At 49.6% G+C, this 246530-nt stretch overlaps 2 protein-coding genes across 4 annotated transcripts; both read right to left on the minus strand.

The window, feature by feature from the left end:
* Positions 1-18232: 18232 nt before the first annotated feature.
* Positions 18233-36015, minus strand: LOC142295605 (aquaporin-12-like). Its single transcript, XM_075338705.1, has 3 exons — positions 35409-36015; positions 21081-21197; positions 18233-19939 (listed from the first exon to the last, which is right to left on the minus strand). Exons 1-3 carry the CDS (start codon positions 36013-36015, stop codon positions 19722-19724), a joined length of 942 nt encoding a protein of 313 aa, XP_075194820.1. The 3' UTR covers positions 18233-19721.
* A 38977-nt stretch (positions 36016-74992) lies between these two features.
* Positions 74993-214056, minus strand: PAK2 (p21 (RAC1) activated kinase 2). Of its 3 annotated transcripts, XM_075340986.1 has the most exons (16): positions 213859-213958; positions 180234-180383; positions 175023-175234; positions 171077-171171; positions 168298-168448; positions 168154-168188; positions 150915-151019; positions 149101-149227; positions 134206-134269; positions 132410-132458; positions 131261-131373; positions 120271-120388; positions 117973-118072; positions 114831-115027; positions 86143-86280; positions 74993-78701 (listed from the first exon to the last, which is right to left on the minus strand). In XM_075340986.1, exons 3-16 carry the CDS (start codon positions 175210-175212, stop codon positions 78615-78617), a joined length of 1569 nt encoding a protein of 522 aa, XP_075197101.1. In that variant the 5' UTR covers positions 175213-175234; positions 180234-180383; positions 213859-213958; the 3' UTR covers positions 74993-78614. The 3 variants fall into 3 exon arrangements, with proteins under 3 accessions (XP_075197101.1, XP_075197102.1, XP_075197100.1); XM_075340987.1 differs by lacking the exons at positions 180234-180383; positions 213859-213958 and adding an exon at positions 213966-214056; XM_075340985.1 differs by lacking the exon at positions 180234-180383.
* Between the last annotated feature and the right edge of the window lie 32474 nt (positions 214057-246530).

The following is a 246530-nucleotide window of genomic DNA, read 5'->3' on the forward strand; positions in this document are numbered from 1 at the left end:
CCACAGGACCCTCTCAACATGCTAGTAAGCCACCTCCAGAAGAGAACAGACCTCAAGATGTCAGTAAGCAGTGTCCGCTACACAAGAAACCGCATCCGCTGGTAAAATGCAGAGCCTTCAGGGAGAAGTCTTTAGAGCAGGGGCGGGCAATTAAATTTCTCATGGGGCCGCATGAGAACTTGGGATCCTTTTAGAGGGCCGGACTGATATACTTAACTCAATTCTACCCAATACTGTATGATATATACCGTATTTTTCGGACTATAAGACGCACCGGACTATAAGACGCACCCTGGTTTTAGAGGAGGAAAATGGGAAAATAAAACTTTAAGCAAAAAATGTGGTCATGACACACTGTTATGGGGCGAGGATCTGCTGCTGACACTGTTATGGGGGTAATGTCCCCAAATTCTCTACTAAGGTACCCCATCCTGGTAATGATCCTCCTGCCTTGTATATGATCCTGCTATAAACCCCCATCCTTCTCATATTCCCCCATCCTGCTCATATTCCCCCATCCTGCTCATTTACTCCCATCCTGTTCATATACCCCATCCTGTTCATATACCCCATCCTGTTCATATACCCCGATCCTATTGATATACCCCCATCCTATTGGTATACCCCCATCCATCCTGCTCATATTCCCCCATCCATCCTGTTCATATACTCCCATCCTGTTCATATACCCCCATCCTGTTCATATACCCCGATCCTGCCTGCTCATATACTCCCATCCTGTTCATATACCCCCATCCTGCCTGCTCATATACTCCCATCCTGTTCATATACCCCCATCCTGTTCATATACCCCCATCCTGCCTGCTCATATACTCCCATCCTGCCTGCTCATATACTCCCATCCTGTTCATATACCCCCATCCTGTTCATATACCCCCATCCTGCCTGCTCATATACTCCCATCCTGTTCATATACCCCCATCCTGTTCATATACCCTCATCCTGCCTGCTCATATACTCCCATCCTGTTCATATACCCCCATCCTGTTCATATACTCCCATCCTGTTCATATACCCCCCATCCTGTTCATATACCCCCCATCCTGTTCATATACCCCCCATCCTGTTCATATACCCCCCATCCTGTTCACATACCCCCCATCCTGTTCATATACCCCCATCCTGCCTGCTCATATACTCCCATCCTGCTATATGCCCCCATCGTGCTCATATACCATCCTGGTATATGGCCTGTATCCTATAGCACAGAGAAAAAAATAAACGTTTATACTTACCTTTTCCTCACTCCCTCCAGCACCGATCATCTTCCTCTCTGCACCACTGACCTGTGTGTGTGGAGCCGTTCCCCTGCTGCATCGCGATGTCTTCCTGTCTGTGCCGATCAGCTGACCAGCTCAGCACAGATCAGCTAACCGGCACGGATCAGCTGACCGGCACAGACAGGAAGACATCGCGTGCAGCAGGGGGGCGGCTCCACACACGGGGACGGGTGAGTGTACTGATTCACTGCACCCCGCGCTGGTAATGACGCGCGGGGGGGCAGTGAATACAGTCGCACATGATCACTCCAGGCTGTAATTGCCAGGGGTGATCATGCGGCCGGCTCTTTGCTATGCGCGCGTCCCCGCTCGTCCTCCCGCCCACCTGTCAGTGCCGGCTTCTGCGCTGAGAGATGGGCGGGAGGATGGGCGTGCATATGTAATGAGCGGGCCCACGTGGTCACGGCAGGCGCTGCTGCTGCCTGCTCGTGCCCCCGATGACCCGCAGCACCCTCATTCCCAGCCGCAGCCCTATAGTCAGACCATAAGACGCACCCCCAACTTTCCCCCAACATTTGGGGGGAAAAAAGTGCGTCTTATGGTCCGAAAAATACGGTATGTATATATATATATATATATATATATATATATATATATATATATATATATATATATATATATATATATATATATATATATATATATATATATACACACACACACTACATCACTATATACTGCACCTGTAATACATTACAGCACTACATACTGCCCCTGTAATACACTACAGCACTACATACTGCACCTGTAATACACTACAGCACTATATACTGCCCCTGTAATGCATTACAGCACTATATACTGCCCCTGAAATACATTACAGCACTATATACTGCCACTGTAATACATTACAGCACTACATACTGCCCATGTAATACACTACAGCACTACATACTGCACCTGTAATACACTACAGCACTATATACTGCCCCTGTAATACACTACAGCACTATATACTGCCCCTGTAATGCATTACAGCACTATATACTGCCCCTGTAATACATTACAGCACTATATACTGCCCCTGTAATACATTACAGCACTATATACTGCCCCTGTAATACATTACAGCACTATATACTGCACCTGTAATACATTACATCACTATATACTGCACCTGTAATACACTACAGTACTATATACTGCCCCTGTAATACATTACAGCACTATATACTGCACCTGTAATACAGTACATCACTATATACTGCCCCTGTAATACACTACAGCACTATATACTGCCCCTGTAATACATTACATCACTATATACTGCACCTGTAATACACTACAGCACTATATACTGCCCCTGTAATACATTACAGCACTATATACTGCCACTGTAATACATTACAGCACTATATACTGCCCCTGTAATGCATTACAGCACTATATACTGCCCCTGTAATACACTACAGTACTATATACTGCCCCTGTAATGCATTACAGCACTATATACTGCCCCTGTAATACATTACAGCACTATATACTGCCACTGTAATGCATTACAGCACTATATACTGCCCCTGTAATGCATTACAGCACTATATACTGCCCCTGTAATACACTACAGTACTATATACTGCCCCTGTAATGCATTACAGCACTATATACTGCCCCTGTAATGCATTATAGCACTATATACTGCCCCTGTAATACATTACAGCACTATATACTGCCCCTGTAATACATTACAGCACTATATACTGCCCCTGTAATACATTACAGCACTATATAGTGCACCTGTAATACATTACAGCACTATATACTGCACCTGTAATGCATTACAGCACTATATACTGCCCCTGTAAAACTACATCATTACATTCACATATACTACATTACTACACCCAAATATTACACCAGTTACCCCCCCCTCCCCCTCCCCCTTCCCCTTCCCCCTCCCCTTCCCCTCAAGTTATTAGTGACCACTCACCTCGCCCTCCTCAGGCATCTCCGTACGGGTCCCCCGCTGAGCTGCTTCTGTGTCGCCAGGGGTTAAGGGGATACCCAGAACCGGGCCAAGGGGTCGCTTCTGGAAAGGGGATCACGGTGTCGTGACCCGGTCCGTGCTCCCTGGTTCCACAATAAAAAGGGGGGTTATGTTCGTGACGCCACCCGTGGAATGTGATCAGAGATGACCACCGCTGCTGCAGAACCTCCGGGGTGATGAAGGCAGCTTGAGATGGGATGGCTCCCCACGGGTAGAGCCTTTTCCCCGGGGCAGTATGTTAGTCTATGGGGGGAGTGCAGGACACGAGCACAATAAACAGGCAGACTCACGGTTTTGCAGTTTCTTTGTCCTTTACTGATGATGGTATTAAGCAGAGTACTGTCCACGGAGTCTGTGAGGGGTTCAGGGCTTCTCCCACCCAGCCGGGCCGTTTTGGCTTCCTTGTCTGCACTGTGTGTCTGTGGCCCTGCTGCGGTGTGAACTATGCAGCTGGCTCTGCTCTGCTCTGCTCCTAGGTACCGACCTGACAGGCAACTCGAGTCCTTCCTAGTATGTTCCTGAACTCTCCTATGTTGCTTGTGTCTGTGGTACAGGTGAAAGATCTGGAATCTTCACTTCTCTGGTGGTAACTGTGCAGTATGTAACCTCCAGTCTCGGATCCAGCATCCGTTCTGTGTGCTCCACTGGGATGAGTTCAGCAATGCTCTGCCTCCCAGGAATGTTCCTCTGTGTACGCTTTCTCCTTTCCTCAGACCCTCAGCTAGGCCTGGAATTGGTCAGTGGATCCTGAGGTGAGCTAAAGCCAGCTTCCAACCTGCAGATCCTTTCTCCTCAGTGCTCTGCACTGAACTCACAAACTGAAAACTACTGACCATTTCCTCCCCCCACCAGAATGTACAGGGAAGCAGCTTGGTCTCCCCCTTCTGGCCAGGAGGTCTTGGTGTTGTGTGTGGGGAGTTAACCCTTTGTGTTGTTACTGTGGCAACCCTGGGGTGCCACATTCCCCCTTAGTGAAGAACAGTACTCCGGGACTGTGAAACAAACAAACAAGTTATCAACAACAAGTGTATATATAAATACAGAGTCTCAAAAGGAAAAAATACAAAAACCTTAAAGCTCAAAAAGAGTCCAAAATGTTCAAAAATATATAAGTGTTCATACAGTATAGTCTCTGTAGGTACTGGGCTTTTGGTCTTAACGTTGCAATTAAATAAACATTTCAATCAACAAACACTTCTTAAAGGTGTCTCTACTCTGGTCGTAAGTGCAGTAGACCTCACGGCCCTCGGGCCACCAACAATGTGATCAAGTTGTAACTCTCCGTGCTGCCACCTTACACCACTCTTCTCTCACCTTTTCTGTACACTAAACTGTTACGGTTTTTCATATAAACATTATAACATATGTACATTTTATATGCAATTCCACATTAGTCTTTATATCTTGCTGGTATCTGACCCTGAGTACTACGCTGTGACCTGCGTACTGCTGGTGTACTGGGTGCACTTAGCATAATGGTGTGAGTGGAAGTGTACCTATTTGGTGTTTCTGGTACTTGTGAGGATGGGGTACTGACTGTAGGACTGGCAAGCCCACTGGGATCAGGAATCTGTTCTTCCTCTACGGTTTCAACTTCCAGTTCTTCATGTCTTGGGACTTCTTGTGGTATGGATTCTGATGTTGGTTCCACCACTTGAGGGAAGGCGATCATTGGGACTACTACTGCTCCATAGTAATTTGGCCATGTTTTTGGGAAATCTCCTAAGACTGTATGGAATACATCTTCTTCCTTCTTGACAGGTTGTACCTGTATGGGTAAGGTGACTTCTGGTGTCTTCAGGGTTTCAGGACACGGTTTGAGTTGATCTCTTGACACGACAGCTGATGTCCTTCCTTCATCCTTACTGATTAGACACACTTTGGGATTATCCATACTGGATGGTAAGACTGTATATGGGGTGGTTTCCCACTAATTATCCAATTTGTTTGTGCGTCGTTTCCTCTTGAGAACTTGGTCACCAGGTTGCAATGGGGTTGCTAGAGCATGCTGGTTGAAGTTTCTCTCTTGTCTTCCCCTAGCTTGTTGGAGACTTTTCTCTACGCACTCTTGTACTTGGCGATACTGCTGCTGACGTAGGGTATCCCAATTGGATTCTTGAACTTCCGCATCTGGCTTCAGAATTCCCATATCTAGATCAATTGGCAGTTTACCGGGCCTTGCACGCATGAGGTAAGCGGGGGTGCAGTTTGTAGAACTCACCGGGACATGATTGTACAAGTCCACCAAGTCTGGCAATTTCTCTGGCCATTGATTTCTTTCTGACTCTGGTAAGGTCTTCAACAGGTCAATCACAATATGGTTCATCTTCTCACATAAGCCATTTGTTTGGGGATGGTATGCTGTTGTGCGAATCTTTTTACAGCCATACATGTTGCAGAATTCTTGGAAAATCTGTGATTCAAAAGCTGGACCTTGATCTGCAAGGACTTGTTCTGGGTAACCATGGGGTCTGCAAAAGTACGTCTGGAATGCTTTAGCTGCTGTTCTAGCTGTAAGGTCTTTCACGGGTACCACCACTAAGAAGCGTGAGTAATGGTCCACGATGGTTAAGGCATAGACATAGCCGGACCGGCTTGGTGACAACTTGACGTGGTCTAATGCGACTAGCTCGAGTGGTTGCTTGGTTACTATGGACTGGAGTGGAGCTCTCTGGTTCTGTTGATCCTTTCTTCTGAGGTTGCATGGTCCGCATTTTCTACACCAATCTTCAATTGATTTTCTCATGCCAACCCAGTAGAATCTTTCTCTTAAGAGCACTTCCAACTTTTTCCAACCAAAATGACCAGCACCGTCGTGGTAAGCTTCCAGAACCATCTTGACGTCTCTCTTGGGCACGATGATCTGCCAGACCAACTCATGTGTTTTTGGATTGGTGTGCCTTCTACAGAGCTTCCCTTGGTACAGGAACAATTTACCTCTCTCCTTCCAGAGATGTTGCGTCTCAGCTGGGGCATTCTGATTAGGGTAAGCACCTTGTTGTGTAAGCAGTTCTTTCACTAGCTTCACAGCTGGATCACTGTCTTGTGTGTCAGCCCATCCGTGGTGTGCTAATGGGTTGAGAGTTGCCTGCTGTTGTTTTTGGTAGACACTTGGTTGATACTGTCCCACCTTAGGACGGTGAAAGGCCGGCAGCTCAATTTCTTCCAGTCCCTCCCGTTCCTCTTCCACGTTCCCCAAGTGTGGCATCCGGGATAAGGCATCTGCATTCCCGTTCTTGTGGCCTGCCCTGTACTTGATGACAAAGTTGTAGTTTGACAGTCGGGCTATCCACCGCTGTTCCAGGGCACCTAATTTTGCAGAGTCCAGGTGGGTCAACGGATTGTTGTCAGTAAAGATGGTAAATTCTGCAGCTGCCAGGTAGTGTTTGAAACGCTCTGTTACAGCCCAAACTACTGCCAGTAGTTCTAGCTTGAAGGAGCTGTAATTCTCTGGGTTTCTTTCTGTAGGCCGGAGCTTCCTGCTTGCAAAGGCAATAACTTTCTCTTTGCCTTCCTGCTTTTGAGACAATACTGCTCCCAGTCCTACGTTGCTGGCATCCGTGTACAAAATGAAGGGTTGATGGTAATCTGGATATGCCAGGATCTCTTCTCCTGTCAGTGCCCACTTCAACTTCTTAAAGGACTCTTCTCTCTCATCACTCCACTGGAAAGGAGAATTTCGGGCTGCAGACTTCTTTGACTGTCCTACCAGGATGTCTTGTAGGGGAGCTGCTAGCTTCGTGAACCCTTTTATAAATCTTCTATAGTAGCCTACCAGTCCCAGGAATTGCCTCACCTCTTTCACGCTGGTGGGTCTCGGCCAATCTCTGATCACGGTAACTTTTTCAGGATCTGGTGCTACCCCTTCTGAGCTCACGACATGTCCCAGGTACTGTACCCTTGGCTTTAGAAGGTGACACTTGGATGGCTTGATTTTCATGCCGTATCCGGATAAGGCTTCAAACACTTCTGCCAGGTCTTGTAGATGCTGTTCATAGGTCTTGGAGTAGACTATGACGTCATCCAGGTACAGGAGGACAGTTTCAAAGTTTTTATGTCCTAGGCAGCACTCCATCAGTCGCTGGAAGGTTCCAGGTGCATTGCAGAGTCCAAACGGCATACAATTGAACTCACAGAGGCCCATCGGCGTGGTGAACGCTGTCTTCTCCTTGTCAGCCTCTGCCACAGGAACTTGCCAATACCCACTAGTCAGATCTAGGGTGGAAAAGTAAGTAGCGGATTTTAATGCAGCCAATGACTCTTCTATCCTAGGTAATGGGTATGCATTTCTTGTGTGTAATGCGGTTGATCCGTCTGTAGTCTACACACATCCTCATGGTCCCATCTTTTTTCTTAACTAGCACTAGTGGGGCTGCCCAGGGGCTACAACTGTCTCTTATTACCCCTGCTTCTTTCATTTCTTTGAGCATGTCTTTGGCGCATTGGTAGTGAGCCGGTGGTACTGGTCTATACCTCTCCTTTATGGGTGGATGGTTACCTGTGGGTATAGTGTGCTCTACCCCTTTGATCTGCCCAAAGTCTAATGGGTGTTTGCTGAATATTTGTTCATATTCTTTAACTACCCTGTATACTCCATGCTTTTGATGGGAGGGTGTAGAATCGGTGCCTACATGTAGCTTTTGGCACCAATCCTCCAGCTTTCCCTCTGAGCCATTGTCTTCCGCCTGATTTGACGGCTTCAAGGGCTCAACGGTGGTGATGGCGTTGTTATCAACCGTATATAGCTTAGCCATGGTAGCATACTTAGGTAGGGTGACCTCATCTTCCCCACAATTTAGAAGGCGTATTGGCACTCTTCCCCTGTGTACCTCAACTATTCCTCTGGCCGTCAATACAGTGGGCCTACTGTCTGAGTACACAGGTTCTACCAGGGCCTGATAGTCTCGCCCTCTGATGCCTATTGCGGCTCTACACCAGACCAGCATTTCTGTTTTGGGAGGAATTACAATAGGTATTGGGTCACTTACCCTTGCACTGCCAATTTCACCTCCTGACATTTCTACCTGCTGCTTCAGCATCAAGGCTTTAATTTCCTTCTGCAGGAGTCTCTGTTGCCCAGGTTTGGCAGTCTCGACGATCTGCTGCAAGACAGTAATTACCTCTGCAAAACAATTTTCAATTACATTCATTCCTAGCAGCATAGTTGGTTCACGTTCTCGTCGGTCAACATCAACAATGATAATACCTTGGTTCTGCAATTCTACTCTCCCAATCTTAATGGTCATTTCTCTGAAACCAACCTGTGGTACTAATTCACCATTGCTAGCCCATATATTCAATGCAACATTAGATGGACCACTGCTAACGTCTGAATCAGCCCAGTACCTCTTATAAAGGACATGCGGAATTGATGATATTTGGGAACCAGTGTCCAGCAAGGCGTTGAGCGGAATGCCATCCAGCACGATGGGGATGACTGGACGTCCCCCCACATACTTGTCGTGCCAGAGTGAAGGACCTTGAGAGTTCATTCCTGAGGAGCGGCCCGCCTCCCCAGGGGATCCCCATTTAAAGCACATTCACGGGCAAAGTGACCTGGCTCATTGCAACGGCGGCAAATGGGCTGTCCATCCGGCTGGTAGCGGTCGCTGGGTCGTCCTCTCGTCGCTTGGTATCTCCTAGGCCTCATCCATGGGACATCCTCCTTGCTGGTCGCCAGCTCAATCTTGGGTGCAGACTTGGATCCACGCAGCTCCTGGACGATTCTAGCCATGGAAGCAACAGTGTCTGTAAGGGCTTCAAGCTTTTGATGGAGAGCCTCATTAGTGATCGGCTCCAGGTGGTTAGCAGCAGCCGCTGACATGGCCGATGTCACCGGCACTACTGGCTGCTGGGGTGCCACTGTAAGGTGTTGAACAGAGTCTATATCCTGCGGCTCCTCCACCTGCTGGAGGCGGATGGCTCTATCCTTTAGCTGGGCAAATGTTAGTCCTGGATCCTGGATCACCATCATGCTGAGTTGTCCCCGGTGGGAAGGGGATGAGAGTCCATCCAGGAATTGGTCTATCAGCAGCTTATCTGCTCCAGGGGCTAAGGCAGGTTCTGCTAATTTAAGTGCTCTGAGCGCCTCCTGTAAGTTTAAGGCAAAGTCTCTTGCGCTCTCTCTAGGTTTTTGCTTGCATCCAAAGAACCTCATTTTAGCCCGGCTGCCAGCAGTGGATTCAAAAGCTGCTTTTAGTCCAGCTATTATATGCTCTACAGTGTCCTTTGCATCGTCCGGCCAGGATGTAGCCTCCCGCTGGGCATTGCCAGTTAACTGTCCCATAAGCATACCAACACGCTGAGCTTCTGTCAGGGGGTACATGCTGTAGTAGATTTTTAGCTTTCCGATAAAGTCATTAAGTGTGTTGGGCTCACCTGAGTACTGCGGCAGCCACACTGCACCCGGGGTGTACGGCATCAGGAACGGCATGATAGGTGCCGCTGCACCGCCGGGCACAACAGCGTCTCCCTGCTGCGACATCTTTGCGCCCCCTTAGTTAATTTCACCAGTCTTCTTGACAGCAAGCCTGGGACACTTTTCTGCGTTTTTGTTCGGGTCGCAGCACCGAGCGCACCTCCTCTGCAAGCGGTGGGCGGAGTCTTAGTTTAGGCGCGATGTTTTCCCGCGCGTAGCAGCTAATGGCGCGATTAAAGATGGCGCCTGGAAAATTTTACCAATGATGTTTTTGGATTTTTCCAGGTATCTTTGCAAAGTTTAAAGTCCGTTCTTTGTTGCAACAATTCACAGTGCAAGTCTTTTATGCGATGCAACAAGTCTTTACAGGCGCACGTCACCCGGGTTGCAGCCGGGTCCAGTCCGCATCCTGTTCGTGACGCCAAAGTTGTGTCGCCAGGGGTTAAGGGGATACCCAGAACCGGGCCAAGGGGTCGCTTCTGGAAAGGGGATCACGGTGTCGTGACCCGGTCCGTGCTCCCTGGTTCCACAATAAAAAGGGGGGTTATGTTCGTGACGCCACCCGTGGAATGTGATCAGAGATGACCACCGCTGCTGCAGAACCTCCGGGGTGATGGAAGGCAGCTTGAGATGGGATGGCTCCCCACGGGTAGAGCCTTTTCCCCGGGGCAGTATGTTAGTCTATGGGGGGAGTGCAGGACACGAGCACAATAAACAGGCAGACTCGCGGTTTTGCAGTTTCTTTGTCCTTTACTGATGATGGTATTAAGCAGAGTACTGTCCACGGAGTCTGTGAGGGGTTCAGGGCTTCTCCCACCCAGCCGGGCCGTTTTGGCTTCCTTGTCTGCACTGTGTGTCTGTGGCCCTGCTGCGGTGTGAACTATGCAGCTGGCTCTGCTCTGCTCTGCTCCTAGGTACCGACCTGACAGGCAACTCGAGTCCTTCCTAGTATGTTCCTGAACTCTCCTATGTTGCTTGTGTCTGTGGTACAGGTGAAAGATGTGGAATCTTCACTTCTCTGGTGGTAACTGTGCAGTATGTAACCTCCAGTCTCGGATCCAGCATCCGTTCTGTGTGCTCCACTGGGATGAGTTCAGCAATGCTCTGCCTCCCAGGAATGTTCCTCTGTGTACGCTTTCTCCTTTCCTCAGACCCTCAGCTAGGCCTGGAATTGGTCAGTGGATCCTGAGGTGAGCTAAAGCCAGCTTCCAACCTGCAGATCCTTTCTCCTCAGTGCTCTGCACTGAACTCACAAACTGAAAACTACTGACCATTTACTCCCCCCACCAGAATGTACAGGGAAGCAGCTTGGTCTCCCCCTTCTGGCCAGGAGGTCTTGGTGTTGTGTGTGGGGAGTTAACCCTTTGTGTTGTTACTGTGGCAACCCTGGGGTGCCACACTTCTTCCCTGGTTAGGGCCCTGGCTGCGCCGCCGCTGTTCTTGTGCGGCCCCTGCCCCCGCCGCTGCGTCTCTCTGTCCAGGCACCGGCCGGTGCCGCTTCTCCTGCCGGGCGGGAACTTTTCAAATGACACACACGCGCTGTACTGCCGACATCAGGGCGCATGTGTCACAGAGAAAGCTGCCGCAGGGAACAGAGGACCAATCCTGAAGCTCCGCACAGTGTAGCAGCGGAACGCAGGAATCTGTCCTCTGTTCCCTGTCCGGCAGCGTTTTCTGTGACACACGCACACCCTGATGTCGTCAGCAAAGCGCGCGTGTGTCATTTGAAAAGTTCCTGCCCGGCAGGAAAAGCAGCACCATGCCTCCAACTCTGATCTAACGGGGGGGCCGGTCACAGACAGTAGGCGGGCCGGATGTGGCCCGCGGGCCGCCCCTTGCCCAGGTCTGCTTTAGAGGATCGCAAAGGTTTCCTCAAGGAAAACAACATCTGCTTCAAATGCTGTGCTACAACATCACACCTCGCCTGGAATTGTGCAGCTAGCGTGAAATGTGCAGACTACACCAGCACGGATCACAATACAGCCTTACACCCTGACGGCCAGATCCTGGGAAGGTGGCGTGCAGAAGGAAAATATCCACCCCACCAATGTCTAAAACCTCCTCCTCCACATGAGAGAAGTCTGCAGGAGCCTTTATCAGATGGTGTTTATATACATGTTCTCTTACAACCACCCAAACGTCTATGTGATCCACATGAATATATAAAGATAAAAGCTGGAAATCTCTTCCATTGGAATACATGTACACGAATTCCTTCCAGCCAAAGGAAATCTAACCTGCTTCTAGACTTCATCCTCTGGAAAATCTTGTATCATAAACTATTCTTGGTGGTACTCCTTCCATCCTGCTCCATTATTTTCTTCTCTTCTGAAACAGCCCTCTTGTGGAGTGACTATACATGATAAAGGCCGTTGGGCCGAAACGTCCACCATCTTTTGTCGCCATCAAATAAATGATCACTTTTTTGCAAAGAAAAAAACTTTTTGTCTTCATTTTATCAACAAGAGAGTGCAGTGTCTATTATATAAAATGTACCGAGATCTGCGGAGGACCCGTAGGAGGAAGATCGTGTTCAAAAATCTGCCTTGTCCGAGTCTACCCATAGGGACAAAGCGATCAAGATATATGCAATCCTGGATGACCAGAGCAACAGATCGCTAGGCACCATTACTCCATAGCCAAAGTGATAAATACTGACTCAAGTGAGCTTGTAATGGAGGCACACCATGGGAACACTTAATCTAACATAGAGACAAATAGTTCATAACTTACCCATGGTGTAAAAGAAGAGGGTATAAGCTGGCAGTCCCAGAATGAGTGAGTGGGCAACCTTTCTCCCGGACGCGCGTTATCGCCAAATGCTTCCTCAGCGGGGTGCAGGCAGGTGAATGTGCCACTCATAATACTCCCCATTTTATATTCCCATGCATTAATGGTGACGTACTCCACGTGTTACGGCGCCGCATAAACGGCGCATGCGCGCAGGACGAGAGTCCCGGAAATTGCGTCAGCGCGCGGCGGCCCTCACTCCCAGAGCGCACGTCAGAGGGAATTCCCTCCATGACGTCATTGGACATGCGCACTGGGATCACTGAGGCCGCCGGGCGCCGACACCCGGAAGTCCCGCCCCGCACGCACGCGCAGCAGCAGCAACCCGACACGGGAGAAGATACACCACAGGGATCGGTGTACAACCATAGAGACATGCACAAACGGTACATACTTCATCCGGACATGGACACAAGGAGGGTACAGCATGCGTAGATTAAGTAGATAAAGAAAGCACATAAATGCATATCCATATATTCCAAAAACTGCAAGAAAAGTGCAATATGCACAACCTCATTGTGTCCTGCCTTATTTAAATTATTCATCAATATATGTGCATATCAATTTGTTCACAAACCATCCAAAAATATATACAAATCACCATCCACATATCGCTAGACCCACATCAAGGTTTATAAATGCTCAGATGTATAAACAGAGAATCTCTCATCAAAAAATGACATAATAACATAGAATCAAAAGACTATGTCTCCATGTTTCATCTGTTCGATATGAACAGGGCTTCTGAGCCCTCCATTGGGACTGCCTCTTTATGACCTCTAGTTTGATGGGGACGCCCTTATGGTTCTACCTCTGTTTAAAGTAGTTTATGATATAACAACTATCATGAGAAAAAATATGGAAATGATTTATTATGACAAGGAGAAGTTATTGGTGTGCTCTCTGTACTGTGGTCTAATTTGCTCGCTTTTAATTGTGCCTGTTTTTAATTTTATGTTTTGTCATTTTAATAGTAATTTCCATATACATCTCCTCCATTTATATGATGAACACATTGGTGACGGAATTATGCGGAGATCGGTGCATAAGAAGATGCATATATGCATTTTTTCTTCATCTACAATCGTTGATCGAATCATTATGGTTGACTGGAAGTTTGGATCATATCGAACAGATGAAACATGGAGACATAGTCTTTTGATTCTATGTTATTATGTCATTTTTTGATGAGAGATTCTCTGTTTATACATCTGAGCATTTATAAACCTTGATGTGGGTCTAGCGATATGTGGATGGTGATTTGTATATATTTTTGGATGGTTTGTGAACAAATTGATATGCACATATATTGATGAATAATTTAAATAAGGCAGGACACAATGAGGTTGTGCATATTGCACTTTTCTTGCAGTTTTTGGAATATATGGATATGCATTTATGTGCTTACTTTATCTACTTAATCTACGCATGCTGTACCCTCCTTGTGTCCATGTCCGGATGAAGTATGTACCGTTTGTGCATGTCTCTATGGTTGTACACCGATCCCTGTGGTGTATCTTCTCCCGTGTCGGGTTGCTGCTGCTGCGCGTGCGTGCGGGGCGGGACTTCTGGGTGTCGGCGCCCGGCGGCCTCAGTGATCCCAGTGCGCATGTCCAATGACGTCATGGAGGGAATTCCCTCTGACGTGCGCTCTGGGAGTGAGGGCCGCCGCGCGCTGACGCAATTTCCGGGACTCTCGTCCTGCGCGCATGCGCCGTTTATGCGGCGCCGTAACACGTGGAGTACGTCACCATTAATGCATGGGAATATAAAATGGGGAGTATTATGAGTGGCACATTCACCTGCCTGCACCCCGCTGAGGAAGCATTTGGCGATAACGCGCGTCCGGGAGAAAGGTTGCCCACTCACTCATTCTGGGACTGCCAGCTTATACCCTCTTCTTTTACACCATGGGTAAGTTATGAACTATTTGTCTCTATGTTAGATTAAGTGTTCCCATGGTGTGCCTCCATTACAAGCTCACTTGAGTCAGTATTTATCACTTTGGCTATGGAGTAATGATGGGTTATTGTGGCTAGTTTCCCAGATGGGTGGGTGTATTTTCAATCCACCTACCTCATTATTTGACTTTATGGAAAATACATTTTTTATATTGTATGTTTATTCTTTAATAAAATTAGATTATATTGGAATTAGTCTCCTCAAGTGTGTTCACACTAAGCATCCAGTCGTTTGGGAGTATATTCTATGTTATTGTCCACACAGGGGAATGTGATTATTTTCACTATGTTAAAATCATATAAATTAACTTTCCCCTTTTTGTCTATGACCTATTTGATAGATCGCTAGGCACGTCCATCTTCTTCAACAACTTCAGCATTGTAGGCTCCGGTTCTCCCTATTCCTTGAAGACATGCGCAGGTACTGTCGAGACGGCGGGGAGAAAAGCAACCGGATACAAAGTGGAGTCTGTAGATGGCCAGATCTGTCTATCATTACCGACCATACTGGAGTGCAATCAGATTCCCGACAACAGGTCTGAGATACCTTCACCGGAGGTAGCTGCTCATCACCCCCATCTGAAACGTATAGCTTTACTCTTGGGAAGAGATATACTACGAGTTCACAAGACTAGAGAATACATCAACGGCTTCCAAAACGCTCCATACGCACAGAAGCTCGATCTTGGATGGGTCATTATAGGAGACATCTGTCTAGGAGGAGCACACAAGCCGACCTCAGTCAACAGTATGCTCACCAATACATTAGAAAATGGACGCCCGTCTCTCTTCCAGCCATGTCAGAATAGTCTGCTGGTAAAGAAGTTACCGTGCAGCACACCTCTTCCTTACCCTTTCTCAGTTCCTTCCAATGAAGACCACGCTTGTGAAGGTAAACAAAACCGCATAGGGTGTGCAGTCTTCCACAGGACAAAGGAAGACAACAAGACAGCGATGTCCATAGAAGATAGGATGTTCTTGGACACCATGGATCTGGAAATAGTCAAAGGCAAATCAAACAGTTGGGTCGCACCACTACCATTTTGACCTCGGAGACGAAGCCTACCAAACAACAGGGAAATGGTCTACAATCGCTTCATCTCCCTCAAGCACAAACTTCAGAGGTCACCTGAGACAAAAGAACACTTCTTTACCTTCATGGAGAAGATCTTACAGAACAACCACGCGGAGGTCGCACCCGCACTTCAAGACTCTGAGGAGTGTTGGTACTTACCTATCTTCGGTGTGTACCATCCCAAAAAGCCAGGCCAGATAAGAGTGGTATTCGACTCGAGCGCCAAATGTGAAGATGTCTCGTTGAATGATGTCCTATTGTCGGGCCCAGACCTCAAAAACAGACTCCTAGAAGTACTACTCTGTTTCCGCAAGGATTCAGTGGCATTCTTGGCTGACATACAACAGATGTTCCACTGTTTTCTCGTCAAAGAGGAACACAAACTATTTGAGGCTCTTCTGGTATCGCGACAACGACCCCGATAAACACATTGCAGAGTACCGAATGAGGGTACACATCTTCGGGAACAGTCCTTCCCCAGCAGTCGCTATCTACGGCCTCAGAAATTCCGCCAAAGCGGGTGAAGAAAAGTATAAGTCAGATGTCAGATCCTTCGTAGAAAAAGACTTCTATGTAGACGACTGCCTGAAGTCCACACCAAGAACTGAGGCTGCGATCAGTCTGCTAAAAAGGGCTCAAGAAATGCTTGCTCTGTCTAACCTGAGGTTGCATAAAATTGCCTCCAACAGCCGAGAATTGATGGAAGCCTTTCCCTCTCAAGACTATTCCAACTATCTAAAGGACTTAGACCTAAGCATTGACTCCCTTCCTATGTAGCGGAGCCTAGGATTGCTTTGGGATTTGAAGACGGATGCCTTCACCTTTCAGATCAACAAAGACGAGAAACCCTTCACGCGCAGAGGAGTTCTTTCTTTTGTGAATAGCTTGTACGACCCATTGGGATTCGTGGCTCCTGTAACCATCCAAGGCAAGATGATGCTAAGGGACTTCACCCAAGAGACATCTGATTGGGACGACCCACTTCCAGCAGAAAAAGCAGATCTGTGGACTCAGTGGAGGAAGTCTCTCGAAGCTTTGACCGACCTTCATGTAAAACGACCGTATGCTCCTGTGCCATCCACGGAAGTCAAAACACAAAAACTTTGTGTCTTCTGTGACGCATCAGTCAAAGCGATCGCAGCAGTAGCGTACCTCAAAACCACAGATGACGATGAAGAGCTTTGTCCTCAAGTGTCTGTTCTACATACAGTGACATTAAGTAATCACCTCAAATCTCATCGATTCAGCAGGTTCTCGACTTGGAAGTCACTCGTTCAAGCCATCGCTTTTCTACTTCATGTAGTTCTTTCCTACAAGATAACACTACCTACAAGTCAGAGACTTTGTAGAGGATGGCATCACTGCAAGCATGCATTCATCGCTTCTAATCTGGAAAGAGCTAAGATCGTAATACTCCACATTATACAAAATGTAGCCAATGTCTTTTGGGACAGATGGAAAAGGCAGTACCTCTCCACTATGCAAACCAGGACAAAGTGGCAGAAAAAACACCCAAACCTCAAACCTGGCAATGTTGTACTTGTGAAAGACATTCAAGCACATCGGAATGAGTGGCCACTCGGCCTAGTCACCAAACCTTTTCCCAGCAAGGATGGGAAAAGTACGTAAGGTAGAGGTCAGAGTGTGCAAGCTTGGGGAGAACAAACTGTTCCTCAGGCCTGTAACCGAACTTGTGTTACTGATTTCACCAAAAGAACCAAATAGTGGCATCCGTTGTCGCCAAGCGGGGAGTGTTCTGCCTAATGGCAGCCTGCTAATAGTCATTCATTGCAATTTCTGTTACAACCCCTAGAGGTCGTTGTTATTCTTTTGAATTGCTGAGTTTCCCTTTAAGCTAAATGTATTCTAGGTAAGGAATGCCTCCCTGAGCTGAGAAGCCTGCAGCCATTTTCTCTTTGGATTTGTCAGGAAAGGACATGCCGACTTACCTCTCTGTACATTCACCCCTGCCTAGTGTAATCCGGTGAGCAAAGCAAATTACATGTGTTAGTGATAGAATCTTAGATGGAAGAGTGTAGTAAATGCATTGTACATTGTAATTCTATACCTTTAGTGTCATCCCTGTCTTGTTTGTATAGATAAGATTTTCTGTGTGTTGTAGCTGCAGTGATCTTTCACCTAGATTCTCATTATAACTGCATCTCATATACTGTTATGCTATGTTAACTCTGTATTAACACTGTACTGACTGTACTAATTTTCTTGTTATAGTTTTTACCCGTATAAAACAGTATCTTGGATATTCCGTATTCCGTATTCAACTGCATCTTGGATATTCCTATATTCACTGTATATTCCACATATACTGCAATCAAGTTCACGATACCAGCTAATAAATCAAGGCTATTGAACTCCACAGTCTGTTTATTTGAAATGTGAATGAGGGTTTAGCTGTATGCCAGAGATTCACAGCGTTACGTGAAAGAAGGCAGAACAAAGAGTCAAAGTGATTGTTTGCTCATCCTATTATTTTATACAATAAACTGCCTAATTTGTGTATATTAAAGACAATTAACAGTTATATAACCTGATGCCTTCATGTTAGTTTTTTTTTTTTTTAAAGTCGCACTGGATAATAACAAACATTCTTGCTCGATTAAGAGATGATTCACAAAAAGTAGAGTGTGTCATCAAGTTTAATTTTCTTAATAGCATACCATATAAGCTATACGTAGAGTCAGGGATGAAATAATAATAAAAAAGACACCCAAGTGAATTACAAAAGTTTTATATCTATGAAGGTCTGTACGGTACTACTGAATTAGGCAAAGGCTCAACAACAACTGTTGGCTCCTGGCGAGTTCTAAAATTGCAGCATTAAAAAGCTGGAGCTGCACAGCAACTTTATCCGTGACATGTCTCGCCACTAGATTGCTTTATGCCACTGCTATGTTGTAGCATAAAGAATGTGGTGAATTGAGAGCCCTTAGGGTACTGCGACTGCAATGAGCAAGCTGCAAAAAGTTGGATTTTATGCAACTTGTTTGTCACTCTTGTAGTACCTTAGGGGTCATGATTTACCATATTCCCCTGCAATGTAGCAGCAACACATATTTGTTTGGCTGCACCACCTGTGGCTCAACCAAAATCACTGTGTAGCCCCAGGCTAACGCAACCTCATATAAAGAAAAATTGTTACGAGTATAGACCATTATTTTGTGACCAATGAGGAAAAATTGTGCCATTTTCAAGTAACTTGTGGAAGCCCAAAAGTCATGTAGAGCCCAGATTAGAGCATGACTCAAGGATGACAGTAACATAAAGGAGACAGTTACACTCTGTAGTGCTAAGATTTGTGAAACAATGAATATGGGAATATAGACATGCATTGCTGCTATGAAAAAACATGTAAAAATTGAGATAGCGCACAAAACTGGCCAGGTTTATGTGAGCCCAACTGCCAGAGGCAAGGTGACCTCATTTTTGTTGGGTCCCTACAGGATGTGCCATCAGTCTTTTTCTTAGATTACAGGGACATGCCATCTGATTGAGCACTCCTGTTCTTCAGCCTCAGGTGATTTTAATTCTCCATTTGCAGGTTCTTGTTCAGCCATAAATTGTAGGGGTTTTTTTAACCCAAAGAGAGGATTAATTTGATAGGGACCCAACAAAAATTAGGTCGCCTTGACGCTAGCTGTTGGGCTCTAATACACCTGGCCAATTTTGTGTGCTAAGTATCTCAATTTTTACATGTTTTTGATAGCAGTAATGTCAGTCTATATTCCCATATTTATTTTTACACATATCTTAGCACTGAAGAGTGCAACTGTCTCCTTTATATTACTATGTTTCATGTTCAGTTTGCACCTGTTCACATTAGAAAGGTAGGATGTGTCATCAGTCTTTTTCTTAGATTTCAAGGACGACAGTAGCTGAACAAAAAACAAAGTAGTGTAGTTAGAGAGGTGCAGAGGTATGAATGTGAAGTGCAGAGGAGAAATGGCAGTCATACACATTGGGGTCCTAGAACTGTCCAACTATCCTCATTCTTTACTATATGTTACCTGTTGTCCACCATCCCATGAGTATCACATCATTCACGCTCTATGAAATATTCTTGTAACTATCCAAATGTACATTACTCAGAACTACATTATATGTAGCTATATGAAATTTGTTCATTTTTTGGCTTTTTTTGAGAAATATTGTAAATTTAGCTTTTCAGATACTAGTTAGATTTGCTATTCTTTTCTTTTGTGGCCTTTTTCACTTTTTTTCCAGCCTTTTTCTCGGAGCCTTTTGGGGAAGATGGGACGTCTTTCGAAGCGGTAGACTGAACACTTTTTGCCGTTGGGGTTCTGAATTTGCTCTTTTGGTTGTAGAGAAGGTTCTTTTGGAAGAGACGAGGGATGTTTCCTTTATACAGGAAGAGTGCCAGAACCATTCCTAGGAAAGAGGTGAAGAAGAATATAAAGTGTCTGTAGGTGTCCATGGCACAATACCTTATCCATTGTGGTGGCAGAAATCTCTGCTCTAATAAATCATCTCAAGCATAATATTCCCAGAAAATAAAACAAACTGTTTAATATGATTGAAAGTAATCAACAAATGCTTCAGTGCCAAAGATATTAGTGACTGTATAGACATACTCAAGGGCATCCATAGAAAACCTTGGGCTGCATACCAAGGTCTAAATTGACTTCTCAATAATCCCTCGTATGCCATGAGAACAGGAACGGAAACTTATCATGAGGTACAATGGGGATGACAGATTAACCCCTCCCCCGCTGTCTAATCATGGTCACTGCTTGCTCACCACTGAAACTCATTAACAGGATAGGTCTCATTGCCGTAGATTATGTCCAATTGCAGCTGTTACCAGGAAGTGTCTGCTGTGTAAAATTGCCCGCACCGTTTGGTATGGACTCGTACATTAGGCAGCACCATGCAACTCCTCCAGACTTCTTCCATACACGTACAATGGATGTTAGGAGAAAAGGAGGGATGTTGGGCAGGGCCATTAGACGCCTAGCCAAGTCAACTCACGAGTCCCATATAAGCTGCATGGTCTGCTGCCATTGGAGGTCCACCACTGGGGTTACAGGCACAAATCTGCTATTGAGTTTCATTTTTGTACACAATTATATTCATAAAGGTTGTCAACATTGATTTTGAAGTCAATTGTATACTGGCAAATACTGGTCCAATATATGCCAAATATTATTTTAGAATACATCTGGCTAAGAGAAATATATGGGCCTATCAGATGTAGATATTAGGTGCATTTCCCCATCAATACTGAATGTAGGGTAAAAACCTGTTGTAGACCTAGCCAAAGATGTCCAAAGAATATGTTAATCTTTGTTAGTCCAGTAGGTTTTCCTCCAACACAATCTAACAATCAAGAGTCCATCTCTGAAAAACCCAATGAATGGTCTTGGTCTTTGAGGTCCCGTGGAATAATATCCCTGCTGTCCACAGTGCACTAGGGTCTTAATAAAGAATATACCTAAAATTTGTATCAAACACATGAATATTATTTCTTTAACTTTGTAATCGCACATAAAAATAAAAAACCTTTACTCACCAATTAAAGCACCAGCAATGTATACAAGAGAGTACTCCTGCAATGTCTTCCCAGGACAGCTGAAGGTCAAGGCATAGGCCAGCACTGGGTTGAAGTAAGCTGCAGTGTACTGACCACCTAAGATAAGAAATAAAATGAGACGTTAATTATGGAAGCATGAAGCTGTTGTTAGGAGAGGAATTATTTGACCAATTAAAGGTGTATTCCCATAACAGCCATATATGACCGAGATGGGAATATCCAAGTGGGCTGAGCTACGCTGTCTCAGTAGCTCCCATAGATGTGTTAATGTTGTGGAAAAAGAACAGCACAAAATACTGTATTGAGTTGTTAGAGTATATTTTCGGGTGCAAATTTAAACAATGAATTTCGGGGACTGTGTCTCCTTCTTCAGGTATGTTACCCCATCAAGGTCCATCTTGAAATGCGTTGTTTCAATTTGCACCCAAATTAAAGGATATTCCTGCATGTTGCCTGTCCACATCTTTGCAGATCTCTCCACTGAGGGCACAGGAGAAAAAGCCATGTAAAGTAACTGTCTGTGTTCTGTTGATGCTTTGATATGTTCAATTAATTTTTTCCCTTTTTCATAGGCGGTCTTTCCAGGAACTCATAAGTAGGACGTTTAGTATGGAAGGAGGAAACATTAATAACTATAAAATAAAAATATTGTACGGGTACATATAGGTACATCTCTATATACCAGTGCATTAGAGGTTAAAAAAGAAAAAAAAAAAAAGAGAACTACAAAGATTTTTTTTCCATAAAGACACTAAAACATAATGGTCTAAAAACAATTACATTAATTATATTTTTGTAACATATATTTTAAAAACTATCATCACAAAGTAATAAATCTAACCACTGTTGATTATTGGCTGATCTAAATCCCCAACTCTGCATGCACCAACACTGCAGGAGCAGAGGCCACAGTGTCTGTGCAGGTGCATCCTCATCCATCTCCTGTGTCTAGTGGCGGCTGTGTGGCGGATGTTGATAGGAGAGGGAGATGAGAAGGCAGACAGACTGGCAGTGACATGCTTGGCCCTGGCAATGCCAGTTTGCTCGCTCCGATCTCCCTCTCCTAAGTGTCGCACCTGCTTGCTGCACACAGGGTCACAAAGTGATGGGCTTCCAATGCTGACAAGAGAGGGGGAGGACATCGTGCATATGTGACGCCCTGGCAAAACCAGGTAGTCACAAACAAGGTAAACAACACCATCCCTCACAGGGTCACATACAGCCGACCTGAAACCCTAGTTACCCCCCTCAGGGCAAGACAGGCACACCAGTGGGCGGGACCAGGCAGTTAGGAAACGCCCCCCTTTGGGGTCTAGATAGCCCGGGGCAGGAAAACAAGCAGTTAGGTTAAGCTTCAGAATGAAGTTGGAGTTCAAGTTGAGAGGAGTGGAGGCTGGGGCTAGATGTAGCTCCAGCAGAGAAGAAGTTCAAGTTGAATGGTGCCAGGGTCGGAGCCCTGGTGCCTTGGCTAGGTGGCAGACGAGGAGACGGGAAGACGACCCGGCAGATCCGAGGTGGACCGGGACAGGGTTGGAGCCCGCCGGTACCGACACCGGAGACCCGACCGGAAACCGTGCACAGAGGGGGTACTCGGACCCTGAAGCCAGGACCGGAACCAACGGCCTAGCTAATCAACCGATTGAGGGCAGGATTATAGGTCCTGTCCCAACTAAAATCCCAAAAGCAAACAACCACCCACAGAGAGGGATAGGGCAACCGCCAGGGCCCATAGATCCCACGGGTCAGTGTCAGCAGGCACGGCTCCTCAGGTACACAAAAAGCCAGGAGCGGACTCCCGTGTTCCATACCGGGAAGTCTAAACACACAACCAAAAGTAGTGCAGAGGAGAAGACGGCGACCATCAGCCCGGGTGGGGGACCAGAGTACAACCGGCCGTGGCGGCCGGCCACCAGCACCTTGGTTTACCAAAAGACTCATTTAATTGTGAGTAACCAAACATCCCCTGGTACGTCCGGGCACACAAGCCCCTGCCATCGCCATACCCTGCACAGAGACACTGGGACCCGGGGAAATAATCCCTACCCACGGAGGGTTTAACATCCGGCTGCCACTACATCTCCCACGGGTATCCCACAACAGCAGCGGTGGTGTCCCACTTGACCACACACCGTGGGTTGCGTCACGAACTGAATACGGCCAAGGCCGTACAACTATGTCCCCCTTTTCATTCGGCGTGTCCGCTTGACCCCCGAGTCCGGAGGATCTCTCAAGCCACACAGCGCGTCCAGATCCGAGCAGCCTGGCTGCTGCGGGCGTGGGGGCAGCACACATACACTGAAATTGTGCATATTCTCATCTCAGGGTATGGTTCCACTTGCACACAGCTTCCAATATGAGAGCATTAGAAGAGATATGCTAATGACCCTCTGCTGCGAGCGTCAGCCGAGGATCATGCGACTGTGATGCGATTTTGCAATCGTATCACAGCTGCAGAGAAGATGGGGAGCACTTTTTCCCCCATCTCCTCCCCAGCCTGTCTCTTCGTATATCATACAGCACTGGGATTACATACAATGCGATATGATATTTCACACGCTCCTATAAGCTTGTATGGGTGCCAAATGCAGCATGCTGCTGTCGCGGGCGGAGGAGGGGACGCCGCGCTCTCCCACTGCACGGGTCCGGCTGCCGCGGCTGCTGCGGCCTGCTGCTGCTCGGTGGCTCGAGCGATGGGCCGGATCCCGGGGACTCTAGCGGCGCTCCTCGCCCGTGAGTGAAAAGGGGGGATTTTGGGTGTGGGGATTGGTTATTGTCCGTGACGCCACCCACGGTTGTGGTGATTTGTTGACACCACCGCTGCTCTGTATGGGGATCCCGGGAAGGATGGTATGGAGCAGCCAGTTGTTGTGTTGCCCCTCCGTGGGTAGGGGTTGGTGATCCCGGGGCCCAGTGATTAGGTGGGTGATGCAGGGCTTGGTGGGCGCAGGGACGCGGGGGGCAGCGCTGTGCCTTGCGGCACTGTGGTACTCACTCAGCCTGAGACGTTGACACAGTTTTTCGGTAAAACACACAGCTGGAAAGACGGTTCCCATGGACGGCTGCACTTGCTTTCCTCAGTAGGTGACGGTGACGGTCCCTCTGTCCTGCACCTAAGTTGATGATGGTTGCGATGGGTTCCCACCGGTAACCCGCTCCCCGGCTTGGATATGGGCCGGAGGAGCCCTACTTTGCCCGCAGGCGCTGGCCCTGAGAAACTGGTGCCCTGGCGGTGGCGGTGTCTCTCCGTTACGGTTGGACTGTTGCCTTCAATCGGGACTTGGTTGTTTGGAGACAGACGTCCCCTTCACTGACGGATTTGGCAAATTATGGCGACTCCTAGCCTTGCCGGGATCCGAGAGGCCCTGCCCTGGTGCTGACTGTTCTTCGTATACTGCTCCAGACCGCCGGGCCACTACCCGTCCGCGGTCCTTCCAACAACCTCCGAGCAGTCCCCCTCCAGACTATCACCGTCGTCTGCTGACCTTGCTGTCACTGTCCTGGCACACAGCCGGACCAACTTCAGGCTTTACTACTGTCACTTCAGCTTCTCTCTTTAGCTTCACTACTCCTTCCTTCCACTTCACTTCACTTTCTCACTCGACTCTACTGTTTACTCCTTCACTTCCCTAACTGAACTGCCTGGTTCCTCCCGCCTCCAGGGCTGTGAACTCCTCGGTGGGCGGAGCCAACCGCCTGGCCCACCCCCTGGTGTGAACATCAGCCCCTGGAGGAAGGCAACAAGGATTTTGGTTGCTTGGGTGTTCCTAACTGGGGTGTAGGGTGTGGTGGTGTGATGACCTGTGACCCCTGGCTTGCCCAGGGCGTCACATTCCCCTTTAGCAAAATGCAGACCGTCCGCGGGCTGCCCGTCCAACACCGGTTTTATTTTCTGTAAAATATATAAAAGGTAAACGGTAACATTTAAATCATAACATCATCCCACAACGGGAGGCACATTTCTTAAACGTTGCAAAACGGTTTACGGTTACGGTCTCCGCTCTCTCCCACCCAAGCAACCTGGCCCTGATGCTGCCCCTAAAACCCAGGCAGCACCCCTTGACCCAAGTCCAGCGCAAGTTACCCGAGCGGGATCTGTCCTTCCCCTCCAGAGGGTAGCCACCGGTTCCTGTGGTGGCTGGGCCCCAGCCTGCTCTGCTGAGGGCCCTCCCTCCAACCTGCCTCTCCGGAGGCGGCAACTGCGGAAACGGTAACGGTAAAACAACTTATTTACAAGCCACTAACGTTTGTGGCTGCCCTGCAAGTTCACGGGCTTGTCCATGGAAAGTCCTCCATGCAAACTTTTTTAAACGGTCCCCACGGGGACAACGGTGCCGGCAACGGCCGGTTCTCTCAATCACGGTAAATCAGGTTACTCCATCAGTTGATTACTTCATTTTCAATTTTTAAACACTGCAAACAAACACACAGGTGGTCCCAACGGGGACTGGACAACGGTGCTCCGCTGCCCTACTCCAAGTCGTCGGCTTCATCTGAGGGAGGGGGTGCAGAACTCACTCAACTCTCTTGGCTGCCCCTCAGTTTGGCATCTAGGGCGAACCACCCCCTCTCTCCACAGTGCCGGGTATACTGTACAATGTCACCCGGCATCAGATTATGGCCGGGGTGCTCCTCGGGCAGGTGGGCATTCACATCCCGCCAGGCTACAAACACTTCGGCCTCCAGGCCCGATTCATATATAAACCCATAGCCCCGGCGGACATCAAACCGCCTCACCTGTCCTTCATACAGCGGTCCCCGGACACGGAATGTCGCCTGGCAGAGGTTCTCCTTCTCCCGGATTGCACGGGCCACCAATTCCGCTTTCTTCTTTTCTCTTTCACCGATCTCCAGGCCCAGCGGTACCGGCTCCCTGTCCCAATACGGCGCTGCTGCGAGCTCCGGCGCACGGGTCAGGCCCCGCGGGACATTCTGAACGTTGCCCACTATCAGAGATCTGGGCGGCAAGTCCCGCGGCGTCTTGGCCTTAGGCGCCGCCTTGCAGCGACAACCCGGCGCTACCTCAGCCGAGGTGTGGGGGATGGGCACAGGGGCTTTCCGCAGCTGGGCCTCCGGCTCGGAACGGTTCATCAGCTCCGGCTCGGGGATTTTCTCTGGAGACGCCTCCGGTGCGGTTTTCGGAGCCTTCCAAGGCAGCACCTCCGGTCGACTACGGGCTCCGGCTACAGGTCGGCCCGCCTGGGCGGGGATGCTGGGTATTGCTACCGGTTGCGGTGGTAGCAGGCCTAGTGGCGGGGTCACGGCTTCCGAGACGGGTGGCGAGGGAGGCAGCGGGGGGAGAGGGCTTGGACCGGGTCCCGCAGCCGCGATGACCGGCCCTTCCAGGGCATCGGGGCGTGGGTCACTCACCCTCCCTTCCTCCGCCTCCTCCTCGGGTCTCCGCACGGCTGCTATAACGTCCGCCATGTCGGTCTCCCACTCCTCCATGAGGAGCTGCATCCTGACCTGCAGCCGTTGGTAGAGCTGCGCGGTCCGGATCTCCACCCACGCCGCGGTTCCAGGCGCGGGGGCTACGGTGTCGTGGGACGGCATCCACATGCTGACTTCTTCCAGGAACAGGGTGACTGCAGAGTCCTGGCGTCCCTGCTTTTATAGCTGCTCTCACATGCAGCCAGCCGCCATCGCGTCCCCCTTAGCTTCTTTCCGGCCCCTCCTCTATTAGGGCGGGGTTTTGGCCTTCGCGCCTCTGCTACTCGAGAAGACGCTCGAGCGGGAACTTTTTGCGCCAAAGATGGCGACTTCTGAAATTTTTCAGCCGGATACCTCCGGCGGTTAAAAGGCGCACCTCTACCCAACGGCAGAGCGGTAAGATCCTGTTCGTGACGCCAAGTTGCCGCGGGCGGAGGAGGGGACGCCGCGCTCTCCCACTGCTTGGGTCCAGCTGCCGCGGCTGCTGCGGCCTGCTGCTGCTCGGTGGCTCGAGCGATGGGCCAGATCCCGGGGACTCTAGCGGCGCTCCTCGCCCGTAAGTGAAAAGGGAGGATTTTGGGTGTAGGGATTGGTTATTGTCCGTGACGCCACCCACGGTTGTGGTGATTTGTTGACACCACCGCTGCTCTGTATGGGGATCCCGGGAAGGATGGTATGGAGCAGCCAGTTGTTGTGTTGCCCCTCCGTGGGTAGGGGTGGTGATCCAGGGGCCCAGTGATTAGGTGGGTGATGCAGGGCTTGGTGGGCGCAGGGACGCGGGGGGCAGCGCTGTGCCTTGCGGCACTGTGGTACTCACTCAGCCTGAGACGTTGACACAGTTTTTCGGTAAAACACACGGCTGGAAAGACGGTTCCCACGGACGGCTGCACTTGCTTTCCTCAGTAGGTGACGGTGACGGTCCCTCTGTCCTGCACCTAAGTTGATGATGGTTGCGATGGGTTCCCACCGGTAACCCGCTCCCCGGCTTGGATATGGGCCGGAGGAGCCCTACTTTGCCCGCAGGCGCTGGCCCTGAGAAACTGGTGCCCTGGCGGTGGCGGTGTCTCTCCGTTACGGTTGGACTGTTGCCTTCAATCGGGACTTGGTTGTTTGGAGACAGATGTCCCCTTCACTGACGGATTTGGCAAATTATGGCGACTCCTAGCCTTGTCGGGATCCGAGAGGCCCCTGCCCTGGTGCTGACTGTTCTTCGTATACTGCTCCAGACCGCCGGGCCACTACCTGTCCGCGGTCCTTCCAGCAACCTCCGAGCAGTCCCCCTCCAGACTATCACCGCCGTCTGCTGACCTTGCTGTCACTGTCCTGGCACACAGCCGGACCAACTTCAGGCTTTACTACTGTCACTTCAGCTTCTCTCTTTAGCTTCACTACTCCTTCCTTCCACTTCACTTCACTTTCTCACTCGACTCTACTGTTTACTCCTTCACTTCCCTAACTGAACTGCCTGGTTCCTCCCGCCTCCAGGGCTGTGAACTCCTCGGTGGGCGGAGCCAACCGCCTGGCCCACCCCCTGGTCTGAACATCAGCCCCTGGAGGAAGGCAACAAGGATTTTGGTTGCTTAGGTGTTCCTAACTGGGGTGTAGGGTGTGGTGGTGTGATGACCTGTGACCCCTGGCTTGCCCAGGGCATCACACTGCCATTCATTCCTCATGCAGCTATGGCATGAGAAATCAATCGCAGATGGACACTGCCCCATAGTTTTGCACTGGTGTGAGAGCAATCTGATGTTTTATCGGATTGCACTCGCCAGTGCAAAACGCAAGTGGAACCAAACCCTATCTCTCCAGTCAGCACCAGCCGTCCTCTGCTTTGTGACCCTATGTGCAGCGAGCAGATGCTACACATAGGAGAGGGATGATAGCAGTCTTCCACACACTGACTGACATTGAGCGTGCAGAGCCAGTGGATATAGATGAATCAGTGCTTCAAAGTGAGCATAAGGGGAAGTGCAGAGAATGGTAACAGGGGCAGAATGGGGCACAGAAGCCCCCTCATTTACAAATCTAATAAAACTATTTATATAAACCAAAATTACTAAAATCTACAGTACATAGCAGTACATATTTCAATGTGAGTTTTGGAGGCAACAGAGTCCCTTTAAGTGAATGTGCATATGAAAGGCCAAATCGTGCTGTGTACAAAGCGCTAAATTTTGGCTATACCTCCTACCCCACCCACTAGACACTCATATTTACTATTTCTTTCTACCCTGGCAGGAGGATATATAAGAGGCGGCATATTGTGGCAGTGAGGAACATTCAGTAGATGCTTAGGACAGCAGAGTGTTGACCCAAAACCAGAACTGTCCAATGTATCAGGTTGGGACTTATGGATTTCATTTTTTTGTTAATTCATTCATAGTTGTAGCCGCCATAACGTTCTCAATAGCTTGACCTTTTGAAGTCTCGCTTTTTTTGCAAGATGAATTGTAGCTTTTTTGTCATCAGATTTTTCCCTACGAAACTAAAAGAATCACCTTCTGCAGCTCCTGGGCTGCATTCTATGAAGGTGCACCTTGGCCCTGACTCCCCTTCCAGACCCCCAAAAATAACTTTACAAAACTTGGCTGATATGTATGCTAATTAGTTTACCTGTGTTGGCCAGATGGGCGGGCTCATTTTCTGCTCCCTTATCCCCCTCCTGCCGCTGATCGCCGTCCTCCTTTCTTGATTGACGGGATGACGCCCTCCGTCATCCTCCTCATCGCATTTTCAAATCTCGCACATGTGCAGTTAGGTCAGCTCGTGCAGGCGCAGTTCGCTCTGCTATATTGCGGGCAGAGCAGAAATCGTAGCTGCCCTCGCTCGCGCCGGTGTACCTCTAGAATACAGGTACATAGAAATTCACTGGTATATAAAGATGGCTCTCTGCATTAAGGCTGTACTGAAGCAGACTGCCATGCATGGTCTACTGTAGTATAAAACATTCTCCCATTTCCTAAAGTGCAGCCTGCTCATAGGCTTTGCTGCTGCCTACAGTGATGAAGGTTGGAGGCTTGATTCCCAGGAATTCAGGAAAAAATAATTATTTATTTAAATGACTATGTATAAACAGAGCAGAGAGATGCTGGATTGCAACCCAGAGATCCGAGAAGAGGAGGTTTAATGAAGGAGCAATGATTACCAGCAGTGAAAAGGAGTGAAGCCTTCACTGCAGGTGACATTGCAAATATTGTAGTGATGAATGAACCAATGGATATTCAGGTTCGCCGAACCAGCACGGACTAAAAAAAAAATAAGGTTCGACAACCGAACTTGACCCCAGACGCCGAACCCCATATAAGTTTAAGGGACCTGAACTTATGTGTTATAAAATGGTGTGTGACGCCCTGGCCTATCAGGTCGTCACAAGGGTGCCGTGCAATCTGCCCTTCTGCATGGTACCCGCTCCTCCTTGGTTACGGGTCCTGTCAATTTGGTGTTGCTACCAACAGGTGTACACAAATCCTGAGGAACACTCTGCACCACACCCACCAACCACCCATTGGGCAGCCTGAGGGGAATAGGGCCACCCAGATGGGGGGATGGAAGAGGGAGGGTAGTGATGTCAGTAGTTGAATTGAGTAGAGTTGAGCAGTGAGACAGCGGTGACAGGACAGGTCACGCTGTGGAGCTGGGCTCCTGTATCCGTCCCAAGTGCCAGACGTTGGCCTGGCCAGAAGGAGCTGGAACCCCGGTCGCAGGGGGTAGTGACAGGGGGTACGGTGCTGCTACAGAGAGCAGGCCGGCTGCCTTGTGCTACAACCGGGCAAGGGCCAGGACATGACGGGGTACGTGGACCCTTGGCTGGGAAGTAGCTTCACGCAGCCCAGTAATTCACCCGATGGGAACGGAATCTTCAGGAACCGTTCCCCACCCGCTCTAGAATCGGGGTACTAGCGCAACGAGGGGGATAGGACTTTCCAAAATCGTCCAGAAAATCCCAAGCATGAACCCTGAGAGCAGGCTCACCTTGCTTGCCACGCAGGTGAGCGGGACCCGAGTAGTCTTAGGTGAAAGGGATCCACCAAGTTACACACAGTGCCAAGGGACAAGGCTTCAGACCAACCAGCAACACCAAAGGGGCACGGACCCAGCGTGCTCGACTAAGAAAAGAAGAGCATTTCAAGAGTTTGGTTTACCTGGTGTCAGCGTCAGTGACTTTGGACTGTGTGAGTACCCGATATCCCTTCACCCCGACGGGTTCCCCACTCCATCCCATCACCGGGCCCCGGAACACCAAGCCCCCTACACCCGGAGGGTTTAAAACATCCTGCTGCTTCAACATCGTCACCGGGCTCCCCAACAGCAGCGGTGGTCTCTCCTATTACGACGCACCGTGGGTGGCGTCACGAACATTATCCCATTCACCACCCACAACAAGCCCCCTTTTTTATTTTCGAGGTAGCCGCGCGACCCCGCCTCGGATCCGGAGACCCCTTGAGCCACTGTGGATCCAGGTCTGAGCAGCCCGTCGTTGGTCGCGGGGGCGGCACAAGTGTTAATATGGGCTAAGGGGGGGCTGCAAAGGAAAGAAAATAAGGAATAAAGCAAGACAGTTTTACTTACCGGAGTTCCAGACGTCTGCAACACTGCTTTCGGGTCCGATCATTAGCTCTCATGCATATTCACTGCTTTCCCCACCTACCGTCAGTCCCGGCATTTTTGAATGGTTGCAGTCAGACCGTGCCCTCACCCTCAGTGACAGCATCTGTGATTGGTTGGAATCACACACACTATCTGCATCCCTATAGTGGTGTAAAAAAAAAAAAATAACAAAAATGGCGTAGGGACCTCCATATTGTGATACCCAATGCAGATAAAGCAGATGAATCCAGGCTGCAGTCCACAGCCGTTTGCATTACCGTGGTTGTGTATCAACCAAATTGAGCTTTTTTTAAATTATTTAAATAAATAATTTAAAAAACGACATGCGATTCCCCTTCCCAATCTTGATACCCAATCAACATAAAGCTGACAGCTGGGGGCTGGAATTCTCAGCCTAGGGCAGCCTATGGTTATTGGGCTCTCTAGCTTAAAAATAGCAGCCCGCAGCTGCCCCGTAATTGTCGCATCCAATTAGATTCGACAATTCCAGCGCTTTACTCGGCAACGAAATAAACACAGGAAAAATCCTTTTTTTAAAAAACATACTAAAACCCAGCCTCTTTCTCCAATATAGTATTTTGCATGGTTTCCACAGGATCCCACCTGTGACAGCAGATAAACTCACCTCAAGTGAACTAATTGAGTTCAATGAGATCTGCATTTCCTGGCAGAAAACTGTACTTTTTTTGCCAAGAGATGTAGACTTGGAATTTATACAACAAATTCCTGCATCAATATTGCATCTCCTGGCATGTTTTTGGTGTATACATTTCAGCACCAAATCTGCATCTTGCGGCAGAAAACCACACAAAAGACGTGGTTTTGACACTGTTTAGGTGCAATTTTCTGCTAGCAGATGCAAACTTGGTGCAGAAATCTGGTGCAGATATTTCAGCATTAAATTTGCATCTCCTGACAGAAAACCGTACCTAAACTGCATTTAATTTTTTTTTTTGCCAGGAGATACAAATTTGGTGATGGAATTTATACACCAAATTCCTGCGCCAAATCTGCATCTCCTGGCAAAAAAAAAACAACCTCAAAACTGCATAAACTGCATCATGTTTTCATGTTTTTTTTGCCAGGAGATGCAGTATCGAAGCAGGAATTTGGTGCATAAATTCCAGCACCAAATCTCCATTTCTTGGTAAAAAAAACTGTGCAGGTCTCATTGAACCCAATGAGTTCACCTGAGGTGAGTTTACCTGCGGTCACAGATGGGGTACTGTCGGAACCTCCAGCTGTGACTGCAGGTAAACTCAGTGACGTCACTGCTCACAGCTGTTGCTTTGTCAGTGTCTGCTTGAAGCCGCAGCAGGCAGTAATGTTCGCTAAATGTGCCCAACACACTGCAATTTCAATATATAGCAGACCATGGATCATTGTTGGACGTTGTGGTGTGGACCTAGGTGTTTTGGGGATTAATAAATTGGAGAAAGAGGGTGTTTTTTGTTTTGTTTTTAATTAAGTTTTTCTGTTTGTTTTATGATTACTTCTTTTAACTTTTAGGTTTAGTAATGAGTGGTTTCAAAAACCCCTCCACATTTCTAATCCAGGGTTTAGTGGCAGCTGTGATTTGACATCACCACTGTCATTAAGCCCTTATATTAAAGGACATATGCTACAGCACTGTAGCATATGTCCTTTAATTATTTTTTACACTCCTTGATATAATTTCACACGGATTATATCTTCCACATGCTGCTCCATTTGGTATTTGCTTACTAGATTATTGTTTCCCTCGGACATCAAAGGTTATTTTATTTGTTTTTTTGAGCGCAGGTGTGCATTACAGTATTTTCTTAAGCCCTTATATTATCCTGATTGCCACCGCAAATTGCAATCGGAATAAGCCAGTTAAAGGGCAGGAATTGTTGCATCTAATGGATGGGACAATTTCGGGGCAGCTGCGCGATGCTATTTTAAGCCAAGGGGGGGCAATAACCATGGGCCTAATCAGTCTGAGAACCCCAGCCCGCAGAAGTTGGCTTTATCTTGGCTGAATATCAAAACTGGGGAAGGGGGGGGGGCGCACGTCCTTCTTTAAATTAAGTAATTTAAAAAAAGTTGCACGGGGTCCCTTGTATTTTGATACATAGCCAAGATAACACGCACAGCTGAGGGCTAAAGCCTTATTTGTACTGGGTATCACACTATGGAGGACACTATGCCACTTTTTTAAATGTATTTTTACACAACTATAGGGATGCAGATAACATGTGTAATTCCAACCAATCACAGACACTGTCACATAGGATGAGGACGCAGTGTGACTGAAACCAATCACAGACGCTTGGCGTAACGGTGGGCGGGGGAAGCAGTGATTGGACCCGGAAGCAGTGTTACAGCCGCGGGGAAGGTCAATATAACTGTCCTGCTTTACTCCTTTTTTGCTTTCTTTCCAGTTTTTAATTTTTATCATTATCCGAGTGGCTGAACATAAACAGTAACATAGAGTTCCCAGAAAAGTCCATGTTCGGGGTCCATGCACAGACACTGGGTGTCCGGTACGGACTCAGAACTTTACAGTGAGTGAAAATTGTGACAAATTCCTGACATCACGTGACAGCAATACAGCTCAGCTTCCCCAATTTGGAACAGTCTCGCTGAATCCGGGACAGTTGGGAGCTATAATGTGTGTGTGCGCCTAATGCGAATATGCATGTAAATGTGCACCTGTATAAGCATGTGGGGAATTGACAACAGTGGGGGTGTCAAACATGTCCTGCACAGGGCCTCGTCACTGCCAGTGTCCACCCCAGATAGGATTAGTTACAGAGGAAACAGTTCCTTGTGGTTATAGTCGTCACCGACAGAGCAGATCCTGGAGCTGCTTTAAAGAAATCTGTCACAAGATATATTATAGCCACAGGCCACGTCAAAGACCGGATCCTGCATAACAAACGGATTAATGGTATTTTGTAAACAAGGACCTGGTATATACCACTTCTGGTTTTTGACCCTCTGACAAATTGACACATAACCAGCTCCTGCCAGACTAGACGAGCTGAAAAGGGAATGTCAGTAGAAAATGACTTATTTTTTTTTTAGAAAATGTTTGGTATCCCCATGTACCTTAACAATAATAGACTGAACCAGACGTCACCATTTCCACTGAAGAATCTCTTGAATATGTGCAAAACAATTGTGAAGGGATGGTGAGCAGGGGGGCTGTGCCATATGCAGCTCCTTAGGCTGCTTCTTTTGGCCCGTAGGCATGTATCCTACTTGACGATCGCGGCCGGTGCAGAGGCCACAGCCATCACTACTTTAGTTCAGATGAACATTTTGCCGGCACTGCATTGAGTCAAGCTCTTTCTGTACTATTCCAATGGCAGCCGCTGGCCAATTGGAGGAAGCAGCTGATGCACATGACGTCCCCTGCTTGCATCTGATTGGCCGGCGACTGTCATTTGAATAGTGCAGAGAGAGCTCGACTCTGCGGCGGCAAAACGTTCATTTTCATTTTAGATGAAGAGCTGACAGTGGCTGCTATCGTCAAGGGGTCTCATGCCTGCTGGCCGCAGGAAAGAGGATGCTGAGGGAATAGAGGACAGGTAAGAAGAATGTGTGTGTGTGTGTGTGTGTGTGTGTGTGTGTGTGTGTGTGTGTAGAATGCCCCGATAGGGGTCCCAGATGAGACACTGCTAGTGTGTATGTGTGTATGTATAATGGCACAATAGGGGACTAGGATGGGCACATTACTACTGGATGGGTACATTACTACAGGATAGGCACATTATTACAGAATGGGGACCAGGATGGGAACAATACTTTAAGAACGGGAACAAGATGGGAGACATTACTAAAAGATGTTGGCCAAAATTACTATATGGTGCTAATTGTAAAAGTAGATTACTTACAAGAAAGGGATAAAATGTAAATAAAAAATAATAAAGCATGACTTTTTTTTACCATCAAAAATGTTTTTTTTTTCATATATATTTAAACAAAATTGTACACGTTTGTTATAATAAACAAAAAATGTTCAAAAACAGTGATCCAAAAATGCAGAGAAAAAAAAAATGGTACGAATAAAAATGTCACTTTGTCATCTGCTTTAGATGGTTGGGCTATCCTGCTGAAATTGTCCGGTTCTGCCGACATTGGTTACAAGGGATGTTTACAGCAGTGTATAAACCAAGTAAAGATCAGACTAAACATCTAAATATGGGTCTATTCCAATGATAAAACCCATTATCTCTCCAACAACCGCATGTGAAATAATAGAAGAATCAAAGTAACTAGGTATAGAAGTTGATGAGGACTTACCTGCATATGCTAGTAAAGTGACAGTCAGGGCAAGTATTGGTGACTTGTAAATCAATCTTGTGTTTTGGAAGCGAAGTAGAACTATGTGATAACAGAAGGCACTCAGTGCTTCAACAAAAATTCCCTGTGCCAATGTGGTTTGTAAAGAGGAGCTGCAATCGTCCATCATCATCATTTGGATTGTGTGAACTTCGGTCAACTCCAGTCTCCAGTAGTGGCTGGTTAAGAACCTGGCAGCCCCCATGCCTCCAAACTGAGCCACTAACTTAATTATTGTGTCTACTAATGGGCTATCCTTCAGTAAGAACTCCTGAAGAGAGACGGAGGAGTTGGCTGATGCCCCATCAAAAGTGAATCCATGCGATAAAAACAGCAGAAAGAGAAGAGTAGACACCACATCGGGACCAAATCCACCACCCCACATGCCAATCTCTACCAGCATGCGGATTTCCATATAGCAGGCACATAGCTGCAGAGAACTGGCAAACTCACTGACAGTGCAGCCATAAATCCGGGCTGGCAGCAGTTTCTTACTTATCCATCGAATAAGTTGAGATAAGGCGATGACTGAAACAAAGAAGCCTACTACTATGTTCAGTCCGGCCATGGTGGTAGAAAGGGTGTCAGTGATAGAGGAGACTTAGAAAGAAGGGACTCTGTACTTATACAGGTGTAGTATTGGTAAACGTGGCTCAATGCTACTAGCTGGGCCAAGGACACATGCGGGAACCAGTACAGGTGTGCATGCTGCACTTCATAGCGCTTCTAACTCCAGTATAACAGTAGCGACACTTTTAGCCGAAATATAGAAATCAATTACTCTCAAGGCTTTACAGTCCTATAGAATGATCAACATTGCCAGAATCAAAAATTATACATTTCTATGTATTGTAAAATCAGACGTTGGAGCAGTAGTGAACACTATAACTATAAATGTTTACTTTCTATTTGGGAGCAATGAAGATTTTTGGAAAAAATTCCAAATGGAAATGGAACCATATTGGTTATTATAGTTAAGATTAACTTCTAACTAAGTGATCGTATTATTACTAGACCATGTTGGCAGAATATTTGGGGAATGTAATGATCACGGACAAATTGTTCATTTTGACACCATGTAAGACATGCCTGTTTACAGAGTCCAATTTTAGAATTTTAGTTGACATCTATTAGATTTTAACATTTATAGCTGGAAACATTAAAAGAGGTTTTCTGAGCTTCCTCTTATAAATGTGACGCCCTGGCCTATCACGTCGCCACAAGGTATTGTGCAATCTGCCCTTCTGCACAGTATCTACTCCTCCTTGGTTACGGATCCTGATCCTCTGGTGTTGCTAACAGCTTAGCCAATCAAAATCCCAGGACACTTTGCACCGAACCCTCCAGACACACCATTGGGGGGTCTGAACGGAATAGGGCCGCCCACATGGGGGGTTGGTTGGGAAAAGTGACAGAGAAGTGAAACAGGAGTGAAAGGAGTAGGAGGTGAAAGGTGACTTTCTTGGAGGGAGAAGTGACCGGTCCGGAGCAGGGCTCCTGAAATTTACTAGGTGGCAGACGTTGGTCTGGGCCGGGTAGGAGCTGGAACCCCGGTCGCAGGGGATCGCGTCCAGGGGCACGGACTGCCGATGAGGGCAGCCGGCGGCCTTGAGCCATCACCGGGCAGGGGCCAGGGCACGACGGGGTACGTGGACCCTAGGCCGGGAAGTAGCTTCACGCGTCCCGGTAATTTACCCGATGGGGGTGAAGACTTCAAGATTCATCCCCAACCCGTTTCAAAATCGGGGTACTAGCGATACTAGCTAATCGGTGCGATGGGATAGGACTTTCCCAAATTACAGTCCAAAGAAATCCTACGCGTGAACCCTGAGAGCAAGCTCACTCTGTTTGAGGGTCCAACTAGTGAGAAGGTGCCACGGAAAAGGCCACAGGCTAACAGCAACACCAAGGGCACGGATCCACACGTGCTCCCTCCAGGCTGCAGCGGTGCTCAGAATTCTGGTTTACAAGCTGTCGGAGTTGTTAGGCTGGGGCCACACGGGGACTACTGCGATCCCCTTGCATGACACTCGGCTCGTGCTGGCAGTACAGCAGAGCCGAGTGTCATGCGTGTGTCCTTGCAACTGAGGTCCGTTCGTGCGAGCAGACCTCAGTTGCAGGGGGCAGGCCGGCACTCAGGAGGGGAGGGAGGGATTTCTCTCCCTCTCTTCTGCGTAGCCGACTATTGCCATTCTTGCACTGCACTAGCGGTACACCGGTGTACTGCGAGTGCAGTGCGATTTTTCTCTCGCCCCATTCACTTGAATGGGTGCGAGAGAAAGAGTCTCGGCTTACAATCGCAGCATGCTGCGATTGTTTTCTCAGTCCGATTAGGGCTGAGAAAATAATTGCCCATGTGTGCTGACACACAGGCTAGAATTGGTCCGAGGGGAATGCGATGTTTTATCGCACTCCACTCGCACTGTTTTTCTCGCCGTGTGGCTTAGGCCTTATTCTCGGACTGAGTACGCTGAAAAGCCCTTTTCCTCTACCCAACAGCACCCCAGTCACCAACACCCAACGGGCCACGTGGCACAAACCCCCTACCCACGGAGGGGTTAAGCATCCTGCTGCTACACCATCGCCACCGGGCTCCCCAACAGCAGCGATGGTCTCTTACATTACCACGCACCATGGGTGGCGTCACGAACTTACATATCCCCTGTACATACCTATCGCCTCTCTTTTGAATTTGAGTGTCCGCGCGAACCCCCGGGTCCGGAGACCCCTCGAGCCACCGCGGCTCCAGATCTGAGCGGCTCGGCCGCTGGCACGGTGGCGCTACATAAACACACATTAAGGACAATAGTAATGGAAACCTACACGTTATACATCCGGGAGAATTTACGTCATATTCTACATCCATAGGATATGAAGTTGGCTCAATTGCCGCTATAACAACTTCCGCTTTTCTGGAAAGAGTTTCTACAAGATTTTGGAATGTCTATAGGGTGCTTTGCCCATATATCCAGAAGTCAAACAAAGCTGGAAAGACAGAAAGCGCACATAGAGTCTTATCCAATTAGTAATATAGCAAAATCTCTGGGAAAGGCTTATCTTTACGGGGTGTGAAAGTCACAACCAACAGTGGAAACAGCTGTAGCAGACCCTCGTGGAATGCCAATGTAGCTCAAACAGTAAGGGTTAACTTCTCCTGCACTGCCATAAGGATGACGAAAGAGTCCGGATAGAGATGAATAATGATTTTATTGTCTACGCGTTTCAAAGCTCACCGGCTTCTTCTTTGTCGTGAAGATTTGCCCTGAAGAAGAAGTTGGTGGACTTTGAAACGTGTAGACAATAAAATTATCATTCATGTCTATTCGGACTCATCATCCTTACGGCAGCATAGTTTTGAAGCTTCAATGTGAATCTACAATTTTCAGTCATGAAAATAAAGAAAAATCTTTGAATGAGGTGTGTCCAAACTTTTGGTTAGCTGTGGTACGTGGCATTGCCTGGGATAGTAACTAAGTGTCCCTCTGTCACCCTGTCCGTCTACCTCTGTCTGTCTGCCTGCTTGCCTCTCTGCATGCGTGAGTCTCAGTGTGTCTCTGTCTCAGTGTGTCTCTGTCTCAGTGTGCCTCTGTGTTGGTATCCATGTGTCCCTGTCTGTGTGTTTGTGTGTGTTTGTGTGTGTGTGTGTGTGTGTGTGTGTGTGTCTCTGTGTGTCTGTCTGTCTGACCGATATATTACCTCACACAAGTTTCTTACACTTAGGGCATGTGCCCACGATCAGGACTCACTGCGTTCAGAACGCAGCGAGTCCTGACAGGGGGGAAGCCACGCGTCTTCTCCGCAGGGAATGCAGGCGACCACAGCTGTCAGTACCCACAATCAGGGTTCCGTGCGGCTGTGATCTCCTGCTTGTGTTCTCCCTACGGAGGACGCAGGCAATTCCGCAGCAAACAATTGACATGCTGCAGCCTGGAAAGACGCACCGCATGGTCAGTGTTTGCTGCGTAAAAAAGCACAGTGGGCACGGGATTTCTAGAAATCCATCCACTATGCTTGTACTGTACACCGCAGCGGTTTGGACGCAGCTAACGTATGCTGTGTCCAAACCGCTGCAAATACTGATCGTGGGCAAGCACCCTAAGAATGTCCTTCGTTGTCTATAGCAACCAGTCAGAGCTCCTATTAATGACCTGTAGCTCCCATCTCCATTGACCTTAAGGTAAGCAGTTTATTTGGGGAATAACTGTAAAGTGCAGTGCGGGGTTAAATTTTCCCCTCAAAACATAGTCTATGATGTTCCCTGAGTCAAATGAGGCGTCTGTGCAAAATTTTGTGATTGTAAATGCGACGGTGCGGATTCCTTTAGCAGACATATATAAATACACACACACACACACACACACACACACACAGCTTTATATATTTTTAATTTACTTATATTTATTCATTCATGTACTTATGGTTAATATTTATTTATTCTTATTGCCCTGCACACTTTGCTACATATATGCTCCTTTTCGTCCTGAATAATTTTATCTTGGTCTTTGATATAATGGGAGGTTGAATACTGACATCCGCGCTGTGTCTGGGTATTGTGTGCCCCCCATGGTTATGGGCTGTTACTTTAGCTACATCCTTTGCTATATGCGCTCACTCCTGTCTCCAAATGTTCTTTGGGGTCTGTCATGTGACCGGCGTTGTGTCACACGTACTGCGTCACATGGGCGGTCACATATTCATTTTCCGATTGTGTGACCAGGATTGTCATGTGAATTTCCAGTATTTCCACTTCGGGTCATACACCACCCGAAAGTGATATACAATACTTGGGCATGTTAAACTGGACTTCTCTCCATTTAAATAGACCGTGTAAAGAGACTGACTGCAGCTCCAGGACGAAGAATTTCGGTGCGAAACGCACGTTGGGTAAGGCAGGACTCTGCTCTTTTACTTTCTATAGGTGTCTTACTTTACAATCTGTCCTTAATAATATATGGTATGACTATCTATACAATTATGCACTTATTACTTAGACAATACTTAGCTACATGTATAGCTCTCCTTGATCTAACTATATCTACCTTAATAGGCCTTTATATGTTATTCACTAAAAGGGAGTGTGTTCATATTTAGAATATTTTTCCTTTTTTTTTCATAAAGTTCTTTTATTTATTTTTTTCCTGGGGAGATTTTTTTTAAATGTATCTATTTTGATTATATTTTTAACTAGCTGTAGTACCCGGGCGTTGCCCGGGATAGTAACTATCTCTGTTAGAGTTTCTATCTGTCTCTGTCTGTCTGTCTCTGTGTGTCTGTCTCTGTGTGTCTGTCTCTGTCTGTATCAGTTTCTCTCTGTCTCTGTATCAGTCTCTCTGTCTGTCTCTCTCTCTCTGTGTCTCAATCTCTGTGTCTCTCTCATTCTCTGTCTGTCTGTCTCTGTCTGTCTCATTCCCCGTTTCTCTCGTTCCCCGTCGGTCTCCTTCCAGGTCGGTCTCCTTCCAGGTCGGTCTCTTTCCCCGTCTGTCTCTTTCCCCGTCTGTCTCTTTCCCCGTCTGTCTCTTTGCCGGGCTGTCTCTATCTCTCTGTCTCTTTCCCTGTCTTTCTCTGTCTGTGTCTCTGTCTGTCTGTCTTTTTCTGTCTCTCACTCACACATAAGCTTCTTATACTAACAGTTTATTTTCTTCCTATAGCAACCACTGACAGTTGCTATTAATAGCCCGTATCTCCCAGCTCCATTCAGATTAATAAAGGCAAGATTTTTGAAAGTAACTGTAAAGCGCAGGGTTAATTTTTCCCGTCAAAACATAGTGTATGACGTTCCCTGGGTCACATGGGGCGTCAGTGCAATATTTCATAATTGTAACTGCGACGGTGCGGATTCCTTTAGCGGACACACACACACACACACTGAGCTTTATATATTATATATACAGTATACAGCTCTGTCCTCACCTATTGTACCATCACCCATTCCCTGTAGACTGTGAGCCCTCGCGGGCAGGGTCCTCTCTCCTCCTATACCAGTCTGTCTTGTACTGTTAATGATTGTTGTACGTATACCCTCTTTCACTTGTAAAGCGCCATGGAATAAATGGCGCTATAATAATAAATAATAATAAAATAATAATAATATATATATATACTAGCTGTACTACCCGGGTTAAGAACTGCTGTTAACAAAATAGAATGTATTAACAAAAATGTATTCTGCACACAAAAAACACAAAACAAATAGATAGAAATGTAATTATTAAATTGTTGCCTATATTAACCAATCAGAGCTCAGATTAATTAACTGTAGCAAAATAGAAGCTAAGCTGTGATTGGTTGCTATTGGCAGCCTGATAAATCTCCAGGCAACAGAAAGCCCTCCCCCTTGACAGTATATATTAGCTCACACATACACATATAGACAGGTCATGTGACTGACAGCTGCCGTATTTCCTATGTGGTACATTTGTTGTTCTTGTAGTTTGGCTGCTTATTAATCAGATTTTTATTTTTGAAGGATAATACCAGACTTGTGTGTGTTTAGGGCGATTATGTGGCGAGGTTGGTGTATGTGCAGTGAGATGTGTGCTGAGGGTGGTATATGTGTTCAAGTACGTGGTAGTGTGTGGCGCATTTTGTGTGTGTGTTCATATCCCCGAGTGTGGTGAGTATCCCCACCTTAGCAACTGTACGGTATATACTCTTTGGCGCCATCGCTCTCATTCTTTAAGTCCCCCTTGTTCACATCTGGCAGCTGTCAATTTGCCCCCAACACTTTTCGTTTCACTTTTTCCCCATTATGTAGATAGGGGCAAAATTGATTGGTAAATTGAAACGCGCTGGGTTAAAATTTCGCCTCCCAACATAGCACCCGGCGCTGCCCGGGATAGTAACTGTCTCTCTGTTTCTCTCCCATTCTCTGTCTGTCTCCCCCTCTGTATATATCTCTCTGTCTCTCTCTATCTCTTTGTCTGTCTCTTTCCCTGTCTGTCTCTGACTCTTTCCCTGTCTATCTCTCACTTTCCCTGTCTGTCTCTTTCCCTATCTGTCTCTTTCCCTCTCTTTCCCTGTCTGTCTCTTTCCCTCTGTCACTTTCCCTGTGTCTGTCTCTTTGTCTGTCTCTTTACCTGTCTTTGTCTGTCTCTTTCACTGTCTGTCTCTTTCGCTCTCTTTTCCTGTCTGTTTCCCTGTCTGTCTCTGTCTCTTTGTCTGTGTCTGTCTCTTAACCTGTCTCTCTCTTTCCCTCTCTTACCCTGCCTGTCTCTTTCCCTGTCAGTCTGTCTCTTTGTCTGTGTCTGTCTCTTACCCTGTCTATGTCTCTTTCTTAGCCTGTCTGTGTCTGCCTCTTTCCCTGTCTGTGTCTGTCTCTTACCCTGGCTGCATTGTGACACGCCAACATTCCATATAAGGGCGTGGCTGCGCATTCTTCTGAAGTTCAGGCTGCACTGTGGCTCCCAGCTCCATTCGCTTTAATGGAGGCAGGTTTTTTGGTAAAATTTCCCCTCAAAACATAGCCTATGACGCTCTCGGGGTCCAGAAGTGTGAGTATGCAAAATTTTGTGGCTGTAGCTGCGATGGTGCAGATGCCAATCCCGGACACACACACACACACACACACACACACACACACACATTCAGCTTTATATATTAGATACATGAATTATTGTTCATACCACATTTATATTATATGTATATATGTATTTTTCCCTATTTATCACGTCAGGTGTCCCCCTATTTTTCTTTTTTGTTTTTTTAGATAACTTTTTTTGGGGGGGGTCTCTTCCATATTGTTTGTATTTTACGTAATTAAAATGAAATTTACTATTTTTACTATTTGGGCTTGCATTTTTGCTCTTTCGGCTGTTCAGTTTATTGATGAATTTAGCCCCTTTATGTGGAGTGTAGATATTGGTGTATTTGTGCTTTCTCTGTATTCCTACCGTTGACTACACCCTCTTTATAAAGGAGGACAGGTGCAGAGATACATACTGGAGGGGGCGTGCCAAAAATGTTTTTATGAATGAGACCCCACCGGTATAGAATACAGCTCAATAAAACAGCACTTAAACGTACGTCTAAAAATTAGCTTAAATAGACATACAAGGATATGGAGGAACGGGACATCCTTCTAGAATTATTTACTCAAAGATTTAATACCTCAAGGACGAGTCCAAGTGTTTCCATCTTTTTCAGCGAGCAATGATGATCTTAGGACTAAATGGGAATTAGCTTGTAACACCTGCTCCCGAACCTTTATGGAATTACTCATTGATTTAAATAATGAAACACTGAAGTCACTTGAACTAGAAATAGAGAAGATACAGAAAAAAATGGAGAAAGAATGCCCTGCGGAAGAGCTTAGCTTTTTTCACAAGGGTATCAAGAATTGTTCTACTGAATGGGAAAACCACATCTCGTCTGTTAAAATGAAAACATTCCAAAGAGATCTACAGCATAAACAACAGAATAAAGTGTATAGGTGGAGCCATAGACAAGGTTATCACAAAGCGCACCCAATTTGGAATCTGTGGCTTCATCAGTCACTGATACTTCAATCTATACTCTCCACAAGTACCAATAAATACGATTTGATATTGGGAAGACAAGTGGATGAACACTATCAATATTCTGGTGGAAAAAGATGAAACAACGCATAGTTGACATCAAGTGACTCACACGGCAGCACATCGTCTAAGGTAATTAATCTTTCCACGATTATATTATCCCCTGAACAAATCTCGGTACTTAGCCGAGGCATAAGTTTCTCTCCATCCTCCTGCTTTAACCAATTTTTTTGTCTAGAAAGGATTTACAGCTATTTGTTAAGTTGATATACTGTACAAGAGAATATATGCCAACAAAGATACAGACGAGGCTCTTTATTACAGAAAGGGAGACACTACAAATTTTAGAAGAATTGACTGATGGACCTGAAAGCATGAAAAAAGTTAAGTACCAAAATAATTTGCTTACTCATATCGAAAAACATTCCCTGAATTTCCTTTTTTTTTCTGGAAATTGATTTATCTGTTCGGTTGGTTTCACGTGAAATTCAATTGATACCAGAAACCATCAAATATGACAACCTTAATCGAGGGGGGAAAGTAGCTTTTAAGGAACTGACACATAATAAAGATCTAATATATAAAGCTGGGTGTGGGTGTGTGAGTGTGTGTGTGTGTCTCCGCTAAAGGAATCCGCACCGTCGCATTTACAATCATGAAATTTTGTTCAGACTCCTCATGTGACTCAGAGAATGTCATAGGCTATGTTTTGACTGGAAAATTTAACCGTGTGCTTTACAGTTGCTCTCCAAAAACATTCTTCCATTAAAGTGAATGGAGCTGGGAGCTACAGGTCATTAATAGGAGCTGTGATTGGTTGCTATAGGCAACAAAGGACATGTGAGCCCTCGCGGGCAGGGTCTGCTCCTGTACCAGTCTGTATTTGTATTGTTAATGATTGTTGTACTTGTTTTTATGTATACCCTTTTCAATTGTAAAAGTGCCATGGAATAAATAGCGCTATAATAATAAATAATAATTCTTAGTACAAGGCAGCTTATGTGTGAGTTAATATGATTTCTGTGGAGAGACAGAGACAGAAACAGAAACAGACAGACAGAGGCAGACAGGGAAGGAGACAGACAGGGACGGACAGACGGGGAAAGAGACAGACAGGGACAGACAGACGGGGAAAGAGACAGACAGGGACAGACAGACGGGGAAAGAGACAGACAGGGACAGACAGACGGGGAAAGAGACAGACAGGGACAGACAGACGGGGAAAGAGAAAGACAGGGACAGACAGACGGGGAAAAAGACAGACAGGGACAGACAGACGGGGAAAGAGACAGACAGGGACAGACAGACGGGGAAAGAGACAGACAGGGACAGACAGACGGGGAAAGAGACAGACAGGGACAGACAGACGGGGAAAGAGACAGACAGGGACAGACAGACGGGGAAAGAGACAGACAGGGATAGACCGACGGGGAAAGAGACAGACAGGGACAGACAGATGGGGAAAGAGACAGACAGGGACAGACGGGGAAAGAGGCAGACAGGGACAGACAGACGGTGAAAGAGGCAGAGACAGGGAAAGAGGCAGAGACAGGGAAAGAGACAGACGGAAAGAGACAGAGACCGAGACCAAGAAAGACAGACAGGGAAAGAGACAGACAAGGAAAGAAAGACAGAGAGACAGACAGACAGAGGCAGAGAGAAAGATAGAGATAGAGACAAACAGACACAGACAGACAAATAGACACTCAGAGAGACACAGAGACAGAAAGGGAAAGAGACAGAGAGACAAACATATGGAGACAAAGACACAGACAGACAGATAGAGAGACAAAGATACAGAGACAGACAGGGAAGGAGACAGACAGACAGAGACTGGGGTAGAGGGAGAGAGTTACTATCCCAGACAATGCTGGGTACTATTGCTAAATAATAAATAATAATTCTTAGTACAAGGCAGCTTATGTGTGAGTTAATATGATTTCTGTGGAGAGACAGAGACAGAAACAGACAGACAGAGGCAGACAGGGAAGGAGACAGACAGGGACGGACAGACAGATGGGAAAAGAGACAGACAGGGACAGACAGACGGGGAAAGGGACAGACAGGGACAGACAGACGGGGAAAGAGACAGATAGGGACAGACAGACGGGGAAAGAGACAGACAGGGACAGACAGACGGGGAAAGAGACAGACAGGGACAGACAGATGGGGAAAGAGACAGACAGGGACAGACGGGGAAAGAGACAGACAGGGACAGACAGGGAAAGAGGCAGACAGGGACAGACAGACGGTGAAAGAGGCAGAGACAGGGAAAGAGGCAGAGACAGGGAAAGAGACAGAGACCGAGACCAAGAAAGACAGACAGGGAAAGAGACAGACAAGGAAAGAAAGACAGAGAGACAGACAGAGGCAGAGAGAAAGATAGAGATAGAGACAAACAGACACATACAGACAAATAGACACTCAGAGAGACACAGAGACAAAAAGGGAAAGAGACAGAGAGACAAACATATAGAGACAAAGACAGACAGATAGAGAGACAAAGATACAGAGACAGACAGGGAAGGAGACAGACAGAGAGACAGAGACTGGGGTAGAGGGAGAGAGTTACTATCCCGGACAATGCTGGGTACTATTGCTAGTACTATAAAACTATCCGAAAAGGGAGGCAATGGATGTTATTCAATTTGAGGAGTATTTGTGGTTAGTGACGTAAAACATCGAATCCCTTTATATGTCTATTCGCTACTCTGATGGGATTATGGCTGTGGTATTCTTTCTAACCACTACTGGATTTTATTTGACAATGTGAGGCTTCCTCTTGAAGGCGCTCAAGTTTGTGCTCACACAATTTTTTCAAGTTCAAAGAGACTCTTTACCTCTTTACAACTCCAGGGCACAGCTATGGGTGCATCTTGTGCACCCTCATATGCTAAATTTGTTTTTGGGGCTGTGAGGGAGATATTTTAGACCAAGCCTTTAAGTTTTAGCAAGAAGGCATTTTTTGAGGAAGGTACATATGTACATATGATGTAAGGACAGGGGCTCTAGCAAGAAAACTATTTGTCAAGCATATTCCAGAGCAATTCAAAGCAAAGTCAGAATTATTTTAACATAAGAAACCTAAACAAGGATTTCTCTCTAAAGTATAATAATAATAATAATAATAATAATAATTTTATTCATTTATATAGCGCTATTAATTCCAAGTATGATGTGTCTTTGATTTTTCAGCACGTAGTAATAAATTAGTTAGTATTCTGCAGAAACATTGGCCTGTCCTTTCTTTAGACAGGCATTTATCTAAACACATTGAGCCTTAGCCATCAGTGACTTAAGAAGTAAAAAAATCTCTGTGACCATTTGATCCACAGTTATCACGGAGATAAAGATCCGGGCCATATCTTTAGCAATAAAGGACCCAAATGCAGGTGCTCCCCCTGTAACAAATGTGTGGCATGTCCTAATGTCACAAAGAGTCAACAGTTTACAGACTCAGGTGGTCGCAAGATTATATCACTCATACTATAAATTGTACCACCAGAGCTATAATCTATCATGCCAGCTGCCCTTGAGGACTTCTCTACGTTGGAATGACCTCCTGGGAACTCCGGCAAAGAATACGAGAACATATTATGGATATTGACAATGCCAGACAAGTGGCATTACTACTCTTAAATCGATTCCCCGTCATTTTAAGTTGAAACATGATTGTGACAACACCTCACTTTTATTCAAAGGTATTGATCAAATCTTCATTGAATTGCATGGTGGTAACTGGAAAGGTCTACTAGCACAACGAGCATTCACATGGATTCATAAATTGGACAGTCACACCAAATGGGAAAAATCAACATAACAGCTTTGTGCCATTCCTTCCTATTTAAGGAAGGTATGTTCCTATCATGTTCTAAATAGTATATTTTTTTTCTGTGCTGGTTTTATCCGTTTTGTATTCATTTTTCATCTACTCGTATTTCTTCTATATGTGTTTTGATATGTGCTACTTACTTATTTTTTTTCCTCTACGTTTCTTTACAGTCTCTCTATATGAATTCTCTAATTTGAGATTATATATATATATATATATATATATATATATATATGTAACGGGGTCAGGGGGTGCCTCGGGGGGTGCAGTCATGGCCACTTTGTGCATCAGGCTGACCCCCGGCCCAGCCGTCACTATTAAGGCAGGGGTTTCGTTTGTGGGGCAGAGTGTGGATGGCAGGGGCACTTCTTCAGTCTCAGTAAAACACCGCAGATAATCAGCTGGTGAACCAAAAGGCATTTTATTGAACATAGCTTCTATCTTGCTGTACAGTTTCGGCACACAAACACTTCAGTTCCAAATTACAGTTCTTGCCGGGGGACTACTTCTGTTTCTCTTCTGCGGGCGTTACCCGTCTACTTCTGTCTCTTCACCTATACTCGTACTCCGCTACTACGGGCTTTGCCCATACACTTCAGCTTCTCTGTCTATGCTTGTACGGGTCTTACCCGAGTACTTCTGTTTCTCTTGGTCAAGGCACTTTCTCTCTTTGGCTATCTGCCACGTATCGCTCCCACACTCTGCCCCGTTGCTTCTCTCTGTCTCAACACACTGCTGCAACTCACTCTGCTACAGAGTCCTCTATCCCTCCCCCTAGGCTGTCCTGCCCCTCCTTCTCCTGTCACTGCTCCCAGAGGGACCACTGCTCCACCCTGACACCTAGTGGGGGCACCGGTTACTACTACAACCACAAATAATATCACATCAGCATCACTTGCCACCACACCGTGGGGCATCTTCAGGGGGGAAAACAGCTTCTTCATCACCAGGGGTCCATCCACCCCTTACATTCCTCCCCTCTTTAACCTCAGCCTCCCGGCAAGGTTCGTACCTGCAAGACAGCATCTGACAAAAACACATACACACGGTTGCAAAGCAATTTTTCTCCCTTTATCACATAAAACTTTAAAACCAAGCTATAGAACACAACCTTCAAAACACATCGAAAGGCACCCGAGTTCAGTGCCCGGAGTCCCTCCAAGGGAGCTCCCGGTCTTAGTAGTATCTTTGCCCGGAGGCCCTCCGCAGGTGCTACTGGTCTTAGCTGACCTTCTGCCCGGAGGCTATTCCCCAGCGCTCCCGGTCTTACGTGGGCAGAAAACAACAAACAACAAGCTTCCTTCTTAACAGTCACGGAAGGAGTCCCTGCACAGTCCGGCATTAAGCTCCTCCCGGGTTCAGTACTTTGAGCATTACTGCAACTGAAAACATTCACCGGCTTTCAACAGTACCGGTTTTCAAGAACATCCAGGACCTTCACCTCTGGGTACTGTGATATCACGCGGGGTAGTAGGCGCGCAACCATTCAGCCCGCTGGGCCCTCACATAAATCGGAGAGGGATTGGCCAGGTAAGCGGCGCAGCCTTTGGAACGGCTCATAACTTGGCTGCGACTCTGATTCTCCTGCCTCCGGTTTTGGCCCCTCAGCCCCCGGCGGGGGTGATGGGGTAGCTGGACGGGACGGCTGTGGGCTGCCGACAACAACCACCGGATGCGACACCATGCTCTGGCGAATCGCCAAGATCGCCGGTGCTTCCTTCGCCTGATCCCCTTCTGCCGACCCAGCTACCGGCCCAGCAGCCGCTTCTGGCGGTGTCGCCGGCGTGCTCTTTGGCCGACAAGCTCCAGCGGTCACCGGTCTCTGCTGAGTGCGCCTCCTGTATTGGCAATCCTCCCACTCTATTTCTTGCTGCCACTGTGCGGCCTCCTGGACAGTGGGCATACGGGTCACTCCCACTGCGAATAGGCCTCGGCAACCTACTTCTCCTGAATTTGACCTACTCGCCCGGATACAAGGTATGGAGGCGCTGTGGTAATCCCTCAGTGTCCAAATTGACGCGATTGTAAAAGAAATGTTCTCCGGTTTCATCATCTTCTATAAACCCGTATCCCTCGGCGTGGTTAAACTTGACCACTGTGCCGATACTACACTGCCGGTCAAACTCTTCACTGCGGGACCCGGCCATCATTTCCCTCGCCACTGTCTCGGCCAGGAGTCTTTCCTGCACCGGATCTACTTCGGGCGGTGGGGACTGTCTCCGGGTTAGGGGCGCCGGTTTCACTGGTTCCCAGATAAACCCCCACTCATCTTCCTCAGGCTCTGGGATGTCTTGCCAGCACGAGGCCTGGACTCCTGAGGGGGGCGGAGGTCCTACCTTGACCGACGCGGACGCCTCCGGACTCTGTAGGGATGTTCCCAGTGCCCCGCTTCCCAGCGTCAGTTGGGACGTGTAGGTGGCCCAGACTTCTGTTGTCGTCTCCCCGGCAACGGCATCCCACGAGGTAACCCACGTGACCTTCGCGGGCCTCTCCGGTACTCCGGTCACGGCCGGTAACTTGATGGTAGGTACCTCTTCCACCAAACTTCCCTTCGGACGTCCTCTCCCCCGACCTGCGGTCACCAGCACGCACGCTTCGGCTTGTTTGCCTGTCTTTGCTTCCATCTTACTTAGCGTAGGCAGCTGAATCCGTGTCTCCTGTTGCTCCAACTGTAATGGCGCCAGGGGAGGTGGAGACGGTCCTTCTTTTCCCGTTCTTGCACGCACTCCACCCCTGGCCTCACCCACCAAGTCGACCCAGCGTAGGCGACGCCTCTTCTTTCCTGCAACGCCGCCCACGTCTCTAGTCCTCCGCAGCATCTTGGGGCAAGTACCTCCCCTCTTTGGGCGGCACACTCCGCACTTCTTCTTCTTCCCCGGCCAGCTCAGTGTTTTGTGTTTGGCGCCAACTTTCCGCGCCTCCACCGAGTCTATGAGGACGGCGGCCATCTTACCGCCATCTTGTGACCGGTCCAACACCTTAGGCACCACTTGGTCATCCTCACATTTTTGGGTCGGGGTTCCTTGCAGACAGGCTTCACCCTGCTCGCAGCGCCACTTTGTAACGGGGGCAGGTGGTGCCTCGGGGGGTGCAGTCATGGCCACTTTGTGCATCAGGCTGACCTCCGACCCAGCCGTCACTATTAAGGCAGGGGTTTCGTTTGTGGGGCAGAGTGTGGATGGCAGGGGCACTTCTTCAGTCTCAGTAAAACGCCGCAGACAGTCAGCTGGTGAACCAAAAGGCATTTTATTGAACATAGCTTCTATCTTGCTGTACAGTTTCGGCACACAAACACTTCAGTTCCAAATTACAGTTCTTGCCGGGGGACTACTTGTTTCTCTTCTGCGGGCGTTACCCGTCTACTTCTGTCTCTTCACCTATACTCGTACTCCGCTACTACGGGCTTTGCCCATACACTTCTGCTTCTCTGTCTATGCTTGTACGGGTCTTACCCGAGTACTTCTGTTTCTCTTGGTCAAAGCACTTTCTCTCTCTTTGGCTATCTGCCATGTATCGCTCCCACACTCTGCCCCGTTGCTTCTCTCTGTCTCAACACACTGCTTCAACTACTACTCTCACTCTGCTACAGAGTCCTCTATCCCTCCCCCTAGGCTGTCCTGCCCCTCCTTCTCCTGTCACTGTTCCCAGAGGGACCACTGCTCCACCCTGACACCTAGTGGGGGCACCGGTTACTACTACAACCACAAATAATATCACATCAGCATCACTTGCCACCACACCATGGGGCATCTTCAGGGGGGAAAACAGCTTCTTCATCACCAGGGGTCCGTGCACCCCTTACATATATATATATATATATATATATACACACAGTTAGGTCCAGAAATATTTGGACAGTGACACAAGTTTTGTTATTTTATCTGTTTACAAAAACATGTTCAGAAATACAATTATATATATAATATGGACTGAAAGTGCACACTCCCAGCTGCAATATGAGAGTTTTCACATCCAAATCGGAGAAAGGGTTTAGGAATCATAGCTCTGTAATGCATAGCCTCCTCTTTTTCAAGGGACCAAAAGTAATTGGACAAGGGACTCTAAGGGCTGCAATTAACTCTGAAGGTGTCTCCCTCGTTAACCTGTAATCAATGAAGTAGTTAAAAGGTCTGGGGTTGATTACAGGTGTTTGGTTTTGCATTTGGAAGCTGTTGCTGTGACCAGACAACATGCGGTCTAAGGAACTCTCAATTGAGGTGAAGCAGAACATCCTGAGGCTGAAAAAAAAGAAAAAATCCATCAGAGAGATAGCAGACATGCTTGGAGTAGCAAAATCAATAGTCGGGTACATTCTGAGAAAAAAGGAATTGACTGGTGAGCTTGGGAACTCAAAAAGGCCTGGGCGTCCACGGATGACGACAGTGGTGGATGATCGCCGCATACTTTCTTTGGTGAAGAAGAACCCATTCACAACATCAACTGAAGTCCAGAACACTCTCAGTGAAGTAGGTGTATCTGTCTCTAAGTCAACAGTAAAGAGAAGACTCCATGAAAGTAAATACAAAGGGTTCACATCTAGATGCAAACCATTCATCAATTCCAAAAATAGACAGGCCAGAGTTAAATTTGCTGAAAAACACCTCATGAAGCCAGCTCAGTTCTGGAAAAGTATTCTATGGACAGATGAGACCAAGATCAACCTGTACCAGAATGATGGGAAGAAAAAAGTTTGGAGAAGAAAGGGAACGGCACATGATCCAAGGCACACCACATCCTCAGTAAAACATGGTGGAGGCAATGTGATGACATGGGCATGCATGGCTTTCAATGGCACTGGGTCACTTGTGTTTATTGATGACATAACAGCAGACAAGAGTAGCCGGATGAATTCTGAAGTGTACCGGGATATACTTTCAGCCCAGATTCAGCCAAATGCCGCAAAGTTGATCGGACAGCGCTTCATATTACAGATGGACAATGACCCCAAGCATACAGCCAAAGCTACCCAGGAGTTCATGAGTGCAAAAAAGTGGAACATTCTGCAATGGCCAAGTCAATCACCAGATCTTAACCCAATTGAGCATGCATTTCACTTGCTCAAATCCAGACTTAAGACGGAAAGACCCACAAACAAGCAAGACCTGAAGGCTGCGGCTGTAAAGGCCTGGCAAAGCATTAAGAAGGAGGAAACCCAGCGTTTGGTGATGTCCATGGGTTCCAGACTTAAGGCAGTGATTGCCTCCAAAAGGATTCGCAACAAAATATTGAAAATAATTTTTTTTTTTTGGGTTTGGTTTATTTGTCCAATTACTTTTGACCTCCTAAAATGTGGAGTGTTTGTAAAGAAATGTGTACAATTCCTACAATTTCTATCAGATATTTTTGTTCAAACCTTCAAATTAAACGTTACAATCTGCACTTGAATTCTGTTGTAGAGGTTTCATTTCAAATCCAATGTGGTGGCATGCAGAGCCCAACTCGCGAAAATTGTGTCACTGTCCAAATATTTCTGGACCTAACTGTATTTTACTTATATTTATAAATTCATGTACTTATGGTTAATATTTATTCTTATTGCCCTGCACACTTTGCTACATATATGCTTCTTTTCTTTCTGAATAAATTTATCTTGGTCTATCAAAGACCAAGATAAATTTATTCAGAAAGAAAAGGAGCTTATATGTAGCAACATGTGTAAGGTAATAGTGACATGTGCGCTCTGTCCAGGTATTGTGTGCCCCCGTGGTTACTTGTTGTTACTTTAGCTACATCCTTCGCTATATGCGCCCTCTCCTGTCTCCAAATGTTCTGTGGGGTTTGTCATGTGACCAGTGTTGTGTGATGCGTATTGCGTCACATGTTCATTGTCAGATTGCGTGACCAGGATTGTCACCTGACCAGCTAGTACTTCCACTTCGGTCATACACTATCCGGAAGCGATATACAGTAATTGGGCGCCATTAACTGGACCCCATCCATTTAAATAGACACTGTATAGAGACTGACAACTCCAGGATGAAGCATTTCGATGCAAAACGCGCGCCGGGTAAGGCAGTGCTCTGCTTTTTTTACTTTCTGTAGGTGACTTACTTTACAGATCTATCTTTAATAATACACGGTTTCACTATCTATACAATTATACACATGTCACTTATACAATACTTATCTACATGTACAGCTTTCCTTGATCCAACTAATCTATGGGCCTTTACATGTTATTCACTAAAAGGGGATATGTTCATATTCAGGATATTTTTCCCTTTTTACATAAAGGTCTTTTTTTCCATGGGAGATTTTTTGAAATGTATCTATTTTGATTATATTTTCAATACATGAATTATATTATTGTTCATACCACACATTTACATTATATGTATTTACGTATATATGCATTTTTCACCTATTATTTCAATTGCACGTTTTGTTATACACTTTTATTTCCTTTCTGTGTATTGGAACAAAAAAAAAAAAAAAAAGAGGAAAAAGGAAAATTGGGCATAATTTCACAGAAAACCCCCAAAAATGGGCTAGACAATATAGTGGGTAAACAATTTTGTTTCAAGCATGTGATGCTCGTTCAAACTCACTTGTGGCAACTAACATGTGTGGGCAATATGAAAATCCCACCTGAAAAAAAAGATAAAAAGGGGAGAAGTTGATAATTTGCATTGTATGCCTGACACTAAGCATGGCGAACATAAGTAGGGGAAGAAAACTGACAGGCCTTAAGAACCAAAATTGTTGAAAAATATCAATCTCTAGAGATCATTCAAGCTGTCCTTTAGGCTAAGGGTTCATAAGTGTCAGCACAAACTATCCATCAACATTTGAATTAAATTAAAAACTACAACAGGAGACCAGGGTAGACCCCACTGCTGACAGACATAAAAAAGCTAAACTGTAGCTTACCAAAATCTATGTAAACCAAAACCCTTCTGAGAAAGTGTCTTGTGGACAGGTGAGACTAAGGTAGACCTTATTGTTAAAGCACATCACTCTACTGTTTACCGAAAATGACATGATGCCTACAAAAGAAAAAGATCACAGTACCTACAGTCAAATATGGTGGAGGCTCAAAGATGTTTGAGGTTGTTTTGATGCCTCTAGCACTGGTGCCTTGACTGTGTGCATGGCATCATGAAATCTAAAGATTACCAAAGGATTTTGGGTTGCAATGTAATGCCCAGTGTGAGAAAGCTGGATTTGAATCCTAGGTCATGGGTCTTACAGCAGTACAATGGCCCCAAACATACTTAAAAGGATATTCCCACCTTCAAGATCCAATCCCAATATGTAGTAGGTTTAAGATGAATATTAGCAAATACCTCCAATTAGAAATGTAGTATAGTTTTTCTGATAAGCTGTATCACTTGCTCCATGTGCAGTCATAGCATGAGGTTAGATATCCATGCTTTCGAGCAACTAACTGTCCTTATGTGTGTCCGTAACCTTGGATACCTAAGCTAAACTGCCCTACATATGAGGTAAGCAGCGTAGCTTTTTAGAACTATACTACATTTCTAATTGGAGTTATCTGCTAATATTATGTGAGGAAAAAAAATAATCCGGCACTCAGTTGCATAAAGCGAAAGTTCTTTTTTATTCTGGAAATCCAAAAACCAAGATGTGTCAAAACTATAATGTTTCGGCCGGTCCATTGTTGTGTGTTGTACCTCCTGGGGGTCTGTGTTCTGAATTGCTGGGGACATAGACTGACTTTAATTTGCGCATTAGAATCTTGAGCATTATACTCACTTAAGCACATATTGTTTTGTCTCCTTTCTCTATAGTGTGTATGTTTGACAAAAGTCTAAGGGAGACGTCTCAAACATGCGGCCCACGGGCCGCAAGCAGCCCCTCAGGCACGTACGTACCCCCCTTAATGACAGCAGACCGTTCAGGGGCTGCAGCAGTCACTGCTTTATTTCAGATGAACGTTTTGCTGGCGCTGCGCAGAGTGAAAAATGTACATTGTTTGAAAAAGGTCTGCACTTTGACCGAAACGCGTCATCTAGTACACAAAAACGGATTTTTGTGTACTCACCATAAAATTGTTTTCTCTTAGCCATCATTGGGGGACACAGGACCATGGGTGTTATGCTGCTTATCCATAGGAGGACACTAAGTAGATGCAAAAGCATAGCTCCTCCTCTGCAGTATACACCCCCTGGCCGGGCCAGGCAAGCTCAGTTTTAGTACACAAGCAGTAGGAGAAAAAAAACAGTAAAAACTTACCTCAACAGAGAAACATGAGAAAAAAAGAGTTATAACCAAATAAGGTACTGAGAGAACCAAGGCTCAACAGGGCAACAGGGTGGGTGCTGTGTCCCCCAATGATAGCTAAGAGAAAACAATTTTACGGTGAGTACACAAAAATCCGTTTTTCTCTGACGCCTCATTGGGGGACACAGGACCATGGGACGTCCTAAAGCAGCCCATGGGTGGGAAACATAAAAGAAGACAACACAACCCAAGGACTAGGAACCAGTCCCAGACAGCCTGGAGCGCCTACTGAGAGAGGTGCTCTACTGCCGTTTGCAGAATTTTCCTACCCAGATTTGCCTCAGTTGTAACCTGGGTATGGACTCTGTAATGCTTTGAAAATGTATGTAGGCTAGACCAGGTCGCAGCCTTACACACCTGTTCCACTGAAGCCTGATGCCGAATGGCCCACGAAGCGCCAACTGCTCGCGTGGAATGAGCCCGCAGCCCACTAGGAATGGGCTTGAATTGCAAGCGGTAGACTTCCTGGATCGCAGAGCGAATCCAGCAAGCCAGCGTCGCCTTTGAAGCTGCCTGTCCCTTCTTAGGCCCCTCAGGAATGACGAACAAAGAGTCAGTTTTCCTAAAGGGGGCTGTCCTGGATATGTAATATCTGAGAGCTCTGACGAGGTCTAACGAATGCAGAGACCTTTCCACCCTATGAATTGGGTGTGGACAAAAGGAAGGCAAAACAATGTCCTCGTTCAAATGAAATGGGGTAAGAACCTTTGGAAGGAAATCCGGAAGGGGGTGCAGAACCACCTTGTCCTGGTGAAAGATCAGAAAAGGCTCGCGGCAAGAGAGTGTTGCTAGCTCCGAAACCCGTCTGATGGACGTAATTGCCACCAAGAATGTTACCTTCCAGGACAGAAGAGCAAGGGAGGATTCCTTGAGGGGTTCAAAGGGAGACCTCTGGAGACCATCCAGAACGAGGTTGAGGTCCCATGGTTCCAGCGGCCGTTTGTACGGGGGAACTAGATGGGAAACGCCCTGGAGGAAGGTCTTGACTTGCGTTTTTTGAGCCAGGTGGCATTGGTAGAAGATTGAGAGCGCTGAGACCTGCAATTTAAGGGAACTGAGAGCCAACCCCGCTTGCAAGCCAGACTGTAGAAAGTCGAGAATTCTGGGGATGGCCAGAGGCATAGGCTGGACGTTAGTTTCCCTGCACCATGAAAGGAAGATTTTTCCACGTACGGTGGTAAATGCAGGATGAAGCAGGCTTTCGGGCGCTGATCATGGTGGCAATAACCGCGGGGGAGAATCCCGCTCTTGTTAATACCCAGGTCTCAATGGCCACACCGTCAGCTTCAGGGCTCTGGAGTTCTGATGGGAAATGGGCCCTTGGGTCAGCAAGTATGGGATGTCTGGAAGGCGCCACGGTGCGTCTGTGAGCATTTTTACTAATTCGGCGTACCAGGCACGCCTGGACCAGTCCGGTGCTATCAGTATCACCGGGACTCCCTCTGCCTTGATCTTCCTGATTACCCGCGGCAGCAGGGGTAGAGGTGGAAATATGTAAGGCAGGCGGAAGTGGTGCCAGGAGCAGACTAGAGCATCCGCGCCAATGGACTGCGGGTCGCGTGACCTGGCTATGAACGCGGGTACCTTTGCATTCAACCTTGAGGCTATTAGGTCTACGTCTGGTGTGCCCCAGCGAGTGCAGATGTGTAGAAACACATCTGGGTGGAGAGACCATTCTCCGGCAGCCAGGCATTGGCGACTCAAAGTCTGCTGCCCAGTTCTCTACCCCCCGGTATGTGTACCGCTGATATCACTGATCCCGTCGATTCGGCCCAGCTGAGGATCTTGTGGGCCTCGAGATAAGCCGCTTTGCTGTGGGTGCCCCCCTGCCGATTGATACAGGCTACAGCTGTCGCATTGTCCGATTGGACTCGAATCTGACGACCCGCTAGCAGAGGGCAGAACAGTCTGAGCGCGAGGAAGATCGCGCGGAGTTCCAGGATGTTGATGGGTAGGAAAGACTCCTGGGGCGTCCAACGTCCTTGAGCAGTGTGGTGCCGGTACACTGCTCCCCAGCCTAGGAGGCTGGCATCCGTGGTCAGGACCAGCCAGTTCACTGGGAGAAAAGATCTCCCCTTCGATAGGGATGAGGACCGAAGCCACCAGCGGAGTGCGTACCTGACTGAAGGCGCCAGGTGAAGATGTCTGTCCAGGGAGAAGGGGCTCTTGTCCCAGGCCGCTAGAAGGGCTAGTGGAGTGGGAGGAGGTGCAGTTGAGCAAAGGGTACTGCTTCCATAGCCGCCACCATCCTGCCAAGCACTTTCATGCTGAATCGAATGGAGCGAGGAGGACGTAGAAGGCAGCGTACCGCTCGTTGAAGAGCGAACGCTTTGTCCTGAGGGAGAAGGATCAAGCCCCGACGGGTGTGCAGGGACATGCCCAGGAAGGTGATGGATCGTGATGGGATCGGGGATGATTTGTCCAGATTCACTAGCCAACCTAAGCGGGATAGGGTGTCCACAGTGATCTGTACGCTGGTTGAGCAGTCGCGGAAGGAGGGGGGCCTTGATGAGGAGGTCGTCCAAGTAAGGGAGAACGACTATTCCCCTGGCGTGAAGGACGCTCATGGCGGCCGCCATGACTTTGGTGAAGACCCTTGGTGCGGTGGCAAGGCTGAAGGGTAGAGCTACGAATTGAAAGTGGGAGTGCTGAATTGCGAAGCGGAGGAACTTTTGGTGATCTAGGAATTCCCCTTCGACCATGGATGCAATAATGGACCTTAGGGACTCCATTCTGAATCTCCGTACGTGCACATGTTTGTTTAGTGTTTGAGGTCCACGATGGGTCGAACTGACCTATCCTTTTTGGGGACCACAAAGAGGTTGGAATAAAACCCCCCGAACTTCTCGTCGTCTGGGACAGGTATTATCACTCCTGCTGTTTGGAGCGAGTGGATTGCTGAGAAAAAAGCTTTGCGTCGTTTTCGAGTCTTTGGGGGGTTTGAGAGAAAGAACCGACTCGGGGGTCGGGTCCGAAATTCTATGTGGTAACCGGAAGACACAAGGTCTCGCACCCATTTGTCATCTGAGGCGGCAGCCCAGATGTGTTGAAAGAGCCGCAGACGACCTCCTACAATGAGTGTGTCTTCCGGGGTGCTGAAGGAGTAATGAGGGGGGAAACCGTCATAGCCGAGTCTCCCTAGTCCTGGACTGCTTCGGTCTAGGCTGCCATGACGAAGTGGGTGGTCCCTGCGTAGTCCGCGGCTGGTGGTGGGGACAGCACGGGATGTCGACCAACCAAATGAGTTCCGAAAGGAGCGGAACGAGGACTGTGGACGTCTGGTGAAGGACGTCCTGGACTTCAGCTGGGGGAGGGAGGTACTCTTTCCTCCCGTGGCGTCAGAATTGAGCTTGTCCAGACGTTCGCCAAACAATCGGTTTGTAAAAAAAAAAAAGGGAAGGCCCGTGAGAGACTTCTTGGAGGCAGAGTCCGCTCGCCATTGTCGGAGCCAGAGAGCTCTACGGATGGCTATGGTATTTGAGGCGGCAAACGCTGCGCAGGTAGCAGCGTCCATGGAGGCCTGGATGAGGTACTCCGCCGCAGCGGCAATTTGAGCTGTTACCTCTGTGAAGGTATGAGTGAACTGGGATTCCTGAAGCGAAGTGTTAAGGGAGTCTGCCCAGACCAAGATCGCCTTTGCGACCCACACAGAGGCAAAGGAGGGTGAGAGGGAGGAACCCGCAGCCTCAAAAGCAGAGCGGGCGAGGTGCTCCACCTGTGTGTTGGGTCCTTGATGGAGGAACCATCGGGTAAAGACATGAGCGTCTTTGTGGTAAGGCGGGAGACCGGGGGGGGTCGACCGAGGTCGGATCGGCCCAGCTCTTAGGGGCAGATGAGGCAAAAGGTTACCGGGACTCCAGAGTTTTCGGTTACCGAAGCACCTGTCAGGCTTCTCCCTTTGCTTTGTGAGGATATCCTGAAACTCTGGGTGATCAGCGAAAACCTTTTGGGGTTTCCTTGCCCTCTTAAAGGAGACCGCATGGTCAGTGGTAGTGGATGGGGGATCCTCCAAATGCAGAGTTTGGTTGATTGCTGCTATAAGGGGTCTATTGCAGTTTGATCATCTGAGGGTGATGAAACCAAGGAATCCTCCTGGTACAAACAGCATTCTCCCTCCTCCAGCTCATCAGAAGCCGTGGAGCGTGTGGGAGAGCCTGCCCTGTGTGCTCCCGAGGGAGAGCCCGCTGGAGACACCCGGCCGTGTGCTCTTTTCCTGATCCCTGCAACCGGTGAAGCATATGCCCGGATTACCTCAGAAGGATGCTCCATGGGGGTATCCTCAGGCTGCGTTCCGTCCAGGGACCCGGAAGGGTGTGGAGGACGACATTGCATAGCCAGAACCAGGTTCTGTGACAGCTTTTCCATGGATTGGGACAGAAACTGCGCCCATTCCGGTGGGCTGGGGGCCCTAGGCTCTGGGCTGCCGGTTGCAGCGGTGGTGGCAGGGAGGTCTTGGGGGGCTATAGGGGCACAGGACTCACAGAGAGAAGAGGTGTGTTTACATGGTAGCTCAGCGTGGCAGGCAGTGCAGGCTGAATAATAGACTATGTGGGCCTTAGTACTCTTAGTGCCCTTAGATTTCTGCATGTTCCTAATAGGAGTATGCCAGAAGGGGGAGCAATTAAATGTTGAATGTTTCATTTCATTTCCATGTCATCATCCTTGGCCTGCTGTGCAGGGGCCATGCTAATATGCTAATCAATCTTCTGTGTAGCTCTGCCTTTGAGCATATGTGCTGTCAAAGCTAGCACTGCTCAGCAGAGCTACAATTGAAGCAAGCACCTCACCAGAATCAGCCGATGACCCTGTCCTCAGGAGGGATTAAGCTCTATGAAGATCTTCGCACCCTTTCCTGGGGGGGGGCTTATCGTGGCCGCGGGGGGGCGGGGCTTAGAGCTAAAAGAGCGGGAAGATGAGTCAGTGTGCCCCCCCCTGCTGTGGGTAGTAAAAAAAAAAAAAAACGGCGGGAAGGGAGCGTCTGAGTTTTCCTCCCTCTCCCTACAGTCAGCACACAGCTTGTCACCGGTGGTTATCAGCTGGCTTTTCTGCTAGACCAAATAAACAGCGTGAGTCCCTGAGCCCTGGGCTCTCCCCCCTGCCACTGGGAAATTATCTGCAAGACTTTCTGCAAACAGCAGAACTTCCCCCTCCTCCAGCCAGCAAGCTAGAGAAAGTTAACACTGTGTGTGCAGGATCCTTGCTCCGTGCACATAATAAATACTGTAAATGTCCTGGGAGCCTTCCCTGCAGCGTCTTTTCTCCCTTTGTCTGGGAAACCAGTCAGGGGGGATCTCACCTTAAAACACTGCTTTCCAGGCAGTGAAAATAGCAGTCAACTTGCTGTGTCGGTGTCATATTCAACTCAGAGCCTGCAGAGAGGGGCTGAGGAATTGCTGCCATCTTCAACTCAGAGCCTGCAGAGAGGGGCTGAGGAATTGGGCTATAGGGGCACAGGCCTCTACCCTGGGGTTTGGAAAATCGGTGTCTGTGGAACCCGTCGTCCAGCCCAGGATCCAGCGTGGCAGGAGGGGGTACGTGGAGGCGACACTCCACGTTCCCGCCCGTTGATGGTAGTGGGAGATCGGTTCCAAAGGAAACCGTTGCGCTCAAAAAATAACAAACCTTGAAAGGAAGTGCCTCCTACAGACACTAAGCTAAAACTGAGCTTGCCTGGCCCGGCCAGGGGGTGTATACTGCAGAGGAGGAGCTATGCTTTTGCATCTACTTAGTGTCCTCCTATGGATAAGCAGCATAACACCCATGGTCCTGTGTCCCCCAATGAGGCGTCAGAGAAATTTGTTTTTAAGGGAAATGGAATGAAACAAATGCAATAACTTCTGCAAAAAGGGACTTTGAGTGCCGATCTTCTTCCTTTCACTGATTTTAGAGTCGATCCTGCGATTTGTGCACCACGACTGAAGCGTTTCCACCAGGTTTTGTGATTTATACTGGATAAGCCCTAGATTAGCGATGGCATTTGTCTGAAACCCTTTCTATCACTATTCTAAGTGGGAAAAAAAAACATCGAAAAAATCCTTTATGTGAAATAAAATACAAAGTAAGACCCCCTTTCACCCCTTTATTAACCCCCAAAACGTCCCTGCAGGTCCGACGTAATCCACATGAGGTCTCACAACGGTCCTGGCTCTGCTACATGCAAGCCTGGAGAGAACGTAAACATGTCCGATGTCGCCAGGCTGCGGGAAACACTGACAAGCAGGACCCGCTTGGCAGCAGTGACTGACGTCACTCAGTTCACCGGGCGGCTCTGTCATTGTTAAAGCGCGGGGTTGTGCCCCTCACGACAGCCTTTTAACACTGACAGTGCTGGCCCGGGGGAACGGAGTGCAGGACTGCCCCACACACCCCTTTCCCCCACTGTCACTGTTAAAGGGCTGACGGGGTGGGGGCATTTCCCTGCATTTAAGCCAGAGTGCGGTACTCAGGTCACCAGAGGTCATACCTTGAGAACCCGGGTATGACCTCCAGTGAAATGAGTGATATCACGGTTACTACCCAGGTCCCAGTTGTCAGTGTTTCCCGGAGCCTGGAGAGATCGGACATGTTTTCGTCTCTCCAGGCTCAGATGTAGCAGAGCTGCATTGTCGTGAGACCTCGTGTGGATTACATCAGACCTGCAGGGAAGTTTTTGGGATTAATAAAAGGGATGAAAGAGGGGCTTTGTATTTTATTTCAAATAAAGGATTGTTTTGGCAATTGTGTTTATTTCTTTTCACTTACAGATTAATAATGGTGGGGGTCTCAGACGCCTGCCATCACTAATCTAGGCTGAGATTAACCTCTTATTACCCTGACTGCCACCACACCAAGGCAATCGCGAAGAGCCGGAAAAAGTGCTGGGATTGTTGCATCTAATGGATACAACAATCTTGGGCGGCTGCAAGCGGATATTTGTTTTAGGCTGGGGGCTCCCAATAACCGTGGGTCTTCCCAGCCTGAGAATGCCAGCCCTCAGCTGTCTGTCTTTATCTTGGCTGGTTATCAAAATTGTGGGAGACCACACGCTCTTATTTTTACTGTACGCCTGCAGACTGGGTCTGTGATTGGAAGCATCAGACAGGCTGTCACACAGGTTGGGGGCGCTGTCTGACTGCAGCCAGAGACACCGGTGGGCAGGGCAGCAGTGAATAGTATGAGCCTAATGAGAGGCCTCGGAAAGAATGAGCGGCCGTGGGAGCAGTGTTAGTGTGACAGCCGTGCCGGTGATCGGTGAGTATGAAGCACTTGCTCCTACCTCCTTTGCGGTGGATTCTGGGGTCCAGCATCTGACCAGATACCGGTGATCAATCCCCCGCCGTCCAAGAGTCTGCAGGGGTTTGTTATGAGAATCATCCCATCACTAGTGAGAAACGCAGGGACAAAACGCAAAAAGATAGAACATGGTGCAACGTATCTGAATTCTCAGACTTTGCTGGGAAGTCAAAAGTCAGAACTTTCTGACAACAAAACTGCACCAAAAAACGCAACAAAAAAGTGCAGCATGCACATGTAGCCTATGTGTGACCGAAACGTTATACTTTTGACACACCTTGGTTTATGGGTTTCCAGAATAAAAAAAGAACTTTCGCTTTATGCAATTAAGTGCTGGATATTTATTTTTTATATACTGTATAAATCTATTCTGTATGGTTTGGGAACCTATCCGTGCACCAATAATAATTTTCAAGAGTGCCGTATTTTTGTTGAGAAACTGCTAATATTATTACTACACCTAATACTTTTTGGGATAGGATCTTGGAATGGGAATATCCCTTTGGCCCCTTCTCCACTAGCGTTTTTGTCCTGCAAATTCCCTCGCATTGAGAAACGGTTTGCAATCTTGCAAATGGTTTCCTATGAGGCTGTCTCCATTTCCCCGTTTTTTTAAGGACTCTACACGGGCTCTCCTTGAAATCGCAGCATGCTGTGATTTGATGCGATTCTCAGCTCTCTCACCCTCATGCAAGTCAGAATCCGGGTGGCATGCGCATGTCACACGGATCATGACACTTACATACCGGGTCAGACTGGCTACCGGAGGAATCGCCTGTAAAACCAGTCCTGACCGCTGTTACCTGCACTGAACCCCGGAGCTGTCCCCTGAGCTCCAGAGTGCAGCCTGAACAGCGAGCGCCGAGTGATAGATTCCCCGGCGATTGCTGGTCAGGTCAGCACAGCTGCAAACAGATCAGGCAGACGCTGGAGCTCAGATTAGAGCTCTGGAGCTCAGTGCAGGTAACCGTGTCCAGGACTGGTTTTACAGGAGATTTCTCCCGTAGCCAGTCTGACGCGATATGCATAAAAACTCACATAGCACCCGCATGATGCTCACATGTCATACGGATGCTATGTGAGGAAAAAACCACACACTGTACGCAGATCACACGCAGGATACTGGACTCACATTTTGAGCCGAGTATCGCTGTGATTTAAAAACCGCTAGTGGAGAAGAGGCCTTTAAAGAAGCCTCCAGGAACGGAGAGCTCTGAAGTTTAGCAAGGAGTCCGGATCTAAAGCCCATTGAACACCTGTAGATCGTAAATTTGCTGTTTGGAGAAGGAGTCTTCAAATATGAGCGACCTGGAGAAGTTTGCAAAACAAAAAAACAAAACACAAAAAAATACCCAAAAGTGCTCCAAAATTCAGGTTGAGAGGTGTAAGAAGCTTGTTGATGGTTATAAGAATCAGTCGATTGGAATAAAAAAAACCTGCAAGGACTGCTACCAAATATTAAAGTTGAGGGTGTCAAATAATATTGTCCACCCCATTTTTGGAGTTGTGTGTGAAATAGTGTCCAATTTTCTATTCTTTTTGTACCTCCAATACACACAGAGTTGAAACCATAAGTTTACGTACACTATCTAAAAAGATACATCTGCATGTTTTTCTCACTGACATGAAATAAGAGTAAACTTTCCCGTTGTAGGTCAATGAGAAACCAAAATTATTTATATTTGACAAAAGCCAGAATAATGAGAGAGAATGTTTTAAGGCATTTTTATTACTCTAATGCGGGCGTCACACAGGACGATACATCGTGCAATCGCACCCGCCCCCGTCGTTTGTGCGTCACAGGCAATTAGTTGCCCGTGGCGCACAAATTCGTTAACACCCCGTCACACATACTTACCTGCCGGATGACCTCGCTGTGGGCGGCGAACATCAATTTCCTGAAGGGGAGGGACGTTCGGGGTCACAGCGACGTCACACGGCAGCCGGCCAATAGAAGCAGAGGGGCGGAGATGAGCGGGACGTAAAGATCCCGCCCACCTCCTTCCTTCCTCATTGCCGGCGGGACGCAGGTAAGCTGTGTTAGTCGCTCCCGGGGTGTCACACGGAGCGATGTGTGCTGCCACGGGAGCGACGAACAACCGTCGCGCAGAAGGAGGAACGAGGATTATGAAAATGAACGACGTGTCAACGAGCAACGATAAGGTGAGTATTTTTGCTTGTTCACAGTCATTCGGAGGTGTCACACGGTACGATATCTCTGACGATGCTGGATGTGCGTCACTAACGACGTGACCCCGACGACATATCGCCCGATATATCGTACCGTGTGACGCCATAAGAGTATTATGCCTTTAAACAATATGGGGCATGCATATCATGATGTCATATATTTAGAAGTTTCTGATATGTTTATTGGCAACATCTGAGTTAGAGACACACCTGTGGATCTATTTTAATGCACACCTGAAACACACTGCTTTTTTGTGTAGCATCATGGGAAAGTCAAAAGAAATCAGCCAAGATCTCAGGAAGAGAATGTGGACTAGCACATATCTGTTTCATCCTTCGGTGCAATTTCCAGATACCTGAAGGTGCCTCGTTCATCTGTACAATTATATGCAAGTGCAAACAAGATGGGAATGTCCAGCTATACCGCTCAGGAAGGAAATTGGTTCTGTGATCGGCTCATACATTTGCATATCAACCCAAGAAAAATACTTACAGCAAAGAAGGGCAGTAGTTGTACATTGCCCCAGGCCAAAAACTAATACTCTAGCAGGATGCAGCTAAGCCCCCCACTAAGTGGAGGCTACAAAGCCGTACTGGCCATAATACAAACTAAAACCTCATATTGTTTTGTACAAGATGCAGCCAGACCCCTTTCTGTTAGGCCTTGTACATTAGAGTTCCTGTCCCTGTATGGTACACAGATTGAGTACGGTTTGGCAGCCCACCTGATCTAATAGTATGGGCGTCAACTAATAGGCTGCGGGCTTGTGACTGTGCATCTGCATGTGTGAACAGCGCTCTATGCAACCCATCAGTGTGACGTTTTATCATCCAGCAATGGCCCCCTCCATTTTTTTTTTGGAAGTGTGTGATTTGCTCCTCCTGCACCTGTGATGCCTCCACTTAATGGGGGCTTAGCTGCATCCTGCTAGAGTATTAGTTTTTGGCCTGGGCAATGTACAACTACTGCTCTTCTTTGCTGTAAGTAATGCTTAATTTTTGGAGGATATTTATTCCTCTTTTTGTTGCCATTTTTTTTTTTATCAACCCAAGAACAAAAGCAAAAGACCTTGTGAAGATGCTGGTGGAAGCCTGTAAGATTGTGTCATTATCCACAGAGAAACAAGTACTGTATCAACATGGGCTGAAAGTCCACTCTGCCAGGAAGAAGCCATTACTCCAAAAGAAACAGAAAAAGCAAGATTAACGTTTGCAAATGCACACAGGAACAAAGTCAATTGTTGGAGACCTGTCCTGTGTTCTGACCAAACTAACATTGAACTGTTTGGTGATAATGCTCATCGTTACATTTAGAGGAAAGTTAGAAGCTTTGAAGCCTAAGAACACCATCCCAATTGTGAAACATGGGGGTGGCAGCATCATGCTGTGTGGTTGTTTTGCTGCAGGAGGGACTGGTGCACTTCACAAAATAAATGGCATGTCTTCAAAATGGACAATGACCCAAAGCATACTGCAAAACTGGTTATTAAGTTGCTTAAAGAAAACTAAGTCAGTGTTTTGGAGTAGCCATCACAAAGCCCTATTCTCAATCCTATTACATTTTATGGACAAAGCTGAAAACGTAGGTTCGAGCAATGTGACCTACAAACATGGCTCAGTTAGACCAGTTCTGTCAGTAAGAATGGGCCCAAATTCCAACTAACTATTGTGAGAAGCTTGTGGAAGGAGATCCAAAATGTTTGACCTAAGTCATACAGTTTAAAGGGCAATGGTACCAAATACTAATGAAATGTATGTAAACTGTTGACTTTGCATAAAGTAATAAAAAATGCCTTTAAACATTCCTCGCTCTCATTACTCTGGCATTTGTCAAATATAAATAATTTTGGTTCCTAATTGACCTAAAACGGGAAAGATTTATTCAGATTTCATGTCAGATAGGGTATGTAAACGTCTGGTTTCAACTGTAAATATGCGTTTAACAAAGCATGTGTAACCAATAATTTTCTGGGAGAAATACTCAATTTTCTGGAACAATTTCAAGGGTGCCAACACTTTAAAGCATGACTATGCATGTCTCAAATTGGCATCACCCCTTTTCATAGAAAATCTCTGGAGATTCTTATGCAGATCTATGTCCAGCCGATAGATCTTAACAGCTCATTTATATAGAAGAAAAACGTGGATTTCTCTGGCATAACACATTGGATTGTAGATATTTAGCTATTTTATTCAGCTGTCATTGATCTATTTGCCCATATAGATGTCTTAGGAGGGTTGATCCAACAGATTCCTTTCCAGTCTTATAGGATTATTTCTGAATTGCTGGACATTTTCTGTTTGAGATTAAGAATTTTATGGATCCAGAGGTTCATGCAACCACAACCAGAGTCTCCACAAAACAGTAGCCCTAAGCTGGATCTTTGGAACATGTCGCAAGTAAAAACTGTTGACTAGACATAAAAATGGGCCAAGTTGGGGTGGCTTTAGAACTCTCTAATCTAAAAATCATTCCTTAATAAATTTGGACCATTATATCTACACACCTCATCATTGAAACTTCAACACCAAGATGAAAAAAATCATGGAGTTGTGGAAATCATAAGGTGGATAGACATGTTACTGATGTGCTAAAGATGAACAAATGTAAACAAAACTTTAAAAACAAAGAGAATTTTGTTTACTTACCGTAAATTCTTTTTCTTATAGTTCCGACATGGGAGACCCAGACCATGGGTGTATAGCTTCTGCCTCCGGAGGACACACAAAGTACTACACTAAAAGTGTAGCTCCTCCCTCCGAGCATATACACTCCCCGGATGACAAATCCAACCAGTTTAGTGCAAAAGCTGAAGGAGGACATCCACCCATAAGTAGAGATAGAGTAAAACCCGGAATAACCGGAACCTCTGTCTACAACAACAGCCGGTGAAAAACACACGGAACAAGAAAGCTGCCAACAGGCAACAGGGAGGGTGCTGGGTCTCCCATGTCGGAACTATAAGAAAAAGAATTTACGGTAAGTAAACAAAATTCTCTTTTTCTTCATCGTTCCTTATGGGAGACCCAGACCATGGGACGTCTCAAAGCAGTCCATGGGTGGGAATAAACAGAAACTGAGAAGTAGGCAAACCTAACTTCACAAATGGGCGACAGCCGTCCGAAGGATGCGTCTGCCCAAGCTCGCATCTGCCGAAGCATGAGCATGCACTTGGTAGTGCTTCGAAAGGGTGTGCAGACTAGACCAAGTGGCAGCCTGACAGACCTGCTGAGCCGTAGCCCAAGAGGCACCGACAGCTCTGGTCGAGTGCGCCTTAATCCCCGGCGGGGGAGGCACCTGAGAACATTGGTAGGCATCGGATATGGCCGACCTAATCCAACGAGCTAGGGTCGGTTTAGAAGCCGAGAGACCCTTGCGCTGACCTGTGGTCAGCACAAAAAGAGAGGTGCACCGCCTAAGAACAGCGGTGCGTGACACATAGATCCGGAGCGTCCGCACCAAATCTAAAGCATGCAACGCTTTCTCAAAGCGATGCACAGGGGCCGAACAAAGGGAAGACAATGAAATGTCCTGGTTAAGGTGGAAAGGAGACACCACCTTAGGGAGAAGGCCCGGAGTCGGACGGAGAACCACCTTGTCTTGGTGAAAAAAACCAAAAAGGGTGCCTCCGAAGAGAGCACAGTCAAATCAGAGACTCTCCTGAGAGAAATTATGGCCACCAGAAAAACCACTTTTCTGTGAAAGACGAAACCTCCCTAAGAGACTCAAAGGGGGGTTTCTGTAAGGCCGTGAGGACCAGATTAAGGTCTCAGGGATCCAGAGGCCGCCGGTAAGGCGGAATGATGTGAGATGCGCCCTGCATGAAGGTGCACACCTGGGCCAGCCGGGCGATACGCCGCTGGAGCAACGCTGACAGAGCCGAGACCTGTCCCTTGAGGGAATTGAGGGACAGTCCTAGCTGCAGACCGGACTGTAGAAAGGACAGGATGGTCGGCAAGGAAAAACGGCCAAGGAGCATGGCCGAAAGAACGACACCAGGACAGGAAAATTCTCCAAGTCCTGTGGTAAATCCTGGCCGAGGAAGACTTCCGAGCCTGAGTCATAGTGAAGATGACCTCGGAAGGAATGCCTGAAGCCGTAAGGATTCAGGGCTCAAGAGCCACGCCGTCAATCTGAGAGCCGCAGAATTCTGGCGGAAAAACTGATCCTGTGAGAGAAGGTCTGGCCAGTCCGGGAGATGCCACGGCACCTCTACGGACAGACGGAGCAGGTCTGGGAACCAAGCTCGCCTGGGCCAGTCTGGGGCGATGAGTACGACCCGACGGCCCACCATTCTGATCTTGCGCAGGACTCTGGGCAAGAGAGCTAGGGGGAAAACACGTAGGCCAGACGGAACTGGGACCAATCTTGAACCAGCGCGTCCGCTGCCAAGGCCTGAGGATCGTGGGAGCGAGCCACGTAAACCGGGACCTTGTTGTTGTGCCGGGATGCCATTAGACCCACTTCCGGAGTGCCCCGCCTGCGGCAGATTGACCGGAACACTGCCGGATGCAGGGCCCACTCGCCGCTGTCCACGGTTTGACGGCTGAGATAATCTGCCTCCCAGTTTTCAACGCCTGGGATGTGGACTGCGGATATGGTGGACTTGGAATCCTCCGTCCACTGAAGGATACGTTGAACTTCCAACATTGCTAGGCGGCTGCGAGTCCCGCCTTGGTGATTGATGTAGGCAACTGCTGTCGCGTTGTCTGACTGGACTCGAATGTGCTTGCCAACCGACAGGTGGTGAAAAACTACGAGAGCTAGGAGTACAGCCCTGATTTCCAGCACATTGATCGAGAGGGCTGATTCGGACACAGTCCAAGTGCCCTGTGCTCGGTGGTGGAGAAACACTGCTCCCCAGCCGGATAGACTGGCATCCGTGGTGAGAATCACCCAGGACGGGGCCAGAAAGGAGCGTCCCTGGGACAGAGAGAGGGGCCGAAGCCACCACTAAAGAGAGCTCCTGGTCTGTGGCGACAGAGCCACCAGCCTGTGCAAGGAAGAGGTCCGCTTGTCCCAACAGCAGAGAATGTCCAGCTGCAGGGGACGCAGTGGAACTGGCAAAGGGAACCGCTTCCATTGACGCCACCATCTGACCCAGCACCTGATGGAATGACGGCGGAGCCTCAGCAGAGAGCGAACCGCCAGATGAAGGGACTGCTGTTTGACTAAGGGCAGCTTCACAAGTGCCAGCAGAGTCTCGAATTGCATCCCTAGGGACGCAAGGTCCTGGGTCGGAGTCAGAGTGGACTTGCAAGCGAGACACTCCGCTGAGAGTGAGCGAGACACTCCGCTGAGAGTGAGCGAGACACTCCGCTGAGAGTGAGCGAGACACTCCGCTGAGAGTGAGCGAGACACTCCGCTGAGAGTGAGCGAGACACTCCGCTGAGAGTGAGCGAGACACTCCGCTGAGAGTGAGCGAGACACTCCGCTGAGAGTGAGCGAGACACTCCGCTGAGAGTGAGCGAGACACTCCGCTGAGAGTGAGCGAGACACTCCGCTGAGAGTGAGCGAGACACTCCGCTGAGAGTGAGCGAGACACTCCGCTGAGAGTGAGCGAGACACTCCGCTGAGAGTGAGCGAGACACTCCGCTGAGAGTGAGCGAGACACTCCGCTGAGAGTGAGCGAGACACTCCGCTGAGAGTGAGCGAGACACTCCGCTGAGAGTGAGCGAGACACTCCGCTGAGAGTGAGCGAGACACTCCGCTGACAGTCTGCACTGGATGAAGCCTTGCTAGAAGGTCGTCCAGGAAAGGAATCACTACCAACCCCTGGAGGTGCAGAACCGCAACCACTGCTGCCATGACCTTGTGAATACACGAGGGGCCGTGGCTAACCCGAAGGGGAGAGCCACGAATTGGAAATGTTCCTCTCCGATTACAAAACGTAGCCAACGCTGGTGTGAAACTGCGGTTGGCACAAGCAGAAAGACATCTCTGATGTCGATGGATGCTAAGAAATCTCCTTGGGTCATTGACTGATCGCAGAGATTCCATGCAAAAATGCCGCACCTGACATGCTTGTTGAGAAGCTTGAGATCCAGGTCTGAAAGCACCGTCCTTTTCGGGGACTAGGAAGAGATTTGAGTAGAAATCACAGAACCGTTCCCAGTCGGGAACTGGTACAATTACTCCATTGGCCTGCAAGAATGCCACGGCCTGTGAGAAGGCGGCGGCCTTGGAGCAGGGGGGAGTTGACAGAAAAAATCTGTTTGGCGGGCTGGATAGAATTCTATTCTGTAGCCGTGGGAGATGGTAACCCACACCCACTGATCGAAGACGTGTTGAAACCACACGTCGCCCAAGAGGGAGAGCCTGCCTCCGACCAAGGACGAGAGGAGGCTGCCTTGGTGGCCGCAGCTCCTGCGGACTTCTGAGGACGCGGCTTCATGCGCCAGTTGGTTTACGGACCTTGGCTGAGTTAGTGGACGAGGCCGAGGGCTTAGAGGACGACCAGATAGAGGAACGAAAGGAACGAAACCTCGACTGGTTCCTGCCCTGGACAGGTTTCCTGGGTTTGTGGCATGGAAGTACTCTTCCTGCCAAAAAACTTCCGTAATAATTTCATCCAGTTGTTCACCGAATAGACTGGTCCCAGCAAAGGGAATCCAGCAAGGAACTTCTTAAGAAGCATCTGCCTTCCACTCTCGAAGCCACAGGAGCCTGCGGATAGCGAGGGAAGTAGCCGAGGCCACCGCAGTGCGGTGACAGTCTCCAGCATGGCAGACATGGCATAGGATGAAAAGACTGAAGCCTGGAAGTTAAGGCAACCATTTCGGGCATAAAGTCCCTAGGTGAGGGGATGCATCTCCTCCAGAGAAGCAGAGATGGCTTTGAGAGCCCGCACTGCTGCAAAAGATGGGGAGAACGAGGCCCCTGCCGCCTCATATAGATTTGGCCAGAAGGACAACCTGACGGACAGTGGGATCCTTAGAGAGGAGCCGTCAGCCACTGATACAACTGTCCGGGCTGAAAGCCTAGACACCGGAGGGTCCACCCTTGGTGAATGAGCCCACTCCTTGACCACCACTGGTGGAAGGGGGAAACAGTCATCAGAACCACGCTTTGGGAAGCGTCTGTCAGGACAGGCTCTGGGCTTGGTCACAGTGGGCTGACAAACTGGAGTGGTTAAGGAACACACTCCTTGTTCTCTTAAGGTATACTGATGCCTTTCTGCCAGAGTGGAATGCACCTCTGATACAGGCTGATTGAGGTCCAGTACAAATATAATGGATGCAATCAAATCATTAGCATCTGCGTCACCTTCGGACAGATCAATGTACATGAAGTAGCGTACGAGCCCCTAGTAAAAGCATCCTCCTCGTCCTGCGAGTCGGCTCATGAATCAGAGCTGCGGGACGAGGAAGGAAAGGGGACCCTTCAACTCCATTTTAGGAGGACGGGGACTGAGACCAGATGAAGAATCTCTGAGCTTTGCTGAGCGAGCCGTAGCAGCAGAAGCGCCCTGAGAAGGGGGCTGATGCATGCTCAGCAGTGTCTGGGAAAGCTGTCCCCTGGAGAGAGGGATTCTGCCCAAACCGGGGGATCAGCCACCGGAGCCGGAGCAGCCGGAGGGACCACTGGGGATGAGCCTCCAGGCTGAGGCACCACTATGTTAGAGCAGGCATCACAATGTGGTTAAGTGCTCGGTACAGGCAGTACGAGCCTACAGCAGTGCATAATAAGAACAGCCTTGCTCTGATGTGAGACATGCTGCAGAAGTGGGGGCTCTGTCCAGAATGACCCCCAGCAGAGTATATAAACAGAGTATATAAGCAGCTGCACAACCGGAGGTTGTGGCTTGGCAGAGCGTTTAACATAGGGACATTTCTGTGCCCTCCAGATCCCCCAGCCCAGGCCCCCATTTGTCACAATGTGGTTATGCAGACATTGAGGACGCTGAGAAAATGGCGCCGGCGCGAGGAGAGGGGGCGGGGCCTACTCTGAGAGCAGGATCTGGAGGGCAAATGAGGTATACAGGGGAGGGAATCTTTCCTCAGTGAGGAGTGTCCGTTCCCTGTGCTGAACAGCCGCTGGGCGGAGCCACACTGTCCCTCTGCACGACTGACATGCAGGGGTAGTGAATCGAAACTAGGCCTCAGGCGAAGCCGGGGCCTAGATTTAAACATGCGGCCAGCGTGCAGGCACCATCGGCGCGGTTCTCCAGTGAAAACTGGAGAACCGGCCGGAAATGTTAACAGTCATATAACACACTCTCCCCAATATATAAAGTACAAGGGACCCCTGGAAAGACCACTGTCTGTGGTAATAACGTCTCAGTACTTAGCTTGTGAGACGCAGGTGCCAGGTCCCTGGGAGGTGAGCGCTCCGTCCGGCAGGATCCTGAAAAGGGCTGCGGATGGAGACCGGTCTCCTGCAAAGCAGTGAGAACCGTGATGGCTCCCACTTCAAGCCAGAGCCTCAGGGGATGGTGAAGGAGCGCGGCATGTGAAGGCTCCAGCCTTGTAAAATCAACCTTAACAGCACCGCCGACACAGTGGGGTGAGAAGGGACATGCCGGGAGTCCAGATTGGACCCGCTTTTCTTCCAAATCTTTGAAATCAAAAATCAAAATTCAGAGGATGCATGTGTGTGTGTGACCTCCTGAACACAAAGCATTGAACTGGTTGGATTTGTCATCCGGGGAGTGTATATGCTCGGAGGGAGGAGCTACACTTTTAGTGTAGTACTTTGTGTGTCCTCCGGAGGCAGAAGCTATACACCCATGGTCTGGGTCTCCCATAAGGAACGATGAAGAAATCTTGATTCATTCAGCCTGAAATGGAGTACCACGAGGAATGTTCTGCCACACTGAACATACTTGGGTAAATCATCAAGATCCACTCCTGGCAGCTTCATTTGCTTGTGCGGACCAATGAAGTCCTAGATGTGTTCGATGGAAGACAAGTCTGGAGACGCTGCAGGCCAAGGTAGCGCGTTTCGGCCCAGTAGGCAGTTTACCGTAGCACAAGCAATACACAGACTCACTTTGGAGAAATGGATGTACCACTTGTTCCACCACTAAATCAATGCACTGTTGAGATATTAGTGTACCTGAAAAGAAGACTAGAGGGTTCTGGCTACTGCACAAATGCCACAGACACCCAGCAGTTGGATCGGTGTGAAGTTACCTCATGATGTTGTTCCATTGACCTCACCGTACGATTATTATGGGGTAGAGCAAGATGGCAATGGTGACTGGAGTGGACGTGGCTGGAGTATCCTTTTCAGTGATGAGTGCAAATTTTGTCATGGATTCAATGATAGCAAGATATTGGGTTGGAGACCAGGTGGGCAATGTAATGATGTCACAGCTCTTTTCAGCACAAGGTGGGGGGCCCTATACTATATTATGGATAATCTGTGTATAATCTTAGAGTATTATCAAGTTTTGGTACTCAAACACCAAAAAAAGGTTGTGCATCCCCGAGTAAACAATGTACATAAACACACACAACTTCTAAAGCAATAGTAATAACGGGATGGATACTTCTAAAATAAAACAAAATGTTTATTCCAAGCAAAGTTGACGCACACAAATGATTCAGTAGTTATTGCCGTAATTAAATAAAAAGTTGGGATAAATTAAACAAGACAGGAAAAGGAAGTACTGCAGAGAATGGAACCACAAAAATATGTAACATCTGCATGCAAAAGCTACAGGGAGAAGAAGAAACATAAGACAGAAAGGCAAGTATCTTAGATTTAATATGAACGGAGACCTTACTCTTCCATACATGAGACATTCGACAAGCCTCGTGATGAGGAATTGAGCAACTTCAACAATGTAACCAGAAAAATAATCCATTATTCTGTGACCTTACGGAATCTCAGTGTTTCTTGGTTTAGAAGTAGCGAGATCCTACTTCAGAGTGCCATGTATGTCTGGAGTCAGGGATGCTGGTTCCTGAAGACGCCCGACTTCAGCATAGTTCTTCCAGGAAAATTATAATGCTTTAGAAAGTGGATATTGTGAAAATGAGATCTCCCTTCAAGTCTCACATGTTAATAAGGAACCAAGGTCAATGCAAAGAAATCATTACAAATGCCCTACGCTTTTGTTAATGCAATCTCCGACAAAAACTCAAAAAGGACACAACATTCACGTATTCAACCTCTAGATCCTAGCTATGTACACGCATTTCTAAGCATTAATTAAGGTTGACATATTACAGCCATCTTCACACAACTCCGATACAGTATGATTCGTCAAATGCAGCAACTTCTATACTAAGCAGTAATCACGGACTGCTGCCTGGTGCCACTATATGGACATAAATGGCTCCCACTAATAAGCCCTTTAGGGAACCAAGAACAGTCTACTTTTCATTCTACCGTTCAGTGAGTATATGCATAATTCTTAATAAGGGGAAATGACTAAATGTAACCAATGATGTTACTTGTATTGTTAGAAGCAGAACGGAGCTATATAAAAACATGATACTCAAACGTGGAAATATGGAGCGATTTTCTATTCTTTGTAACTGCCGTCCTTGGTTCCCACACATCAGCACCATGGGTTTGATATGTTCTCTTCTGGAAAACTGGTAAATCACCCAAGAAAACAGTCAGCCTAATGCTCAATTGGCTGGAAATTACTCCTCCTAAAGACACCCCCTTACAAGGGTGCATGTGTTCCAAATGAGAGGTGAATTAGCTGTTCTTAGACAGTTCGGGCCCTCCATCATCTTTCTCTGGGAACAAAAGGACTGAGTATATTGTAATCGAGGAGTCTGAAAATAGCGTGGAGCAAGAAGATCAGAAGGATGTTGGTTGGTAGTCTATAGCAGCTGGATCAGGGAAGTCCAAACTTTCTCGGCCACTACTTGACTGCAGAAATCTTTGGTGCCTCTATAGTGTAACACTCAAACTCCAGTCCTCAAGAGCCACCAACCAATCAAGTCTTCAGGATTAATTTAGTAATAAATCCAGGTGAAATACCAAGGAAATCCTGAAAACATTATCTGCTGGTGGCTCGAGGACTGGAGTTGAGGAACACTGCTCTAGTGACTATCAGGGCCCCCGACATCATGATATCTTAATAGGCCTAGTAACCAAAGCCATGAACGACTAATAAGGACACCAGACCAGGACCCTGTATATCATTTTGATTTTGCTCAACGCTACCAGATATCTGCAGTCACGGGAATATACCCACACACATTATCAAAATAGCCAACATTTATCAAATATCAGCTTCAGAAATAGCAGTGTATCGTCTGACTGGTTTATCAGTCTTGGAAGATCAACTAACCAAGGCAAAAAAACAGGGAGAAGATGAATCTGAGGAGCTGATCCCTTAGCAATGGCAAAGCTATACATTAAAATCTCGTTCCACTGGGCTCAGGTACATATTCATCACCACCTTAAACGATTACTATTTAACAAAAATGATGACGGCGCTTTCTGTGATGTTGCAGTTCTTTTCCGTGAGACCGTTCTTTACCAGTAGCACCGGTGCTGAATAATTGACTTTGAAAATGCAAACTAACAAGACGGCACAGATGACGCCCAAGTCTGCAGCAGCACAAGGGAAAACAGGATAATCTACATATCGATCTGGAATAATAAATCCCAGCAGCTGATATGTTTAGAGGGCATATAACCGCAACAAAACAGAAGACACTGTAGATACTAGGCTGTTTGCCAACGGTAAAGGCACATTTACGCACAGCATTTTCAGAATAGGACAATGTGGTCTGTCTGAGTCTTGTTGATGTTGGCAGGCTCAGCTACCGTATACTACAATAATGTCCAAGACTTAGCTAAAACTTCCTGCTTGAAAAGGTGGGAAAAGAAAAAGCAATGCAGGGACACAATGCGCCATATAGTCTGATACTACAATTCCCTTTTGTCCAATGGGTTATATAACACAATGAAAGGATTCGGACCGCTGGCATCATCTATACAAGTAGGGCCGTAAGTTACTTGTAGTTTCACTGAAGGTTTTGGACTTTTGGCACGAATGCCATGTCAGCGCAAAAGTTTTAGATAAAAAAAAAAAATGGGAGTACAATAATTAGTCCCGGATTTATGTAGCGAAAGGAGAGGGAAATCATCAACTTTAAGCCGAGAGCAATAGCTCAGGTCCAGAGAATACTTCCTGATACTCTTGGGAAACCTACTGCCTAACACAGACTACTTTCATCATAGGCACTTAATGTTGTCAATTGTTGGTATTTTTTGAAAGAACATTACAAAAATTTATCAAACTGAGTATATATATAGAAAAAAAAATCCTGCATAGAAAAAGGTTGTAACTTTGGCACAACTTCCCTTAATGTGACGTTATAGAAGGCAGTTTAAGAAAAATCAAAGTTATCAATTGTCTTGAGATTTAGGTGTAATGTTAAGAGCACTTGGAGATTACAAAAAAAAGTGTCCATATTAATTACAAAAAGAAGAAGAAGAAGAAGAAGAAGAAGAAGAAGAAGAGGCCACTGTTGTGAAAGAATTATTTAGCTCTTAGCTCTTGATACAGTATGGTGCAGGCAAGGACAGTCCTCGCTTCCTCAGCCCTTTCCCTACTGCAAAAATCAATGACGTAAGTATTCGTTAAGACGGTTTCTATTCAGTTCCCCACCAGCGATATGCCTTGCACATTAGAGACCTGAACAGCTGCGGTAGGGAGCTGGGTGTCGCAACTCATTTACACTGCCCCAAGCACAAGACCGCGGTGAATCCCAGGCACACGGGGAGCGAATGGAATAAAAAAAGGAGCCAGCAAGAGATCAAAGCTCCGGCACTGGCATGAGAGTTATTCAAGTATCAAGAAAAGGCCAGAAAACAAGAGCAGGCATCTTCAGAGGGCACAGGCGGAGAAAAGTATTCCCACAATGCAGTCGGAATCCCAAAAAGGTTGGGACTTGAAATGGCCACAGTTTATTTCTTCTTTCAAGAAGAAAGTCGCACAGCATGGGGGGTGCCACCTCCTCGCTCGCACGCAGTACTTTCACTGCCACGACAAGAAGAGAACGCAAATCTCTGGTCCAGTTTTTTTTGTCGATTATCGTCTCAGCTGCCGATGAGCAGAGGAGGAGGAGTGGCACTTGTAAAATGTTAGGAGGGTTAACAGGGCAAAGGGCATACTGGAGGAAGGTCTCGACTGGATGTTAACGGTTGCCTTTCATAGCTTCTTTTGCAGCCAGAATTAGAGGAGTAAGGCTGGACAGTGGTTTTGCAAGTTTCAAGAATGGGTGCTGTGGAAAAGAAGAAAAAAAAATTACTAGGTATAATAAGTGCACTCAGACAAGAAGAAACCAGATCAATGAATTGACGTTTCATTTTTTCAGTAACCCCAAGATTACAAGAAGTATTGTACAATAGATTTATTTTCTAACCCCAATTACAAAGGCCTCATTTAGACATCTGTTCTTTTCTCATAAGCAAAAAAGATGGATCTTTATTCAATAATGTGTAAGAGACTATTTTCATCCATTTTTGGACCATGTATTCAACTTCAAAATCTGTGAGGCATCAGGGTTTTTTTTTTTGCTAAAGAAGTAAAAAATTCCAAGCGTCTTGTATGCATCTACAGTCAGACAAGGCCAGCCTTCAGATGACGCATGGATGGAGCTCAAGTGCTATCAGTTTATTCACTGACCCATTCATGTGACTGAGCAAGCTCAATCTGCGACTCTTTTGCAGACACTCGGCAACACCCCCCCCTCAACCCCCCCACAAGGTATGAACAGGCCCATAGAGTATCAAGCGTGAAAATAAGGCCCATTTGATAAACACAAAACAATAATGACTGTCTAAAGAAAACACCCTGGTTTGCCATTAAAAAGGACCTGTTACCAAATGTTTCATGTTTAACTGGAAACAAGATACAAAGAAGTATGCGGCTGCAAAGAAGTAGTACTTATTTTTTAAATAATTAATTTCACGTCTCTGTTGCGGAGATATTGGCAATTAACGCACTTTACCCCTAATGAGTGCATGCTATCAGGTTTTCGGTGGGGGCATGTACTTCTTCCCCTGTATGATAATGACCAATCATAAGCAGGGAGCAACACAAAGGAGAGAACACGCCCACACAATAGTTCAGAGGTTTCTTAAGGTGGTGTCACACATAGCGACGCAGGAGCGATCACGACCAGTCATCTGACCTTATCAGGATCGCTGCTGCGTCGTTAAATGGTCGCTGGTGAGCTGTCAAACAGGCAGATCTCACCAGCGACCAGCCCGCAGCGACGCGTGGAAGCGTAACTAAGGTAAATATCAAGTAACCAAGGAAAGCACTTCTCTTGGTTACCCGATATTTACCTTAGTTACTAGCGTCCGCCGCTCTCACGCTGCCAGTGCCGGCTCCCTGTTCCCTGCACTCCTAGCCAGAGTACACATCGGGTTAATTACCCGATGTGTACTCCAGCTACGTATGCAGGGAGCAGGCACTGACAGCGTGAGAGCGGCGGACGCTAGTAACTAAGATAAATATCGGGTAACCAAGGAAAGGGCTTCTTGGTTACCCAATGTTTACCGTGGTTACAGGTTACCACAGGCTGCCAGACGCCGGCTCCCTGCTCGCTTCAGTTCGTCGCTCTCTTGCTGTCACACACAGTGATGTGTGCTTCACAGCGGGAGAGCAACGTCCAAAAAATGAAGCAGGACATTCAGCAACGACCGGCGACCTCACAGCAGGGGCCAGGTCGCTGCTACGTCACAGAAAGAAGGGAATTTTGTTTACTTACCGTAAATTCCTTTTCTTCTAGCTCCAATTGGGAGACCCAGACAATTGGGGTGTATAGCTATGCCTCCGGAGGCCACACAAAGTATTACACTAAAAGTGTAAAGCCCCTCCCCTTCAGCCTATACACCCCCCGTACTGCTACGGGCTCATCAGTTTTGGTGCAAAAGCCAGAAGGAGGAAAAAATTATAAACTGGTTTAAAGTAAATTCAATCCGAAGGAATATCGGAGAACTGAAACCATTTAACATGAACAACATGTGTATACAAAAACAGGGGCGGGTGCTGGGTCTCCCAATTGGAGCTAGAAGAAAAGGAATTTACGGTAAGTAAACAAAATTCCCTTCTTCTTTGTCGCTCCTAATTGGGAGACCCAGACAATTGGGACGTCCAAAAGCAGTCCCTGGGTGGGTAAATAATACCTCATAATAGAGCCGTAACGGCTCCGTCCTACAGGTGGGCAACTGCCGCCTGAAGGACTCGCCTACCTAGGCTGGCATCTGCCGAAGCATAGGTATGCACCTGATAGTGTTTCGTGAAAGTGTGCAGGCTCGACCAGGTAGCTGCCTGACACACCTGCTGAGCCGTAGCCTGGTGTCGCAAGGCCCAGGACGCTCCCACGGCCCTGGTAGAATGGGCCTTCAGTCCTGAGGGAACCGGAAGCCCCGAGGAACGGTAAGCTTCGAGAATTGGTTCCTTGATCCACCGAGCCAGGGTTGATTTGGAAGCTTGTGTCCCTTTACGCTGGCCAGCGACAAGGACAAAGAGTGCATCGGAGCGGCGCAGGGGCGCCGTACGAGAAATGTAGAGTCTGAGTGCTCTCACCAGATCTAACAAGTGCAAATCCTTTTCACATTGGTGAACTGGATGAGGACAAAACGAGGGTAAGGAGATGTCCTGATTGAGATGAAAAGGGGATACCACCTTAGGGAGGAAATCTTGGCGGACGTTGGTTTCCTAGCCTGTCTCATAGTGGCAATGACCTCTTGAGATAATCCTGAAGACGCTAGGATCCAGGACTCAATGGCCACACAGTCAGGTTGAGGGCCGCAGAATTCAGATGGAAAAACGGCCCTTGAGATAGCAAATCTGGTCGGTCTGGCAGTGCCCACGGTTGGCCGACCGTGAGATGCCACAGATCCGGGTACCACGACCTCCTCGGCCAGTCTGGAGCGACGAGGATGGCGCGGCGGCAGTCGGCCCTTATCTTGCGTAACACTCTGGGCAACAGAGCCAGAGGAGGAAACACATAAGGAAGCTGAAACTGCGACCAATCCTGAACTAAGGCGTCTGCCGCCAGAGCTCTGTGATCTTGAGATCGAGCCATGAATGTTGGGACCTTGTTGTTGTGCCGTGACGCCATTAGGTCGACGTCCGGCATCCCCCAGCGGCAACAGATCTCCTGAAACACGTCCGGGTGAAGGGACCATTCCCCTGCGTCCATGCCCTGGCGACTGAGAAAGTCTGCTTCCCAGTTTTCTACGCCCGGGATGTAAACTGCGGATATGGTGGATGCTGTGGCTTCCACCCACAGCAGAATCCTCCGGACTTCCTGGAAGGCTTGCCGACTGCGTGTCCCACCTTGGTGGTTGATATAAGCCACCGCTGTGGAGTTGTCCGACTGAATTCGGATCTGCTTGCCTTCCAGCCACTGCTGGAACGCTTTTAGGGCAAGATACACTGCCCTGATCTGCAGAACATTGATCTGAAGTGAGGACTCTTGCTGAGTCCACGTACCCTGAGCCCTGTGGTGGAGAAAAACTGCTCCCCACCCTGACAGGCTCGCGTCCGTCGTGACCACCGCCCAGGATGGGGGTAGGAAGGATTTTCCTTTCGATAATGAGGTGGGAAGAAGCCACCACCGAAGGGAAGCTTTGGTTGCTTGAGAGAGGGAGACGTTCCTGTCTAGGGACGTTGGCCTCCTGTCCCACTTGCGTAGGATGTCCCATTGAAGAGGACGCAGGTGAAACTGCGCGAAAGGGACTGCTTCCATTGCTGCCACCATCTTCCCCAGGAAGTGCATGAGGCGCCTCAAGGGGTGTGACCGACCTTGAAGGAGAGATTGTACCCCTGTCTGTAGTGAACGCTGTTTGTCCAGCGGAAGCTTCACTATCGCTGGAAGAGTATGAAACTCCATGCCAAGATATGTCAGTGATTGGACCGGTGTCAGATTTGACTTTGGAAAATTGATGATCCACCCGAAACTCTGGAGAATCTCCAGAGTAACGTTGAGGCTGTGTTGGCATGCCTCTTGAGAGGGTGCCTTGACCAGCAGATCGTCTAAGTAAGGTATCACTGAGTGACCCTGAGAGTGGAGGACCGCAACTACTGTAGCCATGACCTTGGTGAAAACCCTTGGGGCTGTCGCCAGGCCGAACGGCAGTGCCGCGAACTGAAGGTGTTCGTCTCCTATGGCGAAGCGCAAGAAGCGCTGATGCTCTGGAGCAATCGGTACGTGGAGATAAGCATCCTTGATATCGATCGATGCTAGGAAATCTCCTTGGGACATTGAGGCGATGACGGAGCGGAGGGATTCCATCCGGAACCGCCTGGTCCTTACGTGTTTGTTGAGCAGTTTTAGGTCCAAAACAGGACGGAAGGACCCGTCCTTCTTTGGAACCACAAACAGGTTGGAGTAGAAACCGTGACCCTGTTGCTGAAGAGGAACCGGGACCACCACTCCTTCTGCCTTCAGAATGCCCACCGCCTGCAGAAGAGCCTCGGCTCGCTCGGGAGGCGGAGATGTTCTGAAGAATCGAGTCGGAGGACGAGAGCTGAACTCTATCCTGTAACCGTGAGACAAAATGTCTCTCACCCAACGGTCTTTTACTTGTGGCAGCCAGGTGTCGCAAAAGCGGGAGAGCCTGCCACCGACCGAGGATGCGGTGTGAGGAGGCCGTAAGTCATGAGGAAGCCGCCTTGGTAGCGGCACCTCCGGCGGTCTTTTTAGGGCGTGATTTAGACCGCCATGCGTCGGAGTTCCTCTGATCCTTCTGAGGCCTTTTGGACGAGGAGAATTGGGACCTGCCCGTACCCCGAAAGGACCGAAACCTCGACTGTCCCCTCCTCTGTTGGGGTGTTTTTGGTTTGGCCTGGGTTAAGGATGTTTCCTTCCCTTGGATTGTTTGATGATTTCATCCAATCTCTCACCAAACAAACGGTCGCCAGAAAATGGCAATCCAGTTAAGCACTTTTTGGAAGCCGAATCTGCCTTCCATTCCCGCAGCCACAAGGCCCTGCGTATTGCCACCGAATTGACGGCTGCAACCGCCGTACGGGTCGCAGAGTCCAGGACAGCATTAATAGCGTAGGACGCAAATGCCAACGTTTGAGAGATTATGGACGCCACCTGCGGCGCAGACGTACGTGTGAGTGCGCCAATTTGCGCCTGACCAGCTGAGATAGCTTGGAGTGCCCATACGGCTGCGAATGCTGGAGCAAAAGACGCGCCGATAGCTTCATAGATGGATTTCAACCAGAGCTCCATCTGTCAGTGGCATCCTTGAGTGAAGCTCCATCTTCCACTGCAACTATGGATCTAGCCGCCAGTCTGGAGATTGGAGGATCCACCTTGGGACACTGAGTCCAGCCCTTGACCACGTCAGGGGGAAAAGGGTAACGTGTATCCTTAAGGCGCTTGGAAAAACGCTTATCTGGATAAGCTCGGTGTTTCTGGACTGCCTCTCTGAAGTCAGAGTGGTCCAGAAACATACTCTTTGTACGCTTGGGAAACCTGAAACGGAATTTCTCCTGCTGAGAAGCTGACTCCTCCACTGGAGGAGCTGAGGGAGAAATATCCAACATTTCATTGATGGACGCAATAAGATCATTCACTATGGCGTCCCCATCAGGAGTATCAAGGTTCAGAGCGGCTTCAGGATCAGAATCCTGATCAGCTACCTCCGCTTCATCATACAGAGAGTCCTCTCGCTGAGACCCTGAACATTGTGATGATGTCGAGGGGATTTCATAGCGAGCTCGCTTAGTCGGTCTGGGGCTGCGGTCCGTGTCAGAGACCTCACCCTGGGATCCATGAGACACCCCGGGAAGACATTGCTGTTCCAACTGAGGGGAACCAGGGGACAATGATTCCACAGTGCCCCTGGCTTGAGATGCCGGCCTGGACTGCAAGGCTTCTAATATCTTAGCCATAGTCTCAGAAAGTCTTTCAGTAAAAACTGCAAACTCCGTCCCTGTCACCTGGACAGTGTTAACAGGTGGTTCTCTCTGGGCCACCCTTAGCAGAGGCTCCGGCTGAGAAAGTGCCACAGGGGCCGAGCATTGCACACAATGAGGGTCAGTGGAACCTGCCGGCAGTATAGCCGTACATGCTGCACAGGCAGCATAGTAAGTCAGTGCCTTGGCACCCTTGCTATTTGTGGACGACATGCTGTTGTCTCCTCTGAGCAATACAGGAGGGTATATAGCCACAAATCAACAGTGCACCCTACAGTGTAAAGTATAGACTATAATCATATAAACTATAAATACACTTCTGCACTAGTGGGGCCAGCACCACAGGTGCTGCTTACCGCCTGCGCAAAGCGGTTGTGTGGGCACCAGAATTCCTGCCTGGGTCTCCCTGAGCTTGTCTGTCCTCTCCAGCGTTAGCAGAGCTGAGAGGAATGGCTGCCAGCGTCCTGGGGAGAGGAGGGAGCCGTGGGCGTGACCCAGAAAAGTGCGGGAACTGGTGCCCCACTGTGCAGAGTGAGGGGGGTGGAGTACGCAAAGCATGCTCCAGCCCTCAGTGCTGCCGACCTGTACAGCGTCCCGCCCTTCCCCTGACTGGCAGGGCTGGGGGCGGGAAGAAAGACACAAACACACTCAGCGACGCTGAAGTGTATAGTGGCACAAATGCAGCCAGCGCTGCTGTCCCCGGTGCACTAGCACACCCAGCAATGCTGGAGTGTTGCTGTGCGCGGTCCCCACGGGGACACAGAGTACCTCCAAGTAGCAGGGCCATGTCCCTGAACGATACTCGGCTCCTATCCAGCAGGGTCCTCAGGAGCTGTGGATGGAGCACGGTCTCCTGTGCCTGGAGACCGATGGGATCCCACTTCACCCAGAGCCCTAATTGAGGGATGGGGAAGGAAAGCAGCATGTGGGCTCCAGACTCCGTACCCGCAATGGATACCTCAACCTTAACAACACCGCCGACAAGAGTGGGGTGAGAAGGGAGCATGCTGGGGGCCCTGTCATGGGCCCTCTTTTCTTCCATCCGACATAGTCAGCAGCTGCTGCTGACTAAGCTGTGGAGCTATGCGTGGATGTCTGACCTCCTTCGCACAAAGCATAAAAACTGATGAGCCCGTAGCAGTACGGGGGGTGTATAGGCTGAAGGGGAGGGGCTTTACACTTTTAGTGTAATACTTTGTGTGGCCTCCGGAGGCATAGCTATACACCCCAATTGTCTGGGTCTCCCAATTAGGAGCGACAAAGAAATGGTGACTTAGCAGCGACGTCGTTGTCGTCGCTATGTGTGACACCACCTTTAGTGTTTGAGATGCAGTGATACAGCCCTGATCTCCTGGTCTACCCTCCTGCATGAGTCCATTTAAGGGGAGGTGCAGCTGCGTCACATTATCAGCTACTCTCCTCTCATAGCATTGTTATCTCTACTGTACTGCCACACACACACACCCACCCCCCCTGTCCGGAGAGGTGTCAGGAATCACACTTATTTCTGTTGTGCTCCACTTGTAATTGCTCTGCAGGGAGATCAGAGCACGCCACCATTACATCCCACACAGAATCAGGCCACAGCAGGCAGGATACTGCTACGTGAGACATAATGACAGCCGTGATCACACTCCAGCGCGATTACAAAAGCCCTGAGAGCAGCAGACAAGTGTGATCTTGCCAGTTTTACTTCATGTACCAGTGCAACATGAAAATGTGGTGAAAAGCCCTTTTTAAAATTTCCATAATGTTGAAGCATTTATTTCACTAACCTGTAGGAGATCTCTTGCTGATCCTCTCTTTTCTACATCCATCTCCAATGAACGATTCAGGAAATCTCGGAAAATTGGTGAAAGTTTTTCAGGGTTCTGCAGTTCTGGGGTGCCATTAGTAGCAATCAAATACAAAGCCTGAAGGAAGAATAGCAAAAAGATGTATGAGGTCCAGTAAATTCATTTTTGTGGATATTTTCAGCTACTCCTTTTGTATATTTAATGCTAGACTTAACACTGAATATTAAGTGGACATGCTTTTTAAAAGTCAATTATTTTTTTTTAATTTATTTATTTTTTTACGACTACTCTTATTTCAGCCAAAATCAAACTAGGTCCCATAACTTTAGGTGATCACATGGTAGGCCTTAAACTGTACTGCTGTAAAAGTTCAGGGTGGAAAAACGGGTTTAATGCCGCGCTATAAACCACGAGCCGATGTTATTAAAGAAGGGAATTTTGTTTACTTACCGTAAATTCCTTTTCTTCTAGCTCCTATTGGGAGACCCAGACAATTGGGTGTATAGCTTCTGCCTCCGGAGGCCACACAAAGTATTACACTCAAAAGTGTAACCCCTCCCCTCTGCCTATACACCCTCCCGTGCATCACGGGCTCCTCAGTTTTGGTCCAAAAGCAGGAAGGAGGAAACTCATAAATTGGTTTAAGGTAAATTCAATCCGAAGGATGTTCGGAGAACTGAAAACCATGAAACAATTGAACATGAACAACATGTGTACACAAAAGAACAACTAGCCCGAAGGGAACAGGGGCGGGTGCTGGGTCTCCCAATAGGAGCTAGAAGAAAAGGAATTTACGGTAAGTAAACAAAATTCCTTTCTTCTTTGTCGCTCCATTGGGAGACCCAGACAATTGGGACGTCCAAAAGCAGTCCCTGGGTGGGTAAAAGAATACCTCGATAACAAGAGCCGACACGACTCCCTCTTACAGGTGGGCCACCGCCGCCTGAAGGACTTGCCTACCTAGACTGGCATCTGCCGAAGCATAGGCATGCACTTGATAGTGCTTTGTGAAAGTGTGCATACTAGACCACGTAGCTGCCTGACACACTTGTAGAGCCGTTGCCTGGTGCCGCAATGCCCAGGACGCCCCCACGGCTCTGGTAGAATGGGCTTTCAGCCCCGAAGGAATCGGAAGCCCCGAAGAACGGTAAGCTTCAAGAATCGGTTCCTTGATCCACCGAGCCAAGGTTGACCTGGAAGCTTGCGAACCCTTACGCTGACCAGCCACAAGGACAAAAAGCGCATCTGAACGGCGCAGGGGCGCTGTGCGAGATACGTAGAAACGGAGTGCTCTCACTAGATCTAATGAGTGCAAATCCTTTTCAAAGCGGTGAATTGGATTAGGGCAAAATGAAGGTAAGGTGATATCCTGATTGAGATGAAAAGGCGATACCACCTTAGGGAGAAATTCCGGAACAGGACGGAGAACCACCTTATCCTGGTGAAAAACCAGGAAGGGGGCTTTGCATGACAGTGCTGCAAGCTCCGACACTCTACGGAGTGAAGTAACTGCTACTAGAAATGCCACTTTCTGCGAAAGACGTGATAAGGAGACATCCCGCAGCGGCTCAAAAGGCGGTTTCTGAAGAGCCGTTAGCACCCTGTTAAGGTCCCAGGGTTCCAGCGGACGCTTGTAAGGTGGGACTATGTGGCAAACTCCCTGCAGGAACGTGCGGACCTGCGGAAGCTTGGCCAGGCGCTTTTGAAAGAATATTGAGAGTGCCGATTCTTGCCCTTTGAGAGACCCTTTGATGGTCACACAGTCAGGTTGAGGGCCACGGAATTCAGATGGAAAAACGGGCCTTGAGACAGCAAGTCTGGGCGGTCTGGAAGCGCCCACGGTTGACCCACCGTGAGATGCCACAGATCCGGGTACCACGACCGCCTCGGCCAGTCTGGAGCGACGAGAATGGCGCGACGGCAGTCGGACCTGATCTTGCGTAACACTCTGGGCAGCATCGCCAGAGGAGGAAACACATAAGGCAGTCAAAACTGCGACCAATCCTGAAATAATGCGTCCGCCGCCAGAGCTCTGTGATCTTGAGATCGAGCCATGAAAGCCGGGACCTTGTTGTTGTGCCGTGACGCCATGAGATCGACGTCCGGCGTTCCCCAGCGGCGACAGATCTCTCGAAACACTTCTGGGTGCAGGGACCATTCCCCCGCATCCATGCCCTGACGACTGAGAAAATCTGCTTTCCAGTTTTCTACGCCCGGTATGTGAACTGCGGAGATGGTGGATGCTGTGGCTTCCACCCACTGCAGAATTCGCCGGACTTCTTGGAAGGCTTGACGACTCCGCGTGCCGCCTTGGTGGTTGATGTATGCGACAGCAGTGGCGTTGTCCGACTGGATACGGATCTGCCTGCCCTCTAGCAACTGCTGGAAAGCCAATAGGGCCAGATACACTGCCCTTATCTCCAGGACATTGATCTGAAGGGAAGACTATCGGAGTCCAGGTTCCCTGAGCCCTGTGATGGAGGAACACCGCTCCCCACCCTGACAGGCTCGCGTCCGTGGTGACCACAGCCCAGGTTGGGGGCAGGAAGGATTTTCCCTGTGATAGAGAAGTGGGAAGAAGCCACCACTGAAGAGACATCTTTGTTGCAAGGGAAAGAGAGACGTTCCTGTCGAGAGAGTTCAACCTCCTGTCCCATTTGTGGAGAATGTCCCACTGGAGCGGGCGCAGATGGAATTGCGCGAAGGGCACTGCTTCCATCGCTGCCACCATCTTCCCCAGGAAGTGCATGAGGCGTCTCAAGGGGTGTGACTGAGTCTGAATCAGAGATTGCACCCCTGCCTGCAGTGACAGCTGATTGTCTAGTGGTAGCTTGACTACCGCTGACTGTGTATGAAACTCCATCCCTAGATAGGTCAGAGATTGGGTCGGTGTCAACTTGGATTTTGGGAAGTTGATGAGCCACCCGAACTGCTGGAGGGTCTCCAGAGCGACGGTAAGGCTGTGTTGACACGCCGCCCGAGAAGGTGCCCTGACTAGGAGATCGTCTAAGTAGGGAATCACCGAGTGCCCCTGAGAATGCAGGACCGCCACAACGGATGCCATGACTTTGGTGAAAACCCGTGGGGCTGTCGCCAGGCCGAAGGGCAATGCCACGAACTGAAGGTGTTCGTCCCCGATGGCGAAACGCAAAAAGCGTTGATGTTCTGGTGCGATCGGCACATGGAGATAGGCATCCTTGATATCGATCGATGCGAGGAAGTCTCCTTGTGACATCGAGGCGATGACCGAGCGGAGAGATTCCACCCGGAATCGTCTGGTGCTCACGTGTTTGTTGAGCAATTTGAGGTCCAGAACGGGACGGAATGATCCGTCTTTCTTTGGCACCACGAATAAGTTGGAGTAAAAACCGCGACCCTGTTCCTGAGTGGGAACGGGGGTCACGACTCCTTTTTTCAGAGCGTCCACTGCTTGAAAAGAAGGGAATTTTGTTTACTTACCGTAAATTCCTTTTCTTCTAGCTCTAATTGGGAGACCCAGACAATTGGGTGTATAGGCTATGCCTCCGGAGGCCGCACAAAGTATTACACTCAAAAGTGTTAAGCCCCTCCCCTTCTGCCTATACACCCCCGTGCTCCCACGGGCTCCTCAGTTTGGTGCAAAAGCAAGAAGGAGGAAAAAGAATTATAAACTGGTTTAAAGTAACTTCAATCCGAAGGAATATCGGAGAACTGAAACCATTCAACATGAACAACATGTGTACACAAAAAACAGGGGCGGGTGCTGGGTCTCCCAATTAGAGCTAGAAGAAAAGGAATTTACGGTAAGTAAACAAAATTCTCTTCTTCTTTGTCGCTCTATTGGGAGACCCAGACAATTGGGACGTCCAAAAGCAGTCCCTGGGTGGGTAAAATAATACCTCGTAAAGAAGGGAATTTTGTTTACTTACCGTAAATTCCTTTTCTTCTAGCTCCAATTGGGAGACCCAGACAATTGGGTGTATAGCTACTGCCTCCGGAGGCCACACAAAGCATTACACTTAAAAGTGTAAGGCCCCTCCCCTTCTGCCTATACACCCCCCGTGGGATCACGGTTCCTCAGTTTTAGTGCCAAAGCAAGAAGGAGGAAAGCCAATAACTGGTTTAAGAACAAATTCAATCCGAAGGAACATCGGAGAACCGAAACCATTCAACATGAACAACATGTGTACCCGAAAAAACAAAAAATCCCTAAGCAAACAGGGCGGGTGCTGGGTCTCCCAATTGGAGCTAGAAGAAAAGGAATTTACGGTAAGTAAACAAAATTCCCTTCTTCTTTGTCGCTCCATTGGGAGACCCAGACAATTGGGATGTCCAAAAGCAATCCCTGGGTGGGTATAATAACCCCTCGTGATAGGACCGTAAAAACAGCCCTACCCTACAGGTGGGCAGTCGCCGCCTGAAGGACTTGTCTACCTAGGCTGGCGTCCGCCGAAGCGTAGGTATGCACTTGATAGTGTTTGGTAAAAGTGTGCAGACTCGACCATGTAGCCGCCTGGCACACCTGCTGAGCCGTAGCCTGGTGTCGTAATGCCCAGGACGCACCCACGGCTCTGGTAGAATGGGCCTTCAGCCCTGAGGGAACCGGAAGCCCAGCAGAACGGTAGGCTTCAAGAATTGGCTCCTTGATCCACCGAGCCAAGGTTGACTTGGAAGCCTGCGACCCTTTTCGCTGGCCAGCGACAAGGACAAAGAGTGCATCCGAGCGGCGCAGGGGCGCCGTGCGGGAAATGTAGATCCTGAGCGCTCTCACGAGATCCAACAAATGCAAATCCTTTTCACATTGATGAACTGGACAAGGGCACAAGGAAGGCAAGGAGATATCCTGATTGAGATGAAACGGGGATACCACCTTAGGGAGAAACTCCGGAATAGGGCGCAAAACCACCTTGTCCTGGTGAATCACCAGGAAGGGAGATTTGCATGACAGCGCTGCTAGCTCGGACACTCGTCGAAGAGACGTGACCGCTACTAGAAAGGCCACTTTCTGTGAAAGGCGAGAAAGGGAAACATCCCTCATAGGCTCGAAAGGCGGCTTCTGGAGAGCAATTAGAACCCTGTTCAGATCCCAGGGCTCTAACGGCCGCTTGTAAGGAGGGACGATATGACAGACCCCTTGCAGGAACGTGCGTACCTGAGGAAGTCGTGCTAGGCGCTTCTGAAAAAATACCGATAGCGCTGAGACTTGCCCCTTGAGGGAGCTGAGCGCCAAACCTTTTTCCAACCCGGATTGCAGGAAGGAGAGAAAGGTAGGCAATCTAAATGGCCAGGGAGAGACTCCCTGAGCAGAGCACCAAGACAAGAATATTTTCCACGTCCTGTGGTATATCTTGGCGGAAGTAGGTTTTCTGGCCTGTCTCATGGTGGCAATGACCTCTTGAGACAATCCTGAACCCGCTAGGATCCAGGACTCAATGGCCACACAGTCAGGTTCAGGGCCGCAGAATTCTGATGGAAAAACGGCCCTTGAGACAGCAAGTCTGATCGGTCTGGTAGTGCCCACGGTTGGCCTACCGCGAGGTGCCACAGATCCGGGTACCACGACCTCCTTGGCCAGTCTGGAGCGACGAGGATGGCGCGGCGGCAGTCGGACCTGATCTTGCGCAGCACTCTGGGCAACAGAGCCAGAGGTGGAAACACATAAGCTGGAACTGCGACCAATCTTGAACTAAGGCGTCTGCCGCCAGAGCTCGGTGATCGTGAGACCGTGCCATGAAAACTGGGACCTTGTTGTTGTGCCGAGACGCCATTAGGTCGACGTCCGGCATCCCCCAGCGGCGACAGATCTCCTGAAACACGTCCGGGTGAAGAGACCATTCCCCTGCGTCCATACCCTGGCGACTGAGGAAGTCTGCTTCCCAGTTGTCCACGCCTGGGATGTGAACTGCGGATATGGTGGAAGCCGTGTCTTCCACCCACGTCAGAATCCGCCGGACTTCCTGGAAGGCTTGCCGACTGCGAGTTCCTCCTTGGTGGTTGATGTATGCCACCGCTGTGGAGTTGTCCGACTGAATACGGATCTGTTTGCCTTCCAGCCACTGCTGAAAGGCTTGTAGGGCAAGATACACTGCTCTGATCTCCAGAACGTTGATCTGAAGAGTGGACTCTTGCTGAGTCCACGTACCTTGAGCCCTGTGGTGGAGAAAGACTGCTCCCCACCCTGACAGACTCGCATCTGTCGTCACTACTGCCCAAGATGGGGGTAGGAAGGATTTCCCTTTCGACAATGAGGTGGGAAGTAGCCACCATCGAAGAGAATCCTTGGCCGCCTGAGAGAGAGAGACGTTGTTGTCGAGGGACTTCGACCTCCCGTCCCATTGGCGGAGAATGTCCCATTGTAGTGGACGCAGATGAAACTGCGCGAAAGGGACCGCCTCTATTGCTGCCACCATCTTCCCTAGGAAGTGCATGAGGCGTTTTAAGGGGTGCAACTGACCCTGAAGGAGAGATTGCACCCCTGTCTGCAGTGAACGCTGTTTGTCCAGCGGAAGCTTCACTATCGCTGAGAGAGTATGAAACTCCATGCCAAGATATGTTATCGACTGGGTCGGGGTTAGATTTGACTTGGAAAAGTTGATGATCCACCCGAAACCCTGGAGGGTCTCCAGCGCCACGTTCAGGCTGTGTTGGCATGCCTCTTGAGAAGGCGCCTTGACCAGCAGATCGTCTAAGTAAGGGATCACAGAGTGTCCCTGAGAGTGTAGGACTGCAACTACAGCCGCCATGACTTTGGTGAAGACCCGTGGGGCTGTCGCCAGACCAAAGGGCAGGGCTACGAACTGAAGGTGTTCGTCTCCTATAACGAAGCGTAGAAAACGCTGATGCTCTGGTGCAATCGGTACGTGGAGATAAGCATCCTTGATGTCTATTGACGCTAGGAAATCTCCTTGAGACATTGCGGCGATGACGGATCGGAGGGATTCCATCCGGAACCGTCTGGTTCTCACGTGGTTGTTGAGAAGTTTTAGGTCCAGAACGGGACGGAAGGATCCGTCCTTTTTCGGAACCACAAACAAATTGGAGTAAAAACCGTGACCTTGCTCTTGAAGAGGAACAGGGATCACCACTCCTTCCGCCTTTAGAGAGCACACCGCCTGCAGGAGAGCATCGGCTCGGTCGGGAGGCGGAGACGTTCTGAAGAATCGAGTTGGAGGACGAGAACTGAACTCTATCCTGTACCCGTGAGACAGAATGTCTCGCACCCAACGGTCTTGGACCTGTGGCAGCCAAATGTCGCCAAAGCGGGAGAGCCTGCCACCGACCGAGGATGCGGAGGGAGGAGGCCGGAAGTCATGAGGAAGCCGCCTTGGTAGCGGGTCTTCCGGCTGTCTTTTTTGGGCGTGACTGAGCCCGCCAAGAATCTGAACTCCTCTGATCTTTTTGAGTCCTTTTGGACGAGGAGAATTGGGACCTGCCCGAGCCTCGAAAGGACCGAAACCCCGACTGTCCCCTCCTCTGTTGGGGTTTGTTTTGTCTGGGCTGAGGCAAGGATGAATCCTTACCCTTGGACTGTTTAATGATTTCATCCAAGCGCTCACCAAACAGCCGGTCACCAGAAAATGGCAAACTGGTTAAACATTTCTTGGAAGCAGAATCTGCTTTCCATTCCCTTAACCACAAGGCTCTGCGTAAAACCACGGAGTTGGCAGATGCCACTGCCGTACGGCTCGTAGAGTCCAGGACAGCATTAATCGCGTAAGACGCAAATGCAGACATTTGAGAGGTTAAGGATGCCACCTGCGGAACAGATGTACGTGTGACCGTGTCAATCTGTGCAAGACCAGCTGAAATAGCTTGGAGTGCCCATACGGCTGCGAATGCAGGAGCAAACGACGCGCCGATAGCTTCATAGATGGATTTCAACCAGAGCTCCATCTGTCTGTCAGTGGCATCTTTAAGTGCAGCCCCATCCTCCACTGCAACTATGGATCTAGCCGCAAGTCTGGAGATAGGGGGATCCACCTTGGGACACTGGGTCCAGCTCTTGACCACGTCAGGAGGAAAGGGATAACGTGCATCCTTAAGCCGTTTGGAGAAACGCTTATCTGGATAAGCGTGGTGTTTCTGGACTGACTCTCTAAAGTCAGAATGGTCCAGAAACGTACTTAATTTACGCTTGGGATACCTGAAATGGAATTTCTCCTGCTGTGAAGTTGACTCCTCCACTGGAGGAGCTGGGGGAGAAATATCCAACATTTTATTGATGGACGCTATAAGATCATTCACTATGGCGTCACCATCAGGTGTATCCAGATTGAGAGCGGTCTCAGGATCAGAATTCTGAGCAGCTACCTCCGCCTCATCACACAGAGAGTCCTCCTGCTGGGACCCTGACCAGTGTGATGAAGTCGAGGGCCGCTCATAGCGAGCTCGCTTAGGCTGTCTGGGACTGTCGTCCGTGTCAGAGCCATCACCCTGGGATGCGTGGAACCCCCCCGGAGCCCGGAGCTGTTCCAACTGAGGGGGGCCAGGGAGCAATGAATCAACAGTGCCCATGGTCTGAGTTACCGGTCTGGACTGCAAAGTCTCTAGAATCTGAGACATAGTCACAGATAATCTATCCGCAAAAATTGCAAACTCTGTCCCCGTCACCTGGACAGTATTCACAGGTGGATCTCTCTGGGACACCTCCAGCAGAGGCCCCGGCCGAGCAGGGGGCACAGGGACCGAACACTGCACACAATGGGGGTCAGTGGAACCTGCCGGTAGAACAGCCTCACAAGCGGTGCAAGCAGCATAAAAAGCCTGTGCCTTGGCACCCTTGTTTTTTGCGGACGACATGCTGTATTCTCCACAGAGTAATCCAGGAGAGTATATAGCCAAGAATCACCAGCGACCGTTTAGTGCAATGTATAACATGCAAGCATAAAAATACAGTTGAACACTTCGTCACTAGTGGGGTCAGCACCGGAGGTGCCGCTTACCGCCCGCTAAAAGCGGGTTGTAGTCGCCAGAATCCCGTGCCTGGGTCTCCCAGAACTTGTCTCCCCTTTCCAGCTCAGCCTGCACCTCAGGAATGGCTGCCGGCGTTCTGTGAAGAGGGGCGGACCGTGGGCGTGCCTCAGACAAAGTGCGGGAAACTGGCTTCCCACTGTGTTCAATGTGAGGGCTGGAGTATGTAAAGCAGATTCCAGCCCTCAGCGCTGACGTTCTGCATAGCGTCCCGCCCTTCCCCTGACTGGCAGGCCTGGGGGCGGGAACGAAACGGAACTAGGCCGCAAAAGCCGGGGACTCTAGTAAAAAGCGCGGCCGACAAATATGCACTGCCAGCGCGGAAGTCCCCGGCGCACCACAAGTCCCAGCCGCGTCGCAGTAAAAACTGCCAGCAGGGGCCGGCACGGCAGTTCCCCACACATAAACTCCCTTAGCAAGCTGTGGAAGTGTGGCACAAGCGCAGCAGCGCTATTGTCCCCGGCGCACTAACACACCCAGCAATGCTGCAGTGTGTGCGCGATCTGTACGGGGACACAGAGTACCTTGGTGTAGCAGGGCCCTGTCCCTGACGATACTCCGCTCCATATCCAGCAGATTCCCCAGGGGCTGTGGATGGAGCACGGTCTCTGTGCCTGGAGACCGGAAAATCCCACTTCACCCAGAGCCCGAAGGGGGATGGGGAAGGATACAGCATGTGGGCTCCAGCCTCTGTACCCGCAATGGGTACCTCAACCTTAACAAACACCGCCGACACAAAGTGGGGTTAGAAGGGAGCATGCTGGGGGCCCAAGTATGGGCCCTCTTTTCTTCCATCCGACATAGTCAGCAGCTGCTGCTGACTAAACAGTGGAGCTATGCGTGGATGTCTGACCTCCTTCGCACAAAGCTTGAAAACTGAGGAACCGTGATCCCACGGGGGGTGTATAGGCAGAAGGGGAGGGGCCTTACACTTTTAAGTGTAATGCTTTGTGTGGCCTCCGGAGGCAGTAGCTATACACCCAATTGTCTGGGTCTCCCAATGGAGCGACAAAGAAAAAGCCGTAAAACGGCCTCTTCCTACAGGTGGGCAACCGCCGCCTGAAGGACTCGTCTACCTAGGCTGGCATCCGCCGAAGCATAGGTATGCACCTGATAGTGCTTTGTGAAAGTGTGCAGGCTCGACCAGGTAGCCGCCTGGCACACCTGCTGAGCCGTAGCCTGGTGCCTCAAAGCCCAGGACGCGCCCACGGCTCTGGTAGAGTGGGCCTTCAGCCCTGAGGGAACCGGAAGCCCAGCCGAACGGTAAGCTTCGATAATTGGTTCCTTGATCCACCGAGCCAGGGTTGATTTGGAAGCCTGTGACCCTTTACGCTGGCCAGCGACAAGGACAAAGAGTGCATCCGAGCGGCGCAAGGGCGCCGTACGAGAAATGTAGAGTCTGAGTGCTCTCACCAGATCTAACAAGTGCAAATCCTTTTCACATTGGTGAACTGGATGAGGACAAAAAGAAGGTAAGGAGATATCCTGATTGAGATGAAAGGGGGATACCAGCTTAGGGAGAAATTCCGGAACCGGACGCAGAACCACCTTGTCCTGGTGAAACACCAGGAAAGGGGCTTTGCATGACAGCGCTGCTAGCTCAGACACTCTCCGAAGTGAAGTGACTGCTACTAGAAAAACCACTTTCTGCAAAAGGCGTGAAAGAGGAATATCCCTCATTGGCTCGAATGGTGGTTTCTGAAGAACCGTCAGTACCCTGTTCAGATCCCAGGGTTCTAACGGCCGCTTGTAAGGAGGGACGATGTGACAAACCCCCTGCAGGAACGTGCGTACCTGAGGAAGTCTGGCTAGGCGCTTCTGGAAAAACACAGAGAGCGCCGAGACTTGTCCCTTAAGGGAGCTGAGCGATAAACCCTTTTCCAGTCCAGATTGAAGGAAGGACAGAAAAGTGGGCAAAGCAAAAGGCCAGGGAGAAATACCCTGAGCAGAGCACCACGACAGGAAAATTTTCCACGTCCTGTGGTAGATCTTGGCGGACGTTGGTTTCCTAGCTTGTCTCATAGTGGCAATGACGTCTTGAGATAACCCTGAAGACACTAGGATCCAGGACTCAATGGCCACACAGTCAGGTTGAGGGCCGCAGAATTCAGATGGAAAAACGGCCCTTGAGATAGCAAGTCTGGTCGGTCTGGTAGTGCCCACGGTTGGCCGACCGTGAGATGCCACAGATCCGGGTACCACGACCGCCTCGGCCAGTCTGGAGCGACGAGGATGACGCGGCGGCAGTCGGCCCTGATCTTGCGTAACACTCTGGGCAACAGTGCCAGCGGAGGAAACACATAAAGGAGCTGAAACTGCGACCAATCCTGAACTAAGGCGTCTGCCGCCAGAGCTCTGGGATCTTGAGACCGTGCCATGAACGCTGGTACCTTGTTGTTGTGTCGGGACGCCATGAGATCGACGTCCGGCACCCCCCAGCGGCGACAGATCTCCTGAAACACGTCCGGGTGAAGGGACCATTCCCCTGCGTCCATTCCCTGGCGACTGAGATAATCTGCTTCCCAGTTTTCCACGCCTGGAATGTGAACTGCGGAGATGGTGGAGGCCGTGGCTTCCACCCACAGTAGAATCCGCCGGACTTCCTGGAAGGCTTGCCGACTGCGTGTGCCGCCTTGGTGGTTGATGTATGCCACCGCTGTGGAATTGTCTGACTGAATTCTGATCTGCTTGCCTTCCAGCCACTGCTGGAACGCTTTCAGGGCAAGATACACTGCTCGTATTTCCAGAACATTGATCTGAAGCGAGGACTCTTGCTGGGTCCACGTACCCTGAGCCCTGTGGTGGAGAAAGACCGCTCCCCACCCTGACAGACTCGCGTCCGTCGTGACCACCTCCCAGGATTGGGGTAGGAAGGATTTCCCTTTCGATAATGAAGTGGGAAGAAGCCACCACCGAAGGGAAGCTTTGGTCGCCTGCGAGAGGGAGACGTTCCTGTCGAGGGACGTCGGCTTCCTGTCCCATTTGCGAAGGATGTCCCATTGAAGAGGACGCAGGTGAAACTGCGCGAAAGGAACTGCCTCCATTGCTGCCACCATCTTCCCCAGGAAGTGCATGAGGCGTCTCAAGGTGTGTGACCGACCTTGAAGGAGAGATTGTACCCCTGTCTGTAGTGACCGCTGCTTGATCAGCGGAAGCTTCACTATCGCTGAGAGGGTATGAAACTCCATGCCAAGGTATGTCAGCGACTGGGCCGGTGTCAGATTTGACTTTGGAAAATTGATGATCCACCCGAAACTCTGGAGAGTCTCCAGGGTAGCGTCGAGGCTGTGTTGGCATGCCTCTAGAGAGGGTGCCTTGATCAACAGATCGTCCAAGTACGGGATCACCGAGTGACCCTGAGAGTGGAGGACCGCTACTACAGTAGCCATAACCTTGGTGAAAACCCGTGGGGCTGTTGCCAGGCCGAACGGCAGTGCTGCGAACTGCAGGTGTTCGTTCCCTATGGCGAAGCGCAAGAAGCGCTGGTGCTCTGGAGCAATCGGTACGTGGAGATAAGCATCCTTGATATCGATCGATGCAAGGAAATCTCCCTGGGACATTGAGGCGATGACGGAGCGGAGGGATTCCATCCGGAACCTCCTGGTCTTTACGTGTTTGTTGAGAAGTTTCAGGTCCAGGACAGGTCGAAAAGACCCGTCTTTCTTTGGGACCACAAACAAGTTGGAGTAAAAACCGTGGCCCTGCTGCTGCAGAGGAACAGGGACCACCACTCCTTCTGCCTTCAGAATGCCCAGCGCCTGCAGAAGAGCCTCGGCTCGCTCGGGAGGCGGGGATGACCTGAAGAATCGAGTCGGGGGACGAGAGGTGAACTCTATCTTGTAACCGAGAGACAGAATGTCTCTCACCCAACGGTCTTTTACCCGTGGCAGCCAGGTGTCGCAAAAGCGGGAGAGCCTGCCCCCGACCGAGGATGCGGAGTGAGGATGCCGAAAGTCATGAGGAAGCCGCTTTGGTAGCGGCACCTCCGGTGGTCTGTTTGGGACGTGACTTAGACCGCCATGCATCAGAGTTCCTTTGATCTTTCTGAGGCCTTTTGGACGAGGAGAATTGGGACCTGCCCGAGCCCCGAAAGGACCGAAACCTCGACTGCCCCTTCCTCTGTTGGGGTATGTTCGGTTTGGGCTGGGGTAAGGATGTATCCTTTCCCTTGGATTGTTTGATGATTTCATCTAAACGCTCGCCAAACAATCGTTCGCCCGAAATTGGCAAACTGGTTAAGCGCTTTTTGGAAACAGAATCTGCCTTCCATTCCCGTAGCCACAAGGCCCTGCGGAGTACCACCGAATTGGCGGCTGCAACCGCCGTACGGCTCGCAGAGTCCAGGATAGCATTCATAGCGTAAGACGCAAATGCTGACGTCTGAGTGGTTATGGACGCCACCTGTGGCGCGGACGTGCGTGTGGCTGCGTCAATTTGCGCTTGACCTGCTGAGATAGCTTGTAGCGCCCATACGGCTGCGAATGCTGGGGCAAAAGAAGCGCCGATTGCTTCATAGATGGATTTCAACCAGAGCTCCATCTGCCTGTCAGTGGCATCTTTGAGTGAAGCCCCATCTTCCACTGCAAGTATGGATCTAGCTGCCAGTCTGGAGATTGGAGGATCCACCTTGGGACACTGAGTCCAGCCCTTGACCACGTCAGGGGGGAAAGGGTAACGTGTATCCTTAAGGCGCTTAGAAAAACGCTTATCTGGACAAGCATGGTGATTCTGGACTGCCTCTCTGAAATCAGGGTGGTCCAGAAACATACTCGGTGTACGCTTGGGAAACCTGAAACGGAATTTCTCCTGCTGAGAAGCTGACTCCTCCGCCGGAGGAGCTGAGGGAGAAATATCCAACATACGATTGATGGACGCAATAAGGTCGTTCACTATGGCGTCCCCGTCCGGAGTATCAAGATTGAGAGCGGCCTCAGGATCAGAATCCTGATCAGCTACTTCCGCGTCATCGACCAGCGATTCCCCTCGCTGAGACCCTGAACAATATGATTATGTCGAGGGAAAATCTAAGCGAGCTCGCTTAGTCGGTCTGGGGCTGGGGTCTGTGTCAGAACCCTCAGCTTGGGATCCATGAGATACCCCGGGAGGACATTGTTGGTCCAGCAGAGGTGGGCCCGGGAACAAAGAATCAACAGAGTCCCTGTGCTGAGATACCGGCCTGGACTGCAAGGCTTCTAGTATCGTAGACATAGTCTCAGAGAGTTTTGCAAACTCCGTCCCTGTCACCTGAACAGTGTTAGCAGGTGGCTCCCCCTGGGCCCCCCCTAGCAGAGGCTCTGGCTGAGCAAGTGCCACAGGGGCCGAACAGTGCAGACAATGAGGGTCAGTGGAACCTGCCGGTAGCGGGGTCGTACATGCGGCGCAGGCAACATAATAAGCCTGTGTTTTGGCACCCCTGCCTTTCGTGGGCGCCATGCTATTATCTTCCCTGAGCAACACAATAGGGTACATAGCCAGAAATCAACTGTGCACTATACAGTGTAAAATAAACATATAATGTTACACTACTGCACAATGGGGCTAGCACCACAGGTGCTGCTTACCACCCGCTTAAAGCGGTTGTGAGGCCACCAGAGTCCCTGCCTGGGTCTCCCAGACTTTGTCCCCCTCTGCAGCGTCCGAGGAGCTGACAGGAATGCGTCCTGAGGAGAGGAGGTAGCCGTGGGCGTGACCCAGAAAGTGCGGGAACTGGTGCCTGCACTGTGCACAGTGAGAGGGGTGGAGTATGCAAAGCATGCTCCAGCCCTCAGTGCTGCTCGTTCTATGCAGCGTCCCGCCCTTCCCCTGCCTGTCAGGGCTATGGGCGGGAGGAAAGGAAACTAGGCCGCAAAAAGCCGGGGACTCTAGTAATAAACGCGGCCGCCGTAAAAGCGCTGCCAGCGTGGAAGTCCCCGGCGCACTACAAGTCCCAGCCGCGCCGCAGTATTTCCAAGGCAGCGGCGGTCAATGCGGCAGTCCCTCTACATAAACACACTCAGCAACGCTGAGTGTGTAATGGCACATATTAACCCGGTCAGTTCCGCGGTCCCCGATGCACTAGCACACCCAGCAAAGCTGGAGTGTTGCTGTGCGCGGTCCCCACGGGGACACAGAGTACCTTCAAGTGGCAGGGCCTGTCCCTGAACGATACCCGGCTCCTATCCAGCAGGCTCCACAGGAGATGTGGATGAAGCACGGTCTCAGTGCCTGAAGACCGATAGGATCCCACTTCCACCAGAACCCTGAGGGGGATGGGGAAGGAAAACAGCATGTGGGCTCCAGCCTCCGTACCCGCAATGGATACCTCAACCTTAACAACACCGCCGACAAAAGTGGGGTGAGAAGGGAGCATGCTGGGGGCCCTATATGGGCCCACTTTTCTTCCATCCGACATGGTCAGCAGCTGCTGCTGACCAATCTGTGGAGCTGTGCGTGCGTGTCTGACCTCCTTCGCACAAAGCAAAAAACTGGGGAGCCAGTGGGAGCACGGGGGTGTATAGGCAGAAGGGGAGGGGCTTAACACTTTTGAGTGTAATACTTTGTGCGGCCTCCGGAGGCATAGCCTATACACCCAATTGTCTGGGTCTCCCAATAGAGCGACAAAGAAAGTGCGTCTGCTCGCGCGGGGGGGCGGGGAGGTTCTGAAGAAACGAGTCGGAGGACGAGAGCTGAACTCTATCCTGTAACCGTGAGACAGGATGTCTCTCACCCATCGGTCTTGAACATGTGGCCACCAGGCGTCGCGAAAGCGAGAGAGCCTGCCACCGACCGAGGATGCGGTTCGGGGATGCCGTGAGTCATGAGGCCGCCTTGGAAGCAGTGCCTCCGGCGGTCTTTTGGGGGCGTGACTTAGACCGCCACGCATAGGAGTTCCTCTGGCCTTTGTCCTGTCTATTGGACGAAGAGGACTGTGGCTTGGCGGAGGGACGAAAGGACCGAAACCTCGATTGTATTTTTCGTTGCTGAGGTCTCTTAGGTTTGGACTGGGGTAAGGAGGAGTCCTTTCCCTTGGATTCCTTAATAATCTCATCCAATCGTTCGCCAAACAATCTCTCGCCAGAAAACGGCAAACCGGTTAAGAACCTCTTGGAAGCAGAGTCTGCCTTCCACTCGCGCAGCCACATGGCCCTGCGGACTGCAACCGAATTAGCGGATGCCACCGCTGTACGGCTAGCAGAGTCTAGCACTGCGTTCATGGCGTAGGAAGAAAACGCCGACGCCTGAGAGGTTAAAGATGCAACCTGCGGGGCAGACGTACGTGTGACCGCATTAATCTCAGCCAGACAAGCTGAGATAGCTTGGAGTGCCCACACGGCTGCAAAAGCCGGGGCAAAAGACGCTCCCGTGGCCTCATAGATGGATTTCACCAGGAGTTCTATCTGCCTGTCAGTGGCATCTTTTAGTGATGAGCCATCTGCAACCGAAACCACAGATCTAGCCGCCAATCTGGAGACTGGGGGATCCACCTTAGGACATTGAGCCCAACCGTTAACTACGTCAGCGGGGAAGGGGTAACGTGTGTCAGTGAGGCGCTTAGTAAAGCGCTTGTCCGGAACCGCTCTGGGCTTCTGGATGGAATCCCTGAAGTTAGAGTGATCAAAAAATGCACTCAGTGTACGTTTGGGAAACCGAAACTGGTGTTTCTCCTGCTGAGAGGCCGACTCCTCTATAGGTGGAGGCGGGGGAGATAGATCCAACACCTGATTGATGGACGAGATAAGATCATTTACTAAGGCGTCCCCTTCAGGTGTATCAAGATTGAGAGCAACATCAGGGTCCGAGCCCTGAGCTGCAACCTCCGCCTCGTCCTCCAGAGAGTCCTCAAGCTGGGAACCCGAGCAGCGTGAGGAAGTCGGGGAAGATTCCAAGCGAGCCCGCTTAGCTGGTCTGGGACTGTGGTCAGTGGAGGAGTCCTCCACGTGAGACCTAGGGTCCACCCCGGCCGGGGTGTACCGAGAGGGACCTGGAGGCGCCGATCTAACAGGGTCAGGGGCCTGTGTAAGGACCGGTCTGGACTGCAGGGCTTCCAGCAACTTGGCAGACCATTTGTCCATAGACTGAGCCATGGATTGTGAGAGTGACAGAGCTTTTCAGCAAAAACTGCAAACTCTGTCGCTGCCACCTGGACAGTGGAAGCAGGGGGGTCTGCCTGAGCCGAGGGGCCCACTAGTGACCGAGGCTCCGGCTGAGCAAGCGTAACAGGGGTCGAGCATTGCTCACAGTGAGGGTAGGTGGAACCCGCAGGTAACATGGCCCTACAAGAGGTACATGTCGCAAAAAATCCCTGTGTTTTAGTGCCCTTGCTCCTTGTGGCCGACATGCTGTTGTGTCCTAGGAGCGTGATCACTGAGGGTATATAGAAAAAAGGGTATACAGCCCGGCCGAACAGAAATAAGTATATATATACGTATCTATACCGGCACCCAAGGGGACCAACACCGAGTGACCGGTGCGGCTTACCGACCGCTAAAAAGCGGGGTGTGTGTGCTCCAGATTCCCTGCCTTGGTCTCCCAGAGCTGCAGAGCTGTTCTCTGTGATTCTCCACCGGCAGAATGTCCTAAAGATGGCTGCCGGAGCTCTCAGGGGAGGAGTGAAGCCATGGGCGGCGTTGGGAAAAGTGCGGGAATCTGGGGTCCCCACAGTGATCAGTGAGGGGGGAGGGAGCATACAGGATGCCCCGGTCCTCACATCCGACGTCAGGTCGGCTGTCCCGCCCCTATCTCTGATAGACAGGCCCGGGGGCGGGAGTTTTGCCACTAGGCCGCGATGAAGCCGGGGACTAAATTTAATACCGCGGCCGACAAGCAGGCGCGGTCGGCGCGGTAGTCCCCGGTCTTCACAATTCAGCAGTCAGTTGCGGCGTCCGGAAACCAGGCGCTCCATACACAGTCCCCATGGGGACACAGAGTACCTCGTGGATGCAGGGCCCTGTCCCTGAGGATAGATAAGCTCCTGTCCAGCAGATTCCCTCAGGGGCTGCGGAGGGAGCACGGTCCCAGAACCTGGATGACCGCTTCGGATCCCACTTCTACCAGAGCCCTCAGGGATGGAGAAGGAAACACGGCATGAGGCTCCGGCCGTCGTACCCGCAATGGGTACCTCAACCTTAACAGCACCGCCGACTTAGTGGGGTGAGAAGGGAGCATGCCGGGGGCCCCGTGGGGGCCCTCTTTTCTTCCAACCGATACAATCAGCAGCTGCTGCTGACTAAAATGGAGATGTGTGAGTGGATGTGTGCCTCCTTCCACACAAAGCATAAAACTGAGGAGCCCGTGATGCACGGGAGGGTGTATAGGCAGAGGGGAGGGGTTACACTTTTGAGTGTAATACTTTGTGTGGCCTCCGGAGGCAGAAGCTATACACCCAATTGTCTGGGTCTCCCAATGGAGCCACAAAGAAAATAGAAATTCTTTTATTGACACATTCCTACGCGTTTCAGAGGCATTTGCGCCTTCTGCAGAGAAAAGATATCATACAGATACAGGAAATACAAAGGTTTATATAGAAGTTTGCAGAAGCCACGCTCCTGGGGATGACCTCATCACCCCATGACTCATAGCCACGAGGAGTAGAGCTACGTCAAGATAGAAAAAAACGACTGCATGATGTTACACATTAACTGAAATGGTTTTTCTTCAAAAAAATTAAAATGGAAGGTATACCCTTAGTGAAATGAATTTAATCAGAACAGAACTTATTGTCTTTTTCTATAAAAAAGAAGAAAAAAAGAAAAAACGAAAAAACGAGGGGGGAAAAAGGAAGAAAAGAATAAAAATATATATATGGGAATGGTCGGGCTTGAACCTGAGAAGTAAGTGTCAAGGAAACAATGGGGGAGAGATTCTCTAACCACTATCCTGTTTCTTTGAAAGGTACTGTGAAGCAGTGACTGCGGGAGATCTATAGGACTTAATCAAATATATGAACAATTAATTTATATATATATGTGTGTGATTCTTTTGTTTTGTTTTATTTAATTATACATTGTGTGTCTGATTTATTTAAATCTAGGGTGTTAGGACTCCCGTTTTTTTTATCGGGAAAGAGTGTAAAAAAAATGATGAAAAAAGAGAATTTTGTTTACTTACCGTAAATTCTTTTTCTTGTAGTTCCGACATGGGAGACCCAAACCATGGGTGTATAGCTAGCGCCTCCGGAGGACACACAAAGCACTACACTCAAACGTGTAGCTCCTCCCTCTGGGCTATATACACCCCCTGGATGACAATCTACCCAGTTCAGTGCAAAAGCTGAAGGAGGACATCCACCCATAAGTAGAGATAGAGTAAAACTCGGCAAAACCAGAACTCTGTCTACTAACAACAGCCGTGAAGCACACGGAACAAAAAACTGCCAACAGGCAACAGGGAGGGTGCTGGGTCTCCCATGTCGGAACTACAAGAAAAAGAATTTACGGTAAGTAAACAAAATTCTCTTTTTCTTTATCGTTCCTTCCATGGGAGACCCAAACCATGGGACGTTCCAAAGCAGTCCATGGGTGGGAAATAAACTAAACTGAGAAGTAGGCAAAACCTAACTTCACAAATGGGCGACAGCCGCCTGAAGGATGAGTCTGCCCAAGCTCGCATCTGCCGAAGCATGAGCATGCACTTGGTAGTGCTTAGAAAAAGTGTGCAGACTGGACCAAGTGGCAGCCTGACACACCTGCTGAGCCGTAGCCTGGTGCCTGAAAGCCCAGGAGGCACCGACAGCTCTGGTCGAGTGCGCCTTAATCCCCGGCGGGGGAGGCACCTGAGAAGACTGGTAGGCATCGGCGATAGCCGACCTAACCCAACGAGCCAGGGTCGGTTTAGACGCCGAGAGGCCCTTGCGCTGACCCGTGGTTAGCACAAAAAGTGAGGTGCACCGCCGAAAAACGGCGGTGCGAGACACATAGATTCGGAGCGCCCGCACCAAATCCAAGGTGTGAAACGCCTTCTCAAAGCGATGCACAGGGGCCGGACAAAGAGAGGGCAATGAAATGTCCTGGTTAAGGTGGAAGGAAGACACCACCTTAGGGAGAAAGTCCGGAGTCGGACGAAGAACCACCTTGTCTTGGTGAAACACCAAAAAGGGGGATTCCGAAGAAAGCGCAGCCAAATCAGAAACTCTCCTGAGAGAAGTTATGGCTACCAGAAAGACAACTTTCTGTGAAAGTCTAGCCAAGGGAACCTCCCTGAGAGGCTCAAAAGGGGGTTTCTGTAAGGCCGTGAGGACCAGATTAAGGTCCCAGGGATCCAAGGGTCGTCGGTAAGGAGGGATGATGTGAGATGCGCCCTGCATGAAGGTGCGCACCTGAGCCAGTCGGGCGATACGCCGCTGGAAGAATACCGACAAAGCCGACACCTGTCCCTTAAGGGAATTGAGGGACAGACCCAACTGTAGACCTGACTGTAGAAAAGACAGGATGGTCGGCAAGGCGAACGGCCAAGGAGCATGGCCGGAAGATCGACACCAGGACAGGAAAATTCTCCAAGTCCTATGGTAAATCTTAGCCGAGGAAGACTTCCGAGCCTGAGTCATGGTGGAGATGACCTCAGAGGGAATGCCCGAAGCCGTCAGGATCCAGGATTTAAGAGCCACGCCGTCAATCTGAGAGCCGCAGAATTCTGGCGGAAGAACGGACCTTGAGAGAGAAGGTCTGGGCGGTCCGGGAGACGCCACGGCATCTCTACGGACAGGCGGAGCAGGTCTGGGTACCAGGCTCGCCTGGGCCAGTCCGGAGCAATGAGTATGACTCGACGGCCCTCCATTCGGATCTTGCGCAGAACCCTGGGCAAGAGCGCTAGAGGGGGAAACACATAGGCCAGACTGAACTGAGACCAATCCTGAACCAGTGCGTCTGCTGCGAAGGCTTGAGGATCGTGGGAGCGAGCCACGTAAACCGGAACCTTGTTGTTGTGCCGGGAAGCCATTAGATCTACCTTCGGAGTGCCCCACTTGCGGCAGATTGATCTGAACACTGACGGATGCAGGGCCCACTCGCCGCCGTCCACGGTTTGACGGCTGAGATAATCGGCTTCCCAGTTTTCTACGCCTGGGATGTGGACTGCAGATATGGTGGACTTCGAGTCCTCCGTCCACTGGAGGATTCGTTGAACCTCCAACATCGCCAGACGGCTGTGAGTTCCGCCCTGGTGATTGATGTAGGCAACCGCTGTCGCGTTGTCCGACTGAACCCGAATGTGCTTGCCCGCCAATAGGTGGTGAAAGTCTAGGAGAGCTAGAAACACAGCTCTGATTTCCAGCACATTGATCGGGAGGGCTGATTCGGACGGAGTCCAAGTGCCCTGTGCTCGGTGATGGAGAAACACCGCTCCCCAGCCGGAGAGACTGGCATCCGTGGTGAGGATCACCCAGGACGGAGTCAGGAAGGAACGTCCCTGTGAAAGGGAGAGGGGCTGAAGCCACCACTGAAGGGAGTTCCTGGCCTGTGATGACAGAGCCACCAGCCTGTCCAAAGAAGAGATCCGCTTGTCCCAACAGCGGAGAATGTCCAGCTGCAAGGGACGCAGATGGAACTGGGCAAAGGGAACCGCTTCCATGGACGTCAATGGGGTACATAGAGGCAGAGTCTGAGCCCACAGTAAGTGAATCATCCTCGCCCTGCACCTCGGCTTGTGAGAAAATGAAAGTGTGTGTGATCCTCCTGGAACACAAAGCGTTGAACTGGGTAGATTGTCATCCAGGGGGTGTATATAGCCCGGAGGGAGGAGCTACACGTTTGAGTGTAGTGCTTTGTGTGTCCTCCGGAGGCGCTAGCTATACACCCATGGTTTGGGTCTCCCATGGAAGGAACGATAAAGAAAAAATGTGTAGAAAAAAGGGGGGGTGGGTGGGTGGAGATAAACCCGAGCCGGTATCTCCCTGAAAAAACAGTGTGGACATTACCACGGAGCAAGAGAAAAGGGAAAAGTGGTAGAGGATCAGGGCGCATGCGTGGGGAATAGGTATCCCCGTAGTGAAAAGGTAATAAGAGTTCAGACCGTGGGAAAAATGTGAGAGGACGCATGCGCAGTGCAGAGAGAGTGAGCGATTTCCTATGATGAGAGGTAATGTGAGTTCAGACCGTGGGAAAAAGAAGGGAATTTTGTTTACTTACCGTAAATTCCTTTTCTTCTAGCTCTAATTGGGAGACCCAGACAATTGGGTGTATAGGCTATGCCTCCGGAGGCAGCACAAAGTATTACACTCAAAAGTGTTAAGCCCCTCCCCTTCTGCCTATACACTCCCCGTGCTCCCACGGGCTGGTCAGTTTTGGTGCAAAAGCAAGAAGGAGGAAAAAGAATTATAAACTGGTTTAAAGTAACATCGATCCGAAGGAATATCGGAGAACTGAAACCATTCAACATGAATGACATGTGTACACAAAAAAATAGGGGCGGGTGCTGGGTCTCCCAATTAGAGCTAGAAGAAAAGGAATTTACGGTAAGTAAACAAAATTCCCTTCTTTGTCGCTCTATTGGGAGACCCAGACAATTGGGATGTCCAAAAGCAATCCCTGGGTGGGTAAAATAATACCTCGTAAGAGCCGTAAAACGGCCTTTTCCTACAGGTGGGCAATCGCCGCCTGAAGGACTCGTCTACCTAGGCTGGCATCCGCCGAAGCATAGGTATGCAACTGATAGTGTTTCGTGAAAGTGTGCAGGCTCGACCAGGTAGCCGCCTGACACACCTGCTGAGCCGTATCCTGGTGTCTCAAAGCCCAGGACGCACCCACGGCTCTGGTAGAATGGACCTTCAGCCCTGAGGGAACCGGAAGCCCAGCCGAACGGTGGACTTCGAGAATTGGCTCCTTGATCCACCGAGCCAAGGTTGATTTGGAAGCCGGTGACCCTTTACGCTGGCCAGCGACAAGGACAAAGAGTGCATCCGAGCGGTGCAGGGGCGCCGTACGAGAAATGTAGAGTCTGAGTGCTCTCACCAGATCTAACAAGTGCAAATCCTGTTCACATTGGTGAACTGGATGAGGACAAAAAGAAGGTAAGGAGATATCCTGATTGAGATGAAAGGGGGATACCACCTTAGAGAGAAAGTCCGGAACCGGACGCAGAACCACCTTGTCCTGGTGAACAACCAGGAAAGGGGCTCTGCATGACAGCGCTGCTAGCTCGGACACTCTCCGAAGTGAAGTGACTGCTACTAGAAAAAAACCCTTTCTGCGAAAGGCGTGAGAGAGAGAAATATCTCTCATTGTCTCGAATGGTGATTTCTAAAGAACCAGCAGCACCCTGTTCAGATTCCAGGGTTCTAACGTCAGCTTGTAAGAAGGAACGATGTGACAAACCCCCTGCAGGAACGTGCGTACCTGTGGAAGTCTGGCTAGGCGCTTCTGGAGAAAACACAGAGAGCGCTGAGACTTGTCCCTTAAGGGAGCTGAGCGACAAACCCTTTTCCAGTCCAGATTGAAGGAAGGACAGAAAAAATGGGCAAGGCAAAGTGCTAGGGAGAAGAACCCTGAGCAGAGCACCACGACAGGAAAATTTTCCACGTCCTGTGGTAGATCTTGGCGGACGTTGGTTTCCTAGCCTGTCTCATAGTGGCAATGACGTCTTGAGATAATCCTGAAGACGCTAGGATCCAGGACTCAATGGCCACACAGTCAGGTTGAGGGCCACAGAATTGAGATGGAAAAAACGGCCCTTGAGATAACAAGTCTGGTCGGTCTGGTAGTGCCCACGGTTGGCCGACCGTGAGAAGCCACAGATCCGGGTACCACGACCTCCTCGGCCAGTCTGGAGCGACGAGGATGACGCGGCGGCAGTCGGTCCTGATCTTGCGTAACACACTGGGCAACAGTGCCAGCGGAGGAACACATAAGGGAGCTGAAACTGCGACCAATCCTGAACTAAGGCGTCTGCCGCTAGAGCTCTGGGATCTTGAGACCGTGCCATGAACGTCGGTACCTTGTGATTGTGCCGGGACGCCATGAAGTCGACGTCCGGCACCCCCCAGCGGCAACAGATCTCCTGAAACACGCCCAAGTGAAGGGACCATTCCCCTGTGTCCATGCCCTGGCGACTGAGATAATCCGCTTCCCAGTTTTCCACGCCTGGAATGTGAACTGCAGAGATGGTGGAGGCCGTGGCTTCCACCCACATCAAAATCCGCCGGACTTCCTGGGAGGCTTGCCGACTGCGTGTGCCGCCTTGGTGGTTGATGTATGCCACCACTGTGGAATTGTCCGACTGAATTCTGATCTGCTTGCCTTCCAGCCACTGCTGGAAAGCTTTCAGGGCAAGATACACTGCTCTGATCTCCAGAACATTGATCTGAAGCGAGAACTCTTGCTGGGTCCACGTACCCTGAGCCCTGTGGTGGAGAAAAACCGCTCCCCACCCTGACAGACTTGCGTCCGTCGTGACTACTTCCCAGGATGAGGGTAGGAAAGATTTCCCATTCGCTAATGAAGTGGGAATAAGCCACCACCGAAGGGAAGCTTTGGTCGTCTGAGAGAGGGAGACGGTCCTGACGAGGGACGTCGGCTTCCTGTCCCATTTGCATAGGATGTCCCATTGAAGGGGACGCAGGTGAAATTGCGCGAAAGGGACTGCCTCCATTGCTGTCACCATCTTCCCCAGGAAGTGCGTGAGGCGCCTCCCGGGATGTGACTGGCCTTGAAGGAGAGATTGTACCCCTTTCCGTAGTGACTGCTGTTTGATCAGCGGAAGCTTCACTATCGCTGAGAGTATGAAACTTCGTGCCAAGATATGTCAGCGATTGGGCCGGTGTCAGATTTGACTTTGGAGAATTGCTGATCCACCCGAAACCCTGGAGAGTTTCCAGGGTAGCGTCAAGGCTGCGTTGGCATGCCTCTATAGAGGGTGCCTTGATCAGCAGATCGTCCAAATACTGGATCACCGAGTGACCCAGGGAGTGTAGAAGCGCTACTACCGTAGCCATAACCTTGGTAAAAACCCGTGGGGCTGTTGCCAGGCCGAACGGCAGTGCCACGAATTGCAGGTATTCGTGTCCTATGGCGAAGCGCAAGAAGCGCTGGTGCTCTGGAGCAATCGGTACATGGGGATAAGCATTTTTGATATCGATTGATGCAAGGAAATCTCCTTGGGACATTGAGGCGATGACGGAGCGGAGGGATTCCATCCGGAACCGCCTGGTTTTTACCCGTCTGTTGAGCAGTTTCAGGTCCAGGACCGGGCGGAAAGACCCGTCCTTCTTTGAGACCACCAACAAGTTGGAGTAAAAACCGTGGCTCTGATGCTGAAGAGGAACAGGGATCACCACTCCTTCAGCCGTCAGAGTGCGCCGCGTCTGCAGAGGACGTGACTTAGACCGCCATGCATCAGAGCTCCTTTGTCTTTCTGAGACCTTGTGGACGAGGAGAATTGGGACCTGCCCGCGCCCCGAGAGGAGCGAAACCTCGACTGCCCTCTCCTCTGTTGGGATATGTTTGGTTGGGACTGGGGTAAGTATGTATCCTTTCCCTTGGATTGTTTGATGACTTCATCCAGACGCTCGCCAAACAACCTGTCGCCACAAATTGGCAAACTGGTTAAGCGCTTTTTTGGAAGCAGAATCTGCCTTCCATTCCCGTAGCTATAAGGCCCTGCGGAGTACCCCCGAATTGGCGGCCGCAACCGCCGTACAGCTCGCAGAGTCCAGGACAGCACTAATAGCGTTGCCGAGGTTTGGGAGGTAATGGATGCCACTTGTGGCGCGGACGTGCATGTGGCTGCTTCAATTTGCGCTTGACCTGCTGAGATAGCTTGTAGCGCCCATATGGCTGCGAATGCTGGGGCAAAAGAAGCTCCGATAGCTTCATAGATGGATTTCAACCAGAGCTCCATCTGCCCGTCAGTGGCATCTTTGAGCGAGGCTCCATCTTCCACTGCAAGTAATGATCTAGCCCCCAGTCTGTGAGATTGGAGGGTCCACTCTGAGACACTGAGTCCAACCTTTAACCACGTCAGGTGGAAAAGGACAACGTGTATCCTTAAGGCGCTAAGAAAAAACGCTTATCTGGACAAGCATGGTGATTCTGGACTGCCTCTCTGGAATCAGAATGGTCTAGAAACATACTCTGTGTACGCTTGGGGAACCTGAAGCGGAATTACTCCTGCTGATAATCTGACTCCTCCGCCGGAGGAGCTGAGGGAGAAATATCCAGCATTTGATTGATGGACGCAATGAGATCGTTCACTATGGCGTCCCCGTCTGGAGTATTACGATTGAGAGCGCCCTCAGGATCAGAATCCTGATCAGCTGTCTCCGCATCATCAACCGGAGATTCCCCCCGCTGAGACCCTGAACAACATGATGTCGAGGGAAATTCTAAGCGAGCTCGCTTAGTCGGTCTGGGGCTGGGGTCTAAGTCAGAACCCTCAGCCTGGAAATTGTGTCCCGGGAGGACATTGTTGGTCCAATTGAGGGGGGCCAGGGAACAATGATTCAACAGAGTCCCTTTGCTGAGATACCGGCCTGGACTGCAAGGCTTCTAGTATCTCAGCCATAGTCTCAGAGAGTTTTGCAAACTCCATCCCCGTCATTAAGGACCGTGTCAACAGGTGTCTCCCCCTGGGCCCCTCTTAGCAGATGCTCTGGCTGAAGAAGAGAGTCACAGGGGCCACACATTGCACACAATGAGGGTCAATGGGACCTGCCGGCAGCTGGGTCGTACAAGCGCGCAGGCAGCATAATAAGCCTGTGTTTTGGCACCCCTGTCTTTGTGGGCGCCATGCTATTGTTTTCCCTGATTAACACAAAAGGGTAAATAGCCATAATGAACTGTGCTCATACAGTGTAAAGTATATAGTAATAACACAGAATGTATCAATACACTACAGCACCATGGGGCTAACACCACAGGTGCTGCTTACCAGCCGCCTAAGGCGGTTGTGAGGCCACCAGAGACCGTGTCTGGGTCTCCCAGGGTTAATCCCTCTCTGCTGCGTCGGAGGAGCTGACAGGAAATGGCTGCGGCGTCCTGCCGAGAGAAGGGAGCCGTGGGCATCTCACACAGTGCACAGTGAGGGGAGTGGAGTATGCAAAGCATGCTCCAGCCCTCATGCTGCTCGTTTGTCCCTCTCTTCCGTGCAGCGTCCCGCCCTTCCCCCTGCCTGTCAGGGCTGAGGGCGGGAAAAAGGAAGCTAGGCCGCAAGAAAGCCGGGGACTCGAGTATAAGCGTCGCCGCCGTAAAAGCGCGGCCGACGCCGAAGTCCCCGGCGAACTACAAGTCCCAGGCGCGCCGCAGTTTCACATGGCAGCGGCGGTTAGCGCGGTAGCCCCTACATATAAACACACTCAGCGACGCTGAGTGTGTAATGGCACATATAGACCCGGTCAGCGCCGCGGTCCCCGGTGCACTAGCACACCCAGCAAAGCTGAGGTGTTGCCGTGCACGGTCCCTACAGGGATACAGAGTACCTTCAAGATGCAGGGCCATGTCCCTGAACGGTACCCGGCTCCTATCCAGCAGGGTCCTCAGGAGCTGTGGATGGAGCACGGTCTCCTGTGCCTGGAGACCGATAGGATCCCACTTCACCCAGAGCCCAGAGGGGGATGGGGAAGGAAAGCAGCATGTGGGCTCCAGCCTCCGTACCCGCAATGGATACCTCAACCTTAACAACACCGCCAAGAGTGGGGTGAGAAGGGAGCATGCTGGGGGCCCTATATGGGCCCACTTTTCTTCCATCCGACCTGGTCAGCAGCTGCTGCTGACCAATCTGTGGAGCTGTGCTGTGCATGTCTGCCTCCTTCGCACAAAGCATAAAACTGACCAGCCCGTGGGAGCACGGGGAGTGTATAGGCAGAAGGGGAGGGGCTTAACACTTTTGAGTGTAATACTTTGTGCTGCCTCCGGAGGCATAGCCTATACACCCAATTGTCTGGGTCTCCCAATAGAGCGACAAAGAAAAACAGTACAGCGCGTGCGCTGAGTGAGAGAAAGTGATCAGATGCGCTGCTGTATGCAGGGGGAAGACGTGAAAAAGGCCATTTGAGAGGGGTTATTATTAGGGACCTACAAGCATGAGGTTCCCGTGACGAGGGTTGTAGGCTTACGTCTTATGGCCATAACGCTAACAAAAAACCTCAAAAACTTTTTTGTACAGGATACAGCCAGGCCCCTTTTTGTTAGGCCTTGCTATCAGAGTTTCTGTCCCTACGTAGCGCGCAGTGGGGGTACAGCTTGGCAGCCCGCCTGATCTAATAGTATGGGCGTTACCTAATAGGCTGCGGGTTTGTGACTGTGCGTCTGCCAGTGTGAACAGTGCTCTATGCAAGCCACCAGTGTGCAGTTTTACCATCCAGCCATCACCTCCTCCATATTTGGAAGTGAGTGTGAATGGCTCCACCTGCACCTGTGTTGCCTCCACCTAGTGGGGGTTTAGCTGTATCCTGCTGGAGTAGCAGTAGTCTTTTGGCCTGAGCAATATACAGCTGCAATTCCATCACCCTGAACTTTTACAGCATTTTTCCTTCAACGGGGCAGCTGCTGAACCACTCTTGCACTCACATATGTCTACACAGGGGTTGTGACTGGCACAACCTGATCAGGTGAGTGTATTCATTCTTTTACTTTCCTAAACCCATAAACCGGGTAAGACCCTATTTTTGCGCCTTTCTTTCCCTATCTACAGTTTTCTTAAACTGTACTGAGCAGACCTTTTCTAGTGCCACTTCACTCTACCCATTGGTCAGACCTCAATGGATCATCAGCTCTATTATTGGAGGTGCAAAAAAAAAAAAAAAATGTACCTACCCTTAGAGGGTTCTCATTGAGATAAGGTGGCTCTCCTTCCACCATTTCAATAGCCATGATTCCAAGGGACCAAATGTCGACTTTGGGACCATATGCTTTCCTGGTCACCACCTCAGGTGCCATCCAGTATGGTGTCCCCACCATGGTGCTTCGCTTGCTCTGCTCAGGAGTGATCTGAGCACAGAAACCAAAGTCCGCTGAAGATGACAAAGGAAAAAGGAAAAAAAAAAGGTTATTCGGGTGAATGAAAAACATGGAAGTGCAAAGATTTTTTGCCATTTTTTTCCCCCATATCACGAATTTTACACTTTTTTTTTTTTTTTTTTTTTTTTAAGAACTTTGCAATTTTCACCCTGACCACTAGGGTTTTCTAAGATTCGATGGACTCCATACTTCTCTTCCTTTCAGAAGAATTTCCAGCAGGTTCCTTATCATCCCAAGCAGGATTATAATAACACAGAATCCACTAATCACATCAGGTGAGGTCACAGCATAATGAAGATCGCTAGCAAGATCGCTGCCGAGTCACCGGTTTTGTGACGTAATAGGAATCTCACCAGCGATCTCGTTATGTGTGACACTAAGCAGCGACCTGGCCCCTGCTGTGAGATCGCTAATCGCTACACACTGTTCTGGTTTATTTTCTTCAAAGGCAATGTCCTGCTGGGCAGGACACATCGCTGTGTTTGACACTGTGTGACAGGGTCCGAATGACTGCAGAGATCATTATACAGGTCGCTACTGCGACCTGTATCGTTCCTGAGTCGTTAGTAAGGTCTGACTGTGTGACATCTCACCAGCGACTTACCAGCGTGCCTTATCAGGTCGCATAGCTTTCGGGATCGCTGGTAAGTCGCTAAACGTGTATATATACCGTATATACTGGCGTATAAGACGACTTTTTACCCCCTTAAAATAATGGCTACAGTGGGGGGGTCGTCTTATATGCCAGATATACATATCATACACTGTAAGGACTTCGGCAGCAATCTGCGGCGCCGTCACTTTAAGGCACGCAGACATCCTGTTTTGAATTTCATCTGTGGGCGGAGCTACCGCCTTCTCAGTCCCACAGATGAAGGAGGCGAGCTTCTGTCCGGCGCTGTGTGGGCCCCCTCTCCACCGTGACCTAATTGGGTAAATGCCCTCCCCGCCTCCCCATTATGGGCCCCGGTGAGCTGCTTCTAACCCCCCAGATGTATGCCCTGCCAATCCCCCCCCCCCGCCAATGCCGCGGGTGCTGTACCCGCCGAGACGCGGGTGCAGGCCCCACAGAGCAGCAGAGTTGTGTGTATTTGTCTGTATGTAGCAGAGTTGTATGTGTTTGTCTGTATGTAGCAGAGTTGTGTGTGTTTGTCTGTAGCAGAGTTGTATGTGTTTGTCTGTATGTAGCAGAGTTGTATGTGTTTGTCTGTATGTAGCAGAGTTGTATGTGTTTGTCTGTATGTAGCAGAGTTGTATGTGTTTGTATGTAGCAGAGTTGTATGTGTTTGTCTGTATGTAGCAAAGTTGTGTGTGTTTGTCTGTATGTAGTCTTATACAGTGAGTATATCCCAAATTCTATATTTTTAGGGCAGAAGTTGGGGGTCGTCTTATACGCCCAGTCGTCTTATACGGTAATATATATGATATATATATATATATATATTATGCAATGACAAGTCTGCAGTGTGTTTGCTTGTCACTTTTTGGTTATGGAAGCTGTGATTTCTTATTCTTAATAAAGTCATTTTTTTTTTTAATAAGACGACCTTCAGACTGGACTTTCCCGATACTATAGCATTCTACTTTGTGACTCTACAAGTCTCCATGCATCAGATCTCCTGGTGGGTGGGCAGACTTTCCTATATATTATTAAGTTAAAGCACCACTCCAGTGTTTATTTTTTTGTTCAGTGCTGGAGTGGTGTTTTAAAAATCAAAGCCCTCTGTCTTCTCTCCACCCTCCGGGGGCTTCATCCTTTTCCAGCGTTGCTCCAGTCTCACAGCGCCATCTAGTGCCTGTAATGTCTGACTGGCAGGGAGTCAAAAGTTACATCACAAGCTCCCAATGCAACTCAGAGCAAGAACAGGGTTCCATAGACTTTTACTGAGTTGTGACCTTTGGCGCACTCCATGAAACACTAGAGCTGCTGGGAACGTCACAAATCCCATGAGCCATCAAATAGTAAATACCCAAGCACTCAAAGCATACTTCCTTTGAGTGCTTGGGCATTTGCTATTTGATATTGATTTGTTTATCCTACAAGCACCTAGCCTATGATGGTTTGAGCCAGACTATCTATAAAATAACATGAGACAGACCGGAGTGACGCTGGAAACAGATGAAGGCGACAATAGGTGCGTATAAGAAAGGGGACTTCCATTTAAAGCACCACTCCGGAGGTGCAATTAAAAAAAAAACCCCGCTGGAGTGATGCTTTAACCGGAAGTATGACTATCATAGCCTTAGCGGCCAGTGTGAAAATAGCAAGATTTCCCTTTTTTTTTTTTTTTTTTTATAAAGATTCTGATAATTTTTTGATCTACTTATCCACTCACACCCCCCCCCACTCCACTCACACCCCCTCCGCTGACTTTCCCCCTCCCCTGCAGATTCCATCCACTTTTATTGCAGCTGTAATGTGAGCTAGTTCTATAGTCTGATTTCAGCAGCTGCTCCCTTTTTTATATTTTTGTCAATTAAAAAAAAAATATATTATTTAAACATAACATTAAAACATTAATACTTAATATTTTTTCAGCAATTGAAATTTTTTTTTTTTACGACACCTTCCCTTTAATGCAGCTAAAAGCAAATCCACTAGGAAAAAGCAGGGTTTGGGGAGCCCCTTACATTACATTGTTTCAGTAATTTCAACCTACTCATGAAAATCATTATCACCCGTTAGGTATAATTGGTCACACGTACACCTACCTACAAAATACCCGACTTAGTAAAAGTGTATCTAGAAGAAAGCGTGGTGTTTTGAAGGCATAAGGCGATCACAGAAAATATTGATTTCATTTAGAATTCTCTTTTGTTCCTTCACTTTGCATTTCGTTCACTATTAATTCTATGTTTGAAAGCATTTTTTCCCACACCTGCCTAAAATGTTTGAACAATATTGATAACTGCATATAATAATTCAGGATATACTCACTGAGTTTGACAGAGCCATCCATTCCTAAAAGTACATTATCACTCTTGATGTCTCGGTGAATAACCTGATTAGCGTGCAGGAACTCCAGAGCTTGCAAACACTAAAATCAGAACACAAATAATTTGCAAAACAAGTCTTTTGGTTATGGAAATATAAAGAAATGTTTCATAGAAGAGGGGTTTTTATCTGGTCTAAACATCTAGTGTACAATACATAGAGATGAAAAGTGGCTTGCCCCATTACAGGGAATCAAACACCAGATTTCTGCTACTTCATCTGAGGGCAGCATAATGTCGGCAAAGATTCTGAAACTAACCATGTTTATCTTAGATTACAGGGTGCAGCCGTTCTGACTTTATGTCAGAATTGAGTGTAGCAGAGCTGGAAGCTGTCCCTGCCCACACCAGGCTCTCTATGGAGATTGTGCATTGACTATGGTGTCAATCACAGCTCTGCAGTCACACCAATGTTGATCACAGAACAATAAACCCTTTGGCATGAGTAAATAATAGCTCATACACAGATAAAAGAAACCATTTTTTTAACCCTTGCAGCATGCAGTCCGCAGCTTACATTGCAAAATCCTGGTGACAAATTCCCTTTAAGTGGAAAGCCAGGAAGAACAGTAAATGAGCAAAGCATTTTAAAGAAGGAATAGGTTCATTAAAGGGTTGATATTGACTGTTTAGACTGCTATCCTGAATAGATGGCACTTGCATTTCTGTCCTCTACCTCCCTGAAAAGGATATTTGTATATTTAAATTCCAAGAGCAGCATTGCATGGCCTATAGGTCTCCTTACACCTGCTTGGCTCTACACAAGGAGAAAGATTCCCTCTTAAACAACCTGTCAGTGGCCTCTCACCGAGGGTTCATTCATATGTCCATACCAGTGCTATCAGCCTTATGCCTAGTAATGTGGATATACACTACTCACAAATATTTAGGATACTTGACTTTCAGATGAAATTTCAGGATGATGCTAAAATGCACTTTCAGATGAACTTAATGGGACCTTCTCTAAACTTTTGAGTGCACGTGTCCAATTGTTCAAGGTTTCTGTACATTTTGCACAAGTTGCTGTTCTCTAACAAGGAGCTTTTATGGCAAAATTCACAAGTGTCTGATCCATGAATTGCCCAATACATTTCGGCGTTCAATTACAATTGGTATTAAACAGTCCTCCACATGAAGCTGTTCACATTTTGACATAATGCGATAAAGACAACACCTAACAATTGATGAACAGTATTTCCCCGTTAAGAGGCTTTAAGGAGGATGTTCAAGATAGAAGTAGCCACTGAGCTTAGAGTGTCACAGAGTGTCATCAGCGGGTTGCAACAGAGATACAAAGAGACTGGAAAATTCCCATAAAGTCATAGAAGTGGAGGTCCTTTGGCCACATTGTACACTGATGACAGCTTTATTGGTCGACTTTCATTAGTGACCGTTGCTAGTCACTGAAGAAAGTCGATTTAAGCTGATTAGAAATTATGGCCCCTAAAATGTTGGAGACTTCAATGACACAGCTATGCATCAAGCCACTGTTGTCTCCTGATGAGCCTTTGGTGGTGGTGTTACAGTGTAGGCCAGTGTGCCTAGTCAATACATAACTGCCGTACACTTTGTGAATGGCACAGTGACAAGCCGCTACTACTACTTGAATAACATCATTAATCCAGTCATTGTGCCTCTGCATGAACAACACAGGCCTAACTTCATCTTAATGGACGGCAATGCTCCAGCTTCAAGAGGTCGCAGGGTACAGCTGCTGAAGACTGGGGAAACCCAAATGGAGCGGTCTGCACTTTATCCAGACTTGAATCCCATGGAAAACCTAAGGTATGATCTGAGTCGCTGTATAGAGGCCGGTAGCTCTTTACCCCAGAACCTCAATGATCTGAGGGCTGACCTTCATGAAGAGTGGGATGCCATGCAGAAAATAGCTCCAATTCTGAACAGCATGGAACATCGTTGGCAAGCTGGAATTGATGCTCAAAGGCACATAAAAAGTTATTGAGACATGTTTGGAGGGTATAGCCACCACTGTTGAATTTTCTTTCAATAAATTTCATTAAAATTAAATGCTCTATTTTTATAATAAAATATCACTGTAGCCTGAACATTTTAAGTTTTCCATACATTTCCCCTGAAAGCTAAATATCGCTAACTTTTTGTGAGTAGTGTAAAAGTTCAATGCATCAGTTTATAGAAGAGGTTGTGTGTTGGCCAAGCAAGTGCATGTGTGGACTTCTCGTGGGGTCTCACCATGTTCTGCTTGGGTTACAGATGTACATACCTCTCTACATACAGCAGCTATCTGTGCTTCATCCATGCAAGTTTCTGTTACAACATCAGTGAGTGAGCCACCAGCCAAGTACTCCATCACAACGAAGAGCTCGTCTCCTACCAGGAAGCTGCAACAGACACAAATTGTGAGACCGGGAGCGGGGGCACTATGTGCAAGACAGTGAGCCGAAGCTATGGAAGAGAACGTACGAGACCAGGAGGAGAGGCTATAGAAGAGACAACATAGGAGACCAGGAGGAGAGGCTATAGAAGAGCCAACATGGGAGACCAGGAGGAGAGGGCTACAGAAGGGACAACATAGGAGACCAGGAGGAGAGGCTACAGAAGGGACAACATAGGAGACCAGGAGGAGAGGCTATAGAAGAGACAACATAGGAGACCAGGAGGAGAGGCTATAGAAGGGACAACATAGGAGACCAGGAGGAGAGGCTATAGAAGGGACAACATAGGAGACCAGGAAGAGAGGCTACAGAAGAGACAATGCACGAGACCAGGAGGAAAGGCTATAGAAGCGAGAACATAGGAGACCAGGAGGAGAGGCTATAGAAGAGATAACATAGGAGACCAGGAGGAGAGGCTATAGAAGAGACAACATAGGAGACCAGGAGGAGAGGCTATAGAAGAGACAACATAGGAGACCACAGGTATAGGAAGAACAGTAGAGAGCAGAGATGTCGTATCAAAACCAAAGACTCCAAAGCAAACAAAAAAAGAGAATTTTGTTTACTTACCGTAAATTCTTTTTCTTATAGTTCCGACATGGGAGACCCAAACCATGGGTGTATAGCTACTGCCTCCGGAGGACACACAAAGTACTACACTCAAACGTGTAGCTCCTCCCTCCGGCTATATACACCCCCTGGATGACAATCTACCCAGTTCAGTGCAAAAGCTGAAGGAGGACATCCACCCATAAGTAGAGAAAGAGTAAAACTCGGAAAGACCAGAACTCTGTCTACTAACAACAGCCGGTGAAACACACGGAACAAAAAACTGCCAACAGGCAACAGGGAGGGAGCTGGGTCTCCCATGTCGGAACTATAAGAAAAAGAATTTACGGTAAGTAAACAAAATTCTCTTTTTCTTTATCGTTCCTTATGGGAGACCCAAACCATGGGACGTTCCAAAGCAGTCCATGGGCGGGAAATAAACCAACTAAGTAGGCAAAACCTAACTTCACAAATGGGCGACAGCCGCCTGAAGGATGCATCTGCCCAAGCTCGCATCTGCCGAAGCATGAGCATGCACCTGGTAGTGCTTCGAAAAAGTGTGCAGACTGGACCATGTGGCAGCCTGACAAACCTGCTGAGCCGTAGCCTGGTGCCTGAAAGCCCAGGAGGCACCGACAGCTCTGGTCGAGTGCGCCTTAATCCCCGGCGGGGGAGGCACCTGAGAACACTGGTAGGCATCGGAGATAGCCGACCTGATCCAACGAGCTAGAGTCGGTTTAGAAGCAGCGAGACCCTTGCGCTGACCAGTGGTTAGCACAAAAAGATGTGCACCGCCTAAAAACAGCGGTGCGTGACACAGATTCGGAGCGCCCGCACCAAATCTAAGGAGTGCAACGCCTTCTCAAAGCGATGCACCGGGGCCGGACAAAGAGAAGGTAATGAAATGTCCTGGTTAAGGTGGAAAGGAGACACCACCTTAGGGAGAAAGTCCGGAGTCGGACGAAGAACCACCTTGTCTTGGTGAAACACCAAAAAGGGGGATTCTGAAGAGAGCGCAGCCAAATCCGAAACTCTCCTGAGAGAAGTTATGGCTACTAGAAAAACAACTTTCTGTGAAAGTCTAGACAAGGGAACTTCCCTGAGAGGCTCAAAGGGGGGTTTCTGTAAGGCCGTGAGGACCAGATTAAGGTCCCAGGGATCCAAGGGCCGCCGGTAAGGAGGAATGATGTGAGATGCGCCCTGCATGAAGGTGCGCACCTGAGCCAGTCGGGCGATACGCCGCTGGAACAATACCGACAGAGCCGACACCTGTCCCTTAAGGGAATTGAGGGACAGTCCTAGCTGTAGACCGGACTGTAGAAAAGACAGGATGGTCGGCAAGGAGAACGGCCAAGGGGCATGGCCGGACGAACGACACCAGGACAGGAAAATTTTCCAAGTCCTGTGGTAAATCTTGGCCGAGGAAGACTTCCGAGCCTGAGTCATGGTGGAGATGACCTCAGAGGGAATGCCTGAAGCCGTCAGGATCCAGGACTCAAGAGCCACGCCGTCAATCTGAGAGCCGCAGAATTCTGGCGGAAGAACGGACCTTGAGAGAGAAGGTCTGGGCGGTCCGGGAGACGCCACGGCACCTCTACGGACAGACGGAGCAGGTCTGGGTACCACGCTCGCCTGGGCCAGTCCGGAGCAATGAGCATGACTCGACGGCCCTCCATTCTGATCTTGCGCAGAACCCTGGGCAAGAGCGCTAGAGGGGGAAACACATAGGCCAGACGGAACTGAGACCAATCTTGAACCAGTGCGTCTGCTGCGAAGGCTTGAGGATCGTGGGAGCGAGCCACGTAAACCGGAACCTTGTTGTTGCGCCGGGATGCCATTAGATCTACCTCTGGAGTGCCCCACTTGCGGCAGAGTGATTTGAACACTGACGGATGCAGGGCCCACTCGCCGCCGTCTACGGTTTGACGGCTGAGATAATCGGCTTCCCAGTTTTCTACGCCTGGGATGTGGACTGCAGATATGGTGGACTTCGAGTCCTCCGTCCACTGGAGGATTCGTTGAACCTCCAGCATCGCCAGACGGCTGTGAGTTCCGCCCTGGTGATTGATGTAGGCAACCGCTGTCGCGTTGTCTGACTGGACTCGGATGTGCTTGCCCACCAACAGGTGGTGAAAGGCTAGGAGAGCTAGAAACACAGCTCTGATCTCCAGCACATTGATTGAGAGAGCTGATTCGGACGAAGTCCAAGTGCCCTGTGCTCGGTGATGGAGAAATACTGCTCCCCAACCGGAGAGACTGGCATCCGTGGTGAGGATTACCCAGGACGGAGTCAGGAAGGAGCGTCCCTGTGACAGAGAGAGGGGCCGAAGCCACCACTGAAGAGAGCTCCTGGTTTGTTGCGACAGAGCCACCAGCCTGTGCAAGGAAGAGATCCGCTTGTCCCAACAGCGGAGAATGTCCAGCTGCAGGGGACGCAGATGGAACTGAGCAAAGGGAACCGCTTCCATTGACGCCACCATCTGACCCAGCACCCGCATGAGGTGTCTGATGGAATGACGGCGGTGCCTCAGCAGAGAGCGTACCGCCAGACGAAGAGACTGCTGTTTGACTAAGGGCAGCTTCACAAGTGCCGGCAGAGTCTCGAATTGCATCCCTAGGTACTCGAGTTTCTGGGTTGGAATCAGAGTGGACTTGGGCAAATTGACAAGCCACCCGAACTGGACTAGAATGGCGAGAGTGAGCGAGACACTCCGCTGGCAGTCTGCACTGGATGAGGCCTTGACTAGAAGGTCGTCCAGGTAAGGAATCACTGCCAACCCCTGGAGGTGCAGGACGGCAACCACTGCTGCCATGACCTTGGTGAATACTCGAGGGGCCGTGGCTAGGCCGAAGGGGAGAGCCACGAATTGGAAATGTTCCTCTCCGATTGCAAAGCGTAGCCAACGCTGGTGCGAAACCGCAATAGGAACATGCAGATAGGCATCTCTGATGTCGATGGATGCCAGAAAATCTCCTTGGGTCATTGAGGCAATGACCGATCTCAGAGATTCCATGCGAAAGTGCCGCACCTGAACGTGCTTGTTGAGAAGCTTGAGATCCAGGATGGGCCGGAAGGAACAGTCCTTTTTGGGGACTAGAAAGAGGTTTGAGTAGAAACCGCTGAACCGTTCCCGGGCGGGAACCGGAACAATTACACCGTTGGCCTGCAGGGATGCCACGGCCTGAGAGAAGGCGGCGGCTTTGGAGCAGGGGGGGGTGGACAGAAAAAATCTGTTTGGCGGGCTGGAAGAAAATTCTATCCTGTAGCCGTGGGAGATGATATCCCGCACCCACTGATCGGAGACGTGTTGAAACCACACGTCGCCAAAGTGGGAGAGCCTGCCACCGACCAAGGACGTTGCTGGCGTAGCCAGATAGTCAAGAGGAGGCTGCCTTAGTGGCAGCGGCTCCTCCGGCCTTTTGAGGACGCGGCTTTGCGCGCCAGTTGGGTTTACGATCCTTGGCTGCGGTAGTGGACGAGGTCGAGGGCTTAGAGGCTGACCAGTTAGAGGAACGAAAGGAACGAAAATTCGATTGGTTCCTGCTCTGGACCGGTTTCCTGGCCTTAGTTTGCGGCAAGGAAGTACTCTTTCCGCCAGTAGCTTCCTTAATTATGTCATCCAGCTGTTCTCCAAACAGCCGGGACCCAGCAAAAGGGAGACTCGCAAGGTACTTCTTAGAGGAAGCGTCTGCTTTCCACTCTCGAAGCCACAAGATCCTGCGGATCGCGAGGGAGTTAGCGGAGGCCACCGCCGTGCGGTGAGAAGCCTCCAGGATGGCAGACATGGCGTAGGATGCAAAAGCCGAAGCTTGAGAAGTTAAGGCATCCATCTCAGGAATAGAGTCCCTGGTGAGTGAATGCATCTCCGCCAGAGAGGCAGAGACTGCCTTAAGAGCCCATACTGCCGCAAAAGACGGGGAGAACGAGGCTCCTGCCGCCTCATATACAGACTTGGCCAGAAGGTCAACCTGGCGGTCAGTGGGATTTTTAAGAGAAGTGCCATCAGCCACAGCTACGACTGTGCGGGCTGAGATTCTGGACACCGGAGGGTCTACCTTTGGGGACTGGGCCCATTCCTTAACCACCTCTGGTGGAAAAGGAAAACGGTCATCTGAACTACGCTTCAGAAAGCGTTTGTCAGGACAGGCCCTGGGCTTGTTAACAGTGGTCTGAAAGCTGGAGTGGTTAAAAAACATACTTTTAGCTTTCTTAGGAGAGGTAAACTGGTGTACCTCTACCAGAGAGGTTTGTTCCTCTGACTCTGGTGGGTTGAGGTTCAGAACGGAGTTAATGGACGCAATCAAGTCACTAACATCCGCATCACCCTCAGACAAATCAATGGGGTACATAGAAGTAGCGTCTGAGCCCACAGTAAACGAATCCCCCTCGCCCTGCACGTCGGCACGTGAATCAGAGCCGTGGGACGAGGGAGGAGAAGGGTCCCTACGTCTCAGTTTAGGGGGACTGGGACCTAGAACATGCTCTGAGGGCTCCGCAGAGCTCTGAGCAGCAGAGACACTCTGAGGGGGGGGCTGATGCATAGACAGCAGTGTCCGGGACAGCTGCCCCATGGAGTCTGCAAAAGACTGGGAAATAGCTTGTGAAAAAGATGCTACCCAAGCCGGGGGATCAGCCACCTGGGCTGGAGCGGCCGGAGGAGCCCCTGAGGAGGCTCTAGGCTGAGACACAACCATATTAGCACAGGCATCACAATGTGGGAATGTGCTCGGCTCTGGCAGAATGCGCTTACATGCAGTGCAAAAAGCATACATGTTTGCAGCCATGCTCCGGGTGACAGATATGCTGCTGATGGGGGGGCTCTGCAGCAATAAAACACTCCTAGAATGCCTGAAAGTGTATATAAAAAGCCCACAACCAGAGGTTGTGGCTTACCACACCACTCTGTGTGCCCTCCGGATTCCACAGCTCCAAGTCCCAGTGAAGCGACAGCTTTCCCAAAACAGCAACAGATGCAGCTCCCAGCGCCGTCCAGTGTAAGAACGCTGAGAAAATGGCGCTGGGAGGAGGAGGGGGGGCGTGTATAAGCCCAGGAGCGGGAAAAACGGAGGGCAGAGAGATACAGGACGAGGTACAGGGGAGGGCACATCTCTCCAGAGAGGAGAGTCCTCCCCTCTGCTGGCCGGGCGGTGGGCGGCGCCGTATGCAAAACATGCAGGGAGCCGAAAACGAAACTAGGCCCAAACTGAAGCCGGGGCCTAGATTTCAAAACGCGGCCGAGCAGCAGGCACCTTCGGCGCGGTTCTCAGAGGAAACTCCCAGAACCGGCCGAAATTTACAGTAAAGTTACAACACATACTTTCCCCCAAATAAAAGTACCCGGGACCCCTGAAAAACGTCTCAATACTTCGCTCTTGAGACGCAGGGCCATGTCCCTGGAGAGGGGGGTAAACGCTCCTTCCAGCAGGGACCAGACAGGGCTGCGGATGAAGCCGGCCTCCTGCAAGCAGAGAGGACCGTGATGGCTCCCACTTCAAACAGAGCCTCGACAGAGGATGCGAAGGAGCTCGGCATGTGAAGGCTCCAGCCTTATTAAAGTCAACCTTAACAGCACCCCGCAGAGTGGGGCGTGAAGGGACATGCCGGGAGTCCAGACTGGACCCGCTTTTCTTCCAAATCTTTAAAAATAAAAATGAAAAATATCAGAGAATGCAAGTGTGTGTGACCTCCTGGAACACAAAGCAATGAACTGGGTAGATTGTCATCCAGGGGGTGTATATAGCCGGAGGGAGGAGCTACACGTTTGAGTGTAGTACTTTGTGTGTCCTCCGGAGGCAGTAGCTATACACCCATGGTTTGGGTCTCCCATAAGGAACGATAAAGAAAAGTGTTCTGCATAACATGCAATAAGTGGCAAAATGAAAAGAAAGGTTACTATAAAAGATAAAATATAGTAAATAAAGATTGTAACTTTTAAAACAATGTTCCCTCTCACTGAGGGACAAAGTGTGTCAGAAACACTGTTGCTGCACAATTACAACTCCAATACCGGTACAAGCGTTCACGAAATACTACACAAGTGCGTAATGATAACTATCTAATAATCAGCTGGAGACAAGTGATCATTCCCTGCACACTTACTATACATAAATGCAGTAGACCAGTAATTACCTGGTAAATGCTAGATAAGTGCTCTAACAAGTATGTCCTGAGTCCCAGGACCCCGACGTACATTCTGTTTTCTTCCTCGGGGTGTATCCAGAGAAGAATGCGAAACGTACATTGGGTCCAGGGACTCAGGACATACTTGTTAGAGCACTTCTCCAGCATTTACAAGGTAATTACCGATCTACAGTATTTATATATCGTAAGTGTGCAGGGAATGAACACTGGTCTCCAGCTGATTATTAGATATTTATCATTACACACTTGCGTAGTATTTCGTGAACACTTGTACCGGTATTGGAGTTGTAATTATGCAGCAACAGTGTTTCCTACACACTTGGTGTCCTTTACAGTGTGAGGGAACTTGTTTTAAAAGTTAATATATTTATTATATAAAGATTGTATTTTATCTTACTTTTATAGTCACCTTTTTGTCTTTTCCCACTTATTGTAATTATGCAGAACACTTTATTTGCTTTGGAGTGTTCAGTTTTCATATTTCACTGGGTGACATACTATTGCGGACAAAATAAAATGTGTGGTTTACTACTGTCATGTATCTACAGTGGTCTGTGTCATGGCTGGGCAAAGTGCAGCTGTACCATGCCCTTCCCCACGCCTCCTCGGTTTTCCATTTGTAAGCATGAGGCACAGCAGACGCAATGACGTCACATCACCACATGAGCTGTGTGGAGCGTCAGCGCCCCAGAAACCAGAGCAGAGCAACAGGTAAACGAGAGCGAGTCAAGTACGTGGTCTTTTTTTTCATGTGTATGGGATGCTTGTATGTATAGCGGTAAGCTTTGTGGAACTGAAAGTATATAGAAGACTGTGCGAAGGCTCATGCTGTATTTAGGAGGAAGCTATGTGGGGGGGGGTCATGCTGTATTTAGGAAGCTATGTGGGGGGGGTCATGCTGTATTTAGGAAGCTATGTGGGGGGGCTCATGCTGTATTTAGGAAGCTATGTGGGGGGGCTCATGCTGTATTTAGGAAGCTATGTGGGGGGGCTCATGCTGTATTTAGGAAGCTATGAGGGGGGGGGTGTCATGCTGTATTTAGGAAGCTATGTGGGGGGGCTCATGCTGTATTTAGGAAGCTATGTGGGGGGCTCATGCTGTATTTAGGAAGCTATGTGGGGGGGGCTCATGCTGTATTTAGGAAGCTATGTGGGGGGGGCTCATGCTGTATTTAGGAAGCTATGTGGGGGGGGCTCATGCTGTATTTAGGAAGCTATGTGGGGGGGCTCATGCTGTATTTAGGAAGCTATGTGGGGGGGCTCATGCTGTATTTAGGAAGCTATGTGGGGGCTCATGCTGTATTTAGGAAGCTATGTGGGGGCTCATGCTGTATTTAGGAAGCTATGTGGGGGCTCATGCTGTATTTAGGAAGCTATGTGGGGGGGCTCATGCTGTATTTAGGAAGCTATGTGGGGGGGCTCATGCTGTATTTAGGAAGCTATGTGGGGGGGGTGTCATGCTGTATTTAGGAAGCTATGTGGGGGGGCTCATGCTGTATTTAGGAAGCTATGTGGGGGGGCTCATGCTGTATTTAGGAAGCTATGTGGGGGGGGGCTCATGCTGTATTTAGGAAGCTATGTGGGGGGGGCTCATGCTGTATTTAGGAAGCTATGTGGGGGGGGCTCATGCTGTATTTAGGAAGCTATGTGGGGGGGGGCTCATGCTGTATTTAGGAAGCTATGTGGGGGGGGCTCATGCTGTATTTAGGAAGCTATGTGGGGGGGGGGGCTCATGCTGTATTTAGGAAGCTATGTGGGGGGGGGGCTCATGCTGTATTTAGGAAGCTATGTGGGGGGGGGGCTCATGCTGTATTTAGGAAGCTATGTGGGGGGGGGGCTCATGCTGTATTTAGGAAGCTATGTGGGGGGGGCTCATGCTGTATTTAGGAAGCTATGTGGGGGGGGCTCATTGTGTATTTAGGAAGCTATGTGGGGGGGGCTCATGCTGTATTTAGGAAGCTATGTGGGGGCTCATGCTGTAGTTAGGAAGCTATGTGGGGGCTCATGCTGTAGTTAGGAAGCTATGTGGGGGCTCATGCTTTATTTCAGAAGCTATGTGGGGGATCACGCTGTACTTAGGAGGCCATGTGGGGCTCATGAGAGATATTTATCTATCTATCTAGATATAGATATATGGGGCTTTGTGGGAGCTCAGAACTCTATATAGGAGTATATGTGGGGGCTCATGCTGTATATAGGAGGCTATGTGGGGGCTCATGCTGTATATAGGAGGCTATGTAAGAGCTCACTGTATAGAGAAGGCTATGTGTGGTTTAGATATGTATATAGGAGGCTATGTGAGGGTTGATGCATTTAGGGGGCTATAGTGCTTATACTGTATATAGGAGGTTATCTGGGGTTCATAATATATATAGGGGGCTATGTAGGAGCTTATAATGTATTTAGGAAGCTATGTGAGGGATCATACTGTATATAGAAGAACTATGTGGGGTCTGACACTGTAAACAGAGGGACTATGTGGGGGCTCACACTGTATATAGAGGGACTATGTGGTGGCTCACACTGTATGTTGAGAGACGTGGGGGCTCATACTGCATTCAGGAGGTTATGTGGGGGCTCACTATATAGTGGGACTATGTGTGGGCTCATAAGATATATAGCGGGCTGTCTGAGGCCTCATTGTTAGGGGGATGTTAGCATACTTCATTCTGCTCAATACTAAGTGATACATTATTAATATAAAATACTGTACTTTTCGTTTTGAGATGCACTGAATTATAAGATGCAACCCAAATTTGGAGGAAAAAAAAACAAAAAACGGGGTCTGTTTTATAATACGGTAGTGTCTTACCGAGGGGGGCGGCAGCGGTGGTGAAGTGGCATCAGAGGAGGCAGGGGCGGTGGTGGAGTAGGGCAATGCTGTGGGCGGTGCAGTGGGTGCTGCAGCGAGCATCTGGGAGCCAGAAGGAGCATCCAAGAAACTGTCGGTAGTGCGGGTTTCAAAGAAACGTTGCCCGGAATCGGAGCGTGCACAAATGGAGGTCTCGGCTCAATGACAAGCCGAGATCTCATCTGCACACACGCAACCTCAGGGCGCCATTTTCCTTAAATCCGCTGCAGGGCAATCAATGACCCCGAGGTGGCGTGTGTGTGCAGATGAGATCTTGAGCAGAGAGCTACTTCTGATACGCGCCGATGCTGGGTGCCATTATTTGAAGCCCGCATATTTTCAGAATGGTGGCCCACTTCACAGCCCGCAGCACAGCGCACCGCCCGCAGTAAGCCTGTAGAACAGTGCCTGCAGCATCTCACCTGCCTCCTGTGACCCCTCTCCATGACCCCTGGTAAGCTACATTCGGATTAGAAAACGCACCCCTCATTATAAGTGTGTCTTATAATCCGAAAAATACGGTAATAAATATATTAATATTGAGCAGAATTTCAGCCTATTGGATCGGCTCTCCACAACAGTCGCAGTCTCATGTGGCCCCCTCGGGAAAATGAAATTGCTCATCCCTGGTCTATACAAGAGTCCCTGAATTATTCTATTATACCCCTCTATTAGATGTCAAATTCTGGTTTACTTTGGTGGCAAGGGGGAGGGGGTAAAGTTGTGGCATATGTGAACAAGGTCTTACATTTACCACAAGTGTATATCTGAAACACACGTGAAGGGCACTCAAGCAGAGGGACAATACATTCTAAAATTTGTTATGTTCTGTGAGATATTGATTCAAATATTACTTTTCAAATGGGGGTGTATTTTTTTGTTTTCAAACTAGCTGACGGAAAAAAACAAACCCCACAACAACAACAAAAAATTAAGTGACATTTTTAGAGACACTTAGGAGTCCCCCTAAGGCAAGCTTTGCTCATTTGTATGGAAAAAACACACACCGGAAGCAGACAGTGTGTGCTCTAAAGAGTGAGCACTGTCAATCAGAAGCAGAAGAAGGGCCCAATGTGCAAAGAAGAAGACATAACGGTGCATCAAACTCTTGGCCACATCAAGCGTGCACCAAAGCCCCCCATCTGCAGACAAGTTAAGTTATTTTCTCAGTAATCGGTAAAGTGCTAGCATGATTAAAATAGGGGCTAAGCCCATTTAAAATGTATTTTGGGGGTGATAAGACTCCCTTTTAACTTTAGTGACACTGGGATTTTACCTGTCCAAGAAGTTTACAATATTTGGGTTCTTCAGCTCTTTCATCACTAGAATTTCATTTATAATCAATTCTTTCTTCGGCTGCTTCTGGAGGTTGATTTGTTTAATTGCAACCTATGGGAGCCAAAAAAAAAAAAAAAAAAAACATATAAAAAGAAAGATAAACCGTCACACTACTTCTGTTGGACTCTGCCAAATTATGATGTTCTATGAACAGAAATAATTTGCAGCGGAATTTCCTGCAGCAAAACCTAGAATGTTGGCAAGAAAAATGCTGCATAAAATATGTGCTTTTTAGGCCGGAATCACACTTGCAAGAGACTCGTGCGAGTCTTGCATCGGCATCCCCCGGCACGGCCGCACACTCTGTGGACAGGAGCGGCTCAGCTGCATAGAAATACATGCAGCCGACCCGCTCCTGTCAGGAGAGAAGCCAGCTGCACCGGGTGATGCGAGGCAAGACTCGCACGAGTCTCTTGCATGTGTGACTCCGGCCTTAAGCTATGTGCACACTAGAAAAAGGATTTTTCTTAAGAAATTTCTTAAGAAAATATCTTGAGTGAAGGATTAGCGCACCTGCGTTTTTACCGCGATTTGGTGCGTTTTTGGTGAGTTTTTACCGCTGGTTGCTCCCTGCGTTATTGTGCCATTATCTATGGTAACTAACGCAGTTAGCTGCAGAAAAAAAGTGACATGCTCATTCTTTTTCTTAAGAAAATCTACAGAAAGAATTTTCTTAAGAGAAAAACGCAGTGTGCGCAAAGCTAATTTTTTTTGCCATAGGTTTGGCTGGGGAATGTCTGCAGAAAGGTTACAAGAATTTCACAAGAAATTTCTGCAGCAAAAACGCACCAAAAACGCAGGTAAAAAACGCAGTGTGTGAACACAGCCTTACAGCGTTTTCACGCATTCATTTTAATGGGTGACAGCTAAAAGAATTGCCATAATGTAGATTTGAAAAAAACGCTTTGAAGGTTCAAATCTGCAAGAAAAAAACACCAGCAAAGTGAGTGTGCTTTATGGAATCTCAAGCACACGCTCATTACTGGAAAACGCAGTGTTTGTTTCTGAAGGAAAACTACAGTAAAAAAATGCAGGGTGGTAACAAGCCCATAACCTGTTTTTTTTTCTATCCCAAGCGTTGTCTTACCTCTTGTCCAGTGGCTACATCGATAGCAGTAAAGACTGTTCCAGAGGCACTAAAAAGACATTAAAAAAGGAGCAATTGAGCGATTCCCCTTTATTTACAGCATAACAATGTAGCGATTGATGGCGGTATTCTTGTCTGCCTATAAAAGGCTGATCCAGTATTATATCGTCCATCAAGCATATCTTACACCCACTTGCCTGTTTACTATGAGCCACGCTCGTACATCGGAAAGCCTGCGTTGCCAACTTTCAGGGGCACATTTTATAGACATATGGACCTGCCCAATTATATTCTGATTCTGGCAGAAGGTGACCGCTCTTATCCATTATGTCAATACCTGTACCATGTGACCCCCTTGCTTTTTCTATTTAGGGTAGTAGAAGAGGGATTGTGGGATCATTAAAACTGTGTTCATGGCTAGGAAATAGATAGCTCTGAGATGGGAGGCTCGGATCACACTGTAAGAGCCTGGATTAAACTGGTCAACTCGATTATACCTTATGAGTGGGTGGTGTGTTACAATAGGGGGGTGTCCAGAAAAAAAATCCATATTTGGGACCTGTGGAACTCCTCTGCAAGTACACTTTTGGAAAATTAGTGTCATGGTTAAGATACAGGTAGCGCCCCCCTTGGTGTTAGAATTTGGAGCATATCCCAGTGATGTATTCCGTTGATACTAAATTAATAGTGCTAGAAAACAGAAGCGCTGATGGGGTTTTACCAGATAAATAACAGGTTAGTATATAAAGTTATATACTCACCAAATGTGGTTGTGAAGGGTCACAACCACCATAGATAGCATAGGATAATGGCGGCTGCCGCGGCCCCACGTGCAGAAGTCTTCAGTGTAGGAGGAGAAAAAGGGGTTAAACTCGCGCAATCCGCCAAATAAGATGTAGAGATGTTGATAGATTACTTTATTCCATAGGTCTACGCGTTTTGAGGTATAGAGACCTCTTCCTCAGGACCAGAAAATCAACATACTGAATGTTGATTTTCTGGTCCTGAGGAAGAGGTCTCTATACCTCGAAACGCGCAGACCTATGGAATAAAAGTGATCTATCTACATCTTATTTGGCGGATTGCGCGGGTTTAACCCCTTTTTCACCTCCTACACTGAAGAGTTGATACTAAAATTGACTTTTTTCGTTTTCTTTGCCTCAGAGTACATTGAACTGGGCTGTTTGTGTGCTTAATATTAATGTCTGATGAGTAGATAAGTGCTAAAGTGCATAGCCACCAATTGTGTTAGATACAGCTGAAGCTATCTTACCCTCCTGTTTATGATTAGCTAGAAGCGCTCCTAGGTCTGTATAATGCTATATACAATTGACGCTGTACTATGCTTGGTTTGTTAATAAATCAAAGTTAAAAAAAAAATAAAAAAAATGTAGTGACAATAAGCAATATAGACCTCTTTAATCTCTCAAGTTGTTACCTATTTTTGGGAAAAACCTTTAGTGTGGCTCTTACTGGTGGAACCCCCACCGAACCTGAAAATGAGGGCTCTAAAAAGTCTCGCGCCTCCAGTCTATTCATTCTCTATGGGACTGTTGGAGATGGCCTTGGTGAGAGAATGGTGTTAGTGCCCCATTCTCGGGATCTGTGGGGATCCACAGTATAGGGGATACCCATATTCCAAGATAAAAAGTTATTTTTTCAACTTCTCAGACTCCCACACGAGGGGAGGACAGGGGTCCCAAACAGCGAGACACCAACCAGACAATTCTAGTCTGTTCTGTGCTGGTCTGAAGTAGGTGCCCCCCGTGTAATGTAGGAAGTGCGCAGACACTCACCCCTGACCAATCTTCTCATATCGGGTGTACTTTTTCTTCGGGTCACCTATGCTCACTATGGTTCCTGTAAAGAAATAAGTTGGTGACAACAACAAACATTACATCCGCACTTACATTCTGCTTCTCCTAGTCAAGTTCCCTTATATGTGGGAAGAAGGGATTTTTTTCCACTCTATAAATCCCAATGCACAGAGGGGATTAACCCCTTCACCCCCAGACAATTTTCAGTTTTCCATTATTTTCTTTCCCTTCATCCAAGAGCTTTTGTCATCATATTACAAGACCTGTAACATGCTATTTTTTTTGCCTCTGGGACTGTATGAGGGTCTATTTTTTGTGCCCGAGCTTACATATTTTCTGATACCATTTTCAGGTAGTCTCTGATTGTATTTTATTGCTGCGACCATAAAAAAAACAAAAAACCCATAATTCTGGCATTGTTTTTCATTCTCGTTACGCCGTTTACTGAGGAGATTAATTTCTTTTCTATTTTGATAGATCAGACATTTATGAATGGAGGGATATCTTTTTTGTTTGTTTTAATGGGGCAAAATGAGGGTGATTTTAACTAGTGTTTATTAAATATTTTTTTAAAAAAAGAGGATTTAGTTTACTTACCGTAAATTCTTTTTCTTATAGTTCCGACATGGGAGACCCAGACCATGGGTGTATAGCTTCTGCCTCCGGAGGACACACAAAGTACTACACTAAAAAGTGTAGCTCCTCCCTCCGAGCATATACACCCCCTGGATAACCAAATCTAGCCAGTTTAGTGCAAAAGCTGAAGGAGGACATCCACCCACAAGTAGAGACAGAGCAAAACCCGGAACAACCGGAACCTCTGTCTACAACAACAGCCGGTGAAAACACACGGAACAAGAAAACTGCCAACAGGCAACAGGGAGGGAGCTGGGTCTCCCATGTCGGAACTATAAGAAAAAGAATTTACGGTAAGTAAACAAAATTCTCTTTTTCTTCATCGTTCCTTATGGGAGACCCAGACCATGGGACGTCTTAAAGCAGTCCATGGGTGGGAAATAAACAGAAAACTGAGAAGTAGGCAAAACCTAACTTCACAAATGGGCGACAGCCGCCTGAAGGATGCGTCTGCCCAAGCTCGCATCTGCCGAAGCATGAGCATGCACTTGATAGTGCTTCGAAAACGTGTGCAGACTAGACCAAGTGGCAGCCTGACAGACCTGCTGAGCCGTAGCCTGGTGCCTGAAAGCCCAAGAGGCACCGACAGCTCTGGTCGAATGCGCCTTGATCCCCGGCGGGGGAGGCACCTGAGTGCACTGGTAGGCATCGGATATGGCCGACCTAATCCAACGAGCTAGGGTCGGTTTAGAGGCCGAGAGACCCTTGCGCTGACCTGTGGTCAGCACAAAAAGAGAGGTGCACCGCCTAAGAACAGCGGTGCGTGACACATAGCGCCCGCACCAGATCTAAAGTATGCAACGCTTTCTCAAAGCGATGCACAGGAGCCGGACAAAAGGAGGGCAATGAAATGTCCTGGTTAAGGTGGAAAGGAGACACCACCTTAGGGAGAAAGTCCGGAGTCGGACGGAGAACCACCTTGTCTTGGTGAAAAACCAAAAAAGGTGACTCCGAAGAGAGCGCAGCCAAATCAGAAACTCTCCTGAGAGAAGTTATGGCCACCAGAAAAACGACCTTCTGTGAAAGTCGAAAAAAGAAACCTCCCTAAGAGGCTCAAAGGGGGGTTTCTGTAAGGCCGTGAGGACCAGATTAAGGTCCCAGGGATCCAAAGGCCGCCGGTAAGGTGGAATGATGTGAGATGCGCTATGCATGAAGGTGCGCACCTGGGCCAGTCGGGCGATACGCCGCTGGAACAACACTGACAGCGCCGAGACCTGTCCCTTAAGGGAATTGAGGGATAGTCCTAGCTGCAGACCGGACTGTAGAAAGGACAGGACGGTCGGCAAGGAAAAAAGGCCAAGGGGCATGCCCGGAAGAACGACACCAAGACAGGAAAATTCTCCAAGTCCTGTGGTAAATCTTGGCCGAGGAAGACTTCCGAGCCTGAGTCATAGTGGAGATGACTTCGGGAGGAATGCCGGAAGCAGTCAGGATCCAGGACTCAAGAGCCACGCCGTCAATCTGAGAGCCGCAGAATTCTGGCGGAAAAACGGACCTTGTGAGAGAAGGTCTGGGCGGTCCGGGAGATGCCACGGCACCTCTACGGACAGACGGAGCAGGTCTGGGTACCAAGCTCGCCTGGCCAAGTCTGGAGCAATGAGTATGACCCGACGGCCCTCCATTCTGATCTTGCGCAGGACTCTGGGCAAGAGAGCTAGAGGGGGAAACACGTAAGACAGACGGAACTGGGACCAATCCTGAACCAGCGCGTCCGCTGCAAAGGCCTGAGGATCGTGGGAGCGAGCCACGTAAACCGGGACCTTGTTGTTGTGCCGGGATGCCATTAGATCCACTTCCGGAGTGCCCCACTTGCGGCAGATCGACCGGAACACTGCCGGATGCAGCGCCCACTCGCCGCTGTCCACTGCTTGACGGCTGAGATAATCTGCCTCCCAGTTTTCCACGCCTGGGATGTGGATTGCGGATATGGTGGACCTGGAGTCCTCCGTCCACTGAAGGATGCGTTGAACCTCCAACATTGCCAGGCGGCTGCGAGTCCCGCCCTGGTGATTGATGTAGGCAACTGCTGTCACGTTGTCTGACTGGACTCGAATGTGCTTGCCCGCCAACAGGTGGTGAAAGGCTACGAGAGCTAGAAGCACAGCTCTGATCTCCAGCACATTGATCGAGAGGGCTGATTCGGACGGAGTCCAAGTGCCCTGTGCTCGGTGGTGGAGAAATACTGCTCCCCAGCCGGATAGACTGGCATCCGTGGTGAGAATCACCCAGGACGGGATCAGGAAGGAGCGTCCCTGAGACAGAGAGAGGGGCCGAAGACACCACTGAAGAGAGCTCCTGGTCTGTGGCGACAGAGCCACCAACCTGTGCAAGGAAGAAGTCCGCTTGTCCCAACAGCGGAGAATGTCCAGCTGCAGAGGACGCAGATGGAACTGGGCAAAGGGAACCGCTTCCATTGACGCCACCATCTGACCCAGCACCTGCATGAGGTGCCTGATGGAATGACGGCGGGGCCTCAACAGAGAGCGCACCGCCAGATGGAGGGACTGCTGTTTGACTAAGGGCAGCTTCACAAGTGCCGGCAGAGTCTCGAATTGCATCCCTAGGTACGTACGTTTTTGGGTCGGGGTCAGAGTGGACTTGGGCAGATTGACAAGCCACCCGAATTGAACAAGCGTGGCGAGAGTGAGCGAGACACTCCGCTAACAGTCTGCACTGGATGAAGCCTTGACAAGAAGGTCGTCCAGGTAAGGAATCACTGCCAACCCCTGGAGGTGCAGAACCGCAACCACTGCTGCCATGACCTTGGTAAATACTCGAGGGGCCGTGGCTAACCCGAAGGGGAGAGCCACGAATTGGAAATGTTCCTCTCCGATTGCAAAACGTAGCCAACGCTGGTGTGAAACAGCAATTGGCACATGCAGATAGGCATCTCTGATGTCGATGGATGCCAGGAAATCTCCTTGGGTCATTGAGGCAATGACTGATCGCAGAGACTCCATGCGAAAATGCCGCACCTGAACATGCTTGTTGAGAAGCTTGAGATCCAGGATGGGCCGGAACGTACCGTCCTTTTTGGGGACTAGGAAGAGATTTGAGTAAAAACCTCTGAACCGTTCCCTGGCGGGAACCGGTACAATTACTCCGTTGGCCTGTAAGGATGCCACGGCCTGAGAGAAGGCGGCGGCCTTGGAGCAGGGGGGAGTTGACAGAAAGAATCTGTTTGGCGGGCTGGAAGAGAACTCTATCCTGTAGCCGTGGGAGATGATATCCCGCACCCACTGATCGGAGACGTGTTGAAACCACGCGTCGCCAAAGTGGGAGAGCCTGCCACCGACCAAGGACGTTGCTGGCTCGGCCAGATAGTCAAGAGGAGGCTGCCTTGGTGGCAGCAGCTCCTGCGGACCCTTGTGGACGCGGCTTCTTGCGCCAGGTGGGCTTCTGGTCCTTGGCTGAGTTAGTGGACGAGGCCGAGGGCTTAGAGGACAACCAGTTAGAGGAACGAAAGGAACGAAACCTCGACTGGTTCCTGCCCTGGACAGGTTTCCTGGTTTTAGTCTGTGGCAAGGAAGTACTCTTCCCGCCAGTAGCCTCCTTAATGATTTCATCCAATTGTTCACCGAACAGTCTGGACCCAGCAAATGGGAGCCCAGCAAGGTACTTCTTTGAGGAAGCATCTGCCTTCCACTGTCGAAGCCACAAGATCCTGCGGATAGCGAGGGAATTAGCGGAGGCCACCGCAGTGCGGTGAGAAGCCTCCAGCATGGCGGACATGGCGTAGGCTGAAAAGGCTGAAGCCTGGGAAGTTAAGGCAACCAATTCAGGCATAGAGTCCCTCGTAAGGGAATGCATCTCCTCTAGGGAAGCAGAGATGGCTTTGAGAGCCCACACTGCTGCAAAGGACGGGGAGAACGAGGCCCCAGCCGCCTCATAGACAGACTTGGCCAGGAGGTCAACCTGGCGGTCAGTGGGATCCTTAAGTGAGGTGCCATCAGCCACAGATACAACTGTCCGGGCTGAGAGTCTAGACACCGGAGGGTCTACCTTTGGTGAGTGAGCCCACTCCTTGACCACCTCTGGTGGAAAAGGAAAACTGTCATCAGAACCACGCTTTGGGAAGCGTTTGTCAGGACAGGCTCTGGGCTTGGACACAGTGGCTTGAAAACTGGAGTGGTTAAAGAACACACTCCTTGTTCTCTTAGGCAAAGTAAACTGGTGCTCTTCTGCCAGAGAGGGTTGCTCCTCTGATACTGGCGGATTGAGGTCCAGTACGGAATTAATGGACGCAATCAAATCACTAACATCCGCATCACCCTCGGTCAGATCAATGGGGCACATGGAGGTAGCGTCCGTGCCCCCAGTAAAGACATCCTCCTCGTCCTGCGAGTCGGCTCGTGAATCGGAGCCGCGGGACGAGGAAGGAGAGGGGACCCTGCGTCTCCTTTTAGGAGGACGGGGTCTGGGAGCAGATGATGAATCCTCTGTGAGCTCTGCAGAGCGAGCCGAAGCAGCAGAGGCACCCTGAGAAGGGGGCTGATGCATGGTCAGCAGAGTCCGGGACAGCTGTCCCATGGAGTCGGCAAAGGACTGGGAGATAGACTTAGAAAAAGATTCTACCCAAGCCGGGGGTTCAGCCACCGGGGCCGGAGCAGGCAGAGGGACCACTGGGGAGACTCCAGGCTGAGGCACCACCATGTTAGAGCAGGCATCACAATGTGGATATGTGCTCGGTTCAGGCAGTACGAGCTTACATGCAGTGCATATTGAGTACAGCCTTGCAGCCTTGCTCCTAGTGTGAGACATGCTGCTGAGGTGGAGGCTCTGCAGTAAAGAATACACTCCTTCAGAATGACCCCCAGAGAGTGTATAATAAAGTCCACAACCAGAGGTTGTGGCTTACCAGCCGTTTTGTGTGCCCTCCGGATTCCACAGCTCGGACCCCCAGACAGCTTGCAGAGATGCAGCAGCCAGCGCCGATCAGTGTGAGAACGCTGATAAAATGGCGCTGGAGTGAGGAGGGGGGGCGGGGCCTAGTCCAAGAGCGGGAACCGGAGGGCCAAGGAGATATACAGGGGAGGGAAACATCTCCTCAGAGAGGAGTGTCCTCCCCTGTGCTGATTGGCCGGTGGGCGGCGCCGCACTGTCCCTCTGCATGACTGACATGCAGGGGCAGTGAAACCGAAAGTAGGCCGCAGCCGAAGCCGGGACCTAAATTTTACAATGCGGCCGGCGAGCAGGCACCCTCGGCGCGGTTCTCAGGTGAAAACCAGAGAACCGGCCGGAAATCACAGCAGAGTTAAATAACACACTCTCCCCACAATAAATGTACAAGGGACCCCTCAATAACGTCTCAAATACTTAGCTTATGAGACGCAGGGCCAGGTCCCTGAGGGATGAGTGCTCCGTCCGGCAGGGTCCTGAAAGGGCTGCGGATGGAGACCGGTCTCCTGCAAAGCAGTGAGAACCGTGCTGGCTCCCACTTCAAGCCAGAGCCCGAGGGATGGTGAAGGAGCGCGGCATGAAAAGGCTCCAGCCTTGAAATCAACCTTAACAACACCGCCGACACAGTGGGGTGAGAAGGGACATGCCGGGAGTCCAGCTTGGACCCGCTTTTCTTCCAACTCTTTAAAATCAAAAATCATATGAGAATGCATGTGTGGATGTACGCCTCCTGAACACAAAGCATTGAACTGGCTAGATTTGGTTATCCAGGGGGTGTATATGCTCGGAGGGAGGAGCTACACTTTTTAGTGTAGTACTTTGTGTGTCCTCCGGAGGCAGAAGCTATACACCCATGGTCTGGGTCTCCCATAAGGAACGATGAAGAAAACTTTTTTTATTATTTTTTACACAGTATTTAATGTGAGGTTTCACGGCTTTTCTATCCTGGCCACATCAATATATTGAGAAACCAGATTTCTCTCAAAATACCTTGTGTTGCCAATAGTGCCTGTGAGAGGCACTATTGCGGACCACTCACCCGCTATGTGTGACCCCCGAGCTCCGTGACCTCTGATGTCACCTGAGGTGGACTGCAGTCTTCCTGAGTGACTGGGCTGTGGGTGGCATTACACCGCTCATCACAGCCAGCGTGTTGCATGCACTCTCTTCTTCACTGCAGAGCACCGCAAGCAGGAGCGATGCTGGGCTGTGATGAGCGGTGCACAAAGGAGCGATGCTGGGCTGTGATGAGCGGTGACACGCCGCCCACAGCGCAGTCACTCAGGGAGACCGGGGCTAGTCACGATGATGTCAGGTCATCAGGGAGTTGACCTGACATTCCCGGACATTAGAGGTCACGCTAAGGGGGCCCGCAATAGCGCCGCTCACTGGCACTATTGGCAACACAAGGTATTTGAGAGAAACCTTGCTTCTCAACATATCGTTGTGGCCAATAATGAAAACGGGCGAACCACCCCTTTAATAGTCCCCTTATGGGACTTAAAGCTGTGATCGCCCAAGTGCTTCTGCTGTACAGAGCAGTACATCAGCACTGTTGTGAATAGCAGAGATCATGATCTCCTATGAACACTGGCTCGCAGCCGACGTTCACAGGAGGATCCGAATGACAGACACAGGGGTCATCAGCAGACCTCCAGCTGTCAGGATAGCCCACAGGCATCCCGCAACTGGCAGGAAAAGTGATGTGCTTTTTGTCAGGGCGTGTTAAATGCGGCTATCAGAGTTTCACAGTGGGGTTTTCACACTGGTTAACAGCCGCAGGCGGATCTCCGATCCATCCACAGTTATTAGATGCACTTGATGGCTGATTAAATCAGACATGTACAGGGAAAGATGTGGGTTCAGCATGAGCTTCATCAAACAGAGGCTCGAAGAAGGGTTGAAAGCAATATTCCCAAATCCAAGACTCTATCCCAATATGTAGTAGGACTAATAATAATATTAGCAAATACCTCAAATTAGAAATGTAGTATAGTTCTTCTGATATAGCCATGTCTGTTACCTCATGTGCAGTGCATTGCAGCTTACGTATCAATGGTTATGACCACTAGCCACTAACCAACTGTCACTATATGAGTGAATGTAACCATGGATACCTAAGCTGCAATGCCCTGCACATGAGGTAAGAGACATAGCTATATCAGGAGAACTATACTTCAATTCTAATTGGAGGTATTCGTGAATATTATTATTTCACCTACTACACAGTGGGATAGGATCTTGAAGATGGGAATAACTCTAAGAGAGAAAATAAATAGCTAGTTACCGGTAAGGGGTATAAAATAAATTAAAATAAAAAATTCCGGTTTAAAATCAGGTACACCACCATCAGACTATGCTGCATAAATAGCAGAAACACACACACACAAACACACACACACGCAGAAACACACGCAGAAACACACGCAGAAACACACGCAGAAACACACGCAGAAACACACGCACAGTATGGGAGACCATGCTGGAGCTTCATCTCCCAGAGACTGACCATGGGGCACTAACCCTTAGGGTAAGAACGCACTTTGCTTTTTTGCTGCTTTTTCAACTGCAGCGTTTAATGCCAAAATGGATGTGTTCTGCTTTTCAAGCATAGTCTATGGGAATTTGGTTTTCTAAACCGTACTATGCTGTTCAAACTGCAGCCTTTTTGTGGCAGAAATTAGAGCAAAAACTCAGCTTTGCAGTGCAAAACCCAAATGGAAAAAACAATTGACATGTCCATTTTAAACGTGATAACAGTATCAAACCTTGTTTCTCTTAATGTGCCGCAAAAAACGCATGACACTGAAAGTAATGGTTATTATGTGTTGAAAGAAGGGAATTTTGTTACTTACCGTAAATTCCTTTTCTTCTAGCTCTTATTGGGAGACCCAGACGATTGGGGTATAGCTACTGCCCTCTGGAGGCCACACAAAGCACTACATTAAAAGTGCAAGGCCCCTCCCCCTCTGGCTATACCCCCCCCGTGGTATCACGGGTTCTCCAGTTTTAGTGCCAAAGCAAGAAGGAGGAAGCCAATAACTGGTTTAAACAAATTAACTCCGAATAACATCGGAGAACTGAAAAACCGTTCAACATGAACAACATGTGTACCCGCAAACAACAAAAAAACATCCCGAAGGACAACAGGGCGGGTGCTGGGTCTCCCAATAAGAGCTAGAAGAAAAGGAATTTACGGTAAGTAACAAAATTCCCTTCTTCAGCGCTCTATTGGGAGACCCAGACGATTGGGACGTCCAAAAGCTGTCCCTGGGTGGGTAAAGAAGTACCTCATGTTAGAGCTGCAAAACAGCCCTCCCCTACGGGGGTGTCACTGCCGCCTGCAGGACTCTTCTACCTAAGCTGGCATCCGCCGAAGCATAGGTATGCACCTGATAATGCTTGGTGAAAGTGTGCAGACTGGACCAGGTAGCTGCCTGGCACACCTGTTGAGCCGAAGCCTGGTGACGTAATGCCCAGGACGCACCCACGGCTCTGGTTGAGTGGGCTTTTAGCCCTGAAGGAACCGGAAGCCCCGCAGAACGGTAGGCCTCTAGAATTGGTTCTTTGATCCATCGAGCCAGGGTGGCTTTAGAAGCCTGCAACCCCTTGCGCGGACCAGCGACAAGGACAAAAAGTGCATCGGCACGGCGCATGGGCGCCGTGCGGGAAATGTAGATTCTGAGTGCTCTCACCAGATCTAGCAAACGTAAGTCCTTTTCATACCGGTGAACCGGATGAGGACAAAAAGAAGGCAAGGATATATCCTGATTAAGATGAAAAGAGGATACGACCTTAGGGAGAAACTCCGGAATAGGGCGCAGCACTACCTTGTCCTGGTGGAACACCAGGAAGGGAGCCTTGGATGACAGAGCTGCCAGCTCAGACACTCGCCGAAGCGATGTGATCGCAACAAGAAACGCCACTTTCTGTGACAGCCGAGAAAAGGAAACTTCCTTCAGAGGCTCGAAGGGCGGCTTCTGGAGAGCAACTAGTACCCTGTTCAGATCCCATGGATCTAACGGCCGCTTGTACGGGGGCACAATATGACAGACCCCCTGCAGGAACGTGCGCACCTTAGAAAGACGTGCTAGACGCTTCTGAAAAAACACGGATAGTGCCGAAACTTGCCCTTTAAGGGAGCTGAGCGACAAGCCCTTTTCTAACCCCGATTGCAGGAAGGAAAGAAACTTGGGCAATGCAAATGGCCAGGGAGACACTCCCTGAGCAGAGCACCAGGATAAGAAAATCTTCCACGTTCTGTGGTAGATCTTAGCCGAATTCGACTTTCTAGCTTGTCTCATTGTGGCAACGACTCCTTGAGATAATCCTGCAGATGCTAGGATCCAGGACTCAATGGCCACACAGTCAGGTTCAGGGCCGCAGAATTCTGATGGAAAAACGGCCCTTGGGACAGTAAGTCTGGTCGGTCTGGCAGTGACCACGGTCGACCGATCGTGAGATGCCACAGATCCGGATACCACGACCTCCTCGGCCAGTCTGGAGCGACGAGTATGATGCGGCTGCACTCGGATCTGATCTTGCGTAGCACTCTGGGCAAGAGCGCCAGAGGCGGAAACACGTATGGGAGCTGAAACTGCGACCAATCTTGAACCAAGGCGTCTGCCGCCAGAGCTCTTTGATCGCGCGACCTCGCCATGAATGCCGGGACCTTGTTGTTGTGCCGGGATGCCATTAGGTCGACGTCCGGCACTCCCCAGCGGCGACAGATTTCCTGAAACACGTCCGGGTGAAGGGACCATTCCCCTGCGTCCATGCCCTGGCGACTGAGGAAGTCTGCTTCCCAGTTTTCTACGCCTGGGATGTGAACCGCGGATATGGTGGATGCTCTGTCCTCCACCCACATTAGAATGCGCCGGACTTCTTGGAAGGCCTGCCGACTGCGCGTCCCTCCTTGGTGGTTGATGTATGCCACCGCTGTGGAGTTGTCCGATTGGATTCGGATCTGCTTTCCTTCCAGCCACTGTTGGAAGGCCAGTAGAGCAAGATACACTGCTCTGATCTCCAGAACATTGATCTGAAGGGTGGACTCCTGCGGAGTCCACGTCCCCTGAGCCCTGTGGTGGAGAAATACTGCTCCCCACCCTGACAGACTCGCATCTGTCGTGACTACTGCCCAGGATGGGGGCAGGAAGGATCTTCCCTGAGACAATGAGGTGGGAAGGAGCCACCATTGTAGGGAGTCCTTGGCCGTCTGGGAAAGCGAGACTTTCCTGTCCAGGGACGTTGACTTCCCGTCCCATTGGCGGAGAATGTCCCATTGAAGTGGGCGCAGATGAAACTGCGCAAAGGGAACTGCTTCCATGGCTGCCACCATCTTCCCTAGGAAATGCATGAGGCGCCGCAAGGGATGCAACTGGCCCTGCAGAAGAGATTGCACCCCTGTCTGTAGTGACCGCTGCTTGTTCAGCGGAAGCTTCACTATCGCTGCTAGAGTATGAAACTCCATGCCAAGATACGTTAGTGATTGAGTCGGTGATAGGATCGACTTTGGAAAGTTGATGATCCATCCGAAAGACTGTAGGGTCTCCAGCGTAGCATTCAGGCTGTGCTGACATGCCTCTTGAGAGGGAGCTTTGACCAATAAATCGTCTAGGTAAGGGATCACCGAGTGTCCCTGAGAGTGCAAGACTGCTACCACCGCCGCCATGACCTTGGTGAAGACCCGTGGGGCTGTTGCCAGACCAAATGGCAGAGCTACGAACTGAAAATGGTCGTCTCCTATCACAAAACGTAGAAAACGTTGATGTTCTGTAGCAATTGGCACGTGGAGATAAGCATCTTTGATGTCTATTGAGGCAAGGAAGTCTCCTCTGGACATTGAGGCAATGACAGAACGCAGGGTTTCCATCCGGAACTTCCTGGCGTGCACATGTTTGTTGAGCCGTTTTAGGTCCAGAACAGGACGGAACGAGCCGTCCTTTTTTGGAACCACAAAGAGATTGGAGTAAAACCCTTGCCCTTGTTCCTGAGGAGGGACTGGGATCACCACTCCTTCCGCTCTTAGGGAGTCCACCGCCTGCAGCAGAGCATCTGCTCGGTCTGGATGTGGGGAGGTTCTGAAGAACCGAGCTGGAGGACGAGAATTGAACTCGATTCTGTACCCGCGAGACAAAATGTCCGTCACCCACCGGTCTTTGACCTGTGACATCCAAATGCCGGAAAAGCGGGAGAGCCTGCCCCCGCCCGACCGGCGATGCGGAGGGAGGGGGCTGGAAGTCATGAGGTAGCCGCTTTGGAAGCGGTACCTCCATTTGCTTTCTTGGGGCGCGTGTGAGCCCGCCACGAATCTGAGTTTCTTTGCGTCCTCTGAGTCCCTTTGGACGAGGTAAATGGTGTCTTGCCCGAACCTCGAAAGGACTGAAACCTCTGCTGCCACTTTTTCTGCTGAGGTTTGGTTGTTCTGGGTTGTGGTAAAGAGGAGTCTTTACCCTTGGACTGCTTAATGATATCAGCCAATGGCTCGCCAAACAGTCTATCTCTAGATAAAGGCAAACTGGTCAAACATTTTTTGGAACCAGCATCTGCTTTCCAGTCCTTTAACCACAAGGCTCTGCGCAAAACTACCGAATTGGCGGACGCCATTGAGGTGCGACTGGTAGATTCTAGGACCGCATTGATAGCGTAAGACGCAAACGCCGACATCTGCGTGGTAAGGTGCGCCACTTGCGGCACTGCTGGATGTATGATAGCATCCACTTTTGCTAAGCCAGCTGAAATAGCCTGGAGTGCCCATACGGCTGCGAATGCCGGAGCAAACGACGCGCCGATAGCTTCATAGACAGATTTTAACCAAAGGTCCATCTGTCTGTCATTGGCATCTTTAAGTGAAGCGCCATCCTCCACTGCAACTATGGACCTAGCTGCGAGTTTGGAAATCGGGGGGTCTACCTTTGGACACTGTGTCCAGCGCTTGACCACCTCAGGGGGGAAAGGGAAACGCGTATCTTTAGATCGTTTAGAGAAACGCCTTTCTGGGTGAGCGTCGTGCTTCTGGATTGATTCTCTGAAGTCAGCGTGATCCAACAAAGCACTCAATTTACGCTTGGGATAAAGGAAACGAAACTTCTCCTGCTCCGCAGCCGCCTCTTCTGCTGAAGGGGCTGGGGGAGAAATATCCAACAGCCTATTGATGGCTGAGATAAGGTCGTTTACCATGGCATCCCCATCAGGGGTATCCAGGTTGAGAGGGGTTCCAGGAATGGATTCCTGATCACTCTCATCAGACACATCACAGGGAGACTGATTGCGCTGAGACCCTGAGCAGTGTGATGACGTCGAGGGTCTTTCCCAGCGAGCTCGCTTAGGGTGGCTGGGGCTATCATCTGAGTCATAATCCTCGGCCTGTGAAGCCGGGGACCCCCCTGTGGGCTGGATTAATTCCAAGTGAGGGGGACCTGAGGACAGAGGCCTCGCCGTGCCCAAAGACTGAGCCCCATGCATAGATTGCAAGGTTTCAAGGATTTTTGCCATAGACACAGACATATTATCAGCAAAAACTGCAAAGTCTGTCCCTGTCACCGGGGCAGAACTTACAAGCGTCTCAGCCTGGGTCACTACCTCTCCTGACTCCGGCTGGCGAAGCAGCACCGGGTCGGAGCATTGCACACAATGGGGGTCATCGGAGCCTGCTGGTAGATTAGCCCCACATGCAGCACACGCAGTATACACAGCCCTAGCCTTGGCAGCCTTGCGTTTTGAGGATGGCATGTTGTTGCTTCCACAGAGGGATCTGGGAGATGCAGCCAGAAGCGACCTCACAGTGCAAGAAATACAATATCTCTATATCCTACACAGTACACCGATACACCGTGAGGCACTAGAGGGACCAGCACAGAAAAATCGCTTACCGCCCGCTTAAAAAGCGGGTGTGTGGTCGCCAGATAGCCCCTAGTCCAGGTCTCCCAGAGCCTGCGTCCTTCCTCCAGCCAGACTGCATGTAATGGCTGCCGGCGTCCTGAGAGAGAAGGGGGGCGGGCCCTGGGCGTTCCTGGCTAAGAGCGGGAAGCCTGCTTCCCTCTGTGCCTAGTGTGAGGGCTGGAGCATGTAAATCAGGCTCCAGCCCTCGTCGCTGCTAGCGAACAGCGTCTCTCCCCTACCCTGAATGACAGGGTGGGGGCGGGAACGAATCGGAGCTGCCGGCGTCCTAGGCCCAAAAAGCCGGGGACTCAATTTATAACCGCCGCCGCCGTAAAAGCGCGGACGGCGGATCCCCGGCGCACCACAAGTCACAGCAGCGCCGCCCGGTCCAGAGGGGGTCGGCGCTGCGTTCCCATACACAAAAAATCCCCCAGTAATCTGTAGGGACACTAACTCCAACGTTGCGGTCCCCGGCGCACTACAACACCCAGCCAGCCCGGAGTGTGTCTGTGCCTGCCGGGGACACAGAGTACCTGTATGATGCAGGGCCTGTCCCTGATCGTACTCCTGCTCCGTCTCCATCAGGTTCTAATGGGTCTGTGGATGGAGCCCGGCGTCAGAGCTGAGAGGCCGGCAGGATCCCACTTCCACAGAGCCCTACCAGGGGATGTGGAAGGAAAACAGCATGTCAGGCTCCAGCCCTGTACCAGCAATAGGTACCTCAACCTTACAACACCATCCAGGGGTGAGAAGGGAGCATGCTGGGGACACTATATGTGTCCTCTTTTCTTCCATCCGAAATAGTCAGCAGCTACTGCTGACTAAAATCTGTGGAGCTATGCATGGAATGTCTGACCTCCTTCGCACACAAAGCTAAAACTGGAGAACCCGTGATACCACGGGGGGGGGGTATAGCCAGAGGGGGAGGGGCCTTGCACTTTTAATGTAGTGCTTTGTGTGGCCTCCAGAGGGCAGTAGCTATACCCCAATCGTCTGGGTCTCCCAATAGAGCGCTGAAGAAAAGCAGATAGTTGATCGATAGCGAGACAGATTTTACAGCTATTAACCAAATAAAAGAAAAATATGATGTGGGGGTCCCCCCCCCCCCATTTTTGATAACCAGCAAAAGAAAAGCAGACAGCTGGGGGCTGATATTATCAGGCTGGGAAGGTCCATGGTGATTTGGCTCTTGCCGGCCTAAGAATACCAACCCGCAGCCGCCCCTAAAGTGGAGCATCACATTAGAGAGTCCAGTTCTAGAGCTTCATCACTGATCTTCCCTGTTGCCCTGGTGCGGTGGCAATCAGGGGAGTGGTTTATGGGGTGGACGTCAGCTGTGAATTGTCCAACAACACAGGCGACATGAAGGTGAGGTGCAATATATTTAATATACAATATGAATCACGTTAATATCACATATATAAAGGCTGAACACTAAATGACAGCAATATAACTCACGTAGTTTCTCCATTATCTCATCATCGCTCATCTTTGTCTTCTTTTTCTGTTTGTCTGCGTTCCTTGCCGCGCTGTCAGAATCTCCAGCAGGGGGCGGTATTGGGTCAATTACAGATCGGGTGTACATCTAGAGGGAAATGAGATGAACATAGTCAGTGACACACATTTCATACTTCTCCAAACTTAGAAAAACAGGCACCTATGCCCTGCAATCCAGCAACTAAGACACCATACAGAAGATGAGACATTTACCGTATTTTTCGCTTTGTAAGACGCCTTTTTGCTTTGTAAGACACTTTTTTTCCCCTCCAAAACTGGGGTAAAATGGGAATGCATCTTACAAAATGGATATAGCTTACCGGGGCGGCGGTGGTCGATCGGGATCATAGGAGACAGGCACACAGGACGCGCTTTGGGGGTGTCGTGGCGGGTGGCACTGATCTGTGGGCGGGCTGCGTGGGTGTTTTGGTGGCAGGTGTATTGAGCTGACTGCTGGCTCCATTGAATCGCCAGCAGTTAATGAGATGGACTTTAAGAAAACGGCCGCAGAGGGGGCGCGTGCGCAGATTCACACAATGGACTTCAAATAAATGGTCACAGAGTCCTATCTACGCACGCACCAATTCTGTGGCCAATTGGTTGACGTCCATCTTGTCAACCATGGGCAATTCAATGGAGCCAGCAGTCCGCTCAATGCTCCTGCCGCCAAGACACCCTCGCAGCCCACCCACCGATCAACGCACTTGTCGCAGAGACACCCCGTGCTGTGACCCCTCTGCAGACCACCCGCATGCCGTGACACCGCTGAGCGCATCCTGTGACCTGCCTCCTATGACCCTGCTCCACCACTGTCGCCCTGGTAAGCCATACCCAGGGGATTCAGTTGCTCCCGCCGCTACACCCCCGAGCCCACAGTATCACCGACCCTCCTGAGCCACACCACCACGTCCTCCGAGCCCGCAGCACCGCCTACCCGGCCTCCTGTGCCCTTCCTGAGCCAATCCACCACCGCCACTCCCCTTTGGTGAACATTAGGATTAAAACGCACTAGGATTATAAGACGGACCCTCATTTTAACATTAAATTTTTTTTTTTTATCATCCTCCTCTAAATTTCGTTTGCGTCTTAAAAAAAAAAAAATATACCGTATTTTTCGTTTTATATCTGTTGCACAGAATGGGGCCAAATTCTTGTCCAATTCTCCTTTACAGAAGCCTCATCTTGAATAGACAAGTGGTTGTAATTTTATATACCTCAGCTGGGTGCAAGCAGTGGGAGCCCCCATTCACAAAATGTATGCCAAATGATATGGACACACCATAAGTATATATTACCATTTTAAAGGGGTTGTCCAGTCTAAACCCACAAGTCTGCAGTCACTGTGTGTTACTCCATGTGACTACAGACTTGTGGATCTGCACATCACATGCACTGCGCTGTATGATTTGAGGATCCTCTGGTGTCAGAGCTGGGAACGGTGGTCACAAGCATGCGATATGCAGACTCCAGGCCACAATCCGTATAGGTGAACGTGGCCTCGGTCAATACACTTGCACTGAGTGAAGCCGTGCCTATCTAGACTGATTGTGGCCAGGAGTATGAATTTGGCACACTCGCAGACACATGACCGTCCATTCCCAGCTCTGCACCGGAGAATCCACACAGTGTTTAGTGAGGGATTCACAAGTCTGCAGTCACATACAGCGGCCGCAGACTTTTTGATTTAGATCGGACAACCCCTTTAAGTCAGATGTTACAGCCTAGTTAAGTTCCTGGCTGCACAACAATGGACTGTTGTCCGGGAGTTTGCCTACCGATTTTGTATGTTCAGGTCGTGGAGCAATAACCGGAGGAACATGGTCATCGTCATCATCATCATCTGCGGTTCCTCTTGTAGGCTCAGATCCTTTAGCATTTGGCTAGTAAAAAAAAATAATAAATAATACACATTAAAAACATGTTCACATGGATTTGGATATGCAGTGCAAAATCTGCCGTGTATCACAGTAGCAGCATCGTGGGTGCTATTTTACTAAACCCCCTCCACATATTGCAGAGGAGATCTGCAGCATAAACTGGCCAGCGCCGTGTGATTGACATTTGCATCATGACAAATTGGGCTGCAGATTTTCGCAGTAACAGATGAATTCTGTGGTAAACATCAAAATGGGCATGATTTGCTGAAAAAATCTGCAGCAGGAAAAGCTTCATAAAAATGCCTTAGACCGTAATAAAATTATTTTTTCGGTTTGTAATTTCTTTGCATTGATTAAAAAAAAAAAAAAAAAAAAAAATAATACTAGATTTCAGTCTGCAAAGGACAGGTGCCTCCAGACGTCTGGGTGAGAGGTCAGGGTCCACAGAGCTGCTGTCTTCCTGGATCGGCACACAGCTTCATTCCTGTACCGATTTTCCCATCTATAGTCCATGAGGGATGTCGTCTCCCTTGTGCTGACATACTAATGCTGAGGCTCCCGTGATCTCCCCCTGCAGATTCTGCTGCGTTCTCCTTTCTCTGTACATACAGTTTGTACGCGGTGTGCGCTCTCCATCCACACACGGATACAGTACCACTTGTGTAATCTGCCCTATCAAGTGACATAAGGCAGATTGTGGAATAAGAAAGCTTGTCAGCGAACACCAGTCCATCTAGGCAGGTGGCAAACACCAAACAAAGCAGCAGAACGCTTGATGGCGGAGCATAATGGCTTTTGAAGAATATCTGTCAGCAGGTTTTTGCTATGCAATCTGAGAACACCATATTCTAGGGGAGGAGACCTCAATTCCAGCAATGAGTCACTTATTAGCCGGTCTTTTGCAGTTTCAATCACCTATCACTACAGGACAAGCTGCCTCGAGCCTCCTACTCCAACTCTGCCCCAAGCACAGACTAGCGGCTGTCACTATACGACGTACACAGAAAGCTGCCAATCAGTGACGTGGGCAGGTAATACAGAGATCAACACTCGAGATCTGCAGCAAACAAATCAGTGATGTTATCACAACTCCTGCACCAAGTAAACCAAGTGATACATCGCTGAATTCAAGGTCACTGTCCGCACATTATTCTGTAGTAAAAAAAAAACCTGCTGACAGATTCCCTTTAGGCAAGTTTATCACCATTCTCAGCAGCACAGTCTCCTATATGCATAGGACATGTACTTATGCTACAGATAACAGGATATTATTCGACATGCACAGAAGGGACTGCTCTGTGAGCAAAGAACTCTGATCAGTCCATCTAAACAGGCCAGTAAGCGGCAGTCTATTGGCATTTAAAGGGAATGTGTCACCAGGTTTCTGCTCCCACATCTGAGATCAGCATAATGTAGAAACACAGACCTGGATTCCAGCAATGTGTCACTTACTGAGCTGTTTGCTGTCATTTTGATGAAATCAATGTTTTCTCTGCTGCAGATCCAGCAGTTATACAGAGCTCATGAATATGCTGGACTACCTGCCGCATGCCAAGTAGTCCTGTAATGATAATCTACTGCTGATTAACAATGATTTTATTAAAAACTACACTAAGCAGCCCAATAAGTGACATCGCTAGAATCAGGATCTCTGCCCCCACATTATGCTGCTCTCAGATTAGGTGACAAAAACCTGATGACAGATTCCCTTTAACGGTCATGATCATTCTGTGTCTCCCTCTCCCTGCTGGTAGCTACAAAGTGGAGACAAGGAGAAGGAAGAGCAGAGAGAGGCAGCACTGCCAGCTATGGCATGGGATGCACGTCAGCACCACAGGCAGCCATATACACGAGTTACATAGGCTCCAGAGCAGGTAGGGATTTTTTAATTAGTATGTAGAAACCTGTCACCAGATTTTTCACTATTCAACTAAAAGTGTCACCTTCTGCAGCTCCTGGGCTGCATTCTATGAAGGTGCACCTTGTTCCCCGACTCCCCTTCCAGACCACAAAAATAACTTTATAAAACATGACCATTACGTATGCTAATTACCTGTGTGGCTCAGATGGGTGGTCTCATTTTCAGCTCCTGTCCCCCCTCCTGCCGCTGATCGCCGTACTACTTTCTTGATTGACGTGGTGACGCCTCAATCATTATCCTCGTTGCATTTTCAAATCTCACGCCTGTGCAGTTAGGTCAGCTTGCGCAGGCACAGTTCACTCTGCTATATCGCAGGCAGAAAACAGCTGCCCTCGCTCGTGCTGATGAGCTAATCCCGCAGGCGTGAAATTATGGTTGGGTACGAGGATGACGCTGGTGAGGTCACGCACAGCGCCACCCATAATCTTGCACCTGCGCATTTAGCTCACCGGCGTGCGTGAGGGCAGCTGTTTTCTGCTCTGCCCGTGGTATGGCAGAGCGAACTGTGCCTGCGCGAGCCGACATAACTGCACAGGCGTGAGATTTCAAAAATGCAACGAGGATGATGATGGAGGCGTCATCACATCTATCAAGAAAGGAGGATGGCGAACAGCAGCAGGAGGGGCGAAAGGAGCCGAAAATGAGCCCGCCGATCTGGCCAACACAGGACCGGGGGGGTCACTCAGAAATCCCCCGCGCTGGCTACCAGTACGTCACAATCGGGGGGTAACAAGTGGGGGTCACCCCTCCTTTATACCTCCCGACCGACAGACAGAGCACGTGACGCGCTCTCTAGCGCCCCTCTTATAGTCAGGCCAATTATGGAATTGCCCGACAATAAGCAAGGAGGCCGCTATACTACTTATGCCGATTATTGAAGGGTCCCCGGTGAGAGTAGGGTATATATTCCCCCGACCTCCGCGGGCGGAATATATAAAACCTCCCCGAATCTCACTGGCCTCCCCACAATAATCCTTGGCACAACTCGCTGCCACCAACCGCTTCACGGTAACTATTAGCCGAACACACAGACGTGGGATTCAAGATCGAGATAACAGAACAGCCCAAGATTAATTATATAATTTAATCAGCCTAAAGCACACTAGAAACTACAATATATACAATAGGGAATCTACAGAATATACATATGTCAGAGTACAGGTACAGATAAAGCATGGGTTACAAACAGGCATACACAGTTCCAGCAGTTACCTTGTGCGTCTGGCCACAGGGGGGCGCTGTAGACCAGGTTTCTAGGATCCTTCCCACAGATGTTTCCTACACGTGACCCCCGGCGAAAGAACCCTGGAAAATGGCCGAAGTAGGGTTATCAACCTGGGCAAATCCAGGTCCCCTCCTACCTTAGTGACCTCAGAGGGAGCACTGCTCCACCCCTGGCTGGAGTTATGGACAATATCCACAACATGGAATATGGGCCATAACTTTGCCTGGGAGCGTCGTAGGCGGACGCCAACGCTCTCATTGTGACAGTTATGAATTTAGCTACAGAACGAGAGGACTCATGACTTGTCTACTAGTTCCCCATTGGCTGATATCACGCCTGGGGTACTTCCCAAGCTCCCACTTCCATAAAAAAGGTGTGCCAGCATCGACCGCATGCGCAAACACCATTTTTATGGTTGCCATATTTATCGGAAATATGGCTTGCGAGATATGAACCATATTTTACTGGAGTCGTCCTGTCTGGATACTTCCATAGCCTTGCTAATTAGATAGCAGCCCCTACCACAGGGTCACGGCAGGGAGTCATCCTGTGTCCATTGTTCCCACATCATCTAATCTCCATATCACAGGAGATGGCCATGGGATGTGTTGCTGGGATGTGACACCTTCCCAGATGGTGGACATTGAGAACAAGAAGGGAGGGGGCACTGCCAGGGAGTGATGAGAGCGATTACGACTGGAAATCATAATTCCTCTTCATATCCCAGGATTTGCCTCACACCTCCCCCCTTTTGAGGGCGCTAGGGGGCAGCACACTCCGGTGTTCCCCCGTGCGCCCGTCCGCGACCTCTCCTTGTCGGGACAGCCCGTCTGCGTTACCGTGGTCCCGGCCCCTTTTGTGGCGAATGGTGAAGTTGTATTGCTGGAGCGCAAGGCTCCATCGCAACAATCGCCCGTTCGTCCCAGAGACGGTGTGCAACCAGCTGAGGGGATTGTGGTCCGTCTCCACGATGAAGTGGCGCCCGTATAGATAGGGTTGCAGACGCTGCAGGGCCCACACTATGGCCAGGCACTCCTTTTCCATCGTGGAATAGGCCACTTCCCTTGGTAACAGCTTCCTGCTCAGGTACAAGACTGGGTGCTCTTGGCTCGCACAGTCCACCTGGCTGAGCACCGCACCGAGGCCGAAGTCACTGGCGTCGGTCTGTACTACAAACGGCCGCGTGAAGTCGGCTGCCTGTAGCACGGGCGGGCTGGACAGGGCGTCCTTTAGGGCCCGGAAGGCTGTCTCGCAGTCCATTGTCCAATCGACTGCAGAGGGCAGCTTCTTCTTGGTGAGGTCCGTCAAGGGCTTTGCCAGGCTACTATAGCATGGAACAAACCTCCTATAGTACCCAGCGGTCCCCAAGAAGGACATCACCTGCTTCTTGGTCCTGGGGGTGGGCCAGGATGCGATGGCTTCCACTTTCTCAGGCTCGGGCTTCAGTGTTCTCCCGCCTACCCGGTGACCGAGGTACTGGACCTCGCTCATGGCCAGCTGACACTTTCCCGGCTTGATGGTCAAACCTGCCTGGTGGATCCGCCTGAGCACCTGTGCTAGATGCTCTAGGTGATCTTCCCAGGTGGGACTGAAGACGGCAATGTCATCCAGGTACGCGGCCGCGTACCCTTCAAGTCCCTTGAGCAGGGTGTTGACCATCCGCTGGAAAGTGGCAGGGGCATTCCTCATCCCGAATGGCATCACCGTGGACTCGTACAGTCCAAATGGGGTAATAAAGGCAGAGCGTTCCCTGGCCTTGCGAGTCAGGGGGATCTGCCAATATCCCCGGCTCAGATCCATGATGGTCAGGTACTGAGCCCCGGCCAACTGATCGAGCAGGTCATCGATGCGTGGCATTGGGTACGCATCGGCGACCGTGACAGCATTGAGCCCCCTGTAGTCCACGCAGAACCGAGTGGTTCGGTCCTTCTTAGGGACGAGGACTACAGGCGAGGCCCAAGCGCTGTTGGATGCCTGGATCACCCCCAGCTTCAGCATCTCGTCAATCTCCTGGCGCATGTGTTGCTGCACCTCCAGGGAGACCCGATATGCTGAACGCCGGATCGGGGGATGATCCCCAGTGTCCACGTGATGGACAGCCAAGTTAGTCCTTCCGGGCTGGTTGGTAAACAACCCCCGGAAGGGGTGTAGGGTGGCCCACAGCTGGGACCGTTGGTCTTCCAAGAGCTGGTGGCCAACCTCCACATCCTCAATGGATCCGCCTGCCCTAACCTGGGCTAGCATATCCAAGAGGGTTTCCGCTTCTCCCTCCTCGGGCAGGTTGCACACGGGGAGCGCACATGCCTCCCGCTCATGATGTGCCTTCATCATGTTCACATGGAAGGGCTTCCGCCTTCCACGGGCAGGGTCCAGGGTGACCAGGTACGTCACAGGGTTGAGCTGCTGGTACACGAGGTATGGGCCTTCCCAGGCTGCCTGAAGCTTGTCCTGTGGTACGGGGACCAGTACCCACACCTTTTGACCCACTTGGTAGGTCCTCTCACAAGCGTTCTGGTCGTACCAACGCTTCTGATCGGCCTGGGCTTGAGCCATATTGTCGTGTACCAGTTGCGTCAAGGCCTGCATTTTGTCCCGGAAGCGCATGACATACTCGATAACCGACACTCCAGGGGTGGCCAAATCCCCTTCCCAAGCCTCTTTCACCAGAGCCAGGGGGCCCCGCACACGTCGCCCGTACAGGAGCTCAAACGGTGAGAATCCTGTTGAGGCCTGTGGAACCTCCCGGTAAGCAAATAACAGGTGTGGGAGATACCGCTCCCAGTCACGGCCATGGGAGTCGACCAACATCTTAAGCATCTGCTTTAAGGTGCCATTGAACCGCTCGCACAGGCCATTAGTCTGTGGATGGTACGGGCTGGCCACCAGATGTCGCACCTGGACTTGCTTACAGAGGGCCTCCATCAGCTGGGACATGAATTGGGTTCCCCGGTCAGTGAGCATTTCCTGGGGAAAACCCACTCGGGAGAAAATCTCCAGCAATGCGGTGGCCACCTTATCAGCCCGAATGGACGACAAGGCCACTGCTTCAGGGTACCGGGTGGCATAGTCCACTACCGTCAGTATGAAGCGTTTCCCGGAGCTGCTGGGGATGGCCAGCGGGCCGACCAAATCCACAGCCACCCTCCTGAAAGGCTCATCGATGATTGGCAGAGATACCAGTGGGGCTTTGGGGTGTGGCCCCGCCTTCCCCACTCTCTGACAGGTTTCACACGAACGGCAGTAGGCAGCCACATCGGCCCCCATTTTTGGCCAGTAGAAGAAGGGAATTTTGTTACTTACCGTAAATTCCTTTTCTTCTAGCTCTTATTGGGAGACCCAGACGATTGGGGTATAGCTACTGCCCTCCGGAGGCCACACAAAGCACTACACTAAAAAGTGCAAGGCCCCTCCCCCTCTGGCTATACCCCCCCGTGGTATCACGGGTTCTCCAGTTTTAGTGCCAAAGCAAGAAGGAGGAAGCCAATAACTGGTTTAAACAAATTAACTCCGAATAACGTCGGAGAACTGAAAAACCGTTCAACATGAACAACATGTGTACCCGCAAACAACCAAGAAATCCCGAAGGACAACAGGGCGGGTGCTGGGTCTCCCAATAAGAGCTAGAAGAAAAGGAATTTACGGTAAGTAACAAAATTCCCTTCTTCTTCAGCGCTCTATTGGGAGACCCAGACGATTGGGACGTCCAAAAGCTGTCCCTGGGTGGGTAAAGAGATACCTCATGTTAGAGCTGCAAAACAGCCCTCCCCTACGGGGATGTCACTGCCGCCTGCAGGACTCTTCTACCTAAGCTGGCATCCGCCGAAGCATAGGTATGCACCTGATAATGTTTGGTGAAAATGTGCAGACTCGACCAGGTAGCTGCCTGGCACACCTGTTGAGCCGAAGCCTGGTGTCGTAGCGCCCAGGACGCACTCACGGCTCTGGTTGAATGGGCTTTCAGCCCTGAAAGAACCGGAAGCCCTGCAAAACGGTAGGCTTCCAGAATTGGTTCTTTGATCCATCGAGCCAGGGTGGCTTTAGAAGCCTGCAACCTCTTGCGCGTACCAGCGACAAGGGCATCGGAACGGCGTACGGGCGCCGTGCGGGAAATGTAGATTCTGAGTGCTCTCACCAGATCTAGCAAACGTAAATCATTCTCATACCGGTGAACCGGATGAGTGCAAAAGGACGGTAAGGAGATATCCTGATTAAGATGAAACGAGGATACTACCTTAGGGAGAAACTCCGGAATGATGCGCAGCACTACCTTGTCCTGGTGAAACACCAGGAAGGGAGCCTTGGATGACAGAGCTGCCAGCTCAGACACTCGCCGAAGCGATGTGATCGCAACGAGAAACGCCACCTCCTGTGACAGGCGAGAAAAGGAAACTTCCTTCAGAGGCTCGAAAGGCGGCTTCTGGAGAGCAACTAGAACCCTGTTCAGATCCCATGGATCCAACGGCCGCTTGTACGGGAGTACGATATGACAAACCCCCTGCGGGAACGTGCGCACCTTAGAAAGACGTGCTAGACGCTTCTGAAAAAAACACGGATAGTGCTGAGACTTGCCCTTTGAGGGAGTCTAGCAACAAGCCCTTTTCTAACTCCTATTGTAGGAAGGAAAGAAAGATAGGCAATGCAAATGGCCAGGGAGACACTCCCTGAGTAGAGCACCAGATTAAGAAAAACTTCCACGTTCTGTGGTAGATCTTAGCAGACGTGGGCTTCCTAGCCTGTCTCATGGTGGCAACGACCCCTTGGGATAATCCTGAAGACGCTAGGATCCAGGACACACAAGCCACACAGTCAGGTTCAGGGCCGCAGAATTCCGATGGAGAAAACGGCCATTGAGACAGTAAGTCTGGTCGGTCTGGTAGTGACCCCGGTCGGCCGACCGTGAGATGCCACAGATCCGGGTACCACGATCTCCTCGGCCAGTCTGGTGCGACGAGTATGACGCGGCTGCAATCGGATCTGATTTTTGCGCAGTACTCTGGGCAAGAGTGCCAGAGGTGGAAACACATATGTGAGCCGGAACTGCGACCAATCTTGCACTAAGGCGTCTGCCGCCAGAGCTCTGTGATCGCGCGATCGTGCCATAAATGCCGGGACCTTGTTGGTGTGCCGAGACGCCATTAGGTCGACGTCCAGCCCCCCCCCAGCGGCAACAGATTTCCTGAAACACGTCCGGGTGAAGGGACCATTCCCCCGCGTCCATGCCCTGGCGACTGAGGAAGTCTGCTTCCCAGTTTTCTACGCCCGGGATGTGAACTGCGGATATGGTGGATGCTGTGTCCTCCACCCACATGAGGATTCGCCGGACTTCCTGGAAGGCTGCTGACTGCGTGTCCCTCCTTGGTGGTTGATGTATGCCACCGCTGTGGAGATGTCCGACTGGATTCGGATCTGCTCCCTTCTAGCCACTTTTGGAAAGCTAATAGGGTAAGATACCCTGCCCCGATTTCCAGCACATCGAACTGAAGGGTGGACTCCTGCTGAGTCCACGTCCCCTGAGCCATGTGGCGGAGACAAACTGCTCCCCACCCTGACAGACTCGTATCTGTCGTGACCACTGCCCAGGATGGGGGCTATGGCAAGGAGGTGGGAATAAGCCACTATTGCAGAGAGTCCTCGGCCGTCAGGGAAAGGGAGACTTCCCGTCCAGGGAGGTTGACTGCCCATCCCATTGGCGGAGAATGTCCCATTGCCGTTGGCGCAGATGAAACTGCGCAAAGAGAACTGCCTCGATGGCTGCCACCATCTTCCTTAGGAAGTGCATGAGGCGCCTTAAGGGGTGCGACTGGCCTTGAAGGAGAGACTGCACCTCTGTCCGCAGTGAACGCTGCTGGTTCAGCGGAAGCTTCACTATGGCTGATAGAGTATGAAACTCCATGCCGAGATACGTTAGTGATTGAGTCGGAGACAGATTTGACCTTGCCAAATTGATGATCCACTCGAAAGTCTGGAGAGTCTCCAGCGTAACATTCAGGCTGCGTTGGCATGCCTCGAGGGATTGCTTTGACGAGTAGATCGTCCAAGTACGGAATCACCGGGTGTCCGTGAGAGTGCAAGACTGCTACCACTGCTGCCATGACCTTGGTGCCCACCCGTGGGGCTGTCGCCAGACTGAATGGCAGAGCTACGAACAGAAGATGTTCGTCTCCTATCACGAAACGTAGAAAACGTTGGTGCTCCGTAGCAATTGGCACGTGGAGATAGGCAACTTTGATGTCTGTTGAGGCAAGGAAGTCTCCTCGAGACATTGAGGCAATGACGGATCGGAGGGATCCCATCCGGAACCGCCTGGCGTTCGCATGCTCGTTGAGCAGTTTCAGAACCAGAACAGGACGGAAGGAACCGTCCATTTTTGGAGCCACAAAGAGATTGGAGTACAAACCCTCGCCCTCGTTCCTGAGGGGGGACAGGGATCACCACTCCTTCTGCTCTTAGAGCGTCCACCGCCTGCAGCAGGGCATCTGCTCGGTGGAGAGGTGGGGCCGTTCTGAAGAATGGAGTCGGAGGACGAGAACAGAACACTGTCCTGTGCACGTGAGCACAATGTCCGTCACCCACCGGTCAGTGACCTGTGGCAGCTAAATGTCGCCAAAGGCGGGGGAGTCTGCCATCAACCGCGGATGCGGAGAGAGAGAGAGAGAGCTGAGAGTCCTGAGGAGACCGCCTTGGTAGCGGTTCCTCCGACTGCCTTCCTTGGGCGAGATTGAGCCCGGCCGGAATCTGAGCCCGTCTGAGGTTTTGTAGCCCTTTTGCACGAGGACAATTGGGACCTGCCGGAGCTTGGGAAGGACCGAAACCTCGACTGTACTTTTAGGACAGTATTAACAGGGTAAGTCGCAGTGCAGACATTGCGGGGTTACGGACGCCTCTGCGGTACAGATGTCCCTGCTCAAGGTCAGCTGCGCAAGAACAGCAGAAAAGGTTAGGTTGCCAATACGGCTGTGGATGCCGGAGCAACCGACACGCCGATAGCCTCCTAGACAGATTTCAACCAGAGTCCATCTGTCTGTGAATGGCACCTTGAAGTGAAGCCCCATCTCCAGTGCAACTATGGCTCTATATGCAAGCCTGGAGATTGGAGAATCCACCTTTGGACCCTGGATCCAGCGCTGACCACGTCAGGGGAAAAAAGGGATAACGTGTATCCCAAAAACGTTTGGAGAAGACGCTTATCTGGTAAGCGTGGTGTTCCTGGACTGCTTCTCTGAAGTCAGCGTGGCCAGAAAAATACTCAATATCTGCGTGAGACACTGAAAAGGAACTTCTCCTGTTCGTCTTCTATCTCCACTGGGGGAGCTGAGGGAGAAAGATCCAACCTTCCATTGATGGACGGTATAGGATCATTCCGTATGGCGTTACCACCCGGTGTCAAGTAGATTGCCCATGGGTGCAAGTCTCTATATTATGACTACTCCGTCCCTGTCCATGGACAGGGTTGACAGGAGGTTTCTTTGGCCACAACTAGTAGAGCCCCGGCAGACGAAGTGCTAGAGACCCCGGCAGACGACGTGCTACAGGGGAGCATGCACACAATGGGACGGTGTCATGAACAGCATCCCATGTAGTAAAAACAGCACTGAAATCTGTGTTGCTTTTTTGCCGCTGCCGACTAGCTATCTAGAAGTATATAGCCAAGATTGGTGACCGTACATTGCAATGTATAGCATACAGGCATAAAGTACAAATGACCACTGCAGCACAAGCAATACAAGCAGCATAGAAGCCTGTGCCCTGGCACCCCTGCTCTTCTGCTGCTGTATACTAGTCATCTAGGGGAATATAGCCCAGAAGAGTGACCCTACAGTGCAATGTATAGCATACAAGCACAAGTACAAATGAACACTGCAGCACATGCAATCCAAGCAGCATAGAAGCCTGTGCCCTGGCACCTCTGCTCTTCTGCTGCTGTAGACTGGTCATCTAGGGGAATATAGCCCAGAAGAGTGACCATACAGTGCAATGTATAGCATACAAGCACAAGTACAAATGCACACTGCAGCCCATGCAATACAAGCAGCATAGAAAAAAACCTGTGCCCAGCACCCTTGGTTTTCTGCTGCTGTAGTCTAGCCATTCCAGAAGAATATAGCTAAGACTAGCGACTGTACAGCGCAATGTATAGCATATCAGCATAAACACAAATGAACACCTCAGTCGTGCAAAACAAGCAGCCTAGAAAGCCTGTGCTTTAGCACACCTGCTTTCCTGCTGCTGATGTGTCGCTCCCCAAGCGGGCATATAGCGACCTATGTAGTTAAAAACAACACATGTATACACTGCATATATATTGTGGTCAGCACTATGTGTGCCCTTACCGCCCGCCTATAAGCGGGTGTATGATCGCCACTGTCCTGCCTTGGTGCCCCGAGCTCTGCAGTAATGGCTGCCGGCTTCTTCCCCAGCTCGTGTGAGTAGGGGCGGGCCGTGGGCGTGCCCCCAAGGCAGAGCGGGAATCCGGCGTCCGACAGAGTGCAGTGAGAGGGCTGGAGCATGTAAAAAGGCTCCAGCCCTCGGCGCTGCTGATTGCTCAGCGCCTGTCCCCTTCCCTGAGTGACAGGGAGGGGGCGGGAACGAAGCGGCACTAGGCCGCAGAAGCCGGGGACTGGAGTTATAAGCGCCGCCGCCGTAAAAGTGCGGTCGGCGCCCAGTCCCCGGCGAACTACAAGTCCCAGCCGCGCCGCCGCTCCCGGAGCGTCCGGCGCGGTAGTTCCCAAAACACAAAGTCACTCAGCAAAGCTGCAGTGACTGTAACCCATTACTGTCCCCGGCGCACTAGCACACCCAGCAAGTCTGGAGTGTGCTGTGCCTGTGTGTACGGGGACACAGAGTACCTGTATGATGCAGGGCCATGTCCCTGAACGGTACTCCAGCTCCGTATCCAGCAGGTTCAAATGGGTCTGTGGATGGAGCCCGGCGTCAGAGCTTTGAGGCCGGCAGGATCCCACTTCCTCAGAGCCCCTCAGGGGGATGTGGAAGGAAAGCAGCATGTGGGCTCCAGCCGCCGTACCAGCAATAGGTACCTCAACCTTACAACACCATCCAGGGGTGAGAAGGGAGCATGCTGGGGACACTATATGTGTCCTCTTTTCTTCCATCCGAAATAGTCAGCAGCTACTGCTGACTAAAATCTGTGGAGCTATGCGTGGATGTCTGACCTCCTTCGCACACAAAGCTAAAACTGGAGAACCCGTGATACCACGGGGGGGTATAGCCAGAGGGGGAGGGGCCTTGCACTTTTTAGTGTAGTGCTTTGTGTGGCCTCCGGAGGGCAGTAGCTATACCCCAATCGTCTGGGTCTCCCAATAGAGCGCTGAAGAAATGCTGGTTTAACCTGGCCTTGGTCTTAGCGATCCCTAGGTGTCCGGCCATCGGAATCTCATGTGCGATCCGCAACAACTCCGTCCGGAACGGATAGGGTACCACCAACTGTCGGTCCCTGGGCCACGCCTCCGGTGAACCCTGCTGGACCGTGACCCGGTACAGCCGTCCTTGGTCCCAGACCACTCGCTCCGGGTCCGAGTCCGAGGGAGGCTGTGCCGCCTGCTCCTTTAGAGCTTTCAGGCTGTCGTCAGCTTCTAACGCTGCCTGAAACCCCTGACTAGATGTGGCCAGAATCGACGAGACTGTCACATCTTCGGTCAGTACCCCGGGACCTGTGTCCTGGCCTCCGCCTGATTCGGCTGCCACTTGGTCAGAAGGGGAAGAGCCATCGGACCTCCGGGAGGCCCCTTGGGTTCCAGCACTCCCACTGCGGGTGACAGCGGCCACAGCCGCTGCGACCGTGGGTCGTGCCTGCTCCTCCTCCGTTCCTGACCAAGTCGCCGGTTCAGGCAGACCTACCTGGCTTCCTGACACCCCGGTTGTGGGGGAACCCTGCACCGAGATCTTACCTGGGAGCACTTCCGCTCCGGGACCGGCCCCAATCTCACCTGCCTGTTCCCCCCCTGCAGCAACAGAACCCCGCTGTGAAATCTCTGGGGACCCCACATTTGCTGTGGTAGCCCCCACCCCACACACTGGTCCTCCCCCTGCAGCACCCTGCTCTCTGCTTATCCCTGCAGAGGGCAACAGATCCCAGCTCACTGGCTGATCACTTGTAGAGGCATGGTCACACCTTTCTCTGACCCCCTCCCCTGTCACAGCTGCAGCTGTGTGTGTGTCTATGGTGTCTGTGCAAGCAGAAATATCAGAGTTCACTCCCTCCTCCTTTACATCATTCATAGATAACACATTAACATTGTCCGGAGGCACGTCAGTACTGGCTGAAGGTTCAGCCCTTGGGGGGGGCCCAAACTGGGAGGTTATCTGCCCCAAATCTGTCCCAAGTAGCACGTTTGCGGGGATCCGATCAGTTACCCCCACCTCTCTCACCCCTCGCCCTGCGCCCCAGTCCACATAAATGCCAGCAACAGGCAGCGCCGGGTCAATGCCTCCAATCCCGGAGACAGCGAGGGTTTTTCCAGGTATCAAGTCTTGGGGGGAACACCATCTCAGGCCGCACCAGAGTCACCTCTGAGGCGCTGTCTCGCAGTCCTATGGTCACAGACCGGCCGACGGTGACAGGTTGGAAGCTGTCCAGGGACCTACCACCACCCCCACCCACACAATACACCTTGGGCGGCCCTTGGGACGGGGACGGAGCCGGGGCCTTGGGACGCTGAGGGCACATGGCCTTGAAGTGTCCAGGTAGGTTGCACTGGTGGCACCGTCTTGGTTCTGGCACGGGCCTGGAGAGGGGAGTTGAGGGGGACACCCCCTGCAGTCTAGGGGCAGGTGGGGCAGTCGCAGAATTCATCTTACCCCCTCTCCAGGTGCTGCTGGTGGCCGCTCTCCTGGCCTCAGGGGCCCGGTTGTTGGTGTAGTCATCGGCCAGGGCAGCTGTAGCCGTGGACCCCTTTGGCTTCTGGTCTCGGATGAACTGGCGGAGATCCTCAGGGCAGTTCCACAAGAGTTGCTCTGTGATGACCAAGTCCAGGATCTCCGGTCCGGTGGAAAGCTGCAGGCCTTGGGTCCAGTGGTCGGCAGCTCGGGCAAGGGCCCGCCGGTGGTCAGCCCAGGAGTCCTTTGGTCCCTTCTGCAGGGTCCGGAACTTCTTGCGGTAGGACTCCGGAGTGAGGTTGTACTGTTGGATCAGGGCCCGCTTGATGGTGTCGTAGCCCTGATCTGCCTCAGTAGGCAAGTCCCCAAGGATTTCCAGGGCCTTACCCCTTAAACGGGGGGTCAGGTATTTGGCCCACTGGTCCTTGTCCAGATGGTGCTGCAGGCAAGTCCGTTCAAAAGCAGTCAAGAAAGAGTCCAAGTCTCCATCCTTCTCCAGCACTGGGAAGTCCTCAACACGGACCTTTGGAAGTTTGGTGTTTTGAAGGTCACATGTGGCTGATGAGGGCCGGAGCTGAGCTAGCTGCAGCTGGTAGTCACGCTCTGCCTGGCGCTCTCGCTCTTTACGCGCTGCCTGCCGCTCCGCAGCCTCAGCCTCACACGCTGCCCTGCGCTCCGCAGCTTCACGTTCTGCCCTGCGCTCTGCCATGAGTTCCTTGTAGCCCTCCCGGTCTCCAGCCTGGAGTAGGGCCATAGCCATTTGAAGAAGGCTATCCGAGCCTCCCAGGCTCGGTGGAATGGCACGTGGTGATCTGCGGCCCGCTGCGGAGCCTGGTGATTCACTGTCCATTGCAGAGCGGAGGGCTGGCATCTGGCTCGTTGAGGACCCTTGGGTGAGCTGCTCCTCATCTTGTCCATAATTGCCAGGTTGTGCAATGTCCTCTGCAGAGCTGTTCTCTGGCGTCGGGCTCTTGGAGGGCTCGTGGACAACCTCCTCATCGTCTCTGGCCTGAGCATCGGCCATTCCTTTGGCTTTGCTCCTGGTGCTCTCAGCCATTCTTGCAGACTTTTGGTCACTGACACAGAACGGACACCTGATGCGCCCACACACCTTACAGTATCTGCACTCTGACACTCTAGTGTTGAGCTAGTCTGAAGACCCCGGCAGCCACAGCTGCTGCAGGCAGTCTTTAGTGTCTGGGAGTATGGGTCTCACACTCACACACACTATTATCTCGATCCCACCGCTATGCCACCAATATGTCACGAACCACCGGGGGGGTCACTCAGAAATCCCCCGCGCTGGCTACCAGTACGTCACAATCGGGGGGTAACAAGTGGGGGTCACCCCTCCTTTATACCTCCCGACCGACAGACAGAGCACGTGACGCGCTCTCTAGCGCCCCTCTTATAGTCAGGCCAATTATGGAATTGCCCGACAATAAGCAAGGAGGCCGCTATACTACTTATGCCGATTATTGAAGGGTCCCCGGTGAGAGTAGGGTATATATTCCCCCGACCTCCGCGGGCGGAATATATAAAACCTCCCCGAATCTCACTGGCCTCCCCACAATAATCCTTGGCACAACTCGCTGCCACCAACCGCTTCACGGTAACTATTAGCCGAACACACAGACGTGGGATTCAAGATCGAGATAACAGAACAGCCCAAGATTAATTATATAATTTAATCAGCCTAAAGCACACTAGAAACTACAATATATACAATAGGGAATCTACAGAATATACATATGTCAGAGTACAGGTACAGATAAAGCATGGGTTACAAACAGGCATACACAGTTCCAGCAGTTACCTTGTGCGTCTGGCCACAGGGGGGCGCTGTAGACCAGGTTTCTAGGATCCTTCCCACAGATGTTTCCTACACGTGACCCCCGGCGAAAGAACCCTGGAAAATGGCCGAAGTAGGGTTATCAACCTGGGCAAATCCAGGTCCCCTCCTACCTTAGTGACCTCAGAGGGAGCACTGCTCCACCCCTGGCTGGAGTTATGGACAATATCCACAACATGGAATATGGGCCATAACTTTGCCTGGGAGCGTCGTAGGCGGACGCCAACGCTCTCATTGTGACAGTTATGAATTTAGCTACAGAACGAGAGGACTCATGACTTGTCTACTAGTTCCCCATTGGCTGATATCACGCCTGGGGTACTTCCCAAGCTCCCACTTCCATAAAAAAGGTGTGCCAGCATCGACCGCATGCGCAAACACCATTTTTATGGTTGCCATATTTATCGGAAATATGGCTTGCGAGATATGAACCATATTTTACTGGAGTCGTCCTGTCTGGATACTTCCATAGCCTTGCTAATTAGATAGCAGCCCCTACCACAGGGTCACGGCAGGGAGTCATCCTGTGTCCATTGTTCCCACATCATCTAATCTCCATATCACAGGAGATGGCCATGGGATGTGTTGCTGGGATGTGACACCTTCCCAGATGGTGGACATTGAGAACAAGAAGGGAGGGGGCACTGCCAGGGAGTGATGAGAGCGATTATGACTGGCAATCATAATTCCTCTTCATATCCCAGGATTTGCCTCACAACAGGTAATAAGCATATGAAACGGTTATGTTTTCTAAAGTTATTTTTGGGGTCTGGAAGGGGAGTCAGGGCCAAGGTGCACCTTCATAGAACGCAGCCCAGGAGCTGCAGAAGGGGATTCTTTTAGTTTAATAGGTAAAAATCTGGTGACAGGTTCCCTTTAATTTTGCATATCGGAAGCAAACTACAATGATCAAAAATTTAATGTGAAACTGTCCATAGTCTCGAGAAGCAGTAGATATCAGCAGACAAATCACCGGTCTGGCTCAACTCCTGATGTGGAGGCGAGAAGTCGAATTACCCCAATTAAAAAGTGACTAAACATTTCCAAATTTGAAAAATACATGTTCTGTCACTTTAATTGCCTGCAGATCAGGTGATCAGGTGAGGGGCTTTGGGTCTTGTGACACCACCGTCTGCTCAATAGACCCCTGAATAGAGCAGAGAACAGGGTTTAAAAGAAAGCATAGGCTTCATAGACAAATGTGGCAAAAAAAAAAAAAGTATAATGTGTAGTCACTTTTATAAATCCCAGGATCCATGATGGGCTCTACCATGTAACATAAAGATGATAATGTAGCGATACTTACCGCAGGTGACACGCCAGAAGGGAGGCCATCTTTATCTGAAAAAACAAGACAATCCTGTTACTATCAGAGCAGTGATATGTGGAAGGAGTAATGCCCTCTACAGGAGGCTCGGTTCTGCTCTATGGCAGGGTGGGTTACACTCGCCTGGTGCGGAGAAGCTCAGGTATTTCTGTTTGGCCGTGTCCTTGGAGTCGTAGAATTTCAGCACATCCAGCACGGCCTGGGGGTTCTTCTTCTGCTCGAGCTTGGTGATGTTTGAGGTCTGCAGCAACCGTGCCCACTGCTCCGGCATACCCTGCACACAACCACATGGACAGTTACATTCTGATAGGATCGCGCATGACATCGAGACCTGGAAATTGACTCCGTTTAACCAATTCCCAACGTGAGATGCAATAAGGCTGTACAACGAAAGATGCCAGCTGTAATACACAGATGATATCTGCTTGTAACTATAGCAGGAGGACGCGCCCATCTCTGCAGTTTAACCACTTAAATGCCGCCGTCAATCTCTAATGAAGGCATTTAAATGACGTCCGTGCCAACGATGTGCACTCAGGGGAAACAGATGGGTTCTAATGGCAGAGCCCCCATCGCCACCATCTATGAATCACCAGTCTGAAGAGGGGCTTCATAAGTGGACATCCTTCAGTATATACTGCAATACTGTGGACGAAAGAATAAAGCAAAAGTGGAAAGAAGAATCCACTGCGCCCAGACTCCTGACCGTGGGCACGAACGCTGCAGTCACCTGCGAGAAGTCTCACGTCTCCGGAAAGAGAACATATGCTGCGTCAAAACTCAGCGTGTCCGGATCGTGGGCACAAACCCAAAGATGATCAGCTGTGGCCTGGAGTTTTTGGGGTATCAGGGTCAGAATAAAACCAGATAGGGAAAGGACAGGGTAAGCCATCTTGACTGACTATGCAAAGAGGAACCATGAGAGACCCGTACATCTGATCCAGGACTAACTATTTGGGGGAGATTAAACTATTCTTTCTTTGAACAATGATCTATCAGCCTCAACACTGGCAGCAATAGCTTCATTTTAGTTACCAATCAACGATTGTTTAGACCTCGTTTGGCCCTATGGGATGTACAATATTGGTCTTCATTTCACTACGTTTTGTGATATCGTAGTCTATAGGCCACATTAGCCCTCACCCACCAGGTTTCCATTTCCAGTGCCTTTAGTCTACGGGCCAAAAACAGGCCCAGCAGCGCAGGATTAATCTTACGTACACTACCTGTTTACAGGATATACGATATTTATGTCTTAAGGTTTTACATTAGTAAAAAGAAAAGTTATATTTTTATTCTCACTTATTTGCTATTGATCCCTTTATTGTCAGAAGCGGTGGAGGTCCCAGAGGTCGGACTGCCACTGGTCAGGAGTAATGGAATATACCACTAATAGGCCACCGATTTATTTCATGGGAATGCCCCTCTACTGCTCAGTTTGTAAGGAGCCTTTTTTATAGCCAAAGTGCTTAATGGTAAAGCCTGGGGAGGAAGAAATCCTTGTTCCCGCTAGCATCATGGCACCATGACAGTCGTGCTATTGCTTTCTATTCACTTCTGAAGCATGACATGCAGACGCAATGTATATCGGCTCTTATGGGCTGCTGATAAGTCTTTGGCTTTCTGATCTTTTTTTGTTTCTATGGTAACGAATGTTACATCACATGAAAGCCTTATGTGTCGAATATAGGTTTTCAAAATGTTGTGTTTCTTGCTTATGTCAACAGTGTTCTACGCACGCGGGAAACAAAATCTAATGCGATATTCACAGCAACTGAGAGCAGAGGAGCGATAAAATCTTGTTTCAGCAAGGAAATTCCGGAAAGGATATTCATGGTGATATGTCGCAGACATTGGGGGATCAATGCCCTTCATATTCCACAGTTAAGAACTGGGGTGCCAAATTAAAAGCGGGCCACTTCAGCACCAATGATGAGGAACGTCCTGGACGACCGAGAGTGGTGGTTGTTCCGGAAATCGTCGATGCTGTGCACAACCTCATACTGGAGAATCCACAAATTTCAGCTAAAGCAATAGCAGACATGATGGGGATTTCCCGTGAACGTGTTTGTGTCATTATCCATGAACATTTGGACATGAGGAAGCTATCTGCAAAGTGGGTCCCCAAATGTCTGACAACACATCAGACAAGCAGCGAGTGAAATCTTCCCTGTCCATTTGTCAGCGTTTCTGGACTGATAAGAACTTCCTGGATGGACTGGTCACTATGGATGACACCTGGATTTATTTGTATGACCCTGAAAACAAGGAGCAGTAAAAAGAGTGGAGGCACAGTGGTGCTCCTCATCCAAAGAAGTTCAGGGTGCAAAAATCAGCCACTAAGGTGAGTGCGTCTGTGTTCTGGGATAAGGAGGGCGTGCTGCTAGTGGACTATCTTCAAAAGGGTTCCACCATCAATGCAAGGTATTACATTGAACTAACAATTGAAGGCAGCTCTGAAGGCCAAAAGGCACGGCAAGCTGTCCAAAGGGATCTTGTTCCTGCAAAACAACACCTCTGCTCACACTGCACAAGTGACCACGGCAAAACTGGCAGAGCTGGGCTTCCAGCTGGTTGACCACCCCCCCACCTTATTCACCAGATCTAGCTCCCTCCGACTATCATCTGTTTCCAAACCTGAAGAAACACCTCAAGGGTACCACATTTCACACCATTTCTGACGCCATGGCTGCTACGGATGCCTGGTTTGAGGCACAACTGAAATCCTTTTTTTGCTAGGCTTACAGAACTTGGAATACCGATGTAAGAAGTGTGTGTTGACATCAGTGGAGAGTATGTGGAATAAATGTAAAGTCTCATCATCCTATCTCATTTCTTTCTGGTTAAAGCCAAAGACTTATCAGCAGGCCCTCGTGTATTGGTCATTACGTATAGAACTTACAGTAAACTCTCCAGTCACTGCATCAAAGCCCACGTGTATAGTGTGTTCAAAGTCGGAGGGAGGGGAGATTTCGGGACGTTCTTTCTTCTTTCCCACTGTGATTAGATAGAGGGATATTATAACAAAATCATAAAAAAACAGACATACAAACTACTATGATCTCACACAACATTCCCCAATCTCATGTTCCCCCCGAGGTGCAAGCACATTTATTCCAGTTCATATTACTTCAGTGAATCCCCCCGCTCCACCCCTGAGACAGCAGATCAGATCCCAGGAAAACAAAGCAGCGGGGAGGTTAAAGGACACATTAGTCACAAAATACACAATAGATTCTCAGCCAATTATGAGTCTAATCATAAATAACTTTTGAAATGCCAGCTATTGTAATTGTAGGACCATTAGAAAAGGCTTGGTCAGCTGCTTATTAACAAACAGTGACCACTACGGTGATAGTGTCGCCATTCCCACAAGAAGCCATTGGCTGCAGGAGGCCCCTTCACGAGTTGCTGTGTCCACATATCCTATTACGCCATTCATGAGGCAACAGGTTTAACACTTAAAGAGAATCGGTCACCAGATTTTTGCCATGCAATCTGAGCAGCATGATTAAGGGACAGAGACCCTGATTCCAGAGATGCATCACTAAGGGTACCTTCACACTTTAGCGATGCAGCAGCGATCCGACCAGCGATCTGACCTGGTCAAGATCGCTGCTGCATCGCTACATGGTCGCTGGTAAGCTGTCAAACAGGCAGATCTCACCAGCGACCAGTGACCAGCCCCCAGCCAGCAGCGACGTGCAAGCGACGCTGCGCTTGCACGGAGCCAGCGTCTGGAAGCTGCGGACACTGGTAACTAAGGTAAACATCGGGTATGGTTACCTGATGTTTACCTTAGTTACCAGCTCACACCGCTTAGCTTAGCATGTGCAGGGAGCAGGAGTCGGCACTGGCAGCGTGAGAGCTGCGGAGGCTGGTAACGAAGGTAAATATCGGGTAACCACCTTGGTTACCCGATGTTTACCTTGGTTACAGCTTACCGCAAGCTGTCAGACGCCGGCTCCTGCTCCCTTCACATTCAGGATTGTTGCTCTTTCGCTGTCACACACAGCAATGTGTGCTTATCAGCGGGAGAGCAACAATAAAAAAACGAACCAGCACTGTGTGTAACGAGCAGCGATCTCACAGCAGGGGCCAGATCGCTGCTCAGTGTCACACACAGCGAGATCGCTAATGAGGTCACAAAAAACGTGACTCAGCAGCGATCTCAGTAGTGATCTCGCTGTGTGTGAAGTACCCCTTACTGGGCTGCTTGGTGTAGTTTTCATAAAAATCTCTGCTGCAGATCTAGCATTTCATTAATTGCTCATCTAACCCTACCCACATCACTGATTAGCAGCTTTGTGTGCACAGGCAGAAAGCTGCTAATCAGTGGTGGCGGTGGGGTAGCTAACAGAGGAGGAGGAAGACTACATGGCACAAGACAAGTAGTCCTCTAGTGATCATCTCCCGCTGATAAAACTGATTTTATTGAAACTACAGCCAGCAGCTCAGTGAGTGACACATCACTGTAATCAGTGTCTCTACCTTTATCTTATTCAGGTCTCAGATTAGATACTAAAAAACCTCCACAAATTCTCTTTAGAGGAGAATTTTGGTAACAAGACGTTATCAGCTTTCTACATGATTGGTGGGAGTCTCAGCAGCCATAACACCTACTGATCCATAAATTATAACCTATCCTGAGGATATCTGGTTACAAAAAGGCTCAATGAAAAAAATAAAGGAAGCAATATTTGCCTCACTGATCCCCTGCCACTCCTATTCTGATGGCCCCCGCTGGCCTCTGCTCCGGCCGCACCTATGGAGTTCTGACATAGGGACATGTGATCTGCGGTAAGACGGTGATAAGGTCAGTGATTGGCTAAGGAGTCATTTCCCGTGTGTTGAGAGTAAATAGGAAGCGCATACCGACAGGGAACCCAGAAAGCATCAGATTGGGAGTTGCACAACATTTTCTTTAAATTTACCTTTACAAGTGAACACTTTTGCTAGGTCTCAAAGCAAAATAAATAAAAATAAGGTAGTCACCAGTGATAAAGTACTAGTGGAGCTGCCTGTGATCAGGTGGTCCTGTGTGCTGACCACCTAAAAGGAAGAAGAATAGCAGCAATTTGATCACCGCGTGTCCAATAGGGCCTAATGGAGAAAATAGTATGAAACAATACCCGAATGCACAAGCACTTTATTAGTAAAATGTTCCTTAATTTTTTAGTTCAGTGGGTGTTTTGTGCGTCCAACGTATAGTTTCTCACAAGGACACAGGATAATATAAATGACCCCTTCAGTGGAACATGTAATATGTTGCTTAATAGGAAAGGTTTCTTTTTTGTTCATGCTGGTAAAGCAGAAAGGAGGCAGTCTCTTATCAGAGTGCTAGGCAGCATGGACAGTGTCCGCATGGTATAAAGCCTGTTTTCACTAATGGGGGACAGAGACCTGCCAGTGATTATTAATGGAGATTGTATGTTGCTTTGATTCCCTGGTGTTAATATTTGTTTGTATGGATGGGGCTACCAGGCTACGCTCACTATTGTGTCCTCACAGAATTTGCCAATGTCTGAAAATGATTTTCCTAAATGTATTATGGTCACTATGATACTGCGTAATAAAAGGTAATTGACGGATCTGTTCCGCAGTGCTAAGGGAAGCACGTGTGACCTTTGATTTGTGAATTAGTCTGACCTAATGAAGTGTGAGACTTCCAACAGAAGGTTTGTGTAGTATTGTTCCAGGACCAGTGAATGGTATTGTTTAAATGTGCAGTCTATTAAAAGAGTGGTTCACCCATATGCATTACTGGCCACATCGATATTATGTTGAGAAACAAGGTTTCTCTCAAATACCTTGTGTTGCCAATAGTGCCTGTGAGCAGTGCAATTGTGGACCGCTCTTCCACATCACATGACCCCCGGGCTCCGTGACCTCGGGGATCCGGTGATGTCACATCAACTTCTGCTCACCTGACATCACCACGGCCGGCCCCAGTCTGAGTCACTGGGCGCCACAGCACAGCGCCACAGCCCAGCGTCCCTCCTGCTTGCGCGCTCTGCAGAGAAGGAGGAGTGAGCAGGATTGCTGGGCTGTGATGAGCGGTGAAACTCTGCCCACAGCGCAGTCACTCACAGATGAGCCGGCCGTGGTGATGTCAAGTGAGAAGGAAGTGGACGTGACATCCCTGGATCCCTGAGGTCATGGAGCCCAAGGGTCAGGCGATTTGTGAAGAGCGGTCCGCAATAGCGCCTCTCACAGGCATTATTGGCAACACAAGGTATTTGAGAGAAACCTGATTTTGCAACACATTGTTGTGGCCAATAATGAATATGGGTGAACCACCCCTTTAAGTACATTTTTATTCATTTATCCCTTCAGGTCAATATTTTTTAATCTTTATTTTCTCCTTTGTTGCTTTTCACTTAGTTTATTAATTAAGGGTCCATGTGTCTCTTATGCACCTGCATAAAGTGTTGGTGGATTTGGGTATTACTTCACACTATTTTATCCATTAGGCCCTATTGGACGATGACGATGGTGATGAAATTGCTATTCAAAATAAATAAAAGTACACTGGCATTATATATTTAAAAGTGGGTTCTCAGGTCAAGACCACAAATGACTATCTGCTCTATTATTCTAGTAAGGCTGTCGTCAATCGGGGGTATCCGGTATGAAGCCAACCCCCATACACAGCCAGATGAGAGCAGATCCCGCTTGTGTAATGCAGGTAATGCAGTTCTACCAAACCCCTTTATCCAAAAATGACTGGCGCGTCACAGCATCTGATGGATCAGCAGAAAGGAGGGAGGCAAGGTGGTCTCTGATCCCTCCATTGTGTGAAGGCCATGTCTACCTCTGCTTGCCATTCATCTGCCCACGCCACTCACCTTTCTCATTGTAAGAGAAGATGGAAATGATTTTGTTCCTTGAGGATTTTCTCTCTTCGGGGATCAGTGGCAGAGGCTTCAGGCTGTGGTTGCTGGACAAAGGGTCTTTTGTCCCAGAGCTGAAGACGGCACTGCTCATCCGCACTGGGGGGGCTGGAGGCTTATCTTCGAGCTCTCCATTATCAGACATGGTTGCTGCAGCTGATTGAGATCTAAATCGAAAAAATATATATAAATAGAATATACAGCATATCGCACTGACCGCAATAATACAAATCAATGACAAGTCAAAGTGACATAAAATGGGGATATCCATATTCAGGAAAGTGGACCCCAAATGTAGTAAAATACCTATAGTAACAATGAGCAGGCACCTCCCCCCATCTCCCCCACCCCCCCCTTTCCCAGGTCCAGTGCTGGCTCCCGGCCAATGCCCGAGTCGTGGCGGTGTGACTGCAGCGGTGATATCATGTCAACAGCTCATTACCGCTGTAGTCAATCACAGCTTGAGGGCTTGTGCCACCTACCTCAGTGATTGACTACAGTGGTGATGGGAGCGGCCGATCTGACGTCACCTCTGCAGTCAAAACACCAAGACCGCAGCATGGCCGGGAGACAGCCCTGGACATGGGGAAGGGGGTGGAGAGGTGGGGGACGAACATCTGCTCTTTAGGAATTTTACAGTGTTTGGGGTCTGCTTTCTTGAAAATGGAAACCAATTTTCACCTAGAGAATCTTCAGAACCGGCATCCATTTGGCCCGGTTTACATTACCGGTCACTAGACTCACCTACAGCCTAAAGGCCCTCGTATACATTAGGTCATTCAGCCGACCACCAACTCACCCACATTCCCCAAACAAAAAGAGGCTCGACCGAGTTTTCAGGTGTTCTGTGGGAGCCCGTGTCACCGCCCAACCCCCCGCCCCCTCCCCCGGCTGAGATAGCAAAGGACTGACCACTGAAATTCGACATTTTGTTCTACTGGAAGGGATCGGAGGAATCTCGCATACAGCTCCTATCTGAACACAACTCTAGTGAGCCACCCTCAGCTTCACCCCACATATGGTGGATCCAGCGTGCATTTCCTCAACCTAAGGCTGCTTTCACACCTCCGGTTTCTGCAATGTGGCACAATCCGGCACTTTGCAGGAAAATCGCAACCGGTTTTTTTTTGCTGCCGGTTGCGTTTTTTCTGCATAGACTTTAATTAGTGCAGCATTGTGCCGCATGGGCTCCCGTTCGGTCCGGTTTTTGCCGCATGCGGCAGATTTAGCCGATGTGGCGGCCGGATGGAACGTTGCCTGGCACGTTTTCGTGCGGCAAAAAAACCCGCATCGCGCCGCATTCGGCCGATGCGGCGCATTTTCCAATGCATGCCTATGGACGCCGGATGTGGCGCGATGCGGCAATAACCGCATCCGGCCGCCACATGCGGTTTTTGCCACTGCGCATGCTCAGTAGCATGCCGCAAGCGGCAAAAACCGGACTGGCCGCAAAGGAAAAACTTATGCAAAAGAAGCGGTGTGTTCACCGCATCCGTTGCATAGCTTGCACAGCCGGATTGAGCCGCAGAGCTCAAGCCGGATGTGTGAAAGCAGCCTAACAGTGCTTAATGGCAATCTATTTTTACAAAATGTTAGCCTGTAGACTCAAAGTTACATTGTGACCGCTAGTTGCCATCTTCCAGTCTGGTTGGCCAATATTCTTAAGGACCAAGTCACCAGAGCATGTTCCAACTGCACAGATACTGGAGATTTTCATGAAAAAATTGCCTACATGAAAACCCAAATTTTTCAAAAGTACAGTATATATTGACACCAAAACATCCCTTTGCCTCTAAAAGTGCCTGGAAAGTAAACAATGCAACTGCCCGTACTGAAGGAACTAAAGCACTCAGCGGCTAATAGAAGCCTCCTACTACAGTGCGACTGGTGACCAGTCTGATGAAGGAACCAAAACGAGTAAATGCTGACCCTACTCGCTCCTGTACGCATCGGCTGGGTGATATCACGCTGTCAGCGCTTTGCTTCCATCAGTTGATGTGACATAACCAGATCTCGGAGGTCACGGAGACCGGGGGTCACGTCCTAGGATGCCAGGACCGCGATAGCGCTGCTCACTGGCACAATTGACTACACAAGGTATTTGAAAAACTGTATGCATTTGGGCGAGTGTATGGCTCCTTTACAACTGCTGCATACCACCAGAGATCGTGATGTATCAGTCTGACCTAAGCTCCATTCTGCTCCTCTGTTTTGGTCAGTCCTTTGCTGTACACATACGGTAATTTATAGGAGGTTTCTGCACGCACACAGGTGCTTTTTGGTCCTATATGACACTGTGCATCTCCTTTATTGCAACTTCTCAGTCTTATATAGACTGTTGCCATTAAATATTGGTCCTTTTACTGTACAGCATTCATTGCGTGCAATCTCTTTATATTTATGGGAGTTTTTCGTAGCACGGAGGTATTTATTGGTTTTATAGATCATTATATATCATTGTGATTGTGCGCTGCTGACAGGTGCGCACTATAACTACTTTGCTTTTCCTCTCTCTCTTTTTTTTTTATTATAACCATTTAACAGCTTAGTACCTTAAATTCCAACAGCTAATCCCCCTCTCCCCGACACCAGCTATAGGGAAAGGAGGTTGGGAAGAGTTGGAAGCCCGCCATACACACTAGCCTGTTGGAGGACTATAGTGTAATGTGTCTGTGGGCCTCGGCTCGGGTGTTTGGCAATGACCCCGGCCACCTACTAACCAAAACCATCAGAAGAAAGGCTTCATTCCCTGCTCCCCTTTGGCTACTTTCACACATCCGGCTTTTTGCGGGTTTGCCGGATCCGGCGCACTCCAGTATAGTGTGATACAGTACAATGGCAGTGCGGCAACTTCCGGGTCACATGCTCGTTGAGCTTGTTGCACTGCCATTGTACTGTATACACTGTACTGGAGTGTGCCGGATCCGGCAAACCCGCGAAAAGCCGGATGTGTGAAAGTAGCCTTAGCCATGGCTTGGAGCTATATGAAGAGTATAAAAAATAAAATGTTAAAACTAACAGCATCAGAGGTTTGGTGAATTTGCTGAATGTACTTATTACACTATAGTCCGTTTGTACATGTACACAAACAGTAAGAGGAAAGGACGGGATGTCATCCACAGTAATCACATCAACGTAGGTTCCGCCAGCAATGTCCTGATATACACCAAAATCACAGAAGACCCGTCTACATGGAGCTGGCTCCCGTAGTTTATATTGCCGCTGCTCAGTTGTAGATTGTTAAATTTGACAGGAAAAAAATTTACTGCAAAAAAGAACTGCACAACTGGTGAGCCATCCGTAATGCATTCCCTAACGTAATGCTGCACTGAGGGGTACCAACTCCGGTCCATCAAGTGCACCTTAATGAGCGACAATTGTCTATGTAACAAGTGGTTCAGGCCTGGTTTGTCGGCCTATTAGGCTGCTTTCACACATCAGTTTTTTGCAATCAAGCACAATCCGGCGCTTTGCAGAAAAAAACGCATCCATTTTTTTTGCCGCCGGATACCTTTTTTTCCTCAGACTTGCATTAACGCTGGATTGTGCCGCATTGCCTTGCGTTGCGTCCGTTTTTTGCCGGATGCGGCATATTTAGATGATGCAGCAGCCGCATGGAACATTGCTTGCAGCATTTTTTGTCTGCGGCGAAAAACCGCATTGCGCCGGATCCGGCGTGATTTACAATGCAAGCCTATGGATGCGGATTTTTTGAACTGCGCATGCTCAGTATCATGTCGGATCCGTCAAAAACCAGACGGGACGCATGGAAAAACGTATGCAACGGATCCGTTTTTTTGCCGCATCCGTTGCATAGATTTTTGAGCCGGATGCAAAAAAAACTGATGTGTGAAAGCAGCCTTATACAGATCAATGATGGGAACAAATTGATGGTTCTGTCCCCATATAGTATATTATTGGCAGCATATGTTCTCCCTGTGTTTGCGTGGGTTTCCTCTGGGTACTCCGGTTTCCTCCCACACTCCACAAACAGACAGTTAGGGGCCTTAGATTGTGAGCCCCAATGGGGACAGTGTTGCCAATGTATGTAAAGTGCTATGGAATTAATAGCGCTATATAAATAATTATTATATCTTCAGTTTCCCTGGGGCGATGTGCTGCAGAAAACAAATAATTCACCTGAAAAAAAAAACAAAACAAAAAAAAAAAAAATGTTGCTTGTTCGTTGGGCGACCCCTGACAATTTAATACCAATATATATTTGGGAACTTGTTCACTACTCTAAATCCACCAAAAAGCTTCAGAAAACAAGAGTCCTCAGTGTTCTGAAAATAGACCTAATTAGTGTGATAGAAATACCTATGACCATCACCGTAATGACAAAAGCAGATTTAGGCGGGCTTTGCACGTTGCGACATCGCAAGCCGATGCTGCGATGTCGCACGCAATAGTCTCCGACCCCGTCGCAGGTACGATATCTTGTGATAGCTGGCGTAGCAAAAATTATCGCTACGCCAGCTTCACATGCACTCACCTGCCCTGCGACCGCCACTCTGGCCGGCGACCCGCCTCCTTCCTAAGGGGGCGGGTCATGCAGCGTCATAGTGACGTGACACGGCAGGCGGCCAATAGCGGCGGAGGGGTGGAGATGAGCAGGATGTAAACATCCCGCCCACCTCCTTCCTTCTGTAGAGCCGCTGGCGGCAGGTAAGGTGAAGTTCCTCGCTCCTGCGGCGATGTGTGCTGCCGCAGGAACGAGGAACAGCATCGTACCTGTCGCGGCAGCATAATTATGGAAAAGTCGGAGCCTGCAACGATGATACAATAACAACGCTTTTGCGCTCGTTAATCGTATCATCTAGAATTTACAGACAACGATGTCGAAAGTGACGCCGGATGTGCGTCACTTTCGATTTGACCCCACCGACATCGCACGTGCGATGTTGCAACGTGCAAAGCCGCCCTTAGATTGCAACAAGAAGTTACAGCAAGTCCCTGCTCACTTTATGTTGTCCATCGCTTTTAACTATTGCCAAATGGATGCAACAATAACCTTCCTATCGAGCCTCCATACAGCTGTGAGGGAAGATACCAAGGTAGAACCGTTAATTGAACCATGCAAATTTTTAGAAAAAAAAAAAAAATAAAAAAAAAAAAAAAATGTTCCTTTACAAGCAACCCGCGTCCTGCCAAAATGTATCTTACATGGTTTGTCCTCTTTTTAGTCAGTTTTCTTTACCCTTCCAAGCACCAGTGTCTGTTCTCCATCAGTACCCGTCTCTGGCTGGCAGCAGCGGTGATTACACATCCACGGCACTGCAGTCAGTGGAGCAGTCAGCGGAGTCGGCAATAGACCTGGGAATGGCAAGTAAAGCTTAGTTTATTTTAAAACCAGGGGCGGACATATCATTGGTGCAGCCGCACAGGGGCACAAAAAGTAAGGGGGGCCATTTCCACCTCCAAAGCAGGTGGAATTGTGCATTTTTATGAACTCTTGGACAGCAAAGGGCCCATATATTATTCTTCACAGGGGCCCTTTTAGGTCTGTATCCGCCAGTGTTTAAAACTATATAAAGATATCAGAAAGGTTTGTAAAAGATAATTACCCACTATGCCTCGGTCCTACTTGCGCATCACTTCCCATACGAGAGCATCGGATGTGATATGCAAATGACCCTCTGATCCTGCTCTGCTGCGAGCGTGAGCCGAGTGTCCTGCAATTGTGATCCAATCCAGAGATCAGATCTCTGCTGCGGAGGAGAGGGAAGGAGCACTTTCTTCCTCTTCTCCGCTGCGTCTCTGCGTATATCGCACTGCAGTCACATGACATCCAAGTGCAGGGAGAGGTTTCACTCGTACCCATAGATTTGTATGGATGCGTGTGAGCTGAGACTCGCTGCCAAACATAGCATGCTGCGATTCTTTTCTCATCCCAATATGGCATTGAGAAATCAATCGTAGATGGACAGAGCCCCATAGTTTTGCACTGAGGCGATTGCACTCGTCCATGCAAAATGCTAATGGAACGGAGGCCTTCAGCCTAAGAGCAGACTACAGCTGAACTAATCAAGCTGTGGACATAGTGCAGGAGCAGCTTGTTTTTACCTGCACTTGCTTTTTATGTAAACCGTAGATCAGAGCTGTGTATACAGCATTTATTTCCATGGACAATCCATTGTCCATGTGCACAGATCCTCCATGTGCTATAAAGTACGCTGTGCAAACAGCAAATTCACACCATTAAACAAATCCTGAACTGTAGAGAACCCTGGCGATTTGTGCGACATGCACTGCACAGTCATCTGTTTACAGGGCGGCCGCTAGGTATCACACAGCAATGTCTGTGTCACCAGGTCTCTATACAAAATGATGAGGTTGTGCTCTCCCTGAAGTGATATCGTCACCTTCATCTTGAACAAGTTACACACGGAGGGAAAACCCCACTGGTGAAAACTTACAGGAAATACCTAGCGCTAAGTATTGGTGCCTATTGTGGTGTGACACGTCTGAGAAGGAAGTGCTACAAGAGCATAATGCGAGCCTGAGAGCAGCCAGGAGAGCGCGCCGTCAGTCCCAGAAGCGGCAGGTTTCTGGCTACAAGGTCACAGGGCAGCGGGAACAAAGCCCAAGAAGCCGGTCACAAAAAGGCTGTGTGCACACAAGATCTCAGGTGGATCCAGCCTGAAAAGGTGCTAGAAAAACAGTGAAAATTATGAAACATGCACAGCGACGTGAAGTGCTTATGTCCTGCTTTCTTTTAACCATCGCCTCAGGTGTTGAAAGTTGTGAAGCAGCTAAAACAAGTGACCTGGCCATTCATTATGTGGATTACACTTAGAAATAATAAAAAAAAATCTGGCAGAAAAGCCAATGCAAAAGCAACGCAAAATACATGTCAAGGAAGGTAAGGAAAATGCTGACTTTTTCCTGAAGAGTCTTCCTATGGCAAAAACAGTGCAGGAACACAAATGTCCAAGAGACGCAGGGTGAACCATACCAGGGCAGCCTGTATTCTGCATACAAACCATCCGACAGGCAGCACAGTCGGCGTCTGCTCAGAGGGACGGACGACAGTTTAAGAGTCAGGCTTAGGCTAGGTTCACATTTCCGTTGTTTTGCATCAGTCATATGCGTTGGTTGACGCTTGTGACTGATGCGTTGTACAACGGATGACAAGAATAAGAATTCATTGTCGGATTCCGTTGTAAAATGTGAGAGAGAGAACGATCAGCTGATCACCCAGTCGCCGGCTTTTGAGAGCGAACAGCTAATCTCCCGGCAGCCGGCTAATGAGAGTGATCAGCTGATCGCTCACATCAGCCAGCCGCCGGGTGATCCGCTGATCGCTCACATCAGCCGGCCGCCGGGTGATCCGCTGATCGCTCACAGCAGCCGGCCGCCGGGTGATCCGCTGATCGCTCACAGCAGCCGGCCGCCGGGTGATCCGCTGATCGCTCACAGCAGCCGGCCGCCGGGGGATCAGCTGATCGCTCACATCAGCCAGCCGCCGGGTGATCAGCTCATCGCTCACATCAGCCAGCCGCCGGGTGATCAGCTCATCGCTCACATCAGCCAGCCGCCGGGTGATCAGCTGATCGCTCTCATTAGACAGCCACCGGGGGATCAGCTGATCGCTCTCATTAGACAGAAGCCGGGTGATCAGCTGATCGCTCTCATTAGACAGAAGCCGGGTGATCAGCTGATCGCTCTCATTAGACAGAAGCCGGGTGATCAGCTGATCGCTCACATCAGCCGGCCGCCGGGTGATCCGCTGATCGCTCACATCAGCCGGCCGCCGGGTGATCCGCTGATCGCTCACATCAGCCGGCCGCCGGGTGATCCGCTGATCGCTCACATCAGCCGGCCGCCGGGTGATCCGCTGATCGCTCACAGCAGCCGGCCGCCGGGTGATCCGCTGATCGCTCACAGCAGCCGGCCGCCGGGTGATCCGCTGATCGCTCACAGCAGCCGGCCGCCGGGTGATCCGCTGATCGCTCACAGCAGCCGGCCGCCGGGTGATCCGCTGATCGCTCACAGCAGCCGGCCGCCGGGTGATCCGCTGATCGCTCACAGCAGCCGGCCGCCGGGTGATCCGCTGATCGCTCACAGCAGCCGGCCGCCGGGTGATCCGCTGATCGCTCACAGCAGCCGGCCGCCGGGTGATCCGCTGATCGCTCACAGCAGCCGGCCGCCGGGTGATCCGCTGATCGCTCACAGCAGCCGGCCGCCGGGTGATCCGCTGATCGCTCACAGCAGCCGGCCGCCGGGGGATCAGCTGATCGCTCACAGCAGCCGGCCGCCGGGGGATCAGCTGATCGCTCACAGCAGCCGGCCGCCGGGGGATCAGCTGATCGCTCACAGCAGCCGGCCGCCGGGGGATCAGCTGATCGCTCACAGCAGCCGGCCGCCGGGGGATCAGCTGATCGCTCACAGCAGCCGGCCGCCGGGGGATCAGCTGATCGCTCACAGCAGCCGGCCGCCGGGGGATCAGCTGATCGCTCACAGCAGCCGGCCGCCGGGGGATCAGCTGATCGCTCACAGCAGCCGGCCGCCGGGGGATCAGCTGATCGCTCACAGCAGCCGGCCGCCGGGGGATCAGCTGATCGCTCACAGCAGCCGGCCGCCGGGGGATCAGCTGATCGCTCACAGCAGCCGGCCGCCGGGGGATCAGCTGATCGCTCACAGCAGCCGGCCGCCGGGGGATCAGCTGATCGCTCACAGCAGCCGGCCGCCGGGGGATCAGCTGATCGCTCACAGCAGCCGGCCGCCGGGGGATCAGCTGATCGCTCACAGCAGCCGGCCGCCGGGGGATCAGCTGATCGCTCACAGCAGCCGGCCGCCGGGGGATCAGCTGATCGCTCACAGCAGCCGGCCGCCGGGGGATCAGCTGATCGCTCACAGCAGCCGGCCGCCGGGGGATCAGCTGATCGCTCACAGCAGCCGGCCGCCGGGGGATCAGCTGATCGCTCACAGCAGCCGGCCGCCGGGGGATCAGCTGATCGCTCACAGCAGCCTGCCGCCGGGGGATCAGCTGATCGCTCACAGCAGCCGGCCGCTGGGGAATCAGCTGATCGCTCACAGCAGCCGGCCGCCGGGGGATCAGCTGATCGCTCATAGAAGGCGACTGCCGGGAGATCAGCTGATTGTTCGGCCACCGAGAGAGAGCATGCGCAGCTGAATCAAAAGGATTCCGCTGCTCAAAAAATGCTACATGGTGCGTTCCTGCCGCCCAACGGTCAGTCGTTCCACGATTGATCAGTCGGGCGGAGGATGCAACGCAAGGGCATCAGTCACAATCCGCTGCTCATATAAGTATATGGGAACAACAGAATCCGCCAAACGGATTCCGTTGTTTACCAGAGACGCGGATTGTGACTGATACAAATTGACGGAAATACGAACCTAGGCTAAGGCAGCTGAGAACCGCTCCTTTCTTAGACCATATATAGTGGGTACTAATCACTACGTACAGGGAACACATCACCGACACCTGCCCTGACCCAGACATCTGACCATCGCTCCTAGTCTTACACTTCTCCGTTTCTCCCACTTCCAACACACCAACTTCAAGAATGGACAGTTCACTTCTTGCCTAACATATCACACCCCTGTAAAATAATCACTGTTACGGCTGATGGGTGTGTATACATGCAATTCTACCAACTACAAGCACAGGTTTAGGCTGTGTTCACATGCAGCAGTCATGGAGCAGCCCTGTGATGCCGCAGTCTTTCCACCGCTTCCTCTACGCACATCTTGCAGGGAAATGACAGTTTCACATGTGAAATTGTGCGGCCTTACAATCGAGTACACGGTCTTGTAGGTGAAGCAGCAGTTATCCTGCACGATTGAGTGTTCAGAGAAACCATGAAGGCAGCCTCAGGCTATGTTCACACAGTGCAACTTTGATTGCGTTTTTGAGGTCACAAAGATGCACCCAGATGCATGCATTTCCTTCCCCCACCAAAGTCTATGAGATTTCTATTTTACTGTCCACACACTGCATCTTTTTTGGCTGTGTTTTTGAAGATGCAGCATGGCAATTCTTTGTGTTATTCCAGAGTTTTTGATTCCTTCCAGTCAATAGGTTGGACTTAAAAAAACACATTGGGCAAAATGCGGTAAAAACGCATGCATTTTTTTGGTTAGAAAAGATGCACTGTGTGAACATAGCCTTAGAGGCCATTCACATGTGGCATTTCCAAAGTGGAGGTGGTGTGGGTAAGGCTACTTTCACACTTGGGTTGGACGGCTTCCGTTGCTATCCGCAGCCTTGAGGTTACGGTAACCGTTGCAGGAATCCGTTATAGTCCTCATAGACTTCTATTAGCTACGGATAGCAACGAATGGTCTTGCATTGCATCCGCCCCGTGGCGCATCAGTTGTTTTGATGCTGACCACGAGTGACCGTCGGGCGGATGGAACGCTGCATGTAGCGTTTTTCTGTGCTTGGCGGAGTGTCAAAAAAACGCAACCTGCAGGAATCCGTTAGGTGTCCGTTGTTTTTATAATGGATGCCTATGGTGGCGGATTCCGTTAAAATGCGTCATTTGACGGATTCCGTTAATGCAACAGTCTTTACACAACTGCGCATGCTCAGATGTGTAAAGTCAAGGGAAAAAAAACCTATAGCGTATTGCGTTATTTTGTACGATCTGTAGCATCCGTTGTGCCACTATATGCAACGTATCCGTTGCATGCGTCACACAACGCAATGCTACGGATCCCGTCCAACGCAAGTGTGAAAGTAGCCTTAGACGTACATTTATCAATTGCTTTACAAATGCAGAAATCTAACATCCACAACATAAAATGGACATGACACAAATTTCAGTTCCGCAGTTGGGGTGAATTTAGGCATCATATTTTCTCCAGACTGCGCACGTGATTTACAACGATGCTGATGAAAGAAGCTGTGGGCTTCAGTCTGAAAAATCCAGACAGAAAATCCCCTGCGTTTATACCCCATGGAGATGCTGTGCCCCGGACACTTTGGTAGGCCGAGAAACGTAAAATCTTCTCTCCCGGTAGATTTATTAGGCGAGCCTAAAGCGTCCCCTAATCTAGGGCTCTACACCCAGTCTGTGCTCGGTCCTATGAGTACTAACACCGTACTCCCTTTTTTTTTTTTTTTCCCCCCACCAAAATCACTACGTGAGCTCCTCCCTAGACCGAAGTCCCTTCCTCACTCTGCGTCAACTCCTGACTGCCTCTGTCACTTACCAACTTAGCTCCGCCCAATAAGCTCCGCCCCCTGAATGCTTCTAGATACAGTGCACAGGGATTTAGTACCATAACCAGGTTACTGGTCGCAATGCATTAATGAGACCTGCCCCAGCCCTGACCTAATGTGTGAGCTAATAATGGGATGTGGTGTTGTCTGATACCGGCACTGATCACCCAGGAATCCGGGATGAGCACAGCACGTAAAATCAGGTGCCGTACCCTGTGGCGACTGAAGCCTCAGGGGCGCCACACAGACGATCCCTCAGGTTTTCAGGACAGCAGACTCATACTGCCTGATCCAAGACTGAAGGATCTGACACCAACTCATTTCAGCTGTATACGTTTTACTTTGAAACGCGGCAGAATTTTAGAGAACACAGTTATATAAACCGGGCAGGAACAAGCTGAGCACGATGCCAAGTCCAAGGAGCAGGTCCCCAGGGTTCCTCTCCACCCAGCTCACCTCAACAACGGGGCTGGCTTCTGATTCATGTTGCCTGTGGTTTGGGCAGCAGGAATTTGCCGTCAGGATTCCTTTAAAGGTGTTATTTGGGACTATTTGTTTATCATGGCCATAAGAACAGATAGACGGGTTTTTGCTAACTATCTGCCTGTTCTACTCGGTGCCAGCTCAGAACAAAGTCCGCTCCTGCACATCAACAGAGCAGCTCTTCCTCTTCCGCTCGGTTGACAAGGTGTGGCTGCCAAGGTCATGCTGATCCACAATCCGCAGGGACACTCCAACAACGAAGCAGAGCACAAAAGCAGGCGGTAACCATCTGGCCGTAAGATCTTAGGACCATAGAAAAATAAAAATAGTCCTGGATAACCACTATTGTGGGCCTTCTCTGTGGCCCCTCCATATACCCCTAAAGAATGAATGCTTCTAGGAAAAAAAAAAGATCAGAAGCAGCACATGGTGGAGTCTGCTGTGGGGTTTTTCCCCCATTAGGACTATAAAAAAAAAAAAACGGTGTCTTTGTATGACCTGCAAAGGACATAGATTTTGTATCTCATTGTATTCCTTGGTGCACAATCACAGGTCTGACAGGTGACACCTAGTGTAATGTAAATCGATAATGCACTGGCACCTTTAGCGCTGGACCCTGAGGTGTGATGGCTGGAAGCCCTGTCCACCTGGGACGGAGAACGAGCTTTCGGTGACATATTACACCCAATCGTGTTTGCTTATTCCACCCCATCCATGGTTGTGGATGGCCGATGTCTAATAAACATTTGATTTTTCCGAGTTGTTGTTGAGTCCTGTAATTGATCAGTCCATCGTGGAGAATGACAGATCTGCACCAGATCAAAGGAAATCAGGAAATGTCCACAGATGTCGGCGGAGAAGGATTAGTCGCTTGTTGTACCAATTGGAAATGACGTCCAAAACAAGGTCTTTCAACGATAAACGGCACATTATTCAGAAAACTGCTGCCCGAGGCATCCAATGTGTGGCCAAGCGTAAATGCCTGGTCTGCCGGCTTTCTCCTGTCCTGCTGACCTGGCAGGGCAGACAGACGTCACATCAGCGCCTCTCGCCCCTCTGCTGCGGAAGGGAACGGCGCAGGACAAACCCAAATAACTACAGAACTGCAGTCCTGAGATGGATACACAAGCCGGGTGCAGAGTCACAAAACCTCCTGATAAGAACCATGGAGGCTGTATTTCACGGCCAGGGAAGGGAGTAGTAATGCAGTGACTCACAGGGTACAAGTCCTGGACTTGCAGATGCTGCACCTGCACATTCCTCCGCTCCTCCAGCTCCCAGATCTCGGGCTGTGGAGGAAGTGACTGCGCAGGAAATAAGGAAACCGTAAGCTGCATAAAATAAGGAGCGACTACTAATGAAGTGGCATTTATATTATATATATATATATATATATATATTTTTTTTTTTTTAAATCCTGAACCATCCCTCTAGCATGCAGACCTCTAACACATTATATAGAATTACATTTATGCTGTAGAATTGCAGCCAGGTACACTTCACACTGCGGCCCCCTGGGCGACTTCTCCCTGCCCACTTCCATATGTTGCGCTACACCTGACTGGTCTGGTGCGGCCCCCCCAACTGGCTGCTCCCTACCCACCTTCATATGTTGCGCTACACCTGACTAGTCTAGTGGGGCCCCCTGCCCACCTTCTCCCTGCCCACCTCTATATGTTGCGCTACACCTGACTAGTCTAGTGCGGCCCCCCAACTGGCTGCTCCATTCCTACCCTCATATGTTGCATTATACCTGACTAGTCTCGTGCAGCCCCCTGGCTGGCTGCTCCCTGCCCACAGCCATATGTTGCGCTACACCTGACTAGTCTCGTGCAGCCCCCTGGCTGGCTGCTCCCTGCCCACCTCCATATGTTGCGCTACACCTGACTAGTCTCGTGCAGCCCCCTGGCTGGCTGCTCCCTGCCTACCTCCATATGTTGCGCTACACCTGACTAGTCTCGTGCAGCCCCCTGGCTGGCTTCTCCCTGCCCACCTCCATATGTTGCGCTGTCTCAGAGCCAGGGTCTTACTCAGCCTGCAGTTTGGGCAGCACAAATATAACAGGTTCCATGTAAAGAGAGTCATGAATCAGCTACCAATGCATCATGTGGATTGGTTTGTGCAGCTTATATTCTACCATAGATCACTGATGAGTAAAGATAAGGCAAGTTCCTAGGTGAATAAGGCCTCGCCGGGCCAGGAGAGTGACAGCGACTGCCATTTTCCCCATGCAGAATACATGCACTGTCGGTCTAGCAGAGTGTGCATGTGTGCAGTGTAAAGTCCGGAAAGAAAACAGTCAAACTGAGCGTTGAGCCGACCGCCATTTCATGAGTATGTACAGAAATTTTAAAGCAGAAACTAAAAAAACTCAAAATTTCTGCTAAAAGAAAAAAAAAAAAAAAAATCAGCAAAAACACTGAAGCCCGATGTGTGCAGGCGAATGACATCCGGATTTAAACAAGTAGGTGAAAAATGGTACCGGTGTCATCAGCGTTATTCATGGATGGATAATCAGTGACCGCTTCTGCTATACTTTTCAATGTTAAACACGTACAGCCCTATACGCAGCTGTCATCCCTGTGCTGGGTTTTCACAGAACCATTGGTCCTGGTCATCCGCGCTGCCGGAAAAAAATACATGACCATATCTGAGTTTTTCATGGACACAGTTGAGTTAAAAACACAGACATAAATAGCACCATAGATTATAATGGGGACGCGCTGTATCTGTGAAGAAAACAACACATCCGAGAAACAGACAAATGTGAACAGGTGCATACCGAAGGAACTAGTCCGTACTGAAGTGCTATACTAGGTAAGCATAGGTAAAAGGTTTGGAGCTGCATTACTGCCATAGAAACTAGACAGCACAGACGTCCGAGTGACATTTTAAGCTACAAAACAACAAATCCAGTAATTACATGCTGCATATTCAGAATATTTGTGGATTGCGCAGCTCTTCCCAAATAGTGAACTAAATGTGCATCTTTCCTAGGAAGCGGGTCACATCTGTATTGCAGGAATGGACACGTGGAAAGACGAGCAGCCGGCGGACCCCATCAGGACGGCAGCTCCGGGCTCAGCCGTGTGCGGAGGAAATCCTGCAGTGATGACAGCGCGTTTCACAACCCAATTACACATTACCACTAACTGAGACGCACTCAAAAGTCACTGAACACTTCTCATAGATCTGCAGGGGGAACAGCTGATCACAGACCTGATCCCATAGGAGTCAATAGAAGTGGAATAACATGAAGACAAATTTTAAGAAGCAGCTTCCCTAAAATGAGTTCACATATTTCATACTGTGGATTTAGCCATTACAATGAATACAATGCACCCAAACCAGTGCCCCCCTCCACTTCACAGCGCCCCCCTCCACTTCACAGCGCCCCCCTCCACTTCACAGCGCCCCCCTCCACTTCACAGCGCCCCCCTCCACTTCACAGCGCCCCCCTCCACTTCACAGCGCCCCCCTCCACTTCACAGCGCCCCCCTCCACTTCACAGCGCCCCCCTCCACTTCACAGCGCCCCCCTCCACTTCACAGCGCCCCCCTCCACTTCACAGTTTCACACATCGCAAGGGTATGAAGCCGGGATAGGGGATAGGGGTAAAATGCACAATGTCACCCAAATAGCAGCACGCAGATGACTGGATATGTACTGTACTGTGCACACAGCGAGGCTACTCAATGCTACAGCAGAGGGTTAGGATGAGAAAATAAAGTGGCGGTGACCACCAGATTTTTGCTTTGTGCATGAACGGGCGGTGGGCACAGACCAATTCTTGTTAGGAATAGGTATAAAAAGTCAGCCGACCTGAATTTTTGGTTAGCAGATCGCCATGAGGTCCGGTCCACGCAGTACACCATGACTTTCGAGTGCAGGTGCATGAACAGCGCTCTCATCTGTGCCCCATAATGTAGGCTCAGCTCAACAGGAAAAAGGATACCGGGCTCCGCACACTAAGAATGTGTATATAGGAGGAAGCTCCCTGCAGGATTTCCTCTTACGCTCCCTGTACACAGGCATAATTAGACTCACAGATGACCGGGCTCCTCCGTCACCATCAAACATGACTTCACAAAACAGGTCCCAGCATTAGGACCAAGGACAAGCACATCCAATAAAACACTGGGCAGTACCCGTGGCCCGCACGATGCCCGCCGAGACGTGTGGTGCACCCGCAGATCTGCCCTGTAGAAGGGATCTATTATGCATATAGTGGCTGGGGGTGGTTTTTTGTGTGATTTTTTTCCCCTGTGGTTCGAGCATTGTCCTCTTGCCACACGGAGCACCATTGTTATTATCGGTGGTAGGATTACACCCTGCATAGAAGGTGCGGAGAGGTGCTCCCATCTAATCATATCACATTACCATGGGAAATTGCCAAACAAATGCTTCACCCACAGGTGTAACTGGAGAGCCAAATTACTAATGTAAGGCTACTTTCAACACTTGCGTTGGACGGCTTCCATAGCATTGCGTTGTGTGACGGATGCAACGGATGTGTTGCATATAATGGCACAACGGATGCAACGGATCGTACAAAACAGCGTAAAGCTTTTTTTTTTTCTTCTTTACAGTTTTACCGGCAGCCGACTATTGTTAACCATCAGCTGATCGCTCTCAATAGCCGGCTGCCCGGCACTCAGCTGATCGCTCTCAATAGCCGGCTGCCGGGCGCTCAGCTGATGGCTCTCAATAGCCGGCTGCTCAGCTGATCGCTCTCACATGCCGGCAGCCAGTCGATCAGCTGATCGTTCGGCCGCCGAGAATGTGTGCGGGGGTCGGAGCGCGGAGTGGTGTGGCGCTGAGGACAGGTGTGTGTGTGTGTGTGTGTGTGTGTGTGTGTGTGTGTGTATACATACATGCGGAGTGGAGTGCGGGAGGGGGCGGAGCCAAGCGATGGAAGTGTCGGGCTCCCTGCACACGTAGCGAGGGTAAATATCGGCAAAGCACTTTGCTTGGTTACCTGATATTTACCTTGGTTACGGGTGCAGGGAGCCAAAGAGAGCTTGCGCAGTGAAATCCTACGGCTTGCGCTGCTCAAAAAAACGTTACATGCTGCGTTCCTCCCGCCCGGTGCAGCGTCAAAATAATGACGCTGCGTCGTCCAGCGGATGCAACGCAGACACTTGCGTTACAGTGCGTCGTCCATACAAGTCTATGGAGAATAGCGCAGTGCGTTAACAGACTACGCTATTCTCCATAGTGACGGACTGCGCTGAACGCAAGTGTGAAAGTACCCTAAGCAGCAGGTAAACACCGTGCACAGACCGTGTGCAGGCCCTACAGGCCGGCATCACGGAGGAACTCCATCTACATAGTGCCAATGTTAGGGTATGTTTACACATGGCGGACGTGCTACAAGGTTAGGATGGATTTTCCAGGCAGATAATTAGCAGCAGATTAAAGTTTGGAAAATCTCACATGGAAAAGCTGCAGCGTAATCTGACCGATGCTGCAGACATCTCACCCAAGTATGACAAGATATGGGACTTTCTGTGGATATTGTGCAATGCAACTGCTGAAGCATGGGCCACTGTGGGAATTCAGCTGTGGAAACATCTGTTGCAGATCCCTCATATAACCCTGCCATGAATTTCTATGGATAATAGTCAGCGTGCCTGTATCTTCTGGCACCATCACCATAGACAGTCTAAGGCCTAAGCCACTCGGCATGAAAATCGGTGCGAGTGGAGTGTGATAAAACATCGCATTCCACTCGGACCAATATTAGCCTGTGTGTCAGCGAACACGAGCAATTATTTTCTAAGACCTAATCGGACCGAGAAAACAGTCGCAGCATGCTGCGGGTGCAATGTGATCCTCTTCCTCTCGCTCCCATTCAATCTATGGGGTGAGAGAAAAATCGCACTGCACTCGCTCGCGGTACACCGTTGTAATGCGAGTGCAAGGCGAGAATGGCAATAGCTGGTAACAGAGGAGAGAGGGAGATAAATCCCTCCCTCTCCTCCTCAGTGCCGGCCCCCCACCTCCTCAGTGCCGGCCCCCCACCTCCTCAGTGCCGGCCCCCCACCTCCTCAGTGCCGGCCCCCCACCTCCTCAGTGCCGGCCCCCCACCTCCTCAGTGCCGGCCCCCCACCTCCTCAGTGCCGGCCCGCCCCCCACAGCTGAGGTCTGATTGCATGATTGGACCTCAGTCGCAATGACACTCGCATTACACTCAGCTCCCACTGTGCTGCCAGCGTGAGCAGAGTGTCATGCGAGGATTGCAGTAGTGCCCATGTGGCCCCGGCCTAAACTCAAAGATTAGACAGTCCGAAGATGCCCTAAATATATCATCCAGCCTGAGTCACAGAGACTTGCTGCATCTTTAGTCTTTTGTCTAACCAATTATTTGGCTTACTTTACGGCATTAGCTTTTGGCTCTTTGCCACCATTTTCTTCTAGGCCACATTTCTTTTGTCTAATGCAGAAAAAAAAAAGTACTAAAACATTACAGGCCAAATTTTGGTGCCTCGTTGTTAAAAATCTAGAAGTAAAGATCTTAGTAGGTCTGCCCGTGCCTCTGTACTGCGGCAGGTGATGGAGTGCATAGTTGATGTGGTACGTGACAAGCCACATCGTGAGATTTCTAGCGTTTGTATTATGGACTACATCACGGCTCTAATGACAGTGCCAGTCTGGGTAATCTATAGAGTTGTGAGTGCCGGCAGGTGAGAGGTGTTGCTGTCTCTTCCGAGGCAGCGGTAACACACCAAGATTGTGGACAATGGATTGCAACATGTGAATCGAGTCACACCAACTCTAATAGGTATTTTTCAGGGGGAACCTGACAGCTGTCTATCCCATAGCGGTCAGGCTTTTACTAAAATATAAATATACAAAAAAACTGACCAGCATATCCAACACGTGTAAACAGGAGGTATCTGAAAACACAACTACAAAACATATACAGCTGCACACTGAAATGCTAACAATGAATAAGGGAACTCTGGTATTGCATTACTCCCCTTTATAGCAGGTGTCAAGCTACCCAGACATGGAGGTTTTAACCCAGATAGTGGCATTTCATGGTAGGTTCGCGGTATACAGAGATTACCTTGCCGTGGTGACCGAGCTCACATGCATTGGCCAATACATAAGCTAAATATCTCTCTTTTTTTCAAATATTCCTATAGCAGTAATGCAATACCAGAGTTCTGTGCAGCTGTATGTGTTTTGTATTTACTAAATATAAAAACTGGGAGTCAGATCCCGTAATCCAGAGCCAGGAGATACGCAAGAGGAATCTGAGAATTTCCCATCTCTTCATGAGCTCAGTCCTGCTGCCGACTGGCAGTATAATCACTGTCTGCATGAACAAACACTGGGATTGTGCAAAGGCCAAATTCCAGCCATCTGCCCTGTTACCAGGTAGTCAGATTACAGCACCATGGAAGCAGATTGTGTGCCACTGAGGAGAAGAGATGGCCGTGCCCCATCAGCCAGCCATACACTCGGATCAGAAAACATGACCAGGACTATAAGCAGCTCGGAGACATTGCTGCCCACATCTGCCAGCCACTGCACGGCAGCAGTATGCAAAGGGTGTGAACAGTGCCAAATATGCTCCCCAATTATTTACTTATTCCCTGTGCATATATTATACACATACGCACCTCATAACATGATTGACTGGGCACTAGCACTGCCGAATACGGAGCAACACAAACTGTGAAAACATACATTGTAGGTCAAAGGAGACGGCTCCTTCTTAAAGGGAATCTGTCAGCAGGTTTTTGCTATGTAAGGTGAAGCCAGAGTGCCGCAAGGGTTTACAGAGAATTTAGGAATGCCTGTCTTGTCAAGGTCTGATCTGCTATTTATTTGCTATGTTTGTTTAAGCAGAAAGACCCTTATTACTCTGTACTACAATGTCACTTGCAGGGCAGTCTGACACCCCTACTCCTCTGACACCTGTCACTGTACAATATCTAGAGAACCTGATGGGGGTAGGACATCTCTCAGCTCTGCTGCATGGCTAAATATAAACATTGTCAGAACAGCTGCAGCCAGTAATCTAAGTGATACATTGTTGGATTCAGGATCTCTTTGCCTACACCATGCTGCTCTCAGATGAGGTAGCAAAAAAACTGCTGACAGATTCCCCTTAAGGGGTCAGCCCACCATAACAAATTGTGAAGTCCCTGTTTGATCAGACAAGTCAAAGATAGTTAACCTCTTCATAACTAGTCCATTTTCCTATTTTTTTTTTATTTTCGCTCTCAATTTTCCCTACCTAGAAGCCATAGCTTTTTATGTTTTGCCCAGATCGCCATATGAGGGCTTGTTTGTTTTTTTGCAGAACGAATTGGCGTTTTGAACCAAGCAATTTATTTTTATCATATAACAAATTGAAATACAGAGGGGGTAAAAAAACCCAAAGCCGTGGTTTTGCCATTCTTGTGGGGGGGGGGGGAGGTGAAGGGAGGAATACTTGTCTTTATGATGGGCATTAAATGGTGAAAATGACCGGGTAACATCATTTTCCAGGTCAGTTCAAGTAAACAAAAAACCATAACATGGAGTGGAGTTTTAGGCTATGTGCGCACGTCGCGTAAAAACATGCAGTTACGCTGCGCTTTGTAGCGCAGCGTAACTGCATGCGTCCTGCGTCCCCTGCACAGTCTATGGAGATTGTGCAGGGGCCGTGCGCACGTGGCGTCTAAGAGCGCAGCGCTTCGGCTACTGCCGAAGCGCTGCGCAAAAAGAAGTGACATGTCACTTCTTTCCTGCGCTTTGCCGGCAGCTCCTGCTCTGTCTATGGCAGGAGCTGGGGGCAGAGCGCATGGAATCGGCTTTTTTTTTTTTTCTCTACGGACATTTCTGCAGCGATCTAAAGCGCACATGTGCTCTTCAGATCGCTGCAGAAATATCTGCAGGGCTTGTACGCAACGTGCGCACATAGCCTTATTCCCAAGGCCAGCTGACATAGCCACATACAATGTTGTGATCGCTTTTTATCAGGGAGGACAGTGTCCAAAAACTGGAAGAAGAGAAAAAGGTTTTCTTTTTTCTTCAGGTTTAATTTCATACTTTGATAGATCAGACTTTCAGAAAACAAATACATTTGCTATTTCTTTACTATTACATCCAAGGATAATGGGGTGATATAATGTGCATCATTCTAATTTATAACCTAGTTGTTTCCTTACTTAGGGGTCCGGACCCTGAGATTAGCTGACTGTCTCCTCTATATGTTGCAATACACGGCTCTGCAGCATATAGTCAACATTACTTTCACCCATGAAGCCCAGCCACAGTAGCCCGGGCTACTAAGACAACCCATTGGCTACCTGCAATCAGAGCCCTGCTGGACAGACCCCCAGTGATCAGCATTTTTGATTTTCAACTGGTATATGGCCAGCAATAGAAATCTGATGGGGTGAGCACCTGTAGATGACATGAACTGAGCACACACAATACACCCGATCATGAGCTGGGCCAGCTTCTGGTCGTATAGCAGCAGAACGGACTACAAGTCCCAGACATCAGCCATATCATGTGCCACAGTCAACATTCCGAAATACAATGACGGTTGGATGTAATTACTGCTTATAACCACTGTGCACACACAAGTTACCAGCGCAGCGCTCTATTCCATGGACACCATTGTTTATGCAGCCGACACAGAGCGATCAGCCCAAGAGCAACAGGTTCAAACACTGAATCTACAAAGGACCTCACACCGAGGAGCCGAGGAAAGGAAGACAGAGACAAAGTGTAAAAGGGGCAGTGACACCCGATTGTTGGAAGTCTTATTCAGACACTTTTAGTGAGCTAGAGTTCACAGATAGAACTGCACAATTACCATAACACTACTTTACCGATAACCAGGCGACCGCCAGCCGCGGGGCGGCCCAAACGCCATCCGCGAGGCAGCCCAGACGCCATCCGCGAGGCAGCCCAGACGCCATCCGCGAGGCAGCCCAGACGCCATCCGTGTGCCTACCCTCCGTGCTGTACAAACACATTCTGGGAGAGACTATCAAACCTAAGATATCATGGTGGGAGAAGCTGCCACCATGTTACCAGGATGACTTTTTTTTTGAGAGGATGGCCCCTGGACAACTTTTCACATTGTGTATTCTCTGAAAGGTTACAGTAATACTGCAGCAGTGACAGATTCACGCTGTCCATGGTTCAGGCAGAATGAATCCGCAGTCAGGTTTCCCGTGAATAATACTTATTAGATTTGGTGGGAATAGATTGGCGCGTCGCACAGTATCGGCCACAACACTTGTGTTACCGCTGCACAGGAGCAGCATCTCTTACCTACCGGAATCCGAGGCTCTTCGGATTAGCTGGCCTGGTGCAACGTCATTGTTATAGGGCGACGCGTGATGTTGCACCGCCTAATGAAAAGAAGAGTTGTGGATGTCGGGAGGTAAGAGACATCACTCCGGCTCCCGTCCAGTGGCCAATGGAAAGGGACGTGCAAATCAATTTGTATCAAATGATAATAGAAAAAAATTGTTGAATGATTAATACTACCCAATGTCCTGTAAACTGGTGTTCAGTTCGGGTTCGGAGACCCCTCACTGATCACTCACAAGATGTCCAAGAAGTGAGCAGCTCCGGAGCCAGAAGTGCACAGTGCAGATTCAATACAAATCATAGGTGATCTGTGAGTGCTCCTGGACTGTGCACTTCTCGGGGGTCTTTTGTAGAATCATGGAAGATTCAAGTGCCGGATCCCTGCCAATCTCCAGGCAGTTAAATTTAGCTACGCTTTAAATAGATCTGTTAGTTCTGATGAGGCTGATGTACTGACACTGAAAAGCCTTGTTAGAATGGCTGCATAACAGTTTTAAAGCAAGTTTATTACTTTAGGGTCTGATCTGAGGAGGTTGCTTTTTTTGCTTGCAGATGGGCTCACACAATTAGATAAAATTGTTTGAATACTCTCCCAGACAGAAGTTCTGTCGCTTATCCATGTTATGTAAATAAAAGCTTCTAACCTGACTTTAAATTCATCCATTGGTTTTATAAATTACTCTTTTGAAAGCTGAAACCCTCCCAAATGTGGTTTAGGTTATGAAAATAAAGTTGCTGCAAAGCTGAAATATTAATCATTTAATGAACACAGAAAGGTCAGATTTTGGCAAGACAAAAGTTGTCGCCTTGTCATATAATGCACCCGATCCTAGTTTACATCCTCACCTGTGCTCATTAAATGATCGGTTAATTAAAAGAAACCCAGCACCCCAAACCTTCAGTTGAACTGCAACTTGACCTCTAACAACATGCCAAAAATCCACCCTGCGACCAAAGCCTTGGTTATCAAGAGGCTGAAGGCCAGATCCACTGCAGAGGTGGCTGGCACCTTTAATGTGTCAAGTACAAAGAATTAAACTAAGATTAGAAGATACTGGAGATGTTTTTGACAAGCCCAGGTCCGGCAGACCCCACAAGACAACTGCTCAGGAGGAACGTTTGTTGGTTCGAAAATCCAGCCAGCCCCTCTTCCACTGCAGCAGAGCTCCAACAGGCCTGGTCACCTCAAGTCCCTGTGTCAACTAGAACAGTTTGTAGGATTGTGTCTCAAAATGGCCTCCATGGTTGAATCAGTGCCCAGAAGCCAGCACTAAACAAAAGGCAATTAAAAAAAGTGTGGCATTTGCCAAGTCCCACAGCCTGCTAAACAGATGGATGCTGGAAAAGTGGCAGAAGGTGGATTTCTCTAATGACTCTTCAGTTGAATTACACCACAACGACCGCAAATACTGCAGGAGACCTACTGGAGCCCGTACGGATCCAAGATACACCCAGAAAACAGTTACGCGTAGTGATGGAAAGATCATGGTCTGGGGTTACATTCAATATGGGGGTGGGTGTGTCAAACAATTGCAAGGTGGAAGTGAATATCAATAGCCTAAAATATCAAGAAGTATTAGCTACCTCTTACATTCCCAATCATAAAAGGGGTCAAATTCTGCAGCAGGATGGTGCTCCATCTCATACATCCATCTCTACAACAAAGTTCCTCCTGGCAAAGAAGATCAAGGTGCTCAAGGACTGGCCAGCCCAGTCACCAGACATGAACATCATTGAGCATGTTTGGGGTAGGATGAAAGAGGAAGCTTGGAAAACAAAACCAAAGAATCTAGATGAACTCTGGGAGGCATGTAAGACTGCATTCTTTGCTATTCCTGATGACTTCATCAATAAATTGTATGAATCATTGTTGAACCGCATGGATGCAGTCCTCCAAGGTTATGGACGTCACACAAAATATTACATATGGCTGTAATAGCACCACATCTTCATTCACCAATGTTATGCAACATATCTTTGTATTAGAAGTTAATTATTTGTTTGCATTTCACATTACTTTCTGTGGGCGACAAAACTTTTGTCTTGCCAAAATCTGACCTTTCTGTGTTCATTAAATGATCAATATTTCAGCTTTGCAGCAACTTTATTTTCATAACCTAAACCAAATTTGGGAGGGTTTCAGCTTTCAAAAGAGTAATTTATAAAACCAATGGATTAATTTAAAGTCAGGTTAGAAGCTTTTATTTACATAACATGGATAAGCGACAAAACTTCTGTCGGAGTGTATAGTCTATATAGCAGTGATGCTGCTGAATCTTTGCACTCATGCACTGCGCCCTCCAGAGACTTGCACCTAATCTATTTCATTAGTAGGGCTAATAGTAGATCGGACTGTTCACACAGTAGAAAGGTTGGATGATTGTTTTTTATTCTATACTCTGCCATTAAGAGAATCAGGAACAGAACATTGTGCACAAGTGGAGAATCTGTCTGCAAAAATCTGTCTGCAAATCTACAACTGTACCAGTGTGTGTTACATTCAGATTGTGATGGAGATTCACAGTCGGACGGCTGAAAGTATCAGGGAAATCTAGCGACAAGGGACTCACGGAGGAAAAAATGCTCAACTTGCTCAAGTTATTGTACTGATATTTTTTCCAGCACTACATTTGGATGGGATAGGGAATCTGCCAGCAGGATGTCACCCCCCAAAATATGTATATGTGCATGTAGTTCTTTCACAGACAAGTCCAGATCACATATACCTTTACATGGCCAGTCCCATTCCTCCATTACTGAAAAATCAGAGTTTACAATGCAATGAAGCTGAATAGTGATGGTAGATCTGAAGCCTCTGTCACTCCAGCTCTATTCCTTCCTTGCACCGCCTCCTGCTGCTGCTACCATATGACTGACAGGAAGAGTAGGCGGCACTGGTCAAGGACTAGAGACAGACCCCGATTCCAGCGATGTGTCACTTACTGAGCTGTTTGCTGTCATTTTGAGAAAATCAATGTTTTCTTTCGCTGCAGATCTAGCAGTTATACAGAGGTCAGGAATATGCTGGACTACATGCAGCACACTAAGTAGTCCTGTAATGATAATCTACTGTTCATTAATCAGTGATTTTATCAAAACTACAGTAAGCAGCTCGGTAAGTAACACCGCTGGAATCAGGATTTCTGCCCTTACATTATGCTGCTCTCAGATTAGGTGGCAAAAACTTGGTGACAGATTTCTCTTTAAAGGGAACCTGTAAGCAGATTTGGAGTCTATAATAATAGTTTTATTCATTTATATAGCGCTATTAATTCCACAGCGCTTTACATACATTGGCAACACTGTCCCCATTGGGGCTCACAATCTAGAGTCCCTATCAGTATGTTTTTCGAGTGTGGGAGGAAACCCAAGCAAACACGGGGAGAACATGCAAACTCCTTGCAGATGGTGTTCTTGGTGGGATTTGAACCCAGGACCCCAGCGCTGCAAGACTGCAGTGTTAACCACTGAGCCACCGTGCCGCCCAGTCTATACGCTGCGGCCACCACCAGTGGGCTCCCATATACAGCATTCTAACATGCTGTATATAAGAGCCCAGGCCGCTGTGTAGAATGTAAAAATCACTATATAATACTTCCCTAAACAATCGCTCCGGTGGAGTTGGGTAATATGGGCGTCTCCGTTCTCCGGCGCCTCCTCTTTCGGACATCTTCTGCCTCCTTCTGAAGCCTGTGTGCATGATGGGTCCTACGTCATACACACTCGCAGGCGCACTACAATACTTTGATCTGCCCTGCTCAGGACCTCAATGCCGACCTGTGTGGATGACGTAGGACGCGTCATGCACCCCGGCTTCAAAAGAAGGAGGACACAGATGGCCGAAAGAGGCGGCGCCAGTACTGGAGAATGGAGACGCCCATATGACCCATCTCCACCCCAGCAACCATTTAAGTATTAAAGTGTTTTTTATGTTGTACACAGCGGCCTGGGCTCTTATATACAGCATGTTAGAATGTTGTATATAAGAGCCCACTGGTGGTGGCCGCAGCTTATAGGCCCCAAATCTGGTGACAGGTTTCCCTTTAAGACCCATTTATAGGACTGCAATCTGCTATAACTGTTACAATGGAGGGAAGTTTGGTTAGACAACCACAGCTCATGAAACAAAATATTGCTGGGGGATTTCAGATGATAATCAAGAGAGAGTCCGGAGGGAGGAGACACTTCTGGAAATCCTGTCCATCATCTGAAGATAAAATCAAGTTAAAAAAAACGAATGGAGCCAAGGTTGTAGGAAAATATCACAAGATTCTCTCTTACAGACACCAGCTACTAAAATATTAGAAGAATATGCTCGGGCACACACACACGACAAAAAGAAGGAAAAAGAACATATTTCTTTTACCTGTTTTATTTGTGCAAAGGTTCAGAACAAAAAAATTGACATTTCGGCCCCGGGCCTTTGTCAGAGAAACTAGATCTGTACGAAAATAGGTGAAACAAGTAGGAGGGGAGTCACTGATCACTTGTACGGAGATATTAAACAAATGAGGCATACCTCAAAGTGCAGAGGAGGAAAAGGAATGTGGCAAGGAGCTCTGAATGTGTTCTAGGCTAGAAACCTCTAAGTAGGATATAAAGACAGGGGTGATTTCCTTGGGGGGAGGGGGGTCCTGCAGAAGTTTTTGCAGTGGTGGTTCCCGTGGCTGGAGCCCTCCACGGGAACCACCACTGTTTACCTCGTGTGAGCGCCGGTGATGTAGTTGCTGTTAGGTTGACTAATAGGTCACAACTGTTGCCAGCGATGACCAAATGCGGAGGGAATCCTAGGCCCACCCTCAGCCCTAGTGAGATGCAGACAGACGCTGATATCTGCACATAAGGTAAGAAGGAGTGTGCGCTCCGAAGAAGACTGCTAGTTTATCACATACAGGGTTTATCAACCTAATAGGGGCGTAGCTATGTCGTGTACAGAGACACAAGTTTCATTTCCCAACGAAGCATAAATGAGTTTCGATTCTTGGCGTAAGCGTAACTTTCCATTTCTCAGTAAAAAGACAACTCATTGTCTTAGGCTAGGCGCAGGTCTTATCTCTGTCCTTGGGTCTCAGCGTCTAGAGTCCTTGAATCCGCTCTCAGCGTCATAGCGCAGCTGGGCTTGTTTGTTCATTTTAAAAAACAACATGAATGTCCATCTATTCAGTTTTAAGTTAACTCTTTCCTCACATTGCGCAGGCGCGAGATTATGAGCGGTGGTGTGTATGATCTCACCAGCGTCATCCTCATACTCGCCCATAATCTCGTGCCTGCGCATTTAGCTCTGCCTCCTATCGATTTACGGCACCAGGAATGATAGATAAGCATTGGCCAGCACCTGTGCATAAAGGTAGAGACAGAGCTAAATGCACAGGCACGAGATTATGGGCGAGTATGAGGACTCCAGCAGCGTGGACAATGACAGGGGTGGCGTCATTCATGTAAATCATTAATGGGGGATGGCGAAAAGCGACAGGAGGGGGGACAGGAGCCGAAATAGAGCCCGCCCATCTGGCCAACCAAACTCATTTGCACAGGAAACAGTAAGATTTTATAAAGATCTTTTAGGGGTCTGCAAGGGGGGGGGAGCAACAAGATGCACCTTCCTAGAATGCAGCTAGGAGCAGCAGAAGGCGATATTTTTGGTTTAATAGGGAAAAAAAACTGGTAACAGGTTCCCTTTAAGGCTGCATTTTTCCTTCTAAGAAATGCAGACATTTCTGCACCATTTCTGTAACTAAATACTGTACTCAACGTGTTCACATAACGTAATTCTGAATCTGCCCGTCCGCAGCATTTGCAGACAGGACCGTGTCCCTTTAACCCCTTCACGACCGGCCAATTTTGTGCTTTACGGGGGGTTTTTTCGCCACCTTTCTTCTGAAAGCTGTAACGTTTTTATTTTTTTAGTCAATATGGTAATATAAGGGCTTGTTTTTGTGTAACGAGTTGTACTTTTACATGAAATCATGAGTGTTACCATATAGTGTACTGGAAAACGGCAAAGAAAAATCCAAATGCAGAAAAGTAGCAAAAAAAAAAAAAATGTGATTGCACGATGGTTTTTGATATATTTTATTAACTGTGTTCACTATATGGTAAAACTGAAATGTCATTGTGATGCCTGAGGTTGGTGCGAGTTCGTAGACACCAAACATGTATAGGTTTACTTTCATCTAATTAAGTGGTTAAAAAAAACAACAGAAATTTGTCAAAACAAAAGTGGCGTACGTTTTGTACCATTTTCCGCGACCCGTAGTGTTCTCATTTTTCAGGATCTATGGCTCAGTGACTGCTTATTTTTTGGGTCTCGAGCTGACATTTTTTATGGTAACATTTTTGTGCAGATGCTATGTTGTGATCACCCGTTATTGCATTTTGCACAAAATTTGTGGCAATCAAAAAACAATACATATTTGGTATCACCGCGTTCAGAAATGCATGATCTATCAAATTGTAAAATAAATTAATCTGTCGGTTTCCCCGTCTGTCTCTTTTTATCCCTTTAATTTGCTATGGAGCAAAAAAAGGGGGGTGATTTGAACTTTTAGGGTTTTCTTATTTATTTTACTAGTCCCCCTAGGGGGACTATAAGGATCAGCAGTCTGATCGCTATTCCATATCTGCTGATCACAACTACACAGCTGTAAACACCAGATATGCTCATCATCTCACACAGCTCTCGGCGGTGTGAGACAGGAAGTGATTCATGTGAGCTACAGGAGTCATCACATGACTCTGTGCTACCATGACAACCATCGGATCCTTCCGGTGTCAGTCAATGAGTAAACGGAACACCGCAACCGCTATTATAATGCTGCTGTGAAAGTTTCACATTGCATTTAAGGGGTTAACAGGTACGGGTGGATCGCGGATCTGCTCGTACCTGGTAGGCACACATGTCAGTTGTATAAATCAGCTGACGTGCGCTGATCGCCTGCGGCAGCCGGGGGCGATTAACACTGCTAGGACATAATTTTATAGCCCACGGTCTTTAAGGGGTTAATGGGGTTGTCCACTACTGTGACGGCTGCAGGTCTTTTTCTTGTGTTATTTTATTTTTGGGTGTGCCATTGTGGGCAAGGTTTGGGGTTTCCAGATGTTTCTCAGATCAACTCATTTATCAACTGCAGCTTATTAAAAAGTTGCTAATCCAGTTCTGCCATATCGGAGTTATTATATGAGAGCCTGGAATTTATTTTTTGTGTGTAGAAAAATGTAACTTTTTGCTTTAAAAAAGAGCAATATAACATAAATAAAGAGAATCTTTCTACTGAGCAAAAGAATCATGTACCATTCAAAAGAATTTACTACAAAGACCAAAAATTGGCCGCACTGTCCCAGTCCACTCAGTTTTCTCTGAACCGCCGCAGTGTCCATAATTCTGTGAGCCGTGGTATGGGTGACACAGATCTATTGGCTGCCTTTAAGAAAAAAAAGGGATTCCTCATATTAAAAATGGTCAAGAATGTAATACAGCGCATAGGATACAGGGGTGGGAGACGGGGGGGGGGGGGAGACGGGAGACAGGGGTGGGGGGGGCGGGGAGAGACGGGAGACAGGGGTGGGGGGGGGGCGGGGAGAGACGGGAGACAGGGGTGGGGGGGGGCGGGGAGAGACGGGAGACAGGGGTGGGGGGGGGCGGGGAGAGACGGGAGACAGGGGTGGGGGGGGCGGGGAGAGACGGGAGACAGGGGTGGGGGGGGCGGGGAGAGACGGGAGACAGGGGTGGGGGGGGGGCGGGGAGAGACGGGAGACAGGGGTGGGGGGGGGGGCGGGAGAGACAGGAGACAGGGGTGGGGGGGGCGGGGAGAGACAGGAGACAGGGGTGGGGGGGGGGCGGGGAGAGACAGGAGACAGGGGTGGGGGGGGGCGGGGAGAGACGGGAGACAGGGGTGGGGGGGGGCGGGGAGAGACGGGAGACAGGGGTGGGGGGGGCGGGGAGAGACGGGAGACAGGGGTGGGGGGGGCGGGGAGAGACGGGAGACAGGGGTGGGGGGGGCGGGGAGAGACGGGAGACAGGGGTGGGGGGGGGCAGGGAGAGACGGGAGACAGGGGTGGGGGGGGGCAGGGAGAGACGGGAGACAGGGGTGGGGGGGGAGAAAGGGGGGATGGGAGATGGGGGGCATTTCATATAGTCATAGGACTTCTGCTCCTTCCCGGTGGATTTATTTCTTGCTTCTTACAAAACTACATGTGTGCTCCAAGCCTACAGAGGAACAAGATTTATCAAGCTGCAGGTAATAAAATTAAAAAAAAAAAAAAAAAAAAAGAAGAAAGAAAGGATCTGTTAAGAAGATTGCGGAGACCTCTTCAGCTCTGCTACACCGTCGGACAATGATAACATCCCCCTTCTACTTGCAATCCGGCAGATCGCACAGGTCACTTGTGTAATAAGGGAGCTGCAGCGATCTCTATATCCTCCAGATTATAGACGTGGGGTAATTCTGCGCCCCCCGGCTGTAATCTAGAACATCTAGTAACAGGCTGACGATGTGGTATGTGACAAGACTGCCTTCACCTACGTGTAGCAGCAGAAGCAGCGAGTGATCGGAGGCAGGATCTGCCCGCAGGCATGGACTTTGTGAGAGCAGGTGGAATTTCCTACAGAATGTGCGAGACGTGCAGAGACAAGCCAAAGGGAAAGCTGCGGCTGATAGAGCCCAGAAACGGGGCCCAGACACGGCAGTGCCGATACAAGGGACAAAGCGTGTGCGGTGAGGAAAGGGATACATGCACACAATCCCTCAGTCTCAAGGCATCCATCAAGAAATTTTCAGAGAAATTGATGGATTTAATTTTCTGGGTGTATACTGCTAATCCCTGCCTAACCGTCCCTGTATAGAATAGCATAGATAAAGAGATCTGTAGAAAAAGGATTTATAAAGATCTTTGATCGTATGCTAATGAGCGAGGGGACTAGTCCCAGGAGTGTTGCTTCACTTGCTAGTAGCCCCCTTAGGCCTAAGGCTCCTTTCACATTGCGTTTTTCTCTACGTCCACAGGTTCCGTCGGGGCATCCGTCTGGACCGCCCCTCCCCCACTCTGCAAAGCGTGCTCCAGACGCATGCGCCCGACAGGGCCATTCACTGTTATGGAGCGCACTGCGTTAGCGTGTGCTCTGTTTTGTGCCATTTTTTGCACATATACGTTTCTGCAGACGGACACCCGAACGTACTCCTCTAGTGCTGCATTTCGGCTCAGTGCACATGACCCCGTAGTTTCGGTCATGCACATTACTTCAGTTTGAAGCAGTGACGCGTACACCCAGCTTCATAATGCGCATGACCCAAACTGTGGGGTCATGTGCACAGAGCCGAAATCCAGCATCACGCGGCGATGACAGCTGAGAGGGGAGTGAGATCATCCTCTAACGCTGCACATTCATTAGCATGTTAGCACGCCCACAGGGGCGTACCAACATGCTAATGGAGTGACTAGCCAGGGGAAGTAATACCCTTGGTCACTGCATCATTAGCATACGGGAAAAGATCTTTCGAAATCCTTTTTCTAAAGATCTCTTTATCTATGCTAGTGTATACAGGGACGGTTAGGCAGGGATTAGGAATATGCACCCAGAACTGCTCAATCCCTTTAACATATAAAATATTTGAATTATCTTATTCTTTCTCAGGGGAAGTCACTTTGAGTGGATTGGGGGGTAATGAGACCCAGAATGGGTTATGAAGCCAATCTGGGCAGGTTAGACTGGATCCAAGGTATGGTACACGTGTCTTAAGGCTTTGAAAATCACACTTAGGCTATGTGCGCACGTTACGTAATTACATGCAGTTATGCTGCGATCTGCACCGCAGCGTAACTGCATGCGTCCTGCGTCCCCTGCATAATCTATGAAGATTGTGCAGGAGCCGTGCGCACGTGGCGTATTAGAGCGCAGCACTTCAGCTGCTGCCCGAAGCACGCGTTCTAAGAAGTGACATGTCACTTCTTTCCTGCGCTCTGCCTGCATCCCCCGCTCTGTCTATGGGAGGGGCTGCACTCAGAGCGCATGGAATCGGCTTTTTTTTTTCATTACGCAGTGTTTCTGCAGCGATTTGAAGCACACGTGTGCTGTTCAAATCGCTGCAGAAATTTCTGCAGGGACAGTACGCAACGTGCACACATACCCTCAGGCTATGTGCCCACGTTACGTTGCTGCAGAAATTTCTGCAGCGATTTTAACAGCACACATGCACTTCAAATCGCTGCAGAAACACTGCTTAATGAATGCAGTGAAAAGCTGATTTCATGCGCTCTGGATGCAGCCCCCACCATAGACAGAGCGGGGGATGCATCCAAAGCGCACGGAATAAGTGACATGTTGCTTTTTAGAACGCAGCGATTTGACAGCATGCAAATCTCTGCGTTCTAAAACACAACATGCACATGGATTATGCACAATCTTCATAGATTATGCAGGGGACGCAGGACGCATGCAGTTATGCTGCAGTGTAATATGCAGCGTAGCTGCATGCAAATACGCAATGTGGGCACAGAGCCCCTTACAGCCATTAACAAAGCTCAGATCGGCCAGATTCTACTATGTTACCCAATGCTAGCCATTAAAGGACAGTAAGTGATCGTCAGGGGGAAAAAAAAAAAAACTTAACAAGACAAAAAGAAATTAAATCTAAGCATAAGATGGAAAATTCAGAAGAAGCGTGAAATAGTAACAATAGATGTGCAGAGGGGGCGCTGCGCCCCAGCCGATGACAGACGGGCCTGCGGGGCTCAGCCACGGCCTCCTGAGCCTCTCTCTACAGATCCATTTCTCTACAAGTGACAACAAGATCAGCGGAAATTCTTCAACTTTGTTTAAAGAAAATGTTCAAAACTCCAGGCAGCAGCTAGTGGCAAATCTCTGCCTGTTCCCGGACTGACCAGCTGCGCACCTCACAGGAACACACCATGGAAAGTCCCGTGCACACATGTATTTTACCTCAGTATTTGTAGACAAAACCAAGAGTGGAAGAGTCAGAGGAAAAGTGTAATACCAGGTGAACACGGGCACTTCTGGATTTTATAGCCATTCCTGGTTTTGGCTACAAATACTGAGGTAAAAAAAACTCGGCAAATACTCAGTGCACTCGAGGCCTAACACACCGAAAGCTGGGCTCTGGCAGTGCTGTTAGGTGGCCGGCTTCTCATGGCCGAACCTCAATTATTAGACTGGCAGTGCTGTTAAGTGGCCGGCTTCTCATGGCCGAACCTCGATTATTAGACTGGCAGTGCTGTTAGGTGGCCGGCTTCTCATGGCCGAACCTCAATTATTAGACTGGCAGTGCTGTTAAGTGGCCGGCTTCTCATGGCCGAACCTCGATTATTAGACTGGCAGTGCTGTTAGGTGGCCGGCTTCTCATGGCCGAACCTCGATTATTAGACTGGCAGTGCTGTTAGGTGGCCGGCTTCTCATGGCCGAACCTCAATTATTAGACTGGCAGTGCTGTTAAGTGGCCGGCTTCTCATGGCCGAACCTCGATTATTAGACTGGCAGTGCTGTTAGGTGGCCGGCTTCTCATGGCCGAACCTCAATTATTAGGCTATGTCCGCACGTTGCTTTTTACCTGCTTTTTTGCTGCTTTTTCAACTGCAGCGTTTAATGCCAAAATGGATGTGTTCTTCTATTCAAGCATAGTCTATGGGAATTTGAGTTTCTTGTCCGCACTATGCTGTTCAAAATGCTGCCTTTTTGTGCAGAAATTTGGGAAAAACTCAGCTTTTCAAAGAAGCAACATGTCAATTGTTTTTGCTATTTGGGTTTTGCACTACAAAGCAGAGTTTTTGCCCAAGTTTCAGCCACAAAAAGGCAGCATTTTGAACAGCATAGTGCGGACAAGAAACCCAAATTCCCATAGACTATGCTTGAAAAGCAGAACACATCCATTTTGGCATTCAACAGCGCAGAAGAAAAAGCAGCAAAAAAGCAGGTAAAAAGCAGGTAAAAAGCAACGCGTGCGGACATAGCCTTAGGCTATGTGCGCACTAGAAATGTGAAGTTTCTCAAGAAAATTTCTTGAGAAACTTCTGGGAGTGAAAGATTTCCGCAATTTTCCCGCAGGTGGTTCCCTGCGGATTTTGCAGGCTGTACTGCCGAAATCCGCAGGGTACCTGCGGAAAAAAATTGACATGCTCATTTTCTCAAGAAATTTTTTCGAGAAATTCTTCTCAAGGAAATTTCTTGAGAAAAATCCGCACAGCTATTTTTTTTTCTCATAGAATTTGCTGGGAAATGTCTGCACAAAGATTGCAGACATTTCTCAAGAAATTTCCGCGGCAAATCCGCGGGTAAATCCGCGGGTAAAACGCACTAGTGCGCACAGAGCCTTAGGCTACTTTCACACATCCGGTTTGAGCAGTGCGGCTCAATCCGGCTGTGAAACCTATGCAACGGATGCAGCGAAAACACACGCATCCTTTGCATAAGTTTTTACATGCGGCCCGTCCGTTTTTTCCCAGTTGCGGCACACTACTGAGCATGCGCAGATTAAGAAACCACATGCGACGGCCGGATGCGTTTTTTTTTTCCGCATCACGCCGCATCCGGCGTCCATAGGCATGCATTGAAAAATGCGCCGCAGCGGCCGGATGCGGCGCCATGCGGTTTTTTTGCCGGAGCAAAAAACGTTGCAGGCAATGTTCCATCCGGCCGCGGCATCGGCTAAATCTGCCGCATGCGGCAAAAACCGGACCGAACGCAAGCCCATGCGGCACAATATGGCACTAATGTAAGTCTATGCAAAAAAACCCGCAACCGGCGGCAAAAAAAAACGGTTGCGGTTTTTCTGCAGAGCACCGTATTGTGCCGCAGAGCAAAAACCGGATGTGTGAAAGCAGCCTAAGACTGGCAGTGGGGGAGGGGAGGGGGGGACGGTTTACCATCATGGGCGTTCATGAGGCTGCTGAGTTTAGGTCAGGAAACCTGTGGCTGATGTAACCTGAATGTGTGAATCCAGGCCCATGGCACTGACACATGTCATTTAGATGCAAAGTTACTGAGTTTTCCCAGGTGAAGCCAGGTCAGTCGGACATCGGCCATACATTCCTGAGGCGGCTTTGCGGTTGTTCTTGCAGCGCTCTGCCGACAGCAGCTTTCACTATAAACCTATGTTCACACAGGGTGTTTTTGGTGCGTTTTTCAGCAAATCAATCCTAATAAAACCTTTCCTGCAAAGTCTATGAGATTCCTGAAGCTGCATACACACACTTGCATTTTTAATATTCTTTTCAGTGTTTTTGCTTTAATTTTTCATCCTACAAGTTAGAGGAAGTGCAAAAAAAACAAAAAAAAGCAGCGAAAATTCCATAAAAACTGCACCGAAAACAAACCAGGAGACTTCCTGCCACAAGATAAGGTTTTGCTGTTAAAAAAAAAAGAAAAAAAAAAAAAACACGCACCAAAAAGTGTCCTCTGTGAACATAGCCTAAGTGTAGAGAGCTGCCGCCTTCCAGCAAAGGCCGCCTGAGGAATGGGCACGGCACTTCTTTTTGTGGCTCCACAGTTTCCAAACCCTGGAACAGTTGAAAGCTGTGACGTAAGACGGACCATGTGCACAGCCGCCGTTTTAACATTGCAGTGCATTTTCTGGTGAGCTCTTGCGGCATTTTTTCAGCCGGAAGCCACCTAAACAAAATATGACAATGTGCACAGATCCCTACTCATCTGTCTAATAGAACATCACAAAGAACATGAAAAGCAGTTTTATAACTTTTGGGGTGAAGGGGGAGGCATCATTTTTAACGTGAAAGTTTCCTGACCCCAAATGATCACACCAGAACAAGTTTGATTAAAGTCCCCTTTGTGCTTTGTCAGGATCATAACAAGGGTTAATAAATAAAATGCTAATTTTGCACTGCTGGCTGGACGTCTTGTCCGATATGTCAGTAAAATGCAGTCAGCCAAACAACAGATAGCTGAGTCGTCAGATAACATGGGAGCTGGTGCTGATTTTACACCCTGCGGACATCACCACTGCGAAAGAATGAACCTGGGAAACCGAGAAAGAAAAGCCTGGAAATAGGACGGGAACATATGGAGCTATAGTAGGGTGGAGCTTGGAGATATAGGGGGTCATGGAGCTACAGGCAGGCATGGAGCTATAGGGGGGCATAGACTGTGGCCCCGAGCGACGCTCAGCACAGGGATGGGGGGGGGGGACCGTGGCCCCCGAGCGACGCTCAGCACAGGGATGGGGGGGGGGACCGTGGCCCCGAGCGACGCTCAGGGATGGGGGGGGGGGGAACCGTGGCCCCGAGCGACGCTCAGCACAGGGATGGGGGGGGGGACCGTGGCCCCGAGCGACGCTCAGCACAGGGATGGGGGGGGGACCGTGGCCCCGAGCGACGCTCAGCACAGGGATGGGGGGGGAACCGTGGCCCCGAGCGACACTCAGCTCAGGGATGGGGGGGGAACCGTGGCCCCGAGCGACACTCAGCTCAGGGATGGGGGGGGACCGTGGCCCCGAGCGACGCTCAGCTCAGGGATGGGGGGGGGTACCGTGGCCCCGAGCGACGCTCAGCTCAGAGATGGGGGGGGACCGTGGCCCCGAGCGACGCTCAGCTCAGAGATGGGGGGGGACCATGGTCACAGGTAAGACTCAGCTCAGGAATCTGGTATGGGGACCATGTTGGAATATTTTCCACAACTGGATGTGTTTAAAAAAAAAAAAAAATGTTCCTGTGCTGAGATAATCTTATATATGTGCCCTGCTATGTACTGTGTAATGGCCGTGTCTGACCGTACAGGGACATGGTCTGATCATACCACATCTCCTGCGCAGGAGGAAGTTTTAAAAAAAAATAAATAAAAAAAAAAACTATATACAGAAATTACAACACTGAATCACAGCTGATTCTTTTTGTGAGGTAAAACATTTATCTTCTTGTTTTTGTTTTTTGTTTTTTTTTTAAATTAAAAAAAAAAATGATAAAAAGCACACACACTTCTGTTCACCTTGTAGCCCCAGGTCTTTAGCTGTCGGCTCTGCACGGATCCCACTTGGAAGATGTGGAATATAATGAAGGAAGGAAAATGATCCAGCCAAGGAACCATGCAGCCAAAGGAATGGAAACTCAAGACTTCAAGTTTATTTCATCTTTAAAATCTCAAGTAGAGAAATCAGGAGGCAAACCCTCCATAAAAGTACAAGGAAAGTAGGGAGATATATATATATATATATATATAAAAAAAAAAAAAAAATAAAACACATTGACGCCGCATTTTGGCTAAAAAACAGCCTTAATGACGACTAAGGTTATTTGTTTTAGCTGAAACAAGTCTTTGTGGTGTTTTTTTTGTGTCCCAACCCCCCCCCCCCCCCAATCTACTTTTACAGAGGTTTTGCCTCCTGATTTCTGAGATTTGAAAGATGAAATAAACATGAAGTGTTAAGTTTACATTCTTTGGCTGCATGGTTACTCGGCTGGATCATTTTTCTTCATTATTAAAAATGTTTTACCTCACAGAAAGAACCATGATCCCATGCTGTAATTTCTGTGTACTGTCTTATGTCCTCCACAACCCAGGAGCTGTGGTATGATCAGAGCATGTCCCTGTACGGTCAAACACGGCCATTACACAGTACATAGCAAGGGACACATATAATATCTCAACACAGGAACATTATTTTAAAAAATCCCATTGTGGAAATTATTATTATTCCGAGATTAGTTTACTAAAATCAACTTTGTGGGAAACCCCCTTAGAGTACACTTCCTGTTAGTGCTCTAGTGGTGGTGCGGGGAGCGCACTCCGTCCTTTGATTAGAGGTCCCCTGTAAGGCCGATATGGATGAAGGAGACTTGTGTGCCATCTCATCACCGCGGTCCTTTCTTGGACTATACTTGGCAGGCACTAAGCTCCTCACCTGCGGACCCCCCATAAAACCTGCCTCACAGCTCGGCCCCGATCCTCACACTCATGCTTTCTGTCCCGGGTAATCCGCATCCTCACACCTCCCTGACCGCTGAGTATCTACTACACAGAGTGCCCCTCCCCCATGGGACCGTACACAGAGTGCCCCTCCCTCATGGGACCGTACACAGAGTGCCCCTCCCCCATGGGACCGTACACAGAGTGCCCCTCACCCATGGGACCGTACACAGAGTGCCCCTCACCCATGGGACCGTACACAGAGTGCCCCTCACACATGGGACCGTACACAGAGTGCCCCTCACCCATGGACCGTACACAGAGTGCCCCTCACCCATGGGACCGTACACAGAGTGCCCCTCACACATGGGACCGTACACAGAGTGCCCCTCACACATGGGACCGTACAGCACGATAACTACAAGATGTCACCGGGATGAGCAATACAGGCCCCTACCACAGCTAATATTTATTCATTTATATAGCGCTATTAATTCCACAGCACTTTACATACATTGGCCATACTGTCCCCATTGGGGCTCACAATCTAGAGTCCCTATCAGCATGTTTTTGGAGTAAGATAAGATGGGAAGTGTCCTGCAGGGCCGTGTCCAGGTATATAAGGCCGGCCACACAGGCAGAAAGAGACAATGTAGGACGTATCCAAGGGGGAAGTACGGAAGCCGCAGTGTCTGCACAATACAGAGCAGTCACAGCCATCACCACGGAGTGCTATGGAAAGAGGAGTCACGTGACACCAGTGCAGCAGCAGTAGTAGTAGTAGTAAGCCACAGAAGCCCGTGCACACCTGCCCCAGCAGCCTCACATCCGGGTACCACAAGCCCCTGACCCCGCACACAGGCAGGACACCGCCCCCTGCAGGCGACGGCTGGGCAGTACGGAGCGCTAATAGTAATTACCGGGCGTTACAATGCAGAGCTGCGGCCTGATCTCCCCGCCGGTGCCGGCTCCCTCCTACGTGCTGCTCAGACCCTTCTCTCGCTGCGCAGACCCTCCTTCTCCTCACCTTTTCCGGTTCCGGGTTGCCACACCTCCTCCTCTTCCCCTCAGGCCGGGACCCACTGCACACTGCACAGCAGCCGCCTGCTTCCTCCTCACTGAGCGCGCCCCCGGCTGGTTCCTACACATGGGCGCGCCGCCCTCCCTGTGCTGCGCGCCCCCTGCTGTTCATACGGCGCATTCCCCCGTGCTCACGAAGTGCAGCGCACCCCCTGCTGGTTATCCAACGGAGTGCACCCCACCCCAAGTGCACCCAACTCATGCAGTGTGCTTCCTGCTGCTCATCCAGCGCAATGCGCCTCAATGTAGCGCTCCCCCTGCTGTTCATCCTGCGCAATGCGACCCCATGCAGCGCTCCCCCTGCTGTTCATCCTGCGCAATGCGCCCCCCATGCAGCGCTCCCCCTGCTGTTCATCCTGCACAATGCGCCCCCCATGCAGCGCTCCCCCTGCTGTTCATCCTGTGCAATGCGCCCCCCCATGCAGCGCTCCCCTTGCTGTTCATCCTGTGCAATGCGCCCCCCATGCAGCGCTCCCCCTGCTGTTCATCCTGTGCAATGCGCCCCCATGCAGCGCTCCCCCTGCTGTTCATCCTGTGCAATGCGCCCCCCATGCAGCGCTCCCCTTGCTGTTCATCCTGTGCAATGCGCCCCCCATGCAGCGCTCCCCCTGCTGTTCATCCTGTGCAATGCGCCCCCCATGCAGCGCTCCCCCTGCTGTTCATCCTGTGCAATGCGCCCCCCATGCAGCGCTCCCCCTGCTGTTCATCCTGTGCAATGCGCCCCCCATGCAGCGCTCCCCCTGCTGTTCATCCTGTGCAATGCGCCCCCCATGCAGCGCTCCCCCTGCTGTTCATCCTGCGCAATGCGCCCCCCATGCAGCGCTCCCCCTGCTGTTCATCCTGTGCAATGCGCCCCCCATGCAGCGCTCCCCTTGCTGTTCATCCTGTGCAATGCGCCCCCCATGCAGCGCTCCCCCTGCTGTTCATCCTGTGCAATGCGCCCCCCATGCAGCGCTCCCCCTGCTGTTCATCCTGTGCAATGCGCCCCCCATGCAGCGCTCCCCTTGCTGTTCATCCTGTGCAATGCGCCCCCCATGCAGCGCTCCCCCTGCTGTTCATCCTGTGCAATGCGCCCCCCATGCAGCGCTCCCCCTGCTGTTCATCCTGTGCAATGCGCCCCCCATGCAGCGCTCCCCCTGCTGTTCATCCTGTGCAATGCGCCCCCCATGCAGCGCTCCCCCTGCTGTTCATCCTACGCAATGCGACCCCATGCAGCGCTCCCCCTGCTGTTCATCCTGCACAATGCGCCCCCCATGCAGCGCTCCCCCTGCTGTTCATCCTGCGCAATGCGCCCCCCATGCAGCGCTCCCCCTGCTGTTCATCCTGCGCAATGCGACCCCATGCAGCGCGCCCCCTGCTGTTCATCCTGCGCAATGCGCCCCCCATGCAGCGCTCCCCCTGCTGTTCATCCTGCGCAATGCGCCCCCCATGCAGCACTCCCTCTGCTTTTCTTCCTGTGCAATGCGCCCCCCATGTAGCGCTTCCCCTGCTGTTCATCCTGCGCAATGCACCCCCAATGCAGCACTCCTCTTGCTGTTCATCCTGTGCAATGCGCCCCCATGTATTGCTCCCCCTGCTGTTCTTCCTGTGCAATGCACCCCCATGCAGCGCTCCCCCTGCTGTTCTTCCTGTGCAATGCCCCCCATGTAGTGCTCCCCCTGCTGTTCTTCCTGTGCAATGCTCCCCTCATATAGCGCTCCCCCTGCTGTTCATCCTGCACAATGCGCCCCCTCATGTAGCACTCTCCCTGCTGTTCATCCTGTGCAATGCCCTCCCATGTAGCGCTTCCCCTGCTGTTCATCTTGCGCAATGTGCCCCCATGCAGCTCTGCCCCTGCTGTTCATCCCACGAAATGGGCCCCCCGTGCAGCGATTCTTCTGCTGTTTATCTTGCACAATGCGCCCCCATGAGATGTTCCCCTGCTGTTCATCCTGCGCATTTCCCCGTGCTCCCCTTTGCAGTGCGCCCTCTGCTGTTCAACATGCGCAATGCGCTCCCCTATGTAGCTGTCCCCCTGCTATTCATCCTGAGTATTTCTCCATGCTCACCTCCTGCAGTGCGCCCCCTGCTGTTCATCCTGAGCATTTCCCTATGCTCACCTCTTGCAGTGCGCCCCCTGCTGTTCATCCTGCGCAGTTCTCACAGTGGGTGCCAGGCGCACTATAGAGCCCAGCACAGTAGTCACCTCTCACCACTGTCATTCATCCTCCCAGGTTTCACAGAGGGTCAAATATGTGGGTCTCAGTTGTATTTTTTAACTGCAGAACCAAAGCTTTTCTGTACTATTAACAAAAGCGTTTTAATCCCTGCTCCAAATCTGCATCAAAACTGGCTCAAATTCAGGTGGAAAATCCATTAAAACCACAAGAAAACCCAATAATTAGAAAATATTCTTATTGCATTGTGTGGTGCGGACACCTGGAGGAAAAGTGCAGAAAAAAAGCACAACAAAAACTGCATTTATGCTATGTGTGAACATGGCCCCTGTGTTGTATTTAATTACATTTTCTATGGGTTTAACCCTTTCATCTCCCAGATCAATTCTGACCAGGGTCACTTTATGATGTAATAACTGGAACTCTTCAAAAGATCCCTGATTCTGACATTGTTTTTTCGTGACATATTGTACTTCATGATAGTGGAAAATTAAGGGCGATATTTTTTGCTTTTATTTGTGAAAATATCAGAAATTGTGTGAACATTTTACTTGTACTTCACAAGAATGAAAGCAATGTGGAAAGAAAAGATAAAAAAAAATGTGCTTTGCTTTTCCCACAAAAATGTTACTTAAGTCTCAAATTTTGCATTTTCACAAAGGAAGCAGGAAAAAAATGCACCATACAATTTGTTGTGCAATTTCTCCTGAGTAGACAGATATCTCATATGTGGTGGAAATCTACTGTTTGGGTGTACGTCAGGGCTCAGAAGGGAAGGAGCGCCATTTGAATTTTAGAGCTCAATATTAGCTGCAATTGTTAGTGGATACCATTTCGCGTTTGGAGACACCCTAATGTGCCTAAACAGTTGAGATCCCCCACAAGTGCCCCCATTTTGCAAACTAGACCCCTCAAGGAATTTATCTAGATGTTTAGTAAGCACCTTGAACCTCCAGAATTTTATACCAATGAGCTGTGAAAATGAAAAAAAAAATTTTTTACCACAAAAAATGTTGCTTTAACCTCAAATCTTTCATTTTCACAAGAGTAATAGAAGATAAAGCACAATATATTTTCCTGTACCATTTCATCTGAGTATGCCAGTTCCCCATATGTGTTTGAAAACTTCTTTTGCGGGACAGAACAAAATGAGGAAGGGAAAAAACGCCATATGTGAGTTCAGATTTAGTTACAATGGTTTGCAGGTGCCATGTCACATTGACAGCGCCCCTGAGGTGCCAGAACAGCAGAAACCCCCACAAGTGACCCCCATTCTACAAACTGCACCCCTCAGTGAATTCACCCAGGGGTGCAGTGAGAGAATTAACACTACAGGTGTGTCACAAAATGTTACTATTTACTATTACTATTGCCTGGTGTAGAAAAAATAATTACATTTTTATTACTAAAATGTTGTTTTTTCCCCGGACTTCCAATTTTCATTGTATTACACAATTTCTCCTGATCGTGGCAATACCCCTCATGTGACCATACAGTACTGTTTGGCCGTACTGCAGGACTCATGGGGGAAAGAGTGCCATTTCTGTTTTGCAGCACAAATTTTCCAAGAATAGTTTGCGGATTCCATTTACAGAACCTCTAAGTGCCAGAACAGAAGAAACCCCCTCAAGTGACCAAATTTTGGAAATTACGCCCCTCTGGAAATTCATCTACGGGTGTAGAAACAATTCACTCTCTGGAAAACACCCATGAGTCAAACGCAATGAATGTTGCAGAATTAAAAATTGCAAATAAGTCCTTGTTGTACCCAGTACATAGTAGTGCCTTTACATTGTGTCCAGCTCGTGCTTCTAGAGAGCTGTACTACATAAATTAAGTGGGCTCTCCTCACTCAAATAATGCCAAATATGTGGATGCTAACTGTGGTTTAAGCACATTGTGGTGCTCAGAAGGAAGAGAGGAATTTGGAATTTAGCTCTTTCGCTGTATTTCTTTTTTGAGGGGTGGGGCCATAGCATTTTTCCAGAGACTTTGTGCTACCAATAATGTGGAAGCCCCCTATATTTCCATTAACTGATGACGGAACTGAGTGAGGACATGTGGTTTTGTGAATTGAGTTCAATGCTATTTGGTGGTGATTTGCGTACAGAACATTTTTTATCACTTCACGTTTATCCTGTGCTCTATGCTGAGCACTTACATTGGGGTTTCCATCTACAGCTCCGAAATACATAATTCAGGTGAAATCCGTGACAGATCTATTCACTATAATGCCAGCAGAGTTACTTTGGACTCTGGCCTCTGTTCAGCGCTGTCTTTTCAAAGGTGAACAAAGCTGTTGTTGACCGCACTTTTGTGCACGTCTAAAAAGACATGTAAAAAGATGGACACCGCCGGATCTTAGGACAGATGGGAGGTCAAATTGGCTCCCTCTGCCTCATCATAGTGAATTTTACATTGGGAATTTTGTCTAAGTCAAAGATTTGCACATAATCCCCGATAAAAGCGCTCAGTGTAGAGTGCAGGATAAATATGAGCTGTATCTTACTGTGATCTTTATGAGGCAGAATAAACAAATCAACAGCATTTGAAGAATTGGCTTTATTCATTTTTATGCTGCTCACTTTAGTCTAATTGATTAGGCGGCTTTATTTCTCTGGTTAGTACGATTACAGCGAAACCAGGTTTATATAGGTTTTTTTAGGTTTGGCTACTATCACAGTAAGGCCTTGTGCACACACTGCAGTTTTTGACGCATTTTTGATGCGTTTTATTTCAAAATCTGCATGCCTCTTTTGAAGCCAGCAAAGTCTATGAAGTTTCTGAAGTGCTGTGCCAACGTGGCTTCTTTTTTCCTTGCAAATTTGGTGCAGATTTTGATGCAGAAAAAAATCTGCAGCATGTCAATTGTTAGGGTGTTTTTTTCCTGCGTTGTTTAGCTCTTTTAGCCATTGCTTTCTCTAAAACAGCGCACGGGAAAAAAATGCACCAAAACTGGACCAAAACCAAATGCATTTTTTAGTGCGATATTTTACCAGAAGGTGCAGAAAATATCCGCACCAAATCTGCAACGTGTGCACATAGCCTGAAAAACACTTTTTTACAAAATGTAGATTTTTTTGGCATCACCGGATTTTGAAGGCTACAATTTTTTTATTTTCCTGCTGACAGACTCATGTGAGGGTAGTTTTTTGCGGGATGAGTTGTAGTTTTTTATTGGTACCATTTTGGGCCACATAATATTTTTTGATCGCTTTCTATTTTGCTTTTTATGAGGCAGAACCATGAAGAAACATCAATTCATAAATTTATTTTATTTTTTTCTTACGCCGTTCACCTTGCCATAAAAGTGATAAGACAGCTTTATTGTTTGGGTCAGTACGATTACAGCGATACCAAATTTATATTGTTTTTTCTTTGTTTTGTCACTTTTACATCATAAAAACAATTTTAAAGAAAAAAAAAGGTTTACATTGATGTATTCTAAAGGGGGCTTTACACACAACGACATCGCTATTGAGATGTCGTTGGGGTCACGGAATTCGTGATGCACATCCGGCCTAGTTAGCAACGTTGTTGGGTGTGAAGCGTATGAACGACCGCTAACGATCAAAAATACTCACCTAATTGTTGATCGTTGACATGTCGTTCTAATCCCAAATATCGTTGCTGTTGTAGGACGCAGGTTGTTCGTCGTTCCTGAGGCAGCACACATCGCTATGTGTGACACCGCAGGAACGAGGAACAACACCGTACCTGTGTCCTATGGGAACGAGGTGGGCGTCACTTTCTTTTGGCTTCTCTCCCCTCCTCTTCTATTGGACGGCTGCCGTGTGACGTCGCTGTGACGCCACACGAACCGCCCCCTTAGAAAAGAGGCGGTTTGCCGGCCACAGCGACGTCGCTAGGCAGGTAAGTACGTGTGACGGGTCCTACCGATGTTGTGTGCCACGGGCAGCGATTTGCCAGTGATGCACAACCGACGGGGGCGGGTGCTTTCACTAGCGACATCTATAGCGAAGTCGCTGCGTGTAAAGCAGCCTTCAGAGCTATAACTTTTTTAATTTTTTGCTGACAGCGCTGTATAGCACCTTGTTTTCTGCGGGACAAGATGGCGTTTTCAGAAGTACCATTTTTATTTATATATTAATCTTTTATCGCATTTTATTCCACTTTTTTGTCAGCTATATGATGAAAACACAGTTTTTGCTATTTTTACTTACCGTGTTCAATGAAGGGTTTAACTAGTGTGACAGTTTTATAGACTGGGTTGCTACAGGATGCGGTGATACCAAATATGTGTATTTGTTTTGTTTTTTCTTCTACATAAATATACATTTATTGTAATTTTTTTATTTTTTCCTCTTTATTTTCTGTTTTTTTACCATAGTCTTACAATTTTTTTTTTTACTTTTTTTTTTACTTAGTCCTGATATGGAACATTACGTTTTATTGATCTGATCGCAGGTGGAATGTATTGCAATGCTCCATCATTGCAATACATTATACTGTCAGTTTGAGGCTGGATTCACACTTGCGCGTATCTCGTGTGAGTCTCGCATCAAATCACCCAGCTCAGCCTGATGCTCTCCGGACAGGAGCATCTCAGCTGCATATAAATACATGCAGGTGATCCACTCCTGTCAGGAGAGTGCGGCCGTGCCGGGTGATGCGATGTGAGACTCGCACAAGATACGCGCAAGTGTGAATCATGCCTGACACTGACAGAAGCACCTGGCATCATGATCCCAAGCGCTTTCCATAGCTTGATGACCCGGAGGTCATCATGACGACCTTTCTTTTCTTCATCGTTCCTATGGGAGACCCAGACCATGGGTGTATAGCTTCTGCCTCCGGAGGACACACAAAGTACTACACTAAAAAGTGTAGCTCCTCCCTCCGAGCATATACACCCCCTGGATAACCAAATATAGCCAGTTCAATGCTTTGTGTTCAGGAGGCACACATCCACACATGCATTCTCATCTGATTTTTTATTTTAAAGAGTTTGAAGAAAAGCGGGTCCAAGCCTGGACCCCCGGCATGTCCCTTCTCACCCCACTGTGTCGGCGGTGTTGTTAAGGTTGATTTCAGGGCTGGAGCCTTACATGCCGTGCTCCTTCACCATCCCTCGGGCTCTGGCTTGAAGTGGGAGCCAGCACGGTTCTCACTGCCTTGCAGGAGACCGGTCTCCATCCGCAGCCCTTTCAGGATCCTGCCGGACGGAGCACTCATCCCTCAGGGACCTGGCCCTGCGTCTCACAAGCTAAGTATTTGAGACGTTCTTGTCAGGGGGTCCCTTGCACTTTATTGTTGGGGAGAGTGTGTTATTTAACTTTTCTGACATTTCCGGCCGGTTCTCTGGTTTTCACCTGAGAACCGCGCCGAGGGTGCCTGCGCGCCGGCAGCATTGTAAAATTTAGGCCCCGGCTTCGCCTGAGGCCTAGTTTTGTTTTCACTGCCCCTGCATGTCAGTCATGCAGAGGGACAGTGCGGCGCCGCCCACCGGCCGTTCGGCACAGGGGAGGACACTCCTCTCTGAGGAGATGTTCCCCTCCCCTGTATATCTCCTTGGCCCTCCGGATCCGGCTCTTTGACTAGGCCCCGCCCCCTCTCCTTGCTCCGGCGCCATTTTATCAGCGTTCTCACACCGATCGGCGCTGGCTGCAGCATCTCTGCATAATCTGTCTGGGGGTCCGAGCTGTGGGATCCGGAGGGCACACAAACGGTCTGGTAAGCCACAACCTCCGGTTGTGGACCTTCTTATACACTCTCTGGGGGTCATTCTGGCTCAGAGCCCCCACCTCAGCAGCATGTCTCACACTAGGAGCAAGGCTGCAAGGCTGTACTCAATATGCACTGCATGTAAGCTCGTACTGCCTGAACCGAGCACATATCCACATTGTGATGCCTGCTCTAATATGGTGGTGCCTCAGCCTGGAGTCTCCCCAGCGGTCCCTCCGGCTGCTCCGGCCCCGGTGGCTGAACCCCCGGCTTGGGTAGAATTGTTCTCTAAGTCTATCTCCCAGTCCTTTGCCGACTCCATGGGAGAGTTGTCCCGGACTCTGCTGAGCATGCATCAGCCCCCTTCTCAGGGCGCCTCTGCTGCTACGGCTCGCTCTGCAGAGCTCACAGAGGATTCTTCATCTGCTCCCAGACCCCGTCCTCCTAAAAGGAGACGCAGGGTCCCCTCTCCTTCCTCGTCCCGCGGCTCTGATTCACGAGCTGACTCGCAGGACGAGGAGGATGTCTTTACTGGGGGCTCGGACGCTACCTCCATGTGCCCCATTGATCTGACCGAGGGTGATGCAGATCTTAGTGATTTGATTGCGTCCATTAATTCTGTTCTGGACCTCAATCCGCCAGTATCAGAGGAGCAACCCTCTCTGGCAGAAAAGCACCAGTTTACCTTGCCTAAGAGAACAAGGAGTGTGTTCTTTAACCACTCCAGTTTTCAGGCCACTGTGACCAAGCCCAGAGCCTGTCCTGACAAACGCTTCCCAAAGCGTGGTTCTGATGACCGTTTTCCTTTTCCACCAGAGGTGGTCAAGGAGTGGGCTCACTCACCAAAGGTAGACCCTCCGGTGTCTAGACTCTCAGCCCGGACAGTTGTATCAGTGGCTGATGGCACCTCACTTAAGGATCCCACTGACCGCCAGGTTGACCTTCTGGCCAAGTCTGTATATGAGGCGGACGGAGCACTCATCCCTCAGGGACCTGGCCCTGCGTCTCACAAGCTAAGTATTTGAGACGTTCTTGTCGGGGGGTCCCTTGCACTTTATTGTTGGGGAGAGTGTGTTATTTAACTTTTCTGACATTTCCGGCCGGTTCTCTGGTTTTCACCTGAGAACCGCGCCGAGGGTGCCTGCGCGCCGGCCGCATTGTAAAATTTAGGCCCCGGCTTCGCCTGAGGCCTAGTTTTGTTTTCACTGCCCCTGCATGTCAGTCATGCAGAGGGACAGTGCGGCGATGCCCACCGGCCGTTCGGCACAGGGGAGGACACTCCTCTCTGAGGAGATGTTCCCCTCCCCTGTATATCTCCTTGGCCCTCCGGATCCCGCTCTTTGACTAGGCCCCGCCCCCTCTCCTTGCTCCGGCGCCATTTTATCAGCGTTCTCACACCGATCGGCGCTGGCTGCAGCATCTCTGCATAATCTGTCTGGGGGTCCGAGCTGTGGGATCCGGAGGGCACACAAACGGTCTGGTAAGCCACAACCTCCGGTTGTGGACCTTCTTATACACTCTCTGGGGGTCATTCTGGCTCAGAGCCCCCACCTCAGCAGCATGTCTCACACTAGGAGCAAGGCTGCAAGGCTGTACTCAATATGCACTGCATGTAAGCTCGTACTGCCTGAACCGAGCACATATCCACATTGTGATGCCTGCTCTAATATGGTGGTGCCTCAGCCTGGAGTCTCCCCAGTGGTCCCTCCGGCTGCTCCGGCCCCGGTGGCTGAACCCCCGGCTTGGGTAGAATTGTTCTCTAAGTTTATCTCCCAGTCCTTTGCCGACTCCATGGGAGAGTTGTCCCGGACTCTGCTGAGCATGCATCAGCCCCCTTCTCAGGGCACCTCTGCTGCTACGGCTCGCTCTGCAGAGCTCACAGAGGATTCTTCATCTGCTCCCAGACCCCGTCCTCCTAAAAGGAGACGCAGGGTCCCCTCTCCTTCCTCGTCCCGCGGCTCTGATTCACGAGCTGACTCGCAGGACGAGGAGGATGTCTTTACTGGGGGCTCGGACGCTACCTCCATGTGATCTGACCGAGGGTGATGCAGATCTTAGTGATTTGATTGCGTCCATTAATTCTGTTCTGGACCTCAATCCGCCAGTATCAGAGGAGCAACCCTCTCTGGCAGAAAAGCACCAGTTTACCTTGCCTAAGAGAACAAGGAGTGTGTTCTTTAACCACTCCAGTTTTCAGGCCACTGTGACCAAGCCCAGAGCCTGTCCTGACAAACGCTTCCCAAAGCGTGGTTCTGATGACCGTTTTCCTTTTCCACCAGAGGTGGTCAAGGAGTGGGCTCACTCACCAAAGGTAGACTCTCCGGTGTCTAGACTCTCAGCCCGGACAGTTGTATCAGTGGCTGATGGCACCTCACTTAAGGATCCCACTGACCGCCAGGTTGACCTTCTGGCCAAGTCTGTATATGAGGTGGCAGGGGCCTCGTTCTCCCCATCTTTTGCAGCAGTGTGGGCTCTCAAAGCCATCTCTGCTTCTCTAGAGGAGATGCATTCCCTCACTAGGGACTCTATGCCTGAAATGGTTGCCTTAACTTCCCAGGCTTCAGCCTTTTCATCCTACGCCATGTCTGCCATGCTGGAGGCTTCTCACCGCACTGCGGTGGCTTCGGCTAATTCCCTCGCTATCCGCAGGATCTTGTGGCTTCGAGAGTGGAAGGCAGACGCTTCTTCAAAGAAGTACCTTGCTGGGCTCCCATTTGCTGGGTCCAGGCTGTTCGGTGAACAAGTGGATGAAATTATTAAGGAAGCTACTGGCGGGAAGAGTACTTCCTTGCCACAGACTATAACCAGGAAACCTGTCCAGGGAAGGAACCAGTCGAGGTTTCGTTCCTTTCGTTCCTCTAACTGGTCGTCCTCTAAGCCCTCGGCCTCGTCCACTAACTCAGCCAAGGACCAGAAGCCTAACTGGCGCAAGAAGCCGCATCCACAGAAGTCCGCAGGAGCTGCTGCCACCAAGGCAGCCTCCTCTTGACTATCTGGCCGAGCCAGCAACGTCCTTGGTCGGTGGCAGGCTCTCCCACTTTGGCGACGTGTGGTTTCAACACGTCTCCGATCAGTGGGTGCGGGATATGATCACCCACGGCTACAGGATAGAATTCTCTTCCAGCCCGCCAAACAGATTTTTTCTGTCAACTCCCCCCTGCTCCAAGGCCGCCTCCTTCTCTCAGGCCGTGGCATCCTTGCAGGCCAACGGAGTAATTGTACCGGTTCCCGCCCGGGAACGGTTCAGAGGTTTCTACTCAAATCTCTTCCTAGTCCCCAAAAAGGACGGTTCCTTCCGGCCCATCCTGGATCTCAAGCTTCTCAACAAGCATGTTCAGGTGCGGCATTTTCGCATGGAGTCTCTGCGATCAGTCATTGCCTCAATGACCCAAGGAGATTTCCTGGCATCCATCGACATCAAGGATGCCTATCTGCATGTGCCAATTGCAGTTTCACACCAGCGTTGGCTACGTTTTGCAATCGGAGAGGAACATTTCCAATTCGTGGCTCTCCCCTTCGGGTTATCCACGGCCCCTCGAGTATTCACCAAGGTCATGGCAGCAGTGATTGCGGTTCTGCACCTCCAGGGGTTGGCAGTGATTCCTTACCTGGACGACCTTCTAGTCAAGGCTTCATCCAGTGCAGACTGTCAGCGGAGTGTCTCGCTCACTCTCGCCACTCTTGTTCAATTCGGGTGGCTTGTCAATCTGCCCAAGTCCACTCTGACTCCGACCCAGAAACTCACGTACCTAGGGATGCAGTTCGAGACTCTGCCGGCACTTGTCAAGCTGCCCTTAGTCAAACAGCAGTCCGTCCATCTGGCGGTGCGCTCTCTACTGAGGCCCCGCTGTCATTCCATCAGGCACCTAATGCAGGTGCTGGGTCAGATGGTGACGTCAATGGAAGCGGTTCCCTTTGCCCAGTTCCATCTGCGTCCTCTGCAGCTGGACATTCTCCGCTGTTGGGACAAGCGGACTTCTACCTTGCACAGGTTGGTGGCTCTGTCGCCACAGACCAGGGGCTCTCTTCAGTGGTGGCTTCGGCCCCTCTGTCTCAGGGACGCTCCTTCCTGGCCCTGTCCTGGGTGATTCTCACCACGGATGCCAGTCTATCCGGCTGGGGAGCAGTATACCTCCACCACCGAGCACAGGGCACTTGAACTCCGTCCGAATCAGCCCTCTCGATCAATGTGCTGGAAATCAGAGCTGTGCTCCTAGCTCTCGTAGCCTTTCACCACCTGTTGGCGGGCAAGCACATTCGAGTCCAGTCAGACAACGCGACAGCGGTTGCCTACATCAATCACCAGGGCGGGACTCGCAGCCGCCTGGCAATGTTGGAGGTTCAACGCATCCTTCAGTGGACGGAGGACTCCAAGTCCACCATATCCGCAGTCCACATCCCAGGCGTAGAAAACTGGGAGGCAGATTATCTCAGCCGTCAGGCCGTGGACAGCGGCGAGTGGGCTCTGCATCCGGCAGTGTTTCGGTCAATCTGCCGCAAGTGGGGCACTCCGGAAGTGGATCTAATGGCATCCCGGCACAACAACAAGGTCCCGGTTTACGTGGCTCGCTCCCACGATCCTCAAGCCTTTGCAGCGGACGCGCTGGTTCAAGATTGGTCCCAGTTTCGTCTGTCTTACGTGTTTCCCCCTCTACCTCTCTTGCCCAGAGTCCTGCGCAAGATCAGAATGGAGGGCCGTCGGGTCATCCTCATTGCTCCGGACTGGCCCAGGCGAGCTTGGTACCCAGACCTGCTCCATCTGTCCGTAGACGTGCCGTGGCATCTTCCGGACCGTCCAGACCTTCTCTCACAAGGTCCGTTTTTCCGCCAGAATTCTGCGGCTCTCAGATTGACGGCGTGGCTCTTGAGTCCTGGATCTTGACGACTTCTGGCATTCCTCCTGAAGTCATCTCCACTATGACTCGGGCTCGGAAGTCTTCCTCGGCCAAAATTTATCACAGGACTTGGAGAATTTTCCTGTCCTGGTGTCGTTCTTCCGGCCATGCCCCTTGCCCTTTTTCCTTGCCGACCATCCTGTCCTTTCTACAGTCCGGTCTGCAGCTAGGACTATCCCTCAATTCCCTCAAGTGACAGGTCTCGGCTCTGTCAGTGTTGTTCCAGCGGCATATCGCCCGGCTGGCTCAGGTGCGCACCTTTATGCAGGGCGCATCTCACATCATTCCGCCTTACCGGCGGCCTTTGGATCCCTGGGACCTTAATCTGGTCCTCACGGCCTTGCAGAAACCCCCCTTTGAGCCTCTTAGGGAGGTTTCTTTGTTTCGTCTTTCACAGAAAGTCGTCTTTCTAGTGGCCATAACTTCCCTCAGGAGAGTCTCTGATTTAGCTGCGCTCTCTTCGGAGTCACCTTTTTTGGTTTTTCATCAAGACAAGGTGGTTCTCCGTCACCACACCACCGCTGCTCTGGACGGGGATCCCGGGAGCGGTGACAGGGAGCAGCTTGGATGTTGGGTCTCCCCTCCATGGGTAGGGGGATTGGTTGTCCCGGGGCCCGGTGAGGGAGGTAGGGATGGATGGCAGGCGGGTTACGGGGCCTGGTGAGGTGCAGGGTCGCGGGGGCAGCGCTGTGCCACACGGCACGGTGGTACTCACTCAGCCAATGATGAATGCAAAGTCTCCGGTAAAACAAACGGCTGGATGGACGGGTCCCACAGACGGCTGCGGTAGTTCTCCCGGTAGGTTGATGGTGACTGCCTTTCCCTGCACCTGTGTAGTGTTTACGGTTCCAATGGGTTCCCACCGGTAACCTGCTCCCCAGGTTGGATGGAGGCTGAGGGAGCCCCTTTTGCTCGCAGGCTCTGGCCCTGGGAACTGTAGCCTTGGCGGTGACTGTGTTTCCCTTTACGGTGTGTGCTGTTGCCTTCAATCGGGTCTTGACTGCTGGGAAACCCCGGAGGTTCCCTTCGCTAACGGATTTGACCAGTTTAACGGCGACTCCTAGCCTGGTTGGGGTCCGTAAGCCCTGCCGGATGGTGCTGGCTTCTCTTTGCTCCCCGATCCGGTACCGTCGGGCCACCGCCCATCCACGGTCCTCACAGTTTGCTCTAATCAGCCTCTCCTGCAGACGGTCACCACCGTCTGCCAACCTTGCTGTTCTGTCCGGGCCACACACCCGGACGCCTTCAGTCTCCTCTGCTACCACTATACTTCACTTCACTGCTCCTCTCTCACTCCTCTCCAACTCCAACTCTCCTCTCCTCTACTCTACTCTCTCCTTTTCCCGCCTCCAGGACTGAGTACTCCTCGGTGGGCGGGACCAACCGCCTGGCCCACCACCTGGTGTGGACATCAGCCCCTGGAGGAAGGCAACAAGGATTTTATGTTTGACTTCGGTGTGCCTAACCGGGGTGTGGGGTGTGTTGGTGTAGTTCTGTGACGACCTGGCTTGTCCAGGGCGCCACATTCCCCCTTAGTAAAACGCAGACCGTCCGTGGGCTGCCCGTCCATCGCCAGTTTTATTTTTATTTAACTGTAAAAGATAAAACGGTAAAAACATTTAAAACATAAGCATTTTTTTCATTCTTCCCACATCGGGAGGCACGGTACTTAAACGTTGCAAAACGGTTACGGCTTCCGCTCTTCTCCCACCCAAGCAACCTGGCCCTGATGCTGCCCCTAAGCAAATGGGCAGCACCCCTTGACCCCAGTCCATCACCAGGCTGCCCGAGCGGGTTCTGTCCCTTTCAGGGGACCCACGTCCATCGGGACCCCTGAACCCCCCGGAGGATCGCCAGCGGTTATGGTAGTGGCGGGCCTGGGCCATCCCTTTCCTCCAGGCCCATCCTCCCAAATCTGCCTCTCCGGAGGCGGTAACGGTTTCAAGCCCAACATTTTTATTTACATTCCACAAGTTCGTGGTTGCCCTGCCAGTTCTCGGGCTTGTCCGTAGCAGTTTCTACGCAATGGTTTCAAGGGGTGCCTGCGGGGACAACAGTTGCCGGCAACGGCCCTTTCAATCACATTCTCAATCAGGTAAACTTTCCTTCGGTTCATCATTCTTATCATTCAAAAACTTCTAAACGGTACTGGTGGTCCCAACGGGGACAACTTGCAGCGGAGGACCGCTGACTTCGAGGCGGCTACCACTGCAGGGGGTCGGCCCACTCGGAGACCGGACGGTTCATCGGGTTCTCCTTCCATAGGCACTTCAGTCCAGAACCACTGACGGTCGTTAAGAACGGTGGCAGGAGCAGCGTGGTCGGAACCCCCTCCTCCATCAGTGGCATTCTCTCTGGACCTCTGGCTGCGGTGCTGGCCCCCGGCTCCCACACAATCAGGGCTGGTTCTGGAGTTTGGGTGGACCGGTCGCGACGCGGCATGGCCGCAGCGGCCCCTTTCTCACGGGCCCCCACTACGGCAACCATCCTGCGCATTTCCGCCTTCCAATCTAGCAGTTGCTGCAGGCTCTGCGCCCTCACCTTCAAGCAGAACCGGCCTAGCTCCCGCTCCAGCCACGCAGCGGTCCCGGCAGGGAGCTCACCCGGGCCGCAGTCTTCAAAGGCTACTCCTCCTCGGTTCCCCCAGAGCTTAGTCGCTCCGGTAGCGGGTACTCCCGCGCTCCAGTTCGAGGACGCCGCCATCTCTCCATCCGCGTCCCCCTTAGTCTTTTTCCGGCTCCTCCTCTACAGGGGCGGGGTTTTGGCTTTCGCGCCACCACTGCTCGAGGAGACGCTCGAGCGGGGATTTTCGCCCCCAAAATGGCGGCTTCTGAAACTTTTTGGCCGGACACCTCCGGCGGTCACAAGGCGCACCTCTACCAGACGGCAGAGCGGTAAGATCCTGTTCGTGATGCCAAGTTGTCGCGGGCGGAGGAGGGGACGCTGCGCTCACCCACTGCTCGGGTCCGGCTGCTCTGCTGCTGCTGCTCGGTGGTGGCTCGAGCGGTGGGCCGGATCCCGGGGACTCGAGCGGCGCTCCTCGCCCGTGAGTGAAAGGGGGGTGGTTTGGTTTAGGGATATTGTCCGTGACTCCACCCACGGTTGTGGTGAGGTTGTGACACCACCGCTTCTCTGGACGGGGATCCCTGGCGCGGTGACAGGGAGCAGCTTGGATGTTGGTTCTCCCCTCCGTGGGTAGGGGGATTGGTTGTCCCGGGGCCCGGTGAGGGAGGTAGGGATGGATGACAGGCGGGTTACGGGGCCTGGTGAGCTGCAGGGTCGCGGGGGCAGCGCTGTGCCACACGGCACGGTGGTACTCACTCAGCCAATGATGAATGCAAAGTCTCCGGTAAAACAAATGGCTGGATGGACGGGTCCCACAGACGGCTGCGGTAGTTCTCCCGGTAGGTTGATGGTGACTGCCTTTCCCTGCACCTGTGTTGTGTTTACGGTTCCAATGGATTTCCACCGGTAACCCGCTCCCCAGCTTGGATGGAGGCTGAGGGAGCCCCTTTTGCCCGCAGGCTCTGGCCCTGGGAACTGAAGCCTTGGCGGTGACTGTGTTTCCCTTTACGGTGTGAGCTGTTGCCTTCAATCGGGTCTTGACTGCTGGGAAACCCTGGAGGTTCCCTTCGCTAACGGATTTGACCAGTTTAACGGCGGCTCCTAGCCTGGTTGGGGTCCGTAAGCCCTGCCGGATGGTGCTGGCTTCTCTTTGCTCCCCGATCCGTTACCGTCGGGCCACCGCCCGTCCACGGTCCTTACGGTTTGCTCTAATCAGCCTCTCCTGCAGACGGTCACCACCGTCTGCCAACCTTGCTGTTCCGTCCGGGCCACACACCCGGACGCCTTCATTCTCCTCTGCTACCACTTCACTTCACTTTACTACTCCTCTCCAACTCTAACTCTCCTCTTCTCTACTCTACTCTCTCCTTTTCCCGCCTCCAGGACTGTGAACTCCTCGGTGGGCAGGACCAACCGCCTGGCCCACCCCCTGGTGTGGACATCAGCCCCTGGAGGAAGGCAACAAGGATTTTATGTTTGACTTCGGTGTGCCTAACCGGGGTGTGGGGTGTGTTGGTGTAGTTCTGTGACGACCTGGCTTGTCCAGGGCGCCACAATATCTTTTTAGCATACTGATTTTTTCGTGCTTTTGCTGTATATCTTTTTTGTTCTATACTGTTAATGTCCCTTTAGACATGTTTTTATTATCTGCTTTTATGTGTATGTGTGTCATCACCTTTTTTTCATATAAAAAATATATATAAAAAAATTGACACTTTTTTGAAATATTAATAAAAAACAGAAAATTATTTGAACACATATACGGTAACTCTTTTGTCCTCCTGTTTTTTGATTTGTCTTATGGAATTTGTGTTGGCGGTAGCGTGACCCTAGGTGGCACTCTACCTCCCTACCAGGTTTATTATGGTTACATAGAGACTCATCCCTTGTAGACTGTGAGCCCTCGCGGGCAGGGACCTCTATCCTCCTGTACCTGTCTGTGCCTTGTATTGTTTATGATTATTGTACTTGTCCCTATTATGTATACCCCCTTCACATGTAAAGCGCCATGGAATTGATGGTGCTATAATAATAATAATAATAATAATTTGTTTAACTACCATATTCATGTCATTTTGCGGGAACCTTCCTGACTATGACGTAACTGTAAGTCAAATATCATGAAGGGGTTAAAGCGTAACCGTCATTTTAATTTCATAAATCAATAGTACACACGAAAATATGCAACTCTGTAATATATCTTATTAGGCAAATTTTCTTCTTTCTTTGCCAGAATTATTCAGTCATCAAAATTCTCAAATCTGAGGTAAAATCTGTATTCAGTGAAGACATGTGGGAGGAGCTAAAGGCGGTGGGAGGAGCTAGAGCCATCACTCTTCTATTTACATGGAATCTCATCAGCACCAGCTGCCATCTCCTCTCAGTAATGGGAAAGTCTTCACTGAATACAGATTTTACCTCAGAATTTTGGATTTTACTGATCAATTCTGGTAGAGAAAAAAGCAAATTTGATAATATAAATTACAAATTTGCTTATTTTCATGTGTACTATTGATTTATGAAATAAAAATGAAACTGACGGTTACCCCCTATGTGTAGAAAATGCTCCCATACCGGTCACTGGAGAATTTCGCTCACACATTTCTCTGCTGCCTGCAATGGTGCAGGTTGGTTGTTTGTTTCCAGGTGACACCAGATCCCAAGAAGTGAGAAAAATTGTTTCTTTAATCAAATGTAAGTCTGATCAGAGTAGCAATGACCGCCCTGACCCTCGAGGAGGAGGAGCTATGGAGCAATGAAGCTGGGTGAGTGGAAGTTGGGGCACAGCCTTGACCTCCAGTTCCTTGACAGTGAACTTCTCCCTCAAGTCAGTACAGCACCTCTGGATCTGGGCCAGTTGGGATTTATTGTGTTATGTCCTTATGTGCCCGGTAATGGGCATATTTTTTCTGTTATCTATCATCACATTATCATCACTGTCCCCATTGGGGCTTACAATCTAAATATTCTGTGCAGTGTAATTCAATGGTATCCGTTACCACTGCTGCACTTTTTCCCCCATAGGGTTCTTTTAAAATTGCCCTGTATATGATGTTATTGCGATTTTATATATAACAACATAATATTTTATAATTTTCTCTTAACACTAGAAGTCCCAGAAATTTCGAGCCCCCCTCTGAAGTCCCGAAAGAAGGTCAAATGACATACAATAAACTGAATAGAACTAAGGGGTGCTTCACACACAGCGAGATCGCTGCTGAGATCGCTGCTGAGTCACGTTTTTTGTGACGCAGCAGTGACCTCATTAGCGATCTCGCTGTGTGTGACACTGAGCAGCGATCTGGCCTCTGCTGTGGAATCGCTGCTCGTTACACACAGTGCTGGTTCATTTTTTTGACGTTGCTCTCCCGCTGTGACGCACACATCGCCGTGTTTGACAGCAAGAGAGCAACGATCTGAATGTGCAGGGAGCCGGCGTCTGGCAGCCTGCGATAAGCTGTAACCAAGGTAAATATCAGGTAACCAAGCAAAGCCCTTTGCTTGGTTACCCGATATTTACCTTGGTTACTAGCGTCCGCCGCTCTCACGCTGCCAGTGCCGGCTCCCTTCTCCCTGCACACATAGCCGGAGTACACATCGGGTAAATAAGCGAAGCGGTTTGCTTATTAACCCGATGTGTACTCTGGCTAGGAGTGCAGGGAGCCAGCGCTAAGCGGTGTGTGCTGGGAACCAAGGTAGATATCGGGTAACCAAGCGCTTGGTTACCCGATATTTACCTTAGTTACCAAGCGCAGCATCGCTTCCACTCGTCACTGGGGGCTGGTCACTGGTGATCTCTGCCTGATTGACAGCTCACCAGCGACCATGTAGCGACGCGCCAGCGATCCTGACCAGGTCAGATCGCTGATGGGATCGCTGAAGCGTCGCTAAAGTGTGACTGTACCCTAAAGGTCCAGTCACACTAAGCAACTTACCAGCGATCCCAACAACGATAGGGATCGCTGGTAAGTTGCTAGGAGGTTGCTGGTGAGCTGTCACACTGCGACGCTCCAGCGATCCCACCAGCAACCTGACCTGGCAGGGATCGCTGGAGCGTGGCTATATGAGTTGCTGGTGAGCTCACCAGCAACCAGTGACAAGCCCCCAGTCTCCTAGTTACAGCACACATCAGGTTAATTAACCCGATGTGTGCTGCAGCTAAATGTGCACAGAGCAGGGAGCAGCGCACAATGCTTAGTGCTGGCTCCCTGCTCTCCTAGTTACAGCACACATCGGGTTAATTACCTGATGTGTGCTGCAGCTACATGTGCACAGAGCAGGAGCCGGCACTGACAGTGAGAGCGGAGGAGGCTGGTATCAAAGGTAAATATCGGGTAACCAAGGACAGGGCTTCTTGGTTACCCGATGTTTACATTAGTTACCAGCCTCAGCAGAAGCCGGCTCCTGCTGCCTGCACATTTAGTTGTTGCTGTCTCGCTGTCACACACAGCGATCTGTGCTTCACAGCAGGACAGCAACAACTAAAAAATGGCCCAGGACATTCAGCAACAACCAACGACCTCACAGCAGGGGCCAGGTTGTTGCTGGATGTCACACACAGCAACATCGCTAGCAACGTCACAAAAGTTGTTCGTTACCAGCGATGTTGCTAGCGATGTTGCTTAGTGTGACGGGGCCTTAACTAGAAACTAAATGGCTAAACTCAATGGAAAACAACAACCTCCTGTGGTGCGACAGTAATGGCCTTAATTACAGGACAAAAGACGGTGATTATAGGATGTTAGCTAAAATCCTTTAGGTCATTCAACCCGTCTCTGGGTTCCAAAGGTAGAAATGTTAAATGACCCCTCTCTGGGACCTCTAGTGTTAAAGGGGTGGTTCCTCCTTGATATGCAGTGGTGGATCTTGCTATGGACCCAAATTCTTTGCCAGAGCGGCCAACTTGATTTCTAATTTTTATTTTCTGTGGTTTACCCAAAAATTACGCAGATATATTTTTTACAGACACATTGGGAAAACCATAATAATTGATCATCATAAGGGATCCAGGTCTACAGGAGAAAAAAGTGTCCAATCAATTTTTACTGACTGTCCAGGAATTTGTAGATATGACAAACCTATTGTATGGAGGCAAAAAATGTCTCCCTCCCCGATGTCAAACAATCCAGGAGCACCAGAGCTGGGAATTACCAATGTACTGAGAGGCAGCAGCAAAAAAGGTGCCCACTCTGGGGGGGCTGAACTATTATAGCTACCAGAAAGTGTTCGGTCATCTCGGTCATTGATGTCAATTTCTATGTAGAGAACCACAGACGACAAGCCCATCTTGATGACTGCGCTCTGCATAGGCAGCAACTGAGACGACAGAGGCTGAGCAGCTACTAAACAAAGACGGTAGTGAATCATGTGCCGCACTGCACTCTCCCACAGCTCATCATCTCTCACTCAGATCTGTGAGAGGAGAGACGGAGACCTGCAGGGAGAGCTGACCCACATTAGGAAAAGTGGCCTCTGAAAAACAAAGTCCTAAGACCCCAATTGATTAAGCCTGGGGCTGTTCACACTGGACTTATTAAATAGGTGTGGTGGAGTATGAGGAGCCTAATTAGGAGGCGTATGCTACTTAATGAATCAGGCGCATCTTACAAATGGTGTACATATCACCAGAAACGTTACATCTGGCAATGAAATTGACGGACGAGCATTGTCATGCCCTCCAACTGCCCATGCTTCACCCATTTTGGCAGAGCGAGTCGGGACTAATTAAAAAACAACAAAAAGCCCACGTTTTTTGCACATTATTGTGGCTTGCAGATATTTTGCATCTGATGAAAGTGTTTTCTGGCTTAAAGTTTGACGTAGCAGTCTCTAAATGTTTTACTTTTACATTTTTTAGGGGGACAAGAGTGCAATACTGGACATTTGGAAAGGCCTCTATAGTGCTAATGGTCTATGGGTTAGGATGTACAGCAAATGCCCCTTGTCTAGGGTGCTGGCACTGTTGGTATCCTAGGTGATAACTTGCAGATTACTGGGCGTTCGACTTTTGGGACCCTCACAAATCCAAGAATGGGGCTCAGATATTCTCAATAGAATGGGGTGCTGGCAAAAATCATTGTCTACGGCACTGCTGATGTAAGTCAGGTTGTCAAGCTGCCACCAGGTCGAGCCGGAGCTCTGCAGCAGAAGACACTAAACGGAGCAATGAGAACCAGGAAGTAAATACCCAGTGTTCTCGTAAACTGCCTCACAACACAGCTGGGGAGCAGAGCTGCAGGGCATGCGAGGAATAGTCAGGCGAGCCGGGTCAAGCACAGTACAGGCAGAAGGAGGACCGGAGAAAAGAGCAGAAGCGGAGTCAAGGTCAGGCCGAGGTCAATATCAGAGGAAGCAACCGAGTGGGGAGGTAGTAGAGGGGACAGAGGACTGGAGGGACGACCAGGGGATGGAACACAGACAAGGGCACAGGAACAGACGGATCAGGATATCACTCACAGGACCAGCACTCACAGGCAAAGCAGCGCTAAGCTTATAGCCGGCGCTGGTTCACCGGAAATGTCAGCTTTTAAGGCATCCAGGCTCCGGAAGTGAGGCCCGGGAGAAGGCTCCGCCCCCTAGCCATGTGTATGGGGAGGAGAACCATGATACAAGTGCAGTGTATGACTATTTCCATCTGTCTTCAGGGACTGAAGATAATGGTGGCACACAGGCATGGCCCGGTCCTGTGAATAGGTGACAAATCTTCTTTGAGGGCCATCATCTTTACCATGTAAAAATAGGCACAGAAGCTGGTGAACAATCGGGAGAGACGTGTGTGCCCAGTATAATATATTAAAACAGGCGTTATACATTTCAGTCTAAATCTAAAGTGCGCTGAAAAAATTGCACTTACTTCCAAGGACGGGTGCAGCTTTTAGGCCCTGTGCACATGTTGAGTATATGGTGAGGTTTTTACCTCAGTATTTGTAGCTAAAACCAGGAGTGGAACAATCAGAGGAAAAGTATAATAGAAACACGGCACCACTTCTGGATTTATCACCCACCCCTGGTTTTGGCTACAAATACTGAGATAAAAAAACTCACCAAATACTCAACATGTGCACGTGGCCTTACTAAATTTGTCCACCCTTATGCCAGAGTCAAATGTACACCAGCTACGGCCAGGCCTATAATCGCAGTGTAACTTGTACCAATTTCTGACATATTAAATTTGATGGTCAGTAACAGTCCCCGTCCCCTCACAGTAAGTCCCTCCCACTTTAAGAGAATAAAAGGAGACAACAATGGAAAATAAAAAAAAAATCACTAATTCCTGCACAATTTAGGTGTGCACAAAAATTTGAGACTTGTTTTCTGTCACAATTCTGGTACATAGGCCTTAGTATATTCCTACTAATGAGCTACTTATGCAGGATGAGAAAGGAGTGTACAGAATTTGGAAGGTCCCAAATAGAAGACCCCCTTCTATGACATTTATATCTGCTCATAACACATGTGGAGAGCAGTTGTCTTATTGGGACAACCCCATTAGGGCTCGTTCAGATGAGTGTATTACACAGATGTGCACTGTACAACTATAAACTGGACCATACATGGACCAATGTGAGGCCACAGAGCTGGGCAGATGGCTTTTTTTTCCAACGGACCGAGTCTAAATGAGAAAAATGTTGCAGTGTGTGCTAGTATCTTCTGTATTTTGGATGAGACTCACCTATACAAGTCTATGCGTGTGAAAAAAGAAAATAGGATCCCAAACAGATCTTCTATTACAAGAGATTTTTGTGGATAAATTGAAGTTATTAAACCTAGAAAACGGTATTTAGTCTTGTAAATTCTATTAGCTTCTTTTTCTATACAAAGCGAATGACACACAGATGGAAAAAGACAGACGTATGGATAAAAAAAGACACATGTACAGATGATAGATAAAAATTAGATGCGCATCTAAACCCGGCCTTAACCCCTTCACTCCCTGGCGATTTTCCGTTTTTCTTTTTGCTCCCCTTCGTCCGAGAACCGTAACTTTTTTTATTTTTCCGTCAATCTTGTTATATAAAGGCTTGTTTTTTGTGGGGAGAGTTGTACTTTTAAATTAAACCATAAGTTTTACAATATAGTGTACTGGAAAACAGCAACAGAATTTCAAGTTCGGAAAACTGCAAAAAAAAGTGCGATCGCACAATAGTTTTTGGGATATTTTATTCACTGTGTTTACTACATGGTAAAACTGATGTGTGAGTGTGATGCCTCAGGTTGATGCGAGTTTGTAGACGCCAAACATGTATAGGTTTACTTTTATCTAAGGGGTTTTAAAAATTCACGTTTGTCCAAACAAAGTGGCGCACTTTTTGCACCATATTCCGAAACCCGTAGCGTTCTCATTTTTCAGGATCTATGGCTCAGTGACTGCTTATTTTTTGCGTCTCGAGCTGATGTTTTTAATGCTACGATTTTAGCGCAGATGCTACGTTTTTATCGCCTGTTATTGCATTTTGCGTCTACCAAAAAACGTAATTTTGGCTTTTTTTTTTGGAATTTTTTTACCGCTATGCCTTTTACCGATTCGATTAATTGATTTTATATTTTGATAGATCGGGCATTTCTGAATGCAGTGATACCAAATGTGTATATTTTTAGGCTGTATTCACACACTGCGTTTTTTACCTGCGTTTTTGGTCCGTTTTTGCTGCAGAAATTTCTTGAGAAATTCTTGTAACCTTTCTGCAGACATTCCACAGCCAAACCTATGGCAAAAAAAATTAGCTGTGCGCACACTGCGTTTTTTTCTTAAGAAAATTCTTTCAGTAGATTTTCTTAAGAAAAAGAATGAGCATGTCACTTCTTTTCTGCAGCTAACTGCGTTATTTGCCATATATAATTGGCACAATAACGCAGGGAGCAACCAGCGGTAAAAACGCAACAAAAACGCACCGAAAACGCACCAAAAACGCACCGAAAACGCGGCAAGAACGCAGGTGCATTTTTGGTGCGTTTTTTAACACAGGTGCACTCTTAAGAAATTTCTTAAGACATTTCTTAAGAAAAATCATTTTTCTAGTGTGAACATAGCCTTATTTTTTTAACCCTTTAATATTCAAATGGGCCCCCCAGGGGGGGGAGGATGGGGGGGACATTTGAACTCCTAGGTTTTTTTTTCATTTTTTTAAAAACCTTTTTTTTAACTTTTTCTTTTATTTTACTAGTACCCCTAGGGTCTATAAGGATCAGCTGTCTGATCGCTCTTCCATTTCTCCAGATCACAGCTACACAGCTGAAATCTGAGACATATGCAGACCCATTAAAATCAATGGATCTGCGCACACATCAGTGATTTTACACTGACCTTGTCTCCGTGCTCCGCACGGAGACATGTCAGTTTTTTTCTGGCATCACTGATGTCCCTCGGACCACACTATGGTGCGATCTGTGAAATACGTACCACAAAAACACGTACATTGAAAATAAAATTATTTTTATACTCACCTTCTCCAGCGATGCTGTCTCCGGGCTCTGCTGGCTGCTGCTCCCTGCCCGGCTAATTACTGTCATGCATATACATTTATGCACGGCACAGCCGACCCGGAAGTAGCTGCAGAGGTGACAAAGCGGCGGCTGGAGGCAGCATCCGGGAGACTTCAGCGCCACGGACAGCAGGAGCTGGGACAGATGAGTTTATATCTATGTGCAATCAAAGCACACGGAGGGACATATGCATTTTTTACATGTGACACCCTGGCCTATCAGGTCGTCACAGAGTATTGTGTAATCTGCCCTTCTGGGCAATATCCACCTCCTCCTTGGTTACGGGTCCCTACCCAAATGGTGTTGCCAAAGACCAGCTAATCAAAATCCTAGGAACACTCTGCAAAACACCCACCAGACACACCAGTGGACGGCCTGAGTGGAATAGGGTCGCCCACTTGGAGGGATGGTTAAGGGGGGGGGTCAGGAGTGTCAGGAGTAGTTGAGTTGAAGTGAGAGTCAGGAAGTGAGAGGAGGTCAGGAGCTGGGCTCCTTGGAAGTAATAGGTAGCAAACGTTAGTCTGGGCCTGGTAGAAGCTGGACCCCCGGTCGCACGGGATCGTGACAAGGGGCACGGCATTGTCGTGGAGAAGAGCCGGCGGCCTTGTAACATCACCGAGCTGGGACCAGGGCACGACGGGGTACGTGGACCCTAGGTCAGGGAGTAGCTTCAGGTAACCTGACAATTTACCCGACGACAACGGAGCCTTCAAGATCCGCTCTCCACCCGCTCTAAAATCGGGGTACTAGCGCAACGAGAGGGATCTGACTTTTCACAAATACGGTCCAAGAAATCCCAAGCGTGAACCCTGAGAGCAAGCTCCCTCAGTTAGCCATAGTGGGGAGCGGGACCCAACTAGTTTCAGGCTACAGGGACCAACCAGTGAGAAACAAGGTGCCAAGGGAAAGGTCACAGATCAACAGACAACACCAATGGAAACGGGACCAAGGCGTGCTCCCGCTCAGCGGCAGCAGTGTCCAGAACTTTGGTTCACTACAGTTGCTGGTGTCAGTGTTATTGGACTGAGTGAGTACGCACGTGACCCTTACCTCCCGGTCACCATCACCGAGTCCCGGGGCATTCCCCCTACCCCTGGAGGGGTTAAACACCTGGCTGCCACTCCATCGCCACAGGGTACTCTCAACTGCAGCGGTGGTACTCCACCTTACCACACACAAAGGGTGGCGTCATAAACTATTCCATACAATACCCCCTGTAAATACCCCCCTTTTTTCTATTCGAGTGGCCGCGAGATCCCCGGGTCCAGACGCCCCTCGAGCCACCGCGGATCCGAGCATCCAGGCTGCTGGCACGGGGGCGGTACATACACGTCAGTGAAAAACGTCTGTGTGAAACAGGCCTTAGGCTATGTGCGCACAGTGCGTTTTTGGGCTCAAAACTGCATGACTTTGCTTCCCCAGCAAAGTCTGAGTTTTTATTTTTGCTGTTCGCACACAACTTTTTTTATAAGCTGCGTTTTTGGCTAAAAAAAAATGGACATGTCAATTCTTTCCTGTGTTTTTCTGCGTTTTCCCTCCATGCAATACATTGGAAAACCGCAGCAAAAAACGCAAACGCGGTAAAAACGCATGCGTTTTTATCGGTGCGTTTTTGCCGTGGGTGTGTTTTTATGCGTTATTGTGCGTTTTTAGCAGCCAGAAACGCACAAAAATGCAGTGTCAAAAAAGAAGGGAATTTTGTTTACTTACCGTAAATTCCTTTTCTTCTAGCTCCAATTGGGAGACCCAGACAATTGGGTGTATAGCTTCTGCCTCCGGAGGCCACACAAAGTATTACACTTAAAAGTGTAAAGCCCCTCCCCTTCTGCCTATACACCCTCCCGTGCATCACGGGCTCCTCAGTTTTAGTGCAAAAGCAAGAAGGAGGAAAGCTAATAAACTGGTTAAAGTAAATTCAATCCGAAGAATTATCGGAGAACTGAAACCATTCAACATGAACAACATGTGTACACGAAAAAACAACAGCCCGAAGGGAACAGGGCGGGTGCTGGGTCTCCCAATTGGAGCTAGAAGAAAAGGAATTTACGGTAAGTAAACAAAATTCCCTTCTTCTTTGTCGCTCCATTGGGAGACCCAGACAATTGGGACGTCCAAAAGCAGTCCCTGGGTGGGTAAAATAATACCTCGTAATAGAGCCATAAAACGGCCCTTTCCTACAGGTGGGCAACCGCCGCCTGAAGGACTCGTCTACCTAGGCTGGCATCTGCCGAGGCATAGGTATGCACCTGATAGTGTTTGGTGAAAGTGTGCAGGCTCGACCAGGTAGCCGCCTGGCACACCTGCTGAGCCGTATCCTGGTGCCGCAAAGCCCAGGACGCACCCACGGCTCTGGTAGAATGGCCTTCAGCCCTGAGGGAACCGGAAGACCAGAAGAACGGTAGGCTTCGAGAATTGTTTCCTTGATCCACCGAGCCAGGGTGGATTTGGAAGCCTGTGATCCCTTACGCTGCCCAGCGAGAAGGACAAAGAGTGCATCCTCGCGGCGCAGGGGCGCCGTACGGGAAATGTAGATTCTGAGAGCTCTCACCAGATCTAACAAATGCAAATCCCTTTCACATTGATGGAAGACCACTTTCTGCGAAAGGCGAGAAAGAGAGATATCCTTCAAAGGTTCGAAAAGGTGGCTTCTGAAGGGCCATCAGAACCCTGTTTAGATCCCGCGGTTCTAACGGCCGCCTGTAAGGAGGGACTATGTGGCAAACCCCCTGCAGGAACGTGCGTACCTGAGGAAGCCTGGCTAGGCGCTTCTGAAAGAACACAGAGAGCGCTGAGACTTGTCCCTTAAGGGAGCCGAGCGACAAACCTTTTTCCAATCCGGATTGAAGGAAGGAAAGAAAAGAGGGCAAGGCAAATGGCCAGGGAGAAACTCCCTGAGCAGAGCACCAATACAAGAATAACTTCCACGCCCTGTGGTAGATCTTGGCAGGCGTTGGTTTCCTGGCCTGTCTCATAGTGGCAATGGCCTCTTGAGATAACCCTGAGGACGCTAGGATCCAGGACTCAATGTCCACACAGTCAGGTTGAGGGCCGCAGAATTCAGATGGAAAAAACGGCCCTTGGGACAGTAAGTCTGGTCGGTCTGGTACCCACGGTTGGCCCACCGTGAGATGCCACAGATCCGGGTACCACGACCTCCTCGGCCATTCTGGAGCGACGAGAATGGCGCGGCGGCATCTGACCTCGGATATGGTGGAGGCCGTGGCTTCCACCCACATCAAAATCCGCCGGACTTCCTGGAAGGCTTGCCGATTGCGTGTTCCGCCTTGGTGGTTGATGTAAGCCACCGCTGTGGAGTTGTCCGAATGAATTCGGATCTTACTTGCCTTCCAGCCACTGCTGGAAAGCTTTTAGGGCAAGATACACTGCCCTGATCTCCAGAACATTGATCTGAAGGGAGGACTCTTGCTGAGTCCACGTACCCTGAGTCCTGTGGTGGAGACAAACTGCTCCCCACTCTGACAGACTCGCGTCCGTCGTGACCCCCGCCCAGGATGGGGGTAGGAAGGATTTCCCCTTCGACAATGAAGTGGGAAGAAGCCACCACCGAAGGGAATCTTTGGCTGCCTGAGAGAGGGAGACGTTCCTGTCGAGGGACGTCGACTTCCTGTCCCATTTGCGTAGGATGTCCCATTGAAGAGGACGCAGGTGAAACTGCGCGAAAGGGACTGCCTCCATTGCTGCCACCATCTTCCCCAGGAAGTGCATGCAGCACTTCAGGGTGTGTGACTGACCTTAAAGGAGAGATTGCAACCCTGTCTGCAGTGACCGCTGTTTGTTCAGCGGAAGCATCACCATCGCTGAGAGGGTATGAAACTCCATGCCAAGATATGTCAGCGATTGGGCCGGTGTCAGATTTGACTTTGGAAAATTGATGATCCACCCGAAACACTGGAGAGTCTCCAGAGTAGCGTTGAGGCTGTGTTGGCATGCCTCCTGAGAGGGTGCCTTGACAAACAGATCGTCTAAGTAAGGGATCACCGAGTGTCACTGAGAGTGGAGGACCGCTACTACCGTTGCCATGACCTTGGTGAAAACCCGTGGGGCTGTCGCCAGGCCGAAAGGCAGTGCCACGAACTGAAGGTGTTCGTCCCCTATGGCGAAACGCAGGAAGCGCTGATGCTCTGGTGCAATCTGCACGTGGAGATAAGCATCTTTGATATCGATCAATGCCAGGAAATCCCCTTGGGACATTGAGGCGATGACGGAGCGGAGGGATTCCATCCGGAACCGCCTGTTTTTTACGTGTTTGTTGAGCAGTTTTAGGTCCAGGACCGGACGGAAAGACTCGTCCTTCTTTGGAACCACAAACAAGTTGGAGTAAAAACCGTGACCCGGTTGCTGAAAAGGAACCGGAACCACCACTCCTTCTGCCTTTAGAGTGCCCGCCGCCTGCATGAGAGCATCGGCTCTCTCGGGAGGCGGGGATGTTCTGAAGAATCTAATCGGAGGACGAGAGCTGAACTCTATCCTGTAACCGTGAGACAGAATGTTTCTCACCCAACGGTCGTTTACCTGTGGCAGCCAGGAGTCGCAAAAGCGGGAGAGCCTGCCACCGACCGAGGATGCGGCGTGAGGAGGCCGAAAGTCATGAGGAAGCCGCTTTGGTAGCGGTACCTCCGGCGGTCTTTTTAGGACGTGACTTAGACCGCCATGAATCGGAGTTCCTCTGATCCTTCTGAGGTCTTTTGGACGAGGAGAATTGGGACCTGCCCGCGCCCCGAAAGGACCAAAACCTCGACTGTCCCCTCCTCTGTTGGGGTATGTTCGGTTTAGCCTGGGGTAAGGATGTGTCCTTTCCCTTGGATTGTTTGATGATGTCATCCAATCGCTCACCAAACCAAGCGGTCGCCAGAAAATGGCGAACTGGTCAAGCACTTTTTGGAAGCAGAATCTGCCTTCCATTCCCGCAGCCACAAGGCCCTGCGTATTGCCACCGAAGTGGCGGACGCAACCACCGTCCGGCTCGCAGAGTCCAGGACAGCATTAATGGCGTAGGACGCAAATGCCGACGTCTGAGAGGTTAAAGACGCCACTTGCGGCGCAGACGTACGTGTGACTGCGTCAATTTGCGCTTGACCCGCTGAGATCGCTTGGAGTGCCCATACGGCTGCGAATGCTGAAGCAAAAGACGCGCCGATAGCTTCATAGATGGATTTCAACCGGAGCTCCATCTGTCTGTCAGTGGCATCTTTGAGTGAAGCCCCATCTTCCACTGCAACTATGGATCTAGCCGCCAGTCTGGAGATTGGGGGATCCACCTTGGGACACTGAGCCCAGCCCTTGACAACGTCAGAGGGGAAGGGTAACGTGTATCCTTAAGGCGCTTGGAAAAATGCTTATGGACAAGCTCGGTGTTTCTGGACTGCCTCCCTGAAGTCAGAGTGGTCCAGAAACGTACTCAATGTACGCTTGGGGTACCTGAAACGGAATCTCTCCTGCTGAAAAGCTGACTCCTCAGCCGTTGGGGCTGAGGGAGAAATATCCAACATTTGATTAATGGACGCTATAAGATCATTCACTATGGCGTCACCATCAGGTGTATCCAGGTTGAGAGCGGCCTCAGGATCAGAATCATGATCAGCTACCTCCGCTTCATCATACAGAGAGTTGCTGAGACCCTGAACAATGTGATGATGTCCAGGGAAGCTCCCAGCGAGCTCGCTTAGGAGGTCTGGGACTGCGGTCCGTGTCAGAGCCTTCACCCTGGGACCTATGAGACACCCCGGGAGCACATTGTCGGTCCAACGGGGGGGGCCAGGGTGCAAGATTCAACGGTGCCCATGGTCTGAGATACCGGTCTGGACTGCAAGGTTTCGAGCATCCCAGCCATAGTCTCAGAAAGTCTATCAGCAAAAACTGCCAACTCCGTCCCCGTCACCTGGACGGTGTTAACAGGTGGGTCTCCCTGGGCCACCATTAGCAGAGGCTCCGGCTTAGTAAGTGCTACAGGGGCCGTGCATTGCACACAATGAGGGTCTGTGGAACCTGCCGGTAGTATAGCCGTACATGCGGTACAGACAGCATAGTAAACCTGTGCTTTGGCACCCTTGCTTTTCGGGGACAACATGCTGTTATCTCCTCTGAGCAATCCAGGAGGGTATATAGCCAAAAATCAATAGTGCGACCGTACAGTGCAATGTATAGCATACAAGCATATAAATATATATGTACACTTCGGCACTAGTGGGGTCAGCACCTCAGGTGCTGCTTATGTGATCACCAGAATCCCTGTCTGGGACCCCCAGAGCTTGTCTCCCCTCTCCAGCAACAGAAAAGCCGACAGGAATGGCTGCCGGCGTCCTGTGGAGAGGAGGGGGCCGTGGGCGTGCTCCAGAAAGTGCGGGAATCCGGCGTCCCCACTGTGCTCAGTGAGAGGGGTGGAGTATGCAAAGCATGCTCCAGCTCTCAGCGCTGACGTCTTGTGCAGCGTCACGCCCTTCCCCTGACTGGCAGGCCTGTGGGCGGGAAACAGTGAGACTAGGCCGCAAAAGCCGGGGACTAAAGTGATAAGCGCGGCCGGCGCGGAAGTCCCCGGCGCACTAACAGTCCCAGTCGCGCCGCAGTGTAAAAATGGCAGCGGCGGTCAGCGCGGCAGTCCCCAATAAAAAAGCTACGCTGCAGTGTGTAATGGCACAAGCGCGGTCAGTGCCGCCGTCCCCGGTGCACTAACACACCCAGCAGTGCTGCAGTGTGTCTGTGCGCGGTCCCCACGGGGACACAGAGTACCTCAAAGTAGCAGGGCCTTGTCCCTGTGATACTCGGCTCCTTGTCCAGCAGAATCCCCAGGGGCTGTGGATGGAGCACGGTCTCAGTGCCTGGAGACCGATTAGGATCCCACTTCACCCAGAGCCCTAAGGGGGATGGGGAAGGAAAACAGCATGTGGGCTCCAGCCTCCGTACCCGCAATGGGTACCTCAACCTTAACAACACCGCCGACAAGAGTGGGGTGAGAAGGGAGCATGCTGGGGGCCCTTTAGTATGGGCCCTCTTTTCTTCCATCCGACATAGTCAGCAGCTGCTGCTGACTAAACAGTGGAGCTATGCGTGCATGTGTGCCTCCTTCGCACAAAGCATTAGAACTGAGGAGCCCGTGATGCACGGGAGGGTGTATAGGCAGAAGGGGAGGGGCTTTACACTTTTAAGTGTAATACTTTGTGTGGCCTCCGGAGGCAGAAGCTATACACCCAATTGTCTGGGTCTCCCAATGGAGCGACAAAGAAATGCTGTGTGTGCACATAGCCTTACTCTCACACACGGCGGTGTGCCGGCAGTGAGAGAAAGTGACTCATGATAGCTACAGGAGTCATAACATGACCCTGTGCTACCATGGCAACCACTGGAAGTCACGTGATCACGCCACGTGGCTTCTGATGGCGCTGGGTAAGTTATGCTTACCGCGGCGCACTTACATCTTGCTGTCAGATTCTGAAAGAGATGCAAGGGGTTAACAGGCACGGGGGGAGCGCGATTCCACTAGCGCCTGGCAGGCACACATGTCAGCTGTTGGAATCAGCTGACATATGCGCAGATCGCCACGGACTGCCCACGGCAGGCAGCGGGGATTAACCTCACATGATCCATGACGTACCCAGTACGTCATGTGTCGTAAAGAGGTTAAGGTCACATTTCCCAGAGGTTTTGTGTTACTGCTCATTCACATATCAGTTTGTCATACATGAGTGCAATCAGTGTTTTTTACGAATAGCG

The sequence above is a fragment of the Anomaloglossus baeobatrachus genome, chromosome 3 (assembly GCF_048569485.1).
Source record: "Anomaloglossus baeobatrachus isolate aAnoBae1 chromosome 3, aAnoBae1.hap1, whole genome shotgun sequence".
Lineage (NCBI taxonomy): Eukaryota > Metazoa > Chordata > Amphibia > Anura > Aromobatidae > Anomaloglossus > Anomaloglossus baeobatrachus.

What these genes read in the sequence shown, in the direction of transcription:
- LOC142295605 (XM_075338705.1), bottom strand. Translation starts at nt 36,015, where the DNA reads ATGGCCGGACTGAACATAGTAGTAGGCTTCTTTGTTTCAGTCATCGCC. An exon ending in CACTTTACTAGCATATGCAG is followed by an intron (nt 21,198 to 35,408) that starts GTAAGTCCTCAT and finishes TTCTTATCTTAG; the next exon opens with GTGGTCAGTACACTGCAGCT. An exon ending in CATTGCTGGTGCTTTAATTG is followed by an intron (nt 19,940 to 21,080) that starts GTGAGTAAAGGT and finishes CCTCTTTCCTAG; the next exon opens with GAATGGTTCTGGCACTCTTC.
- PAK2 (XM_075340987.1), bottom strand. Translation starts at nt 175,212, where the DNA reads ATGTCTGATAATGGAGAGCTCGAAGATAAGCCTCCAGCCCCCCCAGTG. An exon ending in CAGTGACTGGAGAGTTTACT is followed by an intron (nt 168,449 to 171,076) that starts GTAAGTTCTATA and finishes GGTTGTGTGCAG; the next exon opens with GGTATGCCGGAGCAGTGGGC. An exon ending in ATTGTAAACTTCTTGGACAG is followed by an intron (nt 120,389 to 131,260) that starts GTAAAATCCCAG and finishes TGTCTGTTGCAG; the next exon opens with CTTCCTGGTAGGAGACGAGC.